Source organism: Apodemus sylvaticus, chromosome 9 (genome assembly GCF_947179515.1).
Source record: "Apodemus sylvaticus chromosome 9, mApoSyl1.1, whole genome shotgun sequence".
In the NCBI taxonomy this organism is placed as follows: Eukaryota; Metazoa; Chordata; class Mammalia; order Rodentia; family Muridae; genus Apodemus; species Apodemus sylvaticus.
In genome coordinates, this window is record NC_067480.1 from 53,502,088 (window position 1) to 53,790,445 (window position 288,358).

The 288,358-nt window shown below is 44.4% G+C and overlaps 4 protein-coding genes and 4 non-coding genes across 12 annotated transcripts; 1 reads left to right on the forward strand and 7 right to left on the reverse strand.

Annotated features, from left to right (window-relative positions):
• Window positions 1–13,172: 13,172 nt before the first annotated feature.
• Window positions 13,173–37,809, reverse strand: Nop58 (NOP58 ribonucleoprotein). Of its 2 annotated transcripts, XM_052192010.1 has the most exons (15): window positions 37,542–37,809; window positions 32,501–32,577; window positions 30,323–30,375; window positions 27,401–27,522; window positions 25,478–25,614; window positions 23,724–23,788; window positions 22,333–22,467; window positions 20,618–20,763; window positions 20,129–20,255; window positions 18,950–19,113; window positions 17,900–18,034; window positions 17,601–17,662; window positions 15,603–15,736; window positions 14,044–14,207; window positions 13,173–13,408 (listed from the first exon to the last, which is right to left on the reverse strand). In XM_052192010.1, exons 1-15 carry the CDS (start codon window positions 37,584–37,586, stop codon window positions 13,358–13,360), a joined length of 1,617 nt encoding a protein of 538 aa, XP_052047970.1. In that variant the 5' UTR covers window positions 37,587–37,809; the 3' UTR covers window positions 13,173–13,357. The 2 variants fall into 2 exon arrangements, with proteins under 2 accessions (XP_052047970.1, XP_052047971.1); XM_052192011.1 differs by lacking the exons at window positions 32,501–32,577; window positions 37,542–37,809 and adding an exon at window positions 29,986–30,101 and having other exon boundaries at window positions 30,323–30,371.
• Window positions 20,006–20,089, reverse strand: LOC127693171 (small nucleolar RNA SNORD11). Its single transcript, XR_007979634.1, has one exon. It is a non-coding gene; the product is annotated as a small nucleolar RNA SNORD11 (small nucleolar RNA).
• LOC127693172 (small nucleolar RNA SNORD11B) lies at window positions 20,481–20,560 on the reverse strand. Its single transcript, XR_007979635.1, has one exon. It is a non-coding gene; the product is annotated as a small nucleolar RNA SNORD11B (small nucleolar RNA).
• Window positions 30,121–30,204, reverse strand: LOC127693167 (small nucleolar RNA SNORD70). The gene has a single exon (XR_007979632.1). It is a non-coding gene; the product is annotated as a small nucleolar RNA SNORD70 (small nucleolar RNA).
• On the reverse strand, window positions 30,808–30,894 carry LOC127693166 (small nucleolar RNA SNORD70). The gene has a single exon (XR_007979631.1). It is a non-coding gene; the product is annotated as a small nucleolar RNA SNORD70 (small nucleolar RNA).
• Window positions 37,810–49,861: 12,052 nt separating the features above from the next.
• On the forward strand, window positions 49,862–85,003 carry Sumo1 (small ubiquitin like modifier 1). Its single transcript, XM_052192913.1, has 5 exons — window positions 49,862–50,009; window positions 67,494–67,568; window positions 77,858–77,935; window positions 80,491–80,562; window positions 84,156–85,003. The coding sequence occupies exons 1-5, from the start codon at window positions 49,998–50,000 to the stop codon at window positions 84,222–84,224; spliced, it is 306 nt and encodes a 101-aa protein (XP_052048873.1). The 5' UTR covers window positions 49,862–49,997; the 3' UTR covers window positions 84,225–85,003.
• A 1,841-nt stretch (window positions 85,004–86,844) lies between these two features.
• Window positions 86,845–200,342, reverse strand: Kiaa2012 (KIAA2012 ortholog). Of its 4 annotated transcripts, XM_052192978.1 has the most exons (21): window positions 200,259–200,342; window positions 197,882–198,148; window positions 180,351–180,513; window positions 177,308–177,463; window positions 171,258–171,385; window positions 170,173–170,335; window positions 168,843–168,985; window positions 165,209–165,377; window positions 163,512–163,652; window positions 159,954–160,121; window positions 156,919–157,029; window positions 140,037–140,116; window positions 115,366–115,438; window positions 99,840–99,924; window positions 95,083–95,245; window positions 94,411–94,525; window positions 92,966–93,324; window positions 91,103–91,305; window positions 90,199–90,371; window positions 89,312–89,531; window positions 86,845–87,034 (listed from the first exon to the last, which is right to left on the reverse strand). In XM_052192978.1, the coding sequence occupies exons 1-21, from the start codon at window positions 200,340–200,342 to the stop codon at window positions 86,896–86,898; spliced, it is 3,303 nt and encodes a 1,100-aa protein (XP_052048938.1). In that variant the 3' UTR covers window positions 86,845–86,895. The 4 variants fall into 4 exon arrangements, with proteins under 4 accessions (XP_052048938.1, XP_052048939.1, XP_052048940.1 ...); XM_052192979.1 differs by lacking the exons at window positions 168,843–168,985; window positions 170,173–170,335; XM_052192980.1 differs by lacking the exons at window positions 177,308–177,463; window positions 180,351–180,513; window positions 197,882–198,148; window positions 200,259–200,342 and having other exon boundaries at window positions 156,919–157,026; window positions 163,431–163,652; window positions 171,258–171,356.
• A 35,559-nt stretch (window positions 200,343–235,901) lies between these two features.
• Window positions 235,902–240,703, reverse strand: Fzd7 (frizzled class receptor 7). Its single transcript, XM_052193004.1, has one exon. It carries the CDS (start codon window positions 239,877–239,879, stop codon window positions 238,149–238,151), a length of 1,731 nt encoding a protein of 576 aa, XP_052048964.1. The 5' UTR covers window positions 239,880–240,703; the 3' UTR covers window positions 235,902–238,148.
• Between the last annotated feature and the right edge of the window lie 47,655 nt (window positions 240,704–288,358).

Consider the following 288,358-nt stretch of genomic DNA (forward strand, 5'->3'; position numbering starts at 1 on the left):
CACCCCTCCCCCACTGCAAGCTAAGATTCCTGGCAGTCAAAGAAAGGGTTTTCTCCAGAACACAATTACAGTAATGCTCGGGTCAGGCAGTCCCTAGATTTCACAGGACAGGAGAACATCTGTGATCTGGGAAGCTGAAGAAAACCCAGTTTCAAGAATCAACGAGAGACTAATAAAAGCTCGAAGGGGCAGGCAGGCAGGCAGGCAAGACGGATCTACCAGTAAGGGTGCCCGACACAAAGCCTGGCCCCTGACTGCATCCTCCGAACCCATGTGAAGGCAGAAGGGAAACAAACCCCACAAAGCTGCCTTCCCCTTCTGACCACTATAGCTACTCACGCCGCACCACGTGCATCCCCACACATAGCCACACAATAATAATAAATACAACATTTCAAAAAGTTTCTTGAACTATAGAAAAAAAGTCAGACTCTAAGAATGACTAAGAGACAGACCAAAGCCTGTATAGAACAGATGGGAATGGGTGGGAGATTCAGCAATGTCCAGGTATTCAAGTTGGTACAGGAATGCCATTTAAGGTCAAGTTATGTGTTTGTGTGTGTTTTGTGTGTGTGTGTGTATCTATATATAACTTACATATGTATATATACACTTATAAGTATATGTATGTATATATTTTCTACTTTTTTTGTTGTTGTTGTTTTGAGACAGGGTGTTTCTTTGTAGCCCTGGCTGTCCTGGAACTCTCACTCTGTAGACCAGGCTGGCCTTGAACTCAGAAATCCACCTGCCTCTGCCTCCCAAGTGCTGTGCCACCACTGCCCAGCTATTTTCCACTTTCTTATGCTATCGAGTGAGGATGAGACTTTAGTAACTTCAAACCCATGGTGACTTCTCAGCTTGAAGAATAAATGATAATATTTGAGAACTCAGAATCATGTACAGAGAAGCAATGGATCTAAAAAAAACTTTTTTCCTACTCTTTACATCCCATATTGTTACCAGAAAAATCTTGGTGATGATCCTGTCAAAACCATCTCACACACACACACAAGTTATCCTCGTGTACATGAGTACCTCTAGTTACTCAGGAGGCTGGAGGCAGGGGCATCACTTGGTTCTAGCAGTAGTTCAGAACCATATAGCAAGACCCCATCTACAAACATGGCAAAAACCAAAATAGCAACAAAAAGGGCAAAGCAGTAGTGGCACACATCTTTTTTGTTTGTTTGTTTTTGTTTTTTGAGACAGGGTTTCTCTGTGTAGCCCTGGCTGTCCTGGAACTCACTCTGTAGACCAGGCTGGCCTCAAACTCAGAAATCCACCTGCCTCTGCATCCCAAGTGCTAGGATTAAAGAAAGGCGTACACCACTACCACCCGACTTGGCACACATCTCTAATCTCAGTGCTCAGGAAGCAGAGGCACAGAGACAGGTGGATCTCTGTGAGTTCAAGACCAGCCTGATCTAGGATAGGCAGAGTTAAACAGAGACACCCTGTCTTGAAATTTAAAAAGAAAAAAAGGCAATAAAAAGCCCTTGATGATTTCTTCAGGGGAAAAACCAATAACAACAAAACAATTAACAGTGCTACAGTTGTTCATAAAGTAAATATTGTTGTTAGCTTCATTTCTTTTTCTCTTTCTTTCTTTCTTTTTTTTTTTTTTTTTTTTTTTTTCGTCTTTTTTGAGACAGGGTTTCTCTGTGTAGCCCTGGCTGTCCTGGAACTAACTCTGTAGACCAGGCTGGCCTCAAACTGAGAAATCTACCTGCCTCTGCCTCCCAGAGTGCTGGGATTACAGGAGTGTGCCACCACCGCCCAGCTGAAAATATGTTTTACAGAACAAGATGTTTTTAAAATGTCACAAGAGGATGATGAGGTGGTCCAAATTATGGCTCTGACTCTCAGGCCCAGGATTCACAGGCCAGGAGAGGACCAACTCCTGTAGTTATTCTCCAGCCTCCAAGCACACACCCCTGCCACACAGAACAAACAAGCAAAAAAAGTAATCACTTTACCTTTTTTTTTTTTTTTTTTTGGATTTGGTTTTTTTGAGACAGGGTTTCTCTGTATAGCCCTGGCTGTCCTGGAACTCACTCTGTAGACCAGGCTGACCTCGAACTCAGAAATCCGCCTGCCTCTGCCTTCCAGAGTGCTGGGATTACAGGCGTGCGGCACCACCGCCCGGCTGAGTAATCACTAAAATTAAAAATGAAACAACACAGAAAGAAGAACAAAGCCATCCTTCCTACTCTCCTACATTCTCTTCTACAATGACTTCTCATATGCAGGTCTGGGATATCAGGGAACGCACAAATATTCTGAGAATTTGAATATGGTTTGAGTGTGCACCCCAAAGAATTCGTATGTTCAAAGCATTGGTTCTCGATGTGGCAACTTCCTGAAGTGGGAAGGGATTAGGTTACTGGGTGCTGTTATCAGAAGGGACCTGTGGAGGATCATGGCCTACTTGACAGAAGGCAGTATAGCAGAGGAGCAAGACAGCCTCCCTTCCCAGGCTTGGGGACGCCAGCTCTTCTACACACTCTTACCTTGGCTGACCTCACACAAGCAGGACCACCCAGAGCTTGAGCTTCTCATTCAATGTTTGTGAACTAAAAATTAAACCTTTGGGAGGGGGTGTTTCTGGCACTCAAACTCAAGGCCTGCTGCACACTAGGCAATGCTCTGCCACAGGAATCCACACCTCCAATACTTACATTTTTCAGCTAGATTTTATTCATGTAGCATAGGTTAGGTCTGAATGTATAATCCTCCTGCCTCCTTCTTCTAAGTGCTAGAATTACAGGCATAAAGCATCACTCTAGGCTATTTTCTTTCTAAGTAGCAATGCAAAAATGTATTTGAAGCCAGGCAGTGGTGGCGCATGCCTGTAATCCCAGCACTCTGGAGGCAGAGGAAGGCGAATTTCTGAGTTTGAGGCCAGCCTGGTTTACAGAGTGAGTTCCAGGACAGCCAGGGCTATACAGAGAAACCTTGTCTGGAAAAAACCAAATCCAAAAAACCAAAACAACAACAACAACAAAAATCCCAAACATCTTTGAAATATTTTTACAAAATGTTTTCATACTGTTTTGCATTTTGTTTTTCCTACTAGATAATCTATGGAAAATTATATAGTCCTAGCTGTTCTGGAACTCACTCTGTAGACCAGGCTAGCCTCGAACTCAGAAATCTGCCTGCCTCTACCGGCTTGTTGTTTTTCAAGATTTTTTTTTTTTTTTAAATGACTTATTTGCTGAGCAGTGGTGGTATATGCCTTTAATCCCAGTACTCTGGAGGCAGAGACAGCTAGATCTCTGTGAGTCTGAGGCTAGCCTGGTCTACAGAAAGAATTCTAGGATAGACAAGGCTATATAGTGAGCCTTGACTCAGAAAAATATGCCTTTATTATTCTTAATTATGAGTACGTTTGTGTGTCTATATGTGGGTACGTGCATGTGAGGACAGGTGCTGGAAGAGGCCAGAGGCTTTGGATGGCCTGAGGCGGGAGTTAAGATGGGCGTGAACCATCTGATGTGGGCCCTGGAGAGCCAAACTCAGGGTCTCTGGAAGAGCAAGAGGCAAGTGCTCATATACTTTAGCCATCTCCCCCAAAATAATGTGTGTGTGTGTAGAAAGGTACATGTATCTGTGTTTGTGTGTATGTAGAAAGGTACATGTATCTGTTATGCCTTTACATGAGTTCTGGGAATGAAACTCAGGTCACCAGGCAAGCTCTTTACCCACTGAATCATCTGCTGGACTTTTAAATGCAAATTTTTTGTTTTGAGACAGGATCTCAGAAATCCCCAGCTAGCCTAGAACTCTGCTAGTCTTTTGTTTTTAAAAAATCATCTCGGGCTGGAGAGATGGCTCAGTGGTTAAGAGCACTGACTGTTCTTCTGAAGGTCTTAAGTTCAAATCCCAGCAGCCACATGGTGGCTCACAACCATCTATAACAAGATCTGATACCCTCTTCTGGAGTGTCTGAAGAAAGCTACATTATACTTACATATAATAAAAAAATCATCTCACTGTTTGTGTGTCTGTCAGCAAATGCCATGTGTGGGTGCCCATCAGAGGCCTTGTAGCTGTTGCTACAGGTAAATGTGAGCTAGTGTGGGTGCTCTTAACCCTTGCCATCGCCCCACATCCACTAGTCTAAATGTAGAAGATTGAACTCTGGTCGTCCGGAAGACCAGTAATCATTCTTTACTCCTGAGCGACCTCCAGCTCCTCCACTTCCTTTACGAGACAGGATCTTGCATTCATCAAATAGGCTTGGTTGACTGTAGCAAGCCACAAGTGTCTACCTTCCTCTGCTTCCCCAGTGTTGGAATCACAAGCACACCACCATGCCATATGGATCCTTTGGCTCAAATCCAGATCCTCATGCTTGTGCAGCAACTTTGCTGACTGAACTCCACAACCCCTGTATCTTCCATTTCTTTAACAGTATTTCCATAGACATTGTGTTTACTGAAGCTAGAAACCTGTCTGGGACAGGACATCCAGCAGTGTAGTTTATTATGGGACAGATGTGTAAGTGATGTAGGTACAATCCACTACTTGTAGAACTTGGTGATGTGGCCACACCTAACTATAAAGAAGGATGGATAGTCTACTTGAGTGTTCAAAAGAGGAAATGGGACTGGTAAATTGTTGGCTGATAGATGCTGTAACATGTTTCCTGATTGACTCTGGAATACTTACTTTTTTGATTTACTTATGTATATGAGTACACTATAGCTGTCTCAGACACACCAGAAAAGGGTGGCCCATTACAGATGGTTGTGAGTGAGCCACCATGTGGTTGCTGGGAATTGAATTCAGGACCTCTGGAAGAGCAGTCAGTGCTCTTAACTCCTGAACCACCTGGGATACTTAAGTTCTGAGTGGATGAAAAATACTAACCAGTTTACAAGAAAAATGCTTTCCTTTGGACAGAGTCTCAGCCTGGTCTGGAACTTGCTCTGTAGACTGAAATCCACCCTTATTACAAGTGCTGGGATCAAAGGTATGTGTTACCATGTTTGGCTTGGAACAAATTTTGAGAAAAGGTCTTATTAGGTAGTCTGGGTTAGCTTTGAACATGGTTTTCGGGCCTCAACTTCTTCCCAAATGCTGAGAATATAGACATTTACCATCACACCTAAAGCTTTTGCATAAATTATTATTATTATTATTATTATTTTTTTGATTTTGGTTTTTTCAAGACAGGGTTTCTCTGTATAGACCTGGCTGTCCTGGAACTCACTCTGTAGACCAGGCTGTCCTGGAACTCAGAAATCCGCCTGCCTCTGCCTCCCAGTGTGCTGGGATTACAGGCGTGCGCCACCACCGCCTGGCATAAATTATCTTGAGGAGCTAGATACAGCTTGGTGATTAAAATCACTTGCTCTTTCAGAAGACCCTGGTTTGGTTCCCAGAACCTACATGGTGTTTCACAATTGTCTGTGGTGACTGTCTGCATGTGCTCTAATGCCTTCTTCTGACCTCAGGAGTAGCAAGGACGCATGCGAGGCACATGCATACACACAGGCAAAGTATAAACAAAACCATAACATTCACATGTATCTTTTTCTCTGACCACTAGGGGGCCTTTCTGTCCTGACAGCTAGCTTGTGCTCTCTCTCCACCAGGCCCTCAGGTTATTTGTCTGTTGCTGACAGCGGATTTTAGGATATAAATAGATGCATTTGTTTTCTGGTTTTCCTGGAGTCAAGAACACTTATTCCTGCTGTTTGGCCAAAGTTCTGAAGGCAGTTTCCTGAGGCCCTAAAAATGCACACAGTGTTTTCTATACTTCTATGTCACAGAAAAACTCCACTGCCAGTGCTGATATTGGAGTGTCAAAGAGGATGTACACAAAATCAGGAGGCAAATCTCAAAGAGTTCAAGGCCAGTCTCCTTTACAGAGAGGGTTCCAGAAGAGCCAGGACTACACAGAGAAACTGTCTCAAAGCATCAGAACAAAGATGGTTGCAATGGTAGTCTCTACAGTAACTCCCATCATCTAATCTTTAAACGCACAGCACCGTATGGCAAAAGATAGGGCAAAGCCATCAGCATTAGCTTCTCTTCACAGACTCAGCTTGTTTTCTGCCCGTGTATCTTAATTCTCTGAGCTCTGCCTCTCAGAAGGGGGTCTAGCAGGGTATGCCTTGTCCACTGGGAACCTTTGAACTTCGTCTTGTGAAAAGTCTGATCATGATAGCAGACCAAGCTCTGTGCCTCTGGAAGACTGCTGAGCCCTCTCCAAAACCCCCCAAAAATTTATTTTTGTTTATTTAGGTTCCAGACAGGATTTCTCTGTGTAACTCTGGCTCTTATGAAATTTGTTCTGTATACCAGGCTGGTTTTGAACTGGAGATCCCCCTGCTTCTGTCTCCTGAGTGCTGGGTTAAAGGTATGTGCCACCACTGCCCAGCCTTCTGTTTCCTCAGGCTGCCTTGCTACCCAGACCAGTGCCCGGTTAGTAACAGATGTCCCAAATACTTGTTGGGACAAAAATTTGACCCAACAAGAATTTGATCTTTAAAGTATTTAGAAATAAAGAACTCAAAGTGAAATAAAAATCATCCAGCACCCTTTGGTTCTTAAAAACAGGATTTTTTTTATTGTGATCATTTAAAAGATACAGGAAAAAAGGGAAACATCATAACAAACAGCAAAGCAATATACCAACTGTAACATCTTGCTATATTGGCTCCATCTGTTTATAGCCATGAATTCTGTTGAACTACTTGAAAGTAAATTAGATACTTCTTCCTACCCTTAAAAAGTAAGGTTATCCTTCTACTTAACTATCGTGCCATTATTACATCTAAAAACTGACACAATTCTTCCAAATCATTTACTATTATCCTGTCTTCAAGATCTCTGATCTCTTTTCTCATAGAACCAAGGTCAATCACAGCTTATACACACGTACTTGACTCTTTCAAATCCCTTTTAATCCAAGTGAGAAAATCTTTCCAAAGGGCTGACAACAGATAATATCTATCTTAAGGTTCATGGGCTGTTTGCAAATCCTCAGTTCTGTTGGAGCCACATATAGCTAGCTACATAAAGAAAAAACTTCAACGAATGAGCAGTGTGTATATGCTGTTTAGAAAAGACAGTTATAAACTGAGCCTGATGATACAGGTATATAATTCCAAGTACTATATAAAAATTAAAAAGGGTAGGAGATGCATCACAGGGTGGGGCGGGGCACTGGCTTACCACTGCCAGTCTCTGATGTAGAAACCATCAATTCACAACTTTTCATTAAGAATATTAGTTGTCGTAGCACACATCCTTAAAACCCCAGCATTCAGCAGGCCAGAAAGACAGCTCAGCAGTGACAAGCACGTGTTGCTCTTGCAGAGGACCCAGCTTCAATTCTCAGCATCCACATTACAGCTCACAACCATTTAACTCCAGTTCCAGGAAATCCAATGCCCTCTTCTGACCTCTGAAGGCACCAGGCATGCATGTGGTGCACAGACATCCATGCAAGCAAAATATACGTGCTAAAGAAAAAGGGAAAAAAAACTGGAAAGCAATGGCAGGTGAAACTCAGTTCTAGCCCAGTGAGAGATACAGTGAGCCTCAGCCTTAAAATAGTTTATAGGTATGTAAATATGCATACCTATATGTATATTTACATGTTGGGTACCTGTGGAGGCCAAAAAGTCAAATCTCTTAAGAGCTCTAATTCCAGGCTGCCAGATCAAACTCTCTCCCTCTGGAGGAGCAAAAGGCATTCTTAACTGCAGAACCATCTCTCCAGACCCAAAAATAATGTATTTTTATTTATTTTCTGGGAGACAAGCGTTTAAAGCTCTGGCTGTTCTGGAACTTGTTCTGTAGACTAGGCTGGCCTCAAACTCAAGATGCGATTGCCTCTTCCTCCAGAGCGCTGGGATATTTGGTGCACCACCACCAAATGGCTTTCTATCTATTACAATGTACTTCTAATTGAATTTGGAGGCTGAAGAAATGGCTTAGCAGTTAAGCACCTCTCGGCTTTGCAGAGGACCAGGGTTCAGTTCCTAGCTTCCATATGGTGGCTCACAATCATGTGTAACTTTAATTCCAAGGAATTTCAGGAACCAATTCCCCTTTTCTGACCTCAGGCAACAGGCATTCACACAATGCATACACATACATGCAAGCAAACAAACATATTTAAAACATTTAAAATGTGTGATAGTGCATGCCCTTAATCTCATCACTTGGGAGGCAGAGGCAGGCTAACCTGGTCTACAGAACAAGTTCCAGGACAGCCAGGGCTACACAGAGAAGCCCTGTCTGAAAAAAATAACAAAAGAAACTTAAAATTGGGTTTTATCTAAGCAACCTGGATGAACCTTTCTTGACTCGCAGGATGATCACTCAAAAGCAATATTCTTTGGCCCTCTACTCAAAAGCCTTTTAAGACATATTCTCACTGGGCTGAACAGTCTAGGCTGGCTCCAAAGGCTGTCTACCCCTAGCTTTTCCAGGTGATACATTCTAATTTGCCATACCAAGCTACATTTTGGTGTGTGTGCGTGCGCGTGCATTCATACACATGAAGGTGTTATGTGTAGCTGTGGAGCAACCTTGTTTCTCAGGTACTGCTGACCTTGGTTTGTGGAGGGGTCTCTCAGTGGTCTGGAAATCACCGAGGAGGCTAGACTGGTTGGGCAAGCATCTTGGCATCCTTAGGGATGGGATTATAGTATGCTTCACAGTAAAAGCCTGAGAACATGGAGCACTGTGGGAGTCTTCATGCTTGCAAGGCAAGAGCTGGGCTAATTTCCCGGGCCCCAACTCCGTTTTAAGTCAGAGAGAATGTAGACTTAAAAAAAATAAAAACCAAATCTTCACGTGCAGTGACAGCCGTGCCAGGAAGCACTAAGATCTACTATTCCCTTCCAGTAGCACTGACAAGAAAAAGCTTTGAAAAGTGATGGTGCTCATTGTCTCTACCTCACCATCTGAGAATCCAGGCTGTGCTGATGCTCCTGTTTTCCTTTGGATACATTTGGGACATACTCTCAAAGCTGTGCTAAAAGTTTACCTTTCGGGTGGGCAGTTGTGGCACACGCCTTTAATTCCAGCACTTGGGAGGCAGAGGCGGGCGGATTTCTGAGTTCGAGGCCAGCCTGGTCTACAGAGTGAGCTCCAGGGCAGCCAGAGCTACACAAAGAAACCCTATCTCAAAAAACAAACAAAAACCCCAAAACAAAACAAACAAACAAAACAAAAACAAAAAAGTTTACCTTTCAAAACTGAAGATGGTATTTTCTGAGGACTCAAAGAAATGGTTAAGGAGCTGAGCTCTAGAAGCCTTTTGGCAGGTACAAACCTCCCTAAGTCAGGACCTAGGGGAAGTATTTTAAGTTATTGATTGGGAGTTCACAGGCTTGGCTAACACTGGGAACAGAAAATTACGACGTTGGTGATGAGCTATCCCCAGCCTCATCTGCAGAGCAGTGGCAAGCAGGTTCTTACTAAGATCCAAGAGGTGTTTTATGTGGCTCAACGTGAGATGACACGTCTTCCTGCTGTCACGTACCAAGTGCTAAGGCTTGCACCTCACTTGGAAAACTTACTCGTTTCAAATGATTTTTTTTTAAAAGGGGTCCCACCACCTTTATGTGGAGAACATGTTCATTAATATGCATACAGTAAAAAATGGAAAACAATTTTAAGATTAACACCTCCGGAGGAGTCGTTTTACTGAATGGTTATAAATATAAATTACTGAAACGTTTTGGAGCCATACTGGTACGCAAAAATTTGAGGTGGAGTCTCACCCTTGCTAGGCAAAGAACACTACCACTTTAAATGACTCTTAACTTGAACTGCATCCCCCTCCCCAAAAGCCTCATTATGGCTGGTCTAACAAGAGAGTTATCTGCCTCTGCTTCCCAATTTTAAAGGTATGTGCTACACCTGGCCTCTGGAACTATTTTTCCACTCTACCACAATAATAATACTACATACCATTTCTCCATTATTTCAGCAGTTTCTAATCATGTAGCCCTGGATTCCCTAGAACTCACTGATGACCAGGAAGGCCTCAACTTGTGATGATCCTGACTCTGCTTCCCCAAGTGCTGGCATTACAGGAGGAAAGTACCACTTGTAGCTCTAGAAAATACTCAAAACACAAGCCCATAAAGAAAATAAAAGCAACCAATTATTATAAGACCAGGAACGGTGATATATGCCAACAATCTGTAAACAACCAAACCAAAATACCTCCCACAAAAACCAAACCTCTAAGGAAAAATAAAAATGGTGACAAAGGCTTTTGGACCAACCTTAGATAGCCATCATAAAGCTTATATTCAATCAAAATGAGACTGACAACTGCTCGGACATTTGCACTATGCCTACGAATGAATGAATACCCATAAGCATTGCAAAGGCTTGGTCTACTGTGTAGCTCTGAATGTTCTTACAAATTCAGGAAACACAGTAAGTTACTTGCCTACAAGTTAGTTTTTGTTTTTTCTTTTACAAAAACAAAAAATTAGACTATTTCTTATGAAAATTGAATTTTGAGATTGCTCAGAGTGGTCATTTATGTCTAATCCTGAAACAGTCTTCAATTATCTACCATGCAACACTACAGCTGAAATCATGCAGTGGCAATCATTCTACTAAAACCCAGATGACTAAATTAGTTCTAGTCTGGTAACCTACAGAGCAAAGAGAACATAAGGCAATCTTCCTGACTTATTTGCCCAGTTTTTATGCTAACTATCACCAGTGAATTTCTAATTCATATTTCATTTCTGGGACAATGCCTTTAATAAAAACAACCTCAAAGCCTGGGATGTATATCAATGGTAGAAAATGCTTGACATGTGTGAGACCCTTGGTTCCATCCCTAACACATTAAAAAGGGTTCCAAATGTTTCAAACTACTGGATTTGATAACTATTATTCTAATATATACTACTGATAATTTTGCTTGACAACCAAGTCAAGCATGAAAACTCAGAATTTTCTTTTTTTTTTAAAAAAGTTTTATTGTTATATGTAAGTACTCTGTAGCTGTCTTCAGACACCCCAGAAGTGGGTGTCAGATCCCATTATAGATGGTTGTGAGCCGCAATGTGGTGGCTGGGATTTGAACTCGGGACCTTCAGGAGAACAATCAGTGCTCTTAACTGCTAAGCCATCTCTCCAGCCCAAAAACTCATTTTCATTTGACAACTGCTCTAAGAAATAGTTTGAACTAACTACTGAAATAGAGATGTATTTTAAAAGTGCACAAATGGACCAGAGATGGCCTACCCTCTGGAAAGCACTGGTAGTTCATCTAGAGGACCTGGGCTCAATTGCCAGGAGCCATATGCATCCATGAGTACCTTGCAGATACTCTGTACAGATATACAGCAATAAAACACCCAAAATAAGAAATAAACCTGGCCCATAGCTGAGGGCGGGTAGGTGACTCAGGAGAAGACATGAGAAAGTGCCAGAGGAAAATGACAATGACAACAACACAGCTAGTATGAGCCCAACGTCAATAAAGTGTTGACTTGTGTTGGCAAAAGTTCACAATAAATGAACACAGAAAAGCAAATAAACAACTGAGATGTCCTCGGTGCCCAGAATCCACACAACAGAAGCCGCCCTTCTACATATGTAGCTTCTACACATGTACTAAGTCAGGACATTGATATATAATTTTCTTTAAATCAAAAAACTCACCTATGTTCTTAAAGTTGATTTCTGAAAACAATTCTGTTCTGGGGTTGAGTGTAACTTAAAGAGTTCAATGCAACCCTAGTGTGGACCTTCATGCAACACTAACTACCCTAGTGCATGTTATTATACATGGTATACCAGGGATAAAAAAGCTTGTAAATAAATAGCCATATACATGCTGTAAGTCATTACTTCAAATGCTAAACTAGCCTTAGGCAATCAAGCAGACTAAAGGTAACTTTCAAGGCAAAAGAACCATGTAACAGAACTGCAAAGAGCTGCCTAGAGGGGAATTTTGTGAAATTCAGGATCCAGACAGTAAGGCGCAGACAGCTCACTTTTAAAAAATTTACATTAGGATCGAAGAGATGAATGGTTAATTTTCTATTGCTAGTAGAACTGTCTTCTTTGTTCATACCACACAATATTCTCAACCAATAGTCAATTCCAAGAGATATGAAAGGCAGGTAGCCTGATGTATGATAGTTGAGAATTAATATGAAAATAAAATTTATGCAAGTCAGTCAAGCCCAATCAAATAAATAAATCCAAATATAGTACTTAAATTTAGACACAAAATTAATCACAACAGCACACCATGTCTTTTGTTTGGTGTACTAGGCAGTTAGGACTGAAAACATGCAGGATGGCTGGTGGCTGCATATACCTTTCACTCTAGCACTTGGGAGACACAAGAGGAGGAATCTCTGAGTTCCAGGAAAACTACATAGTGATATCCTGTCAGAGGAAAACAAACAAGCAAAACCAATGACCAACAATTACGGCCAAATCCCTTTAAACCTTGAGCCAAAGCAGCTAAGAAAAGCTAACATTTCTATTAGGTGTTTTATCTAAATTATGAATTATCTTGTATTCCTTGTGTAAAAATCAATAGGGGCTGATTTTCTTACTGTGGACCTTGGGTGACAGACATACTGGCTCACAACAATCTATGATCCTAGCTCTAGTTTATCCAATGGACCCTTTTGACTGCCACAGATAAAGGCATTTAAGCAGTGCACATACAAACATGCAAGAAAAACAAGAGACACACAGACACACATGCCCCAGCCAGGGAACTTAAGCTGTAGTTCAGAAGTGAGGCTCTGGGTTCTATCCTCAGCACAAACATCCGCTCCTATCTCTGGGGAGGAAGATGGGAGCATCAGAAGTTCAATGTCATTCTTGGCAACACTGAGTCTATGCAATAAGACCTTGTCTCAAAAACCACACATCAGTAGTGAATGATAAAAATTACAACCACCTTTTCCTTTCTGAAGCACACAGATAGCAGAATGTTCTGTTCTAAGATTTGAGAAGGCAAAGAACACATAAAATCTTAAATTGGCCTGTCTAATCACCACCTTCCAAAAGGCTATTTAAAACTTTGGAATTTCCAATTATTGACACTCACTTTTCAACAATAATGATACTTATCTAATGCTAAGTCAAACACAAAAAGGGCTAAAGATTCTCTGCCTAAAATATAAAGAGATCACAAAACTGCCTTATAATACAAAGAAAATAACTTTATTTGTGTATCAAAGACTCTAAGGTTAACAGTTGATGTCAAGACACAAAAGGCTTGAAAAGCTATAGATCACCTCCCTTGATTATTTCAGAGCATCTGATATGCTCCCATCTGAATCTTCAGCATGATGTGTTCTGGTGACAGGATCACGGTTCCTTTACATTAGTCTTCAGCATCTTTCTTTTTCTTCTTTTTCTTCTTTTTCTCTGGACTCTGAAAATAACCAACAACAAAGCTTTTTGAAATAGTAGCCATTTTATAGTTAACTTTTCCTTATAAAGTGCAAAATCTACTCTTAGAACATAAATTTTATACTAAAAAAATCTAAAACTGTAATGTCAACAAAGCAAGCTTCAATAAACCATGAATTGGGAATGTTGACAGTACTTACCTGGCATGCATAAAGCTTTTAGTTAGGCTCAATTCTTAGCACAGCAAACTCTTTTCGTGGTAAGAAACTTAAATTTGAGGGCTTGTGAGATAGCTCAGCAGTTAAGAGCTGCTCTTCCAGAGGTCCTGAGTTCAATTCCCAGCAACCACAATGTGGCTCACAATTATCTATCTATAAAGGGAACTGAGGCCCTCTCCCAGCATGTAGGTGTACATGCAGACAGAACACTCCTACGTTTAAAATAATACATAAATAAATTGAAAAAAAAATAAAATTGATAAGTGGCCTCTATAACAAAAATACCATTAAGCACTTTTTTTTCCTATTACATTTTCCCTATCATGTACCTGGTCATTTCTGACTAATAATACAGTAGCTATTATAAACATCTATGCTTAAGGTTTGTTAAACGCCCTGAAATAAACTCAAAAGGTAAAACAACACCAAAATCACATACAGGAACTGCTGTGCTGGTACATGGCTCCTCCTCCGAAAGTGGCTCTTCCTTTATGTGTTTCTTTTTATCCTTCTTCTTTTTCTTCTTTACAGTCGGCTCCTCTTCTACTACCTGTTCTTCCTCCGCCTCCTCCTCCTCCTCCTCCTCCATCTCCTCTACTTCAGCTGGTGTAAGAATTATGATTGTATTAGACCTCCTTTAAAACCCTAGGATGCTTTTCTTTCTGACATTATAGTCAAGTCTTTTATCCTTGTCTAATACTTGTTAACCTTAAAATAGTCTAAACCAAGCTGAATTAACTTTCTCACAACCAGCTGTTATAAAATAAATGTCAGCATTAACAAAGGTGAAACAATTACATAGCCCGATGGTTTTGGAAGGTCAAGAGGTGAAATTTTCTGTACCTTTACCTCCTTAAGAATGTTTGATTAAAGTTTTGATCCAGAAAATATAGAAATGGCTCATTAGGTGAAGTGCCTACTATACAAGCATAAGGACCTAAACTCGGGCTCTCCAGCAAGAGATAGAAGAAACTAGACACAGTGCTGCAAGCCTGCAGCCCCACAGTGGAGAAGAGACAGAGGTGTTCCTATAACATGATGGGTAATTAACCTAGACAATCATACAGCTCAGAGTTCAGTGAGATGCTGTCTTAAACAAGGACCAAACTAAGAACATGCTGGATGTTCATCTCTAGTATGTAGAAACACACATGCACAACCAGAGGACACCCAAAGAACTGTTATCCTTATGACTATTCAGTGAGATAGGAGAGACATGAAATAAATATCTGAGACTATAAAATACAGAGGAGAAAAATGAAGCAGAGGTTAGGGAGATATATAAGAAGGTGTTACACATGGGAATTTCAACACAAAGGTCAAAGATGAAGAGGTATGAGGTCAAGAGTATGCAAGAATTTGGGTAGATGACTTGCAGGTGCACGAGAGCTAAAGGGCTAATATACAACTGAAATTGTTAATCAAGTATAGCGCTCTAGAACCTGTTTTGAAATAGTAGAAGACTTACTACTGATAAAGAATAGCAGGCTGCAATATATTCTTCTCTTCTATGAACCAAATGAAGAAAACCACTGCTTTATTAATCCTAACGCTACCCATTTCAACAACACTTCAGCATCCATATGATGGTATATTTAGTAGTAATATACTAAGTCCTACACATTTAACGACACATTACTTTACAAAATCCAACATTCTCTTAACTACCCAAAGAACATAATGACATATTAAAACATCCGTTTTCAATGAATGCAATACTTAAAACTATGGTTTAAAGATAAAAAAAAAAACAAAAAAACAAAACAAAAAAAAAAACCAACCCGAAGATATCTGAGGTAGTATTATTCAAAGAATTAAATGGAAAACAGGGCACAGGGTAAAGGCATTTGTGGGTCCTGAGTATGTTCAATTCCTGGACCCAGTCACAGGATGTGTTCTTCACATGTGGACTGTGCCATGCTCCCTCATCCATCCCCAACAAAATACATAAAAATGCAATGTTCTTTGTTTGTTTTCTCTTTGACAATTCAAACTAACCTTTAATTTTAATCTTGGCTTTTTTGGCTTTCTTTTCAGTAATTTCATCCTCTTTATCTACCTCTTCTATTTTGCGTTTTTTAGAACAAGTTGGAAGTGTGGAGTCACCAGAGGGATCGTAAGTCTTCACTTCACTGAAAAAACCAAATAAATTGTGGAAAATCTTTACAAATACCTGTAACTGAAATAGTTCAAGAGAAAAGCAAACACTGTCGTATAATGCAAGAGCACACAATGCTGTTCAGTTCAAGCAGCTGCAGGGACTTCAGGCCAGTCAGTCAAGAAATGACTCTAGGCCCTACCAGCCAGTACACACAAAGCAACAGCATTGGAGGGGTGAAACATCAAGTGAGATCCCTTTCTGAGTAACTCAAAGTAAAACTGCACTGAGTCAATGCTTATTTACATACTCCCATTTAGACACATCTTCACCACAGGCTGTAAGTGACAAAGGACACACAGATCCCCTATAAAGTCAACTATATCTCAAGGCCAATGTGATTAAGTTCATTTAGGTGCCAGGATCTGAACTACTCTGTCCAGCAAAGTCATAGATGAATGGTGGTTTCACTTTATAAGCTGTAAATAGTAACCATTTAATAATAAAAATCCACACACAAAAGATAACTGAATGGACTTTATGATTATGTCAATAAATATTGCTGTGTCCATATATACCCTATGATTTTACTGAAATTCACACACAACTAGCTAGGAATGTTAACATGTCTAAACCCCAGAAGCTGAGATATTGAGGAAGAGTCATTCTGAATTCCAGGCCAAATTAAAGGATACAAATTAAAAGGTTCAGCAATACCTTTTCGTTAAAAACAAAACAAAACAGGGTCCTGTGTAGTTCAGACTGCCTTCCAACTTGCTATCTAGGCAAATATAAACACTATAAATTTCTAGCCATATTGCCTCTATTTTCCAAGCTTTTTTCTGAAGCTTGGTACAAAAGATGATTTCAAACATTACAACTTACAAGTCCTACTTTGCCTAAAACATACAAGTGAGGTCTAAATACTCTTTATGATCATAAACAGTTTTTTATGCCTGTCAGGGTTTTTTAAAAAAAACTTTCATTCTAGATACTTAAGCTTTTAAACAAATGGCACACTACAGAGAAATTGAAATGAGTGAAATAAATCCATGTTGATGAGAAACAGCAGTTGAGCGACAATAAAAACATCTGATGCCAAGGCTAACCTTATTTCAATCCCAGAGACTATAGTTTGGAAGGCATACCAACTCATAAAAGTTGTCCTCTGATCTCCACATGAGGGCTTTGGCTTGCCCACATAAGTACAATCCCAACACATACAAATACATGCAAAAAAGAAAAATTTGTCTATGATAAAAACAAAAACTAAGAGTGATTGTGGAAAACAAAATGGCAAGGAAAAATTAAGAAATGTATATACAGACAGCATGGTGGTGACTATAATTAAGATGTTCCCGAAGAAAATTGCTCACAAGAACTTAAGCATTGTTGACACACACAAGAACTTGCCTGTCAGCTTGACTAAGCAATTTCACAACTCGATGTTTCTCAAATATTGACACACTAAATATGTGATTCTTTTTTATTTGCCCTTTTTAAAAAGACTTGCTGGTTTCCTGTATGCTTGACATTTGATCAAATCCAGGTCCTCTGCAATAGTATATTCTCTGAACTACTGAGCCATTATTCCACCCCCATTGTTATATTAAAAAAGAAGAAAAAAAAAAAGGAACTGAGCGTTTTGTCTGCATGTATGTATGTATGTACATAGATGTACAACAAGTGTGTCTGGTTGTGAGCAACCATATGGGTACTGGGAACAAATACCCCGGTCCTCTGAAAGATGTCACCTTAACAAATGCTTTTAATTGCTGATCCATCGCTCTAGCCCCTTGCCAATTTCCATAATTAGTCCACACTGCTGTGTCTTACGTTTACAATTAAAAATACAAAATAAAAACTGTCAAAACCAATTCATTCTTAAATGACTTTACCTTCTGTGTTCATACTTTTCTGCTTTCGCTAATGCCTTTCCTGTTCCACTTATTTTTCTTATCTAAAAAGAAAAATGAAAATTATATCAAAATCTGTAACACATCTTTTCTACTGGATATAGCACACTGTAGTGTGTGATGATTTTGCTAATTTGAATAAACATGTCAAATGGCAAATACTATAAGTACATCAGCTCCTAAGAAATATGAAGAAATGTTGTGCTAACATGAAATACTTATAGCTTATGATGTTTTGACAGGCAGCGAGCATCTGCCAACAGGAGCAGTGTGGTTCTTACCCCTCTGTCCTCCAAAATCCTCAATCTGGCCTCCAATTTGGCTCGGTTCTCAACTCCCATTGCAGAACTGGAATCTTCACCAAAAGCATCGTATCTGATAGCCAAAACAGTTTTGGCTGCCAGCATTCGAGAAATCTATAAACAAAAGCATAAAACAAGAGGCAGCAACGCTTTTCAGAAAAAGTAAACCCTCAGTTGCTTATGAGAAAATTATAGGAAATCACATTACCATTTATTCTATGTCTATTAATGAAAGTCAAATTCAGTCTCTCTCTGTCCTTTCCTACCCTTTATTCAGAACTAAATGTGATGACCTAAGTCCTACAAGTTGCCCTCTATCTCTGGCATGTGTACTCAGGAACTTATGTTTCATCAGGGCTGGGAATATAGCTCATACCTATATGGGACTATAACTGATACGTAGCCTGTGTGATGCCTCACACTCAGTCTCAGATGGAGAGGGAAAGGATAAGCTTCTTCTCTAATAAATGAATGGTAATTATTTACTACTTTATTTCTGTTAGTGCTGTGAATTTCACAAAATTTCAGTTTAATCCTAAATAATTAGGTACTTATCTATACAAGCACAGAAATATGTCAAATAGACAAATCTGGTTTTTAGAAAATGTTCAGTACATCATATATGCACTATCTAATATTTAATAATGTCAGTAGCAGCAGACTGGTTTCTTGCCGTATCTTGTAACATATAAAGATGCCTTTTACTTACAGTAAACTAAAATAAACTGAGTGTCATTATACATTATAATTACAGTAATAGAAAACGAGTGAAGAAAAAAATTAAAGCTCACGGGTTAGAGAAAAGGTTCAGATATTAATAGCATTTGCTGGTCTTACTGAGAACCTGGATGCAGTTCATTGTAGACTGGCAAGGTAACAACCACTATAACACCCACTACCACAGGATTTGATGACCTCTCTCTTTCAGCCTTGCATGTAGTGCATACATATGCCGATGTACATACAGACAAACACCCAAAAAAACATTATCTTGACAATTTAAAAAAAAATGGAAAAGCTATAACTCACCTTTCCTTTGTGTTTGGGACTCGACTGGCCTACAAGAGAAGCATGATAAATAAGCCCATATTTAGGTGTGTCTCGTCTAGATTTGAGGGCCCTGAAAAGTGCTTTTTCTGCTCCAAGAATCTGAACTGTAGAAGCTGCATGCTTGGCCAAATTCAAAAGAGAACCTAAGGAAAAAAAGAAAAAAGTTTACAAAATGTACTTGCAGGGATACTCAGGATTCTATACTAGTGTAATGATTTCCCTGAAAACACTAATAGTTCCTGTTATTCCTAGTACAAGGACAGCTATGAACTGGAAACTGAAACTGTACATTCAGTAGCATGCTCACAAGAGTGACATGGACATTAATTAACAATTGGGTCTATCCTCAAAGATTCTGAAAATCAAGCATGCCATTGTTGTAGATATATTAGGTCATATCAGTAGTACTAAGCTGGAATTATTTATTTCACCCTCTACAGGAGAATGAAGAAATGTATCTAGACGTATATTAAGACATTCTGCTGGATTTGCTGCATGGAATAGTTAGAAATAGATAAAACAATAATAGCACAAACTCAAATTTTCCAGTTAGTCTAATGCAATTCTCCTTTTAAGGTTACCTACAGAATGAAACTGGGCGAAGGTAACGAAAACATCCCAGTTTCATAACCTTATATGAAACAAAGTACTTGGTCTAATACTGCTGAAAGAATTCTTTCAGCTTTAAAAGAGATCTGCACTGTGTCCAGTTAATACTGTAATTTTAATCATTCAAAACTTGGCCTAATGAATTCTTTTTGATCCTGAGGACTGAGCTTAAGACTTAAACATAGCTCTTACCTCTTACTCCTCTTATCACTCTCATCCTCTCCCTTGGCCCTCTTGGGCTCTCCTCCCTTCGCCCTCTCTACACGTGATCATGGCTGGCCTCCACTTCTCCACTCTCGCCCTCTCTGCCTTTCTCTGCTTCCACTACCCCACTTAACTTCCATCCTCGGCTCTAAATAAACTATTCTATACCAAAAAAGACAAACATAACATGAACTAACATTATCCTTTTGAACAAGGACCACAGTGTCTCAGAAGAGGTAGTGACTGAAGCTGCCCTCATTATTCAAAAAGAACTCAGGCAAAGCATCAGGAATCATCATTGAACACGTGGTCTTTAGTTCTGACAAATCATATTAAAACTGTCACCTGCATGAGCAATAAGCCGTGCTCCAACTAACTCTCCAACCATGACTGTAACGTTAGGTGCAATGGCCATCATTCGATTCTGCAGATATTCATACAGCTGAGTTCTATATTCAGAAATTTCAATTACCTAAAAGAAGTTATAAAATAAGGAAGTCACAAAAAATATAATTAATTCATTTTGAAAATTTTAGATTTCAATAATCACAAATGGAAATGCATATGCATCTCACTGACAGTTCTCAATAGTACAGGGCTGGGCTGAGATTATTTGAGTGATAAACTAATCAAAAGTGTCTGTAACATAAATGATTCACTTATCTATCTCACCATCCTTACTTAAATATGCACAAAAAGATGGCATCAGATGAGGTAGTGACTGAACACCTTCATATACTGTCAGGTGAACAAATATCAAAATCATCATTGCCACCTGCAAACAATTACAGGTTTAGAAAGACCTCAAGTACAGCCTCTGTGGGTGTAATGTACCTGAGTACAGAGATGTAGAATGTTGCAAATATCTTCTTCAGAAACCTCGGTTCCCATAGATATCTCTGCAGCTGCTTTCACTTCTGCTTCTACTTCCTCAGACAGCAATTCAGAAAGAGAGGCAGATGCATAGTTCTTCCTGTCCCCTATGGAATTTTTGTAGATGCAGTGGAATCATTTCCCAGTATTATCTTTCCTTATATAAAGGTTTGATTTAAAAACAAACTTTCTTCAAAAACCATTTAGGCAAAAATAAGAGAAAGCATCTTAAAAATTTCAGAAAAGATGCCAACAGAGAATGGGATTAAAGATAATCTCGCCAGGTGGTGAAGATGTAATATTCTGAAAATAAGGTCTTTTCCTAAGACAGGGTTATTTGTATAGTCCTGGTTGCCCAGAAACTCTCTATATAGACCAGGCTGGTGAACTCAGACCCTCCTGCTTCTGCCTCTGAAAGTGCTGGGACTACCAGCTGAGGCTCTTTTACAGTCTAAGAGACTGGAACTTCTGCTGGACCTCAGAGTTAAAAATACACCTTGAGGGGCTGGAGAGGTGGCTCAGCGGTTAAGAGCACCGACTGCTCTTCCAAAGGTCCTGAGTTCAAATCCCAGCAACCACATGGTGGCTCACAACCACCCATAGTGAGATCTGACACCCTCTTCTGGTGTGTCTGAGGACAGCTACAGGGTACTTACATATAATAAATAAATCCTTTAAAAAAAAAATACACCTTGAGATCACTTATGATTAACACTGCTGCTGTCCTACCACGTACTCAGTCTGTTTAACCTGCCTTTAGAAGAACAATTCAATAATAAATCAAATTTGCCTTGGATTTCTCATGTAACCTATAGCACTGCAAAACTGTAATCTTTCCTTAAAAAAAAAAAAAAAAAAAAAAAAAAGGCTAAATTTGAAGCAAGTTTTATTAAATACTGGCCAGGTCCTTACTCAGTATTCCCAGTGTACGGCCAAATAACTGTTGCAAGCAACAGTTTTTAAAAAGATTTATTTATTTTATGTATATGAGTATGCTGTAGCTATACTGATGGTTGTGAGCCATCATGTGGTTGCATGGAATTTGAACTCAGGACCTTTGTTCACTCCAGCTGACCAGGCTCAGTCAGGCCTAAAGATTTATTGTTTTATTTAAGTACACTGTAGCTGTCTTCACATGCACCAGAAGAGGGCATCAGATCCCATTACAGAGGGTTGTGAGCCACCAAGTGGTTGCTGGGATTTGAATTCAGAACCTTTGGAAGAGCAGTCAGTGCTCTTAATATTTGATATATCTCTCCAGCCCCAGAAAGCAACATTTTTATTTATTGGGTGATAAACAATATTTTTTGTTATCTAAGTCACTTGGATTCAGTAGGAGCTACTAACTTTATCTGTTATTTACAAAGTTATATAATAAAAAAAAAAAACATGTTTATTTAAAAATATAAAACAAAAATAAAAAAAAAACTAGTCAGGTCATTGATTGTGCACACATTTAATACCAGCATTCTAGAGGGAGAGGCAGGTAAAATTGCATTTGAGGACAACTTGGTCTACAGAGTACAGCTTCAAAAAACAAAACAAAGTTGTTTTAAAATAACCAATACCAAATAGCTACATTTGTAAATTTTAAAAATCTTCAGTAATCTTAAGCATTCAATACAATTCCTACTGAGTTATACCAAATTAATTTCTCTCAATAACAATCAACTCACCAACTTTCTGTAAACACTTGCAGTACGTCAAATTATCTGAAATAATTTTCCCTAACTCAGGGAAATGCCAGCCATACCATTCCCTACACCGCATAATATAGTTGTTTAGTTCTTTATCCAAGTCATCTAACAATGCTGTAAAATGAAATGAAAACAGAACTAATGAGTGAGACTGATAATTGTAGTTAACATACACAACAAATTTCCTTAAGGCAGTTAAGTAAAAAAATTTAGTTGTATAAAGTAAATTTATGCCATATAACCATTATTACCATCTCTTTTCAGAATATCCTCCAAATTGAATATCTTATAACCTTTAAAAAGTACCTCTCCAGTCAGGTACTAAACGTATACCATCAACCTAGAGGTGGATATTGCAGCCCAAGGCTAGTCTGATTTACATAGTGAACTCCAGGCCAGCTATAGCTATAAAGTATGACTACATCTCCAAGGAAGCAAAATGAACAAACTGACAACCAAAGAAGACAAGCATAATGGCCCAGAGAGTGAAGTCACTTGCTGTCAAGCTTAATAACCATGTCCAATCACCAAGACCCACATAATGGAACGAGGAAATGAGACTTCCAAAAGTTGCCTCTGACACAAGTTCTGTGGTGTACTTAAAGCCACATATGTAATAATGATAAATTATCTCCCTATAGCTCTCCTGCGAGCATCTCATGAGTAAAACAATGGGCAAATTTTCTTTTGTTTTTAGCTTGCTTCTATTAAAAAATGTTCCCGTGTAAGTAGAGACACACTATGTGTGTGCCTAGAACTGGGTGGATATGATTCACGTTGGGCATTCAATCCTACTTCTTTGGAAGCACCATATCCGTGGCAGTCATTGGTTTCTTTCCACAGGTGAAGTTTTCCACGCTATGGCATGCATTGCTATTTCTCTTAAAGGCCAAATGGCTTAGCATTGTGTGTATATATCTATTTACATTCTTTATTTATTGATGGTTAAAAATTTTATTTTTAACGAGAGCAAATAATACTGTTATGAACATAGGTATAACACGAAGAACTTAAGTCATAATTTTAACTCTTTTGATACACATTAAGTGATGGAATTGTTAGTCAAAGCAATTTTTCATACTTGCAAATGTGATATTTTTAAAAAATTGCTCAATTTATGAGAACCTAAAAAGGAAAAATAGAATTATAAAGATCCCTCTTGCAGTTTTAACACTTACGGAAAAGAGATCAAATAGTATGTTCTAGTAACAGTACTTTATCAAGCGAATCAAAGTTTATACTTTTTCTACTGTGCTTTCCCACTTATCCACTCATTGAAGTTTCAGTTCATCTTTCTTTCAACAGACACAAATAGTAACAACATTTAGGAAAAAAAAACAACTAAACATATCAAACTACCATGTACTTACAAATTGCCTGAACAATCATTGTGTCCACTTTATCAGCACTGAATTTCAATCTGTATCTAGACAGGCTGGGAAAATGAAGAAAAATAGAAACATTTTTTTACAAAGTACTTTAATTAACCTCTCCTTTTGTGTGTTCATTTGAGCAGGTATGTAAGTGTAGGCTAGAGATCTACCTTGTTTTTTTGAAGCAGGGTCTCCCATTGGACTGGAACTTGCAGAATAGGTTGGTATGGCCAACAACTGAGCTCCAGGATCTATCTCCCCCTATGTCCTGGGAATTTTAACTGTGGCCATGCCCAGGATCTTTACCTGGGTTATGGGGTATTGTTAAATTCCTTATAAACTGTACAGCTTAGGCTGGCCTTTGAACCCAGTATTTTCCCACAACAGCTTCCAGTTACCAGGGTTAAACCCATGTCACAAGCTCTGTGAACTAAATCTTGCAGCATACTAAATTCATCTTTTAAAGTTTGTTCTAAACCTCTACTCTCACCTCTATTATTTTCCTAAGTGGGAAAAAAATCTGCTAGATATGAATGTGCTGCACAAAACCATTTTGTGATGATATAAATCTAGTGATACTTTAATAGGCAGTTTTATTTATATACCTATTTAGAAGAGCTTTAATATAGCTTAGTATAGCTAGCTTTGAATTTGCCATATAATGAGGATGAATACACCTGTATCAATACAGCCTCTATTTCTGTATAAATTAATTTGTCATGGTGAGTCCGGTAATTAATAGGATGGAGCAAGTCATATTGATTTTATAGTTTTGTTTTTACACAATAGGCCTTCAATACACTCTAAAGAAGGAAATACAGCATTTCTAATATATGAAAACAGAAACATATAAAGAAGGCTACATGTGAGCTAGCAAATGGTGGCATTAATGACATTTGCAGCCCTACCACATACCACAGCGGAGTTCCTTTACATTGCAGAGTATTTTCAGTATCTCTGATTTTTATCAGATTTTTATCAGAAAGCAACTGAGTTTTGTTTTTTAGTATTGTACTATTTTTACTTTCCCACCTGGCTGTCCTGAAACTTGATCTGTAAACCAGACTATCTGAGTGGTGGGCTGAAAGACCACCACTGCCAATTAGAATACTACTTTCAACAATCACAGCATGTTACGGATCAGTGAATAATAAAGAATAATAAAGATGGCTCAGCAGTTAAGTATCCTTGCTATACTATCATGAACAGCAGAAGTCAGATCCCAGGACCCATACAAGTTAGCAAGCCCATGCATGCCTAAACCCCAGCTGTGAGACAGAAGGATCAATGAGGTTTACCCACGAAACCTATGTCCCAGATTCCAGGGGAGATTCTGCCTCAAAGGAATAGGAAGAATGATAGGACACCTTGCCTTATAAACACAAACATATGTACACAGCAATGTTTTTTCTCAGACCAAACCAATGCTACAAAAATAAATGATCCAGGGCTGGAGAGATGGCTCAGCGGTTAAGAGCACTGACAGCTCTTCTGAAGGTCCTGAGTTCAAATCCCAGCAACCACATGGTGGCTCAGAACCATCCATAATGAGATCTGACGCCTTCTTCTGCTGTGTCTGAAGACAGATATGGTGTGCTTACATATAATAATAAATAAATCTTTAATAAAATAAATAAATAAATGATCCAACACTGAAGATATGAAGAAAGCTTACCATGAGGATTTTAGAACAATTGCATATAAATATGTGTATGCATATAAGTAAGCATATTTAATTTTTCTGTACTTACCTGTGGGCCAATCCAAGACACATGGCTGCCATCTCACGGGGTTCTACCCCAGGAATCAAGCCATCCATTTGTGATCGGATTCCTCTCATAAGTTCATTAACAACAGGACTATGGATACAGCTGAGGTTCAATTTTTCCTATAATATTCACATTAAATGGAAAAAAAGGGGATTTTTTTTGAAAACTCACCTTGGAATCATTAGATTCATATTATTTCTGATATTTTAAAACTATTGAATTAAGGAAATAATAGATATACTTTTCCCAACTGTACATGTTGTTTCCAGTATGTTTGTTGAAAATTTGATGGAAATCAAACATGAAAACCTTCCAATTGCCCTTCTAGCTAGGTTGTATGATTCCCGAGATGTAAAACATCATTAAATCTGAGGTTTTTTTCTTGATTGTTGGACTAAGTGGACCACTGCTATTTTATTTTATTTTCAGACTTTTAAAACCAGCACATGTGCCAGGCGGTGGTGGTGCACGCCAGTAATCCCAGCATTCTGGGAGGCAGAGGCCAGCCTGGTCTACAGAGTGAGTTCCAGGACAGCCAGGGCTATAAACAAACAAACAAACAAACAAAAAAATCAGCACATGTACCTATGTGAGTTTTTTTTTTAAAGATTTATTTTATATATCCGAGTACACTGTAGCTGTCTTCAGACACACTAGAAGAGGGCATTGGATCCCATCACAGATGGGTGTGGTTGCTGGAAAGTGAACTCAGGACATCAGAAGAGCAATGCTCTGAACCAATGAGCCATCTCTCCAACCTCACCACCATGAGAGCTTTTGTGGAGGTGCCTTCAAAGGTTAAACAGAATCAAATCTCCCGTAACTGAGTGATAGGTAGTAGTGATCTGTGTAATGTTGGTAATGGGATCTGAAGCCATTTTTTTTTTTTTTGGTGGTGGGGGGTTGAGACAGGGTTTCTCTGTATAGCCCTTGCTGTCCTGGAACTCACTCTGTAGACCAGGTTGGCCTCAAACTCAGAAATCTACCTGCCTCTGCCTCCCAAGTGCTGGGATTAAAGGTGTGTGCCACCACTGCCCGGCCACTCCAGCCATTTTAAGTAAAATTACAAAACTATCGGGCTGGAGAGTTGGCTCAGTGGTTAAGAGCCCTGACTGTTCTTCCAGAGGCCCTAAGTTCAATTCCCAGCAACCACATGGTAGCTCACAGCCATCTATAATGGGATCTGATGAACTCTTCTGGTATGTCTGAAGACAGCTACAGTATACTCGTATAAACAAAATAAATAAATCTTAAAACAAGGTATTTATATACTCAGCATTTTAACCAAAAGTAACAGTGATGTTTCAAGTTTTTCCCTATGGCTAAGTGTTTCCCTCAAATACCCATCCCAAAGAGTATTAATGAATAGTATAAACACAGATAACAAGTATCTTATTTACTCTGGATTTTGTGGCACACAAATACCACAATGGAGATTGACATTGTATTGAAAAACAAAACTGTTTCAGTCATAACATTTTCCCTGTTCACTTCACATATATGTGTTAATTCCTTCATATACACCAATATTTTATAACATCATGCACTACCATACTTCATTTAATGTTTTCTCCTCTTGCACTTTTATGCCTGCTAGTAAAACTTCCAGTGAACACACCTTTGCTCAACAAGAAAAAAATTAAATTATGTGGATCATAAAAACTGTGACTAGTCGGCATGAGTGGCCAGGTTAGAGCTTATATTACCATTTTTGTCCATCTTTATTTTCTACTGTATATAGGGAGCACTTGTTTTTTGCAATTCCTAGTTGATATTATACTGCTTAACAAAAAATTTGATTATGAGAACACAGATAAATACTACACAAAGGGCAGGCTTTGCAGCTCTAAAAGACACAGAAAACCACGACCTGACTTTTCAGTCACAGCCTCAGCCCGACTTTACCTTTATGACCCCTCCTAGTTTAGCATCAGCTACAGCCAAAGGTTCATGGGCTTCTTTTACTATTTTCTTCAAAACTTTCTTCAGCTGCTTATTGATTTTGCCTTCCATCAGAGCTGTGAATGCTTTGCAGGAAAACAGAAAAATTAAGAGTTATAACTGAGAGCTCTTCTGATGTAAATTTTCAAGCAAAGAAAATATATCATTTTAAAAGGTACAACGTTTTAAAAAATAAAATTATTCATGTAAATATTTTATAAATCTAATTCTTAAATGCCAGCAGGCCTGATGATGCACAATGTCAATCTCAGCACGTGGGAGGTAGGAAACAGAAGGAAACCCAAGCTAAAACCAGCTGGGTGTACAAAGGGAGATCCTACCATGAAATAAGATTGTTAGTTAGGATTCAACTTCTTTTATACCTCACTCAACTAGCCTCAAATTTGTGAGCCTGCCTTTAGCTTTCCAAGTGCTGGGATAAGCACTGTGCATCATTATGCCTGGCATTTATGAATGGCTTTTATAAAACCCTGGCTATTTCCTTCCGTCTTCTAATACTGTATACATACTGATTCCTAATATTTACCTTTTTATAAAGAGACTTTCTTTATTCTTTTATGTTTTTGGACTGAGGATAGTCTTTAGCATGTGAAAAGGCCTTTGGCCTAATCGCCAGCACCACACACACACACACACACACACACACACACACACACTTTAAAATTAAAATTGCAGCCAGGTTGTGGTGGCACACATCAGTAATCCCAGCACCCTGGGAGGCAGAGGCAGGTGGATTTCTGAGTTCCAGGCCAGCCTGGTCTACAGAGTTCCAGGACATCCAGGGCTATACAGAGAAACCCTGTCTCGGAAAAAAAACAAATCAAAAAATCCAAAAAATAAAAATAAAATAAATAAATAAAAATTAAAAAGAAAACTGCATGTTATGTTCCTGGTTAAAGTTTAAATCTGTATCACCCAATTTTAGTTTTAACCTAGCACACACAATAGAACTTCCCTTAAACATACTTCTAAGTGTACAATCTCTGGTCACCATCTTCTTTAATCAAACAACACTTATCACTTCAAAAAAAGCCTGTTATATAATAACCTCAGGGGCCTGAACTAAGCTATTCCCCAGAGGTCCTGGATTCTCAGCACCAACCGCAGCTCACAACCATCTAAAACTCCATGGGATCCATGCCCTTTTTTGGTGTGCAGATATACATGCAGACACAATGCCTACTTACATACCCTTACAGCTGAGCCCTAAGCTTGACTCCCAAGACTTACATGGTAAAGGGAACAGAGAGCACTCTCACTAGCTGTCCTCTGATGGGATTGTACTCTCCAAGTAAACAGGATGTTAAAAGGAATGTCATAAATGAACTTCCCATAGAGAATATTATTAATTCTACAAAATCTAAATTGTGTAATCTATTCTCTAGTTATTCGGGTTGGTTCTGCCTTATACAACCAGGAAGGTGGTTCTGTAGGTAAAATGCTTGCCATTTAATCAACCGAGTAACCAAATCCAGTCCCTGGAATCCATGAAAAGGTTAAAAAAAGAGAAGTGGTTTCCATTGTCTTCTGATTTATATCCAGGCATGGCAAGTGTACCTGCACCAGCATGAACTGCTTGCCTAAGATCATTAGATCATCTTAGTCAAGCTCCCCGGCCCCCAAAACAAGCCAATTTGTAAGACACAATATGCCATTAATTACAAAAAAAACCAAAAACAAACAAACAAACAAACAAAAAAACCCCAAAACCAAAACCTGAAAAAACTGAGACTTTGATTGTAAAAGTTTCTGTAATGGAATTCTTGACATAGTTCCCTCATTTCCAAAAATGTCTATTATAAATCTATGCTTTCCCACTTATAACAGAAATAATATCCATCTCTCAGAGGATTGTTTCAGTGATTGTAATCATTAGATATAAGTAGTACAGAAACTTGCTTTGTGTTTGGCCATGCTTAATCCCAGTAGCCGGGAGGCAAAAGACAGGCAGCTGAGATTGGTGACAGCCTGGTCTTTAGAGTTCCCGGACAACAAGGGCTACACAGTGAAAGCCCGTGAGAGGTTAGTTTAAACTGTGGTGAATGGGTCTTAAAAATATAGAGTGGGCAGAGTATGGTGGCACATCCCTATAGTCAGTAGACTACTCATATCTCACTGTCCCCACCAAAACAGTATCTTTTCCCCATGTGTGATTAATCAAAGTGTTTGGACCTGTAAAATTCTTGTCTATTTTTAACCATTTTATCAAATAATGAGAGAATATGCCTGTTGCCCCAACATGATCCACATTTAAAGGCTCTAAATTACTCCTTCCTTTAAATGAAAACAAAACAACAACAAACAAAAACAAAAACAAAACCAAAACTGTTTCCTTATATAAGCTCTCATGCCCTTTGGTATGTGCATATATATTTTAAAGAATTCTATTTCCTTTCAATTTTTAATATTGATATGCTTTTATATACTCTGGTGAGCCTTATTACCAATTGTTTATTTCTATTGGCTAGTTTCAACTTTACCCTTGAATTAATAAAACCATTAGTGAGCTGGGTGCATGACCACATTACCTTGGTCCCTTGTAGAACAGCTTTTACTGAATTGTGCTTCAGCATTAGGCTGTTGGTTTCCACAGGGAGATCAATTTAACCACTTGTCATCTCTCATCACATGGTGGAAACCAACCCTATGGTGAAAAAAGCTAACTCAATGTTGTCTCAGTGGTAGTGACGAATGGATTAGATCACTTAAATTCAGTTCCAATAAGATGCATCATTGACAACATTGAGGAAGATTAACTCAGGCAACTGAAGACAATAACCTTTTAATAAGAAAATTTAATAATTTTTAAATTAAACAAACAAGGAAAAGAAAAAGAAACTTCTCTTACTTTAAAGTCTTATTTACCTGCTAATGCTTCTGCTGTATCCTGAAATTTCTCAAAATGTTTTAGCTTTACTCTAGAATTAGAAGAGAATGAATGTTATTGAAAGAAATAATTCTGCAAAAGCTACATAGCCAGAAAACAGAAGCTAGCTGTAGTAATTGCAGCTATTCAGAGGCCAACCCAAGAGTCCATAAAACTAGTGCAAGTACTTAAACCTTGCTCCACCTTAAGACAGAGGCAAGAGGAACTCTGTGAGCTCAAGGTCAACCTGGGCTACACAAAGAGTCTGGCTTAAAAAACAAACAAAAAAATTGGAAATTTTGTTCAATGGTCAATTATTTCCTAGAATAGCCAAGGACTAGGGTTCTATCCTCAGCACCAACCAACCAACCCTCCAGATAAAAGTGTGATTGAAAAACAGCTTATTGTCAAGATTTATTTTTCGTTATCACCCACATAGTTTATGTATATAATAGTGTTTTCTATACAAAGAAATATTAGTGAATTCATTGTTGTCTCAGTGGTAGTGACGAATTTTTGTTAAATCACTTAGATTCAGTTCCAAAAGGTATACATCATTGACAACAATGAATGAAGATTTACCCAGCAAAGCATATAACACTTTAAAAAAAAATTGAAGTCTTAAAACAGTATTAGTTGAGGCAAATTTTTCTTACCTGGAAAGGCAAATGTGTACTTAAAAGCATAAGTATGCTGGGCGGTGGTGCACGCCTTTAATCCCAGCACTTGGGAGGCAGAGGCAGGCAGATTTCTGAGTTTGAGGCCAGCCTGGTCTACAGAGTGAGTTCCAGGCCAGCCAAGGCTGCACAGAGAAACCCTGTCTCGAAAAACCAATACCAAAAGAAAAAAAAGAAAGGAAAGAAAGGAAAGAAAGAAAGAAAGAAAGAAAGAAAGAAAAAAGACGGATTGTATTGTTTTCTGTCCTATCCAACCCTATTTCTGCTTGTATAATATGTCTACATCTCTCAGATCTTGTCTCAATATTCATGAAAGGTGTATTCAAAAATCATGCTCCAGAATAATTGGCTTAATGTAATTCCACTTACACTTACCTTTGGAGCATGATTTTCCTCGGTATATCATGAACATCTCTCCAAATCTTATACATACACTCAATTCAATCAACAATGCTATTACTGATGGAACCACAAATGACTATATTTCACTTTGCCCTTTCTCTGGGTTAACCATTCTTTACTCTTTTTTAATTAATTAATTAACTAATTAAATATCATAAGTTAAGTACACTGTAGCTGTCTTCAGACAGCCCCAGAAGAGGGCATCAGATCTCTTTATGAATGGTTGTGACCACCATGTGGTTGCTGGGATTTGGACTCAGGATCTTTGGTAGAGCAGTCACTGCTCTTAACTGCTGAGCCATCTCCCCAACCCCATTCTTTACTCCTCTGTGTATTTATTAGCAGGAGCCGACTTATGACCAAATACAGACATCCACAGATATGACCCCTCCATTTGGGGTAAGCAATTTTATCACTTTCTTCTCAAGACTATATGCACTTGGTGGGTTATTTCACAAGACTGATTCATGAATGGTTAAATGCTGATCTCTTCAACCAATTTAGTTGAGGAAACATGATGTACTTTAAAACCTAGAATTTACAACCTAGTTTTACCCCCCCCAAGAGCTAGACAGAAACAAAAGTCATGGAAGATAAATACACTACAGAGTAAGTTAGAAAGCCTTTGAATTTTCAACCCACAAAATCTAAAACTTCCCCATGCTTTATATAAATTCCTTCTTTAAAAGTTTATATTTAATTCATGATATAGTGTTTCCTCAAATAGCCATTAAATATAAACCTTGGATTATTGCCCACTGTAATCTACATTACAAATTAGCTGTGATGACCTCCGTTCCAAATAAACAGCCTCAATTACTGGGTGGTGGTAGTGTACACCTTTGATCCCAGCGTTCTGGAGGCAGAGGATCTACAGCACTAGTTCCAGGACAGCAAAGACTACACCCTGTCTTAACATCCACACTGGAAAAAAAAAAAAAAAAAAAAAAAAAAAAAAAAAAAAAAAAAAAGCCTGAATTAAAGTCATACTAACACTGTTTACAAAATAGATTTCCAAAAATCAAAAAGCTGAAAATAGCATACAAATGAAGAGGCCGCCACAAACTACCATACACCTAAATTCTCCAAGTTACTTACATTTTATTTGCTTTCTCTGGAGTTTCAAATTCTTTCCACAAACTATCAACCTCTTGAAGTTTCTTCTCATTCAGAACCTGCAATAAACCAGTTTTTTTCAAAGGCAGTTTACATATATACAACTCTTTTTCCAGGTAACATCTATTCAAGTAAAACATGAGAAAAATGTTTCTCTTATTGAAATGAGCTAGTTTTGTTATGCAGTATTAAGTCATGGTCAAATTAATTGTCTTAAGTTAAAACTAGTTATAGACTTTTAGAACCTTTCCTATATTATTACCAATCTAGACTTATGTGAGTATACATATCATTTCTATCCTACTGGTATTTAAATGTGTTCAATTTCCCCCCCTAAGCCCCTAAATATACTTTTGTGTTGATAAACATTCAAGCAGATTTTTGTAAATGAGGTTAATTGATCAAATAAGATTAATTTTAATTTATAAATATTAAATTAATAAAATTTGGGGCTGGGAAGATGGCTCAGTGACTTTTCCAGAGGACTCAAGTTAGATTGCCAACACCTACACAACAGCCCACAACTCACAACTCCAGCTCCAGACATATCAGGTACCTGTGGCTTAATCAGGGACCTGCACTTAATACATACATAATTAAAAATAAAGCATTGTCTCACATCTCCAGTGCTGGATTATACGCCATCACCTTCAGTTTATGCAGTGATCAAGGTGTTTTGAGCATATAGGCAAGCATTCTTTTCAACTAAACTAGAACATCTGACCCACTTTTGAGACTATCTTTACATAGGTTCACATAAAATCTAGAGTAAATTAAAGATTTTCATTTCAACACCTATACTCTGTATGATAAATCAAGTCAATCCTCAAATCTATACTCCTCATACAAAACACCCCTCAAATAGGGATGTTTTACAATTAATGACAGGTTAATATAATTAGCATTGTAATAGAGCATGCTAACTATGATGCAATGCACTATACAGTTATGCATATACTTTTTTTGACAATGTGGCTGCTAACTGTCAGGTCTAGATCATAGAACATTAACAATTATATATCTTTGATTATGCAGCAAATTTGGATATGTTTGATTATGCAGCAAATTTGAGGTCAGCACCAGATACATTTCATATATATATATATTAGTATATAATTAAGTGTAATCTCTATACTTTTACGTACATGGGTGCTTTGCCTTTAAGTCTCTCTGTGCACCAAATGCCAGAAGGAGATCCATTTGCTTTAAAGAGAGTTTCAAGTTGCAATGTAGGTGCTGGGAATTAATCTAGGTCCTCTGAAAGAACAACCAGGGTTCCACAGGGCTGAGCTATCTCTCTAGCCTCCGGGTTTGATTTCAATCAAACAAACTTGATAGACTGAATGAATCAAGCAATAGAGCTACCAATTACAAAAGAAGTGCTGGTGTCAAAATTGTAAGCAACAACTTGTACTGTATAGCATACAGTACAGTTGAATTACAGCTATTTTAATTTGTGTATGCTAAAAATTTAAGAATACAATGACGTCCCAGAAAAGCCTCAATTTCTAATTGTTCTGAGACTTGTTGCTCACTGTCAAGAAAAAATTAAGAAAATCCACATTTTCTTCTAATTAAAAAGAAAGTATTAGAAGATAACAACTGGATGAACAGAACTGTCATATTTGGAGGATTTCTGTCACCATTCTCTTACAGTGTTTGCCTGAATGCATCTATGTGTACCATCTGCATTCCTGCTGTTGGAGGTCAAGAGTGTCCTCTCAGAACTGGAGGTACAAACAGTTGTGAGCCACCATGTGGTTGGGAAGCTAGGTCCTCTGCAAGAACAAGTGCTCTTAGCCACTAAGCCATCTCTTCAGTTCCAAATTGTCATCACTCTTTTCTTTTTGGTTTCCCTGTGTAGCCCTGGCTGTCCTCGAACTCGGAAATCCGCCTGCTTCTGCCTCCCAAGTGCTAGGATTAAAGGTTTCCTGTCATCATTCTTAAAACTAAAGTTAAAGCAACAAAGAAAACATGGATGATTAATAGTATCCAAATATTCACAAAAGGTGTGGCACACACACACAACTTTGGTAATACCCAATCATGCTACCATATATTGTTTGTTACAGTTACTAGTAACAAAAGTTTGAACAAAATAAAGTTTTCATAGTTGTCTAATTTTTTAAGAAACTTAATTTGGGGCTAGAAAGATAGCCCAGCCCTTAAGAGCACTGGCTGTTCTTCAGAGGTCCTGAATTCATTTCCCAGCAAACCACATGGTGGCTCACAACCTGAAGTTAGCATACTCACTCATATATCTATACTGAGTACACTACAAGAAGGCAGCAATCTAAGCAGTAATTAAAACACTCACTCCCTGACAAGAGCATGAAAAAAATGTAGCCAATATAAGTGAAGATATATTGGAATGTCTGGAAACTGAACCCAGGGCCACACATGGAAGTGTTTTACCATGAGCTATATTCCTAACCCCCTTTTTAGCTTTTATTTTGTGACAGGATCTCATTAAGTTACTTGAATAGGTCTAGAACTTTTGATCAGGACTCCTGTCTTCGCTTCCAGAAATTATAATTCATTAGTACAGGCATTAGTCTGTGCCAACAGGGTTTTCTCCCAAAATCCAACTCATATTCTAGCACTTTGAAAGGTCATGGAAGTCGGGTGGCGGCGGCGCACACCAGCAATCCTAGCACTCTAGGAGGCAGAGGGCAGAGGCAGGCGGTTTTCTGAGTTCTAGGCCAGCCTGGTCTAAAACAAAAAAACAAAACAAAACAAAACAAGACAAAAAAAAAAAAAGAGGTCATGGAAAAAGGCAGCAGCAACTAGTATTGTTTATCTACTTTTGGAGGAATTCACATGAAATGTTCACCTTCACACAGTACAGAATTCCCTTCACAAATTGCAATCACTAGCATTAGGTCTGGACTATGCCAACTTCATAGGTAAGGGATTGTTAACATAAATACCAAACAATTATAAACTGAAAACTTAAACATAATACTCAAATCTTTCCAACAGAGTAGTGACAGCATATTTATCACAAAAACCACTGAATACTATATGTAGTATGACCTAAAAATAAAGAGGTTTAGCACATAGCCACTCACTCTTACCTCAATGTTCCCTACATATCAGTAGCATCCCATTGTAAGAAGATGCCATTGTTCGACCATTTCCATGCTAATAAACTTGTACTGAGAAATGGCTCAGTGACTAAAAGCACCAACTCTCTTCCTGAGACCTGGGTTCAAATCTCAGCGCACACACATGGCAGCTCACAATTGTCTAATAACCCCAAGATCTGAAACCTTCAAAGACACACCAATGCACATAAAATAAGAAAAACAAAACAAACAACAGCAACAAACCACAAAAACCTTTCCCTATTTAAATAAGGAACACTCAAGTTAATAGCAGCCATCTAATTTCTCCCTTAACCGTCATGTTTGTAATTATAAACTCCCTGGTTTACACAATTACATCACGACAGCTCATGGGCAACAACTACATGTCTGTCTTAAACAAAAACTCCCTTCAATACTGTTGCTTGCAGTCCAAATTTCTCCACTGAAGCAATCTCACTGAATTAAAAAAAAAAAAAAAGACACTCCTAGGAATGAGAGGAGGTTTCATTGTATATTGAGGGAATTAACACAGGCAGAGGCATCAGAAGAGTCCAGGCTGACATAAACGGAGAGAGGAACAGAAAACTGAAGACCAAGAACCTGCTGAGTTATACAGGAATCCGAGAAGCTGGGGAAAGGGTTCCAGCCCAACTTTTGTGCTGAAGAATGCACAGGCTTATGGTGGCCAGTCGCTTCTGCCATGTTAATAGGCACTTCAGTCATTTGTTCTGAGACCTAACATTCATGTTGTCTAAAGAGCAGTAAACCTTTCTCGTTTTCCTGTTATCATCACATAGTAAAATAATCTTTCAGCCGGGCAGTGGGGGCGCACGCCTGTAATCCCAGCACTCTGGGAGGCAGAGGCAGGTCGATTTCTGAGTTCGAGACCAGCCTGGTCTACAGAGTGAGTTCCAGGACAGCCAGGGCTATACAGAAAAACCCTGTCTGGGGGGTGGGAGTGGGGGGGGGGGGGAGAATACTGAAAACCTTCCAATCATGCCTGAAAGGATCCTGATCTTAGACCCCTGATCTGGTTAAATATGAATGAAATGTTAGGGGCCAGCCTACATAACAAGACCCTGCCTCAAAATTAAATAAAGTCCGTGATGATGCACACCTTTAATTACAGCACTTGGGACGCAGAGGCAGATGGATCTCTGAGTTCGAGGCCAGCCTGAGCAGCATAGAAACCCCGTCTCAAAAAACCCAAAATAAATCACTGGGGCTGGCCGGGCGTGGTGGCGCACGCCTGTAATCCCAGCACTTGGGAGGCAGAGGCAGGAGGATTTCTGAGTTCGAGGCCAGCCTGGTCTACAGAGTGAGTTCCAGGACAGCCAGGGCTACACAGAGAAACCCTGTCTCAAAAAAACAAAAACAAAAACAAAAAAAAATCACTGGGGCTGAAGAGATGGCTCAGTATTTAAGAGCACTGACTGGTCTTCCAGAGGTCCTGAGTTCAATACCCCGCAACCACATGGTGGCTGGCAACCATCTGTAATGGGATCTGTAGCCCTCTTCTGGTGTGTCTGAAGACAGCTACAATGTACCCACTTACATATAAGATAAATACTAAAAAATATTTTAAAAAAAACTGATCTTGTATTGGGAGTGTAGCTGTGTGACAGGGCGCTGGTCTACCATGTACAAAGCCTTAGGTTCTATCCCCAGCACCGTGAACATTTTTGTTAAATGAACGCTTTAATGTCACTTGTAAAAAAGGGTCCTGCCACCTTTTAAACTGAGCGAATCATCTAAAGCAGAGGTCGCCTTAAAGTCGGAGAAACCACGTGTTCACCTGAACCACCCGATTTTTCACATCCTTTCGGAGCCCGGGGACTTGGAAGATGCGCTAGTGTGTCCCGTCCCAACTTAAGTCTTACCCAGCTCTCTGTCCCCACAGAAGCCTTTTAGCTCAACAATTCCAGCTCACTTACCTTAAAGATGGCGTAGCCAACGGACGTTTCAAACAGGACCAACATGGTGAGAGCAGGTCAGGGCGCTACACGGCTGGCCGCGCGCCCTTACGCCACTACAGAAGACGAGCTTCCGGCCACCGAAGGCCCTGCAGGCCTCGGACGCGGGGGAGCGCAAACGCCTTCGCCTCCCCGCGGCGCGGACGGGCAGACCACGTTGCCCAGACCTTCCACACCTCCACACGGAGCAGCAAATACGCAAGTCTCCTTCTCCAAGAATTCTGGGATGGAACGTCACTTCCTGCCGCTAAATGCCGCAGAACGTGAGGTCATTTCCGGGTTTTTCCCGCCCACAAGAGAGTCCGGAAAGAGGCGGCCTTAAAATATCGCGAGACTTTTAAGCCATGCACTCACGTTAGGCGCTGTCAGTTTATGCGGTTACCTAAAGAAAAAGTTCTGTATACATTGTTTATATATTTTATTACATATAATATATAACTTACAAGTATATAATTTACAGCACATTATACCACGCCCAGCCATGTAAAGGACATTTTATTTTAAAACAACGCACAACATTTTTACTTTTGTTTTGTTTTGTTTTCGCGACAGGGTTTCTCTGTAGCCCTGGCTGTCCTGAACTCTGTAGACCAGGCTGGCCTCGAACTTAGAAATCCGCCTGCCTGTGCCTCCCAAGTGCTGGGATTAAAGGCGTGCGCCACCACCGCCTGGCAGAACACTTTTTCTTTTTTTTTTTTTTTTAAAGATTTATTTATTATATGTAAGTACACTGTAGCTGTCTTCAGACACTCCAGAAGAGGGTGTCAGATCTTGGTATGGGTGGATGAGAGCCACCATGTGGTTGCTGGGAATTGAACTCAGGACCTTCAGAAGAGCAGTCGGTGCTCTTGACCGCTGAGCCATCTCTCCAGCCCCTCAGAACACTTTTTCTTGATGAGGCCTTGCATTCCCGTCCCATCAGTAAGTCAGTTCCAGGGAATCTAACTCCCCCTCTTCTGACCTGGAAGCAGAGTTGTAGGCAATTGTAAGTCGTCTCGTGGATTCTGGGAACCCAACCAGGTCCTCCGCAAAGGAAGCAAACTTTTATAACCAGGAACATTTCCTGGTGGTTCTTCTCTGGTCAGACCGGTTTTTAGCAAAGATTTCTTTTATAGCTATAAATATAGATGTTTTCGGGGCGGGGAGGGTTGTGTTAAAATGATCCCAAGGCATGAATTTAAGCGTGTCTCAGTGCAGTTTGTTTTATGGAAACTTTCAACCTCAATGGCTGGGTTTATTTTAAGACAAAGTCTTTGTTGTTGTTGTTGTTGTTGGAATTTTTTATTGTACGTATATGTGTACACTGTAGCTGTCTTCAGACACACCAGAAGAGGGCATCAGATGGTTGTGAGCCACCATGTGGTTGCTGGGAATCGAACTCAGGACCTCTGGAAGAGCAGTCTGTGCTCTTAACCACTGAGTCATCCCTCCAGCCCCCAAGACAAATCTCAGTCTAGCCTCAAACTCACTATGAAGCTGAGCATGGCCTTGCTCACAAACAGTTTGTTTGAGACAGGGTCTCGATGTAGCCCTGTAACTATATCTTGTAACTGTGTAGAACAAACAGGTCTTGAACTCATAGAGGTCCTCCCACCCCCACCCCCACAGTAGTGAGATCATAGGCATATGCCACCACATCAACTTTATTGGTCCTGGGGATGGAACCAAAGACTGGGTTCCATAGATACTAGGCAAGCACCCTACCAACTAAGCCACATCTCCAGCCTTGTTTTGGCTTTTTGAAAAAGGATCTCAGTATCTAACCCAGGCTGGCCTTGAGTCATTGCTTTCCTGCCCCAGCCTTTAGAGTGCTCAGATTAGATATCTGTGTGGCTATCTATGTTCAATGACTAGATTTAACTACCCCAGTCCTTCCACAAATCTAGCTTCCAATAGAAGTAGAATTTTCCTTGTTGCCTAGGTCTAAACACTAATTTTGCATCTACTGAAGACTGTGGGAGATTGTATAACTTGATGTTCTGAAACAATTTCACAGTATGGATGAAGAGGAACAAGTATCCTTGTTTGTAGAGCAGAAAAAACGGACATATGGGGAATACTAATGGATTCCTAGGGTTGCAGGCAAGAGCAGAGTTGATTATAACTACAGTTACACTATCATATTTAGGGAGACCAGAGAAAGCAATAGAAGAGGAAGAGAACAACTGTATAATGAGGCAGAGAATAGCACCCCATAGCTTGATTTGGTAAAAGGACATAGCCAGATGAATGAGCCAGAAGCACCGTGTCTCTTCATGCTTTTAACTCCAACTATTTCAATGTCTTGTGTCCTTAATACAAGTGTCATTTCCTGGAGAGCTCTACCTGCAGCGCATGTTTACCAGTGTCCAGATACCTTTGTATTGGATCTGATTAGGTCATTCTTTTTTTTTTCCGTAGACAGAGTTTCTTTGTGTAGCCCTGGCTGTCGTGGAACTCACTCTGTAGACCAGGCTGGCCTCAAACTTCCTTTTACCTCTGCCACCCAAGTGCTGGGATTAAAGGCGTGTGCCACCACTTCCCAGCTCTGATTAGGTAATTTTTAGCATTTAAATAAGGGAATGCCTTCAGTAAGTGAAATTATTTTCCTTCCATCTAAACATTTGTATCTCTCTTTCTCTCTTTTTTTTTTCTAAAAGGAAAAGACTCCTTTTATTGAGTGAGAAATCTCTGGCATGAATTTTCCAGAATTTGTCCTTGAAAACTGCCACTTACACAACTCTCTCAAAACCATCCTTCAGAACAATCTCAGATTTAGATTTGGATATTGGCCAAAAATAATAATTGTCCAGGGGGAAGGAGAGATGGCTCAGTGGTTAAGAGCACTGACTGCTCTTCTGAAGGTACTGAGTTCAAATCCCAACAACCACATGGTAGCTCACAACCATCTGTAACAAGATCTGATGCTCTCTTCTGGAGTGTCTGAAGAAAGCTACATTATACTTACATATAATAAATATATAAATCTTTTAAAAATAATAATAATTGCCTGAAAATTCCTTGAAGTACCTTATTAAACAAAGTACTGGGTCAAAAAAAATGGTACAAAGAAATATTAAAGGAAACATATGGGGGACTGGGAAGAGGGCTCAATGGTTAAGAGCACTTGCTGTTCTTCCAAGGGCTCAGAACTCAGTTCCCAACGCCCACAACTGCCTGTCAGTCCAACTCCAGGGTATCTGATTTGCTGCTCCTTTAACCTCCTTAGGCACCCACATATGTGTGGCTTACACACAAACATACACACGTAAGTAAAAAATGATATTTGAAAAATATAATTTGGGAGCTATTAGGTAATAAGAGAATATGGGTTTAAGGAATTATAGTTCTTTTTTGAGATTTATTTATTTTACTTATATGAGTACACTGTAGCTGTCTTCAGACACACCAGAAGAGGGCGTCAGATCCCATTATAGATGGTTGTGAGCCACCATGTGGTTGCTGGGAATTGAACTCAGGACCTCTGGAAGAACAGTGAGTGCTCTTAACTGCTGAACCATCTCTCCAGCCCCAGGACTTATAGTTTTAACCTGTTAAGATAACAATAAGAAACATAATACAGGTTATAAAGTGAATAAATAAAATAATTAATGGAAAAGAAAAGAAAACCAGTTCTCTCTGCAAACCATAGTTCCATCTCTGTTCCAGCCAGAACACAAACTCCTTACAAGTTCGTCACTGACAGAGCTGGCCATAGCCCAGCAGGTAAAGGCGCCCTCACTACCCGTGTTTGAGTTTGACATCAGGCACTCATACGGTAGGAAAAGAGAACTGAGCTCTGCAGGCTGTTTTCTGACCCCTTCTTCCAATATATCGCCTGATTATTGTGCTTTATCTGTTCTTTCTTTCCTTTGTTTGTTTTGAGACAGTGTTCCACTATGTAGTTCTGGATGTCTTGGAATTTGCTCTATAGGTCCTTGAACTCACAGAGCACTTCCTACCTCGGCTTCCCAAGTGCTGGCACTAAAGGCATGTGCCACAATGCCTGGCTGAATTGCTCTCTTTATTAAAATAAGTCTTTTTTCTTACAAAGAATTTTAGGAGTGGGATTTTATTCATCTTTGGAACATAGAGTCTTACTGTGTAACCTAAGTTCATCTTGAATTCACAAATCTCCTGCTTAGCCTTTTTGGTGCTAGCACCACAATTGTGCATCATGCCAACTATGAGGAGCAGTGTTGCTTTTTTTCTTTTTTTAAATCAATGTAGGCTAAGTGGATAATTATCATTGCAATTAGGGAACAATAGTAGTTTTCAACCAACCATGTTCTCTCTCTTTCTTTTTCTTTCTCTCTCTCTCTTTCTCTCTCTCTGTCTCTCTGTGTGTGTCTGTCTCTCTCCCCATCTGTCTATATCCCAACCCCCTTTCTATAAGAGATGAAAATTCACCGATTTCCACATTCTAATATTGGCTACATACATACTCAGGCAACAATAGAGACTATAATGACAATTTTAGAGTTTTGGTTTCTTTATAAAAAAAACGGAAATATTATGGAAATATATTTTTGTTTTAATCCCAGGCGTGGGATGCAGGACTGCCTCAGATTGTCCACTGTAGATGACTGTGATTTGCCTCATGCTCTAGTAGAAATGTGATTTGCAAGCAGCAGATAGTTTCTGTGATTGTGACATTTGTAATTCTAGGGATTATATAGAGTATATAAATATGTTAGGGCCCTGAGAGGCGTTTACTTGGTTGTTATTGTTTGCAGTTTGTTAAGTAGTCATGCACAAAAAAGAAAAAAAGAAGAAATTAGTTGTCCTGACAGTGAAGATCTGTAGCCATGAAAGGCAGCCTGGTTTCTGGTTGAGCTAAAGTTGGAAATCCTGGTGACCCTGAGGCACAGTAGGCATTTTGCCATGCTACTGGACACCAGACTCCTGGCATGAGGTCACAGCTCTCCATAGGTTTGTGGGCATCTGTCATGTAAGGGCAACACCCCAAGCCCTTCCACAAGTAGAGGATGTAACCACAGGTCACATAGCCTCAAAACAGATCTCCATTTTATTGAGGTACCTAAAGGCCTGGAGGCTTAGCCAACAAACTCCCCTTCCCAGACACTGCTCAGAGCAAAAAATATTTAACCTCAGGCCTGCCCTGAGAAAGTGGGGTACGGTTTTATTCATCTACTTTTCTCCATGACAATAAATGTCTTTTTGTTGTTGTTGTTTTGTTTTTTCGAGACAGGGTTTCTCTATGTAGCCCTGGCTGTCCTGGAACTCACTCTGCCTCTCAAGTGCTGAGATTAAAGGCGTGTGCCACCACTGCCTAGCACAAAGTAAGTATGAAGTCAGCCTAGGCAATAATTAATTGTTTTTTGTTTTTTGAGACAGGATTTCTCTGTATAGCCCTGTCTGCCCTGGAACTCACTCTCTAGACCAGGCTGGCCTCAACCTCAGAGATCTACCTGCCTCTGCCTCCTGAGTGCTGGGATTAAAGGTACATGCCAACACTGCCCAGCAGCAAGAATTAATTTTAAGGAAAGATTTGTATCCAGCCTGGGCTGAAATTCAATCTGTATTCCAAACTGACTTCAAACTATCAGTCCTACCTTGACCTTTCAAGTGATAGATCGTATATACTGCTTTGTCTAGCAGGGAAAATCTATTTATGGAAGCCAGAGAATACACCATTGTTTTCAACTTAATCTGTTCTGACTAACTAGAAAAAGAGGAAGGAAATAGATGGCGTATATGTTTTAAAAGGCATCTAAGAGTTATTAGGGCAATGAGGATTTATCAGGAAAAGATCTCAGAGAAGAAAAATAAAAGATCTCAGTGTTGTGGTCTAAATAGAGTTGTTCTCTTGTCATGTAGAAGTCTAATCCCCAGAGTCTTAAGCTAGTGAGGGTGAGAAGGTACTGGTGTAATCTCAGTCATCTTATTTAGTAAAGGTAAGTCCTTTGGGAAGCAATTAGAGTGGATAAGGGGAAACCTCCCACATTGCATGCTGGTCACTTTCTAAGGAGAAGGATAGAAACCTCACATAGGCACATGAGTGTTCCTGCCAAGATGATAACTTAGCCAAGAGAATCCTTGAAAAAACTTGTGCTGTGCTACTTGGATTTCAATACTCCCAGTTTTATTTTAGAAGACTTTAAAAAAAAAAAGGATAACGTGTGTGTGTGTGTGTGTGTGTGTGTGTGTGTGTGTGTATTCCTTGGCCCTCAGCAGCAGAAGAATAATGACACAGAGACTTATTAATTTTATTATAGCTTAGCTTAGGCCTTACCTACGCTACTTCTCAGCTAGCTCATCAAATTTAATTAGCCCAAGTACACTAATCCACATTACCCACTGCTCTCTTTCTCTTCCTTTCTCTCTCTTTCTTTTTCTTTTAAAGACTTATTTGTTTTATGTATATGTAAGTACACTGTAGTTGTCTTCAGACACACCAGCAGAGGGCATCAGATCCTATTATTACAGATGGTTGTAAGGAGCCACCATGTGGTTGCTGGGAATTGAACTCAGGACCTCTGAAGAGCAGTCAGTGTTCTTAACCACTGACCCATCTCACCAGCCCTTTCTTTCTTCAGTCCCAATTGCAAATCTTCCCACTTCTACTTCAAGGTCATCCTCAATTATATCCTGAGATCAAGGACAATCTAGGCTACAAGAGACCCTACCTACAAAACAAGAACAAGCAGGGCCTCCCAGAGATCCCCTCTTAGCCAAAAAGTTATGCCTTCCCTTTCCTGCCTAGCTATTGATTGTCAGATCTTTATTAAACCAATCATTGAGTAAGGAAGATGTTATAGGAATAACAATACCAAAATCCAGTCAGTACTCAGCTCCCTGATGGTACAGAACTGAATAAACAAAGACAGCTTTCACACAGTGTGTGTGTGTGTGTATGTGTGTGTGTATGTGTGTTTGTGTGTGAGTATACATGTACATGGCCATGAGTGTCCACTTCCACCGTGTGAGCTCATGGGAGTCAAATTCAGGTTATCAGTCTTGGTGATAATTGCCCTTACACCAGAGCCATCTTCTTGGTCTTTCTTTTCGTGCCCTACCACTGGCCCGCTGGCCTTTGATTTATAGGTAGAATATCTTGTAGCCTGGATCGGCTGTGAGCTCATGATATAATTGAGGATGACCTTGAATGTATGGTCCTCCCGACAGTACTTCACAAGGGTTAGGGTTGCAGGCGTGTGCCACTGTACCTAGCTTCTTTTCTCCCTGAAATAGCCTGCTTCAGGCATTTTGACTAGGTCATGAAAATCTGGACTGGAGAGAGGACTCTGTGGGTAAAGATAATTTCTTTTTAGTAAGTCTGAGAACCAAGTTCCAATCCCAGTACTGGGAATACTACTGCAACTCCAACAATTAGGAGAGAGATTATAAGAAGATCTCTGGGATTTTCTGGCTTTCAGCCTAGCAGGTTCAAAGGAATAAGGGACACAGTGATAGAGGAGAACCCTTCCTTTCCAGGTAGGTGTACAAATATATATGTAAATAAAATGCCCATACACATAATAATATAGTGATAAACAAAATCTTTAAAAAATTTATACATAAATAAAACAATGATTAACATGGAAGATCAAGAAAGGCAAGGTGACAGCCAGGCAGTGGTGGTGCACGCTTGTAATCCCAGCACTCTGGGAGGCAGAGGCAGGCGGATTTCTGAGTCCCAGGCCAGCCTGGTCTACAGAGTGAGTTCCAGGACAGCCAGGGCTACACAGAGAAACCCTGTCTCTGGAAAAAAGAAAAAAGAAAGAAAAAGAAAAAGAAAGGAAAGTCAAGGTGAGCCTTGGATATAACTGAGTAAGGCAGGAGCTTAACATGCTTGAGGCCCTTGGCTTGATCCCCAACATCAGAAACTTATATACACACATGCACATGCACGCGCAGATGCACTGAATTGTGGGAGATTTCAAATCAAAGGATCCTCCAAAATCCGAGGATCCTTTATAATTCCATTTTTTTGCCCTCTCTATGTTGTAAATCACTGAAAGACTTAAAAATCCTCTAAGTTAAAAGCAGGATTTAATCACTCATGGAAATTGTTCAATTTTGCCTGTTTTCTCATCTGATGAAATGAAGCTAAGAATACTACTTTACAATGTGTGTGTGTGCACAATATATATGCAAGACTAAAAAGGGGGGTGCTAGTCATTAAATGTGTGAACTTTGCAGTTTGGATTTTAAAAAGAGTTATCTTTTATTTAAGTGTCTATGTGTGAGCCTGAGTAAGTTTATGTGCACCATGGACATGTAGGTGTCTATACTGGCCAAAGGGCATCAGATCCCATGGTTGTGAGCCAACCGATGTGGGTGCTGGGAACTGAACCTGGCCTCCCTGCAAGAGCAGTAAGAGCGCTGAACTACCATGCAATCTTTCTGTTGCCCCTGCACTCCTCTTTCCATTTTGAGACAGGGTCTCATTGTATATAGTTCTGGCTGTCCTGAAACTTGCTATGTGTAGAGCAGGTGGGCTGTAAACTCACAGAGATCTACCTGCCTCTACCACCAGAGTGCCAAGTTTAAAGGTAGGTGCCACCAGGCTGGCCCTGTAGTTTGGATCTTAAATGTCCCTCAAAGGAATATGTATGGATTAAAGGCTCAATCTCTATAGTGTCAATATTGGAAGGCAGTGGAAACTTTAAGAGGTTTGGTTAAAGAGAGCTCTTTAAATTACTGGGTGTGATGATTGTATATGCTTGGTCCAGGGAGTGGCACTATTAGAAGGTGTGGCCTTGTTGGAGTAGGTGTGTCACTGTGGGTGTGGGCTTAAGACCCTCACCCTAGCTACCTGGAAGTCAGTATTCTGTTAGCAGCCTGCAGATGAAGATGTAGAACTCTCAGCTCCTCTTGCACCATGCCTGCCTGGATGCTGCCATGCTCCTGCCTTGGTGATAATGGACTGAACCTCTGAACCTGTAAGTCATTCCCAATCAAATTAAATTAAAAATTTGTCTTGGTCATGGTGTCTGTTCGCAGCAGTAAAACCCTAACTAAGACCTTGGGAATGTAGTTTTCAGAGGAAAGTGGGAATTAAGTCCCTTCTTTCTCTTCCACATTTCTCAGCCAAATGAATGGTGCCACTAGTGTCCGTGATGTGATGCGACTTCACCTCAGCTCAAAGGCAATGGCCGCAACTGATTATGGGCTAGAACCGCTGACACTGTGAATCATGCTAATCCTTTCCTTCTGTAAATTGGTTATTTCAGTATTACAGCAATGAAGGTCTGTCATTCAGTAAATCAGTAAGTCAGTAATTCAGTAAGGAGGAGCTGTCATTCAATCAATCTTAACTTCATTCACTCTGGTATGCAAGTGGCTTCCAAATCTTTCTCTTTCTCTCTGAGAATATAAAAACGTGTTACTACTGTGTTTCTATTGTAAGTATTATGATCTTGGTCTTTCCTTCCTGCTTTTGTACATGGCCAAAAGAGACACATTGGTTACTTTAATACCCTCAAAGCAGAATCCAGGAGTGTCACCAAATGCATAACCTCTCTGACCAAAGCCAGTAACTAGATTGCAACTGTTTTCCTCAATGAAGTTCTAGCAGCCATCACTGGACACAAAAGCTGAGATCATCTTACTGTTCTTGATCAGCTGGACCCTGACATGCTTCCTAATGGAAAAATTGGGCTCTTTGCCTTCAACTTGTACTTTGTCCAATATAATACCCTTTGCATGAGCAGCACCTCTGCAGGGCCAACCTCAGAGCCGTGACCAGATGGGCTTTGGTATTGTTTATCTAGCCATTCAGGCACTGTCCATGACTGTGGAGCTTTGCAGTACAAAGGCCACTATCACACTCCTCCATCTTGCCAGTTCCACACGTCAGAATGAAAGAGCCCAGATCTCTTACATCAAGTCTGTTTTCTCTCAGCACTCAGCACCATAACCAATTGCTTCCCTGACATCACTCCTTAGATGACTCTGTGGATTATATTCAAAGAATAATCTTTCTTTTGAAATATATTATTTTCTGGCCAGGTGTAGAGTTGGACCTCTTTAATTCCAGCACTTAGAAGGCAGAGGCAGGTGGATCTCTGTGAGTTCAAGGCCAGCCTAGTCTGCAAAGTGAGTTCTAGGACAGCCAGAGCTGTTACACAGAGAAACACTGTCTTGAAAAACATTACATGCAGTCGGGTGGTGGTGATGCACGCCTGTAATCCCAGTACTCTGGGAGGCAGGTTTCTGAGTTTGAGGCCAGCCTAGTCTACAGAGTGAGCTCCAGGACAGCCAGGGCTATACAGAGAAACCCTGTCTTGAAAAAACCAAATCCAAAAAACCAAAACCAAACCAAACCAAAAACAAAAACCAAAAAAAAAAAAAACCCTCAGAAAAACATTACATATATGTGTGTGTACAATATATGTGTATTATCTATGTACATAATTTATGTATATTATATAATTGTGTGATACATATGCATATATGTAACATACATCTATATTATAATTATATATATTGTGTGGCTGGTTTTGTGTGTCAAATTAACACAGGCTAGAGTCATCAGATAGGAAGGAGACACAGTTGAGGAAATATCTTGATGAGATCCAGCTTTAAGGCATTTTCTCAATTAGTGATCAGTGGGGGAAGTACCAGCCCATTGTGGGTGATGCCATCCCAGGCTGGTGGTCCTCAGTTCCAAAAGAAAGCAGGCTGAGCAAGCCATGGGGAGCAAGTCAGTAAGTAGCACCCTCCATGGCCTCTGCATCAGCTCCTGCCTCCAGGTTCCTGCAGTTTGAGTTCCTGCCCTGTAAGTCAAATAATCTCTTTCCTCCTCAATGTGGATTTTGGTCATAGTGTTTCCTTGTAGCAATAGAAACCTTAAGACAGTCTTACATAAATACCATTGAAACATTTTAATTTTGTATATGCAGCGAAATAGGGATTCAAATTCCTTCTCCTTTTGCATGTGAATGTTCAGTATTTTCATCAGTAATTATATTGTTCCTATTAACTTTTAATTTTTTGAGCGTTTTTGTCTGAATGTGTGTCTATTAACCACATTCAGGCCTAGCTTGGTGCTGAAAAAATGTATGATTCTCTGGAACTAGAGTTACAGGCAGTTTTGAATGCATGTATGGGTGCTGGGAATCAAACTCGAGTCTTCTGGAAGAGTAGCCAGTGCTCTTTGACTTCTGGGCCATTTATAGTCTACTCATTACTTTTTTTTTTTTTTGTTGTTGTTGTTTTCTTTTCGAGACAGGGTTTCTCTGTGTAGCCCTGGTTGTCCTGGAACTCACTCTGTAGACCAGGCTGGCCTCGAACTCAGAAATCCACCTGCCTCTGCCTCCCAAGTGTTGGGATTACAGGTGTGCGCCACCACCGCCCGGCTTAGTCTGCTCTTTACTAATTACAGAAAAGATTAGTTTACTAATGTCTTGTACTGTGAAGGTTTTTTTTTTAAATTTCTTTTAGTTTTCATTTTCCCCCCTTTCCCCCTTTACTTATTATAACCTTAATCCTCCCTGAATGCTTTTGTAATAAAGTCAGTGAATTCAAAAGAAGAAGTTTAGGTCTTTCTAGGACACAAGGCAACTAGTTTATGAGTTGGAAGGAGCTCCTGCCTACAACTTCAAAACTTTCAGTATCACTGTAGTCTTCTGTAGCCACCAAGACTTTGTTCTAGAGCTGGGGGTGTGGGCACTCGGGAGGCAGGGGCAAGAGGATTCGTAAGAGTTGGAGGCTAGTCTGGTTAACATAGCAATGTTCTATAATAGCCAAGGCTACTTAGTGAGACCCTGCCTCAAAACACAAAACAGAACAAAAGATGTGTCCAGAAGGGCCATCTTTTTGTGTCCCGGCCCTCCTCCCGCCTCCATAGGTTTCTTCTTTGCAGCCTTGTCAGATTTGGAACTCACTTTGTAGACGAAGATGGCCTCGAACTCAGAGGTCCGCTTGCCTCTGCCTCTACCCGGAGTGCGCCACCATGGCTAGGCCCATTGTGGTTTTTAATCAAAGTCATGAATGTGGCAGCAGCAATCAAGAGGGGGGCATAAAAATATTTTACGGGTGATTCACTATATTCAATGAGGGTTGGTTCAGGCGTCAGAAGCGCGCAAGGTGTCCAACAGGGAGGAGTCTAAGCCGTCAGTCTGACCCCAAAAACACAGCCTGCAGGCAAAGCGCTGGTCTCCCTAGAGGCTGAGGGGGGGGGGCATTCTCCCACCCTCGGAAGACCTGGCGGTTCTCAAGCTCCAGGCTAGTAGTTAACAACCTTGAGGATTTCACCCCCGGCCTTCCCCAAGGCGTTTTCCCGCTTCCTTTTCCCGTCTTCGCAAACTCTCTTCTGCGCGCAGCGGAAGTGACGCAAGACGTAGCGGAAGTCCCTGCAGCCGCGGTGTTGTGCTGTGGAGAAGGGACGGATTTGTAAACCTCAGAGTGCGGTTCTGCCTACCGGAGGCCGCTGTGGTGCGGAGACCCCCGGGTGAATCCACCGTCACCATGTCTGATCAGGTAGCGGGCCTGGGTCTTAGGGCTCAGGGCCGTCGGCCGCTGGCTGGGGCCCTGGCCTGGGGCGCGGGGGAGGGGGTGAGGCTGGGGGAGGGGGCTGTCCGTGGGGAGGGGGCCGCGAGGGACGCGGAGCGCCCGGCGGCGTCGGCCCGGGCCGCCTGGGACCGAGGGGCTGTGGGTTCCACGCGCCCTCCGCGGGCCTCCCCGAGGCCCCTACCCCGGCCGCCCGGCGCCGGGTCTCTCGACACCTCCCAGGTTCCTCGCGGGCTTGCAGGGGGCCCAGGCCCTCTCCCTTGTCCCCGAGAGCAAGCGGAGGGAAAACGGCCGTTTCCCGTCGGAGGACCGATGGCAGGGACAAGGCCCTAGGCCCAGTTATATAACGGGAGGGACTCCTGACTGGGAGGCGAGGTGGCCCTGAAAAGCAGCTCGACTCCACTTTGGGCTCTTGGTCCCGGAGAGTGGGGTGGCGGCCAGGAGCCTCGTCTGAGGCGACTGGGGACCCGGGAGGCGCTGCTTTCCGTTGTTTGCCTAGAGGGTCAGTGCATCTCTGCACACTTGAGTCTTTTTTTTTTCTCCATTCGGGGGTGAGGAGCGGTCGGCTTTCTCTGTACTTTCATTTCTTACTCGGGATTGGTCCATCAACTCTTCAGTTGTGGGAGCGTTCAGAATAACCGAGAAACAACAAACTGTAAGGACTGCCACCACCACCACCAAGCCATTTCATCTGGGCCTTCACCTGCAGACGATTGGCACTTTTTAAAAAATAGCACATCTTTTGTTCTTTGATTCAATTTTATACGTGTAATTGACGCATTTAGATTATATACACTGCCCCCCCCCAACCTCTTTTCCAAGAGTTCCTGGACTAATTTTCGAGGAAAAAGAAAAAAATTTTTCCGTGTTGTACAATTGCAGAATATTTGCAGAAAGCTGCCAATTGCTAGTAAAATGCTGTGTCTAGGTATTAGTGTCAAGGATGGTATTTGCATTCAAATAGTAGTGACTCCTTGCCACCTGAATTTTTCTTTATCCTATTTTAGTTACTACCTTTGTGGCTAGTTTTTATTTTTTATCTTTTTAAATTTGTTTGCTTGTTTGTTTTTCAAGACAGATTTTCTCTCTGTAACCCTGGCTGTCCTGGAACTCACTCTGTAGACCAGGCTGGTTTCGAACTCAGAAATCCACCTGCCTCTGCCTCCCAAGTGCTGGGATTAAAGGCGTGTACCATCACTGCCCTGCATGGCTAGTTTTTTTGTACATAACGTTTTTTTGTCTGGCTTTCCTTTTTGCTCAGATGACTTAATTTTCAGAGTATTTTTTGACTTTTACTTCTTTAGTGATAATTATTCAGTAAACTTTTTCATTCAATTTTACAATGTAGTTGAACTTTTTGTTTTGTTTTTTTGTTTTTTGTTATTCAAGATAGGGATTTTCTGTGTAGCTTTGTCTTTCTTGGAACTGTCTCTGTAGACCAGGCTGGCCTCCAATTTATAGAAATCAGCCTGTCTCAGTCTCCTGAGTGCTGGGATGAAAGGCTTGCCCACCACTCTGTGGCCCCCCAGGCTATTTTTATAGCCTATCCACATGGTAGTTGTGGCATGGATTTACTTGTTAATAAACTGGATCAATCCTGTTTTGAGATAGAAATGACTTGATGAATAATTTGTTTATAACAGTTGTTTACTTAGTTACCAAAGAGGATAAATCAGTTGTAAATGCTTAAGTTTCATCAATCTTCTATTTTGGAAGGAACTAGAAAGCATGTTAGCCTGATAAGAGGGCAACATACAGAAAGAGTTCTAAGTTTTAGGATTAGTTTTGCTCTGGTTTGAATTCACATTATATAAGGACATGAAGAAAGAAAAGAGGACCCTAGGACACAGGTTTTCAGGGGATCAGCAAAGTCACACTATGCTGCTGGATGCAGGACTCACCTCATTGATCACTGGCGTATTAGGTGTTAGACCTAGGGCCTTCTGCACGTGCTTGCTAGGCAAGTGCTACATCCTCATTTCTCCTCCTTTTACTGCATTTCACTAAGTTGCCTAGGATGGACTGTAGCACAGCTTGTCGTTGAACTTGACTTCCCCTCAACCTTGCAGAGTAGCTGGGATACCTAGTTGTGTGTGTGTGTGTATGTGTGTGTGTGTGTGTGTGTATTTGTATATGTATTTCTCATTCTTTCATAGATATTCAATGAAGGTTTTAAGAAACCTGACAGAAAAATGAAAAATCTTTTTTGTAGCCTTTCCTGGCCTGGAACTCATAGTTTCTCCTGTGTCTGTCTCCTGTGTGCTGGGATTAAAGATGTCTACCACCACACCTAACAAAACAAGTCTTTTTAATTGAGCTACACATTGAATCAATTTGCATATGAAATAGTGCTGCTACTCTTAGAAATCTTGTCTTTAAAAAATGTAGTAAAAATGTATGCAAACATTTTAGGGATTATTTATTTATTCAGTCAAGGGTTTCTCTGTGTAGCTTTAGTTGTCCTGGAACTTGCTCTGTAGATCTGGTTGGCCTCAGATCTGCCTGCCTCTGCTTCCCAGAATGCACACCACCACGGCTTGGTTGATAGGATTTTAAATTGTTGAGAGTGTGATACTAGATTTGGAAACTATTGCTTTAGGCTGATTGACTACATTAGTATTAGTTCCCAGAACAAGGTCAGTATTGAGTGTTAAAGATTTAGAGATAATGGTTAAGTGAATCCTTGCCTGTAAGAAGTTAATAAATGAGAATAGGAATCCCCAAAAACTGTGTAATAGCAAAAGCATGAGACTGAACTGTCTTCAGAAGGCAGCCTTAGAATGTATTTTTTCAAGTTGGGGGTGTAGATAGTGATAATGTTCTTGACTTGAATATAAGGATGCCCTGGGTTCTAACTCCAGTACCCATGGACATTTTATTTTCAGAGGCAACTCTTAGAAACTTTGCATCTTGTGCTTAAAATAGTCAAATTGAATAATAGTTTCCGCTTTTCTCTTTGTTTTGAGATGATCTCACTGTATATCTAGGCTGGCAGTGATCCTTCTGTTTTTACTTTCCTGAGTCCTGGGATTACAGGTGTATTCCACTGTGTTTTGCCATAATTTCAGTTTAAAATAGACTTTTATTGTTTAAAATAGAACACAATCTAATGCCTAAGCCTTGAGAATTCACTAAAATTATGCAGTTTATTTTAAAGAATTATGCAGTTTTTTTAAAAAAAAGATTTGTTTATTTATTTTATGAGTAGCTGTCTTCATGCATACCAGAAAAGAGCATCAGATCCCATTATATAGATGGCCAGATAGTTGTGAGCTATAACGTGGTTGCTGGGAATTAACTCAGGACCCCTGAAGCAGTCAATGCTCTTAACTGCTAAGCCATCTCTCCAGCTCCCCCCACCCCCCTCTTTTTTTTTTAAAGAAAGTATCATAGGTCTCATCATTGGTACATGATTGCCCAAAGGATGAGAATCATTCTATAACAGTAGTAGAAATTTGTTAAGCCTAATTTCACATTTCATCAAAATTAGAAGAATATCAAAATGATAAGATAATTTTGAACCATTATTTCCCCTTATAGTCTAGTTAAAACTGTTTTCCTTTTTATACCAAATCATTAAAAGCATCTTGTACCTTTAGTATAGTAAAAACAAAACAAAGTCAACCCAATTGGGAATAACACTTCTAGAACCTGGCTGGGAAAGTGGGTTCTATATCAGTCAAATCCCAAAGGTCACCTCAGATTCATGGAAAAGACCTACCTCCTTTCTCAATAAGAGTTAAAAAGAGCCTGGCGGTGGTGGCGCACGCCTGTAATCCCAGCACTCTGGGAGGCAGAGGTAGATGGATTTCTGAGTTGGAGGCCAGCCTGGTCTACAGAGTGAGTTCCAGGACAGCCAGGGCTACACAGAGAAACCCTGTCTCGAAAAAACCAAATCCAAAAAAAAAAAAAAAAAAAAAAGTTAAAAAGAAATTGAAGTTATCATTAGTCTTCCACATGACTTGTATTTCTGCTGCTGTGATAGAATTAGTTTTTACAGTGTTCTTTATAGCTTAAATCTGCTGGTCTTGGTAACAGCTTGAGTTTGCAGGAAAATAAATGGTTGTATATTGAAATGTATAGCTGTGTATGCCATTCATATTATAGAACATATTAAACTATAGTAGTTAACTTTACTGTCTAGTTTGTGTTGGATACCTTAGGTATTCTAGGAGAGGAGTGCTATATATTTTGGTCATCTTCTTGATTGAGATGTTGCTAGTGCTTATTGCAAACTGATTATAATGAAGCAATTCAGTTATAACAACTATTTTATAATATATTGAAACAGTATGATAATTATGGTTAGAGTATTCACAGTTGAGTAGTTAGAAATTCAAAACTGTAAAACTTTTTTTGAGACAGGGTCTCTAACCTTGACAATTCTGGGACTTCCTATTACATAGACTAGTATGACCTCTGACTCCTGGGATTAAAGATATATACCACCACACTCTGCAAGTAAAACATTTTTCAAATTGTGATACTCCTATATAGTTATGTTATCTCTGTTACAGCACATATAATATTCCTTACATAAATATTTTTCTAATTTTTTAAAAGATTTCTTTTTATGTGAATGGGTATTCTGTCTACATGTATGTATATGTATCATGTACATGCCTGTTGCTTCTGGAGGTCATAGTAGCATCAAATCTCCTGGAACTGGAGTAAGGTATGATTGTTAGCTGACATATGGATACTGGGGACTGAACATAGGTCCTCTGGAAAAGCAGTCGGTGCTGTTAAATCTATGAGCCATGTCCTTAGTCATACACTGGGATTGTGGAGATAATAGTCTGTTAAAACATCTTTGCTGGGATTATTAGTCTGTTAAAACATCCCTTCTGGAATTCTCTGAGATTGTAAATTTTTTTGTAGATAATTGTAATAGTCAATTTTAGATAGTGACTTGTAGGCAGGTTCACACTTAATGGGTTATTATTGAGCATCTTAGTTTTGTAGTTTGTAGTTTTGTAGGGTATTCCTGCAGCATATCTTTAAAGATAGGTTGTGATCCCTTCTCTTCCTCCTCTTGACTCTGCATTTAGATGCCTTTTTGGAGTTAATCAGGATCTGAAGGAAAAGACAGGAAGGAAGGAAGAAGGGTGGAGTTACATTCTCTTGCTGTATCTAGGGCTAGTTATTTAAAGGTTTGATGCAACTGAAAGATGGAACACATTTGTGTAACCTCTACCCAGATCAGGAGCTCATGTACTGATTTTAAAAACAAATTTTTTTTTTGAGATGGCATTGAATTCACAGTGATCCTTTTGCTTTTGCATCTGCTATCACATCCTGCATACATACTGTTTTTTTTTTTTTTTTTTTTTTTGGTCTTTTGGATTTGGTGTTTTTCCGAGACAGGGTTTCTCTGTGTAGCCCTGGCTGTCCTGGAACTCACTCTGTAGACCAGGCTGGCCTCGAACTCAGAGATCTGTCTGCCTCTGCTTCCCAGAGTGCTGGGATTACAGGCATGAGCCACCACTGCCCGGCGTATTGTATTTTAAAAAAAAATAGATTTTTTTAAAAAATATTTTTAAAAAATAGAGTGTGTTGGCAAATGCCTATGATCTCAGTGAGACCCTGTCCCAATCCTCAGAAAAGGGAGGAAAAAACAAAACCAAAAAAAACCCTCACAGATAATAGTTTAAACCTTTTTTTTTTTTTTTTTTTTTTTTTTTGAGACAGGGTTTCTCTGTATAGCCCTGGCTGTCCTAGAATTCACTTCACTCTGTAGACCAGGCTGGCTTTGAACCCAGAAATCTGCCTGCCTCTGCCTCCCAGGTGCTAGGATTGGGACTAAAGGCATGCACCTCCACTGCCCAGCTTGTTTTGTTTTGTTTTTGAGAAAGGTTTCTCTAAAATTTCATTGCTATATTACATTCCAGTCTGTTTTTACTGCAGGGTGTTTATACAGAGAGGACTGCCTTTTAAAATATATTAGAGTGGTTATGTAGGCTTTTTTTCCCCTTGAGACAGGTTCTTTTACTGTAGCCCATACTGGCTTGTAGCAGTCTTCCTCCCACAACCTCCCTAGTACTGAGATTTCATTGATGAGGTGCCATCCAGTATAGGACTTGCTTTAAGCATCAACCAAATGATACTTGTTTATAGTACTTTTTTTGTTAGGATTGCCTTTGGATTGATTATTTTATTTTATTTTATTTTATTTTTGTTTTTTGGAGTTGGTTTTTCCGAGACAGGGCTTCGTATAGCCCTGGCTGTCCTGGAACTCACTCTATAGACCAGGCTGGCCTCGAACTCAGAAATCTGCCTGCCTCTGCCTCCCAGAGTGCTGGAATTACAGGCGTGTGCCACCACCTTTGGATTGATTAATAAATAGACTGATAGATCTCAGGTTGAACAAGTATGCTACTAATTTTTTGTTTGTTTTTTGTTTTTCATGAAACAAGTGTTGATAAAGCTTGTATTTGTGTACTGGGTAAGAGAAAATGTAGAAAGAAAACATTTCATGTTTCATTAATTAGCCATTTACAAATGAGGGATAATGGTTCTGTTTTTTTTTTTTTTTTTTTTTTTTTTTGAGACTTTTTATTTTCTGTGTTACTCTGGCTATTTTAGAACTTGTCCTTTAGACCAGGATGCCCTTAAACTCAGAGATCCACCTGCCTCTGGCTCTCAAGTGCTTTGATCAAAGGTTGCACTACCTCACATGGTGAAATGATGTTTTGTTTTGATGAGCAAATTTAAGTTTTCCTTGTGAGGGAGGGAAAGTAGATACTGTGTAAGTGATTAACAATGTCTGCCATATCTCCATATTAGTTTGATTTATTCTTTTGGATACAAAAAAAACAGTTTGTTCTAGACTTTATAAAGATCTTACAGCCTAGGCCCAAAACAATATTTTTATACAACTAGCAGCAGATTTTCAGCTGCAATTTTTAGTTCTTGAAAAGCTGTGGTATTTCATGTCAAGCCACAGTTCAGGGTTATAATATAATGTAATGTACTTGATGTAATGAACTATTTTGAGTGTTTGACTTAAACTTTGAATTGAATTATATCTGCTTTTTTTTTTTTTTAAGATTTATTTATCATATATAAGTGCACTGTAGCTGTCTTCAGACACACCAGAAGAGGGCATCAGATCTCATTACAGATGGTTGTGAGCCACCATGTGGTTGCTGGAATTTGAACTCAGGACCTCTGGAAGAGCAGTCAGTGCTCTTAACCTTTGAGCTATCTCTCCAGTCCTGTCTGATTGGTTCTATTCCAGATATTTGGTCCTGTTTCATTCAGTTTGATTCATTGCCCAAGCTGTCTTGCCCAGACAGTTTTTACATTTTAATAATAGATTGAAGAATTAGAATTGCTTGATTTTATTTTGGGCTTTCTTCATTAGGAAATAAGATGGAATAAGTTGATGTCTGCATATTTTTTAAAGTTTAAATGCATTTTTAGTGAAAATTTTTATGGAAAATTTAAACATGTATATAATGTACCTCATATGTTCATATCTTTTCTTATTTTTTAAATCCACAGAATCCAGCATCACTCCATGTTATTTTTAAGCCAATCGCAGGCAGTTTTTTGAAATTGTAATATAATTATGGTTTCCTGTTTCCTCCCTCCAAACCTCCCTTTTGCTCTTTAAAATTTGCAACCTCTTTCTTTTTTTCTTTTCCTTTTTCTTTTTCTTTTCTTTCTTTCTTTTTCTTTCTCTTTCTCTCTCTCTTTTTTTTTCCTGAGACAGGGTTTCTCTGTGTAGTCCTGACTGTCCTGGAACTCACTCTGTAGACCAGGCTGACCTCAAACTCAGAAATCTGCCTGCCTCTGCCTCTCAAGTGCTGGGATTATAGTGCCACCACTGCCCAGCTCTCTTTTTCTTTGTTATGTGTGTGTGGATTCCTAAGTACATAAGTACAACTTGCACAGTTTGTATAATATTACTTGTATGCATATTTTCAGGGCTGATGACTTGGTATTGGATAACAGGTTGGTGTGTTCTTTACTAAGGAAGACTATTGTTCCTTTCCTGGCGATCCCTAGTAGTTCTCTTGAGCACACCCTCCCCTATCTACATGACTATTTCCATTGTACTCATCCTTGTTCAGGTCTTGTATAAGCAGCCATGGGTATGTAGCTTCTGACAGTTCTAGAGACACGAGCCACACTCTCACAGCAAATCTTGGAAAGGGTTTTTTCCTCCCCTCTTTTAAAATACCCTCAGCACTGTGTCCTACTTTCTCCTCCCCTCCCCTCCCCTCCCCTCCCCTCCACTCTCCTCCCCTCTCCTCCTCTTCAGTCCCTCTTCTCTCCCCTCCCCTCCCCCTCCCCTCTCCCCCTCCCCTCCCCCTCCCCTCCCCCTCCCCTTCCCCTTCCCTTTTTGGTGAGAAGCAGGATACAAAGCTGGTCTAGCTGGGCTAGCTTCAAACTACAGAGATCAGCCTGAATGCTAGAATTAAAGGCCTGTGCCACTAGGCCCAGCTTTGTATCCTGCTTTTTTTCTTTTCTTTTTTTTTTTTTTCTAGACAGGGGTTTCTCTGTGTAGCCTGGCTGTCCTGGAACTTCTGTAGACCATGCTGGCCTCGAACTCAGAAATCTGCCTACCTCTGCCTCCCAAGTGCCCGGCTGTATCCTGCTTTTCAAAAGGAAAATATTTTCAAGACTTAAATAAATAGATCCAGGAGGGATGGCTTAGCAGTTAAGAGCACTGGCTGCTCTTCAGAGGATACTGGTTTGATTACCAACACCTACAGGATGGCTTACAGCTGTCTATTAACTTTAATTTCCAGGGATCCAACGACCCTCTTCTGGCCTCTGTGAGCACTGCATGCATATGGTATATAGACATGTGAATGCAAAAAACCTATACATGTATGTATGTGTATATGTGTGAATGTGTGAATGTGTGAAATGAACTGGGCATACCCTTTTAATTCCAGTGCTCAGGAAGCAGATGCAGGAGGATCTCTGAATTCAAGGCCAGCCAGGTTCTGGGACAGCCAGGAGTATATAAAGAGATTTTGTTTCAAAAATAAAAATAAAATAGAAAGAAAAAAATTAGTATTTCTCCAGAGTCTCTCTCCTTTCCAGTAAGAATTAGCAATGCTTGTGTAGCTGAGAGGACATCAGTAGCAGATTAGTTAAGTGCGATTCTCTGTCCATGTGACTGAATTGTCTGTGTGCTGACTGCCAGAGTACATCTTTGTGAAGAGCTTTTGATTTGAAATAGTGCATTATAACTCATGAATTTTGTACACTTAAAAATGCAAATTGTTGCCACGCAGTGGTGGCACATGCTTATAATCCCAGCACTCTGGAGGCAGAGGCAGGCAAATTTCTGAGTTCGAGGCCAGCCTGGTCTACAGAGTAAGTTTCAGTACAGCCAGGGATCTACAGAGAAGCCCTGTCTCAAAAAACCAAAAAAAAAAAAAAAAAAAAAAAAAAAAATCGAATTGTTGTATTTTCTTATTTTCCAGTTCAGTTCAGTTCCCAGAACCAGCCATCTGTTTCTGTTGTTCCTTGGAGAAAAGAGTTGATAGTGCTTAGTTCTTAGTAAATTCTTTTACCTTTTCAGTCATGAAGATTCATATCTCAGTGATTAAGCCCTGGAAATTTGTCATGACTTTTTTGTGTTCTGTTGGCTGTCTATTCTCACCAGTCAAGTCTGCTCTCTGTGGAACTGGCCTTCCTTTGATGACCTACTGTCCCAGACTTAGATTGAATGCTTTCATTGTTCTGTAACTAGTATGCTGTACTATTTTGTATTGTCTCCTTTTATTTTATTTTATTTAAACAGAGAAGGAAAGAGTATACAAGACACTGAGATTACTGGAGACTCTTTTTTTGTGTGTGTCTGTTTGGGGGGGGTCTTTATTTTCTAGACTGTCAGTACAAAATAGACAGTTGCTGAGCATAGTGGTACATACCTTTAATTCTAGTATTTTTGGGGAGAGGACAGAGGTAAGTAGAGCTCTGATTTCGAGATTAGCCTGGTCTACATGGCTAGCCTGGGTTCCAGGACAGCCAGAGATAGTGAGACCCTGTCTTGGAAAAACTTTAAAAAGAAAAAAGCCCAAGAAAAGGCGCATGACTGCATTAAGGCTGTTGCACAAGTGGTAGAGATGTTCATTCTTTTTTTTTTTTTTTTTAATTTGGTTTTTTGAGACAGGGTTTCTCTGTGTAGCCCTGGCTGTCCTGGAACTCACTCTGTAGACCAGGCTGGCCTCAAACTCAGAAATTCGCCTGCCTCTGCCTCCCAGAGTGCTGGGATTACAGGCATGCGCCACCACCGCCTGGCTGAGATGTTCATTCTTATAGATGTTCAATCACTGAAATGTTCAGTGATTGTAGAGAATGAGATGAACTTCAGAGCCTCAGAACATCATTGTGAAAATTGTCACAATGATGAATGAATAAGTAGGAAATGTAAGGAAATGTAAGAGAGAGAAGCCAAAGATCATCTCAACAAATAATGTTTGTTATAGTCAGAGAATCTATGTGGTAATTGTTGTAGTTGTGAATCCAGGATGAGTTAGTTTTTTGTTTGTTTGATTGCTGTTGTGATTGCTGGCCTAGTGCTGGGAGTTGAACTCAGAACTTTTTGCACACCAAATGTATTTTGTCCCTGAGATATGTTGTTAGTCCTGTAGTTTGTTTTGATTTTGGTTTTCAGAAAAAGTAATTAAGGCTAACAGAAATTAGAAATGTCTTTTTTTTTTTTTTCCTTTGGTGTTTTGAAACAGGGTTTCTCTGTGTAGCCCTGGCTGTCCTGGAGCTCACTCTGTAGACCAGGCTGGAACTCAGAAATCCACCTGCCTCTGTCTCCCAGATGCTGGGATTGGGATCAAAGGAGTGTGCCACCACTGCTGCCCAGAGAAATAATGTCTTTAGTTTAGACCCTTGGATAAAAGTGTTTGAACTCTGAAATTGTCAGATTGGAGAGGGTGATTTTGTTGTTTGTTTTGATATTTGTGTCTGTCCTGTTTTGCTTTTGTTACTTTTATAAAACACTGACCAGACCAGACCTTGCTTACATTGCCAAGTTACAGTTCATTGAGGGAAGCCAGGGCAGTAGCTGAAGGTAGGAACTGGAGGTCTTGGAGGAATGCAATGCTGCTTACTGGCTTTCTCTCCATGACTTACTCAACTTTCTTTCTTCTTCTTCTTTTTTTTTAAATTCAGTATTTGCTTTTGATAACATTTCAAATGTTATCCCCTTTCCTTGTTACCCCTCCGAAAATCCCCTATTCCATCCCTTCTCCCCCTTCAACTTGCTTTCTTATATAAAGACAGGGCAACTTCCTCAAGGGTGGCATTGCCCACAATGGATTGGGATCTCATGAATCAAAGAAATGCCCCCATACACCTGCCCACAGGCCATGCTGATGTTCCCTCTTACCAGAGCACTCCAAGTTTGTGTAAAATTGACAAAAGGCTAACCAGCACAGTATCTGTTTTAGTTAGGGTTTTACTGCTGTGAGCAGACACCATGACCAAGGCAACTCTTTTTTTTTTTTTAAGATTTATTTATTTGCTTTAATTTATATGAGTACATTGTAGTTGTCTTCAGATACACCAGAAGAGGGCATCAGATCCCATTACAGATGTTTTTTAGCCACCATGTGGTTGCTGAGAGTTGAACTCAGGACCTCTTGAAGAGCAGTCAGTGCTCTTAACCTCCAAGCCATTTCTCCAGCCTGACCAAGGCATCTCTTAAAAGGACAACATTTAATTGGGGCTGGTTACAGGTTCAGAGGTTCAGTCCATTATCATCAAGGCAGGAACATGGTGGCATTCAGGCAGGCCATGGTACAGCTGGAGCTGAGAGTTCTACATTTTCATCTGAAGGCTGCTAGCAGCTTACTTAACTTCAGGCAGCTAGAAAGTGTGTCTGATAGCCCATACTCATCGTGACATACCTACTCTAACAGGGTCATACCTTCTAGTAGTGCCACTCCATGGGCCGAACATATGCAAACCATCATAGAATCCCAGGAGGCAAGGAAGAAAAGCAGAGAATTGCTTTAAAGAAACAACTGAAATGAGAAGTCAGTGAGTATTGGAAGGCAGAGATGGAGAAATTTGTGTGTGCTTTGGATTTAGCAGTAAGCAGTCCAGCTGGAACTTGATGGTGAGGGCAGTGGAATGTTGATGCATACCCCAGCTAGTAGAGAGTAAAAGTTCCCATAGCAAATACTGACACTTGTGAAATTTTGACAATAATGGGAAAATAAGGATAACAGTAGGGCCGGATGGTGGTGGTGCACGCCTGTAACCCCAGCACTCTGGGAGGCAGAGGCAGGCGGATTTCTGAGTTCGAGGCCAGCCTGGTCTACAGAGTGAGTTCCAGGACAGCCAGGGCTATACAGAGAAACCCTGTCTTGAAAAAACCAAATCCTAAAAAAAAAAAAAAAAAAAGATAACAGTAGAGAAGTGAGGTAAAGGCGGCCAATATTTTCCATGCAGGATATGCATGGATTGCAAGTAGAGGCATTAAAGGAAGATAGTGGTGGTTGAGGGAGGGCTCTGACTCTGAGAAGGCATTTCAGTGTTAGACAACTTTCAGTTGCCCTGTGGGCAGATTTTGGGAAAGGCTTTCTTTTATTTCAGGTAAAGGAAACTAGGGCCATAAAGGGCTAAAGATGGAGGGCTGATAGACATATTTGGGGGTGAGGTGGTTCAAACAGGAATGGCCCCCATAGACTCATATTTTTAAATGTTTAGTCCCCAGTTGTTGACTCTTTGGGAATGATTAGGCGGTATATCCCTTTTGGAGGAGTGTGTTACTCAGGGTGGATTTGAAGTTCCAAAAATCTAGTCATTCCCAGTACATACACTTCTGCTTCCTACATATGGTTTGAGATGTTGTTCTTGCTACCTTTTGCTCCACCATTGGTTTTATGAATTGCCTTTCTCTTACCAGTTGCCTTTGTTGTGATGTTTTATCAGAGCAGTAGAACAATAACTTAAGATGAGAGACATTAGCAAATAGTGAACAGATTTCTTGGGTTTCAGAAAGGAATGGTGAGAGAAAAATGAAAATGGGGTTAGTGATTGAAATGTTGTGGAGGTTTAGACCTTAAGGTGTTAGAAACTTTTGCTTTTTTGGAGTATTATTATAGGATCCAAGAAAGCTGTGCTTCAGAAGGAAATTTCTGAAATTCTATGGATTGGTTGATTGGAGGACCTGGAATTTTTTTGCTTTTGAGTGTCCTCTATAGCTCCCCCTAACCCAGGAAACATGTGTATGGTAGTATATTACTGCTAGGGAGGGCAGGTATCTTTTTTTGTGTTAACGTAAACAAAACTTCTCACTCCGTCTTCTTCTGAGGGAAGAAGAGGTTTGGAGGTTTGGTTGCTTTTTTTTTTTTTTTTTTTTTTTTGAGACAGGGTTTCTCTGTAGCCCTGGCTGTCCTGGAACTCACTCTGTAGACCAGGCTGGCCTCCAACTCAGAAATCCGCCTGCCTCTGCCTCCCAAGTGCTGGGATTAAAGACTTGCGCCACCACCACCCGTTTGGTTGGCTTTTTATTGCCCTTCATTACAGAGGATAATAAACCTTTTCCTCTCTAGATACTTACAGGAAGAAGCAATTCTTTACTATGACTATAAATTCATGGAAATGTAGCAAGACAATGTTTGAAGATAGTCTTCTGGTTTTTATAAGAAATACTGTCTAACTAAAGGAGGTTAGTTTTGCCTGCTGCCATAATACTTAGCAAGCATTGAAAGCACAGAAAATGAGAATCAGGAATACTGTTTCATGCTGTCTTTTCTGTCATCTAAGCATGTCCGTGGATCCTCGACTGAATCTTGGAGTAGAAAGTGTCTTGGAGCTTAGTAAGCTTATTTTAACTCTTGCTCCCCTCCTCCCACACCTAACAACATATAAAGAAATGAATTCTATTATTTTTTTTAAAGATTTATTTTTATTCATTATATCTAAGTACAGTGTAGCTATCTTCAGATACACTAGAAGAGGGCGTCAGATCTCATTACAGATGGTTGTGAACCACCATGTGGTTGCTGGGATTTGAACTCAGGACCTTCGGAAGAGCAGTCAGTGGTCTTACCCGCTGAACCATCTCTGCAGGCCCCTTGCTATTTTTATAGTATACAGTTTTATATTTGCTTGCTTTCCAGACACTCTGCTTTCTCCCTTCTTCCCCTGGTCCTCTCCTCCATATAGTTCCCCTCTGCTTTCATAATACATACACTCTGTTACCCTCTCTTGATATTGCCTACTTTAGATCTTTCTTACCCTTTTCATAGTCCCCTTCATACATTCAGTCTAGATTATACATTTGAGAGAAAACGTGAAAATATTAACCCATTGATTGGTTTGTTTTTGTTTTTGTTTTTTTTTAATAAACACTAGACAGTGATTGCCTTTTACATGTGCAGTTGGCAAAGATTTCTCCCTGTCTGTAAGTTCTTTTCACTATATTGATAGTTTTCTTTTCTGTGCAGAAACTCTAATTTCATGCAACACCATTTGTCAGTTCTTGGGATTATTTCCTGTGCTATTGGAATTGTGTGTTGTACATCCCCCCCCCCCCCCCCCCCCCCCGGGATTTCTCTGTAATAGCCCTGGCTGTCCTGGAACTCACTCTATAGACCAGACCAGACTGGCCTCGAACTCAGAAATCCACCTGCCTCTGCCTCCCACCACCACTGCCCAGCTGTGTTGTACATTTCTAAATGTTAGAGAATTTTATTAGTTTCAATTTCAGGTTACTGGCATGTGCTGGATAGGTGCTTTCTCTGCTTTACTTGCAGTGTTTTAATTCTTTTTTGTTGTTTTGTTTTAAAACAGGGTTTTCCTGTGTAACAGTAAACCCTGTTTTAAAATCCTGGCAGTTGTTTTGTGTACCAGGTCCCAACCTCACAGTTTATACCTGCTTCTGCCTCCCTGTGCTGAGATAAAAGTCATCCACTGTCAGACACAGCCCAGTGTGCTAATTCTTAATGAGTGTGGATTAGCTTCCTTTTGACACAGGGTTTCCATTTTGTATCCCTGGCTGGTCTAGAACTCTTATGTAGATCAGGATAGCTGCAAACTCACATTCACTGCCTGGCTGGATTAACTTTTGGGCGGGGATGACACACTTTTAATCTTCACTGTATGAGGAATTACAAGAACAATGTTATATGTTGAACCAAAATTTCCTTTATACAAACTATTAAAATACAATTGTATTTCTTTCTTTTTTTCTATATTTGTTTACATTACAAATGCCTTCCGCTTTCCCAGTTCCCCTCTCCCTACAATTGTATTTCTAAAATGAAATCATAGATATAAAATTGTAGTCATTAAGTAAACTAAACACTATACATTAAAGAGAAACATCAATGGGGCAAATGTATGAATGAAGATACTCCTGAATTTTCCCATTTTGTCAAGCATCAAAAACCACCAATCAAGCTGGACAGTGATGGCACATGCCTTTAATCCCAGCACTTGGGAGGCAGAGGTAGGCAGATTTTTGAGTTCTAGACCAGCCTGGTCTATAGAGAGTTCTAGGATAGCTGGGGCTACACCATCTCGAAAAAACAAAAACAAAAAAACAAAAACAAAACCACCAATCCTTTTTTTCTTTAAGTTTTTGTTTTATTTTGTTTTGTTTTAAATCACCATTCCTCTCTTCAGACACACCAGAAGAGGACATCAGACCCCATTGCAGATGGTTGTGAGCCACTCTGTGGTTGCTTGGAATTGAACTCAGGACCTCTGGAAGAGCAGCCAGTGTTTGTTCAGCCAGTGTTTGGAGAGTGCTGAGCCATCCCTCCAGCCCCAAACCACCAATCTTTTAGTCCTTTTCTTGTACATTATTCTGTATACACATTCTCTGCATTTGATTGGATCCCTGGATTTTATTTCATTTTTGATGTGACAAATAATGTATCATTGGCTGCAGCTTTGGTGGGTGAACATCTTTTTGGGTGTCCACTGTTAGTGCCTCCGCAGCTTGAAGAAACTCTGTTGGATTAACTTTTTGAATTAGTATGAATAATAGAAGAATGTTTAAAATATTTAAATGTAAAGTTATTTGGGGGCAGGGCTACTTTTATTCACTGTTAGTGGCATTTTCCAGGATACTGTTTCAGAAAAAATGACTAAGGAGCTTTATGCTAACTTAGTCTGTCAGTTTCAGTAGATTTGCAATACTCCTTTATTTGAAATGAGTTTGTAAGTCTTTTTTCTTGTCTTCCCATGAATCTTTTTTTTTTTTTTTGGATTTGGTTTTTTCAAGACAGGGTTTCTCTGTATAGCCCTGGCTGTCCTGGAACTCATTCTGTAGACCAGGCTGGCCTCGAACTCAGAAATCTGCCTGCCTCTGCCAGAGTGCTGGGATTACAGGCATGCGCCACCACCGCCTGGCATGAATCTTTTTCTTACTCCATCACTCCTAGATTCCAGTCCTGTATCCTCTAACCCCAATGTATTGTCATTGTTTTCAGTCAGACCTTGTTACCTAGTAAATTTGGATGAAAATTCTTCAGATAGTCTAAAATAATAGATGATATAAAACTGATTTTTTTATAAAAAGGTTTATTAATTTTATGTATGTCTGCGTGTACACTTGCATGCCAGAAGAGGGCATAGGAACTCACTATAGGTGGTGTGAGCCACCATGTGGTTGCTGGGAATATAACTCAACCTGTGGAAGAGCAACTGGTGCTCCTAACAGCTGAGCCATCTCTCCAGCCCCTAGAATCGATTTCTTTAGACTCCAAGTGCTTTTATTGCCCTTTCTAAATAGCCTTTGCTTGTGGTGTATTTACATATTTTGGTACAACTAATAGTCTCAGGATAGACTGTGAGAACAAACTCTTGGATTCAGAATGTTTTGCTCAGAATTCTAGGAGGATGAACTCCTGATTAAGAGAAATTGATCGGATGGCAGGAATTTCCAAGTTGATCCTCTTGACAGTCACCTGTTAACTTGTTAAGAGACAAATTCCCAGTGTAGGGGCTTGTCAGTTTTTCTTAAGTCTTTCAGGTGACTAACACATGGTTAAGTTTTAGATTCTTACTGTATGTAGGGTGTGATGACTTAAAAAAAAATCCAAAATACACACTCTTCTCTCTCCCCTCCTCTCCCCTTCCCTCCCCCTCTCTCCCCTCCTCTCCTCTCCCTTCCCCCTCCCCTTCTCTTTCCCCCTTCCCTCCTCTCCTCTTCTCTCTTTTCTCTTCTCTTCCCTCCTCTCCTCCTCCTCTCCTCTCCTCCTCTCTTCTCTCCCCCCAACCCCCTACCTGCCTCTGCCTCCTGAGTGCTAGGATGAAAGGCATACATGGCATACACCATCACTGCCTGGTCTAACTTTCTTGTTTTTTACTGAATGGGGAGTTTGAATAATAATTGAGTAGTGGAGAAATAAATGCTCCCTGGTGCAGAGTCTGTTACCTGGAAGAATGTAATGGGTATTATTAAGTAATTAATAGAATTTAGGAATCTTTAATCTGGAAATATTTTTCTTTCAGGAGGCAAAACCATCAACTGAAGACTTAGGCGATAAGAAAGAAGGAGAGTACATTAAACTCAAAGTTATTGGACAGGTAAGTTTTATTATTTTTCTGCCTTGACATTCATTCATCCAGTATGTGAACACATAGGAAAAATATTTGGTAAAACAAGTTATTTAAAAATTGCATTTTCACTTATTGTATATAAATCTGTTGGAAGTAAAAGAGGCTGATAGTTTTTGTTTCTGAGACAGGGTCTTACTATGTAGCCCTTGGTTGATCTTGAACTCACTTTAGTAGACTAGGTTTGCTTCAAACTATTGAGATCCACCTGCTTCCCCCCTCTAGTACTGTAATTAAAACATGTGCTACCATGCCTGGAATATTACTACTTACCATCAAAATATGAGACTTCTACACATTCTTTCAACTGTGAGATTAGTGTCACCACTGTGAGAATTTTATTTATACATTTCCTTTATCATTGATAATTTTTGAGGGGGAAGGGGGTCTGTATGTATGTGTGTATGTGTGCTGTAGTAGTAGTTAGTGGTGGTAGTTGTGGGAATTAAAACTAGGGTCTGCCCTTGGCCAGGTAAGTGTTCTACCACTGAATCATGTTCACAACCATCCATTTACTATTATTGAGTATGGTATGTGTGCTTATGCTCACATAGTGAGAGTCAGAGAATGTAATTTTTAGGTGTCTGCTCTTACTTTTTACCTTATTCCCTGAGACAGGGGTTTTCAATGCTCCTGGAGCTGGCTTATAGCCAGCAAGTTTCAGGGCTCCCTCCTCTTTCCCATAGCACTGGAGTGTTTGTACTAGGAACAAACTTGTCTGAATTTGTGCTTGTGCTCTTTTACCCAATGAACCTTTCTTTTCCCTCCTCCCCTCTGTTTTCAAATATTTTTATTTTATTTTTTAAATTGAATGTGTATGGGTGATTGGCTGCATTTATGTTTGTAGCACCTGTGTGCCTGGTATCCATGGAACTAGTTATAGATGTTTGTGAGCTGCCAAATGCTGGAAAATCAAACCAAAGTCCTCTGAAAGAGAAGCTAGTGCTCTTAACCACTGACTTATCTGCCCAGCTGCTGACACTACTCTTTTCACCATCATTATCATTATTATTTTGAGACAAATTCTCACTGTATAAGCCCTGTCAGGTGTGAAACTTTTGTTTCTTGAGTGTTGGGATTAAAAGCAAATTTTGCAGGATATTTGATCACACTGTGAGCCCCAAGATTGCATTATTTACTAGAAAAACCTCTTTTTAGTTGTAGTGCGGCTCAACCTTAGCACACATCATCCCCCCAACCCCCCACCTCGAGACAGGGTTTCTCTGTATAGCCCTGGCTGTCCTGGAACTCACTCTGTAGACCAGGCTGGCCTTGAGCTCAGAAATCTACCTGCCTCTGCCTCCCAAGTGCTGGGATTAAAGGCCTGCGCCACCACCCGCCCACGCCACGCCCCCTCCCCCACCCCCCCTGGCTGTTAGCACACATCTTTAATCCAGGAATTTTCTGCTTGAATATTGTAAACAGTATTAAATAAAGTCAAACATTGGTCAAGAAATGAGCAAGCAACCAGTTAACGGGAAGCAAACATAGGATTATTAAAAGCCAGAGAGATTAAGGGGGAGACAGGAAGATGGATAGGGAGATGCACAGGAAGTGGAAGGGAAGGGTGTTCAGTGAGGAGGAGGTTGTTTGAGATAATGTGAGGGAGGGGGATTGCTGGTAGAATGTCGGCTAAGGAGGACAGTCAGCTGGGTGCCTTCTCTGTCTCTGAGCTAGCAGGCTTACCCCAACGTCTGGTTCCTGAATCTTCATTGGTAAAAACCTATGATTGAAAACAACATTTGGCAAACCAGTGAGTGGCACAATCACACAGACAAAGAAATCATGCCAGCCGTGGATAAACTGAGAAGACATCAGATTTAGTAACACCTGGGAAGTCCTCAAGCAGAAAGTTAAGTAGTATTAAAAGGAAAAATCTTTTCCCACATGGGAAATATTGATACAGGACACAGGACTTTAGATGGTCTGAAAATAGAAATAGAAAATGGGAAGATAAATGACTTGAAATTGACATAACACTGATTATCATTTCTATCAGTCTGGTAACTCATATTTTATCCTTAATAGCCACAGTGGGTTTTTGTGCCAAGTAAAAAATGGTTTGATAATTGTGGCAAATATGAAAAGTGGATTGATAAGATACAAGCCTTAGAAAGACTTAAAGATGAAAATAAGAAAAATACTCAGACACAGACAGAGGAATTTAGACAAGAACTTACCATACCACCACATGATGAAAATGAAGAGGGGTGGCCCAAGGTTGTTAGAAAACCAACCTTACTTAGGGCTGGAGAGATGGCTCAGCGGCTAAGCACACTGACTGCTCTTCCAAAGGTCCTGAGTTCAATTCCCAGCAACCACATGGTGGCTCACAGCCACCTGTAATGAAATCTGACTCCCTCTTCTGGAGTGTTTGAAGACAGCTACAGTGTACTTACATATAATAAATAAGTAAATCTTAAAAAAAAAGAAAGAAAGAAAAAGAAAACCAACCTTAGTTTATCCAATAACTATACATGACCTACTAGCAGACAATAGTCACCTGCACCCCCCTACACCCTCCTTTCCCTACCTCCCCACCTCAAAGGTTGTGAAGAAATTAAATGGAATCCTATAGACAAGATTTGAGATTAAGGGAGTGGTCTTTTTTTTTTTTTTAAATGGTTTGCACTTACCCTATGTGAAACCAATATTAAATTCATGGGCAACTTAAAGTAGTATTATCCCCTAAGATTGGAAAGATTTGGCAACAGCAATATTGGAAACTGGTCCTCAGTTACAATGGTGAACATGGTGGAAAAAGAGGAAGTGAGGGCCATAGAACAATGAAATGGGGCTACAGGTATTAATATTTCCCAAGATCAGTTGCTAGGTGAAGGTCAGTATGCTGAGTTACAAAGGCTGATTGAATCTGACGATCACGCTTTGGCACTTTGTCATTTAGCAGCTTTAAATGCTTGGGGAAAGGTTGAAGAATCAGGAAAGAGGTGTAAGTCATTTACTTAAATTATACAAGACCTAAAAAGAAACCTTCAATGACTTTTTAAAAAGGTTGACTTCAGCTATAAACAGAATATTATCAGAATTTAGACAAATATTAATTGAATCTTTGGCTTTTGAAAATGTCAATTCAGGATGCAAAAGAGTGATTAGGCCTTTAAGAGCAAAATCAGCACCAATAGATGAATGGATTTGAATATGGCTGATATTGGATCTCACATTTATGACGGTACTCTGATAGAAGTAATTTCTAAAAGTTTTAAGTAAAAGTCTTAGATGTTTTAATTGTGGTAAGCAAGGTCATTTGAAAGGGGATTGTAGGCAAGATGTTCCTTGAAACACTTTTTTTGTTTCTCTGTGTAGCCCTGGCTGTCCTGGAAGTCACTCTGTAGACCAGGCTGGCCTCAGAGATCCGCCTGCCTTTGCCTCCCAAGTGCTGGGATTAAAGGCATGTGCCACCACTGCCTGGCAGAACACTTTTTTTGTTTTTGTTTTGTTTTTTTTAAGAGATAATCCAAAAAGGCTTCAGCCTTCTGGAGTATGCAGAAGGTATGCTAAGGGTTAGCATTGGACTAATGCAGATCAAGAGACAGACAAGGTAACCCTTTGCCATTGGGAATACCTGGGTGGGGGGGTCTCCCTCAAGCCCTGATAGCAAATTCATCACCATAGACCAATTAAAAGATTTAAAGGTTAAAAACAACACAGCTCTGGAGAGATGGCTCAGAAGTAAGAGCACTGGCTGCTCTTCCAGAGGTTCAATTCCCATTACCACAGGTCAGTATGGAATTTCATAACTGCCTATAACTTGAGTTCCAGTGAATCTAGCACCAACATACATGCAGAAGAAATACCAAAGCACTTAAAAAGAAACTGTGTGTGTGTGTGTTTAAAACACTGCTCTGGATGTAATCAAGGACAGAACAGCTTTAGTAGATAAAACAAAAAAAATCAGAAGAGACTAGAAAGCAAGTGTTTTGGCAAACTGCTATAAATGATCAAAGACCAAGCTAAAAATACAAGTAAATGGCATTGAAGTTGAAGGTTTAGTTGACACAGGAACAGATGTAACAATAATTTTACCAATTCTCGGCATTAAGATTGGCCTCTTTAGGAGGTAAATATTCAGCTTTTAGGGATTGGAACTTTATTTCAGCTGAAGCACAGTGCAAGATGGGTAAAGTGTATAGAGTCAGAAGGACAAATAGGAAAATTACAGCCATATGTGGCTAATAAATTTATGGAGATGTGATTTGTTGCAGCAATGGGAAATACAGTTTAATATTCTTCCAATCTCAGAAACAAACTATAAAATAAAGAATGAGAACAATATTAAAAGGTATTATCAGGCTGGAGAGATGGTTTTTCTAAAGGTCCTGAGGTGGGTTCCCAGCAACCACGTGGTGGCTCACAACCATCTGTTGTATGTAGTTCCTACTACCCTGCTTTAAGCTCCGGGCAGACTGTACTACCACCCCCCCCCCCCCCCAGAGAATATTGAATCCATGGATGAAAAACATGGGCACATACACTTAGCTTAGTTTCAACCTGCCTTATTTGTTCAATTGCATTTACTCTCTCATGGCTAGCATGCCCTTTCTAATACTCTTAACTCAGCACCTCTTAATTTTCCCTTAGTGTCCAGGTTACCGCTCTTTAACAACCCATGTACTCTCAGCGTAGTTGCATTTTTAATCTCCCACTAGGGGAAGCGGCATATGGCTACTCCCTCTGATATCTCTCAAGTCTGGCCACTTTTTCTCCCTCTGAAGCATGGTGAAATCCCTTCTTCCTTCCTGTCTTGGGGATTCCAGCCTCCTTCCTTCCGCCAGCAGTTGGCCTCTAGCTTCTTTATTGATCGATTAAGAGCCAATCAGGGAACAGGACCTTAGAATCAGAACCACCCCCTACAATCATCTATAATGTGATCTGATGCCCTCTTCTGGCATGCAGGTGTATATGCAGATAGAGCACTCATACATAAAATATATTACAGTCACAGACCATTCAGTTGGTCTATGGACTAACTGTTGGACACAACAGTTGTTGGTCTTTCAAAGGTACTGATTGTCTTACCTTTAAAATGATTAACTGGTAATCCTGTGTGGATAGAACAATGGCCCTTGATGTCAGAAAAATTATAGGCACTAGAACAGCCAGTACAAGAGCAGCTAAATGCTCAAATTATTGAAGAATCTACCAGTCCTTGGAATTCTATTTTTTTGTCATTAAAAAGAAATATGGATCCCTGGTTCTGGAAAGACTCAGTGAAACAGTATTTGGCAAAACCAGAACGGGGAACTGGGAAGGGGTGGGAGGGAGGACAGGGGAAGAGAAGGGGGCTTACGGGACTTTCGGGGAGTGGGGGGGGGCTAGAAAAGGGGAAATCATTTGAAATGTAAATAAATTATATCGAATAAAAGAAAATAACAATAAAAAAAAAAAGAAATATGGAAACCGGACAGTGTTAACAGATTTAAGAGCCACAAATAAGGTGATTCAGCCAATGGGCTCTTGACGGCCTGGAATTCCCTTGCCCTTTTAATTACCTAAGGCATAGTTTATAATAGTGATTGATTTAAAAAAACTGCCTTTTTTTTTTTTAACTATACCTTTACAAGAATAGGATAAAGAAATATTTGCTTTTATAGGAAAATAGTTATAATAATTATCAACCTTTTAAAAGGTATATTGGAACAGCCAGGCAGTGGTGGTGTGCACCTGTAATCCCAGCACCTGGGAGGCAGAGGCAGGCGATTTCTGAGTTCGAGGCCATCTTGGTCTACAGAGTGAGTTCCAGGACAGCCAGGGCTACACAGAGAAACCCTGTCTCAAAAAAAAAAAAAAAAAAAAAAGAGGGAGTCAGGAGAATGGATGGGGAGATGTGCAGGAAGTTTAAAAAAAAAAAAGACTAACAATGCTTCAGCATATGTCTCTAGTAACATTAAAGTTTTTTGCATATTACAACAGGGAGCATATTATAGGTTTACCACACAGTCCTTCAGGACAAGCAGTTATAGAAAAATCTAATCTCACTTTAAAGGATATGCTTAATAAACAGGAAGGAGTAATAAAGACCTGCAGGGATAGATAGTACTGTAGATAAATACAGTACTTTATTAACTTATTTTTAAAATGCCAATGAGAAAGGAACAACAGCTGTGGAGAGACATTGGAAATTTGAAAAAACTGCCTGTATATTTTAAAGATGTGCTGACCTCAGGAAGAAACCTGTATATGTATTAGGTTGTAGTAGAGGTTTTGTCTTTGTTTACACAGGAGAAGAAAAGCTATGCATACCATCAAGATTGATAAAGATTAGATTTGAATAGGAGAGATCTCCTGAATAAGGAGAGGCTATAGTTCAGTTCATCAGACACCTTGGTCGTTCAGTCCAAACTAACTTAAAAAAAGACTAACAAACACCTTTCATTTGATCAGGCATGAAAAAATAAAAATAAAAATTAATATTTTTGACTGGTAATTTACCAAAGGCACAATTGCCTTACTGGCATGAAATGCTTTTGAGTTTTCTTCTTAAATAAAAAGGATATTTTTGTTGTTTGGTATTAAAAACACAGTTAAGAGATTTAAAATATTTTAAGAAATTAAAAGGATTACTAGAGTTCTAATTTGTTTTCTAAATTTCTAAGAGTTGGACTGATTTGGAGCTAAGATAAAATATTGAGGAGGGTAATGGTAACTGCTTTTAATCCCATCTGAGACAGGCAGATCTCTATGTTAGTTGTTTTCTAAATTATAATAATAATAGTGAACAAGGTGGGGTACACACTTTTAATCCCACCTAGGGACAAAACTCAGATACAGCTCCTAATTGATATGATTGCATACCAGAGAAATCACATACCACATTTACAGATTAGTATAAAAACCTCTACAGGGTTACTAAAAGGGCAGCTAATTTTCAATGGGAACAGGAATAAAGAGCAGCTTTAGTGACTGCCAGTAAACTCATCTCTATGCAAGCAACCCTGAACAATAAGGGGAAATCTCTGGTTTCTCCAGGTCATGGTGTGTGTGCAGTGATGTAGGTCAGCAAAATGGAAAGCCACCAACTGGCAGATAAATGGCAAAGATACCTGGTCATAGGAGGCATGAAGGAAAATGACAAAATATAGCAAAACTTAGCAAAGACACCAAATTTTATGTAGCCCATAAAGGCAAGATAGGCAAAATGGCCTGAAAATAATGAAATAGTGGACAAATTGGCATCCTGTTTAATTAAGACTAGAATATTAGAATTTGTCAGGAAACAAATTCAGAATAAATCAGCAAGAACGATAGTTTATACATATAATGCAAAAACGTGGAAGTTTACCCCTAACACTAAAAAATAAGGGGTAATGGAGAAACAAATTAAACCAGGAAAATACTATGAGAATAACTATTACAAGGAATCCATAGCCAGGTGATGATTCACACCTCTCAGATCTTGGGAGGCACACACCCTTAATGCCAACACTTGGGAGGAAGAGGCAGCCACATAAGAACTATGGTGATTTAAATTTAAAAGCTGCTTGCTAAAGGCAGGCTGAAATTCAAAGTGAATGTCTTTTGTGATCTAAAAATAAATATATTAGCTGGGCGTGGTGGCGCACGCCTGTAATCCCAGCATTTGGGAGGCAGAGGCAGGCGGATTTCTGAGTTTGAGGCCAGCCTGGTCTACAGAGTGAGTTCCAGGACAGCCAGGGCTACACAGAGAAACCCTGTCTCAAAAAAAAAAAAAAAAAAAGAGGGAGTCAGGAGAATGGATGGGGAGATGTGCAGGAAGTATGAGGGAAGGACATTCAGTTTGTTTGAGACATCATGAGAAGGGGATTGCTGGCAGAATGCCAGTTGAGGAAGAAGGTCAGATTCTCTGTGTCTTGAATCTCTGAGCCAGTAGGCTTTACCCCTCAGCATCTGCCTCCTGCGTCTTTATTGGTAAAATCAAATGATTGAGGTTTTGTTAAAAACAAAAAAACAAAAACAAAACAAAAACAAAACAAAAAACCCCTAGGAAGATGCTGTATCTCACTTTTTTTTAAAAAAGAAAAAATTGTGTTATGTCTGTGTGTCTGCATTTGAGTGCAGGAGTGCAGTGAGCCCAGAGGAATCAGATCCCTAGAGTTGGAATTACAGGTAGTTGTGAAATGCCAGAGATAGTGTCTGACAGTCTCGGGTACTGTGCCCTTAACCAGTGAGCTTTCTCTACTCCATCCATATTAGGGTGGGTCTTTCTTAGACCTTCTAGAGACAATCTCTGAACTGCAATCCAAGGTGTTTCTTCTGGAGGATTCCAGAAGGCAGGGGAACTCTGCCTTCTGAGTATATTTATACGTTTTCTTTGGGAAATGCGTATTTAGAGCTGTTAACCTGTTCTAAAAGTTGGATTTTTATTTTTAACTTTTTTAAAAAAATACATGCTGGGTAGTAAATCTTTTCTAGATAATGTGAATGACAAGTACTTCCTCTTAACTTTGGTTTACGTTTTCAGTTTTTTACCTGACTTTACTGGCAGCACTTGGGAGGCAGAGGCAGGCAGATCTCAGAGTTTCAGACCAGCATGGACTACAGAGTGGCTTCCAGGACACCCAAGGCTAAACAGAAACCTTCTTTTTTGAAAGACAAAACAAAAAAGAAACATGTTTAATACAGGGTTGCAAAGATTTATACCTGTGATTTCTTCTAAGAGTTTTATAGTTTAGTTCTTAGGTTTACATCTTTTATTATTATTTTTGTATGAGTGTTTTCCTAAACCATCTTTTCTGAGCTTTATAGTTCAGGCCTGTAATTCCAGCTACTTGAGGTTAGTTAGAAGGTTCTCAGTTTTGTGGCCTGCCTAGGATGAAGTCTCAACGTGGCTGCCTAAAGAAGACCAGAATGAGGATGTCATCAAGGCAGTCTAACATAGAAGGGGGAACTCTCATGGAGCCCCAACATTTCACAAAAAAATTATAGACAAATAATTCTGAGAGTGGGAGAAATAGTCTTTTTGAGGGAAGAACTTGGTCCTCAGCTGGTTATCCAATACCAAGTGGTCAGTCCTAAAATCATATAGATACAAGGATACAAGTAGCATTATACAGACCGAGCAGATTCTGCTTATATGTTTAGGATTATATGTGTGTGCATGTATATAGCAATAATTAAAGAAAAGTGAGAGGCTGTAAATTTAAGAGTAAGTGTTAGATGGAGGAAAGGGAAAAATGATGTAATTATACCAAATTTCAAGAAATTAAAAAAACATAGTGACTAGGAATATAAGCTCGGGGGTGGAATAAAACATATAGGTCTGGTTTCAACCTACCAATATTGCAAAGGCTCCTTTTTATATTAAACTGTTTTGGCAAAGAAATAGCAAAAATCAGCTATAAGTATGAGTTAATTTTTTATTCCATTTATTTATGTATTTACTTATATATTTTATATAGGATCTCTGTGTAACTTTGGCTCCCCTAGAATTCTTTGTGGACCAGGCTGACCTGAACTCAGAATTGACTGCCTTGGCCTTCCAGGGCTGGGTTGAAAGGCGTGCGCCATCATGTCTCACTTGAATTTTATTGTATTAGGCATACTGTAAATATTTATCTCTTTATGAAATTATAATATGAATATATTGAGAATGTGGTGTGTATTTAATTGGTTTTGAAATTTTATGATACTGCAAATGCTAGTATTTTTTTCCTGATTATTTGCTTGACAATCTGGATAGAAAAAAAGTATCTATAGTTAAACAAATTGTTTTAATAGAAAGGCTGTTGGAGATTAGATCTAAGACAAGTGCTCCACTTGGCAGCTTTAGCCCCAAACCTTTAGATGGAATTTCTAAAGTTTTTATTCATGTTAGAGAAACCAGCTTCAACGAGTCATTTCAGGGTAGAAAAACATTTTCTATGTTATTTTAAAGTTTAAATTTTTCTTCTAGGTTTGACCACTTCAGGGACACTTTAGTTGGTATGAATGGGAGAGTATGTTTTGTTTTGGTTGCTTATGAGGGTTTGTGACAGTTCATTTTTATTTTTTTGGTATTTTGATAGATATGCTGTCATGAAGTAGTATATTCTTTGATACACAAATTTATATTAATTTGATACCTAAACATCTCTATTTTACTAATTTTTTAATGGGTTGCTAAAAAGTTATTAGGAATTTGATTAGATTGCTATAACGAAACTCGTTAGGAATGCTAAAAAGAATATTTTGGTGGAACAGTTTAATTGACAAGGCATAATTAAATAATTTGGTTCAAGTTATCTAAGTAGTATAGACAAATAATGTTTCCTTTATCTCCTTAGGATAGCAGTGAGATACATTTCAAAGTGAAAATGACAACACATCTCAAGAAACTCAAAGAATCATACTGTCAAAGACAGGTTTGTATATTGTCACATTAAATACAGTGCTTTGCCAAAACATGTTCTATTTTCACCACTAGAAACTTATCCCTCTTGTGACCCATTCCAGAATTTGATTTTATTTTATTTTATTTTATTTTATTATCTTCTCCTCTCCTCCCCTCCCCTCCCCTCTCCTCTTTCCCAGAGACAGGGTTTCTCTGTATAGCCCTGGTTGTCCTGGAACTCACTCTGTAGACCAGGCTGGCCTGGAACTCAGAAATCTGCCTGCCTCTGCCTCCCAGGGTGCTGGGATTACAGGCATGCGCCACCACCACCCTGCCCATTCCAGAATTTGAATTAATAGAACATAGAAAATAGTTTGAAAGTAACTCATTTTATTGACTGCTCAGATGAGTATTTTTATCTGGATTGTTTGCATATGGTATACTACAGTGAAGCAAGCCTTTTAGGTGATTACAGTGAAATTTTCTTGTTTTTCTAACCACAAACTTTAGGCCACATTTCAAGTTTAAATCTATAATTAATATATTTTCTCAGGGCTGAAAGTACAGCTCAGCACCTAAGAGCACTGACTGCTCTTCCAAGGGACCTGGGTTTAATTCTCAATACCCACTTGGTGGTTCACAACCATCTGCAAATCCAGTTTTAGAGGATCTGACAGCCTCCTGTGGGCACTGCACATACACGGTACACAGACATACAGGCAGGCAAAACAAATAAAAAAACAAGTATTCTTTATACATAATATAGATTGTGGCTAATTATATATCATGTTTTTAAGATAATTTTTTGGAATGAACTCCTTTAAAGATTTATTTATTTATTGTATGTAAGTACACTGTAGCTGTTTTCAGACACACATCAGAAGAGGGTGTCAGATCTCATTACAGATGGTTGTGAGCCACCATGTGGTTGCTGGGATTTGAACTCAGAACCTTTGGAAGAGCAGTCAGTGCTCTTAACCACTGAGCCATCTCTCCAGTCCTGAATGAACTCCTTTAAAAATATGTTTAGTTGTCCACATTCACACATTTTATACTCACAAATAATTAATAAAAATTGCATAAAATGTTCTAGATCATCTTCAGCTACATAAAATATTCCAGGAAAGCCAGGGCTACAGCTACATAGTAAGACCCTGTCTCAAATACACAAATATGTGTGTGTGTGTGTGTGTGTGTGTATATATAAATATATATAAATTGGATGTAAGAATGTAATTTATGCTGGATGTGGTGGGATATGTCTGTAATCCCAACACTGGTCAAGAGGTCAAGATTATCTTCCACTATATGAGAAATTTGAGGCCAGCCTGACTTGTACAAAATCCTGACTCATAAAACTAAAAAGAAAGTTAAAAAAACAATACATAGAGATAACCAAGGTTGAATTGTCCATTTGTTTTGAGTCAGAGTCTCTCTGCATAGTCTTAGCTGCCCTGGATTTCACTAGGTAGACCAAGCTAGCCTGTATCTCAGAAATCCTTTTGCCTTTGCCTCCTGAGTGCTGGGTGTCACTACATTTGGTATATTTTAATTTTGTTTGTAGTTTGTTTCAGTTACAGTGTTTAAAAACCCACAGATAAAAGTTTTAGGTTTTTTTTTTGTTGTTGTTTTAATTAAACTTTACTTATGGTGTTTTGCCTGCATGTATGTCTGTGCATTATGTCCATAGTGCCCTCAGATGCTGGAAGTGGGCATTGGATTCCCTCAGGACTGGAATTAAGATAGCTGCCATGTGAGTGCTGGGAATTGAACCTGAGTCCTCTGAAAGAACAGCCAATCCTCTTAACCACTGAGCTATTTCTCTAGCCACTTCCTTGTAAAGTTACTTTCTTGTGAAGAGTCATCTCCCCTTTAGCTATCATATTAAAATGGTTAACAAATATAAACATCTTTTGTAGCATTTAGACTTAACCTGGTGTGTGTATATGCATACGCATTACTTGCCTTACCTAGCTATCTCTTTTGCATTACCAAATTCTTTGGATTTAATGTTTAAAACCAGTTTTTCTTGTAGAAGCTAGAAAGCATATCCAGGTCCTTAAGCATAGCCAGGTCTTTCTTTTCTTTTTCTTTTATGCTAGCTCAAGCTTATGGGGAAAATGAACACAGTAGTGGTTGAGAGAATAGGCTCCCCCACCCCCCAGCCCCCAGACAGGGTTTCTCTGTATAGCCCTGGCTGTCCTGGAACTCACTCTGTAGACCAGGCTGTCCTGAACTCAGAAATTTGCCTGCCTCTGCCTCCCAAGTGCTGGGATTTAAAGGCATGCACCACCACCACCACCACCACCGCCTGCTACCACCACCCAGCCTTATCAATCATTTTGAGCTGAAATTCTTAGCTAGCTCCTCTTATCTTCAGGCCTCAAGTTCCCTAGTTGTAAAATGAAGATGAGGAGATAACCTTCTGAGTCTTTGCAAAGAACATCATGACTGTATATAAAGTAGTACTTGGTACAAGAGGCTTGTTAAGCCTTTCATGTTTTATGCTGTTTTTTCTTTTATGGTTTTATCATAGTTACTAATAACCTAAGATTTTTATACACACTTTCTTTTTCCTTCTTTTAGGGAGTTCCAATGAATTCACTCAGGTTTCTCTTTGAAGGTCAGAGAATTGCTGATAATCATACTCCAAAAGAAGTAAGTATGAAAAAGTTTGAGGGCTGAAAGATGGCTCAGCAGTTAAGAGCACTGACAGTTCTTCCAGAGGTCATGAGTTCAGATCCCAGCAACCACATGGTGGCTCACAACCATCTGTAATGGGATCTGATGCCCTCTTCTGGTGTGTCTGAATACAGCTACAGTATACTCATATAAATAAAAAAAGAAAAAGTTTGAAAATAAGATTTTGGATAAAATGGGTCGGGATTGTAGCTCAGTGGTAGAACATGTGCTTGGTATATATGTGTCCAGAGTTTGATCCCTAGCTCCAAAAAAGAGGTAAAAAAGTAATAGTTTTTAGAATTTATATTTAAATAACTTAATGTGTATATGAATGTACACATGTTGTCCATAAGGGTCATGGTGCATATGGGGGAGCCATTTCTCTACTGTGGGCATCCTGTGGGTGGGTTCAGTGCCCATTTCAACAGCCCAGGGACAAAAAATATTTTTCCCTTGGGGTTCAGAGGTTGCAAGTACTTTTTGCTCTTGCAGAGGACCTGGTTCCCAGGACCCACATGCATCTATGATGGTTCATAACTATCTGTAATAACAGTTCTAAGGGATTTGATACCTTCTTCTGACTCCTTGTTCACTAGGCACAAACATGGTACACATACATACATGTAGGTAACACACACACATACATGGGCTGTGGGGGTGTGTTCTCTGTGTAGCATAGCTCTGCCTTTTTAGAACTCATTCTGTAGACCAGGCTGGCATTGTGCTAAGAGATTCAACTGCCATTGCTTCCTGAGTTCTGGGATTAAGGACATATGCCACCACTGCTGTATTTTTTGTTTTGGAGATAGGGTCTGTAGAGCCCTGGCTTGCCTTGAACTCACAGTTATCCACCTGCCTCTTCCTCTGCCTCCTAAGTGCCTAACCCCCAACCCCTACCCCTGCCTTTCATTAAGAGTAATGTTAACTTTGTTGACACAGTTCAATGATGATTGCTAGATTTTTTGCTGTAGGGTTCTCTAGAGGAACAGAATTATTAAGAAATATATATGTAAAGGAGATATTATGCTGGGCGGTGGTGGCACACTTTTAATTCCAGCACTTGGGATGCAGAGGCAGGCGAATTTCTGAGTTCCAGGACAGCCTGGTCTACAGAGTGAGTTTCAGGACAGCCAGGGCTACCTATCTCGAAAAAACCCTATCTCGAAAAAACCAAAAAAAAGGGGGGGGGGATATTATAGTGTTTTACGGGCTGTGGTCTGGCTATTACATCAATGACTGTCTATCAGTGGAGGTCCAAGAAACCAGTAATTGTTCAGTTCATGAGACTGGATGTCTCAGCTTGTATTCTGAACCAGTGAGGGAATGAACTGCCAGGGAGAATGGACAAGCAGACAAAGAGCAAAAGTTTCCTCATCCTATGTCTTTTATATAAGGTAGATCTTTCTACCTACAGAGATCCAGATTAAGCTAAGCTGGGCATAGTGCAGACAGGCATATCTCTGAGTTGGAGGTCAGAGTAGGTCTATATCGCAAGTTCTAGGATGGTTTGGATTACATAGAGAAATGCTGTCTCAAAAAAATCAGAAGACCAAACTCTCACAGGTATGGCTGGCTGATTGACTTTTAGTTAATTCCAAATATTGAGTTGACAACCAAGAATAGCCACCACAGTTACCCTTTCCATTTGAATTAACTAATGACCTGGGAAGATTTCTTAAATGTATGGCTGTCTAGGTGGTGGCGGCGGTGGCGCTCACTTGTAATACCAGTACTCTGGAGGCAAAAGTAGGCTAATCTCTTGCGTTGGAGGTCAGTCTGGTCTACAGAATGAGTTCCAGGACAGCCAGGATTACACAGATTATGTGTGGCTATCCTTTAGATATTGCTACCCTTCTACTTGGTACCTGTGTTGTTCTTGACTTTTCTTCACATTTTAAAAAGATTTTATTTTGAAATATTTTTTAGATTACAGAGAAGTTACAAGTACAGAATAAAAAAAAGGAAATCTGTTCTTTACCTAATTTTTTCATTTAATCTGTTCTTTACCTAATTTCTTCATTTAATCTTTTTGTGTTCTGTTGGTGTACCTGTGTTCCCCTTGCTTCTTCCCAGACTATTTGGGATTAAGCATTAATGACATCATGTTTTATATTTAGTCTCCTCCCCCCCTTTCTTTTATAAAACTAGAACTATAAAAGAACAGCAGATAATTAGATAAATCTGTGTTAGAAGATCACTATTAAAACACAAATTAGGAAGCTGGGCCCATGCCTTTTCCAGCATTCCAGAGGCAGGTGGATCTCTGTAAATTTGAGGCTATAGAATGAGTTCCAGAAAAGTTAAGGGTTACATAGAGAAACCCTCCACAACAAAAACAAACCACAAATTAGATGCCAGAGGGAATTATAGATGACAAATAAACCACTCAGGGTAGCATTTATCCAATGAAAACTATGTATGGAATCCTTTTTTTTTTTTTTTAACTAGAGCATTAGTTACATCTAAAAAAATTGTTTTAGGAAATATGCCATTGAACTTAAATTTGCTAAAAAATTTCTGTATTGTAGAATGAATAAACTGGGATGTGAAATTGTTTCAGGAGTAACATTAATAAATGAGAGGACAAAATAGTAGGAAAGGACCTGTGCCTTCCCTTCCCCTTTCCTCCTTTTCTTCCCCTTGCCTTTCCTCCATTCCCCTTTTCCCTTTCCCTTTTTCCTTTCTCTCCCTTCCCTCTTCCCCTTTTCCCTTTCTCCTTCCCTCCCCTCCCCTCTTTTCTCCTCATCCTTTCCCTCCCCTATTTCTCCCTTTTACTCCCCCCTTTCTTTCCCCCTCTCCCCCTTTCCCCTCCTCTTTCCTTTTCTTTCCCCCTGCTCTTTCCCCTTCCCTCCTTTCCCCCTCTTCCTTCTCTTTCCTCCCCCTCCCCCCTTTCTCCCTCCACTTCCTTCCCTTCTAATCTGTGCTAGAATAATTTCTTGGGTTTGTTCATGCTGTGCAAATCCTATTTTTTTGTTTGCTTGGATTTGGTTGTTTTAAGTTTTTTGAAGCTGGGCGGTGGTGGCGCATGCCTGTAATTCCAGCACTTGGGAGGCAGAGGCAGGTGGATTTCTGAGTTCAAGGCCAGCCTGGTCTACAGAGTAAGTTTTAGGACAGCCAGGGCTACACAGAGAAACACTGTCTTGAAAAACTTTAAAAAAAAATAAAAATAAAAAAAGTTTTTTGAGACAGGGTCTCACTGAATCCTGGGCTGTTGTGGAACTTACAGTGTTAACAGGCTGCCTCAAACTCACAGTAATTTGTCTGCCTGCCTCTGGCTTTTGAGCACTGGGATTAACCCACACACCACCGTGCCTGTCTTGCCTGTTTTTTGAGACAATCTCATGTAGCTAAGGCTGGTTTGGAACTAACTGAAGATGGCCTTGAATTCCTTATTCTCTTACTTCAACTGCCTAGGTGTTAACATCACAGAACAACACTTTTCAATTTCAATTTCAGAGGATTATTAATTATAGATGATATATGTTTCTTCTTGTACCTTAAAATAGTGCAGCCAATATAATAATAATGCTTTTATAGTCTAATATTAACATAATTTTCTTTTCTTCCAGCTGGGAATGGAGGAAGAAGACGTGATTGAAGTTTATCAGGAACAAACGGGGGGTCACTCGACGGTTTAGATAATTCTTTTTATTTTTTATTTTTTCCTTTTCCCTTAATCCTTTTTTATTTTTAAAAATAGTTCTTTTGTAATGTGGTGTTCAAAATGAAAATTGAATACTGGCACTCCATCTCTTAGAACATCTGGTAATCTGAATTCTAGTGTTCAATATTCATTATTGGTTGTTTTTGTTGTGCTGATTTTTGGTGATCAGACCTCAGCTCCCTTAATACTGCCCTTCTTCCTTTAAGAAATTTCATGTGTGCACAGAGAGGCAGGCCACCCTTTTCAGGACTGCATTTTCAGGTTTGTGATGATAAAAAGATCGACCAGTAGGAGCTTTCCTATGACCTTTCAATTGGCCCTGAAGTTCCAGCATGTGGTTGCTTCTCTCCTGGACTGTGATTTTCAGTGGGAGATGGAAAATTTTTCAGAGAACTGAACTGTGGAAAATGACCTTTCCTCAGCTTGAAGCTACTTTTAAAATCTGAGGGTCTGGACCAAAAGAAGAACATCATGTTTGTAGTCAAGATGACAGATACAGTGAGAATAACAGCGAACTCCAAAGGTGGCTTCACTGGAGAGAAAGAAAGTGTCTTGAGCAAGACAGTATTGTCAGAAGATCCCAGGAAAGTTCTAATTTTCATCAGCAGTTAATAATAAAGTTACTCATACAGAAGTGTACGCAACAGACACTGCTCCTTTTGATTCTGTTTGTACTTTTTGGCCTGGGACATGGGTTTTCAAGGGACATCGTCTGTACCAGCTTCATTAAAATAAACAATATTTGTAAAAACAGTACTAAAGCTCCTTTTATTTTAGCCATGTAGGGAGAAAAGTGAAAATGCCCCAGATAGGATTTTTTTTTTTTTTGCATGAGTATTTCTTTAGTACTGGACAGTAATGACTCTGGCTTTGAAGCATTAAAGTTTCTAGAATGCCTTCTGAATCAAGAATTTAGTTATAGTCATGATGCCTTTTAAAAAATTCACTGTTTTATCTTTAAAATTGTACTATTCCTGGATAGTTGAACCTAGGATATCCTTACTGGTTTTATTTCCCCACTTAAATTACTTTTTAAGTCCCAGTGATTCACAGAATTTAGTATATATATGTACACATCCAGTTTTATGGTATCCAAAATACCGTGCCATCTACTACTTCAGCAAGTAAAACCTATTGCATGTGCATTTTATAAATTGTTAAAAGCTTATATACTCAGGTAACTTGCTCAAAAAGCAGATTGCCTTGAGAAACTCTTATATTTGACCCTAGCTTTAAAATTAATTGTATTGTACCAATTGGAGTTTTTTTAGACCGTTACCTGGCACTTGCTATTGTAATGTTAAATATTAACTGGAAGTTAGGTTTACTTGTAGAAAATCTTTGAGTTATATGTCAAGATCAAACAACAAACCTGATTGCTTATTTGAGCTATTCAGAATTCATGACTATATAGTTAAGCATTATAATTCTGTTTGCATTTCTAAATGAAGTCTCAGCATTTAGTGGTGAAGTTGTAGAAATAACTTTGTCTGTGTGTGTGTGTGTCTATGTGTGGTTTAGTGAAGTAATGCGAAGACCTTTGGGTGTCAAAAGCAGGCAGATATCTTGAGTTTAAGGCTAGCCTGGTCTACAAAGAGTTCTAGCCAGGGCCATTATACACAGAAACCCTATCTCGATCAAAAAATAAAACAAAAAAATACTGCTTAATTTAACATCCTTTTATATTTTATTTCTAACAATCTATTAATGAGCATCCGGTGATGCTTTGCTAAAAGATGATTATTAGATATTCTAAAAGAGTTGTTGCCCAGCGGTAGTGGCGCACACCTGTAATCCCAGCACTCTGGGAGGCGGATTTCTGAGTTCGAGGCCAGCCTGGTCTACAGAGTGAGTTCTAGGACAGCCAGGGCTATACAGAGAAACCCTGTCTTGAAAAAAACCAAATCCAAAAAAACAAAACAAAAATTGGTTGTTAAATGACTTGAGACTGATAGGATGATTAAATCTTGTTCTCAAGGATCAAAAATAATGATGGAATTTCTGAGGTGATGAAATAGCTGTTTTGTTTTTTTTTTTGTAGATGTAGTGCCCACCATTGAGGCCTTAACTGTGGCTAGTATGACGGAACAGTGGTTTAGCTTTAACAGCTACACACTAGCAGGTGGCTCATTTACTCAGATACGCTGCTCTAGATCTGCAGTTTGAGGATTGAGAAAATTCCCTCATTTTGGTCAGTTGAACTTGTGTCAATGATTCTGAACATGCCTTTGAAGTTTGTGTTAGATTGTTCAGGATGAAATTGTGGTTTTACCTTATAGAGGGATATGATTAGCTGCTCTTAGTTTATCCAGAGTTACTGCATGACAATTTTTATTTGCCTTCAACTCTTGAACACACTGAAATACACAGAATATCCTAAGACTTAGTATCTCCAACTGGAACTATGAAATGGTAGTTTAGATATCAAGGCTTTTGAACATACAGAGTCTTAAAACAAAACGGTTTAGGTAAAAGTTAATTGGATCAGTATGTGGAGTGCAGGAGTGCTGAGGTTCCAGGGTAAAGAAAGTCCTAGGTATAACTGAGATGAAATGGAACTAACAGAGCCCAGGCTGGAGCTTTATTATACAAGTAGAGCTTTTTTTCTGTCACCACTTCTCAACTTACTTTTCTCTCTTCTAGCCTTACGGCTTGGGGATTTGTAGGGACTGGAAATATGAGTAGACCCATGGTCTGGAAATGTTCTGTGTCCACTGTAGACCACTGGCTTCTTTAGAGAGTTCTTGATGGAAATGAAGGTGTTTCTCCAAAGCAGCTTTTTGCCTAAGAAGACAACCCCATCCCCAATTAAAAAAAATGATTAAGCATCCAGTATTGTAAGTTGGTAGAGATTTGGGTTGGGTGATTACTGGATTTGGGCTGTTGGTTGTGGGGTTTAGTGGAAGATCATTTGGTGGCATCATGAGAAAAGTAAAAAGGAAGACATAATTTTCAGTTCTTAAACTTGTGTTGCTGGAAAAGACTCCCTTGCTTGCTTGCTTTATTTAGGGTTTTTTTGTTTGTTTTTGTGATAGAGTATCTCAGGGTAACCCCTGGCTGTCCCGGGACTTGCTATTTAGACCAATTGGCCTGGGAACTCATGGAGATCCATCTGTCTCTGCCTCTGCTTCCTAAGTATTGGGATTAAAGTAGATTCCTTTGCTTTAGACTTGAGGAAACAGCAGTTAAAGTACAGAGACAGATGTCACAGACGGAGATGAATGGAGTCAGTTGGCACTGAATTCTAGTTCTTGGTGGAGTGAGACCACCCACTGCTCCTTTAGTTACTTGGTTTCCTCTTAGCTACCTGGACTAGTTTTAAATAGTCACTTCAGTACCTCCATGATGACTGACAGTTTTTCTTGTAAAGTTGGGGTTGTAGTAGCCTGCTTTTTGTCTCATTACTACTGTTGTCTCATTACTACACATGATGTCTTCCCTGTTAAAGCTGAATTAGGATCCTTCCAATGATTTATTTTGTAATTCCCCTAACAGCCATAAAAAGTCCAGGGAAGGAACAACTCAAGGTAAATGAAAAGTCTAGAGAGTTTTGGTGCTTTCTCTTTTTGGACCTCTTAAAGAGTATTACAGATTTCAATTTAATTAGTGGAAAATTATAACACAAGGGGAGAAGTGTTTACATTTCATGTTGGGAACATGACTTTCCAGGCTGTCCCTCTATCTTTCAAGAGGTTGTACCTCTTCTGTCAGTTTTAAAAGATTATTTATTATATGTAAGTACACTGTAGCTTTCTTCAGACACTCCAGAAGAGGGAGACAGATCTAGTTACGGATGGTTGTGAGCCACCATGTGGTTGCTGGGATTTGAACTCAAGACCTTCAGAAGAGCAGTCAGTCAGTGCTCTTAACTACTGAGCCATCTCTCTAGCCCTTCTCCTGTCAGTTTTGAGACAGAATCTTACTGCAGCTCCCCCAGTAGTCTTCCAAGTAAAGAGCCTTTCTGCTTCTGCCTCCCAAGTGCTGGGATTATAGGCCTGTACCACCAGACCCAGCTCACCTTTTCAGTGTTTTATGATTGTAAAGGATCAAAAAGATGCTTTTGGCCCTAGGTAAGTTTGTATAATTTCTCTCAATATGATACTCATTAGTTCTGGTCTCTGCCTTCCTCCCTGACTTCATCCACAGGACCTCTTGTCCACTCTTGTTCCAGCAATGCTGAGCTTCGTACTGATTAAGAGTTGAGTATCATTGCTCTTCTCACACTGTTCACTCTGTTGTTTCCTGAAATACTCATCTACATTCTTGTATGGTTAACTCTGTTATTAAAATCTCACCTTTACGACATTCCCCTTGCTCTGGGCTACCAATCTAAAATAAACTTCCTGTCACAAGTGTTTCTGCATAGCATTTTGTTGCTAGGTTAAAAAGCAAAACATTTTCAGTACCTCTTCATCTTTAACCCTAGAATGTAAATACCTACTTGTGAATTCCTAGAATCTACAGTTTGCATAATGGGTCTTGGTATTGGCCATAAGTCATTTATTGGTCCTGATTGAGTTTTTTTGGGGGGGAGGGTTTTTCTTTTTTTTTTTTTTTTCCTGAGACAGGGTTTCTCTGTGTGATCCTGGCTGTCCTGGAACTCACTCTGTAGACCAGGCTGGCCTCAAACTCATAAATCCACCTGCCTCTGTCTCCCAAGTGCTGGGATCACAGGCATGCGCAACCACGCCCGGCCTCCTTATCAAGATCTTCTCTTTAACCAGGGAGTTAAACCCAGCACATAATGCAAATTCTAACACCATGCTGTATATTAGCCCTGGTGTTCACTTTTATTGTTTGTTTTGATTTGGGATTCACTTTTATCTGTAAACAGAAGATCAAGGTAAAAGATCTCTAAATTTCCATCAAGCTTCACTACAAATTCCATAAACCAAGACAGAACCCTGTGCTGTCTGTAGCTGGGGAATGGCTCTGTGCTTTAGTCTATCTAGCCATGTTGTAGGGGTGAGAGAGCTTGCTTAAAGGCAGTGGTCAGCATTGGTACTGGGCCTTCAAGGCTGAGAACAAGCCCTGACAGCAGTTGTCCCACTGTCCAAGTACCTGATTTGCTCCTGGGCTAGTTTTGTGACTTCTTCCAGAGCTAGCTTTGCTGCTTCCTCTTCCTGTTTCCTCCTTTCCTCAGTCTCCTGCCTGGCCTTCTCTTCTGCTGCTTGTTTCTGCCGCTGGTACTCCAACCGTTCTTCCTCAGCCATTTCTATCAGGCGTTTCTGTTCATCTGCTAACTGCATCTCCAGTTCCTTCTGCCTTTGCTTCTCTGCCTCTGCAGAATATAAAGAGCTGGGCTCAGCCGGAGCATCGACAGAACAGATGATATTTCTGGTCTACCCTTTTACTCTGCTAGAGCCTCTGTGGCTTTAAGTGGCCCAGTCCCCTGTCAAAGCACCAGTGCACATTAAAAAACCTTAGGGAAGATTTTTCCAGAGTCCGTTGTGTTCACGGGGTAGTGTGGTACTGTGTAGGGAGGAGTGTCAAATGAGCATCTAGAAAGGGCTTACTTAACTAGACTCAGAGGAAATACCAGGAATTGATCACAGCAGCATCTGCTGAGCCTTCTACCCTCATCCTGAAAAGTATGCTGGAAGATTATCTGATCCACAGATAGGTGTGTCTGAGGCTCTCCAGATATGTGTGATTGTCTCTACCTGCAAGAGGAAGGGAGCAGGTAGAGAAGTTTGAGCTGACAAGGGCAGTTATTGAAGTAGGAGCCCTACCCTGTAATTGTTTCCTTGTGAGTGTCCTGTTCATATTCCATTCTTTTATTTCAATCCACTGTAGCCAGACAATTATCATTCTGGAACAAAACTCAGCTTATACATGGAGTACTTTGTGCACTAGGGCTTAGAATAGGAATAAAATTGCTTGAAGTAGGTTTAAAATATTTTTGGACCAAGGGATGAGAGATACAAAAAGCCCAGGAGTCCTCTCACCAGCCCTCTCCGCCGCCTCCTGTTGCTTCTTTCTCTGCATTTCTTGCAGTTTCCTGCGGAGCTCCTCCTGCTGCTGCCGTGCTCTTTCCCGTGCCGCCTGCAGCTGGAGCCTCTGTTTTCTCTCTGCTTCCTCCTGCTGCTGCCGCTCTTCCTCCAGTCTCTGCTTTCTCAGGCTGAGAACACAGGAGGTATCAGAGGAATGGCAGAAAACTGGCCTAACCAACTGACAATTGACTTTATCGCCTTCAGGCCCAGGGAAGCCCCTTCAGAGAACAGGTTTTCTACAGTATGGATGGAAGGGCAGAGAGGTAAGAGACAGGTCTAGAAGAAGAAACCTAGACGTTTCAGCTCAGCGCTGTTGCCCAGGATTTAAGAGTCTTAAATTCTCTATACTTTCTTTTCTATTCTTTTTTTAAAAGGTTTATGTATTTATATTTATGTATGTAAATACACTGTAGCTGTCTTCAGACGCTCCAGAAGAGAGCATCAGATCTTGTTGAGATGGTTGTGAGCCACCATGTGGTTGCTGGGATTTAAACTCGGGACCTTCAGAAGAGCAGTCAGTGCTCTTAACCACTGAGCCATCTCTCCAGCCCCTTTTCTATACTTTCTAAAAGTTCCTAAAGTGTGGATTTTGAAATTCTTGCCTCATGTAAAGCTAGAATGAAGACAGGTGAAAGGACCAGTACGGTGCAGACAGTAGGGGGGGGCTTGACAGACTCGGCCGAATCTTAAAGCCTTTCCCTGAGAGCATCTGGAGTAACCCACACGATCAAGACAGTATCTTATTCTTATCTCGGGTCCAGGCTGTTGCTGTGATTTGGTGTCAGGTCATGGGCCTAGCACTGAGCTGTGCCCCTGGGGACGGTTTGCCCTGCCTTGTGTCTCTGGGCTGCTGGCCCACCGGATCGCCTCAGTGCGTCTTTGCAGCTCCAGCTCCAGCTCCTCCTTCATCTTCTCTGCTTTCTCCAGCTGCTCCTGATGGAGCCGAGTCAGCTCCTCCTGCTCTCTTCTCCTCCGCTCCACCTCCAGCCACCTCATCTCTGCCCTCTCTGTTCGAATTCTGTCTCGAGAAGCCTTCTCCTGCTGCTGCTGATCCTGGAGGGCCTAAGAGACCAAAGTGTAATCAGTGTAAGGGACAGACCCAGCTGCAGCACAGATTGGTTTTTTTTCTAATCAGAGATGGGATCCTAAAGCTTATTCCACACTACCACCACAGTGCCATAAACTGCGTCTGCCTGCCTGGCTTGGGGTTGGACCGACCTACAATCAAGAGTACGGCTTTTCAGATACAGTCTTCCTCATGGGCTGTGTCCAGTACTCACTGGGATAACAAAGGTGCCAACATAACGTCCAGTGTGTCAGAAGTTCTGCCCTTTGTAACCCTAACTGCACTTCGGAACTGACCAAGGATCTTTAAAATATGCCAGAGCTCCACTTGGTCCAACAAATAAAAATCTCTGGGTAGAAGGGGGAGGGAGCTGCTCCTGGAGTCTAGTTTAGAGCTGGGTTTGGAGGAAGGGTCCTGATAAGAGGCTCTTACACTAGAAGCAGTCTGGCTATAGCAGAGTCAGACTCAGTTGCCCTACTATCCAGAGAAAAGTTTTCTTTTTCAGCTTATACAATGTATCTTTTTCTCTCCAGTACAGCCTCCTTACTCAGACACATTCCCAGGTGGAGCATAGGTAAGCAGCACCTCCGTAGAACTCCCAACTGGAGTCCAAACTCCAGCTCTGTAGAGTTTGGCAGAGGTGGTATCTACTATGGATTGATGACAAGTCTAACAAATGTTAATGATCTAGAAAATTCTGCTCACAGATCAAAATCGTCATCCATTATGCAGATCAGAATTCTCCCCTGTGGTCTAGGCAAGCTGAGAAGGTCTAAGAATACTAAGGGGCAAAGGTCCCTGAAACTTTTGGAAAAGCTGTGCTATTAAATAAGCAATTATTTAAAATAGTGACAAGAATTTTGAACTTGGAGTCAACAAACCTGAGGTCGAGTCTTGACTCGACCACTGAATGGCTGGGCAGCATCTAGCAATTGGTACTTAACTGCAGCTTTGGTCTCTAGGTCTGCAAACTGAGGCTCATCACACTTGGTTCATAAATGTGGCTAGGAAGATTAAATGAGGTAAAGTAGTGTTTACTGTTCAGAGGCTTGGCCTGTGTGCTGTACTACTTGAAGAAATTTTGAAGTGCAAAGGGTCTAAAATGCAGTTGTGTGTCCTCTTCCCACAGCAGAAGAAACATGGGCTGAGAGATGATGTATCTGGATGCCATTTTATTTGACTAATTACAAAGAATCCCAAGAATAATTTTCCTCAATTTTTCTATTCAAACTTGCACCTTAGAATCAAGGCCACCAGAACAAAGCCACCCTGTGAGAACAGGTGTGTCGTGAGCTGTCCCATCCAGCTGTGTACCACACCCTTTGGAATGTGCCAGGTCAAGGTGACAGTGTGGCTTGATTCTAACTATCCCAGTGAGACCTGTCCTTCTCCCAGATGGCTGCCAACCCCCTCCTGTTCTTTAGAGGTAGATACATTCCCTGGCAATTTGGGGCATCACAGGATGCCTCACCCACTTCAGAGAGCTGAAGCCTCTTTCCTTGTGTCTTTGATCTGGTCTGGCTCCTAACTAGGGTCGGAAGGTATCAAAGTAGAACATGTAAGACCACTACGTGATAGGGCTGTTCCAGAAACTACAGCCTACTTAGGGACAGTTCCCTGACATTGCAGTTCTGCAAGTGAGAACACCTTCCATACCTTGGAAGGGTCTCCATGGCTTCTCTCCTCTTCAGATTCCATGTTGCCAGTGACATCTGTGTCCTGGGTGGCTGATACTCTTCCATCTATAGCAACCTGACTATCCAGAGCATCGAGTTCAAGAGAGAGGCGCCCCGCAGCGGAGTGAGAGCGGAGTCGCCCCGTGGCGGAGTGTGAGCGGAGGAGCCCTCGATGTGAGGCGCTGCCGGCCTCCTTGGAGTTGGTGATATCTGACTTGCTCGGCCCAGCTGCCATCTCCATATTCCTCTCTTTATGTGTCCTTTTCATTTTGCTTCCCAGTTTCTTTTCTTTTGGAGTTAGCTCTGATTTCTTTTTAGTTTTTGAATGTTTTGGCTTTCCTGTGGGAAACAATTGGGACAGAGGTACGGCTGAGTAATTCTGTTTAGTAACTTTTTTTCTGAGACAGGGTCTTTTTATGTAGCTCAGGGTGTCCTGGAACTCATTATATAGACCAGACTGGCCTTAAACTCAGAGATCCTTATACCTCTGCCTCTCAAGTGCAGTGCTGGCATTGGAGGAGTGTGCCACCACACTCAGCTCCTTAATAACTTTCAAAATTAAGCATACAGTAGGATAAATTAGTGTGCACATTCCTGAATTAACCCCCAGATTCTAGGTGAATATAATCTACTTTGTAATAATGATTTGAGAAAAAAAGCCCAGCGATATATTTAGATCAATAAAGATTCAACCATTCAGCAGTATCGCTTACTACTGCAAAGGCTACGTTTCTGGCTGGGGATACAGCTAAGTGGCAGAGTATGTGTGTAATAGTAAGTAAGGCCTTGGGTTCAATCCTAGCCCTAGAAGCAAAGAAAGGTCCCATTGCACCCTGACCTCTAAAGGGGCAGGACTCCAGGGGAGGATTCCAGCACACCAGAAAGTCCTGCCCTGAGGTCACAGCTCTAACTGGGTGAAGTTCAATTCTCTGAGGGTCAAGGGCATTTGTTTTTCCTATTCCTGCCAAAGCTAAGGGCTAGACAAATGGAGATTCAGCAAGAGTTTAAAAAGCAAACTTTAAAACCAGATTGGCCTCTGGGGATGGATCTAGTGTTGCCCTTGCAACAAATGAGATTTGTTTAAAGGGCCTTCGAATCTCCACAGCAACAAAGGGTAGGGTGAGTTTTCAGGACTTTCGGGAGCATCTGAGGTCTTTGTAAGGTGCGAAAGGACCAGGAGGTGTGGGAAGCATGCAGATCCCCTTCTGAACGCTCTCACTGCGTGACCATCCTCTTTTGGAGATGTTTGGGACAAGCATTTCAGATTGGAGGTAATATCTGATTTTAGAATAGTTACACATATGTAAAATGTGTATAATATAATAAAACCATGGGGACGGGATCCAAGTCTAAGCATGCAGTTTGCTAATGCTTCGCACACACTTCTGTCCCTCGAGGCTGTTCCTCACAGGCACAAGTTCTTACCTCCAGCAGCCTCTGCCTGCCCCAGGCCTCTTCCTTCCCTCTCTTTCTTGGGAGCTTTGGCCTGGTGTGTCTTGGTTCTTTTCTTCCTCTTAGCCTTGTCAATCAAATTCCTTCCCTAAAAGGAAGACATTTAGGAAGAGGACTATAATACATATAGGAATAATTTCAGAGAAGAAAAGAGTAAGAAAAGCCCTTTGTGGCTGCCTTCTCTTTTGATGGTAAGTCATGGTCTGCAGAGCTTGAAGCTGTTCTCATGTTTGTGAGACAGTGCTGCCACTGTTGATCAATGGACTGAAATCATAGACTGGCTGGATTCAATGCTGCATGGTATGCTACCATTGAGAAGAGCCCAGGCAGGCGGCCAGAGCCACGCCAGCCTTCACCTTTCCCTGAGGATGGGGACAACATGGAGGTGCCCCTAAAAGAAAGATGGCGGGGTGGGACCGTGGTTACCCACCTGCATTTTTGTTTGGCAACGGGGCCCTAGTCCTTTAGGAAGACACAGCCTAGTGCAAGGTGCAAGGACTGTGAGCAGGTCGTAGCTGGACCTCAGCTCTCACTGCCCCTCCAGGCAGGTGCTCTTATCTATTAAGCAACCTGCAGACACCTGCATGGAGCCTTGGAGAGGTCCAGGCAGGGTTTCTGGACCAGATTCTTCATTCTCATACTCACATAATTGATGGCAACTAGAGTCTTCTGGTTGAACAGTTTGGGTCTCTTTTTCTTCTTTTTTCTTGGAAGAAGGGATGTAGTCTCAGAACCCAACTTCTTTGGGAACGCATGCTCATGTTCTAGAGGTTTTCTGTGTGGGTGGTGCACATTGTAATCTCTGTCCCTTTGAAGAGAGCAAGGCAGCAGAGAAGTTTAATGGAGAAAGCCAAGTGGGAGTGAAGAGGGCACGTGAGCAGCCGCCCACAGAGCAGCTGTGCTCCTTTGGGATAGCTGACACATGCGCATAACCTGTTCTGCATACGGGAGATGGTGGTCTTCACTTTGGGGGGGATCCTTAAGGTAAGCCCTAAAACATAGACAGTTGGCAAAATAGTTTGCTGTTTTTCATTGCATGTTTACACCTTTGAGAGCTTGTTTGGAGGTTTTAGCAGAGAAATTCAAGTGTAACTCCTTGATGCCCTTGACCAAAGAAAAACAGGCTCTCCTCTGTTGGGGGAAAGCTGTCCGCAGTAGCAGAGCTGGCAGCCTGGGGAGGAAGACACACAGAACAGTGAAGAGGGAGGGGATGCCCACCTAGCCAGGCAGATCAAATCAATCAACCCTGGATATCAGTTAGTGGGGCAATATGGCGCTGTCGGGTCACACTCCCATTCTATGCCTTTAATTAACAATAGAACCACACAACTGAAACGTCTTCTATCAAAGGCCTGGCTGGAAAAGGAAAAGTGGCCTTTCAGAAAGATGATCTCAAAAATATGCAGTTGTCCTGTTCAGTCCTGGCATCCCTGAGTTTCATTCTTAATTGGATTCAGCCGCTACAAGGTCATGTGTGCCCTGTCTTGTGTGTCCCAGTTGTCATTGCTATCACTGACCTGGGTGCCTGCTGGATCTATTCTTTTTCTTTTTAGTTAATGCATTTACTGCAGTGTGCTATCCCAGGGCTTTACTGTGGAAACTTAAAAACATTTGTTGAAGGATGTAGATGGAATCTCCTGTAAATACATGAGTCATTAAATCATTCACATCACTATAAAAACTCAAAGAAGTCTGGGTTAGAATTTGGTGCTAGGAAAACTTCTATTTTCCCCAAGGAACAAGTAAAGTAGGTTGCAATGAGTATCACAGACCTGACTACATTGCTGCTTTTCTCTTTTTCATTTAGGAATCTGTGTTAAATCTGAATTTTAGTCACAGTAACTGTAATGAAATTTGTGGAGTATTTTATCATTTTTATTGTTCTCTTGATTAAAAAAGAATTCTGTTTGATTATTTTATTGGTTTTGGCTAGGGGAAGGGGAGTATAATAACCTGTTAAAAATATGTTGAGGGAAAAGGGATAGAAAATTAAAAAAAAAAAAAAAAACAACTCTTTAGTGGCTACCTTGATCATCAAGACTCCCTTCTCCTGTTGCTTCTGTTTCTGCACAAAAGCTTTTGATCTAAAAGAGTCTTTGTACTGCTGGTCTCAAGTCAACCCTGGCTCATGGAATCCACAGTATGGTAGCAAAGAAGTCTACAGCAAAGGCTGCAACCAAGGAGACTGAGGACAAAGGACAGTGCCAGGCTGCCTGGGCCGTTGGCCAATGAGCACATGGTAAGCACACAGGGAAGGTGTGCCTGTGAGGGCAGGGATGAGAAGCCATGATGGTGTTGGCCCAACTGTAGTCTATCCAGGGTTAGTTAATGAACTCTGAAGACAGGAACCAGGGTAAGCTGATTGTCTAAAGCTTTCCAGAGTCTCAGTAAACTTCAAATGCACAGACACACAAAAAAGCTGCTTCTACATGGTTAAAATGTATCTCCCCCCCAAACTGGGGGACATGGTTTGAAGTTGGTGCCAGGAGTGGGGTATTGCTATGATAGGCCTGAGCATGCTTTTGTTTGGAGGAATGTAGATTTTGGAAATTTGGAAAGCAGTGGAATGCTTTAAATTGGGCTTAATGGGCTATCCTAGTAGGAATATGGAAGACTTTGCTGCTGAGTATGATTTGAACTGTGTAGACCTGGCCCAAGGGGTTTCAGTGAAGAATTTCAGAATGTGGCCTAGAGACTGTTTTTGTGGTATTGGGGATGAATGTGACTACTTTTTGTCATTGTCAGAAGAGTCTACCTGAGGGTAAGGTGAAGAGACTCAGATTATTAATTGCATTGACAAAGGAAGTCTCAAAAACGCCCATCATAGACTTTGGTCTCTGGTTTTTTTTTTTTAAAGATTTATTTATTATATATAAGTACACTGTAGCTGTCTTCAGACACTCCAGAAGAGGGTGTCAGATACGGATAGTTGTGAGCTACCATGTGGTTGCTGGGATTTGAACTTAGGACTTTTGGAAGAGCAGTCAGTGCTCTTAACCACTGAGCCATCTCTCCAGCCCCTCTGGTTAAGTCTTATGAAGAACATTTTGAACCAGCATAGCAAGCTTAGAAAGGAAAAATATAAAAGATATGGTTTGAGTATTAAAAGGGCACTAGGAAGGGAAATGAAGCAGAATACTGTGTTCTAGGAGATAACAGATTAAGGGAGGGAGACTTTGGGGCAAGATCCTATCCAGCTAAATTTAGATTTAGTACACGCCTTTAATTTAGTACACACCTTTAATCCCAGCAGATAAAGCCAAGCAAATCTCTGAGTTCCAGGCTAGCCTGAGAAAGAGCAAGTTCTAGGTGAAGAAAAGCTTAAATCCAGGCAAGGTGGTACACACCTTTAATCCTAGGAGACAGGCATGCAGATCTCTGAGCTCACAGTCAATCTACAGAGCAAGATCCAGGACAGCCAAGCTTAGGCAGTGAAGGAGTTGGGAAACAGACAGCTGGTGATAATGTAATAGAACAAGGGGGCCATGTTCTAGGCTCTGCAAGCAGCTTCGGCCATGAGGCTCTGTCTAGATAGTCGAGAGGAGAAGGAGACTACGGGGACAATTGATGCTGCTTAGCTGGAGCTAAGAAATTAGTGGTGATTAAGAAGAGACCAGAATCACTGAGGTAAAATCTTCTGGGAAGTGTTTTCTGAGAGCACGAAGAAGCTGTATTCCAGAGACAGCCAAGGTTGTACATTGTGCTGCAGTTGTACTTGGTAATGTATAAGAGTCACCCAGGTGGTATTTGAAGGGCTCATGAAGAGCAGCTGAGGCTAGCCACTGTGAGAAGCCACGGAAGGCCATTGGTGAAGGTGCAACCTCAGTTGCAGTTGATAGCCCAGCACTTGAAGGGGTCATGCAAAGGAATTGAGGCTTGGCACCATGAAGAGAGGCTTTTTTTTTGTTTGTTTTTTTGTTTTTGTTCCCCCCCCCCCCCCAGACAGAGTTTTTCTGTGTACCCTGGCTGTCCTGGAACTCAATGTAGAGTTGAGGCCACCAGGCTGGCCTCAAACTCAGAAATTGCCTGCCTCTGCCTCTGCCTCCCAGAGTGCTGGGATTACAGGCATGCACCACCACCGCTCAGCATGAAGAGTCTATGAGAGGCTATTGGTGAAGCCTAGTTACAGTGGAAGACCCCAATGTATTGGAGATGCCAGTAACATGGGATGATCACCAAGAACAGCAGCAGTGGAGTGGATCAACCTGAGCTTAGAGTGCTACAGAGGGCAGAGCTGGAGAAGTGGCACCAGCCCTTTGGAGGAACCCAGAAGATCATGTGTGGATCCCAGACATTGAAATAGAAGCTGTAACATTGATGTTGCCTTGGAGACTCAGAGATGTTAAAGATGCCAGAGCCGTGGGCTACCTGCTGTGGAAAGCTGCTAACAGGGAGTGGAACCAGCCAGGGAGAAGGAAGTTTGTTGTAGTCGACAAAGATGAAAAAGGAGTGGAGATCTGAAGACTGCTTTGACATCAGCCATGGAGATGTTTAGAATTTGCCCAGCTGGTTTCCTGTCTTGCTTTGGGGATTATAGTTAAGTGATTGGATGAATCTCAGAAGAGACTTTGAACTCTGGACTCTTAACACTTTGAGACTGCTATAGACTATGGGGACTTTGGAAGTTGGACTAAATGTATTTTGCATTATGCTATGTTTAGGTATGGCCCCTATAGACAGATGTTTGAACAAGCCTATGGGGGCCAGGGAGTGGAATGTATATGCTTAGCCTGGGGAGTGGCACTATTAGAAGGTGTGGCCTTGTTGAGTAGGTGTGTCACTGTGGATGAGGGTTTAAGACCCTTAACCTCGGTGCCTGCAAATCAGTCTTCCACTAGCAGCCTTCAGATGACAATGCAGAACTCTCAGCTCCTCCTGCACCATGCCTGCCTGGATTCTGCCACATTATCACCTTGATGATAACGGACTGAAGCTCTGTAAGCCAGCCCCAAGTAAATGTTGTCCTATATAAGAGTTGCCTTGGTCATGGTGTCTATTCACAGCAGTAAAACCCTAAGACAGAAGCTGGCCACTCATCAATGTGTAATCTACCTGGGGGTGAGGGGGTAGGGGTGGGGGTGGGGGTGCCTCTTTCCTCTAAACCCAACTGCCAGCATGTTGTTATCTCTTTTTGGGTTTTTTTGTTTTTGTTTTTTTGTTTTTTGTTTTTGTTTTTTTTCGAGACAGGGTTTCTCTGTGTAGCCCTGGCTGTCCTGGAACTCACTCTGTAGAACAGGCTGGTCTTGAACTCAGAAATCTGCCTGCCTCTGCCTCCCAAGTGCTGGGACTAAAGGTGTACACCATCACCATCTGGCTCAGCATGTTATCTCATGAAACAAAACAAAAACCAGAAGGCACATTAATGAAAGCCAGAGTCCAGTTCACTGCCGCCGCACACTTACATGTTCTTTACGGTGTCAGCCTCTGAGGGCTGGCTGTCCTCAGCCAGGGAAGTCCGGAGGGGGTTGAGGGTCTTGTTCCTTGGTTCTTCCTTCTGATTCTCTGTGAAAACAGAGAATCCTCCATCAGCAAATGACCTGGGCAGTTTCCCGGGAGGAAATCAAGCGAGGGGAAAACTCTACACTAAGCTATGAGCAATACAGATGAGAGACAGACCTGTGTGGGGACGAGTGCTGGCTTGTGGCAAGTGACATTAAATATACTAAATATCCTCTAGAAAGTGACAGGATGTGTCTAGAACCAGAAAACTATTTTAGCCTTTAATCAGGACTCTCACCTGGGTATTTATCAGACAGAAACAATCCAAAAGGACAAGTCGCTGGGCAGTGGTGGCGCACGTCTGTAATCCTAGCACTCTGGGAGGCAGAGGCAGGCAGATTTCTGAGTTCAAGGCCAGCCTGGTCTATAGAGTGAGTTCCAGGACAGCCAGGGCTATACAGAGAAACCCTGTCTCGAAAAATTCAAAAAAAAAAAAAAAAAAAAAAAAAAAAAAGGACAAATCACCTTGTATAAAAACTTATTTATTTGTTGACAATGAAAAATTAGAGACAGTTTAACAGACTTGGGAAGTGACTTATATGTGAGTGTGGCGTGTGGCACTTAAATTATAAGTAAGGGCTAAGAACAACTCAGAGGTAGAACTTCTTTCTTTCTGAGTTCACACCTTGGTAATCTTCTGAGTGCAGAAGATTAAAAAGTAGGAAAGAAAAGAAAGATAAATACTGAAAGCTATGGAGAGTATTTATGGTATAACAACCAAAAAATATATAGACTATAGAAAGGCGCTAGAATTTGTTAAAATCTAGAGGAGGCAGAAGGATTGCCGCACATTCCCGGCCGGCCAGAGTTAACATTCAGACCCTGTCTCAAAAATCAAACAACAATCAAAAAAATCCAGATGGCTACGGATTGGAATTGAAAATAGACAAGAGAATATTATGTTAGGTTAGAAGATTTAAGCATATTTAAATTGTTTTCTTAGAAGCCCAGTGTGGTTTTAACACTAAAAGCAATCTGCTCCAAACAGTGTCATCCTTATGGGGGCGGCTTATGCACCCTTCTAATGCCATGGTCAGGCGTCCCTCAGTTGATCATGTGCCCCAGCCCCAGGGCTACTTGGTAACTGCGGTCCCCTTTGCCATTCTCACACAGTCACGTGATACTCTCTCACATCACCTCTAGGCTTTGGAGTGAGGAGACTGTTAAAGTCCAATGTGACTGAGGAGTAGGCCTGAGGGTTTCTTTTTTTTTTCTGTATGTGACATTCTCAGGTAGTAGGAGATGATTACAGCACCTAAGGTATCTCCATGACAAGAGGACCTCTGTGAGAATTCCTTTCTTGAACATGGCTGCCTGGGAATAGGGAAGGAGACAGGATGTGACTCGTTCTCGTTGAAGGCATTATACGATTTTTCTGAACGTGGGTACAGAGCACAAGATGACCACCAGAGGGCGGAATTGTACTGTCCAGAAGTGGAGGCTTAAACTGGCATTACTCTGCCGTTTGTGATCAGATTTTTAGAATGGATATGATCAGATTTTTTGAATGGGTGTGTGGGCCACAGAAGGGGATTTCTTTTCCTTAGTAAAATAACTTTGTGTTTAGGCATTGAATTTTGACATCTATAAAATATTATAATGATACAGAATGTAGAACAAAAACCTGTGTGCTCATTGCCCATGGACATTTAGTCATGTGAGATTTGAATAGTCTCACATATTTGATTCACATTTTCCCAATAAAGAAATGAAGTATTTATTTATCGAAGAACCATGGCTTTATGGAAGAAAAGAACTAGAGATGTGTGGAAGAGCCAGCGGTATTAAGCATCAAGAGAGCAAGCCAAGGAAGCTGAATTTGATTTATAACAACCTGCTCTGGAAACAATTAACCCATTGAGAGAACTACACTAAGCTTTTACAAGAGAGGTGCCCCTGTGATAGAATTACCTCGATTTAGTCTCACTATGTAGCCCAGGCTTGCCTGGAACTCAGTCTTCCTGTTTCAGTGTGGGATTGTAGATGTGTGTCAGTGTATCTGATGGGACTTTTATGATTGCTTCAAACTGACAGATTAATTTATGAATCGTTGTCCTCTCCTTCCTTCCTTCCTTTCCTCCTTCCTTTGTTCCTTCCTTCCTTCCCTCCTTCTCTCTCACCCCTAGGTCTCTCTTTCTCCCCCCCCCCCCCTTTCTTAAGGAAGAATCTTGAAGCCCAGCTGTGGTAGCTCACCTTTGATCCCAGCACTCAGAGACAGAGGCAGGCAGATCTCTGTGAGTTCAAGGCCAGTCTGGTCTACCGATGGAGTTCCTGTAGAACTCCCTGTCTCGGAAAAAGACAAAACAAAACAAAAACAAAAAACAAAATAAATAAAAAAAATATTTAGGTCACCCAGGCTGGTCCCAAATGCCACTATACCCTGTTTAGTATTGTCATCTTGATGACAACAGCTCTTCCTATCTGTGCATGCTATATCTGGGGTTATATAGAAGATTATATTTATCCATGTCCATTTTTATTTATTAAAATGAAGTCACTTTTCATATATTGTCTTAAAATTAAATTTTCCCACATTTAAGTCCACAAGTTAATAATTAGCAATGAAACTCTGAAAACAAGATCTCTGTAGAGGGCTGCTGGGGAAGCAGCTCACTGGAAACTGATCCATGAATGGAAAGACTGACCAACTGTCCTGCCTCCCTATGTACAACTACAGCACTGGGTAAGGGGACCAGTCCTCTTTAGTAATTGAGGAAGCACTGATAGAATTCCATCTGGCATTATTTTTGTCAGCCCCAGAACTGATGGATCTATAACTACTGGCATGATAAAGGGACAAGTGACCATTCTGTGTCCTGAGAGACACAGAACTGGCCTTGCCAAACGGAAGAATGAAACCTGAATCTGATTATGTCTCTAGACTCAAGGACTGAGTAACAGGAAACAGAAAAGCCATGAAACCCAAGAACCCACAACAGGAGGATACAGCAAAATTAACACCATGGGAAACAGGACAGGACCAAGGGGCCCAATTTTCTGGGCATAAACTAAAAGAGGAAATAAACTAAAGTTAGGAATAAATAAACTAAAATTAGGTAATAGAGCAGGAATCTATGATTTAAAGGACACTTATAGGTCATATTAGCTAATTATAATCAACTCAAAAGTTACAATGGTAAAACAATTAAAAACTTGAAAACTATGAAAACATCACCGGTCATACTTAAGAATTCTTTGGATTTTTAGGTGCAATAATGTCTTAGTTATGTTTCTACTGCTATGATGAAACATCCTGATCAAAAGCAACTTGGGGAGAAAATGGTTTATTGGGTTTACAGATCCTGAGTCATAGTCTCTATTAAGGGAACCTAAGGCAGGAACTCAAATAGAGCAGGAACCTGGAGGCAGGAGCTGAGGCGGAGGCCATGGAGGGTGCGTCTGATTGGCTTGCTCAATAAGGCTCGCTCAGCCTGCTTCCTTATAGAACCCAGGACCACAAGCCCAGGGATGGCACCGCCCACAATGGGCTGGGCTCTCCCATCAATCATCAATTAAGAAAATACCCTCAAGGCTTGCCTGTGGTTGGATTTTATGGAGGCATTTTCTGTTGAGGGTTGGTCTGGTGCTATGTATACAAATGCTAAATTCTGAACCCCAAGATCTGGTTGCCACTGGTGAGCAGATTCTCACATATGTTTGCTGTGTAAACCTTGCTCCCCAATATAAAGCTATTGGTTAAATAAAAGGGACAACAGCTAACTACTGGGGAGAATAGAGGTACTTTGGTTTCTGGGCTGAGGGTCTCAAGTAAGGACCAGGAGGAGAGAGGAGGAGGAAGGAGAAAGAGAACAGAGGAGAAGGAGAAAGAAAGAGAGAAGAGGAGGTCTCCATTAGATGAAATGGACCAGGAGCACATGGCCAAATGATATGTCCCCTGATGGAGCAGAAATAACCCAGGCAACGCTCAAACAGCAAGTACTGAGGGAGCGCAGCTGGGGAGTTAGCAGTCTATCATATAGAAAGTAGGTTGGTGTGATTGTGCTAAGGTGGCCAGATCATATTAATAACTAATAGTTCCTAAATAACATTTAAAAATACCATTTACACCCCCTCTTCTGGTGACTATAGCTTGTGTCAAGTTGATATGAAACTAGCCAGGAAAAATGACCTCACAGTTATGTCAAGAGTCCTTTTTGTTTTTTAAGAACTGTGTGGGTATTCATGGGTTAAATGATATAAGCCTAGAATTAACTTAAGTGATAAGAAAGAGGATGGAGTTGGTGTTATATGGAGAATGTTGGCAACGAGAGTATTGCTTCTCTGAGCTGTTCTGCAGTGGGGGCACGGCTCTCTGTACTGTTTTGGTGCCTTTGTATATGAAGGAGTATAAATGAAGGGGAGTCGAGTCAGTGAACACGGACATGGTATAGAATAGAGTTTATTCAGAATAGGGGATGGGAGTTAGTGGTAGAGAGAGAGGGAGAGAGAGAGAGAGTGGAGGCCGGCCATGACCACGTGGAGGGGGGGGGGAAGAGCCCCAGGGGCAGAGAGGTGAGAGTGTGTGTGAGAGCGGTGAGCAAAGAGGGAGAGGAGGAGCAAGTAGCCCTTCTTATAGTGGGCCAGATCTCTGGGGCGGGGCATACCTGGCTATTACCAGGTAGGTGTGGGGTGGAGCTTACACAAAACCCCAACAGTATACACTTAGGGTTTTCCATAACAATGGTTAATTTTAAATTCAACTTATGCTTTTTGTCTTGGTTAGTTCTATGCCAACTTGACACAAGCTATAGTTATCTAAAGGGAAGGAACCTCAAATGAGAAAATACCTCCATAAAATCTGGCTGCAAAGCCCTTTCTTGGTTAGTCAGGGCAAGAGGCCCAGCCCATAGTGGGTGGTGCTATCCCTAGGCTGGTGGTCGGGTTCTATAAGAAAGCAGGCTGAGCAAGTCATGTGAACCAAGCCGGTAAGCAGTACCCCTCCGTGGTCTCTGTATAAGATCCTGCCTCCAGGTTCCTGCCCTGTTTGAGTTCCTGTCATGACTTTCTTCCATGATGAACAACAACATGGAAGTAATAAACCCTTTCTTCCCCAACTTGCTTTTTGGTCACTGTGTTTCGTTGCAGCAACAGAAACCCTGACACCCACCCTGGTGACACACATCTGTAATATCAGATCTTGGGGAAGCAGAGTCAGGAGGCAAGGTCATCCTCCTCTATATAGTGAGTTCCAAACTAGCCTGGGCAACATGAGACCCTGTCTCAAAGAAACAAAGCAAAACAAAAACAAAGAAATGGAAAAGTAATTCTTTTACATTTTGTATCTTGAAAAACTATCCAATTGATTTTAAAAAAATCTGTGTATAGGAATCAGTCCATTTGTTTTTAACGTCTTGTCTGTTATGATTTGGATAGTAAATGCCTCTCACCAGTTATGTGCTAAAAAAAAAGGCTTGGCCACCAGCCTGTGCTGAAAACCTTTAGGATTTGCGTCTAGAAGAAGAAAGGTGGTGGGTGCCTTTGAAGTAGATATTGAGACCTCTGTTCCTTCTTTTCTCTCTCTACTTCCGGCTCTGCCCCACGCTCTCTGCCATGATGTTGCTGCTTTCTGTAGCCCAAGGCAAGAGACATGTGACCAGGGATTGATTGAACCCTCTGCAAATGAGAACCAACTAAAGCTTCAGTTTTTATCTCTGACACAAAACTGACGAACATCAGCACAGTCCTATATGATAATATCATCTGGAGTTTGAGAATCATCTCCTCCTTCCGGTCCACTCACCATCTCTTCTTTCTGGTCGCTCACCATCTCCTCTTTCCGGTCCGCTCACCACCTCCCACTTCCGGTCCGCTCGCCACCTCCCACTTCCGGTCCACCCAGCATCTCTTCCTTCTGGTCAGCTCTTGCCTCTTTCCCTTGCAGTGCTGATGAGTGCGGTGAATGTGTTGGCAGAAGCAATGAAGGAGGGTGTCTGCATCCCGGTCCTGTCTCTAGAGATGGCTTCTGAAGTTTCTGATGGTGTGATGCTTGACAGCTACAGAAGAGCTCTCACACATGTACCTATCCGGATCAGGAAGTCTCTTCTGTTCTCCCATTCCTATCTTGCTTTTTAAAAATCTATCTGTTTGCCTGTCTGCCTGTCTGTCTTGTTTTTTAAAGACAGGATTTCTCTGTGCAATTTCAGCTGTCTTTTTGAGACAGGCAGATTTCTGTGAGTTCGAGGTCAGCGTGACCTCCCGAGGGAGTTCCAGGGTAGCTAGAGCTTATTATTATTTTATATACATATTTATTTGTTTTTATGGTGCTGGATGTTGGTTTCAGTACTTCATATGGGCTGGACAAGTACTTCCCCACTGAGTCTGGCTTTCCCCAAAGCTAGCCTGTTTGAATTCCTATGATAAATTGCTTTCAGCCACTGGTCTTTTATTATTATTATTTTTACAACTTAAGTGTAAAGATTCACTTAACTACTGTCTTAGGAATTACACATCTTTGATTATAAAACTGGCCAGCCTTCCTTCCACTCCAGTCTTTGAGATAGCGCTTTGCTATATAGCCCAGGCTAGCCTTGAACTTGGTGATCTTGCCTCATTTCTCACGTGGTGAGATTACACATACACCATCATGCCGTGTGTTTTCTTTTCTTAGGCTATCTTTATCTCCAGTTTCAGCCGCTGCTTGTTTGGACAAATGTAGGTTCTTTGTGAGAAATGAGTGTTCTTTTCTAGAGAATGAAGGTGTTTTTAGACTTGACAACAGCTATGTTCTGGGGACATTTCTGGTTTCCACACAGGGCCAGGAGGGACTGGGCAGGAAGCAGTCTTTAGGGTGTTCTGAACTTTCCCACTATGAAGTAGAATGCGGTAGGGCTGTGTCATTCATCTAGAATCTTCTGAGCACAGGTGGCAGGACCTAGCAGTCAGTGTGTGTCTGTGCAGATCCCACAGGAGCAACCAGGAGCAGGAGCCTGGTGGCCTTCATGCAACTGCTCTTCCTGGGGTCACCACCTTCTAGACTGTCAAGTCATCCTGGCTTCCAAGCACACACACACACACACACACACACACACACACACACACACACACCCTGCCAGCCTCTCCCACTATAGCAGGCCTGGCCACCATGGCTCCTGTTCCCTCTTTGCTGTTTGCTCCTGTAATCCAGAGCTGCATCCAGAAAAGCCCTTGGAACTGAACTAGATGACCACAAGTTCCAGAGCTCGTGGTTTTATTAGTTAGAACTGTACAGTGCTATAATTGTATTAATTAGGGACTGCAGAACTCTGACTTGACAGCCTCTGCTTCCTTAACCTTCAATAGAAAAGAATTTCCAGGGATTCTAAACAATCTCCAAGATTCATGCTGGGTTTTAGAAAAAAAATGCTACATTTTGTATGTGTGTGTGTGTGTGTGTGTGTGTGTGTGTGCATGTGCAGGCGTGTGTCCCGACTTTGTCACTCTATTTAGAATACATGGCTGGTTACAATGCCTTAAGACTCAAGATCCTGGGAGAAAGCTGTATTGTATGCTAACAAAATAAAACGTCTAAAGAAGTCTGGCTTTGGGTTTCAGCCCTTCCCCTTCCTAGTTTTGAGAGAGCACCTCACAGAGCCTCATTTGCCTTACCCGTAAAGTAAGAATAAAATTTTAGATATTATAATTATGGTGTGGCTAAAACAAGACAGATATACACAAAATACTGGAATGCCCGAAATTATATATCACCTTCCTAGGAATCCGTGGGCGGTCCCAGCATGTAGCAGCATCATGTGCTACTCAAAGGGAAAGAAAAGAGTGGAGGACAGGACTCTGCAGAGAGCCAGCCTGCAAGGAGACCCCTGCTCGGGGTCTTTGTCAGGAGCTGTAACCCTGTGCACTGGGGCCAGCTGCCTCCACCAGTGACAGGCCTGTTTGTCTCTGGGTCCCCTTTCCTAACAACCCATGCTGCTTTGTTTCTCAAAGGGAAAAAATACAACTCTGCAGGGTGCCGGGAGGGGTGGGGTGGGGTGGGGGCTGAGCCCTGGGCTGAGATGGAGATTTAGCTCATAGAAAGAACAAGTGCAAGTGCTTGGTCTCCAGCACCAAACACAACAAAGAGACAACCACAAGCATCTCCTCATTCTAATCATCTATTCGGAAGTGTGTGTGTGTGTGTGTGTGTGTGTGTGTGTGTGTGTCTTCAGAAGCATATGCACGTATGTCTGTGTATGTGTAGTGTGTATGTGTGTATGTACTGTGGACATGAGCCTACAGCCTAATGTCAGATAAGTGCTCTCCTATCAAGCCTCACCCCCTGTCTTAGTTAGGGTTTTACTGCTGTGAACAGACACCACGACCAATACAATTTTATAAAAGACAACATTTAGTTGGGGCTGGCTTACAGGCTCAGAGGTTCAGTCCATTGTCATCAAGGCAGAGACATGGCTGCATCCAGGCAGGCATGGCGCAGGCAGAGCTGAGAGTTATACTTCTTTATCTGAAGGCTGCTAGTGGAAGGCTGACTTCCAGGCAACTAGGGTGAGGGTATCTTAAGGCCACACTCACGGTGACACACCTACTCCAACAAGGCCACACCTCCTAATAGGGTCACTTCCTGGGCCAATCATGTACAAACCATCACAGCCCCAATCCTCTTTTCATGTTTATTGAGACACGTTGTTTATTAGCTTAACTGTGTTTTACTGTTTATTCTGAGCCAAGGTCTCATTTGCAATTGTACTTCCTCCCAAGTAGCTGGGATGACAACAGGCCTGTGCCACTAGGCTTGGCCACCCAAGATTTCTGTTGAAGCATAGGTAGGTCTTAGGTGAGAGCTTAGCACCGGCATCTTTAACAAGCTCTCAGAGGAAGTCCAGACCTTGTGTGTACACATGACCTATCTTATGCCCTAGACAGCCTGAGGGCAGTCACCTCAGATTGGCAGAGCTGGTGGGCATGCTATCTAGAAGCTGACGGAGAGCATCCTTTAGAGCTCCCCACGCTATGGTACTCCCCATCCTTTGGTGCTCCCCATGCTGTGGTGCTCCCCACCCTGACAGATGCTTCTTTGACTATGGTGGGGCTGTATGTGCTGGCTAGTGACCATGGCTTCTTTGAGGTCCCCCCCCCACACACTTGTAGGTTTATGATCTCCATTATTCCTGCCCACCCGTTTTCTTTATAGGGAAGTTTGTGGTGCTCAATGCTGAAATCTTCACTGTAAGCTCCTGAGGCTATGGAACTTGTCATTGTCAGCATGCATTTCCTAAAAACAGCATATTCCTCCATTCATCTGGTTCTTTCATTCACTCACTTATGAGACGTATGCAAGGTCTGGGTGGTAGCCTTGCCTTCAAGCACACACCTAAGGCATGGACTGTGAAGTGGTACCTAGTGGTTATCCAACACACGCATGTGGCACTGAGTAAGATCAGGTCTCCCAGCAAAGTGAGGCAGCAAGCGACTTGGAGTGTAATCGGAAGCAGACAGCTTGGGGTGCTTCCTAATGCAGGAACGTAATGAATTACGTTCAAGTATAGAGCCCGGCTCCCCAGGCAGCTCTGTTAGGGTCAGTGGAAATTGATCCTCACAATTCACAAAGTAAACATTTCTTACTCTTTCTTTGATACCACAAAGTCGAGTGGAGAAAGCAGGAGCATCTTAGCCGCTCTCAGGGAAGTCACAGCACGGGTAACTAGAACCTGGTGTTTGTTATGGAGAGAGAAAACATTCTGAGCTAAAGAGCAGGCATGAGAGGACGAATGATCAGTGTGCGGGAATGTGGACAGAAACATACCTGACCCTCTGTGCGCATGCCTGCTTCTGCCTGTGGGTAGCAGCGCCCCCTTGTGTTTTGCTCGGTTCAGCCAGCAGAAGCCTGGCTTTCCCAGCTTCTCTAGGTGGGTCCAGGGAATTGGTCTTGGTATTTATAACAACAGTAACCCTAAGACCGGGACTTGCCTGACAGTTTGAGCTCCATCCCTGGACCCCACGTGGTGAAGGAGAGAACTGACTCCTGCAGGCTGTCCTCTGACTTGGACACGTGCTGTGGCGTGCGCCGTACCTCCCCGCAGTAAGTTAAGTAAATAATACAATGTTTCAAAGGTGGTGGTGCACCCAACCCCGACCCTTCCTCTGCTGTCCTGTGGAGTGGGGAAGACGCTGAATCAGTACTCCATGTATAAAAGGGTAACTGCCCAGGGAACCAATTCCTAAGTACTGATAAGGAACCGGGGCCCTGGCAGCCTCCCGCGGTGGACCATCCTGGCTTCTGCCAGCCTGCCTGCCAGCTTGGCTTTGTTCTCAAGGCAGAACTGAAGGAGCCTTCCATTCTGCTTATGTTCTGTCTTTGTTAGAACAGCAGGACAAGACTGCACATCCCTCTTTATTATTATTATTATTATTATTATTAATTTATATGTACAAGTGTATTGCCTGGATGCTTGTCTGTGCACCAGGTGTGTGCGTGGTACCTGTAGAAGCCAGAGGAAGGCATTGGATCCCTAGAACTGGAGTTACAGGTGGGTGCCAGGTGAGCTGCCACGTGAACACCAGGAATTGAACCCAGGCACTCCAGAAGAGCAGCCAAGGCTCTGAACCACCGAGTCACCTCTCCAGCCCCCCACATTCCTCTTGACGAGGTAGCAGGCTCTGGGCCTTCTCTTCCTGAATGGAATTGTGGAAGTGGCTCATTGTTTTTTTGGGTTTGCCCCCTCCATTACTATTCTAGGTTGATCCTTCATGAAGGATCTGAGAACTTTCTCAGACTACCTTAAGGCAAGGTTGGGGAGGAAGCCCAGTGGTAGGAGCCTTGCTCAGTGTGTGTGAGCCCACGCTGGCTGTTCAGCATACATTTAAAAGTATCTGGCCACATTTCTAGGAATGCTTTTGCTTGTTTCTTTCTTCAGACAGAGTCTCTGACTGTGTAGATCAGGCTAGCCATCTCAGGATCCCTGCCCGTGTTGGGTCTTCATCTAAAGGACTAAGGCCTCTAGAGGATTAATAGAATCCTCAACACCAAGTGTCCTGCCATGGAGACTGGCTTGGAAAGTAGTTATCATGTTAGCACAAGGCTCTCTTGATGAGGTATTAATACCAATTATGACTATAATTAAAGGTGTCTTCTCTGCTTATTCTTAAATAGATCGCTGGGCATGATGGCACCCACCGATAATCCCAGCATTTGGGAGGCGGAAGGAACAGGGAGTTCAGAGTCATCCTTAGCTGCACCGTGAGTCTGAAGCCAGCCCACATCTCAAAACCCCAAGATATACAAGTCAAAGAAAGTTGCTAACAGTACATCTTGACGACCATCTGGGACAGCTGCTTGCCTAAGCCTGTCCAATGGACTCCTCTTTATCACAGCCACCCCAGGGAAGAAGTCCAGAGAAACCTGGTGATTTCCTCAAGGCTACACAGCTAGTAAGTTGTGGAGTGAGGATTGGAACCCAGGAAGTGAGACTCGGTAAGTGCCCTTAATCACAGTGGTGTCTGGACTTCTGGGAAAGGAAGATTTCTATAAGTCCATCAAAGAACAAGTGCCCGAGTGGCCTAAAGGAAAGAGATCATTATGCGAGCATCTGACAGGATGTAAATTATGGCTATCTAATCAAGGCTTTGACAAGACAGAATGGGGCCCGAAGAGACGGCCCCACTCAGCAGTCAACAGTGCTAATGGTCTTGTAGAGGACCTGAGTTTGATTCCCAGCACCGGTTTTGGGCGGCTCCACCTGCTTGCATCTCTAACTCTTGGGGGACCTGATTCATCCCGGCTTCCACGGGTACCTGCATTCACATGCATGTATCTAACCCAGATGTGCACACGCATACACAAAGTTAAAAAATAAAACTTAAAACGTGGACTGATAGCCAGCTTTTTGTGAGCATTTGGCCTGTGACATGTATTCCTTCTTTTTAACTGTCTTTTGGAGATGTGCCCAGGGTTGGCTTCAAACTCGTTACATAGCCAGCATGACCTTGAACAATATTCCTGGCTTCACCTCTTGAGGACTAAGCAAGTGCTACCACACCCAGTTTGTGAGGTGCTGGGGACTGAATCCTGTGCTTGGTATCTGCCTCACAGTGGGCTGACTAAGCCGTGACCCCAGGCCCCGAGACAGGCATTCCAAGCACATTCTAAATACTGCCTGCTCAAGAGTTCCTTCCCCAAATCCTATTAGATTTTAAAAGAACAGATTAAGTAAGACCCTGGAAAATTCAGATAATTAAATACTGGAAACAGGTTTCAGGACTGTGGTTTGAGAGTGTGGTCTCTGGGTGTCCAGCATCAAGTGGGAAATTCACTAAAAATCCATATTGCCAGGCCTCTGCCCAGATAAATAAAGCTAAATATGTTGCAGAGAAGCCCAAAAATCTTTTTGTCACCACTGTTTGTTTTGCTTGTTTTGTCTCCTTAATTAAAAAATAAATTAAAAAATATTTTAAAGATTTATTTTTATGTGTACACACACACACACACACACACACACACACACACATGTCTGTAAATGTATGCTGTGTGTGTGGTACCTTTGGTGGCCAGGAGTTACAGGCAGTGGTTAGTCACCTGATATGGGTGCTGGAAATTAAACTCATGGCCTCTGGAAGGGCAGAGAGCTCTCCTAACTACGGAGCCATCTCTCTAAACCTCTTTGTTCAACTTTAGAAACAGGGTCTGTCTCTACAGCCCAGCCTGGCCTTGAATTTGCCTGCAGCACACCATAACCTTCTGACTGCCAGAATTCCAGGCAAGTGCCATTAGAAACCTTTGGCAAACTTTCTGGTGATGCTGGCTGCAGGGTTGGTTGGGGCACACATCTTTAATCCCAGCACTCATGAGGCAGAGGCAAGTGGATCTCTGGTCTACAGAGCAAGTTCTAGAATGGCCAGGGCTACACTGAGAAACCTTGTCTTCCAAACAAAAGTTGTAGGTGCTTCTGAAATGCACTAACATTTAAGAACCATTGGTCTAGGAAGTAACTAGCATTGGCCTTTATCCTTTCCTTGGACTTTGGGACAAGGGCTGTTTCCCCAGTCTGCCCAGGCTTGGAGGTTACTGGTGGACCTTATCTTGTAGAAACTTGCAAGAGAATTCTAAGTCCTCTCACTAGCTCACTCATATATATATTTTAAATTGTACTAATGTAAATGTGTGTAATATATGCAATACTGGTGATTGAACCCAGGGCTTCGCACATCTGAGACAAATGCTCTAACACTGAGTTGACCCCCAGTATCTGGCTCACTCCTTATAATAAACCATGCAGGTCACTACTGCATTTAAAGTAGGAAAAACAACATAACCATTAAGACCAAAGGGGAGAATTGTTCTTTAAACAGCTAAAAGCACTTCCTCAGTGTTTCCTTCTCCTTGCCTTCCAAGACCGGAAAGCCCTTCTAAAAATTAGCATTTGTCATCGAGACAGGCAAAGGCCTCCTGTGACTTTCTGCAGTGGCATTGCAGTGCATCGAGAATGTCTGGCTAACCTCCGAGGACTCGGCTGGCCCTGGCGTCATGAGACAGGAAATCTGTTTTGACTGACTCAGTCATTGCTTAGCTTGGGCTGTGTTTTGTGGTGCCTAAAGCCTTCCACTGCACTTGGCCAAGACGCTGGAGCCTGTCAGGGTTCACATTCTGGATCAGTGATTTACAATGGGGACAATCTGAAGGTCACAGTACATTTGCCTGGCTAGTGTCACTCAGCTTTGAGGATGAAGGTGACAGATCTTCATGTCAGAAGAATCCTTGCTTAAAATCCTGACCATCATACTACCGTAATATACTCTTGTCAGATACCCACAAAGAATGACGTTAAATATCAGTATGGGTGGAGCTGGAGAGACGGCTCAGCGGTTAAGAGCATCAGCTCCTTTTCCAGAGGTCCTGGGTTCTATCTCCAGCAACCACATGGTGGCTCACAACTGTCTGTAATTACGGTTCCAGGGGATCTGACACCCTCAAGCACGCATGCACATGGTACAGAGACGTACATGCTGGTAAAACACCCATACATGGAAAATAAAAATAAATACATTTTTAGAAATAGTAAAATCAGTATAAAATTATTTTTGAGTAGGATGTCAATGGAAAGAAACAGTGGAAGATAAACAGGAAAGATCAAGACCTTCCACTTAAGGAGACAGAGTCAGTGCTGTTTCACAGTTTGGTAGTGACCACAAGAGGGTAGATATTAATTTGCTGTAATGCCAAATTGAGATTGGTATTCATTTTTTCAAATAAAAAATTTTTTTCACCAGTCAATGGTAGCGCACGCCTGTAATCCCAGCACTCTGGGAGGCAGAGGCAGGCGGATTTCTGAGTTTGAGGCCAGACTGGTCTACAGAGTGAGTTCCAGGACAGCCAGGGCTACACAGAGAAACCCTGTTTCAAAAAAGTCAAATCCAAAAAAACCAAAAAAAAATTTTTTTTTTCCATTTTATTTATGAGTACATTTATTTATCAGACACACCAGAAGAGGGCATCGGATCCCATTACAGATGGTTGTGAGCCACTATGTGGTTGCTGGGAATTGAACTCAGGACCTCTGGAAGAGCAATCAGTGCTCTTAACCACTGAGCCATCTTGCCAGTGCCTGAGAAGGGACCTCAGTCCTCCCCCGCCCCCCATTCTCATCACAGAGCAGAGTTCTGTTACCAGCCCCAGGCTGTCTCAAAACACACAAGCAAAACTAAAACGTAACCCAAACCAAACCAAATCTAGAAGCAAAAAAGATAAAGAAGAGTTCAGCCGCCAGAGCCCCAGTTGACCACAGGTAGTAACATGCCTAGGTGCCCACAGAAGAGTTTAGAGTCTAGGTCAGTCTCCAAGCTGTGAACTGTGAATGCCTCCGCCCCCAGTGGTCCCAGCCTCAGTAGCTTATGGAAAGACCACTACCCGGTTTTTGAAGAAAGTCACCACCCAGGCGTACTGCTTGTTTGAGAAAGGGTCTCTTTGTAGTGCTGGCTGTCCTGGCACTTAAGTAGTCCAGGCTGGCCTTGAACTTCCAGAGATCTATCTGTCTCTATCTCCTGAGTGTTAGGATTAAAGGCCTGTGCCTCCATGGCAGGTGTATCAAGGCCTTCTTGCCAGCCAGGGCTCCAGATGACAGTAGCTAGGTCTCTAAAGATGAGAGGAAGGAAGGTCCTGCGTTCTCATACCAGCATGTCTGTGGGCACAAACCCCAGCCCTCTCACCGGCACATGCACATCTCCATGAAAGCAGGAGACAGAGAAGTGCAGAGGCTTGGGGCGGGGGTGGGCTTTGTGGAAGTCCCCAAGTCTCTACTCGTCTCCAGCAGGAAAGAAATCTTTAAATAATGGACGAACAGAAAGCATGTCGCTCCCAAGCAAAGCTTGAGACAGAGCACTCTGCTAACTCCCAGTTCACGCCTTGAAGGGGAATGGGGAGCCGTCTCTGTTAATGAGTCCAAACAGCACCAAGTTCTGTCTGGGCAGTCACAGCGATAGTGTGCACGAATTGCCAGCTGACTCTACCTTGGCTGTCTTTGGCATTTCCTCTGAGGGGTCCTCCTGGTTCTTCGTGAGAGTCAAGTTCATCTCCACCTTCCTATTGGATTCACACACAAAAGAACAATGAGACAAAATAAACGCAAACTGCCCCCGTCCATGTCCTTCTGGTAACATGGCCCGAAGTGTCCTTATTATTCACCCCCACCTCCTTTTTTCTTAGTGGTACTGGGAATTGTTATTACTATTATTATTATTATTGTAATTTTGAGACAAGGTGTCATTATGAAGCTCTGGCTGTCCTGGAACTCACTCTGTAGACCAGGCTGGTTTTGAACTCACAGAGATCTGCCTGCCTCTGCCTCCTGAGTGCTGGGATTAAAGGCCTGAGCCACCACTGCCCAGTGCTGCTAGGATTATAATCAGGATGACTTTCATGCCAGGCCAGGGCTCTGCTGCAGAGCCACCCCCCCCCCCCCCCGCACCCCCCAGCCCCACCCCCCAGCCTGTCTTCTTTGTGAGCTTCTCTCAGCTAAGCGTCTGGGCGGGCAGGGCGAAACACCCTGGGCCTTCAGTCTCGCTCATCTTCATGCCGCCTTGCTTATCCATGCCTGGCAGCGTTATGATGTCTACTGAGAGAAGGGAGGATAGCACAGGGAGGCCAGCTGCTGGAGGTGCCGAGCACGAGCACGGCAGGGACTTGACAGAGCTGGCATGAGAGTGTAAGGGCTGAGAGAAGGGGGAAGGTTGGGGAGGAGTCACAGCTTCCTAGGCAGGGTAACAAATAGATGCCACTGAGGAAGGGCAGGGAAGCCAAAGGGTCAGCTCGGCCTTTGGTGGCCTTCCCAGGGTTACCATGGGTGGGGTTTGCGTTCCCAGCTGATGCCCTCTTCCCTCTTTCCCTGAGTTACAGGAGTAATTCCACTGAACATGAACCCCCTCACAGCGCCGGTAAATCTCAGCTGCTGCTCACCAGAATCATTTGAAGAGTTAAAGAAATCCAAACCAAACAAATAAAAAAGCAGGATCTAACACCAAGCAGAATCGGACTCCGTAGGGGTGTAGTGGGGTTTTAAGGCGTCTTGTTCTATCGTGCAGTTGGATCAAGAACCCATCCTCTAGCAACTGAAGGGCAGCTTCTTAGCAACCGAAAGGCCATAGCAGGGGGAGCTGGCGAGGGAGGAGAGACCCTGAGCGGCTGAGTGAGGCTCATCCTGGCCTTGGCCCAGCCTGTAATGGGATTACGTTCAGTGATGCTGCTGTGTATCGAGAATCTCTTGTGTACTGTGTGGAAGCATCACCTGTCAATCAAGCTGATGGTCAATGAGCTGAGGCAGGATTAGAAGGTGGGACATCCGGCAGAGAGGATTCTGGGATAGAGTCAGACACCACAACAGAGAGCGTCTCCCCAAACTCTGAGTCAGATAGTTGCATGAAACTGAGGAGAGGTAACCAACCCCATAGTAGGACTTAGCTTAGAATAAACAGGAAAACTCAGTTGGAAATGAGCCAGGGCATTCGTCCGAGGCAATTATTCATAATTCTTCAGTCTTAGAGTCATTATTTTGTGAACCTGGCTGTGGGTGGAAAGGCCCATGGTTACACAGCTGGACTGAGCCACTGCAAACTGTGGGCCGTGGAAGTCCCTCTGATAGTCCCACCCTTTAGTGGGCACTTGTCCACTTGTTATTAAATTGCCCACGTTGGGAAGAGAAAATGTATCATCTGCTAAGGTAGTGTTTCTCAGTCTGTGGGCTTTGACCCCTTTGGGGGCGGATCAACCCTTCACAGGGTTGCTTGCCGACGACCACCGAAAAACAGATGCTTACATTACAATTCAAAACATGGCAAATTATAGTTACGAAATAGCTATGAAATAATTTTATGGTTGGGGTCACCACAACACGAGGAACTGTATTACAGGGTCACAGCATTAGCAAGACTGATAAACGCTGTGCTAAGGCTTTCTTTTCAATACTCTCTGTGTTTTTTCTTCACCTACTGGCTCTGTCCTGGGTTTCTTTCTTGCTTAGAGCTGGTGAAATCTGCTGACACAAAATGCTAAAGGGGCTAATAACTGTCCTTTCTTTGGATTTCTCAGACGAGCCCAGTATAATAAAAATAAATAAGTGAAAAAAATTGTCTCCAAATAAGAGAAAGGCTAAAAAAACAACAACAAAAAAATCCCAAAATAAAACAAACAAACAAACAAAAGACACCTAAACATGGAGAAACCCAAACCAAATCAAACACTGCACAAAACCCTTCCTCAGTCATTGTGAACCGTTGAGTTAGAAAACTAAAAAAAAATCAGTTTTTGCCTCCTTGTTTATAATGCCTTTCAAACAGAAAATTGGATGGAAAGAGAGAAATGAGTTTCCTGCATTGGAAGAATTTCAACCACAGAAAAATGGCTGCTCTTGACAACATGCACCCTCCCTATGCCTGCCGCTGCGAGGAATAGTCTTCCCGTTCCCGAGAGTCAGGGATCTGGAAACTCTTCAAGTGAATCCTTATTAGAGAAACCAACTTACTTTTAAATTCAGTTCCTTCAGATACTGAAAACCATCAAGACTTTTTAAAAAACCAAAACCAAAACCAAAAACACAAGAGCACACGTGTGAAATAATGTACTGATTCATTTGTTGCAATAGGATGGAAATAGCCCACAGGTCTATCAGCTGGATTGGTAATGACGGTAATTTAGGGAGAACAAGGTAACTGAGTTGACACAGAACTCTAAGAAACCTAAGAGTGGCTGGGCAGTGGAGGCATATACCTTTAATTCCAGCCCTTGGGAGGCAGAGGCAGGCAGATGTTTAAGTTTGAGGCCAGTCTGGCCTTCAAAGTGAGTTCCAGCAAAGTGAGTTTCACAGAGAAACCCTGTCTTGAAAAAAACCAAACCAAAGAAAGAAAGAAAGAAAGAAAGAAAGAAAGAAAGAAAGAAAGAAAGAAAGAAAGAAAGAGAGAGAGAGAAAGAAAGAAAGAAAGAAGAGAAATCTAAGAGTACTACTCCAAACAATGTGTATTTGCACACCTGATTCCCCTGAAAATCCAGTTTTCTATTTATCTGTTTGCATTGCCTTTACAGGTCAGCGAGGGCACCCAGGGCCAGGCACGGAGGCTCATTCCTGTAATCCAAGCACTCCGGAGGCGGAGGTAACACCAGAAGGTCAGTGTTATCCTTAGCCGCACAGCGCTGTGAAGCCATCATCCCCATCAGCCCCCAGTAAATAATTAAAAGTCTTCTTCGCGAATTTCAGATTCAAAACTTGAACTGAAAACTAAAACCAACCCCAGTACAGGAGGCTAACCCAGAGAAGGTCGGCGTCCCAAGCTTTAACAGTGTTAAACTTCCATTACTGTGACAAAGACCAGGGAGAGACCATTAGTAAGAGAAAAGATGGGGCTTCCCAGTTTCCAAGGAGTCAGTGCACCGTGGCGGAAAGGCATGAGCAGAACAGTTCACATCACCGAGGCCAGGAAGAAGGCAGACAGAATCCTGCACCTGTGCTCTCAGTGGCCTGCACCTTTCCCTTTTTCATTTCATCCAGACCCTCAGCCGATGGCTGGTGCCACCCACAGCAGGGCAGGTTTTTCCCACTTTAGTTAATCCTCCCGGGGAATATCCTTGCAGATACACTGGAGTAACTTTTACTCATCTCCTAGGCTCTTTTCCATCCAATGAAGTCGCCATTGGAGATTAGCCATCACAGCTTCAGGCGCGACCTTGTCTGAGGTACAGCTCAGTGGTAGAGCCCTTATCTAGCATGCAAGGTCCCCAGTTCGATCTCCGATACTACAAAACCCAGACAGACAGCAACAAAATACAAAAATGAAATTACGAAGCTGGATGATCAAAACACAACTACACATACACACACACACACATTTTGGATTTTGGAATATTTGCATACAAATAGTGAGATATCCTGGGAACAAGACTCAAATGCAAATACAAAATTCATTTGTGTCTCAGCTATGTTTTATGCACACAGCCTGAAGATAATTTTATACAACATTTTTAAAGTGCATTTTTACTGGGACTTCTCATAGAGCTCAGATGTATAATTTTCTATTTATGGCTTTTTTTTTCCATTATCCAAAAATTTTCTGATCTGGGAGCCTTTCAGATTTCACATTTTGGGACTATAGATGCTCACTCATCTAGATGAGTGAGCAAAACAGATGAAATCCAAATCCCAGCTCTGTTACGCTGGCTAAGTCCTTCGCTTGTCTTCTGTCCCTTCAGCTAATGAGTTATTGGCTTATATCTGCCATGTGCCAAGTACTGCGGAGGAGGGGGCACACGGGGGGGGGGGCACAGAGCTGAGGGTCTCTTTATAGTAAGCACAGTTGCTTGTAGGAAAATTACAAGAAACCTGTTGTAAGACAGAGTGTAAATGTTGTGATAGATTGTAACAGGTTTCCTTAGGACCTCAAGGGAGGTGAAGCTAAATTAGGCCAGGCAGGGAGGTTTGTTTACCAGGAGGCATAGTGTGAAGTCTTGGAGGAGTGGGAAGGCTGGGCAGTTCCAAGCAGAGGGAGCAGAGGGAGCAGAGGGAGCAGTGTTTGTTAGGGTGGAGCCTGGTGGCCTGGTGGCCGCAGTGGCAGGCAGTGTGAATTGGATAGAGGCCGCATCTCAAACGGAACAATTTAGAGTTTTAGAAAAACTGAATTTGTTGTATTTTTCTACTTGTAAAAGAAATATAACTTCAAAAACTACAAAGACTTCAACGGAATAGTCTGTGTGGCTATGGTAAGGGTTTTCAAGCAAACTAGTGCTGGCACTGACTTTAGAAAGAGGGACAGGGGTGAGGGGTGGGGTTGGGGTGATGGGGAGCGTGGGGGGTGGAATCAGAGGCCTGGGTGGGAATCAATTAGAAAACAAACACTGTAAACTCCCAGGCAATTCTGGGACAGTGCATGAGGCAGTCCCCAGTGACACATAGGCCAGTAGAGTCCAAAACTGACTCTTAAGACCTAGCTGCTGCCCTTGTGACTTCAGACCAGGAACCACCTAACTCCTGAGACTCAGTTTCCACTGCTTATCCTTGGAAAACCTCCAGCAGCCTCGACCTCCACCCTCAGGCTGGGCCCTCTATCTGGGCCTGGTGCTTCAATGCCCAACTAACATCAGGTTTCTCCAGGGCACCACGAGCCTGGAAGCATGGGATGCGGAAGGAAGAGGGGGAGGGGCTTCTGTCTTTCCCCACTTGCCTTGTCACTTGTTTCTGACCCTCTGTCAGACCAGTGAGAATAACACACACACACACACACACACACACACACACACAGAGAGAGAGAGAGAGAGAGAGAGAGAGAGAGCGAGAGAGCGAGCTGGGCAGGGTGGGAAACACTTAAGACCCAGCACTTGAGAGGTGGAGGCAGGAGGATCAGAAATTCAAGGCCATCCTCAGCTACATAGTTCAAGGTTAACCTGTACTACAAAAGATCTTGTTAAGAAATAGACAGATGATAGATGCTACATAAAGTTCCCCAAATGTACAACTTGGAAAATGTATTTGGAAATTCAATGTATTTTATACCCCAAAGCAGTATCTTTGATTTTGGGGGCCCACAGAGCCAGAAGAGAGCATCAGATACCCTAGAATTGGAGTTACATGAGGTTTTTAACCACCATGTGGGTTCTGGGAAGTGTATCCAGGTCCCCTGGAAGGGCACCCATTGATCTCACCCTCAGAGCCAGAGCCAGAGCCAAAGCCAGCTATCTTGCCAGCTCATGTATCGACACCTTGCTTTCCTTCCCTCCTCCCTCCCTTCCTCCTTCCCTCCCTCCCTCCCTCCCTCCCTTCCTTCCTTCCTTCCTTCCTTTCCTTCCTTCCTTTCCTTCCTTCCTTCCTTCCTTTCCTTCCTTCCTTTCCTTCCTTCCTTCCTTTCCTTCCTTCCTTCCTTCCTTCCTTCCTTTCCTTCCTTCCTTTCCTTCCTTCCTTCCTTTCCTTCCTTCCTTTCCTTCCTTCCTTCCTTTCCTTCCTTCCTTTCCTTCCTTCCTTCCCTTCCTTCCTTCCTTCCTTCCTTCCTTCCTTCCTTCCTTCCTTCCTTCCTTCCTTCCTTCCTTCCATAAGATGAAGTTTCTCTATGTAGCCAACTATCCTAGAACTCACTCTGTAGACCAGGGTGTCATCAAATTCACAGGGGTCCATCTACCTCTGCCTCCTGTTTGCTGGGATTAAAAGCTTGCAACCCCCCCCCCCAGCTCTTTCAACACGTCCTTAATGATAGAAAAGCAACCCCACTCCCCACACCTTGCCCTACTTTCTTTACTGTGCCAGAGATTGAAACTCAGATTTTCAAACTTGAGCAGCAAGTGCTCTTACTTAGTGAGTCTCCAGTCGTTTGATAGTTCTAACCTCTAAAGCGGTCCAATCTTTCTGGCATTTTACAAAGACTCTGGGTCCACAATGTAGTTCAGTGATAAAACACTTGCCCAGCATGCACACAGGCCTGACTCTAATTTCCAGCATTGCAAAAATAATAGTACAAACAAAAGGGTCCCAAGGGCCAGGCGTGGTGGCTCATGCCTTCAGTCCCAGCATTTGGGAGGCATGCAGATCTCTGCAGTCCCAGGCAGGCAGGGCTACGTTAAATCGAGCAAGCAAGCAAGCAAGCAAGGTAGATGGGCAGAACTGGCTAAAAAGTTGTCCTCTAACTTCCACATTCTCTGGTGGGTGCACTACACACACACACACACACACACACACACACACACCAAATAAATAAATCTAATAAAAAGTGTTTAAATGAAACAAAAACCCTGTCCTTTTTTAAAATGAAAAAAAATTAACTTATGAAAATTATAAAGTATTTTATGGATACTTTTGAAATAATCATCAAATTGCTGCTCCTCAGGTTCTGAGGCTAGAGCAAAGGTGTGAAATTAAATTCTTCACAGAAGCAGGACAGAGAGACTATGCTGCGGCACTGTGTGCCTTTGTCTCCTTGCTGTCTGTGTGTCAGCCAGGCTGTGGGGCTTCTGTGAGCCTCAGGTTTTTCAGTGATGGGGATCTGAGGTGGGCAGTTTAAACACGGTTCAATGCATCAGGGGCTTGGCCTTAGCAGGGACCAGGGAATGTTTGTTCTTTCCTCCCCGGGCTGAGTCTGTCACAGCTGTGAACATATTTATAAAACTGTTATTTTGTGTATTTCTCACCTCATGGTTGAGAAGCAGGTGTGGAGAGACTGTTTTTATCATCTCCATTTTGCAAAGAGGAAATGGTGTTCTAGAGGGTTGGAAGGCCACTAGGGATCAGTAGAGACCTGGGGCTTGCCAACTACTGGCTTGACACCTTGCTATTACTATCCATCCTGGTCTTGCTTCTTTCTCTTGGGAAGCCAACAGTTGTCAAACTAAATATATTTCCTGGCAATATCATCTAAACCTCATGCATCTGTTGCTTCTTGAACTTGTCTTACAGTCTCTCTGCGATGTCCCTGTCCAGCTAGTAAAGCACACTGAAGTGATTCTTAGGACAAGGCCTTACCTCACAGGGGTAGTGGTTTCCATCTTTGGACAGTGTCTGAAGCCAGGCCTTATTTTCTTGTTACTCTCATTGGATTCACAGAAGCACTCCGTGACGTGAGGGCAGCAGGCACTGGCAGGGACTCTCTGGACGATGGGTTGTATCTGCCTATGTGACTGAAACCCGGGCCAGTTTTAGCACAGGTGGGGGCTGCTCTGACTCCGTGCATGGCTGACTCTTGGGCTTGTATTCAGTCACCTCGAGCTTGAGAGAACTCATCTGTTAACAGGTTGCAGCAGCAGCTGCGGAGCTGAAGCTTCTTGTCTATTCTGTCTGTCTTCTGGGTGGAGTACAAATGACCTTTTAGGTCAGTGCATAGTATGACTACATTCTGCACACATCTAGACTTTCAAAGTCCCCCACTTAGAATTCTACGCTTTTCAGTTGCTCCACACACACTCACTTTGTTTCCTTAGCAATGGCCACCGAAGACACGCTACATCTTTGCTTATTTGATATGGTTAGTGTTTTTTGCCTGCACTGCCCTGGAATAGAGCATGCATCTTGGTCTTGTCTTTTCTCCTGTGTGCTGGAGATGGAATCCAGAATCTTCTGTGTTCTAGGCAAGTACTCTCCAATTGAGCTACATCCCCAGCCTATCTCAGTCTAATTTGTTCATGGACATAGCCTACACACACAGAAGGTGCCAAGCACATAGTAGGCACTCAAAATATTAATTAAGCAAATGGATAGACAGTGATCGATAATGATGATAAGTGATCAGTGATCACTGATTCAGGATATACCAGCCATAATTCTTTAACCTCTAAGGCAAACATAAAACTGTTGGTAAGAAGAAAAGGAACCATCTGAAGCTGGGCATGGTGAACACATGTACTCTGGAGTGCATCCAGGTGGATCTCCGGATTCGAGGCCAGCCTGGTCTGCAGAGCAAGTCCCAGGATAGCTAGGGTTACACAGAGAGACCCCATCTTGAAAGAAAATAGAATAGGGATCATTTCACTAACATAGTTAAGAGCTTGGCAACCTTTCCCCTATGCTTACAGCAAGCGTCTCTTGTCCAGAAGTCACCTTTCTGTCTCGTGATTTAAGCACCCATAAGACAGGCTTCTCTCCTCACTGTCTCTCTGTGGATACAGGCAGGACCCATGGCTTTAGAGCATCTGATCCAAGCTGGATGTTTTACTTCTGGAATGACTCTTGGAGAAAAAGCCAGTAGCCATCTTACCTCCAATACAAGAGCCTAGGACGAAGCTTTGGGAAGTCATAGAGATGAATAGATTTGGGGTAAACTTACAGGTTTTTGTTTTTTGTCTTTGTTTTGGAAATGGGGTCTCAAGAGGTCAAGGGTGGCAACAAATTCCCTATGTAGCTGAAACTGATGTTGAATTCCTGATCCTCCTGCCTCTGCTTCCCAACTGCTAAGACTCCAAGCATGCGAACATCATTAACTACTTGCATGACTCAGAGTCCCATCTTGCAGAATGAGCTCAGGGAAGCCATGGAGGCATGGCCTGAGAATTCTGGACTAGTTGAGGTTAGGACAGTGGTCCTTATGACATTCCCAGTTCCTGACAGTCCCCACAACACCAGATAGCGTGTCCTCATGAGTTCTCAAGTGTTTGTCCTCTCCTGTGTCTGTCTTTCCTTGTCACTTCTTATCTAGAGTCTGGGATGGGGTCAACTAGGATAGTAGGAAAGATCTGAAGTCCTCCATGCCCATCTTGGTTCTGTTCTTAGTCAGTTTCTTTGACTTTGTGGCCATTTTTCAGTTCAATGTACTCTGAAGAGGGCAAAGAAGATGCTGGAAAAGGCCCTTGACTAAAGGCTTCAGGATGAAAAGGGTGGGTTAACTTATGGAGCAGCCGTGAAGCACCGTCCGGGCTGGGGCTGTACCACATGCTGGAGTGGGAGGGAACACAGCAAAGGCGGACCATGACATCCTCACCTCAGGAGTGCTCAGTGCCCTTAGCCAGAAGCAAAGCTGAGCTTGGGAGATCAGTGAACTGTTAGAGAACAGAAGACCAGAGCCAATATCCCGGAGAGAATCCACAGCTAACTTTGAAATAATTAACTCAAGAACCAGTGTATTTAGGAACATCACTCTACCAAGTTATATGGGTGAACAATAGCAATTATGCTAGCTACAGTCAAGATGAAATGAACCCTATTTACCTGTTTTATGAGGCAGTTCAAAGTTATCCTTTTTCTCTCTCTTCTACTGTCCCCCACTACCTAAACCAGACACCCAACTGGTTTGTCCCCGATGGCTGGCTGGGTTTACTGTCCTAATTTGTCCTTTCTTCATCTGCTACAACCTGCCTATTTTCTGTCCTTTCTGATAAAGTAAGAGCGCAGAGGGACTTCTGAGCTGCTTTTGTAGCATGCAGAAGTGTATTAACCAGCATTCTGTCTACAAACCCCGTCTTCTCAGTGTGAGGTCACCTTCAGGAATGGCGTCATGTCGATGTGCAGCTTGCGTGTGTAAAATTCTTTTTCGTTTGAACATATCAGCCCTTTATTTATACAACTTTGAGGCTCTCCCGTCTTCTGAGCTGCCGGCTCCAAGGGCTGTGGGACTCCCTGTGAGAGGCAGAAAGCCTGATTTTCAGAGGAACGATACACAGGGCAACAAGAGCTGATCCAAACCCCCAATATTTATAAAAAGCATTTTTTTTCATCATGGCAACACTAATAGCAACATCTATTTTTACTGCTGAAGACACCGGGGATACATACATGCAGAGAACAATCAGACTAGCTAATAGGATCCAGAAACATGGGGAAGTGGACCTTCCCGGGGTGGTAATTATTTCATTTACCACTCACAGCAACCCTGGGAGGTAAGTCTGGCTCCCCCCACATCACACACAGATCAGGAAACCAACTTGCCCAAAGCCGTGTAGATGGTATTTGGAAGAGTTAAGACCATGGCCCCAAATAAGACTTTTTTTTTTTTTTTTTTTTTTTTGTGACAGTCTCTCACCATGTAGCCCAAGCAGGCCTTAAACACTCCAAAAATGTTGGGGTGGATGATAGGAAGAGGCTAGAACCTCCATATCTTTTTAAAATGTGATTTTAAAAATTACCCCCATAACTCCCATGACTGGCCATCAATGGTCTTGCAATGCCTACGGCTTCGGCAAGAATTGGACTTATTTGCAAGCTTAAGATGCGTTTGCTGTGTTGGGAAGAGCAATTTGAACAAATGTGGCAGAGAGGAAAGGAAGAGTGGACCAAGATAGGAGTCTGGGGGGCGCCAGGGGCCCTGTGATCTCTTGGGCCACAGTCTGTGGTCACCAAAATGAGCAAATGGTCTCACATTTCAGAGCGCGGGAAGTTTGATCCGAAGCTGCCTTCCAGCCCATGCCTCCCACTACAGCCTGGGGGATCTAAGCGGAAATGACCATGCTCTTCCCCAAAGGCCATTGCCCTTGGAATGAAGGGATGCCAACCATCTTAAAATGTTTACGAGGCCCTTCTTCTTGCTTGACGCTGATCTATTTGGCTTCTTTCTGTCATTCAGCAAATATTTATTGGGTGTCTTTTTCATGCACAGTAAGGACGACATCTGCACCCTTGTGAAGAGCACACTGAAGTCTGCAGAGAGGGAAGAATAAAGATGGAGGCCACGCTGGAGTATGATTCATCCTCCATCTGAAGAAAAAGCAGCAGAAGGGCACTGAGGGGCAGCTGAGGATGGAGGGATGGCATGATTTTAGGCAGGGCCATGAAGTATTTTCGTTGCTATAGGAAAGCCAGGGGCTGAGGACTTCCGGTAGCACGCGGTGTTCCAGGAGCGGGGGTGGGGGTGGGGGTGGGGCCTTCACAGGCAGGGCTCAGCTGGTAACTCCCATGTCACTCATCCTCAGGTCTAGTTTGTCTGCATCCCTGTGGACTCCCAGAGGATCAGGCACTCTCAGCCACAGCCTGCAGTGCCGGTGGGGGCTGTGCAATTTCTTCCGGACTAGCACCAGCCTACAGTGAGCTCCTGGAGGGCAGGAGCTGAGACTGTCTTCTTCCCCAGTCGCGGCAATGCGTGTGCACAGCTGATCCTCCTATAGCTTACTGAGCTGAAGAGCGGGGAACGGAGGGGTGGCGAACACCAGAGGCAGCTGTGCGTCCAGACCACCCCGCTTCCGACAGGGAGGGGACAAGAAGCACCCTTCGCAGATGTTCCTTGACCTCCACAGGCCTCACCTCCTATGGTACTGCTCCCTCATTTGCAAAGAGAAAAGTTATTTATTTGCGGGTTGTGTGTGCCAATTTGCTGGGGTCACATACATTAATACGCTATGAGCTCACCCTGGGTGGGAATTTGATCAGTTCCATATTTTCTGGGAGACAAACTCTCAGATGTCTGTCTCTCCTGGCAGCCATAAACCATCCCTTCCATAACACTTACATTACTTGTAAGCATTTATGAGGAATTAACAGCCGGTGAGTCCTCACGCGTGGCCGCCATCCCAATGAACAACCACATCCATTTCCTTTGTTTTGAAACATGCCTAAAGAAAAAGGTTTTTCTGGAAAAATATTTATCTAAATTTTTGTCCTTCAGACATATATCTGCTCAGTTTCTCAGGCAGAGATTTCTCTTGCCCCTCTTCTAGCTCCAACGGCAACTTTTGGTTCAAGCTAGATCTGACAGGATTCACGCTGTCCAGCCTCAGGGTCCTTCATGAATCAATGGATGGAGCTGGATGGACATCAGCGACATGATTTAAGAGAAATTTCTTCATCATCAACAAATGAGTTTGTGTTGGGCTCAAGGACAAGCAAGGGTCAAGACTAGGTCCGATGGCTTCGAGAAAAGTCCCTCCACACTTCTTGATTCACGGGTCTTTTTCTCTTAAGACTTCCCTTGACCACTCTGTTCCTCTCTGTTATATAGGAGCCATCAATTGTACTGTTTGTTGTTGTTGTTGATGATGATGATTGGGATGGTGATGATGATGTTCTTGTGGTTCTGCAAATGGATGATAGTAGAAGAGAGACTGGGAGTGAAGATGAGTAAACAGGTAAAGTTGGTTCTGTGAGGTGAACAGGGGAGAAATAGAGCTAGAAGCAGAAAAGCAGGCCACGTGCTTGGGTGGTTTGTGTCTGTTCATCAGATGGGTATTTATAGTGGCTACCTTGCGCTGGACAAGCCAGCATGGGTCAGCAGGTGACTTTAGCTGGTGACTCATCTATGAAGACATTGTAATCATAATAGACTGGCGACTAATGCAGGGCAGTTGGCGACACACCTAGGGGCAGACACAGGGGACCTCTCTGAGGTGACTGACAGTGGAGCCCAAGGAACTGCTAGCCTGGAACAGAGCCTGCCTTTCCCAGTCAGTACAGCTTATATCTCCATGGTCTGATTATTTTGAGGTCCAACTCAGGCAGGGGCTCTTTGAAAAGGAAAACAGAGTTCGTTCTTGCTTTGCAGCCCCACACTGCGCTCGCCTGCCCGCCTTCCGGGTTCCATCCTGACCCTGTGAGCGCCCCTTTGTGTTTGCAGGGTAGAGCGATCAAAACTGGCGCTTGCGGCTCTAGGATATGTTGGGAGCAAACACAGCGGCAGAAAGAGAAACCCAGGGTCACCTTCTCTAAAAGCCAGGAAGGAGAGGAAAGCACAGGGCTCCCAGAAGGAAGGGGAAGGGGTGGGGGTGGGGCTGGAAGGAAGCAGCGGCCCAGAGCCTGTTTTTGTTTTTCACATGCACGCTTTGATGGAAATGATTAGGTGACATATTTCAGAGAAAAATCCCCAACTCACCCAGCCCCCTTCTCTAAGTTGTACCGTAAATATTTGATGTAAATATTTGACAATCCTGAGGTTCTGCTAAAAAACACCTGGGAGCCTTTCCCTGTCGTAACCGAAACAATAAGGACGAATGAGTTAACCTGGCAAAGCTGATGTGAATTGCACAGAACGCATTGCGCAAGTGCTTGGCGTTTAAACAGTTATCTGACATTTAAAAGGAGACGACTGTTAATGAATTCAAGAGCTAATCTTATACCCTGACAGAGTGAGGCATGGAAAATCCAGGATTATTATCTTGCTGTAACCATAATGCGATTTGGTTGAGCTATGAACAGAAGGGAGCATTTGGCTGCATACAGATATCCACGGGAACACACATGGGCCAGGCTGAGAGGGATGCTCATTACAATGAAGTAAATAGCTTATCATTTCTTTAAGTCCTCTTGGGTTATAATATCCGAACTATAGACTCCGAGAACAGCCCCCAGGCATTTCCCTTCCTCCCTTGAGATTTCTTAAATCGTCACAAGTAGCTCTACAAACAGACCTTGGGATACCTCACTTTAAAATGACACTTTGAACCCAAACAGCCTCACCTCCATCCATGAGTCCCACAGAGTCACCCAAGACAAGGATCTGTCCTGCGGGGCCTCCCCCTGACGTCTCCCACTCCTTTCTAATTGGGGCTCCCCACCTTTGCAGCTGCCGCTTAATGGCCCCGACAGGAGCTCCTGTCCCTCATTAAGCAGGCTGCAACTCTCTGGCCGTCTAGCCGCCTCACCTCCCACGCAGCTCACAGCTCCTCTCTGCCTGAGAGCCGGTTGCCAAAAGTCTCTGGGAACCTGTGGGCAAGCTGAGCTTTGGGGAAAGAACAGAGGGAGGGAGGGAGAGCCTGGAGAGCCAAGATTTGAAGGGTGTTGGGGAACACACCCCGCCATTATCTTAAAGCACGGGAGGAGGGGCGGAGCGGTGGAGATGCCTTTGTTGAAACCCGGTGGAGTCCTTTAAGTTGTCCCATCAAACCTCGGTGCGATGCACCGGGGCATTTGTGCCCTCCTGTGAGCAGACAAAAGGGAGTGTCCTGGCCTGCACAGCCCTTCCATGGCCTTAGCCTCTGATCCTTTGGGAGCTTTGAACCCTGGTGGGGAAGGGAGGAAGTTAGTAGGGGTAGAGGGGAAAGGCTGGGATTTGACCCCCCCTCCAACCAGATCCTGAGCATGGGAACTGCAGGGTGAAAGAACCTGACCCGCTCCCTTCTAGGGCCTACTTGCTTCTTCCTTTGGCAGTCTATGGCACTAAAATTCGGTAGAACTGGGGACCGGGGTGGGGCTGGGTTATCCTTGGAACTGGTGATCTGGATTCTCCAAAAGAGCGATCTGTGAGGGCTGAGGTCACCGCAGACACTGCCATCTCCCACTCGCCCAGCAGCCCGAGTGCCTCTCCTACCTGTCTCAGTTCAGGCCTCCTCTGCCTGAGAGAGGAAGCAGGCACAAAAGGCCACAAAGGACGGGGAAGATCCTGCTTCAACCCCCAGCCTCGCAGGGGACAAAGGGTCTGCAGCCTACAGCTTGTCTCCTCCCATCATCCACGGCTCCGCATTCTCACCAGGATGTGGTTCCATCCCACTCTCTGCCACCTGAGGGTCCCACTGCTGTGTGTGTGTGTGTGTGTGTGTGCCTGGCAACATGTATGGCGTGGGACTTTTCAGGAGCAATGGGCAGGATGGAGACAGTTGGCCTTTAGGCATTAAAGGGGTTCCTTGTTCTCCTGTTACTAATTTTGGTCCCCAGTACTGTTCCCCCCCTCCCCGTCCCTTTTTGGAGATGGGGTCTCAGGTATCCCAGGCTGTCTTTGAATTCCCGTCATAGCTGAGGATGGACTTGAGCTTCTGCTTCTCCTACCTCTGCTTCCCGAGCTGGGATTATAGACATGTGCCACCGCTCCAGTTTCTGCAGCGGTAAGGATCGAACCCAGGATTTCCAGCACACGAGGCAAGCAAGACTCTACCAACTGGGGGGCCATACCCAAGCCTTTCACCTACTTTTTCATATCTCAAGTCTGTAACAGTTGTTGGCATTGTCCTCAGAGTTTATGAAATTAGCTCACTAGCTACTAAGCCCTGGTCTAAGAAAGAGAAACCAGCAATTCTAGTCCTTCCTTTGTGAGGGCTAATTTGGTGCTTTTTTTTTTTTTTAAGTCACCAAGCTTTCCTGCCTCAGTTTCTCAACCTACATAAAAGTGCTCACTTCATTGTTCTCAAGAAGATTTTCAGTAATGAACCACAGAGCACTTTAGCTCCAGGCCTTCCATTATCTGGAAGCAAATCTTATCCAGGAATTCTAATTGATATTGTCCTCAATTTAATTAAGTGCTTTGTTGACACAACACAATCATTGTTTATCTGGCTTAGCTGGAGCTGGAGGAGAAAACTTTTGAGCCAAAAGAAAAATCTGCTTTCTTCCTCCGGAGGCGGAGCCGGGTGTTTGCCATGAGGGGGTGTCGAGGTGGGGCTTAGGCAGGAACCTCTCCTGAGCTTAGGTGATGATAAGTGGGTGTGCCTTGGACAGAGACAGAAGGATGGGGGGCGATGGAAACAGATTCCCTCTCCAGTTCCTTCTAACTCTGGGCTTCCACCCCCAACTCTGTTTTACTGGTGTGACCTCTCCACTTTGACAATCGACAGGGAATCTCAACTTGATTCCACTATAAAAGGGTCATTTTAAATCAGTCACAGAGAAATAAAGTTACCCATGGTGCTTTGAGTCCTGGATTGGGTCATAAAAGCTTATCTATCCCATAATTTAGAAAGGCTGTGAAGCTGAACCAGCCCGGGAAGCTGAGGCAGAAGAGGCTGGAGGAAGAAGACAGAAACTGTGCCCCCTGCTCTCCTGCCTCCTCCCCCCACCCACCCTTTGCTCACTAACGTCTAAGTTCTCCCTGGCAGCATTTGCTCTGGAGTAGGAAGGCCGACAACAGTGTTTATAGTCTTCTAGCTCCTTGCCCAGCCTTCCCCACCCCCATATAAACTCCAAGTCCGATCTGGTAACAGCTTTCAAGGCAGACAACAAGGGAATAAAATAGCAGTAGTTCTAATCCGTGATGGGCCCTCCTGTGCCTAGCACTGAGCAAATTCTATGGTTTCATGTAAATCCTTGCAGGACCCCAAGGGGAAAGGCTCTTCTACACAGAAGGAAACTGAATCTCAGGTTAAGGAACTTGCCTCAGACCACAGCGCCAGGTAGCAAGAAGCTGGGATCTAAATGTGGCTTTCTGGGCTCCCCAGCCTTCTGCCAGGCCTCCGCAGGAGGGGCAGGTCACATGTGAACAGGGCCCTGGTGGTCCTGGCATCCATTTCCTTGTGTGTAAAATGGAAAGCATAACTGTATCCACAATGGGGCTGTAATAAAGATTGAGGGAGATAATCCTAAGTCCTTCCCATGAAGCCCCACACCACTGGCTGCCCGTTCCTTATTATTCAGAAAGACCATCTCAAGATAATGGGGAGATAATTGTTCAGATTTGCGGGCGTGAGCATGGAGGTTCACTGTACCATTCCTTTCCCTTTACATATGTTGGAACTGTCCATTATACAGAGAAAAAAGAACAAGGCCTTAAGTCGGCAGAAATTATGTGTCCCAACAACCAAGAGATCAGTAAATACAGAATTATTAGAATGATTGCCATATAAACCCAACACATAAAACTTTGGTTTTGTAATAAAAATAAAAAGTAAGCCCTTCTAGGAAACTGCCTTTGAACTGTCTAGGGAGTTTGGGAGTGGACAGATTTGGGTAGACTTGGGTCAGAAAGGAATTTTGCTTAGGTCAGAAATCCTTTCAATCAAGTTCCACAACCAAAGAAGTATTTATAAAAATGTGAAGGGGAGGGGGAGAGGGGGAAAGGAAGCAATGTTCCCTCCTCCTAATAGGAAATAGAGAAGGTTAGTTGTTGGTATCAACGCTAGAACTCATCTCACATCTTCCTGAGGGTCTCTAAGGAGGATGCCAAGAGGCTCTCCAGATGTGCACACTGCCAGAAGCTTTTTCAGAGCAGGAAACCAAGTCCTAAAGCAGCTGACATTCTGAAGCTCTGAAGGCTGTCGGAGGTGCCAGAGAACAGTGGCTCGACTTTGTCAATGTTATCATGGAGGTAAAACATGGCTACCTTGGAGTCCTTCAAGGACTGTGGGCTTTTCCCATGAATTATGTATTTCTATGGACTGTGACTTTTCTGTGACACAAACTTTTTCATGCCAATAAAGTATTTTCAGTGGCTTTCATGTGAGCTGTGTGAGACAACAGAATACCAAGACAAATTAGATTTAAGGCTGGGAAGCTTAGCTAAAACATTAACGGGGAGATAAGGTATGGGATGGCTTAGCGGGACCCGGATAAATAAAGGTTTCTTTTAAACCTTTGTACAAAACACAGTGTGTGTCCACAGGTGCGTGTTGTCCAGAAGGAGGAAGACTAATAAGAACTTCAAATATCATGTCTGAAACAGATTAGGCACACAGAGTCTTATTCCTGCCAGTCCCCAGCAAAGTCAGAATGAGACAGGCTACCCTTGGAAATCCCCAAATGACAAACTTAAGACACATAAGAACAGATGCAAATTCATGCTACAGTAAACTCAGGAAACCCAAGCTAGCTAGGTTTAGGTGAGGATAGGTGGGAATAGAAATGGCTCTGTGGTGTGAAGAAGAGGGACATCATCCCAGTTTAAGAAGACTTTTAAGGCATTGCCAAAGTTCTGATCTCTACAAGGCAATAACAACAAAACCCAGACCAAAACACACGAAAGCAGCGCGTGAGAAAGTGCCCTTGCCCTTTCTAAGCTGGAGTTGATTTGGACAAAGGAAGGAAACTGAGTAAAGAAAAGACATGTAAAGCTGTCTGTCTGTCTGTCTATCTCTATCAACTACCTACCTACTTACCTTATCTATCCCATTTGTCTGTCTGTCTACCCATCTATCTGTCTGTCTGTCCATCCATCTTCCTGCCCACCCACCCGCCTGTCTGTCTGTCTGTCTATTTGTTTGAGACAGGGTCTCTCTGCATAGCTCTGGCTGTTCTGAAACTCACTACCTAGACAAGCCTGGCCTTGAACTCACAGAGATCCACCTGCTTTTGTCTCCCAGGTGCTGGGCTTAGAGGTGTGTATCAACAAACCTGGCTGCTTTATTTTAAACAAAGGTATGCAGTCACTCTTGGGAAATCTAGTTAAGGTTTGAGTTTGTTCTTTGGTATCTCACTGGCAACCTCTCTGGCTTCTCTGCGCACTTGTTCCATCTACATAGAACTGAATGGAGAAGTTCATACCTGAGATGCAAACTTGAGAATAAGACACAAACTCACTGACTCTCTGAGTCTTAGAAGGATACAAGGTTGAAAGAGAGTTGAGGTCCTTGGAAGGTGAATGCCGAGATCCCTGTTTAACAGCACAGCATCAGTCAGATCAATGTTCAATTTGTTAAGAACTGTTGCCGGTGCTGCTCAGCCTGCTGTGCATGAGCTCCTGCTGGACACTGTGGCTCTTGGGTCATTTTAGCTTCCTTTAGATATAATGTACACGTTAAAAATTATTTGTTTTAGCTGGGCATGGTAGGGAATGCCTCTAATCTCAGCACTTTGGAGGTAAAGGCAGATTGTTGTAAGAGTGCACACAGCATTGTCTATACAGTGAGAGCCTCCTGTTGTCTACATAGTGAGAACCTATCAAAAAAATTAAACTTATTTACTTATTTGATTTCTTTGATTCTTTCCATTCAGGGTGCTCAGTTTGGGTTTGAAGCAGATAACACCCTTGTTTCAGCCTCCAGGGTCCTGAGATTGTATGAGTATGTCACCATCATTTTGAAAATTAACAAACTCTTTTTATCTTTCCCTTTCCATAGATTAAAGAATAGGAAGGGGCTGGAGAGATGGCTCAGCGGTTAAGAGCACTGCTCTTCCAGAGGTCCTTAGTTCAATTCCCAGCAACCACATGGTGGCTCACAACCATCTGTAATGGGATCCGATGCCTTTTTCTGGTGTGTCTGAAGATAGCGATATATAAAAATAAAATAAATAAATCTTAAAAATAAAAAGAATAGGGGAGGAAAACAGAAACAACAATCCCAGAGAAATGCAGTCTGAATGCAGAGCAGCCTAGTTTCCAGCTCCCTTATGGATGCGTAAGAACAATACACAAAAATCAACAACCATAGATGCAATGCGATTATGATTGACTTACGATTTTGATTTGCACTTTCAATATTCAGTCAAACTGGACGGGATGGCTATGCCTATAATTTCAGCAAGGGAAGAGGATAGACAGCCTGGGCTGTAAGACTCTGTCTCAAAAACAAACAATAATAACAACAACAAAGAAAAAAGAGAGGAGGGGAAAGAGGAAGAGGAGGAGGAGGAGGAAAAAAAGAGAGGGGGGATGGGTTCAGTTTGTTCCCCAGGGAACATTTAGCATTGTGTGGAAACACTTTGGTTGTCATAATAGTGCACACAGTGAGTGGGATCTGGCCTGGCTCCTCCTCACCAACTCTCTGGAACCTTGATGTTGCCTAGTATTAAAGCACAGGTTCCAGGAAATCACACAGCTCAGGTTGCCTCAGACTTGCTGTGTGCTGGATGATTTTGGCTTTCTGAGCCTTACCTTCCGAGGGCTGGTATTGCAGGTGTGTGTCACTGTGCCTGGTCTTACGTGGTCCCAGGGATCAAATACAGGGCTATGTGCATTCTAAGATAAACCTCAACCAGCCCAGCTACATCTCCAACCCCTAGTCCTCTGTGCCTCTGTGTGTGTGTGTGTATATGTGTATATGTGTGTGTATGTGTGTGTATGTGTGTATATGTGTGTGTATATGTGTGTGTATGTGAGTGTGTATGTGTGTGTGTGTGTGTGTGTGTGTGTGTGTATACATGAGTGTTCCGTATCAGGCCCAGGGCTTTGCCTATGGTAGTCAAGCCCTGCTACTAAACTATAGCTCATATTCTTGCCTATTACTATTATTTTTGTATGAATCGTTTCATGTCTTTTGCTTATGTTTCTACTTCTCTATGTTTTCCTTTTAAAAATGAAATGCAATCCCCACCGAGGCTAGACAGCACTATTAACGTTAATGAAATGATTGCATATTTTTCTTTCTTTCTGTTCTCTCACTGCGGAGATGTATTAACATCTCCGTCTGAAACTTTCATTTACAATTTTAAGATTCTTTCTAGGAGCCGGGGCACCTCACCCAACTTCAAGCCTCTCCCCAGAGGCCCTGGGGAAGAGAAAATGCCTGCGCCTGCGATTGATGTCAGCGACCCGCAGAGGGAAGAGCAGTGCTGGGCTCTGACGGCAGCCCGGGAACTAATTTCTCTTAATCAGTTGTAGGGCCCCAGGAGGACCCACAAGGCAGAAGGGGAAATAAATCTGAAGGAGAAAACCAAATTCTACGAGGAGCTGGAAAGACCTGTATTTTCAAAAGGGCGCCGTACCTTTAGGACTTACGAGCTGGCAAGGCTCCATCCATGCGCAGCTATTAATATGCAAAAAATGCCTTCATAAATACTTGATTCTGCTCACAGCGGGGAGGCCGTTCATTTGAAAGGGGAAATGGGAGCTTGGAGTTGAAACGCGTCTGCTTGTCTTCTTGCTCTTTTCATCTCCACGCTGCCCCCCTTGTGTCTCCTTCCCCCCCCCCCCCCCAGTTTCTCTGACTTATCCCCTCTTCTAACTCCGAGGGAGTTGCTGATGGCAAGTCAGTGATGGACTTGGCCCTGAGACCCGGAACCTCGGGCTGGGTGTAGAAGGGGTGCCTCAGTGAAACAGCACTGGGGGGCGGGGCCCCTCACCCTTTCCGCTCTGGCCTTAGCGAGGCGGCCACGGAAGAGTCAGAGCAGAGGTTTTTCGGTACTGCCGGGAGGGGGCGCACGGGGGCAGCCTCCGGAGCCCAGAGCTGAACTTGGGACAGCAATACCAGGCTTGCTTTCTCTCCCTCATACTTCCCAGTGTAGGCCTGTGTGACTTCTCAAAGGTCTGTTGTTTCCAAAAGGTTCCACCTTTGGGATTCTCAGGTAGCACTGTGATTTCAAACCAAACCAAACCAAACCAAACCAAACCAAACCAAACCAAACCAAACCACCACCACCAAAACAAACCAAACATTATTTTGTGTGAGTGAGCTTATATGACCAGACCCTCAAGGATGGAGGGAGAAGCTGAGTCAGTAGGGATTAATAGAAAGGAAAGAAGGGTTTGATTGCTGCTGCTGCTACTGTTGATGCAAGCTGGGGTTTGTGTTTGAGAGCAAGAAAGGCCCTAGCAGAGGCAGGGAGGCCACGGGTTGGACCAGTGGCCCATCAAAGTAGGTAACTGAAGTCTGCTGGGCAGAAATTTGTTTCTAAATCCTTTCCAGATGCTTTATAGTAAACATAAAATTAGTCATTTATGTGGAGTAGGTTGAGGAAGTAGTTAAAATCCGACGCAGTGATTAACCTAATAAAAGGCCCTGAGCCTCAAGAAGAAGGGGGAGGGGTGAGAGAGGCAAGAGGAAGTCTCTGTACCCCATTTTTCTTGGCTTGGGGGCTGGCAGGGCTCCTAGACTTTTCTTCATAAGGCGTCTCCTCTCCTGGTTCCTTTCAAAGGCAGGCAGGCAGGCTGTGGTGACACCAACAAAGCAAGAAGCTCAGAAGGGAACCCTTTCTCCATTTTGCAAAGGAGGCACAATGTATTCCCAGAGTTTGTGAGCTCACCAAGGCCTTGCTGATGAACCAGGGTTGGAGCTTAATACCCAAGTGCAGTCTGACTGCAAAGTTCACAATTTAGTCTATAGTTAATTGCTCACGGCTGGGCCACTCTTTGAAGCTCTCTCCAGTAGAGTCAGTCATAGGACTGCGTGAGTTTGGAGCATGTGGGGAGTTCTGGAGGTCTCGGTGTGGCCTTTGGAGCTATGGGGTTTCCAAAGTACACTGCATTTTCTCAGTCATAGTTCTCTAGTCATTATTGCTATGGTTACTACTTAAGGTCTTCAGGGACTGGAGAGATGGCTCAGCAGTTAAGAGCACTGACTACTCTTCCAGAGGTCCTGAGGTCAATTCCTAGCAACCACATGGTGCCTCACAACCATCTTTAAAAGGATCTGATGCCCTCTTCTGGTATGTCTGAAGACAGTTACTGTGTAACTCACTCATATAAAATAAATAATTAATAAGCCAGGTGGTGGTGTCGCATGCCTGTAATCCCAGCACTCTGGGAGGCAGAGGCAGGCAAATTTCTGAGTTCGAGGCCAGCCTGGTCTACAGAGTGAGTTCCAGGACAGCCAGGGCTACAGAGAGAAACCCTGTCTCGAAAAAAACAACTCCAACCCCCCCCCCAAAAAAAACCAATAAATAAATATCTTTACATCCTTTATGAAGTGCCTTTAATGGAGGCAAACAACAGACACACACACACACACACACACAACTATATATATATAGTTGTGTGTGTGTGTCTGTGTTGTTTCTGTGGTTCTCCGGTAGTGGAGAAGTGGCCTAGGTATGCTTTTCTTCAGTGGAGGCCTGACTCTGGCCTGGTGTTTTAACCTGAGAGGTCAGTTCTAACACATGTGCAAACAGACTTATTTCTGCTCTGACCGTGAGCAAGGGCTGCGGAGGAGAGGAAAGGCCAGAAGCCGCAGGAAGTTGGAGATAAGCGAGGAAGCAGAGCTTGTCCTCAGGCTGGCTGACTGGTGAGGGAGCTAAGAATCCCCTGGAGCAGTGGTGGAGCATCTGCCTCAGGTGTTCCCAGACCCTGGATTCAGCTCTAGAAATTCCGCACTAGCTCCACTTGAGACTGAAGAGAATGTCACCCTCAGAGCTTCAGATGGAGGCCCACTTATAATAAGTCTGCACATAGCCCTTGAAACATTAGATATTCGCAAGCCATCCAAATTAGCACCTTCCTTCTTCATAATTATCCTAGCTGTGTGCCTATGTGTGGTATATGTGCTCATGGGTGTGTGCGCATGTGTGGTATATGTGTTCATGGGTATGCGTGCATGTGTGGTATATGTGCTCATGGGTGTGTGCGCATGTGTGGTATATGTGTTCATGGGTGTGTGTGCATGTGTGGTATATGTGCTCATGGGTGTGTGTGCATGTGTGGTATATGTGTTCATGTGTGTGTGTATGTGTAGTATATGTGCTCGTGTGTGTGTGCATGTGTAGTATATGTGTTCATGTGTGTGTGCATATGTGGTGTATATGCTCATGGCTATGTGTGCATGTATGGTATATGTGCTCATGGGTATGTGTGCATATGTGTGGTGTGTGTTCATGGGTGTGTGTGCACATGCATGGAGGCTAGAGGTTGACATCTGGTGCCTTCCTTTATTGTTTTCTATGTTATTTTTTGAAACAGTTTCTTTTTTTGTTGTTCTGTTTTGTTTTGTTTTGGGATTTGGTTTTTTCGAGACAGGGTTTCTCTGTATAGCCCTGGCTGTCCTGGAACTCACTCTGTAGATCAGGCTGGCCTCGAACTCAGAAATCCGCCTGCCTCTGCCTCCCAGAGTGCTGGGATTACAGGCGTGCGCCACCACTGCCCGGCTTGAAACAGTTTCTAACTGAACCTGGGATTCATCCATTCAGCCAGGCTGGCTGCTCAGTGAGCTACAAGGATCTGCCTGTCTCCTGCTCACCTCCCACAGTGCCACCATTACAGATGTATGCCGCTGTACCCGTCAGGCTGTCTATTACAGATGTATGCCACTGTACCTGTCAGGCTGACTATTACAGATGTATGCTGCTGTACCCGTCAGGCTGTCTATTACAGATGTATGCCACTGTACCCATCAGGCTGACTATTACAGATGTATGCCGCTGTACCTGTCAGGCTGTCTATTACAGATGTATGCCACTGTACCTGTCAGGCTGTCTATTACAGATGTATGCTGCTGTACCCGCCCATCAGGCTGTCTATTACAGATGTATGCCACTGTACCCGTCAGGCTGTCTATGTGGGGTCAGGGGATCTGAACTCAGACCTTGCTTGCCTCCGTGACAGGCTCTTCATCGAGAGAGCCATCTCCCTAACTCCTATCCGTGATGACTTTAAAACCCAACAAGTAGCAACAAACTTGATCATTCTTTCATCCCCTGATTTGGAAAGAAAAATGTGACCCTCTGGCTTGTGGCTGCCGGTGTCTGTATTCTTATTCTCGTCCTGACTTTCAGGAGGCTGGGAAAATTCTGTTTTGCTTCTTCACACACACACACACACACACACACACACACACACACACACACACACCAGCATCCACATTCCAAGCTTGTGAGTACAGTTTACCTGCTCATTTTACTGATGAGACAAGTGAGGCCCAAGGAGATGAAGAGGCTCACTCGGGGTCACACGGCAAGTTAGGACAAGAACCCCAGACAAGCCTTGACTCCCAGCTCTGCTCTCATTCAGAGTCAATACTGTACCTGACTCTCTGCTGCTCGAGCCAAACGTGAGGAGGTTTCATAAAGATGCCCATGAAGACTGGCTCTGGCTCCAGTGTTTGCTACGGTGAAAGTCAGAGAGAAAGGGCATCAGGGTGTCAGGTCTCGGTCTCACGAACTTTCATAGCACTATACCCACATGTGCTCATCTCGTGTGCATTAAAGGCCATAAGCACACACCTCTGGCATTTCCGGGTGTCACCCATAGTCTCTGGAGACGCGTCTAAACACCTTGTTGAGTGGGGTTAAGCTTTGTATTCAAAGTTAGACTTTCTTGTTTGGATTGGTATTTGAAAGAACAAAAGTAGATTCTTTGTGCTATCGGAATTCAGATAAAACTGAAATTAAAAAGGAAATATTGATGGGGAAAAACTGCTGATGCTGTTGACTATAAATTTTCTATGATCACACTTTGCTGAGATAGGAAGATGCTTCTGAAAGCTTTCGGGGGGAGATTAGAGATTTCCCCCGCTCCTCAGGGGTGGAGGTCAAATAGAAGAAATGATGCAGCAGAGACAGACAACGCCGTTGCAGCTGTGGGACATGGCATGACGACACCCTCCACATATCCGTCACTGTCCCTGCCACAGCTTACCACAGGGGTGCCAGCTAAGACCCCAGAGGCACAACTGGCCATGCAACTGATGGAGATATTTTTACAATTTACTTAATTTGAAAATGTCACATGCTTGTGCCAATGCTCAAGGGTCTGTATCTGTGGATGCAGCTGCCCACAGAGGCAGAAGGTCGAGTCAGATCCTTCTGGAGCTGGAGTGACGGGCAGTTGTGAGCCACCTGATGTGGGTGCTGGGAACTGACCTTGGGTCCTCCTTAAGAGCAGCAAGTGCTCCGGACAACCACTGAACATTCTCCACCCCCCACCCCCCACCCCCCATCCTCCACCCCCTACCTCCCCATCCTCCCCATCCCCCACCCCCGCACCCTCCTCCTTGGTATTTTGAGACAGGGTCTCATGTAGCACACACTCAATGTATAGCCTCAAATGTGTAGCCAAGGATGACCTTGAATTCCTGACCCTCCTTTTATCTCCCAAGTGCTGAATTTATAGGCCCGTACCACCACACCCAGCTTCCGACTGGTAAAGTTTTGTGGAAGGATTGAGTTTGTGGATTCGAACTCCATGGTGCTGTAAGGCAGGGCAATGGTAATGCTCATGAATAGATATTTATTTAGGGGAGGAAATTTAGCTGCGCATAAGACTCTGTTGATGTAGATTTTAGTCTCTTCCGTGAGACCTGTTCTTCCTCTTCTCAACACTCCAGGCTTCCTGCGGAGCCTGGGGTCAACATGATGTGCTGAATTCTCATTGTTCTTTGTTTTTTAAGATTTATTAAATTATTTTGTATATAATGTTCTAACCGCATGTATGCCTTTGTGCCAGAAGAGGGATCTTATTACAGATGGTTGTGAGCCACGATGTGGTTGCTGGGATTTGAACTCAAGACCTCTGGAAGAGCAGCCAGTGCTCTTAACCTCTGAGCCATCTCTCTAGCCCCCTCCTCATCATTTTTGGTTCTAAGATGGTATCTGTCTCTTATAGGCTCATCTTTTTCTGCGTTTCCTTAGCTAGTGTTGCCTTCCTGATTCATTTAAGAATGGCTCCTGCATAAACTTAAAACACATCTTAAGTTTAAATTAGCTGGGGGAAACTGAGGCTCCGAGACAGGGTTTCTGTATACCTTAAAACAGCTGGACCTGAAACCAGACCCCTGAGGTCTTGAGCTGTGTCTTTTGTTTTCCTTCCACTCTATACTGTCTCCCTTTAGCATTGCCACGTCACAGCTGCCTGGCTGGGACACACTTTCCGGACAGAGCCTCCCAGCAGAATTGTGTTGTGATGAGGTTCACTTCATAGTGGCTTGGAAAGGACCCTGGGTCTTTCAGAAATGAAATGTATAAATCCTGATGCATAAGGGAAGTTCTTGCAACACCAGGAGAGTGAGTCAGTCAGCCACAGTTCAAGAAATGTAAACACATCTTTAGATAGGAGACTGAAAAATCACTTAGGGCTTCTCATCTCTCGGGTCAAGACCTTGGTAATTTACTGAGGTCCCGCTGTCAAGGAGAGGCTGAGACTCCAGCTGCATTCCTGTGAGATAAAGCAATGGGTGTGTGTGTGGGGGGAAGGGGGTGGTGATAAAACTCCCTCTAGAGCAACAAGGGGAGATCTACCTCTTGTACAACCCAGGCCACCGACTGTCAAGGGGGCTGGGGGCTTCTTCCTGTTTCTGGAGCTGGTGTGTACAACCAAGGACCTCGTACTACTTGAGCTCTACTTCCCGGCTGCTTGAAACTGCACACAGCCTTTCTGGGATGAACATGTCCGCCACTATAGAGATAAACAGAAAACACACTCCCTGGCTGCCCGCCAGCAAGACAGAGCAGGTTTTTCAAATGCTCCCATTAATCTAACTGCCGGCTTTTAGTGAGGAGATAGCGTTCCTCACTAAGATAACCAGGCTATTCGGAGGTGACCCGGCCTAGACGGATTTTATCCTCAGGCCCTCTGCCTTCTCCTAGTTGTGGCATTCTTCACCAAACACTCAGACTTTGGAAGGTGGAGAGAGCACCTGATTTTAGCATGGAAGTTGGCGCCTTTAGATTTCCTTCTGTTTAAATCTGCGTTGACAATGTTTAATTCCCAAATTGCTGTTTTAAATAAAAATGAAATACAATTATATTTACCCCTACTGCTTCAGAGTGCTTATTTTCCAGAGTGGGAGAAACGCTGATGGGATCCATCTGGGAGCAGAATAGAAACCTAACTCCAAGGAGCCGCCCAATCGGGACAGGTGGGCCACTGGCTCCTTCTTCATGTGCATGTCTGGCCTTGGTAAACACTGGCCCTGCAGGCTCCGAAGTGGCCAAATGGTTACCAGGGCAGAAGCTGTTGGAGGTGCTGGCAGGAGCCTCTTGAAATCTGTTCAGGGCCTTTTTCCACACTCCATTTCTCAAGAGCACACCCTTTGATCACCAGACTGCCGTCATAGAATTTCCTTCCTATCCTGCAGGCTCATCATCAGGCAGGTGATATATCTGCTGTTACACAGCCCTCAGAGTGCCTTTGCCTTCAACAGCTTTGTGCAGGGCCTCGCTGGCCCCAGCAGAAACCAGGAAGAGAAAGTCCCCAGGTCAGCCCTGATACCTTCAAGGTTTTGTGTTTTGGTCATAAATGGAAAATGCAAATGCAAATTCCAGATTATTAAAAAAAATTCTTCCCAGGGTAAGCGTAACTATAAAAGGAAGGAGACTGCAGCACAGCTGACCTTTCCTTAAAAATGTCTAAAAATACTTTATATGATGTGACTCAGGATGCTTATGACCTATGGAGTAGTATAATAAATCTCAAGTCTGTTTGTTGAATGCAGGAGACCGAGACCCAGGATGCCTGTTGGTGGTGCCATTATCAGATTTTAGAATAAGATTTAAGGCTTTGTTTATGCACGCATTTTCCTTTTAAATCTTTCTGGCTGGGAAGGAGGGTGAGACAGGCATATTAAACAATTGCTGGGGACCCGAGAAGGTCCCAGGCCAAAGCCCCAGGAGGTCCAGCTGAGGAGTCAGTTAGAATTTAAATATGGACATGCCTTGCAAATGTGAGAGCAGTGTTTTTCTTCCGATTTGGGATATCAGTCCTCTTATTTGTGTCTAGTTCTTAGGCCGAGCTCAGTCTCTCTCATGGGTCTAGCTTTTGGTTTGGGGAATACAAACTTCTTTCAAAAGTTCATAATTTTTGTTTTTATGGAGAAGTCCAAAGACTTATGGCAGTGTACCAAGCCTAAAATGGAATCCAAGCTGCACTCTGGAATTTAAATTTCAATTGTGTGGCACTAAATATCAGGGACTTACAAAACCCTCTAGTGAAGGCTTGCCCTAAGATCACAAGCATGTCCTGGAATCCTGTCTCTGGTTGCCCAGGATGGCCCCTTTCTCACTTTCCCTTCCCCTCCCTCCATGCACCCTGCCGTCCAGGCATGACAAGTTGCTTGTACTTCTCCCGTTCTGCTATGTTCCCTAACTCTCCTGAAGTCTCTCTTCCTCTGGAATCCTTCTTTCCCACTAGTTCCTACACGTATCTATAGAAACCCTGCTATGGGTTTTTTTTTCTTTCCTTCCAAAAGCAACAACCTCCATATATCATCGGCGCTCGGCCCAACTCACTCCACTGCTGCTGTGGTCACCTTTAAGGCATAGCTCTGTCTCCCAATTGCACTACGGTGCCTGGCATGGTATTTGTTGCTAACAGATGGTCATGTGGAGTTGGCCGAATGAATGAGCAATTTCTTCGTGCCTTATAAAATAACTTTACTTATACCCTTTGTGAAACATGTTCCAGTGTCAGCGCTTACATTGATTTTCAAGTGAGGAACTGTGGAGAAATGAGTGGGGATATCCTCAGACCACAGGCAGTGTGTGGAAGGAGCAGAAAAGACAGAGACCAAGAGGACAAGGCGCCCTCAAGGACAGAGCACCCCGGATCAATCTCCTGTTCCAGTCACATTCAGTCCCAAAGGACAATGGAACAGAAATAGTTATGGATTACTGGCTAATGAAAGTATAAACACTTTCAATCACTGCAGCAAAAGAAAAGCTAATGTTTTAAACCTTATTGTGAGAGAAATTCCCTTCTCTTAAAATCTGTGTATGACTTCAGATGTTAAGTTCTCCTCTCTGTGGGCCTCTTCCCTAGTGTCCACCACTTTTGCTAGAACAGCAGGTCCCAGGCTCCAGTAAGGACTGTGCTGAAGGTTTCCTTGTTCCCATGCGCGCTCTATTTACCTTTAGGAGAGCATTCTTCCAAGCTAGCCATACCCACAGCCTGTTCCTGACTTTTTTTTTTTTAAATATTATGCCTTTAAAAAATTGTCATTCAATACATCCCTGGCCTGTTTTATTATGCTTTTATTTTTTATTGCCTCTCAGTGTGTCCCTGACTTTTAAGGATACTTTCAAAGAGTAGAAACTGACTTTCCGGCGTATAAATTACCCGCAAAGCCCGTCAACTATGTACTATTTTTAGAGTCCTATCCATTTAATCTAAAAGTTTTCATTAAAACAAAGTACTCAAAAACCCAAACTGTGTGACAGGTCTACAGACGGCTCTCACAACAGATGCTTTATGTTTTTCTCTGCAGTCAGTTCAGGGAGCATCCCCAGGCTCAGGGTGGTGTTCTGTCTGTCTGTCTGTCTGTCTCCTTAGAAACAAGAGTGTGCAGTGGGTGTCAGGCACCAGAAAAGGTAAGTGAAGCTCTCCTGCTCTGAAACCGGAAGAGGAACTGCATGAGGACAAGAACAACGAAAGAGGACCCCGGTGTTCGGCAAGTGGGAAATCTGTAGCCACAGCCATTATTAGCACCATCACCATCACCTTAATTATCTTCATCATTTCAGAACAGGGCTCCTATTTAAGAACTGCTGTATCGGTCACTTCTACATAAATGTTGAACAAACGGACCCAGAAACTCCCCACCGAAGACTCTGACCAAGCGATAGCAAGCGATCGATAGCTTAGACAGGGCCAGCCTCCAGTCAGCTTCTTGCTCACAGAGCTTGCCATGAGGAGGACATGACTGTGTCTTTTCTCCAACTTGTCCAAGCCCCAGGAAAAGCAGTCCCTCTTATTCCCTGTGCCCAGCTTCGGGCTGCTGCATCCCCCCACTCACGGGGGGTTAATACAGCAGGTCCCCCACTCAGGGTTGGTTAATACAGCAGGTCCCCCACTCAGGGGGGTAATACAGCAGGGCCCCCACTCAGGGGGGTAATACAGCAGGTCCCCCACTCAGGGGGTTAATACAGCAGGTCCTCCACTCAGGGGGGTAATACAGCAGGTCCCCCACTCAGGGGGGTAATACAGCAGGTCCCCCACTCAGGGTTGGTTAATACAGCAGGTCCCCCACTCAGGGTTGGTTAATACAGCAGGTCCCCCACTCAAGGGGGTAATACAGCAGGGCCCCCACTCAGGGGGGGTTAATACAGCAGGTCCCCCACTCAGGGGGTAATACAGCAGTTCCCCCACCCAGGGGGGGTTAATACAGCAGGTCCCCCACTCAGGACTCATTGCTGCCTCCCCCAGATGAACAAGAAAGACCACACATGGTTTCCTCTTCACCAAAGACTATTTTTAGGAGAAGAGCCTCTGTGTAATCACCCCTTCACCCTGGTCTGAAACAGGCAGCCATGTCTGTGGGTGGAGGAAGAGATACAAAGGTTTGCATATCTCTCTGTGGAGAATGAAACAAGAAAGGAATTTTAGAAGAGGCAGAATTGCCCGCAGTTCTCCAGTTAAGACAGGAACCACAGAGGGCTTTCCAGATAGCTTCCTAGTGTGTAGTGATGCGAGCTGAACTGTGCCCCACTGTGGAGAACAACAGTCCCCTGTCGTCAGAGGAATTTTCTACTTACTGGTATATGGGGGGGGGGGGCTTTGTATTTTTGGTGGTCCAGGTGTGATATAATATGTTCATGAGTTGACTAATACTAAGAAGTCGGGGTGACTTTTTAAAGAAAAAGCTGACTTTTCAGGGTTATTGGGCCCTTCCCCTTTACAATAGAGATTAGAACGGACAGATTCACAGACTGAAAAACAATAAAGAATTTTAACTAAGAGTATGACAAACTTGAAAAAAATATCCATTTTCTTTACCCTAAAACAGGGGAAGTGTAAGGTCAATGGATGCCTGGACTCAAGCCTTACAGTGAGTCGGACAGCTTTGAAACTGTGCGGATGCTTGTGGACAGAAGGCTGGTCTAGGATTCCAAAGCCATTGAGGAGAAGGCTGATTTTATTCAAGGTTTTAAAAGGCGAAGCCCTGCAGGACTCACAGTGCTGAAACTGCAAGCAGAGAGTCTTTGGTCACCATGTTGGCCATGTACGGTGGGTGGGAGCGCTAGTGTGGGATGACACCCTAAGCCCCAGTCCTAGCCACAGCCTCCAAACAAAGGCTGGTTGGGACCAGGGCAGACAAGAGAGAATCTGGCCCTAGAGACAGACATTTTCATAGGTTTTTATTTCTTTTTTTCCAATCGGCTAGAGTCACCCAGGGTTAGAATTGTAACTGCCCTTGTTAGCTAAGATGAAAATGAGTTTACACAATGCTGTTTTTATGGCTTAAGAGGATAAGGATCGCAGACCTGAGATTGAAGAGACAGAGGTGGGGGAGAGAGGGAAGGAGAGCAGGGGGGAAGTAGTAGGGGTAATAAAGGTAAAAGAAATCTCAGCAGCTTCGAAGATTTAAGCTTGAAGAGAGCATCTTCCAGGTAAATCACCCACCCAAACTCATATCCAAGTACTTCCCTTTAAAATTCATTTTGCTTCATTAATCTATCAGTGGCAATAAGAATACCAGAGTTTGCCAAAGAAGGGGCAGCATGGTTCTGCACAGCTGCGTAGCGCAGCCTCCCATTCGTGCGTGTGTGCGTGTGTGCGTTCGTGTGTGCGTGCGTATGTGCGTGCGTGCGTGCGTGGTCTGGTGCAAGCACACACAAGCAGTCACAGGCACGCCCAGAACCTAGGCTGAGAAAGCAAACCTGGAATCCACAGAGCCAACGGTGGAGGGAGGAAAAAGCCGTAATTAGTGTTAATTGTTGACCCTCCAGTTCAAGAATAGATGCTCTGGAGAATGGAAAATGAGAACAAACATTAATTATTGAGTAGGGACCTTGGAGACAGACACTCTGGATTAAAAGGAGAGAGATAAATTGCATAATGAATGTTAATTTTCCCTCCTAGAATTGAGTGGTCTGGTGGTTGAATGGGAAAAGGGGGCTAGAACAATCCTGAAAGAGAAACCTTGTGGGGGTGGGAGTGGGAGGGTATGGGCACACACACACACACACACACACACACACACACACACACACACTTTTTTTGTTGTGCTCCTCACCAGCATCTCAGGATGCTCGGATATCGCCACAGTAGTAGACTGCTAGGAAGCCCAGACCTTTGTCTACAGTAAAAAACCCCAGCCATACTGCGTCTCCAGCAAGCACACGGCTGCTTGTTCTTAAACTAGGGGCAATGTGACTAGAAATAAGGAAGCCACAGGAACTGTGGTCCTGTGGGTGCTGCTGGGGGGTGACAGGGGCCGGCACATGTGGGCTCCAGGCCTTAATTGTTGTTTTATCTTAATTACAATATACCAGACATACAGCGCCCCCGCCCCACATTGGTAATTTCTTAACTGAAAGTAAAAACAGAAGAGGGTAATTGTAGCCAATTTTGTGGACACTACAAACAGGCTTGTCTCTGGTTGCTCTGGTTTCACCCCCACATTCAGGCAGAGGGGAGTCTCTGCCCGGTGCCATTGGCCGCTGTCTGGGTAAAGGGTGGCTGGAGCTCTGTGCCTCCTCCCTGTGGTTTCCTCATGAAGCTGACGCTCAAACATTGGGTTGAATGGTGTCCTTCCTCAAACATCTGTGATTCCTTGTCGTCTGAAAAGGAGCATTTCAGCTCTGGCTGGCACACAAACCCTAGTCCCATCCGTGGTCCAGGTTCCCAGGCCACCCATGCTGGGTCACATGCTCTCTGCGTTCCTACCTCTCTTTGTCTCTGTTCATGCAGGGACCAGCAGCATATCCCCCACTACTCTGTTTCCTCCTGTCTACTGATGTCTTGAGGGGTCGCACAATCGGGAATCCTTCCACGCGCCTTCCTAGTGTCTTAGGTTAGAACCGGGTGCTTCTTCCTTAGCAGCCCTGAATCCTGTTGCTTGGGTCTAGATTCCTTCTGCCTTGCAGCAAACTTGCTTGTGAATCTGTTTTCCATCTGGATTCTAAGGTCTCTAGGTGGTAGCCACAGTGCTAGGTCCAGATCCCTGGGAAACTGGCAGAGTGAGAACGGCAGTCCACAGTTGTGGAACTGGGGGAGACGGAGGGCTCTGGAACAAGGTGGTGTCCTGGAGATACTCATTTATTATTTCTCTAGCACATAAGAGTCCAGAGGTTAAGTGGGCAAATCCGTGTGGCTTTGCAACAGTGAAGTTATCTGGGCACCTGGTTCTTTATAATTTATTGCTTTGTCATCCCATAGAATACGGCTTTCTTCCCCGTGGTTGAAACTATTTTGCCATCACAGTCAAGTGCAAAGGTAAAAAGGTAAAGAGAAGAGAGAGCGAAGAAATAATTGACTTGGAAGCCACACACATAATTTCCATTCACATTAAGCATACTGCCAGAACTAGGGGCAAGGCATGCTGGGAAATATGATCGTGAGTTAGGTGTCTATATGTCTATTAACAATGGAGGAATGGACATTTGGGAATAGTTGAACTCTCTGTGATTATAGTTTTAGCCAATATTTATGATGATTTTCTGTAAGGGCTACCTATGTTTTTTGGGATGTTTGGAAGTAGATTAGAGGAACTTGCCTATGGAAATTTTAAGAGTCTAGGAAATCAGGAAGTGAGGCAGATGTGTTATGCATCTGTAATCCCAGTACTCAGGAGACTGAGAAGGAAAGAAAGATGGCGGGTTCAAGGCCAATTTGGGATATATAGCAAGGCCCTGCCTCAAAAACTTTGACTTAACAGGGTATAGGAAATTGTGCTCCAGACTTACCACACAGCAGTTATATAACTGGAAAAAAATCACTTATCTTTAGCTCCCAGTTCTCTTAATCTAAAATAAGAGGGTTTCAAACTATGCTTTTCTGGGCTCAAGCACCCTAGTGTGGACACCACGCAATCCAGCCATCTTAGGAAGGGAAGGGCTGGTTGTGGATACCCCAGGAGGGGCGCTTCCTTTGCATAAACATTGGTGGTGGTAATCTGCAGATTTCTCTTTAACCCTAAAAGGCAGGGGAGACAGAATTTGTACTCTCATAGGCTCTGTAAAAAATGACACAAGTACTATCATCTGCAAAAGCGAAACAAAACAAAACACAACCAACCAACCAAACCCAAAACTAAAAAAACCGCAGGGAAATTGTGTTTTAGCCCTTACTGTGCTTTTTCTTCAAAGAAGGAATTTCTGGGCTGGAGAGATGACTCAGCAGTTAAGAGCACTGACTGCTCTTCCAGAGGTCCTGAGTTCAATTCCCAGCCACCACATAGTGGCTCACAACCATCTATAATGGGATCTGAAGACAGTGACAGTGTACTCAGATGTATAAAATAAATATTCTAAAAAGGAAGAAGAAGGAGGAGGAGAAGAAGAAGGAGGATGAGGAAAAGGAGGAGGAGGAAGAGGAAGAAGAAGAGGGGGAGGAGGAAGAGAAGGAGGAGGAGGAAGAGGAGGAGAAGGAGGAGGAGGAGGAGAAGAAGAAGAAGAAGAAGAAGAAGAAGAAGAAGAAGAAGAAGAAGAAGAAGAAGAAGAAGAAGAAGAAGAAGAGGAGGAGAAAAAAAAGAAGGAATTTCTGAGCCAGGTCTGGTGGTGTGCATTTGTAATCTCAACACATGGTGGGTTGCTGTAAGCTTAAGGCCATTTCAGGCTACACAAAGATATTTTAAAACCACAGTAAATAACATTTTTAGCAGGTTCAGAAGAAAAAAAAATAAAGTTTCTCTTTGAGTTTTTTTTTTTTTTTTTTTTTTTTTTCTGTTTTGAGTGGAAGGGGATTACAGAAAGATGGAACCAACTATCATAGAAATCTTAAGAGGCCATCGCCAAAGGAAAGGAAGCAGCCAGGTATGGTGACTCCGGGCTATGATCCCAGCTGAGGTAGAAGAATCTAGTGTTCAGGGCCTGCCTTGTACTAAGACTCTGCTGAAAAAGAAAATCAGAAAAAAGAAAAAGAGAGAGAGAAAGGCAGGAGAGACCTCGGTGTCTGGAGCAACTTTTGATGCTAGTCATTGAGGATGGTCAGTGAGGGCTGTGAAGGTCTTACTGGTTTCTTGATAGTGAGCGAAAAGGAGCCAGCTTCCTTCTGAAACCCAAACAGACTACTATACATCTGCCCCTTCTGGAGCCTTCGACGCTGAGGCTCGTGAGACAAACCGGGTTTAGTTCAGCGCCCACTGAAGCTGATGGGAATCCCTTGTAGTCCTGCAAGAACTGTAAGAATCAGCTAGGGTTCTCTCTACAGCACAGACCACTCGGGTATACTGGGAAGAAACGAGGCTACAAACTGGTTGAAACTACCCGTGGTAGTCGGAATAAAAATGGTCTCCACAGACTCACAGGGAGCAGCATTATTGGAGGTGTGGCCTGGTGGAATTGGTGTGGCCTTGTGGGAGGAAGTGTGTCACCAGGGGGCTTTGAGGGTTTAGAAGCTGAAGCCGGGCCCCAGGGCTCTCTTTCTTTCTGCTGCCTGTGGGTCCAGAAGTAGAACTGTCAGCTACCTCTCCAGCACCCGCATGGCGCCATAAGTAACAACAGACTAAACCTCTGAACTGTAAGCCAGCCCCAACTAAGTATTTTCCTATATAAGAGTTGCCTTGATCAGCCTGGTGGTGGCAGCACACGCCTTTAATCCCTGCACTCTGAGGCAGAGGCAGGTAGATCTCTGAGTCTACAGAGGGACACAGGACAATCCTGTCTCAAAAAAACCAAAACAAGAAAACAACAGAGTTGCCAAGGTCATGGGTCGCCTCTTCACAACAATAAAACCCTAAGACATTGCCTTTCAATATGTTGTCTGCAGGAGCTTGTTGCCAACATCAACAGTCCCAAATTTAAATGTCTGCCTCGCTTCCACCCTCAAAATCTCAGGGGATCAGGGTTAACAGGCAAAGTACAATACACATTCAACTTTTTTGCTGCAAGTGTTACCTGGGAAATGTAGTTTTTAGACTTCTAGCTTCTACACTACTGGAATGCTGGAGGCCCAACAACCATATCTTGCCATGTTTTCCTTTATTCAGACACTTTTGATCTGAGTTCAGTAAAACTGATAACATCTGCCAACATTATTTCATACGGGTCATTAGCAAACACTGATTGGGCAAGAGGAACAATGTGAATTATTACCACATGGGCCTCCTTCTTGCCTTCCTCTCCTCTCAGAGGTGGATGTTCTGTGGATTGTGTGATTCAGAACTGAGTTTTAAAGATGGGAAATGAGCAGTCAGACCCTAGTGAATGCTATGACCGTGTGTGTTTTGGGTTAGAGAGCAGAACCAGCCCACTGAGCGTGACCCCCGGGGGACTGGGCTTATGTAGAAACAGACACCATGGGAGGCGGGGTGGAGGGAGAGGTAGGGGGTGGTGGCACCCTAGAAACCATTGACTTAGCATTTTCTAAAGGATGCTTCAGAAAATGATTTAGCTCCATATGACGCTTTGCTAAAAAACCAAAAGTCATTCAGTGATCACATGCTTCTACAACAGGAATTTGCTTAACTCTAGTCTACTTGTTTCCAAATGCATTCGACCAAATTGGCCCTCGAAACTCTTCCTTTTTGTGGGCTGTCCATACCCTTCCCAGGCTCTGGTGTCCCATAGGACAGGTGCTGGAGGACAGGATGTCAAACCAGCTCTTCTTTTTCTCTGAAGAGGTTGAGGCTCAAAGGACTGAAATAACTGTTTGTCCCTGATTGCCAAAGCCACAGGTGGGAAGAGCTGGTCGGAAGACTCAAGATGGTGGGCCTTTAATCCAGGGCCCTTTGTCTGTCCTCATACCACTACTGAAAGGCCTTCCATACATTTCTAGGCACTGTCTTTATAACGACAGCTGCTAAGAGATAAGCTACTCAAGGAAAACATGCTCTGAGGAACATCCACCAACACCTTAAGACCCCTGTGCCCAACCCAGGCTCAACAGAGGAAATGAGTTATCTGTTATTGCAACATAAATTATCCTCACATGAGTGAACTGAATCAATAAAACTTTATCTCTCACGAATTTGGGGTGGGAAGCTGGGAGTGCCATGGATCTGGGGTTCAGGTAAGAGCCATCACTGTCACAATGTCAGGGAGGAGGCCTAGCTGGGTGCTGGCCTTTGAGAAGGTGAGGCAGAAGGACCTTCTGAATTCCAAACCAGCCCGAATGACAATGAGACCAAATCAAAGTAACAACAAAAACTCCTCCTGCCTGGCGGTGGTGCACACCTTTAATCCCAGCAGGTAGATGCAGAGGCAGGTAGGTCTCCGAGTTCAAGGCCAGCTTGGCCTACACACAGAGTGAGTTCCAGGACAGCCAGGGCTACACAAAGAAACCTGTCTTCAAAACCCAAAGCAACCAACAAACCAAACCAAAAAACATCCTTGTACAAAATGTCCTACGGATGCTGAAATTTGATCTCTGCTGTGCCAAAGAACTGAAGAATGATGACCTCAGAGGGTGTTTGGGCTTTTGCCTTCACAGAGTGATAGGGAGTAGTGCTCCCCTAGGGTGGGCTAATTTTTGAGGGGATGAGGGTATTCTCACTCTCACGAGATGACAGCAGTTCTTGTAAGAGTGGGTTCTTAGAACTAAGGTTACAAACTTGCATCCATTGTACTTTTCCTTTGTTTTAATGTCATTTCCCCACAGCACATGTGGCTGCTGTTGCTGCTGCTGTGATTCCTTAGTCTCTAGAACCAGAATTCAAAATAGGTCTCTATTCTTTACAAATCACTCATTATCTCATCTTCTGTTATGGCAACAGACACTGGGCTAAGACAGACCCTGTCTCTAAAGCCATAACCCTCACTTCGGTCCACATCGGTGCTGATTAGACATCAGCCACCATGTCCTTTTGAAGTGAGATTTATCAAGTAATTTGTGCACATGTGTTCAAACCAACACCCCAGAAAGTGTTGCTGGGGTAAGGATGCTAGGTAAATGACAAAATAAAACAGCAAAAGTAAAACAAACCAAAGAGCGACGGAGAAACACTTTGGGTTAAAATCCATTTAGGACAAGGCTGAATGGTAACTGAGAAGTCTGAAAGAGATTGGAAATTCAAATCTATATGGAACCTGAAGTCCCAGCCTCAATGCTTGGCACAGACATCTTTGAATATTTTTCAGCGCAAAGCTTGTGACTAGACAAACTCCTGAGAGGAAATGTGTACTGCTGGCACTGGGATGAGAATAGTTGAGGATTTGTATCAGGAATTAGTGATTCAGAGAGCATGGCCAATGCTTGACTTGGGCTTTCCCAAGCCAACTTTTCCCTTTGCAAGCCTTTGAATTCTAAGAGTGTTGCAATAGCCCGACATGAGTGAGAGGCTCAGAACCCAGCTCCAGTCTTCACATCTTTCCCCCCTCTTCTTCTTCTAAAGGTTATATTCATCTCTCTCTGCTGCTTGAAAGCAAACTATCATGATCTAATTGCCTAAGAATTTATTTCCAAATAGTTGTTGACAGAGCCTTAAAGTTTCAGAAAGATCAGACAGATCATATTCCCTCTTTTACTTAAGAATTTTTTTTAATATTAAAAAAAAAACCCAACTCAAGCAATGCTCCCCAAAGAACTCTTCTGTGTGGCACCTGGGGTATTCAGTCAATCAACACGCATTTCTTGGACATATGATAAAGAGAAGGGCTTCCTAGGACTCATATATTAGGGAACCAAACTGAAAACAGATGCAGATAGATCCAAAATCACAAAGGTGGGGTGGAGAGAGAGGAAAGGGGTGAGATTACATCTAGGCAGTTGTCCAGGAGGAGGTAAAGTTATTCAGCAAAATGTCCTAGAAAAGATGAACTTAGCGCTTGTCTAAATACTTGGGGGATGACTTGGAAAAAGGCCTGGAGAAAAGACTGGAAGCTGAATATTTGGGCCAGATCTGGTGGGGGGAATCACTGGAGCTGGAATGTATGGGAGACAACACAGAAGTGGGGGTGGAAATGGCTACCCGAGGCTGGGATGTAGCTTAGGGTGGACCACTTGCCTAGTGTGTGGGAGGCCCTGGGTTCCATTCCTAGCACCAAAACTAATATAAGTAAGTAGAATAAAATTTAAATGATGAATCTCAGAGTCTGTTGTGGTAGAGCACGCCCTTTGTAAAGGGGAGAGGGGTTTTGAATATACTGTCTGTCAGATCAAACCAAAGATCAAACGATCAAAGCCCCCCAAATCCACAAACTATTTTCAAAATAAAACAACAACAAAAATTCCCTTCAGGTATTCTGAAGAGATGGCTCAGTAGTTAAAAGTACTGACTGCTCTTCCAGAGGACCTGGGCTCGAACTTGCCACCTACTACTTGCTTATAAGTCGCTGAAGCTCCAGTAATAGAGGATATGATGCCCTCTTTTGGCCTCCGTGGGCACTGCATGCTCATGGTGCATAGATATGAATGCAGGCAAAACATACCCATACACATAAAATATAAATGAGTACAATTTCAAAAAATGCACTTCAATTAATAGGGCCTCGTAGGAAAACCTGTTTTTTGGATCATTGTAGGAAGAGGAAGATGTGAGTAAGATTTTTCCTTACTTTCTAAGGCACCATTGAATCACCATCAAGACTGAAGATTGAGCAACTGTTCTAAGGGAAAGCAGGAGAGAATGCCTAGCTGACTCCTTCAGCACAATGAATGTTTTTGAATTTGAGAAGCAAGTGGGATTGCATGTGTCATTCTTGGGATGGGGAGATGTGGGCAACTCTCCATTGATTTAACCTAAGTTTTAATTCCTCTCTCTCTCTCTCTCTGATATTTGGAGGGTGGGGGTTCTGCTGGGACTCAAACTCAGGACCTGGTGTGTACCAGGCACTCTACCTAAGTCCATTCCAGTGTCTGACCTCTGTTTCAGTGACCACTTACATGTGTTGATAACTGTGATGCGTGCTGGAGACCATGAAGTGTCTGGATCATTATATACACGACAAACTTAGTACTTAACTATTATTCCTGTTTCTGGTACTTGCTTCTGCATCATCCAAAAAGAAACTACTTCTTCAGGAGCAGCATGGATCAATGTGTGGCAGGTGACTGTCCCTTTGCTTCCCTGCCGGCCTACCAGCTGAACCACCGAGTCCTTCCAACTGTCTCACTGCTGCTCCAACAGATTCAGACCCAAGATAATTAAAAAATCCATCTTCTGGTATAACCCAAATGGTGATGCTGGATTTAGAAGCAAATGTATCATCCTCCCCAGAAATCCCTATAGTGGATGGAACTAACAGCACTAAATGCAGGCTATAAAATTCAGTCAAGGGATGTCTCTCTCCTTCTCCCTCTCCCCCTGCACCCCTCTGTATATCTTGTCATTTAGGGTGAGGAAACATGGACACAGGAAACATCATCAGTCCACACAGAGGCCCATCCAGGGCTATGGAAATCTGGCCCCGAATCCAGGCCCTTCTCATTAAGCCAGTTGTGACATAACCAATCCGCGGGGCTTTCCACCTTCGTCATCAAGGGGCTTGCTGGCTGCACGGCTTGCGAGAGCACATCCTCATGGGTTCTGGGTGGTTGATACTCATCACCCTCTGACTTTAGTTCTGTTTTCCTTTGCAAAATGGCTACTGTCCAGAGCCAGCAGCTCTTTTCCAAAAAAACGTTCCCGTGCCAGAAGGGGTTTTGGAAACTGCCTTGCTGTCTGTCTATCAGGAGCCAGGTGACTCATAGCAGTGAACCAACTCACATAACAAGGATGCCTGATTGGATTACCAATTAGCCACCTCCACCTCAGGAGCGTGGTTGGAAAGAAGAGAAAAGGCAGTGTTTAGTTTGGGCAAATACCAAAAGGGCTTTATCATCCTGATCAAGGCACCGGCCTGGCACACTAGATTTCTTCCAAGCTATTCCTCTGCATCTCCTGTCTCCAGATGTTGTGGCAAGAGGGAACTTGTTCCTCGAACATAGGGTTATTGTGTCTGGACCACAGAGGAACCTCTGTGTCAGGGAGCAGGAAAACCTGGTTGTTTCATGTCTGTTTTTAATGATGTCTCCGCTGCTGCTGGGAACCTTTGGTAGCTGAAGGTAAAGCCTCCCCCTCTGAAAACGAGGCTGACCCAGAGTGTTTCACCTTACCTTGTCCCAGTGGAAGCACCTCTGTTCCCATGAACCCTGGGAGGGTCAGGCAGACGTTTTTACCATCTAGACTCCGCAAGATGTGTTTCAGTGTCAGATCTCCGGAGTCTTCTGGAAAACAAGGACATACGTGGGCAGCATTAGCCCCAGTGCAAGTGAGGGAGGCTGAGCCTGGCTGAGCTCCCCTAAGCCCAGGTGAGCGCTGGATATGCTGGTGTGCCCTGCGCTTTCCAGAGTACAGAGGCACTATGCAGAGATGGCTCTATCGTCCATGCCTTGTCCTCTGGGGGGTCAGGATGAGATGGAGAAAGGGGGCCTTCCATGAACTTACACCATACCTAGGCAGAGTCTGGAGAAAGTGGCAGCTATGGGCATTTTGAGGGTGGGGCTAAGCCATCGGGGGGGGGGGGTCCATTTCCAGTTAAGTGCAACCTAGTCTCTGGGTACAGGAGTTGGTGACTCCTGCCTTTGCTCGTCCTCTGGGCCTTTGTGAGGTATTCCATGTGTATGATCAAAGACTAGGACCAAATGCTGGGGCTGCACAGGAACTCCCTGGATACACAAGGAAGTTGTCTGTCCCTTGGTTACTTGCAAAAACTCAAGGTGTTTATGTAAACTTACTATGAAAGAAAAACATGTTTTCCTTCTCTGTTTGTCTCAACACACAGCAGGCCTGTGACCAGCTGTGTGGAGGCACTCCTCTCACCACGACACACCTGTCACCGACAACAGTGGGGCCTCCTGTATTTGTGCTCCATGCTGACATTGCTATCTGGAGTCCTCACGCTAGGGGACCCACAGGGCTGTCCCCATTGCAGCTGAGGACTGCAAGTCCCCAATGTGGCCACCCAGCTATAAAGTGGGCTCCCATGAGTCCCTCCTTGAGTCTGATACTTTCTTAGGACTCTCACAGAGCTCACAGACACTTAGGTTTCCTAAGCTGATATAAGGAACAAGGCCTGACGGCCAGGCGACAACATGCACAGGGTGAGCACTGGGACCCACTGAGCCCTCTCTGAGCACATGTGACTTCATTAGCATAAACTCCATCATTACCAAAGAGGCTTTTCACCAGTAAGAAGAGACACTTCTATCTGGAAATTCCATGCAGTTTTAGGTCTGGGACAGAAACCAGGGACAGAGGCTTGAATGTAGCGCACATTGTATTACTTTTACATTTGCAGTAAAACTACAGTAGTAAGGCAGGCCTCCAGCTGGAGAGGATGCCGAGGGGCACACACCCAATTCACTTACAGACATAAATTTACATAAAGATACACACATGCATATATGTGCATATTCTCAAAAGACTAATAATATACACAGCCTCTCACACACAGGCATACAAGCTTAAATACATATCACATACAAACAATGGCCCACGTGCACGGAATCATGCACTGTCACAGGCTTGAATTCATCTTAGACATGTGCTAAGACATGCTTACATGGACAGATACATATACCATTACAACTTTGAGATTCATGAGCAGACACGCACTCTCTCACACACATGCACACACACAACCCTCCCCCCCTGCCCCAGGATATATACTTGAGACTTCCTGTCTCAGTCCTGGCTGAGCCATTCCAGTCTAATCACATTTGCCTTTATGAGATGACCCAAGATTGTGTGTGTTTGTGTGCCGTGGTTTGTCCAGGGCTACTCACCGCCAGGATGGCCCTTGTTGGAGAAGGGGCACTAGTCAAACTTGGGCCCTTTGTATCATGTGTAGGGGGACGAATCTGAGAGAAAAAGCTCAAACACATCGGGGCAGAAGGAGAGGAGTGGGAAGGAAGGGATGTGATTTCGACTACCTCAGCCCTAAGTGGAGAAGCTGCAAATATGGAATGAAGTTATTGACTTAAATATTTAATTTGTGCTTACAAGAATTTAGCCACACATGCTTTGGGGACGGAATGAGAGATGGAAGTGGAGAGAGATGGGGGCAGGGAGAGAGAGATTGACTTAAATAGCGGCAGCCTGTTTCCAAGTAGGGAAAGGAGTCTATCTGCTGTCTCCTGAGGACGAGCTGTGCTGTGAGCAGAGATGCCTCTTGCTTTGCTTAACCTGTCTCTTCCTCGCTTGCTAGCTCCTTCAAGTGGTGCTCCCCAGAGGAGGAAGTGGCTCAAGGCTCTGAGGGAAGAGGAACAGTGAATGGGCTGCATTTTAAAACTATATTAAGATTTATTATTTTTATGTGCATGAGTGTTTGTTTGTATGAATATGTGCATATGCACTATGTACATGCCCAGTGACCAGGGAGGCCAGAAGAGGGCATTAGATACCCTGGAACTGGAGTCTTAACAGGTGATTCTGAGCCAACTTGCGCTGGGAGCAGAACGGGAGTCCTTGGAAAGAGCAGATGCTTTTAACTGCTGAGCCAGCCCTGCAGTCCCCGGCTGCACTTTGACAGTTGCCTGTCAGTTCCCAGCATGGCAGCTTTCTTGAGGTTCTTAACAACTTTTGCTTCCTGAACTGCCTACAGTTCAAAGTCCTTGTGTCAGCTGCTACTGCACTGTGCTTGCAGTGTTGCCTGCCAGCGTCTAAGTGGGGCTCACTTACAGAGGACATGGCTTGCCCTGCCTCATCTTCCAATAGGAATGCAGCATTTTTCCCCTCCTGTGAACAGGCTTTATAGTTCTGCCCTGGGCTGCAGAATGCCTTCCCTTGGCTAAGGGGGACGTCTACTGCAAGGTCTACTGGTTCCTGGGTCCATGGAGGGTTTGGGCTTGGAGTGGTGTTAAGTATGTCTACAGACCCAGCGATGTGCACCTTAGGAGTTAGTTCAGGGAGGCCAGTCATCACCCACGGCTGCTGGAAGGGGGAAACAGCTGTTGGTGTGTATTAGTGCAGCAAACCTTCAGGGGATGTCTGAACATTGATTCACTTAACTTAGTTGGAAAATACCACCATTTCCCCTTCTCAGTGGGGAGCTAGCTCAAGGCTGCCCGGTAGCCCTGTACTGGAGCCACAGAGAAGCTAATAGGATAGACAATGGGGGTAGAGTTTCCATGCACCCCAGAATGATTACCTGGTCCTATTGGCGATGCCCTCTCATTTGGGCAACCTGAAGGACTGTCGAAGCCTGATGTCCTGGTTCTGTCCATGTCTCTCTGGATCTCTGGACTTTTCTTTCCATTAATTGGGGGTAGGAGACCCAGGCGTTGATTCATGCTCTGGGCCAGGATATCACCATCTTCTAAAAGCAAAATTGGAAAAATCACGAATGGAAAACCTTTGAATCAGGGAGATCAGAATGCATCTTTCCTGGCTTGGTTGATAGCTACTGGTGCTCGGCATGATGACTCACCTTGGTTTTAGCTTTGCTCTTCTTTCCCAGGCCTGCTAAGGAGTAGGGAGCAACCTAGTGGCACTGCTCTTAGCTAGAACAGGAGCCTTTCCTTTGAGGAAATGCCCAGAGTGGGGAGGAATGGAGAAGTGATACCTGTTCCTGTCATCTTATAGATGGGACCCAGAGATGGGAACAGGACTGAGGGGCTGTAAACCCCCCAGGGTGAAGGCTCTGAGTATTAGGGCTCTGGGGAGTTTGAGTATGATACAATTTTATTCTCTTTTGAGACAATATTGTGCAGCCTGGTCTCTCTGCCTCAGTCTCCCAAATGCTAGAATCACAGGCCTGTGCTACAACATCCAGCTAGATACAGATTTCTGATAAAGCAGTTGTTTGTTTTAGACAAAGCCAACGATCATATTCCCTTTCAAGGTACACAGGGTATAAGATACAGCTCCCAATTGACTCCAGGATAGACTGTGGACACACATATTCTTGGATGCTTAAGTTTCTTCTATAAAGTGGCACAGCATTTACTTATAACCACATGCACTCCGTTGTATAGTTGTTTCTAGGGTCCTCATAATAGCGGATACAGTGTAAATGCTATGCACATAATTGTTCTATTGTACTGTTTGGGGAAAGTCCCCCAAAGGGGGGGTGTTTAGTACAGTTGATTTCCCCCCCAAATACTTTTGATTTGTAGGTGGTTGATCTGTGAATGTAGAGTGAGCACTTTGGTAAGGAGGGTCAACTCCCCCCCCCCCCCCCCATCACTGGACTGATAAAGAAAACTCCAGAGAACACCTCTTACCCTTCATCTCCATTCTCTCCTCCTCTCAGACCCAGCAGTCTCTGTCCTAGGAAGACAGAACCTAGGACCACACCTCCAAAAGCCTGGCTTTGTCCTTCAGAGACAGTGACCTTTATTTTACTCTGACCCAACCCTTCCCTTTAGACATAAAAGCTGGCTTCATACACAGTCTCAGAAAATTACAAAAAGAAGTACTTTTCCCAGTCCTGAGGCAGAGTCTCTCTCCATAGTCTTGGTTGTCCTGGAAGTCATAGAGATCCACCTACCTGCCTCCTGAGTGCTGGATTTAAAGGTATGAGCCACCACACCTGACAGAAGTATTTTCACACTGTGGAGAAATCTGGCATACACCGCCTCTGGCCTAGCACAGGTTAGCATCACTTCCCATGGAACACACTGACACTGATGTCATAAGAAACTGGCCTGGAACCTGATGTACCCAGAGTAACTGTCATTCCAGCACTTGGGAGACAGAAACAGGAGGATCAGAAGTTCAAGGTCACCCTTGGCTACAACAATGAGTTTGGAGCCAGCTTGGGCTATATTTCTACATGAGATTCTTTCTCAAAACAACAACAACAACAACAACAAAACAAAACAAAACAAAAAAATGCAATGGGCCTGAATTGAATTTTGATTTGGGGAAATAAAAAGTTAAAAAAAAAAAAAAAGAGAACGTTGTTATAACGAGAAAAATTTAAATAAGGATTTTATATTGGAAAACATTTCCGCACTAATGTTAACTCTCTTGAATGTGATAACTGTATTGTGGTTGAGACGAGTCTATTACGCTGATGGAATGTCTAATATCTGCAACTTACCCTCATAGTGCTACAGTGAAATAAATGCATGGACGTGGCTTGGTGAGGACATAAAAGCCGGCTCCACTTCCGGGCTGTTAAAGGGGAAGTGCTCTAGGGCTGAGTAAGCGAATGGGCATGCGCAGCCACTGTGGCCAGGGGACAGACCACTCACCAGCTCCCAACACTCTGCACCAGCTCTGTGGGGGAGAAGTGTGTGAAAAAGCCTCCTCTTGCTCCTCCTCCTTGCCCTTCTATTTGCTGAGTTGGCATCACTTTCAGGGTCTGGCCTTGACCTCAGGCCGCTCCTTGAGCTCCCTTTCTTATGAGGTTGGGTCGTATACTGAACTAACCCACCCTGGCTCTTCTGAGACTTCTTAGGCCAGCTTCTACCTAAGATGGAGCTAAGTCTTGACTCTGAGCCCCCCGGGTGGGTAAATATGGTCGGTCAAAGGGAGTGCAGGGCAGCGCAGGACAAGCGATGACAAAGGGGAACCCCACCGCGCTGCCCCTATTTCCCTCTGTGGCTCGGTCTGTGAACTGGAGAGTGAAGGAGGGGTCCTTGCCCGTACTAGGTCTAAGGAAGCTGCATAGCAGGTGATTGGCAGCCATGTAAGAGGCCGATTCAATAGTCCTGGATCCTGAGAATACCTTCAAGAGCATCTTGTCCTAGGTTATACGCAGTATCTATTCTCAAGGGCATCGGGTGAAGGGCAAGACTTGGAGCTGAGCACTGGGAGGTCCCGGCCTCTAGTCCTGGCCAGGCTGCTTAGAGCAGGGTGGCCTCACCTAAGTTACCAAGCTCTTGACTTGCCCATTTTCGGGTCTGTAAAATGAAGCAGGGTTGTTGTGAGGGGAACCTGAGAGAATCCATGTTAAAACTGAGAGCAGAGCCTGGCACGGAGGGAAACACAATGCAAGTCTGTGTGTACCCCTCTGCCTCCTCCTGGGGTGCCCGGTGACCACCTGCCACTCGTGAACCTGTCATCCCAGGCCTTTCAGGAGAAGGCTCAGGTTTCTGAAAATGGAGAGTTTCCCATATACGACTCATAACTGCCAACCTATTTACTGCATCAAAATGTACATACCCATGTGCATAATTCTTTATTATTTTTAAAAGTTTTGTTTTTAGTTATTTTGGACACAAGATCTCTGTGTAGCCCTGCCTGTCCTGGAACTTGCTATGTAGACTAGGCTGATCTCAGACTCACCGAGATCCTTCCCCCACCCTGAGCGTCAGAACCAAAGATGTATGCACTACAACACCTGGCCTTATTGCGTAAGTTCTAACGACTATATCCTTTGAGAAATATGAAGACTTTTAATTAATATTACAAACTTTTAAATGAATAAGCACATATTTATAAAAGATTAGAAATGAAATTTCATTGCTTAAAGACAAGATTAGTAACAGGACATGCAGTAAGTTTTTAGTCAAGTTAGTGCCAGTTTACCTCTGTTAGCAGAAAATATTATGAAGGAATGATCCAGCGGGTAAGTCTTTGGGAGCTAGACTCTGTTAGCTCACGGAAGGAAGCACGTGGGTTAAGGCAGTTGCTGCCTGAACAACAGACACCTCCAGGAGGCTGGGGACAGACTAACCTCCCTGGTGGACTTCTTGTTCTCCGCTGAGGACCCTTCTGTGCCTTGCCTTGTGGGATGCTGGAGGGAGAGAGGAACTACCTTGAGGTGAGGGTGTGTCCTGGCTGCAGTCCACTGGGAGATGCACCGCTATCCCCCTTGGCCTTTCCGAGTACAAATGCTTCATGGGAGGCCTCCATAAAGGTGTGGCTTCTTCTGATTCTGACTCAGGATGCTGAACACCTAGGAGGCAAAGAGAAAGCTAAGCTGTTTTTGCCAGGTGCCCTGTCTTTGTGGCAACCTCTCTCTTCCCTGCTTGCACAGTGGGTTTTGGGTAAATCTGTGTACATCTTCTGACTCCAGGGGTGGCCATGCGACTGAGCCTGGATTATAAAAGGATTTCATCAGGTTAGCCATAGTGATTGGTTCCAGGGCAGGGACATGACCCAAGCCTGCCTGTCCCTCCCTCTCTCCCTTCCCCTCTCCCTGTCCCTCTCTCCTTCCTCCTTGCCCTCTCCCCTCGAGTGGTGCTGAGGATGAAGATTCATCCTTGCAAGAATTCCAAACAGTCTTGGAACAAAATGACCACCTGTATAACTTCTAGAAGTCAAAACTCTGTAAGAAATCAGAGGTAGTTTCTGTTGATGTTTTTAGAAAGCTCTGACTCCCTTAGAATGGGAGTTCTCTTTTGTCCCAGACGAAGCAGCGAAGTCCCAGGAGCCAACAATCTATGTTACACAACGGCGCAGCCAGTAAAACAACTTAGGAATCCCTTTCCCGACAAAGATGATAGAGATCGTCCTTTAGACAATAAAATAATTTTAAAAATCAAAAATTCTTTTGGGCAAATTTTCTTTTGCTTTTTATAAAATGAAGGTCCAAATAGCCAATAATTGTACCTTGGCTGCTAGAGAACTCAGTCAAATAAATCTAGTGTTTACCTAAGCACTAACTTCAATTTGTGTGATATCAATTTCTTTGATATTTTTAATCAGTTTTAGCCCTGCCTAGTCTTATGCCATCTTGACACAAGCCAGAGTTATTTGAAAGGAGGGAACCTAAGTTGAGAAAAAGCCTCCATAAGATCCAGCTGTAGGGCACTTTCTTAATTAGTGATTGATATGGGGAGGTGCTATCCCTGGGTCTGTGGGCCTGGGTTCTATAAGAAAGCAGACGGAGCAAGCCAGTGAGCAGCACCCTTCTCCAGCCTCTGCATCAGCGCCAGCCTCTAGGTTTCTGCCCTGGCTTCCCTCAGTGGAATATGACTGTGTATATAAACCATATAAACCCTTTTCTCCCCAAATTGCTTTTAGAGGTGGTGTCTTGTTACAAGCAAAAGTAACCCTAACTAAGACAATTTTTAATTCCATTCTTTGTTGCTTTTTAATATTATATATAATATTAAATTTAACATATATTTAGTTTTATATATATATATATATATATATATATATATATATATATATATATACACACATACATACATATAGCCTGAACATTGTTGCACCTTTATACTATCTATGGTACACTGGTCTTATCTATAATCTGTCTTCTTTTTCCAAATTTAGTAACATGAACTGTGTAATGAAGGGCTTGGTTGATAGTTATACAATTGATTGTATATGATCAGAAGAGACCTACATATTTTGCTGCCTTTCCTTTGTTTGGAAAAGATTGTCATTTCCTGGGGATGACTCCAGGATGCCCAGACATGGCTTTGGGATGGGTTGAACTGGCAGGGACCCCCTAACTCTCAGCTTTTTCTGACTTGGCCAAACTCCTCAGATCAGGGGACCCACCTTTTCTGCTGGCCTTCTCTTTGGGGGGTTGTGGGGCATGAAAATGAATCTCCATCGGGATAATGAAGAGCTCCAGTGGGGGTTCAGTGCCTTTAAATCGGCCCCTCGGGGGTTTCAGGACTCTGGGTGGTTCTTCTGAAACAGGAGGTAATTTCAGAGTCCTTGGTGCCTGGAGAAAGTTCAAACACAAAACCAACATGGCAGATATCCAAACTCTGCTGCCTGCAGAGGCAGATGATACGGCGTCCTACTGCATTTCTTGTACAAATAGCTGCTAAGGAGAAGCAAAGGTAGTCAGCAGGGAGCCTGTGGTGGGAGCTGACTGCTGTGGTGTGTGTGGTGTGTGTGGTGTGTGTGGTGTGTGTGGTGTGTGTGGTGTGTGTGGTGTGTATGGTGTGGTGTGTGTGTGTGTGTGTGTGTGTGTGTGGTGTGGTGTGTGTGGTGTGTGTGGCTGTGATGTCTCCAGGGACCTCTGTGTGTGCCCTCATCCTTCCTGCCTGATTCTTCTCAGTCTTATCAACACAGTAAGTTAGAGAATCTTCAATAGCACCAGAACACCAGCCCTCGGGAAGTGGAGGCAGTAGGCTCAGGAGTTCTAGACCCTGCACAATGAAATAGCAAATTCAAAGCTGCTCCAAACTCCTCTGTCCTCACCATGAGAGCCTTTGAGAGAACAGTAGTTTCTATTGTGACTGGGGAGAGTTTAAGGACCTAAGTGACAAGGCTGGGGCTGCTGTGTATTGATAAATGAGGAATCTCCAAATACATTGTTAAGGAGGCAAGTGAGGTGAGTGGGGTGTGGGACACTTCAACTTCGGGTGAGAAGGGACAGAGACCGGGACTGGTCACTTGTGCCTGGTTCCCTGTGATAACTTCTGGGCTTCAACTACTTCCTTAAAACGAGGGTGTGGCCAGACTTTCTATGCTGCAAAACCAGGAGATATAAATTATTTAATATATATATAGTCACAGTAGTGTTTGGAATATGGATTATTTTTATGACTTATGTGGTGTGTGTATGTTGTCTGTGTTGTACACATGGTGTGTGTGTGAATGGCTACATGTATAGCATGTGTGGTGTGTGTAGTATCTATGTCTGTGATGTGTGGTGTATGTGTGTATGTCTGCATGTATGGTGTATCTGTGGTATGTGGTGTAGATGTGTGGTGTATATGTGTGAATATGGTATGTCTGCATGTATGATTTATCTGTGTCTGTGGTGTGTGTGTATGTTGGTGTGGTGTGGTGGTGGTGGTGGTGATGGTGGTGGTGGTGTGTGTGTGTGTTGCTGAGAGTGCTAGACAAACACTTTACTGAGTTGCCTCGCCTGCTTCTGACATGGGGTTTCACTATGTAATCCAGACTGGCTTTGAACGCACAGCCCTCCCGCCTTTGCCTCATGAATGTTGACATTACAGGCATGCCCCACAACACTTGGTATCTAAGATATTTGTTTGAAAATAGACTTTCTTCTTATTAGCACATAATACCCAGTTTGACCCCCAGCAGAAAATCTGAGCTTCTGATTACTTTCGACACATGAACACAACAACAACAACAAAAATATCTCTAAGTGCCAGCTTTCACAACTCATTTGCTTTGGTTTTTATTCCCTACACACACACACACACACACACACACACACACACACACACACACACACGTATGATGTTATATGCATGTATGTTGTGGTGGGTAGATACCATAGGACCCTCCAGTGTCCAGCATCTCAGACACTACAGAGCACTTTGTTTTTTGTTTGCAGCATTTGGCCTATGAATTCAGTGCTCTGAGATGTGTAGGTGCTGGCTTTCAAAAAGTCTGATTTCAGAGGAAGAAAAATAAAAAGATTCTCTTTTTTTCTCTGAGTGCTTAAAGGGAAAAGAAAAGAAAATCAGAAATCAGAAACACACAGAAGCATTCAACATGTTTGGGGTTGATTGAGGAAGGGAATTTTATCCAATTTATGCAAAGTAATATTTATAATTTTGAGACATTAAGAAAATTATTAGCCAAACATAAACACATAGGATATCTGTTTCTGGAGACCCTCCTGGTGCAGGTGGTGCCTGCCAGCGGCCTTGCTTTGAATACAGACCTTGTAGGGTCTGTTTTACAAGGGTTGCATTGAGAAAGCCATGCGGGAGCTCAGGCTGCTTGCGTGAGGGATGGCTGGCAAGCCAGGCCTTAATTTCTTTATTCTAATTAGAAATCGACACAGGGTTTTAACACAGTGGAAAATATTGCTTTCCTATGTTAATGAATTCATGGATTCAAAGGCATCCCTTTCCTCTGAGCCTGGCTGGCACGGGTCTGGACTGGCTGGGTATGAGAGCTCAGGCGTTCCACAGGCCGGTGTGGGTGCTGAGGTGATGCTGGAGTTCAGGTCTGCTCTTTATTCCTGACCCAAAAGAACAGGAGAAGACAGCTCAGACTCAGGACCACCCAGAGAGTGCCGAGTGAATGAAAACAGCATCCGTTGCTGGCACCAGGAGTGCCTGGATTGCCTGTGGTCTTCCAGAGAGAGCCACGTAAGACGCTGTGAATACTCATTCAGTGCTTTCCAACAGGACTCTAGAAAGTCCTAAAAGTCCATCATCTCTTGTCCTTCTGCCAGCTCTGTGAGGGTCACATCATTATCTGCTTCCAGACAGGCTCTCTGTGGGTTAGAAGATGTGAGTGGGCTGCCCACATTCACCCAGCGGCTGTGGGGCAGAACATTTGGGAGTTTCTACATGACTTATCCATCACTGATACTTCCTAAACATCAAAGTCCTAGACAGAATTGGGAAGCAGGGTCAGGTTAAAGATGGACAGCGTCATCTTAAAGAAGAGATGTTCATGACTTCTAAAATTTTAACACATATATTTGCTTACTTATTTATTTATATGTGAGTGGGCACTTGCCACTGTGCGCATGTGGACATCAGAGGTCAACTGTGAGAGTTCATACTATAATTCTGTCACACGAGTCCCAGAATTGAGTCATGTCAAGAGCCTTTTCAGGCTGCACCATCTTGCTGGAGTTCTTGACTCCTGAAAGGAGTCCACAGGCTTGCCAAACTGCTACCCCCCTACATTTGAAGGGTGACAAAGCCTCAACTGAGCAAACATTGCTGAACTTAGTTTCCCTACAATTTTTAATTGGTGGTGAACCAGTTGCTCACAAACTCAGAGTCTGCCCTTACTTGTTTGGAGAGACTCCTGACCCCTGACAGAACAAAGGGCTCTGTTGCTCTAAGGAACGATTGTGGGACACTGAAACTCCATGATTTCCAACAATAAATTACTACAGCACCTTCATTCCAACTCCACCTTGTAAGCTCAGAGACAGCCCTCTTAGTGATTTTATTTCTAGATGGGATTAAACACAAACACACCCACACCCATACACAAACACACACACACATAGGCAGGCACATATAGATACACATACACATGTATGAACGCACATATAGACACACACAAAGGCACACATGTATACACACAGATAAACACGAACACGGGTACCATATACAGACACATACAGAGACACCACACAGAGACATGCAGATACATACAGATGCATATACATACATACACACACACACACACACACATGCACACGCTCTTGCTCCCTCCTCCTCTCTCTTACCTTTCTTTTCTTTGTTTCCCCAAGGGTATTTTGTTCTGAGCCAATATCGGACGCTATAGGAGGGAAAAGGCATCTTTTAACAGAAGGCTCCTGTGACAAGCAGCTGCCTCTGACCTTGTGGGATTTCGTGTTCCCTTGTTTGTCTGTAGAAACAGGTAGGAATGAAAACTGGTCAGGTGTAGGAATGCGGTGAGCTGAGTTTTAACTCTTGATATTTTTTTCTTTTTCTTAGAAATTGGTTTTTAGGCTGGGCAGTGGGCGCACACCTTTAATCTCAGCACTTTGAGTTTGAGGCCAGCCTGACCTACAGAGTAAGTTCCAGGACAGCCAGAGCTACACAGAGAAACCCTGTCTTGAAAGCCCCCCCTCCGGAAAAAATTGGTTTTTATTATTTGTGTGTGTGTGTGTGTGTGTGTGTGTGTGTGTTGATACATATTACATTGCTGCAGAGGCCAGAGGGTATCAGATCCCTTGGATTTAGTTACAGGTAGTTGAGATGGTTGCGAGCCATCCAACATGGGTGCTGGGAACTGAACTGGGGTCCTCTGGAAGAGCACTCAGTACTTTCAATCATCGAGCTGCCTCTCTAGCCCTCTATTTTAGTTTTTGAGGAAGCTTTCATACTGTAGGCCAGCTAGTCTGGAACTCAGGATATAAGGCAGGATGATCTTAAACCACTGAGCAGTCTGGACACTTGGATTACAAATATGGACTACCATACCCTGAGTGTCTTTCCTGTGTATAGAATTAATATCTAAGTAACACACACATATGGATAGAGAATAGAAGTTTTATGCAAACTTGGCTGATGAGAAGAAAATTGGGGAGAGTGTGGGGCACTGAGGTGGCCACGGCTTTGCCATGGCAGGCAGGGGACCCTCAGTCTCACTGTCTGGTCTCTTGCTGGCTGAGTCAGGTGGAGGCGAGAATCTCAGCAGTGGCAGCTCAAGTGGCCTGAGAACTAAATATGGGGCAGGAACCACACACCGTGCCTTACAGGTATTAACCCAGGCAGTCCCCACGTAGGCTCGTAGTGGTAGAGCCTCACTCCACAGAGCAAGAAATGGCCTCAGTAAAATGAAACAATTTACAGGTAGGTGGGTGATCATTCAAACTCAGTCCTGGTATGATAGGCTTCGTATGGATAAGCACTAAGCCAAGGGGAGCCTGTCAGAATGTCATTTCCACACTAAGCAGACTCTCCTATTCTCAAGGGTGAGTGGCGAGAAGTGGTCTTTGACAAGCCTGAGTTCTCAAGTGAACGCTGCATTAGGTGTATTCAGATCAACATAGACCTCAGGCTTCTCACGGTTGAGACCTGCCTGTCTACCTGGGAAGGCTCCACAGTAGAACGTGAAGAGGGATTTGTCACTAGGAAGCTGAGGGTGACTGAATGAGGCACGCCCAAGGACCTTCCCGGAGGCTTGTGCATTCTCTCCATTGTGACTTTGCTCTGAAGCGTGGACGGGGAGGTGGCTCTCTCTCATGGTGTCCTAGGGAACGACAGACACACAGCCGTGTAAACATAAGGGGATAAAGCAGCTCTCTAAGTCAGACCTTGTGGATCTGGGGATGAAATCTCTCTGAGGAATGGGGGAGACAAGGTCACAGCAGCATGTACTCCAATGCAGTTTATTTCAATGAGACATGTCATTATTCCCAAAGAAGGAATGACATACAGCTACATGTAACACATGTAAGCTGACACGTGCTGCTTACAGTGTCCCAAAAAGAGAGGGGATCAGAATGAATTGCTTAAGTCATGGTCTTTACACCATAAAATTCCTTCTTTTCCCTTCTGTAGTGTGGTCTTCTCCATGGTCTGCGCTCCTTGAAAGTCAATCAAGATTATCAAGACAGGACTAGATACTGTCTGTGTGGCTCTGAGGAACTACTAGGCTTCACATATATCTCTCACCTCCACCCTCACCGATCCCCTCCCACCACCCCTCCCATCCACTCCCCTCTCACACACAGCCTTGGAGTTTAGAAAGCACTTCCGCATTTTAAGTTACAACCCTTCTCTTGTACATTCAGGCTAGAAGTTAAGGTCTTACTCTACAGTCAGGAGCTCCTTCTTCCTAGACAGATCACAGCTGTCTGGTTCAGCAATGTGGAAAACCAGGAGTTGGACAGAGTTAAAGTGGCCACTTCGCCCCAGGATCTTAAAGTCCTCCCCGTCCGAAGGGAACAGCAACCTCCCAGGAGGGAGATATGTGGACCGCATTTCTCAGATGCAGAAAACCCAACTTTAAGGAGCATTTGGTCGTGTCAGGGTTCCTTGAGTGACAATTTAGGAGACAGTATTCAAAGTCAAAATACCCTTATCTCAGGAGAGTCTCAAGAATCAGTGAAGAGAGAGAGAATCTCCTCTAAAGTCATGAAGAGCAGAGGGAACCCTCACAGACACTGTACCTCATCCCGAGTTTCATCTTCCCGCCACGGCTGCTTCCTGAGTGACATCCGGTGAGTCCCTTGATGACTGTGGTTCTGAGCAACAGAGCCCTGGCCCATGTGCGTACCAATTTCTCCTCCATCCAGACCTGCAAAGGTGACAGGGATCAGCTGGGGACCTCAGACATGCCATGTGTCCCTGTTTCTGGCTCTCCTGAGCAGTGATGGCCCTTGTTCCTCTTGCTCCCTCGTTTCTGCCTCCGTGGAAATGGTAGGCACAGGGCTGCCCTGCCCTGGCCATCAGGGGCTGTTTCCTCGTTTGTAAAATGGGGATCCCAGTTTCTTGCCCTCACTTCTTTACAGAATTGTCTGGGGCTCCAATTAGATCATGACAGTGACCATCCTATGGGAAGTGCAAGGGATCCTGAGTGTTGGTGACGGAGGAGACGTGACTGTGGCGTGTCCTGCAGCCCTGACCTGCTGCCACTGGGATGCTGAATGGAAACCCGTCCTTAGGGTTTCTGGGTGTCTCCTCGTGGTTTGCTTGGGGGAAGACCTCTGTCAGAATGCAGGGAGGTAAGACTGCTGCCTCGCTCTGGATTCATCCTGTCTGCAGCCTGCAGGAAGGATCTGAGTCAACAGATGACTATGGCCTAGTTAACAAATCTTTCACCGATAGTTTAAAGGGTCTTGCAGCTATTTTCATCACTTACTCAAGGTAGATTTATTGCTGAAAGAGTCTGGCAAGCCTTCCTCGTTAGGAGCCAGGCTGGAGCTCTGCCTCCATTCCCAGCATGCAGCTCTGTGGAACAACGTGGGTCTGTCTTTCAACCAGGGGCTCTGGAAACCTTGTGTGAGGTGGAGAACTGGGTGTCTGGGAGTTCCTGTGCCTCTCCAGAGCCAGCCTCACCTGCCTTCATCACTCGCATCCTTGGTATCTTTGGCCTGGGCGGTGGGATGTGGCTCTCCCAACCCCCTTTCTTTGCCTGAAGGGTGCTCTGGTTTGAAGAGATGCTGGAAGTGTTGATGGATACGACAGACACACTCAGGTTTAAGTTCAGAAGTCCCCCCGGGATATCCGGCCCAGGGAACTTGATGAATAGCCCAGAGCTCATCCACAAAGGGACCTTAACTCCATGCAGAGTCTATAGCACTAAAGAGCTTTGGGGGAATTCTAGAATGGCCGTTTGATTCTAAGCCAGAGTGCAGAGCCATCCTTCCTAGTCATTCATTTGGAATCGGACACACTTCTGAGGGTGGGGGAAGTAAAACTCCAGCCAGATGAATAAGCATTCAGCAGCTGTGTACGTCAGAGTGTGTGAGGTGGGCAGGGGCACTGGGGTAGAGGGTGTAGGCAGGTCATTTCTCTCTGACTGTATCACAGTAAGATCGAATATGTGACTCAGTCTAGTGAGAGCAGTATTTCTCAGTACACAGCATCACCTGGCTCATTGCTAATACTCAACAGGACCAGGTTTGCAAGAAAATCACTAGACATTTTAATTGGGAGAGACCAAAGCTACATGTCTTTGTACACCAATTATGGACTGGGACCATCTCAATAATGTGTTTCAGGCTAGCAATTTAGAACTGTCAGTGAGCTATTACCGCGTCCTCCCCTATGGTTTCTCTCTCTCTCTCTCTCTCTCTCTCTCTCTCTCTCTCTCTCTCTCTCGGCCCCCCCCACACCCGAGCATGGGGAGGAATACCAAGAGTCGTCCTCTATCAGTACTTTGTTCTTTCTTTTTCTCTTTTTTTCTTTTATAATTCTTTAGACAGTGTCTCTCCCCATAACCCTGGCTGTTCTGGAGTTTGCCATGTAGACTAGGCTGGCCTTCAATTCACAAATATCCTCTAGCCCCTGCCTCACCAGTACTAGGATTAAAGGACTGCACTTTAACTCTGGACCCTTTATCATCTTAGTGTTTGAACAGGCTCCCTGCTGATCCAGAAGCGCGCTGTCTCTGTGGTGGTTTGAATACGCTTGGCCCTTGGTAACTGGCACTATTAGAAGGTGTGGCCTTGTTGGAGGAAGTGTGTCACTGTGTAGGCGGGCTCTGAGGGCGCATATGCTCAAGCCCTGCCCAGTGTGGAAGGACAGTCCCTTCCTGGCTGCCTTCCGATCAAGATGTAAGATGTAGAATCCTTAGCTCCTCCAGCGCCATGTCTGCCTGCACTCTGCTGTGCTTCCCACCATGATGATAATGGACTAAACCTCTGAAACTATAAACCAGCCCCAGTTAAATCCTGTCCTTTATAAGAATTGCCTTGGTCATAGTGTCTGTTCACAGAAATGAAACTGAAGCTCAGACACTCACCATCTTGGTGGGCTAACTGGCCAGCAAGCCCTGGGTCTCTTTTTACTGGCCTCCATCCCTAACCACTGGAGTTCCAGGTACTCCACTTAGTTTTTAGATGGGTGTTGAATTTAGGTCCTCACAGTGTCCCCTTACTGAGCCATCTCCCCAGCGCTCCTGAGATTTTTTTTTTACAAAAACACACAGGGGAAAGACTGCAGACACTATTACTCCCATTTTAAAGCTGAGTAAACTGAAGAAGCAGGGAGCAGAGCTTGGGTAACAGCTCATTGTTGAGGATCTGAGCTTTACAGCTTCTGCTACTTCTTAAAAAAGAAAAGAAAAGAAGAAAAGGCCATCAGAGGGGTGCTAAGGGGAAATGAAGTTAAAACCAATGAAGACAATGGGGGCTAAACTTCAGCCTCTGAGCACCTTATAGTTCTTTAACATTGATTTTTTTTCTTTTTATTTCTCCCCTATGATCACAGGCATTTGGGTACTGCAATTAGCAATTATGCTAGAAAAAAATCTAAGGAGGTCTGTAATTAACATTTATTGAGCACTTGCTATATGCCAGGGACTGCACTATGGCCTTGAACGCCCACATACAGTCCTATGAAGTACCTGTGGCATGGTCTCTCTGTTTTATAAATGAGGAAACTGAGGCCCAGAGACATCACATGGCTTTGAATCCCGTGCTACCACATGTCCTTGTCTACCTTGCCTCTCTGTTTGCCCATCTACAGTTCCACAGTAGATGGTGTCATTGAAGTCACAGATCCCATCGTTCTGAAGTCTTGAGACCCCCTCCCCAGGGAAAGTGCTGCAATTCACTGCCCATTGTCCTGGGTCCCAGAGCATCAGAATCCCAGGCTATAGACTGCTGACAGTAGGGTCTCTGAGGAGAGACTTCATAAGACAGGGATGAGGTAGCCCTCCACTAGAGAAGGGCAGAGTCAGTCCCATGTGACATTACCTAGGTGAGTTCCAGTCCCCAGAACATGGATTGATTGCTGAGAAACATGATTTCATCCATGTTCCAGAATCTACTGCTTTATGGGCTTTCCACCCATGTTAACAAAGCACACAGAGACATGCTATAAGCAGAAGTATAAACATACAATGAAGAAGACAGTCAATGAACCACTGTGTTTTATATAGACAAAACACATGTGGAGCAGCTTCTGACTGGGGTTCAGTGCCACTAGAGTCTAGCTAGGTTCAAGTGACTGTGTGCCTGGCGTGCTTGGTGGCCCCAGGCTCTGAGGACCTGCCCTGGTCTATACTCTTCCTACTAATCTGGACAAGATCTTCTACCAAGGAGAGAGCTTGATCTGATATTGCCATTGTTTCTGGAAAAATCCTTTTGGATTTCAGAAAAATACCTTTAGATGATGCTAGGCTCTCTTCCAAGCTATCTCTTCCAGTCTTTCTCTCTCTCTCTCTCTCTCTCTCTCTCTCTCTCTCTCTCTCTCTGTCTCTCTCTTTTTACATTTTTATTAGGTATTTTCTTTATTTACATTTCAAATGTTATCCCCTATCCTTGTTTTACCTCCGAAAACCCCCTATCCCATCCCCCCTCACCCCGCTCACTAACCCACCCACTCCTGCTTCCCTGACCTGGCATTCCCCTACACTGGGGCAATGAGCCTTTATAGGACCAAGGGTCTCTCCTCTCATTGATGTCCAACAAGGCCATCCTCTGCTACATATAAGGCTAGAGCCACGGGTCTCTCCATGTGTACTCTTTAGTTGGTTAAGTCCCTGGGAGCTCTGGGGTACTGGTTGGTTCATATTGTTGTTTCTCCTATGGGGCTGCAAACCCCTTTAGTTCCGTGGGTCCTTTCTCTAGCTCCTCCATTGGGGACCCTGTGCTCAGTCCAATGGTTGGCTGAGAGCATCCCCCTCTGTATTTGTCAGGTACTGTCAGGGCCTCTCTGGAAACAGTTATATCAGGCTCCTGTCAGCAAGTACTTGTTTGCATTCCCAATAGTGTCTGGTTTTGGTAACTGTGTATGGGATGGATCCCCAGGTGGGGAAGTCTCTGGATGGTCTTTCCTTTGGTGATACATCAGAAAATTGGACATAGTATTATTGGAGGACCCAGCTATACCACTCTTGGGCATATATCTTGGGCATATACCCAGAAGATGCTCCAACATAGAACAAGGACACATGTTCCACTATATTCATAGCTGCCTTATTTATAATAGCCAGAAGCTGGAAAGAACCCAGATGTCCCTCAGCAGAGGAATGGATATAGAAAATGTACATTTATACAATGGAGGATTATTCAGCTGTTAAAAACAATGAATTCATGAAATTCTTAGGCAAATGGATGGAATTAGAAAATACCATTTTTAGTGAGGTAAACCAGTCACAAAAGAACACACATGGTATATACTCCCTGATAAGTGGATATTAACCCAGAAGTTTGGAATACCCAAGATATAATTTTTCCAGTCTCTTAACTGCTCTTTCAGTGACAGACATTCCCAAGAAAAGCCTTAGTAGGTAAAGTCTCTACACTACTGAATAGTATCAAATCACGGTAATTTTTCTGTGTAGTACTGAGTAGTCTTAACACGTTCATTACACAGATGGACAAATGGAAGCTCAACTCAAAGAGGTTATCTGACTTGCTCAAGATCTTTCATGCCACAAATCAAAGGAGAGACTTTGCAAAACAGATTCATGGTTCTAAAGTTTATGTATTTTTAAAGCATTGTCACAAAAATCACAGGATTAAAGGATGCTAGATGGTGACACATGTCTTTAATGCTAGCATTTAGAAAGCTGAGGCAGGGGGACTGTGAGTTTTAGATTATCCTGGGCTTCATAGTGAGACCCTGTCTCAAAAAACCCCAACCAACCAACCAACACACAAGAAAATTAGAACAAACTTCAGAAATCTGAACACTAAAGTCTATAGCTATGTTATTCAGTTCAGTGGCCATTAACCACATGCTATTTATATGTAAATGGATCAAAATTTAATTAAAAACTCTGTTTCACAGGTGCAGTAGCTACATTTCAAGCACTTACTAAACATACATGATTAATGACCACTCTGCTGGATACCACAGGCCTCATCTGCCCAGACTGAGGCCCTCGCCTTACAAATGAAGAAGATGGAACCAGGTCCCCTGGATTTTATTCTGTGAAACTTTATTTTATTTTGGTTTTTCGAGACAGGGTTTCTCTGTGTAGCCCTGGCTATCCTGGCACACACTATGTAGATAGACCAGGCTGGCCTTGAACTCACAGAAATCTGTCTACCTCTGTCTACGTCTGCCTCCAAAGTCCTTTTGAAAATTTTATTTTAAGCTGTTAAAAATAATCCAAGTATCTGTGAACTGAACTGGTCATGAAATCAACAGTATGGACTCCGGGGATGGCTTAGTGGTTAACATGCTAGACATGTCAAGGCCAGAGTTCAAATTCCCAGAATTCATTTAAACACTGTGTGGGTATAGCAGCTTGCTTAGAATCCAACCTCAGAGGCTAAAGATAGGGGATCCCCAAGGCAAGCTGGTTAGCAAGACTACCAGTTCAGTGAGCTCTGGGTTTGATTGAGAGACCTGCCTCAATGCTACGTAGAGTGACTCCCAACACCAGCCTCAGGCCTCAGCACACATGCACACACACACACATGTGTATGAGCACCCACACCCACACACAAGTGCTCCCACAAAATCGAACATGCATATGCACATATGCGCACACACATACACACACACACACACATATGAAAATTGAAAAAAAATCAGGTACCTTGTGCATAAGATGATCTCTGTTGAATCCAAAATGAAGGGATGACAGGCAGGAGATGGTATTTTGGGGGTACACCTGAAAGATCCTGTTGTGGCCTGAGATTCTTAGGTATCCCAAGCTGACTGTCCTGGAGCAGCACAGAATCCTTGATGTGTCCTGAGGGGCAGGTCAGGAGTTATTGATCTCAATACCAACACCCAATCCAGTACCCAATCCAGAGTTCCGGGGAAACTACAAGTTCCCCAACTGTCAGTAGTCCTGGCTTTGAACAGAGTTAAAGCGGACAATCTGGAGATGAGAAGGGTTATAGAACTCAGTCAGAAGCAGGGAAGCTTCTCTCTCATGTGCCTTGGGTGTTCCTTAGTCCTACCTTACCATTCCCAAGAACTAGGTCCTTGTTGGGAGAACACAGAGGAGATCGAGACTGTGGCTGCTTCCTCGTGTTTACCAGGAGGCTTGTCTCGCTCCAGAGAGCGAGCTCTAATCACAGTAGGCAGGGCTTTCTCGCTCTTGACTCACGCTCAGCAGCCTTCTGAATCTAGTCTAGCCAACCTGCAGTGTTTCTTGAAGGCTCACCAAGGACCCACTCGCTGCTTGTCCACAGGGTAGACGTGGGGGAACTAGACACGGATTCCTCATAGCGGGGTTTGGAGAGACGGCTATCTCTGTACTCAGCTCCACTGCTCTGAGGGTTGGTGATGTGAGGTCAGAAGGCCAGAAGCTCAGTAGTGGCCAGAATTGTTAGAAAAGACTTTATAGAGGATTCGGGCTTGTGTATGCAGTCTAGGTTAAGATTTTTTGTCAATGTTCCTTCAGGTATATATGTATCTGTGTCTGCGCACACGCATATGCACATACATTACGGAACTACAAAGGGCATCGTGAGATATCTCAAGGGAGGTGGAAAACAGAGAGAGCAGTGGTCCAAGTAGTGAGGCAGGAGGACTAAGTGTGAAGACAGATGTGTGAGGAGCAGTCAGACGGAGGAATTAGACCGCGTCTTGTGTGGTTCTTGACCTGTAGGTTGCCCCCTTTGGGAGGTTATTGAACATCCTTTCACAGGAGTCGCATATCCTGCATATCAGATATTTACATCACTATTCATAATAGTAGCAAAACCACTTATGAAACAGCAAAGAAATATTTTTATGGTTGGAGGGTCACCACAACATGAAGAACTGTATTAAAGGGTCACAGCATTAGGAAGATTGGGAACCACTGTCTTAATGATGTATGAATGAAGACGTCCTGATGAAACCAGTTACTTTGTATACTAACATAAACATTGATTTAGAAACCCTTTACAGGGGGCTGGAGAGATAGCTCAGTGGTTAAGAGCCCTGACCGCTCTTCCAAAGGCTCTGAGTTCAAATCCCAGAAACTACATGGTGGCTCACAACCATCCATAACAAGATCTGACGCCCTCTTCTGGAGTGTCTGAAGACAGCTACAATGTACTTACATGTACTAAATAATTAGAAGTCTTAAAAAAAAAAAACTTTTTACAGCTGGGCATGGTGGCCTCATGCTTTTAATCCCAGCACTCAGGCTAAAGCAGGAAGATGTCTGTGAGGTTGAGGCTAGTTCATTTATGCATCAGTTTCTAGGCTAGCCAGGGATGCATGGTAAAACCTTGTCTCAAAAAAAACAAAACAAAACAAAAAACCAAAATAAACACTGAGAAAAAAAAAATGCTTTTAGAAAGGAAGAAAAAGGAGACAAGCTTGAAGTGTGGGATTCATCCCAGGGGCAGGAAGACAGGGCCAGAGGACATCAGGGACATCGAACAGCGAGCGAGTTCTGAAACTCGGGAAGAGAGCGACAGCTGTTGAGACAGTGGCTTCTCACAGGAATCTCAGCCTGGCTTCCCCAACTTGAGGGCTTACTTTAAAGAGAGGCTTTAGCAAGGAGCTATGGCAAAGGACCCGCAAATACAAGCTACCTGTACCCTTTCTTAGACCGCACATACCATTATAGATGGGTGTGAGATCTTTTTTGTTGTTGTTTTAAAGGTGTTACCTTCCTTGAGGCTGTAGGGCCCAGGATGCGGAGGTAGCCTGCTCTGCCTTGGCCCTATCCAGTGATAACACCTTTTTGGTTGAGAAGCTCCTTCTCTCAAGTGGTAAATAAACAGACCGCCTGTAACCGCGGGGCTCCGCCTTGGGAGAAAAACTAATTGGCAGAGAAGCCCACATGGCTCATCCCGGTTCAAACCACCACTTACTGGGCCGAGAGCTGTCTTCCTTCCTTTTCCAGGTAAACCTATAAAGTAAGAAGCAAGCCAGAATTCTCTGGTCCTGTTGGTGCTGAAGGAACGGCAGGAGGCCGAGTGAGGTCTGGCACATCTTACCACCCACCTCACCCCAGTAGTTTGTCAAATAAAATACAAAATGTTCAACTAAGTTTAAGTTTCCAATAAAAAATGAATACTTTTTAGTAGAAATACGTCCCAAATATTGTGAGTTTCGCTGTCAGTGCGGGCGTAGTGTGCTGAATCAGGCGACTCAAATCCCCACTTCAGGCTTCTGTAAGCTTGCAGGGTGCATTTGGGGTTCTGTCAGGCAGAGGGGTGTTCACCCCTCTCCGGAGAAGATGGTGCTGTTTTTAAGAGGACCTGAGATGACCTCAGAAAGGGATCTTGGCAATTCTGGAAAGTGTGGAGCTATGAATGTGGGAAGTATCGACTTTCTGCGCTCAGCTCTGCTTCTGGCTGGCGAACCCTGGACAAAGAAATACTTTGTGTATTTAGAACTCCTTTTGTTTTATCTTGTGACCAGTGGGGTTTAAGATGGAAGCCTTAGCCTGGAGTAGGCTGGGAAGCAAGCTCTGGATTCATTGATGATGAACTGTGTGGGCGGGGCCAGTACTCAGGCAGCCCTTCCTTCCACAAATGTCCCGGCAGAGAAAAGGCACTGGCTGGGATGGAGGCTTGCGGATTTTGCAGAGCTGGACTTTAAATCCTGGCATCAATGGGAAACACACCTTCACATCAGACTGGGCAGTGGGGGAGACTGGTGTCTGCTCCCACCCATTTCCCACTGACCTGCACACTGGAGCCTGTACAAGGTGTCAGGGGGCCATGCCCGCAGAAGGCCGCGGAGGTATCTCTTGGCCGAATACCCAGGCTGGATCTGCCGTTGGGTCTGCTTGCTTTCTGGCTTGATTCGGAAGTAGAGGTAAGGTTGCCGGGCGCTGTCCTGCTTCCTCTGTGGGGACACCAATCAGAAACAGCACTGCAGCTGAGCCCTGAGACTCCAACTGATGCAGGCTGGTTATCCCAACCCTCAGCAGCAGCCCAGAGACTCCCAGGAGGGGCCAGACAAGAACAAATGCCTTGACTAACAAACACAATCCAAGAGTCCAGAGAGCAAAGCCCTGAAAGGCCCCTGAACATACACAGTCCGAGGGGAAGGAGAAATGACAGAAGCCAGACTCTATCTTGAACTAGAGTGTTAGGAAAGAATAAAGCCTCAGAAGACTTAGTCCAGCTGTGGAAATCGTGGAAATCATGGATGCCCTGGTGTTGTGGAAAAGCATGTGCTGAGCTCTCAGTGCTACTCATGGGAAAGCTGAGACAGACAAGGCCTGCCCATGCTCACAGGAAGCCTGACATTTTGAAAATAGTTGATGGTGTTGCATTTCACTGCTGCTAGAGAGAATTTTCTGGGACGCTTCCTCCCAAAGTCAGCCCCTCAGTGCAAAACATGGAACAAACATACAACAGCTAATGCTTGACTGAGATTTATATTGTTTGTAGAGCCTTTAACTCACTGTAATCCTATAGGGTGGACAGATTTTAAATGATGCACAGAATCTCAGAAGATGATTCCTTAAACCCACGAATAGCCAGATGGTGGTGGCACATGCCTTTAATCCCAGCATTGGGGAGACTGAGGTAGCCTGGGCTCTTTGAGTTCAAGGCCAGCCTGGTCTACAGAGCAAGTTCCAGGACAGTCAGGGCTATATAGAGAAACCAGGAAAAAACAAAGGTCCATGAATAACAAAAATTCTGTAGACATTACTAATCATGGCATCCATGATTGATGGCTGAACATGATCTTGGAATACAGGCTCTTAAAATTAACTTCTTAGATTTATTTATCTTATTTCATATGTATGAGCATTTGGCCTGCATGTATGTAAGTATGCCCTATGTGTGCCTGATGCCCGTGGAGATCCAAAAAGGGCCGTGTATACTCTGAGATTAGAATTATAGATGATTGTCAGCTACCATGTGGGTACTAGGAATTGAACCCAGGAACAAGTGCTCTTAATGCTGAGCCATCTCCCCAACCCCCTTAATTTTTTAAAATAAAGGCATAGTTTATATATAACACGCAAAGAGCTTAGATTTTTATTTTAATAAAAGTGAACAACTATATATGCCTTTGTAATCATCATAGAAAATAAAATGCAGAATATTCTCATCTGCTCAGGATATACCCTAAACCACTTCCTCAGCATCTTCCATCTCCCCACCAGATAATCATAGTTTTGATTTCTTTTTTTTATAGTTTTGATTTCTAATCCCATTTATAGAAATGGTTTTACACACACACACACACACACACACACACACACACACAAACACACGTACATATATTCATTGATGTCCCGTGAGTGTGATCCACATTTTTCCACTGAGAACTGGTGTGAGGGAGACCATTTAAACAGTCCCCACAGGGCCATAAAGCAGTCTTGGAAGATAGAGGGTATCTTAGTCCATTTATTACTCCTGTAACAGAATCTGAGCTTGGGTAGTTTATAAAGAATAGAGGTTCGGCCAGGTGATCATGTACACACCTTTAATCCCAGCATTCTAGAGGCAGGGGCAGGATGATCTCTGAGTTTAAGGCTAGTCTGGTCTACAGAGACAGTGTTACACGGAGAAACCCTGTTTTGAAGAGCAAACAAACAATGCAACAAAAAGAACAGAGGTTTGTTTCCTGCAGGTCCTAGAGGTCCAAGGTGGAGGGTTTCATCTTGTGAGGCCGTCTTGCCCCCTCATCCTTGGCAGAAGGTGTGTGTGCACTTGTCCATTTGAGAGCAGGGTGTGGGGATGGCGTAGGGGCTGAATGTGCTCTTTTGTCAGGAGCTGACATTCCTCATAATTAGTCCTGTCTCATTGATAACTCCATTAATCCATTCCTGAGGGTGGAACCCCTGATGTTCAAATCATCACTTAAAGGTCCCACATCTGAGCCCTGCATCTGGGGATTCAGTGTCTCACGTGGGAACCTTGGTTATATTTAAACCACCCCAGAGTGAGGCAGGCTCAGCCAGATGCCCCTGGAGTCAGATAGAACTCAGAGCTTTAAATTTCTCATCAGTGCAAGGCCTCCTGTTCTCCAAGAGCATACAATCTCATCAATGGACCTGGACTTAGCTCCATGAGCCAGCTTGGTAACAGAAGAACAAAAGATGGTTTGAAGCAGGCGCTTCATCAAATGTCCTGGAGAGTAAGAGCCGTGAGACTGGAGTCCAACACGCTCATGCTTGTTAGGATTCAGTAAAACCTGACTCGATGGTTAGCGCAAGGAGAAAGAAACCACACTAGCTCACATATCAAAAAGACAAGGTTTGAAGAGTAATGGGGCTGGTTAGATCAGAAGTTTAATGTCTCCTAAGTTCTACAGGCAGTGAGACCCTTTGTACCTCTGAGAAGCCTTTCACGTCAGTCTTACACACATGCTGAGCTTATATAATGGACACGGGAGACATGAAGCAGGTCCAGAATGCCCAGCAGAATTGGGCAGGAGCTCGAGAGAAAGCCTGGGACAGTCTGTGCCCAGATTTATGGTCAAGGGTGTCAGTGTTCAAGGCTCATTCTGCCTCTGGTCTTTATGACCATGGGCAAGTCTTTGAGCCTTTCTGAACTTCTCCAAAGTAGGGCTAACAGCATGTTAGAAGGAGTGGGAAGTTCATGATATTTAGAACCACGTGACTTAAGAGATTTAGATTTCATAAGTACTAGGAAGATATTCTTTGGGAATCAATAGCAAAGTGAACACATGCTTCTTCTCCCTGCTCTACCACGTTTCAGTCACCCAAGTTCTACGAGGAACATAATTCCTGTCTTTTAGGTTCCATGTCCATACTGTAGATTGACCCTAGTGCCTCACACTCTACTACCAGCCAATATCCCTAGCATCCCCCTACCAAACCCCTCTTTTTGTCCTGAGATGGAATTTCATTCAAGTGCTCCAGGTAGGCTTTGAATCTGGAATCTTCCTTTCTGAAGGCTCCTGAGTGCAATTTCAGTCCTATGCTACCAGGAGTGAGTGTGTATGTGTGTGTGTGTGTGTAATGTGTGCATGTGTGTATATGTATGTATATATGCATGTGCATATGTAGTATGTGTGTATGCATGTATATGTATGTGTGTATCGTGTCTGTATGTGTATGTACACATGTGTGTCTATGTGTGCATATGTGTCTATGTGCGTGCATATATGTGTATGTGTGCCTATGTATGTGTGTGCATGCATGTCTATATATGTGTGCATGTATGTATGTGTGTGCATGTGTATGTGTGTATATATGTATGTGTGCATGTCCATGTGTATATGTATGCATATGTGCATATGTGTGTTTGTGTACGTGAATGTATGTGTGCATGTATGTATGTCTGTGTATGTTTGTATATGTGTGTGTCTGATGTGTATGTAAATGTTCGTGTGTCTGTGTATGCATGTGTCAGTGTGTCTGTATGTGTTTGTATGTGTGCATGTGTGAATATGCACATATATGTATATTTGTATGTATATGTATATGTACATGTGTGTGGCTGTGTGTATATGTGTGTGCACATTTGTATGTGTATATTTGTAGGTCAAAGGACAGCTCTGTCCTCTGCTCCCACCATACAGGTTCTGGAGGATTGAGCTCACTGGCTGAGTCATCTTGCCAGTCCTCTTCTAGAGCTTTCTGGTGCTGTGAATAAAATCATGGAAGTGAGGTGTGTCCTTCTAAGTCCAGCTCTGGTAAGGTGAGCATTTCCTTCCTCCTGGTCTCCAGCCTACCTGCCTTGCATCTGTGAACACGTTCAGTTTTCCAAGCTTTGAGTGGGAATGAGGAGAGCACACTGAGCCAGGCTGCAAAGCTGCTCTGAGATCCCTTCCTGCCCAGCATGTGTCCTTAGGCAAATTAATTACTTCCCAATTAATTTTGCTCAGCAGAAAAAGCTGAGGTGTATAATGTATTCTAACCTTCCAGCAGGTGGGTTTTGTTTGTTTGTTTGTTCTGCCTTGTGCAGAGTATGAGGAACTATGGCAATTTGTGAAATACTTCTTATTGCTGCTTATTAAAAGACTCCCAATTCATTTGTTTTTGTTGTTGTTAATCGAACCCCTTTCCCAGAATATCTTGCATTTTGAAGTGACTGCACTAGTCAGTTTTGGACAAAGAAGTAGAATAGGAAGTTCTTGAGAGTTTCTGGAAAATCTTGTGCCGGCAACTTTCTTTGCTGTGAGCCAATGTGTGATTTCTAGACTCATGGGGCCACTAGACAGGGAATGTCAGCTAGGTGGTTAGGAATCTCACTTCTCTGTAAACCTTTGCTTTAGCTGACTGTTCTCTGAGCATCCAAGTGTCAGTTCTTCTGAGACACTATAGCCTCTGCTAACACAGGGTGGTGACTGTCTTGAGTCTGGATAAGACCAGTTGCCCTTGTTAAGTAATTTCTCTTATATTTCCTCGTTATAGTAATTTTGATGTATCAGTGGGAGCTCTGCTGAGCGGCTTGCTTACGGTGCAAGGAGCTGCCAGGACAAGTCAGGGAAGGCCTTGCCTTGGAATCTGGACTACTTACATATTGTTTTGCTTAGTCTTTGAAAGCTGATCTTGGCTATTGTATTAGTTTTCCATGGCTGCTACAACTCACACACAGCTAGCGACTCAGCTAACAATGTATTATCTTACAATTCTCAGAAGTTTGAAATGGGTTTCAATGAGCTAACATCAAGGTGTGGCCAGGCCTGTGTGTCTGGTGGGGTCCCAGGAAAGAACTATTTCCCTGAAGCCTTCCGTTTCCAGCTTCTCTAAAGCTCCTTGTATTCCTGACTTGTGACGTTTCCCCCAAGCCAGCAACATTGAACAGAGGGTGGGAGGGGGAGGTCCTTTTCATCTTGTGGTCTCTCTGGTTCTCCCTTCTGAGTCCTTACATTTAAAGAATCCTCATAACTACATAGGGCCTACAAGAAAACCCATAATAATCTACCATTTTTAAGACTATCAAGCTAAGCGTGGTACTGGAATCCAGTATACAGAAGATAGAGGCAGGAGGTTTGTGAGTTTAGGAGCGGCCTGAACTATAGGATGAGACCTTGTCTCAAAACAAAACAAAACAAAACAAAACAGGGGCTAGGAGTGTGACTTTGTGCTGGAGTACTAGATGAGCACGTACAAGACCGAACCAAATCAAACCAAACTTCACCCCATTAGCAGCCCCCATTCTATCTGCAACCCCAACTCCTCCCCTTTGTCATATTGTAACACATTAAAAGTCTCTAGGGATCAGACAAAGGACGTACTGGGTTGGTGTGTGTGCAGTGCACGTGTGTGTGCATGGTTTTTAGTTTCTTTTGGTCGTTTCTCCAGTGATACCTAGGAAGGTAATTTATAAAGTCTCCTCACAGGCTAGACAGGGGCATAGGGAAGGAAGACCAGGACCACTGAGGAGGCTGGCTAGGATGAGGACTGTCTCCATGTTTCTAATATGCATAATGTGAGTGGAAACAAGGCGAAATACAGAGGAGCGAGTTAGAATGGTCCCCGCCTCTTAAAGAGAATCTTTACGTATAATGACAGTGGAGAGACTGAAAGAAAATATTAAAATACTAAAAACAGCAATATTACACTGCTGGGCACGAACACACTTCACTCTGTTATAAGATCAAAATTTTAGTAATATGGTTAGATTCTATTTATAAGGAGGGAGAGTTAAAAATCAACTAACTTTAGTGCACCCACCTCCTCTTCTCTTCCGTATTTTCCTAGTCCTCTCTTTCCCAGTAGTTCTCTCTGCTCTCCACCCAACCACCCACTCAGAGGTTACTTGAAAACAGAGAGGGAGACAGAAGGGAGCCGGGGAGGGAGTTTCTGGAAGAGGGAAATAAACACGACAGCAGGAGGCTGGCTGCGGTGGGTTCAGACTGCTCAGCCTGCCGTGGCTTTGCCAGTCAAGCCTCTCCAGGCTTCTTGGGAGACGAGTAATTAGTGTGCTCAGAGCAGCCTGTGAGCCACCCTCCACCTTTAATGAGAGGCTTGCTCTGACAGGCTGCCTTCCCCATGTCTACCAGGCCTGTGAAGAGGGGTGTATGTGTGTGTGTGTGTGTGGTGTGTATGCATGTGTGTGTGTGTGTGCATGTGTGTGTGTGGTGTGTATGTGTGTGTGGTGTGTATGTGTGTGTGGTGTGTGTGCATGTGTGTGTATGTGTGTGCATGTGTGTGCATGTGTGTGTTTGGTGTATATGTGTGTGCATGTGTGTGTGTGGTGTGTATGTGTGTGTGGTGTGTGTGCATGTTTGTGTATGTGTGTGCATGTGTGTGTGTGGTGTGTATGTGTGTGCATGTGTGTGTGTGGTATGTATGTGTGTGCGGTGTGTATGTGTATGTGGTGTATGTGTGTGGTGTGTGTGTATGTGTGTGTGTGTGGTATGTGTATGTGTGTGTGTGTGTGTGTATGTGTGTGCATGTGTGTGTGGTGTGTATGTGTATGCATGTGTGTGTGTGATGTGTATGTGTGTGCGGTGTGTGTGTATGTGGTGTATTTGTGTGGTGTGTGTATATGTGTGTGTGTGTGTGGAGTGTGTGTGCATATGTGTGTATGTGTGTGCATGTGTGTGTGTGGTGTGTATGTGTGTGCATGTGTGTGTGGTGTGTATGTGTGTGCGGTGTGTGTGTATGTGGTGTATGTGTGTGGTGTGTGTGTATGTGTGTGTGTGGTATGTGTATGTGTGTGTGGTGTGTGTGTGTGTGTGTGTGTGTGTAAGGGGGACTGACTCCTAGGTCCTTGTGCTGCCTTGCATCTGCTGTGCTGTCCACTCATCCCAGGACAGAAGGAGGCGGTGGTTAGAGCTTGTATACCTGCTCAGTTCGGCAGGGCACCAGCATCCTCAGGAAGGTCAAAATGGCCTGCCCAGCCAGCTGCTACCACACTGCAGAGAGCAGCCCAGCTTCTGTGCACAGAAGTCCACAGAGGCTGAAGAGAGATGCCCAGAAATACCAGAGCTGGTAGGCAAAGCCCCCTCCTGACCAACTCTGCCTTCGTCAGATTCTCCAGATCTGTTCTGCAGGCACAGTCCATGCCTGGCTGATTCCCTGAGTTCCCTCTGCTTGCTCGGGCCCTGCTCACCTATCCTGGGTCTCCACTTATTTTTAACCACAAGATTCCATTTACATTTTTCCTCCTTCAGAAAGCCACGCTAGACTTTCCCAGGCAGAGGCAGTCATGGTGGGAAGACACCAAAACTGCAGAGGCAACAAAGGCACAATTATCCAAACAGGATGGGGCTGTAGAGATGGCTTAGTGGTTAAGAGCACTGGCTCCTCTTCCATAGGTACCGAGTTCAAATCTTAGCAACCACATGGTGGCTCACACCCATCCATAATGAGATCTGATGCCCTCTTCTGGAGTGTCTGAACACAGCTACAGTGTACTTACATATAATAAATAAATCATTAAAAAAAAAAAACACCAGGATTACTCCAGACTCAGAAAATTAACAGTGAAGAAGCCTGTAAAATGGAGTGTTTTAAATAAAGTAGTTCTCTGGCAAAGGATAACTATTCAGAATATAGAAGGAACTCAAAACATTAATAAAAAAATCCAGTTTAAAAGTGGGCAATGTATGCAGGCACTTCTCAAAAGAAATCCAAATGGTCAAGAGACTTGTGAGAACAATGCTTAACACCACTCGAAGCAGAGCTTCAACTGGAGACCATCTCACCCCAATTAGAAAAACTGTTATTACAAAGAAGAAGAAGAGGAGGAGGAGGAGGAGGAGGAGGAGGAGGAGGAGGAGGAGGAGGCAGGAGATAGTTCTGAGGTGAACGTGTTTGATGCTAAGCTTGCTGAGCTCAGTTCTTGGGACCTTATGCCCACCCACACGTGTTTATGGTGTATTATACAGACAAGTTTTAAAAAGACAAGAAGTAGTGGCTAGGGAAATAGCTTAGTTATTAGAGTGCTTGCTAGCATGCCTGAGGCCTTAGGTTCTATCCCCAACTATGCTGCCTGAAAGCCTAGCACTGTAGAGATGGGAGCCAGAGGGTCAGGAGTTCGAGGTCCTTCTCAGCCACATGGTGAGCTTGACACCAGATACAAGATCTGGTCTTTAAAAGGACAAAGATGACTGAATACTAAATACTGGTGCGATTTGGAGCAAAGGGAATGCTTAGCACTGTTGTTGGGAATGTAAATGAGCACAACCACCGTGCAGAAGAAAATGGAGAGGCCTCTAAACACTGAGAACTGATCCTCCACATGACCTGTCAGGCAAACTCACCGCTCCACAGTAACAGAAGAAAATCACCAGAGCAGCACTCTCATCAACAGCTAAGACGGAATCTTCCTAGATGCCCACGGGTGATGGATGAGTAAGGGTCTTCCTCCCATGTGTGTTGGGAGCATAGCATGAAGGTCCTCTTACCCACAGATCTCCAGGAAAACCAGGAATGTTACGTATATGGGATTTTCCCCTCGAAGGAATGGATGTAAAACCTGTTCTTCCATCCAGAAAGCTGGGAATTGGAGGTGACTAAAAGCCTGGTGGTCTGTGTTATCTGTTGGGCCAGGCCATATCGAGTTTCCACAACCAGGACTGGAGATGGCTAGTGATCTAAATGACTTCTGTGATATCTGTATGACGGAGACCAGGCCACATCCTTCCCTAGGCTAGTACAGGCAGCCTATCTCTAGAACCGACCTTCTTAGAAGAAACGAGATGGACCCTGAGTTGAGTTTCGATGTAATTATGCTTCTTGTGCACCTGGGAGTGTATTGTACCAGGAAACTTTTTTCTAAAGTACTGGGTTTAAATGTGCTGATAATGAACTGCCTGCCTTCAGACTTTCAGGAAGGTTTGATCCAGAACGAGGAAGTCAATTTGAACTGAGTTTTCATTCTTATCTCTTCCAGGTTTGTTTCCCTGCCTGACAGCCGCAGAGATCCCTCACGAGTGGATTCTATAAGGAGGCCGGGATGCAGAGCAGTATTGGAGGCAGGAAGGATTCAGAAGGAGAAAGCACCGTGTGTTCTGCAGCACGGGGGTGGGGTGGAGTGGGGGGTGGTGGCTGGAGCTCACAAGAACCATCTGTTTTATGAGTAACTCGAAGGGAAAAGCTCGAAGGCTCCAAATGCAAGGTCATGCTAAGCCAGGCTGAAATGCCAGTGACCTTATTTGCACACATGTGTGTAAGCAGGAGTTGCACATGTATACTGAAAAACCACACCATACCTGTATATTCTGTATGTTAGCCAAAAATTAATGTGTGCATGCATTTTTTGGTTTCTGGCTTTGGGTTCTGAGATAAATGAACTATGCTGCCCAGGCTGGTCTTCTGGATTTAAAAGATCATCTTGTCTTAACCAACTGGGTACGTGGGAGTATAGATGCAGACCACTGTGCCAACTTAAGAGGTTTAAGACAGGGGCTGGAGAGATTGCCCAGTGGTTAGGGACACTCTGTTTTTTTGTTTGTTTGTTTGTTTGTTTTTTTGTTGTTGTTTTTTGTTTTTTGTTTTTGTTTTGTTTTTGCTTTTTTTGTTTTTGTTTTTGTTTTTTTTGTTTTGTTTTTTTGAGACAGGGTTTCTCTGTGAAGCTCTGGCTGTCCTGGAACTCACTCTGTAGACCAGGCTGGCCTTGAACTCAGAAATCCACCACTGCCCAGCAAGGGACACTCTTAATAGACATCGTAATGATTAATACTTAGAACTTCCAGAGGCTGCTCTTCCAGAAGATCCCATTCCGTTCCCAGCACCCACATGGCAGCTCACACTGTCTGGAACAGTTTCAGAGGGTGCAGCACCCTCTTCTGGCCTTGAGGGCTCTGCATGCAGCTGATACACAAACATGCACACCAGCAAAGCATCCATACTAATAAAATAACTGAAAAAACTGTATAAAAAAGGGGTTCGGGACAGTGACTAAGGGAGGTTAGGTAGGATGGTAACCTTCATGTTCAGTTTGGATGTTAGACAGGACACTAACTTCTGATCTATCAGTACCATTTATATGTGTGTTGAATTATCACACTGAGCCCCATAAATATATGCAATAAAAATTAAATAACAATACAGCAATCACAAAGCGCCCCTTGCCCCCAGTTGTTCCTCAGTGCTATAGGACAGCTTGTCTTACAGATCAACTGCATCTCACTGGGACGCAGTAGCTTTCTTCACCAGTCTGTTGGGTGGAGGCTGTGGCTCCCCACGACAATGCTAGCAATGAATATGTTCACTCCAGCACTGTGTGTTGGTGTCTGCTATGTGCTGGGCATTGTCCTGGGTGCTGCCTGGATACTTCTTAGCTCAGCTGAATGTGGGAGACCCAGTGTCTCCACAGCCAACTTCCCGAGCCCCAGTTTTGTAATTTTTTTTTAAAGTGCGGAAACAAATGTTAGTAATGGTGTGCACAACGATGTGAATGTACTAAATGCCAGCATATTGTACACAGAAAAATGATAAAAATTTTGTAAGCTTTGACGCAATAGGAAAATAGTATAAACCTTATAAAGTGAGAATTAAATAAGGCTATAAGACAATTAGACTAATAACAGGTTTAACAGTAAGTTCTAGGTGTTAGTCATCATTGTATTCTTCAGAACCAGGAGGATGGCTCAGCGGTAAAGGTGTTAGTCAGCTGTGCAAGACAGATGACCTGAGATTGATCCCTGAAACCCAAATAAAAAATCTGGATGCCACCGGGCTGTGGTGGCACATGCCTTTAATCCCAGCACTTAAGAGGCAGAGGCAGGCGGGTCTCTGCGAGTTCAAGGCCAGCCTGGTCTACAGAGTGAGTTCCAGGACTGCCAGGGATATACAGAGGAACCCTGTGTCAAAAAAAAAAAAAATCGGTTTGCAATGGTGTGTGTTTGTAATCCTGGCACCCCTGTGGAGAGATGGGAGGTAGAGACAGGAGCATCTTCTAGACGCTGCTGCTGCTGCTGCTGCGCCAACAGCTAGAGAACCATGCATAGCAGCAGAAGGAAGGAGGAGACTGGCTTAGCAAGGTGGAAGAGGAGAACTGGCTTCCGAAACTGTCCTCTGAGTTCTTCACAGGTCCCATGACAGGCGTGTGCTCACACTCAGGCACATGCGCGCTCGCGCGCGCGCGCGCACACACACACACACACACACACACACACGCACACACACACACACACACACACACACACGCACATGCACACACACACACACACACACACACACGCACACACAGTGAGAAAGGGAAAAATTAAAGTGGAAAATGAAGTAAACAGACTCTGTTAGCTCTACAAGGGGTCTAATAGATGAAAACTATAAAGCCTAGAAAAACACGAGCCTACTGAGTCATATACATTTGGCATGAAAGCATTTTCTGTAATCCAGTTAGGTTTTAATTTTAAAATTTGATTCATTTTCTTAGAACTGTAAATGGTTTGTGTAAGGAATGTGTTGGAAGACTCAGATCTCTTCTCTTCCCTCCTCTTTCCTCCCTGTCTTTGTCTATCTCTTTGACCCCTTGAGCTGGTACTTTCTCTCCCTCTCCCCCTCCCCCCCCCTCTCTCTCCCCTTCCCCCCCTCTCTTTCTCTCTCTCTCTCCTCCTCCTCCCCTCTGTCTCCTAGTGGAGACTGAGGTACAATCTTAGATCTCACACACCACGCAGGGCAAGCACTCTTTCTCTGGGCTCTCCAGCTCTGTTTCTTCCATATTGCTATAACTGTGGAGAATCATTTTTCTTCTGAGACATGTAGTGGCTAGGGGCTGAGCTGAGCTTTAGAATAAATTGTCTATGCTCCAACTCCAACTGCATAGCTTGGGTGTGTAATTTGGGGTAAATTATTTAATTCCAAGTTTCACTTTTTTCCTCCTTCAAAGCAGAGGTAATGCTAGCACACCCATGTTATATAAGATTGTTCAGATTAAGTGACATTCTCTACACAGAAATTCTGGTAGAGTTAGCATTCAGAAAATATTAGCATGAGCTGGGGGGGGGGTGGCTCTGTTGGTAAGTACTTGCCTTGCAAGAATGAGAAAGTAAGTTTGGATCCCTGACACCCATAGGAAAGCCAGGCGTGTCAGCACATGCTGCCGTATGATCCCAGCATTGGGGATCCTTGAGGCTCACTGGCCATGAAGTCAAGTCAAATGGGTAAGTTCCAGGATTAGTGAAAGACCTTGTCTCAAAACAAGGCAGAGGGTGACTGAGGGAGACGCCTGACGTTGACTTCTGGCCTAACAATGAATTCATGTTCTGATGGTGTTTGGAAGTGGGACCTCTGGAGATGATTAGGGTTAAAGGAGGTGATGAGGCTGCCTCCTCTACCCCCATGGCATTAGTGGATTTAGAAGAAGAGGAGGAGGAGGAGGAAAAGGAGGAGAGGCGGAGGAGGAGAGGTCAGGTTTTAATTTTGTAACATGAGGCTTAGCTCTGAGACCATTTGATTACCTCTGACTTGTTAGATGCAGCCTGTCACCGGATGTGGTATAGACACTAATGTCAAGCACTTGAACTGACAAGCTGCCACCGGCCTTACTCTATAAATTACCCAGCCTGCTGTATTCAGTAACAACAGAAAATGGACTAACGTAAGCATCTCCATTTATTTATTTATCCATGTATGTATCCATGTATGTATCCAGACTGGCCTCAAACTCAGATCCACTTACCTCTGCCTTCTGAGTGCTGGGATTAAAGGTGTGCAACATCATGATCAGAGAAAGTAGGCATTTTAAAAGTATCAGTAGATTCACAAAATTTTGAAAACATAAGAGTGATAAATAAGAAAACAATTTGAAAATTAATATATCTGACGATTTTAGAAACTCTTTAGAATTCTGTTGTGTTTCAAAATCATAGCCATGATTTTCATTCAGAAACCGCCCCAGATTATAACTCTCTGGGTTTACAGCCAAGCGGTTTCTAAATATGGAGATGCTGAATGACTAGAAGTCCTCAGTGACGGTTTTAACTTTGTACCAAAACAAAACAAAAACCAAGAGAAGGCTCAGCAGCCTGCAGAGGTCTGAGAACTCCGAAGTCTATAGTCTTTTGACCTGATATTGATCTTTGCTCTTCAGGAAGCTGAATCATCGGGAAACCTGCCAAGTGGACCCAGAGATGCCCTCAGACTGGCACACAACTGGGGACACTGTGCCCATAAACTACTATCTCCCTGCACCATGTTCTTTCTGAACCTGTGTATGGAGGGGGATCTTGTTCATTTGGGTTCTAATTCTTGGCCCAGCCAGTCCAGACATTCAGTAAGCATCAACTCCCACAACGGTGACCCTCCTGCTCTGCTTTCTTCCCCGTTTGGGCTCTTTAACTTTGAGTGTGGTCTTTCTGTGATTTTGTCTTTTTTTTTTTTTTTTTTTTTTTCAGAGCTGAGGACAGAACCTAGGGCCTTGTGCTTGCTAGGCAAGTGCTCTACCACTGAGCTAAATCCCCAACCTTAAGTGTGGTCTTTTTAACTACTGGTCTCCTTACTTAGACAAAGACAGAGTGACCCAGAGGAATACAGTGTGGGTCACGGTGGATTCAGTTTATAGCATAGTTTGCTGAGTAGGATTTTAACCACTGAGCCACACCTCCAGCACAGTTCTCAGCTCTACTCTACCTATAACAGCGCCAGGATCATGGCTAATACTCAAGCACTTTCTATTATTTATTTATTTATTTATTTATTTATTTTTGACATAGAGTTTCTTTGTGTAGCCTTGGCTGTCCTAGAACTAGCTCTATAGACCAGGCTGTCCTAGAACAGATCTCAACAAGAGATCTGACTGCTTCTGCCTCCCTAGTGCTGGGATTAAAAGTCATGCACCACTACCACCAAGCAATATTTTTATTTTTAATTTTTGTGTGTGTGTGTGTATGGGTTTGTATATGTGTAAGTATGGATGCCTGCAGAGTTCATAGGAGGCCACTGGAAGCCCGAGAGCTGGAATTACTGAGGACTGAGAGCTGCCTGAACTGCATGGTAGAAATAACAGTCAGTTCACCTCTGGAAGAGCATCAGGTGCTCTTAACTGCTGAGCCAAACATTAGTATTTTTTAAAACTTAGATGTGGATACTATTTTGTAATCTCCTTATTTTATTCATTTGTCTGTCTGTCTATCTATCTATCTATCTATCTATCTATCTATCTACCTACCTATCTATCTAATTTATCTATCTACCTATCTACCTACCCATCTATCATCTATCAAGACATGGTTTCTCTGTGTAATCCTTGCTATTCTCGAACTAGTACTATAGAAGACCAAGCTAGCCTCTAACTCAGTGATCTGCCTGCCTCTGCCTCCTGAATGTTGGAACTAAAGGCGTGTGCCACCACACCTGGCTGTAATCTACTTTTATTTTATTTCATTTCATTTCATTTCATTTTATTTTATGTATGTGAATACACAGTCATTCTCTTTAGACATACCAGAAGAGGGCATCAGATTTCATTACAGATGGTTGTGAGCCACCATGTGGTTGCTGGGAACTGAACTCAGGACCTCTGGAAGAGTAGTCAGTGCTCTTAACCGCTGAGCCATCTCTCCAGCCCTGTAATCTACGTTTAAAAGGACATTGTGACTATTTTTTCATGTGATTTGTGATTAATACATTGTTTCTTTCCTGCCCCAGAATCTGTACTATAATTATTTTAATCAGTATTCGATTGTGAGACACTTACAGTTTCCAGTGTTCTGTGAAGTGACGGATAGATAACTCTATAGGAAACACTATTTGGGGCATAAATCTTGGGTCCATGTCTGCTTCTTTCCTATGGGGCTTCTAAAAGTAGAATGCTGAGTCAAAGGGCATCAATCCTTTACAGGCTTCTGCCAAAATACTCCCCAAAAAGGTCATGTGGCTTTTCAGTTTAATGATTGAAACTATTTCCCCACAGCCTTTTGAAAATGGGCGCTGGGCTCCTGGCGCTCTGGAGTCTATAGCTTTCCTTTCCAAAGCTAGTATCTGCTGAAGTATTCACCTTCCTTAATCCCAGTTTCCTTGAATTGTTTCTCTTTTAAAATCTACAATACTATGCCTCCTAACCTTAAGTTTCTGTCTCTTACTATTCCAAAGCCTTCTTTATACCATTTCCCTTCCAGCCATCTGGAGTTGGACTATGCCGCTGTTTCCTATAGGTTTGAGTCCTGACTAGAAGACAGGTCCTAGAGGGCAAGAACATAGCTCTTCTGTGGAGTCCAAACCTCACCAAAGGCAGAGACAGAGCTATATCAAGTGGAACAAGCAATTTTATAAATTAGTAAATTCCCCATTCCCCTAAAAAAAAAAGTAAAAAAAAAGTAGACATATTCAAAGGATGTAAAAAGTATTCTCTCTCTGGGATGAGTTATTCTAGCCAGGGAAAACAGAACCTATTTTAAGAATTTAAATATAGAAGGGGTCCAACAAAATGACTTGGTAGGTAAGGAGAGGTGCTTGCCACCATGCCTGGCAAACTTTGATGACCTGAGTTTGATCCCTGGAACCCCATGGTAGAAGGAAGTTGTCCTCTGACCTCCACACTCATGACATGGTACGTCCACCTTCGCAATCAAGCAAGCAAGCAAGCAAACAAACAAACAAACGCTAAATGCAGAAGGAATTTAACTTAGGGCAAATTAGGAAGTCAAATAGATATTGAAACAACATTGAGATCTGCAATCATAAGTTGATTCCACCTGATTCTAGAAGGACAAAGAGAAGAGCAGGGCCAACGGTCACCGGGAAGGGCCTGGGACTGGTGTGGGCCTATCTGCAGGAAGGTGGACTACAGAAGTTGTACAGGTGTTTCTTGTCAACAGGGCAGAATGGAAGGGGGGAACTCTTCTGGATTTCCCCTCCTTCTCCCTTCCAGTCTCCTCCCAATGTACCCTACTGCCAATGAGCTCATTAACACAGATGTTTCTAGAATTGTATGGAGCCTGTGGTCAACTGTATGAACAGAGTGGAGCAGGAGAAGGATGTGGAAAACAGATGGGCCAGGCACAATGACCTCTAGAGTCCCTTCGAGTTCGTAGACAGTGGACAGGTGCTCAGACCCAGGTTGCTCTGCCACTCACTGACCTCAGGAAGTCACTCAACTCCTTTAAGTTTCAGTTTCCTTATCAGCAAGAGAGCCAGTGTGGAAGCAGCAGGATGAGAGGAAGTGTTGAAAGCCAGCCTGGGCTATACAGTGAGATCCTGTCTTTAAAAGATGGATAGGCAGGGACAAGGAAGGTTGCTGAGAAAATCCTCATCTCATGGGAGCATGCTGGAGGGTCAAATTAAACAACAGCTTAAAGTAACAGTAAACATTTGACAAACATTTCTTTCCCTTTCATTCAAGAATTTATGTATGATTTCATGGTCAAGGGCGGTGGGGCATGGGTCAAGAGGACAGAAGGGGCTTTCATTTGGCCTGTGGTAGGATGTGTGAGTAAGGTGCCTGATGATCAAAGTGGAAGACAGACCGGGAGACACTGAAAGTGTGCACAGCCAGTCAGACAGTGCTTGCCCCATTGGATGCTCAAAGAAATCAATGAATAATGGGATAGGGATGCTTGCAATGGAGGAAGCAGTGTTCCATTTTTGCTCAGGAAGTGGAGAAGTCTTTATGAGAGTTTTAAAGGTTGGGTTGAGTTATCCAGAGGCATGCAAAAAGAATAGCTGAGAACTGAGTTGTTGGGGTGAGCTCATCTGCTTTAGGAGGGGTGGTGAGGGGGCCATCACTGTGGTGGGATGAAGAAGTGGCCCATAGGCTGACATGGAAGAGAGAGCCAGTGAATGAAAGGCCTGGTGTCAAAAGCCTTATTAGAACTGAGAGACTTTGAAACTAGGGAGTAACTCCCCATCTCTAATCTAAATCTAGAATTTCGCAGAATGGCATGTCTTCCTAGACTGTCTTAGGGCTGATGCATGCGGTTATAGAAAGCAGAGGGTCGTGCTCGCTTCTCAGTATGAACCAGAAGAGAGCTTCCCCTTAATAGTAAACGCAGAATGGAAAAAGTAATTAACTTCTACTGATGCCAAAATGCTCAAGGTAAATATTTAAAACATTCTAGTGTCCACAGGCTAGGAACATCAAAGGAGGAATGGGGATGTTTGTGGTCATAGGACAGGCTTTCAGAGGTCTGGTTACACTCTGGATGTGACAGGAATTTTGTGTCACTGTGACTGGAAGAGAAATATGACATGATAATCCCAGAATTCCAGAGTCTCCTTGCTTTTGGAGCTTTCCCCGAATATGATCTATGAGCCTCATGGCAGTTCTTGGCACACGGGGCAAGTTCACAAAATGGAGGTCTGAAAGTTCCTTCCCGCCCAAGAAGTTACATTCATGGCTGCAATCACATTTATGAACACATTCACCATTATCTTTCTCAATCCCACCTTTCTCCTTCCGTATGCCAAGATGGCTTCTTTGAGGTCTTGAAGTGTGTGCAGTCCCAGGTCCTGCTTCTTCCTGGATCCTCTTCTCCTTTCCCTGGGTGTCCATGCTGACACAGCTAGCCCTTCTGAATAGAGGATCAGTGCCCCCTTTCTTGTGCTGAAGGTCTTAGGAAGAAAGAGGCTCCAGGAGTGCTGGCTGGCACTGTCCTTATTCTGGGCTTTGCTGACAAGGATATAGTCTTCCTGAGACTTCCAGTTCAAATAGTCCTTTAATGGAAAGAAAAATTGTCAACTGGACACTGTGTGTGGTGGTTTGAATAAGCTTGGCCCATGGGGAGTGGTACTATGAAGAGGCATGGCCTTGTTGGAAGAAGTTCATCACTGTGAGGGTGGGCTTTGAGGTTATATGCTCAAGCTTCACCCAGTGCAAAAGAGAGCCTCCTCCTGGCTGATTGCGGAGGACAGCCTCCTGGATGTCTTCAGATCAAGATACATAACTTTAGGCTCCTCTAGCACTCTGTCTGCCTAGATGATACCCTGCTTCCCACCATGATGATAACGGACTAAACCTCTGAAACTGTAAACCAGCCCCAATGAAATGTTTTCCTTTATAAGGGTTGCCTTGGCCATGGTGTCTCTTCACAGTGATTAAACAGTAACTAGGACACTGTGGAAGATCCCTCTGCAGCAAACACTGTTTGTGCAAAGGTTTTGGCTTTCTAAAACCATTTACTAACATGTACACGTGCGTGCACACATGCCATGTACGTGTGTAGGGGTCAGAGGACAATGTGTGGGCATCAGTTTCTGCCTTCTACCTTATGGGCTTGAGGGACCACACTCAGGTCGTCAGTGTGAATGGTAATTGCTTTTACTGAGTCTCTCCACTCACTCACTCTCTGCTTCCTGCTTGTTAAATTTTCTCTGAATGTTCAGGTGGAATTTTGGAACAGAACTACTCTTTAACAATTGGGTTTTCTCCCTTTAGTGCAACTGGCCTTTAATCCCAGCAGACAGATGGAACTCTGTGAATCTGAGGCTACCCAGGCATGTGTAAATCTCTATCCAAGACAGCCAGGGCAACAAAGAGAGCCGCTGACTCACAAAACAAAACAAAACAAAACAAAACAAAACAAAACCCAAACATGGGCTTGGAGAAATGGCTCAGCGGTTAAGAGCTTGTTGCTCTTCCAGAGGTCCTAAGTTCAGTTCCCTGTATCCACATTAAACATTTCACAGCCCTCTGTAACTTCAGATCCAGGGCAGCCAACACCTCTGGCCTCTTCAGGTACCTGAACTCACATACCCCACATGCTGCAGACACAGACACCTACAGTTAACTAAAAATAATAGAAACCTTAAAACACACACTCACCAACACAATACCAAAAAATCAGTAGAACCTAGTACACAAATCCATTTTATTCCATACAACTTTGAGAAGAGCTGGAGCTGTCTAGAGGCTTTGAGTAGAGCACGGTAGGTTACAGGCTAGTTACACCTTCTAGTATATAAACAAGGATTCAGAATTATCAAGGACACTAGATGACTTGGCAATTAGATTCGGACTGATAACCAATTTAAATATGAGAAGCTATTCCAACCTGCTACCGTTTCTGCTATGCAGAGAGAGGAAATCTATACATTTCAGATTCTATGTAACATTGCCTAATTTGACTACTTAGGCACCTATAAAGTGGCTAAATATTTTGTAAGTGTATGCCCTTGGCTATTGAAGTCCTTTGAAACTTTATTTCAAAGTGGGGGGTCAAATAATATATCAAACTACCACAACATAGAGATCTCTGTTTGACCTGTGAATTTGCAAAGTTCCCCAGTGCCTCTATTGTTCCTGGCAATCCTCAAGAAATAAAATTCCAGCACAAAAAGGGGAGTTTTGCCACCTCTTTAAAAATCTCCTAAAATGAGATTTGTTTTGGCCTCTGTGAATCCTGTGGGTTTGAATTCTACAACATTCCAAATAGCATTGAAAGGCACAAACATACGCAGTGTTTCAACCACTGAGCACGGGCTCCTTAAAGCCAACAGCAGTCCGCTCTCCTTCTAAACGCCAGGTGGAAATTCTGGTCTTGAACCAAATGTCTAGTCTCAGACAGTCTAACTTCTCCTTCAGGCCTGAGCAGAGGCAGTGGGGAGCAGTGGGGAGCAGTGGGGAGCAGTGGGGAGGAGTGCGGAACAGGCATGAGGAAGGCAGATCGTTCCTATGGTAATTTTGGGAGTCAGGCACACAGGGAAGATCCTCCAGTGTCCTCTGCTATCTTGGCTTCAACACTTCCTGAAACATAGCTTGAAAAAACAGAACACCCGCCCCCATCTTCAAACTATGCCCCGCCCCCACCCCAGCTCTAAGGCTTACCTCTGGTTCAAAATAGACTTCCAACTTCTGTTTGTCCTGGACCAACTTCCCATGTCCTCGGCTCAGAAGAGAGAGGGTGAACATGTTTCCTTTCTGACTACTCCCTCTCAAGGGCAGTTCATCTTAGTTTTGAAGGCTGAAAACTGGTCACACCTCAGGGTTTCCAAAGCTCAACAGTAGGCCAAAGGAGACTACGAACATTGGGCCTTTTATGAAATACATTTCCCCTTGTACAGCAGTCTAGTACCAGCCAGCCACACCGCCACACAGTTTAGACAGAGCGCATCTGTGTGGAGAGAAAAACCAAAATGTAAGGCCTGGCTCCTCAGACAGAGGCTGTGTACTCTCTGCTCCTTTGAGCCCTGTGTTGTCCCTGACACCTGGTTGCTCTGCTACAGCCTGTTTGCATCTGCAAATCTGGGCCAAGTCACCATCCTCCTCACTGTAAGTGGAGGCTGTTTTCAGTTGCTATGGCAGCATAGGGGAATGAAATCCTTTAACCCAGGCAAGGCAGAGGCAGCCAAAGGCACTGGCTGAGGTGGAGATGGAGGTGGGGCTGCCCACTGGACATTGAAGGGACAGGCAGTCTCACATACCAAGTCCGGAGGCAGAAGGTGGGTTGGGAGGCCATATTGGGGTATTTATTTTTTTAACACATGAGCCTGTCACTGTCAACTAACCATTAACAGACTTCAGGGAATCCTCTAGGTCACTTAAAGCCATCTGTGACATTTCCCTTGGCTGTTCCCCAGGATCCCCTGAACTAGACAGAAAGTCTTATTTTATTAATGGCTGCTTTGCACGAGTGACTTTGCACGGGAGACACTGGGAAGCTCTGTCTTTCTTTGCATACCTGGTTCTCAGTGGGGGACATTTCAGTTGTCACATCAGCCCCCTCCCTACACCCCCCCCACACACACACACACTAACACACATGACCATACCACTTTGAGGCCTAGGATATTAAATGTCTTGCAAGGTGTGACTGTCTTGCACAATGACCATTGCTTGGCACCTTGTTATGAACTTGACCACTTGCTTCTCTTTGGGTGGTTACACTCAGAGTGCACAAGCTGGCAAGCTGGAGAAGGCATAGGAAGTCCAAAGGCCATTTTCCTGTTCGTACAAGGAAAACAAACTGCTTGTGGAAGCGCCCCCTGGCCCCCTGTCGGTTGCTATTCAGAAGTGCAACAACCTGTGGGCCAACAGCTTCCTCTCTGTGGAGGATCTCCCAGCACCCCCCCACCCCCCCCACCCCCCCCCCCCACCCCCGCAGGCTCGACTTTATTTGGAGAAATTAAGATCCTGGCTGGAGAGAAGGCTCAGTGGTTAAGAGCACTAAGTTCAATTTCCAGTAACCACATGGTGGCTCACAATCATTTGTAACGGATCGAATCCCTCTTACAGCTACAATGTAGTCATATAAATAAAACAAATCTTTATTTTAAATCCTGAATATAGAGGTTCAGTTGCACATTTCTAATCCCTCCCTCTCCCACCTCGGGAGGCAGAGGCAGGTGGATTTCTGAGTTCAAGGCCAGCCTGGTGAGTTCCAGGACAGCTAAGGCTACACAGAGAAACCCTGTCTGGAAAAAAACAAAGCAAACAAATAAGCAAACAATAAGAACAATAATAAATAAAACAAAATGGTGCATACACAGTGAAAAATGGCAAGACAGTTCCTAAATAAGCATATTAGTGATAGGTTATTTCTTCGCTGATGAAATGACCCAATTCAAGTCACATTAGAATTAGTAAATGTAGGTTTATTGGGAAGCTGCTCTTGGCGAGTTCACAGCCCCAAGGCTTGAGTCCAGGAGAGTCACCATGGGAAGAGAAAGGGGGCATGAGGAGAGGAGGAGAGGGGAAAGGGAGAGGGGGAGAGGAGGAGAGGAGGAGGGGGGAGGGGAGAGAGGGGAGGGAAAGGAGAGGTAGAGGAGGAGGGGGGAGGGGGAGAGGAGGAGGGGGAGGGGAGAGAGGGGGAGGGAGAGGAGAGGGAGAGGGGAGAGGAGGAGAGGGGGAGGAGAGGGAGAGGGGAGAGGAGGAGAGGGAGAGGGAGAGAGGGAGAGAGGGGGAGGGAAGAGGGGGAGGGAGGGAGGAGATGGGGAGAGGAGGAGAGGGGGAGGGGAGAGGGGAGGAGAGAGGGGGAGGGGTGGGGGAGGGGGGGAGAGAGAGAGGGTATAGGAGGAGAGGGAGAGAGGGGGAGGGGGAGGGGAGAGGAGGAGAGGGGGAGAGAGAGCGGGAGGGGAGAGGGGGAGAGGGGGAGGGTAGAAGGGGAAGAGAGGGGGAGGGGAGAGGAGGAGAGGGGGAGAGGGAGAGAGTGGGAGGGGAGAGGGGGAGAGGGGGAGAAGGGGAGAGGGAGAGAGGGTACAGGAGGAGAGGGGGAGAGGGGGAGAGAGGGGAGAAAGGGCAGAGTCTATGGGGGAAGGGCAAGGAAAGTTCAAGGTTGGGGGCAGGGTTACGAGGTAGGGACTGAGAGACTCTGGGAGAACCTGGAGGCCAGGTCTGGTTTGGTATGTAAAATGGGTACCTCAGCCCCTAACCTCAGGGCCCCAAACCAAACAATTGTATAGTCCAGGAAGTCTACTTTTGAGCACATTCCCAAAAGAAGTTTCTGAAGATAGAGTCTAAGATTTATCATCCCTGTGTTCACAGCACACCAGTTGCAACAGTGAAAATGTCAAATCAAGGGTTGGAGAGATGGCTCAGCAGTTAAGAGCACTTGACTGCTCTTCCAGAGGTCCTGAGTTCAATTCCCAGATGGTGGCTCACAACCTTCCGTAATGGGATCTGATGCCCTCCTCTGGTGTGACAAACTACAGTGCACTTGCATACATAAACAAAAAAATCCTTTTCAAAAGTGTGAAATCAATCCAATTATTTACTAACACAGAGATGATTAAATGAAACGTCATATGTATACAATAAAACATTATTCAGTCTTAAAAGGGGAAAGCCATTGAGAAATGTGCTCCAATACTGATAAGCCTTGAAGACACGATGCTAAATGAAATGTGCCAAATATCTAATGGTGTAACTACATGAGCCGTCAGATTCACCAGACCAGGAAGGGGGGTGGCAGGGACCAGGAAGGGGGGGGTGGCGGCGGAGGTAATGCCGTTACATGCTGCAGATAATGTGTTTGGGAAAATAAACATGTTCTGGAGACAGCCTCACCACAGGCTGGATGTTTTTAGTGCCAAGGAACTGTTAATGGTAAACTTCTGTATCTTTTATCACAATTATTTGTATCAAATATATAGCAAAAAATTGAACAACTGAATCGAACATTTGCTAATCCAAGTCCTCACTCAGCATTATTATCCTGAAGTGAGCTCCTCACAACAGGTACAAGATCCTGCAAAACCAGGGCTCTTAACTAGCATCCTGGTGTCTTAGGCGGCAGTCCCCGGTCTTCCCCTTCCATGCCTGCTCAAAGCATAAAACAGACCTTTGACAAAAGTTTCTCAAGTGGTAACTATAGCTGAGAAGAAACCCCAGCCTAGAGGAGCATGCCACGCCTGGAAGCTGTGTCCCCTGGGGCAGAGGACAGAGGTGTTCTGGGAGGAAGGAGGAGGGGCCATGTGGTAGAGGGGGAGCACAGACGGTGGGGCCTGTGGAGGACTACAGACAAGGGGCTGTTAGGGTGGGCCATGAAAGGGCAGAAGGTCAATGGGAAGATGTGAGGATAGTGAGGGGGGCAGGGAGGACGGTACAGGAGGCACGGACATGACCTCTCTGGCCACCATGGTTGTGGAGGTCAGCTACCCACTGGCTTTTATCTCTCAGCTCTCTCTTCCTGTCCTTGTCTTTTTAATGACAGGGTCTCATATATCCCAGACTGACCTTGAAATTGCTTTGTAGTCATGGTGATCTGGGATTCCTCATCCTCCGGCCCACTCAGATGGGTTTTCAAAGCAGGAAGGTGATTTGACTCCATCTGGGCCTTTAGAAAGGTAAGTCTGAGAAACTTGTAAAAGGCGACTGCAGGAGGGAGCTTATCTCGTGAACCTCTCTGTGAACCCGCAGGACTCAGAGCCCTGACCAGTCTTCCCTTGGACTTGAGTGAACTTGTCTTTAGGTCAGGAGTGACCTAGAGTCAGCTGCTAAATGGCCATTGAATGAACTACACAAAGTTGATGGGGTTTCCATCAGCTGCAAGAAAATAGAAATCCTAACGTTTTGGAGATGGCATTGCTTAAGAGAGGAAGACAGCTCAGAAGCGTGGTGGAGTCATTGGAAAGCCACAGCGGCTGGCCGACGTGTGATTCTGTCTCTAAGAAAGTTCCTTGTGTGAGCCCCGCAGACTCTGCGGTGTGCATTTGCCCACAGATGGTGAACGGGGACACCGGGAAGTGATTGTTCCAGTCTAGTTTGAGTATCTCACTTGAGAAGATACCCAGGTGTCCATGTGCCCCCCCCCCCCCCAGACCAGGGCAAGGCAGCTAGGCCACTCCGGGGTTGTAATCTATGAGCAGACAACTCACAGCAGGTCTCTCCTAAATCATCGAGTTTATATCTGTGCTGTTTACTATGGGCAATGAGCAGATCCACGGATCAATTAATAGGCATTTAGAAGCATTTACTCAGTCCCAACAACAGTTTATGGAAAGTGCATTAGAAAGCAATCGAAGTTATTGCTATTCTAAAGTGCTTGGGGATCCCAGATGAAAGGCCCTCGTAACTGGGAAGTATTTATAACTCAAGAAGGAACCCTCCACACCCATGTTATACAACACCACCCCCACCCCTGGCCTGCCCGGCCTGCCAGCCCATGCAGCGTGTCTGTTTAAATTACACTGTAAATTCTATAGGGTGGAGGCCTCGTTTTTATGGTTTGTAAAGCATCATGAATAACCACGGTACTCTGTAAATAAATAAAAACCACATGAAACGATGGAAATAGATGCCGCATCCCCTGTGTGCTCGGGAATTTGTCCCTTGTTTCAGTGTTCTTGGGTTCAATGGATGTCACTCTGCAAAGAGTGGCCTGGGAGGCTGCGCCAGGAATTTTTTTTTTTTTTGCCTCACTTCATAGAAGTGCAGGTGTGTAGTTTTATTTATCTTTATTCTACAAGATCCATTGGCGCTGTCTTACTTTCCAGAGAGAATAGTTTCACAAGGCCACAGAGCAAAGCAGAGGTGACATTGGCCCGTCCCTGAATTTGATTCTAACCTGTTTTTTTTTTTTTTTTTACTAGGATGGTGGCAACTGGTCCTAAGAAACTCCTTCAAGGCTAATGCACAGCTGTCAGGATGGAGCCATGACTGTGGCTACAGCCTTTCCTTCAGCCGTGGGATACCGCCGTGAAGGTGGGGGTGGGGCAGTAGCCCCCTGACCTGACTTCCAGGGCTCCCTCCACTCTCCTATCTCCAGCCTGGCTTCTCCTTACTTTACCTTACAAGTGGGCTGGGTTAGCTCTTAACTTCTTGAACTACAGGAATCATCAAATGAAGGCCAACCACAGTGGTCTGCCACAAACACCAAACACAGGTTACAGGAAAAGTCAAAATGAAAGATTTTTTTGAAAAGATGGCCTCTGCATTTGACATGTAGTCGTGCCTTATACAGTGAAGGCGCTTTCATGGAAGATAGGCTCTCTATCTTATCCCGAATATTCGCACACCACTCCTTGCATACAGTAGCAGCTCACTAAGCATTTGGGGTTTGCTTTGTGTCATGCTCAAAGAGGTGGGTAATTATCTCTGAGCCATTAAGAGAAATAAATGAGAAGCATTAGGTCAAAGCCTGTCTCAGAAGCTGGTAGTTTGCCTGGCCACAGTACAAAGCTCAGACTCACAGGTTAAAACCCAGACCAACCCAAGACTCAGTAAACAAAGGCAGAAAGCATGCTAAGAGCAGTGGGAGAGTCAACCTTCTGGACTTGTTGGAAGAAGCACAGGCTTGCTAAGGATGCGCATGTGGCCTGTTCAGACACTGGAGCTGATTTCTGATGTGGCTCAGGCCAGATATGAACGAAGACAATGCAAAAGACAACATAGACTACCCTGGAATCCTAGGAAGGGAGAAGGCGGCTGTCTCTACTTCTGTATCCTCTCTGTTCTTAGGTACAAATCAAGGCTACTGGCCCTGCCTGGTTCAGGATGGAGAAAGGGAGATCTACTTATTCAGGGTCTGTCGAAGGGTTTGCTTTGGGAGTGGAAAATGTTTGGCCCTTCTAAAAAAAAAAAAGAAAGAAAGAAAGAAAGAAAAACCCTTTGCTCCAGGCTTCGAGTTCTTAGCACAGACATTCATAGTCATTGCAAACCCTTAAATTTATGGTGGGGAGATGGCAAGTTTGTAGAAGAAACACAAATCCTCATAACTTGGAAGGCAGCGGCCCTGTCAGTGGCAACAAAAGTAGGTCTTGGGACCTGTAGCAATGTAGCTGAGACAGAGCTCATAATCACAGAGGCCCGGAGGATTCTGCCTGCCTTGAGTCATTAAGCAGAAGAGTTAGAAGACAGAATGTTTTATCAGTCACTGGCTTATAGTCATGTTTGCTGAGACAGGGTCTCACTGTGTAGATCTAATTGGCCTGGAAGTCATGTAGACTAGGTTGATCTCAAACTCGAGATCCTTCTGCCTCTGACACCCAAATGCTGACATTAGAGGCAGAGGCAGGAGGATCTCTGTGAGTGTGAGGCCAGCCTGATCTACATAGTGAGTTCCAGAACTACAGAGATCCTGTCTCAACAAAACAAAACAAAAGTTTCATTGGCTATTGTTATAATGATATTTATGTAACAGATAAAGTGACTGATGTAAGGCCAGGGTGTCCCATAGTATGCAATCAATAAATAGTGTTTAAGAAATAATTCTGGTGGGGCTGGAGAGATGGCTCAGAGGTTAAGAGCACTGACTGCTCCTCCTGAGTTCAAATCCCAGCAACCACATGGTGACTCACAACCATGGGATCTGATGCCCTTTTCTGATGTGCATAAAGAGAACAGCAGTGTACTCACATACATAACATAAATTAATTTAAAAAGAAAAATAATTCTGCCTGGTAATACAGAGTTCACATGAAGCAGCTCGCTGTTAGATGACAGAAGTAAGGTTTTGTGGAACAGCAGAGGCTCTGAAGGCCACGCCTTAGTGTAGAGACAGTAGCCGAACAGACTAATCTCTGGACACCTTTCTGTCAGCTGTCTTCCAGCTCACTACTTAACTCTGTGATGAGAACCATTTCTGTTTTCTGACTGTCAAGGAGTCAGTCTATGAACCACTCACCAATCATCTGAGAAATTCTAACTTAATACATCTCTGTGTGAACATACTGCAACATCTAAGGTTCGAACACATTCTCGTTCTGTTATTTTGCTCACATTAATAAGGTTTTATTTTTTGAATGTTCAAATTACATCCCAATTCATGGTCCTAACAGAGCTAGAATTGTCAGTGTGAAGCAAAAGAGGTGGTGTGAGGGACCGGGAGGCTTTCAGAGCCTTCCTTCCACAGTCTGCGTCTTGTTAGAGACAAGAGTCAAGAAGAAGACGCTCACTGCCCGACTTCAGCCCACGTGGATTCCTCAAGGGAAACACTCAGGTTCTCTTATGAACTGCGTTTCAAGTTCCTCTGTAGAGATTACTTAACCAGATTGTACAGAAATGGAACTCAGAGCAGATGCTTGTTTGGGGTTGACAGAAAAGGAAGAAATGGACAAGACAACATACCTCTCTAGGGGCTAGGCCAGGAGACCCACCCATGGTGATTTTGCCTGTTCCTCATTTCTCCAGAGGGCCAGCCTGTGCTTATGCCTCACCAGGCAACAATGAGGGTAGGCTGCCAGTGTCTGGCTGGCCCAGGAGGCTCTGGGGACACATCCTCAGGGAGGGAGGAAGCCATCCACCTCTCCCTCCTCATCACAGAGAATACTCCGAGGAAAATGGCCAGAAGGAGCCAGGCCACAAGCTGAGAGGAATCAGTATTGTAATAAATGTGAGCAGACAAGAGAAGATGCCCTCTGCGATCATATATCCTCTGAGGATTCCTACAGAGCCTAACTGCGGTGGGGGGTTGGGGGTGGGGGAGTTGTCAGTCAAGCCAGGGAGGACAGCTTTGCAATAGTCATTTCAGCGGGAGGAGCTGGCAGTGGGGATGACTTAGCCCCTAGGATTTTACCATCCTCCTTCTCCCTGACAGCCCGCTCCTGGTTAGGTGCATAAAGGGTTAACCAGCTTCATAGGACTAAGCTGCCAAGTACACTTAATACTGCAGCACTCCTGGCCTCTATGCTTGTATTCTTACGCTGCTGGAGTGGCCTGCTCATGGCATCTGGTTCCCTGGCAACAGCTTTCATTGGCTCATTCAAAGCCCTTTCTTCTCAAGAAAGCTCCGACCGAGACGCCCACCACCACTACTAATCACCCTCTCCACTCCTCGCTCGGATGCAGCTGGGATGAAAAATAGCAGCTGTGGACGTGAGGCGCAGCGCCACGACTGGGGTCGACTACAGCTGCTTTGCACTGGTTTTCGCCAGGACTAGGTGGAAGCGGTTTGCTTTTCCGCTGGGATCGAGGGAACGGCTCGGCCAGAAAGTTTCCCAGCGCTGGAGTTCTTTGTTCCGGCAGAAATCCCTGAGTCCCCGTGATTCACTGGCTAAATCCTGGGCTGGTCTGTGCTGCGACTTCGGGCTCTGCGCTCTGACGAGGGGCGTGGCGGAGCTGAGAGAACCCAGACAAGAACTCCAGATTGTGTAGATGGCTTGCCCTTCTCCATCAGGAGCAGCCCGGGATAAAGTCTGTTTTCCTTAGAACTTGGGGAGCCTGGCAGCTGATTCACTCTTCCCCAAGATGTCAGCAGCTCCAAATTTGCAGAAAAGAAAAAGGGGGAAAAAAAAAGCTCTTGATAAAATATTTTGGGAAATAAAAAACTTGGCTAGTGTCTCTAATAAAGAAGGGAACTTTTCCGGGATTCTCAGACTCACTGAGAATCACTTGGGGTTGTTTTGTCTGGAACTTGAATAAAAGGAAAAATAACATAGTCGACTTAGGGGACGAGGCATGCTATTTTTGTTCACCTGTGTCAATCTGCTTAATTCATCCTGGCTTTTAAGAAAAATATCAAATTTCATCTAATCCACCTAGACTGACAGAAATCTAAGCCTGATCAGGAAATAAAAATATTCAAAATGTATAGTTATGTTGATCAAAGATGTTGACTTCTAGCCTGGCCAATCCACACCAGGGTGACCCTGGCAGCTGTGGAGATGTGATCTGAGAAGCAAGAGTTGATGATTCAAGGATATAGGGCCTGCCTTTCCGTTGTCTGGAAATGGTCCCATCCTTGGGTCAGCGTGAGGGTGAGAGGGCAGGGTGCTAAGCCCTGTGCTGTCAAAGCATGTTACACAGGATACTCATGGCATGCCTTTGAGAGAGATGTTGGGGTGTCTTTGAGCACCCTCATCTTGAAAATGGGGGTGATAGGCCCCCCTAGTATGGTGGCCTGTTATGGAGACTGTTAGAGATGGAATGTCTGGTCCTCATTCCTGTCAGGCACTGGTGGGCTTCAGAAGCTCTTCAGGGAATTGCAATGCTCAGCAGTCAGTCTTAAGAACCTTGGATGCGGGCTGGGTCTAGAGCTCACCTAACATATGCGAGGCCCTAAAGATAAATTGTCAAAATCTGAGGGTGGGGGGAGAACCATGGAAGAAGGGTTGGGATGTATTATGTTCAGCACACTTACCGTCCTGAGCTCAGTCCTCAGCATCAATGAAATAAATCAAAAACAATAAACAAAACCCATTAGTAGATGTGTCGTATGAAGGCCCTTGAGAGCTGTTGATTTTTTAGGTAAAGAACTCCTTGAAAAGCAGAGCATCTTAGGGATAGGGATGAAAAGAAGGCATTATTTATACAACTAAAATTATCTTCCCCCTTTCTCAAAGTAAAAAAAAAGGCATAGATTCCTGCCCTGATTATACTCCCTCCTTTGGGCTCTTCCAGAGAGGTCTCAGCCAAATGGCCCCTTTTTTCATATATATATATATGAGAAAACAGTAATTTCAATAGGACTAGTTTGATGAGAGAGTGCATAGTCTAAGGAGCCACAGTCTTGCAAGGGAAAAGAAGACCCAAGATTGGCAAGATTAAACAGGAATTCCCTGAGTTGCTTTTCCCTGAAGGAAGACTGGAAGTGTGACCCAGAAAGTCTGAAGAGTCTCTGAAGTGGGGCTTCATTATCAGCTCGAATCGTAAGCAAAAAGTGGTTCTTATACAAAACAGAGAACAGTGAAGACCCAGAGAACGAAGATGCGGACCCTTTGGTCAGAGCCTTATATTTTATAAAATACTTCACATTTTCACTAGTTAGTAGACTAGGAATTTGAATATGAATTTGCAGAGTAAAATTTTAAATAATAGTAAACTTATTATCATTAACCCTGGTTATATTATTATAACCCTAGTTATAATGTCATAACAATAACCCTAGTTATTATTATCAATAACCCTTTAACTTATTATTATATTAACCCTAGGTCCTCAGTCCCATGCTGCCCTTTAAGCACACTGCTTGTTTAATGATGGCATTTAAGGAAATAAACATGTTTGAAAATATACCTTTTTATTCCTTTTTGTGACCAGGTTTCTCTGTGTGCCTCTGGCCATCCTAGAATTCACTTTGTAGACCAGGCTGTCCTTGAACTCAGAGGTCTGCCTACCTCTACCTCCCTCGTGCTGGGATTAGAGGTGTGCATCACCACGTCTGGCTTTGGGAATGTGCTTCTTTCAAAGTCAGACAATGACTTCTCTGAACACTTCGTGATCCTTGGCCATGATGCTCAGCTGCGAGTGGGGGTCCTCAGCCTCGGGGTGAGTGGAAGTTTGGGCAGGGCTTAGCTTGCAGCCCCTTTAGCAAATGGAGGATAGGTGCTTTGAAAGGCAGTCATACTGAAGGAGTACCAGGGTTCTGTTTCTAGAAGCTTCTTCTGAAAGTCACCCAGAAGCCCCTTGAGAGATCCCTGGTGTTCTATGGTAATGTTACAATAAATGAGTTGATTTCCTAAAACTTCTTTAAGTTGAAAAATTCTGTTTCTCCTGAGACATGTGTCAGTTTTTATTGTATAATTACAGTACCCATTGTGCGGACTGGCATCTTCCCTCTGTGTCATGTGAAGCCCTTGACTTGTTTTGCTGGAAGACATGAAAGTGTGTCATGCCTTCAGCAATAAATACTGAATATACACTTATTGTAAATATGGTTCACCGTATTTATTGAGTTCTCCCATGAGGCAGACGATGACAACTCAAAACCAACTCATTCTCCTGACAGCAGGTGGCAATTACTCAACATTGTAAACTGCACCTCAAATTTAGAAATGCCAATATGTGCACAGACAAGAGGTTGGGGATAAAGTGGACCCCGAGAGACTGGAGTGTGGAGGTGCACAGCTAGAACCCAGCCCTCAGGAGATAAGCAGGAAGAGAAAGCCTATTCTCTTTCTCTAAGATGCATAATGAGAGCTTGTCTTTAAAAAGCCGGTAAAGGCGCTGGCTGCATCTGAGGATGCAGGTTTGAGTCCTGGAACCAGGTAAAAAGCCAGATGCAGTAGTTGCATACACTTCTAAACTGAGATGATCTGTCTCAATGGAGAACGGACACCAAAAGTTGTCCTCTGACCTTTACAAGCACACCATGGCATGCACAACACACCTGAACCCCCCCCCCCACACACACACAGAGAGAGAGAGAGAGAGAGAGAGTGTGTGAGAGAGAGAGAGAGAGAGAGAGAGACTGTGAATATTTCTGTGAAGGTTCTAGTGCTCACAGTAGGTAGGCAGCCTCCTTCTGTACCTCAGTCCCTTACAGAACAATCTTCACGGATTTCCTCATACTGCTGTGGCCTATATACCGAAGTAGAAAGTATCTCAAGAAAATAATGAGAGATAGAAAGTATTAAATCGAAGCCAGGCATGGTAGTGCATGCCTGTAATCTCAGCATTCAGGAAGGTGAGGCAGGAGGATTGAGAGTTTAAGGTCAGATAGCAAGACCCCTTCTTTAAAAAAAAAAAAAAAAAAACAAAAAAAACAGCACATCATGCACAAACACACACAGCACTGATTTACACACCCACAGCACTGATTTACGCATGTGCAAACACAAACACACACAGCACTGATTTACACAAGAGAGAGATGGAGACAATACTGTGAGGCTCAGAGAAAGGCAGAGGGGCAGGGCCCCATAAATGGATGTTGAAGAAATGGGTTCTAAGTGGGACTTGTAAAGAGAAGACACAGCTTGTGGTAGCCATGTAACATCACCAATTCCAAGGAGCAGAAATGACAAAGGCCCTCATTGCTACACCCTGCCTCTATCACCACATTTGTGCCCAAGTTAGGCTTCTCCAGGCTGTCCCTGGCCCGTGTCTGAGTACGCTGGCAGAACCATATCAGGCAGGCTAAGCCCTGGGGACAAGGCAGACAGGGCACACCTCTGATGGGTGACTGGCTCAGGGATTCTCAGCGGCCTTGCACAAACTTTCTTCCAATGGCACTGCATCTAAGACATTTCCACCAGGCCTGTCTGTCCTCCCTCTCTCCTTCCTGTGGGTGGATCTGTGCCTGAACTGTTTCTTCTCCTGGCTCCCTCCCCATTTTCCCTCACAGGTGTCTTCCCTAATAAATCTCAGACACATCTAATCTTGTCTTGGTATCTGTTCCTTGGAGGACCCAGATGGACACACACTCTTGAGATGATGCCAGGTCGGCATCCCCACTGCATTCCAAAGCTCCTGTTTCATTTGCTTGATTATTCCTTCCCAATTATCTTCCTAATTACTGCTGTCTTTTAGAAGTTGCTACTACTGGATATTCTCTGGGGAAAAAAGACATTTTAGCTAGGAGGTTGTATCCATGGGAAATTCCCACCAGGGGGAAATAAAAAAAAACAGGCCTAGAGAACAATTAGAGAAACATCTTAATTTTTCCTTATTTTAATTACTTTTAATAAGCGTTAGAAAGGGGCAATGGTAAAGATGAGGCTCAGCAGTTGAGAGCACTTGTTGCTCTTGCAGAGGTTCTGGGTTTCATTCCCAGCACCCACAGCCTCCAATCTTAGCTCTAGAGGCTTCAGTGTCCTCTTCTGACCTCTGAGGGCAGCAGGCAGTCACCTGGTCCAGATACAAACATGCAGGCAAAATACTCATAACATAAAATAAATCTTTAAAAAGTGTAAAGCAGATCTTTCTTAACTTTTTAAGTTTTAGTTTTGGTTTATTGTGACAAGGTTTTATTTTATAGTCCAGGTTGGCTTGGGACTCACCATGCAGCACAGGGAGACCTTAAACTTGCAGTGGGTTTCCTGCATCTGCGCCCGAGGACTGGGGTGACAGACATGTGACGCCACACCAGGTTTGTGTGGTTCTAGGTACTGAATCCAGGGCTTTGTGAAACCCAGGCAAATGTTCTACCACTTGGCTTATATCCCTAGCGAAGCTTACACCCCGAGCCGATTATACACCTAGTTTCTCTGGACTGAAACGTCTTCAGATTTTCAACTCAAGAATTAGAAAAGCAATTGTCAGGCCTAACTAAAAAAAATCCATGATTCAATATACTGCTAGTTGGTGGGGCATTTCCTTATGGATATTACTTATGGATATTTCTCTCATTTGAAGCTAACTTCTTTCTGTCCTTCCTCTTTCCTTCCTTCCTTCTTTCCCTTTCCAGAAACATTGAAAACTGATATGCACCAAGTCCTGTGCTATGATTTGCACATGAGATGTAAGCCCCATTTCTCTGAGAGCTTGGAGCTCAGGGGTGTTGTAAGCGTATCAGCAAAAAATTAAAATGCTACAGGATAGTGCTTGGTCTCACACAGATATTTAAATGAGTAAATTGGTCTTTCTTGCAACAGTTATGACTTATTTTATGGGTGTATGTGTGTGTGTTTTCTGTAATCACACATTAGCATTTCTGCAGGAAGGAGCATGGATTAGTTTTGCTTGCTAAAGTCTTCTGTCAGGAAAGATTAAATGGTTGAGACTGGAAAAATGGCTGAGTGATTAAGAGAGTTATCTCCTCTTGCAGAGGACCAAGAACTGGCTGCCAGCACCCAACATGGCAGCTCACAGCTGTCTATAACTCTAGTTCCAGGGAAGTCAATGCTTCTTCTGACCTCCAAGGACTTGTGCATGCATGCAGTGCATATATACTCACTCATTCACACATATATGCACACACACACACACACACACACACACATACACGCACTCTCACACACACAGTGGATCTGACCATGTGACATGTCTCATCTTCTCATGGAAGTAGGGTCTTCCCATGAACTCACCAAGGGGTGTATTTTTGAGAGACGTTTGTCAGGAACTAGGAGAGCAAGAGTTGGGAAAGAAGTTTCTTAGCTGTCCCAGCCCAGCATGGCCCAGCATGGCCTTCGCCTCTAGTGACCACATCTGTCAGATGGAGAGAGGGAAAAAGGCTTTGGTTTTGCTCTGAGTGGTAGCCTTTTGTTTTCTTGAAAGGTGAAGGACAATTGCGGTAAGAGGAGGAAATACAAAGGCCTGTCCCCTTTAAAGAGAGCCAGGGGAAAGGAACTCAGAAATTCAGAATGCAAAGCATCCGGTGACTACACATCCAGAACAGCGGGCTGTCACTGCAGGGCCTGCGCTCAGCCAACCATTGGCTAAACTCTGTCACGTCATTTTGGCCAGTTCCTTAACATCTCTGAGCCTCATCTTCCTATCTGTATAGCTAGGATGCGACCACGAACCAGAGAGGTTGGCAGCATGAGCCCAAGTAATGTCTCACAGGTGTGAGAAATGGGTGGCCGCAGTCATGGCTGGAGAGAGTGAGGGTCGTCTGTGAGGCTTTCAGGGCACGCTGGGCTTTGACATTCTCTCTCTCTCTCTCTCTCTCTCTCTCTCTCTCTCTCTCTCTCTCCTCCCTTCCATCTGTCCTTCCTTCCTTCTTCCTTCCTTCCTCCCTCCCTCCCTCCCTCCCTCCCTCTTTCCTTCCTTCCTTCCTTCCTTCCTTCCTTCCTTCCTTCCTTCCTTCCTTCCTTCCTTCCTTCCTTCCTTCCTTCCTTCCTTCCTTCCTTCCTTCCTTCCTTCCTTCCTTCCTTCCCTCCTTCCGTTTCTTTTTTAAAGACAGGGCCTCATGTAGCCCAGGCTGGCTTCAAACATGATATGCAGCCACTGATGTTCTTCTGACCTCCCTGTCTACACCTCCAGAGAGCTGGCACTATGGTTGAGCCCAAACGCGCCCGCCCTGCATACTCAGTGGCTGGGCTAAGCCTAAGGCCCCGTCGTCGTGGGCGAGGGCGGCCACTTTAACGATGGAGCCACATCCTCAGTCCCAGGAACCAGGCTTTGAAATCCCCATGTTCTCTTTCAGATTCCCTACCTTTTTCTCTCCGCCCATGCTTCCTTGAAAACATATGCCAAGCTCCAGGAGGAAATATGAAATGTACCTCTGCTTTCAAGTAGGTTCGGAATGTTTTGTGTTTTGTTAAATTCCCTCGGAAGGTTCTCAGTTTCATCAGGTCACTGATAGTTACGCTTTCAGGGAATGTGGGAGCACTGGGAAGAGAGTACCAGTGCTTTCCTCCCCTTCTGCCCACGGCTCCACTCTGCTCTACAGACTCCTCCCCTTCCGCCCACGGCTGTGCTCTCCTGGGATGAGAATGTTAATTCGTTTTCCCAGTTGGCATCGCGGGGCTCGACAGCCTCCGCCCCACCGGGAGTCGACGACTCTGGTCCTTAGTGCTTTAGACACGGGGAAGGGAAGACTGGGGACATGCCTTCCAGCATCTTGATGGGACGGAGGGCCAGCCCAGTGCCGGGCCCTACCCAGCCCCTAGCTCAGCCGCGGTCACTGCCGCCCGCGGAGCCTGTCTTTGAGCGTTGGCATTTTGTTGGTACAAAGTCAAGTCCCAAGGGCAGGCTGACTTGAGTTGCAATGGAAAGTAGATTCCAAAGCTGCCCCTGGAATGTGAACTTCTCCTGGAAGCTTTCCACGCTGCCTCTTAGAGAACAGCAGGCATCACCGTCTTCACACCAGGAGTCAATTAAAGAAACCCAAATTATTACCATTCCAATAAACAGTGATCTCCGTTCCTCTCCAAATAAACTTGGTGGGATGGCCTCAGAGCCAGGTCTAATTACACAGTCAGATAGCATACATCTGATTAGAAGCCTTTCGTCTGCTTTAATTAATTTTCTCTTGCAATCAAAGCTATTTCAAATAAATGTTAAATATGTATTTAAACAACTCCTGGGCTTCACACCACTCCTCAAGCCTGCTGGGGTTCTCTTTCATCTGTCCTTACTCCCTTCTGACCAAGCATGCTTCTAGAACACTCTATTCCCAGGAAAAGACTTAGAAGAACAGCACATCTCTGAAATGTAGCCTGCGATATAAATAATCATCTCCTGGGGACATGGATCACTCTCTTAGGTCAGAGTGGGGGGTCATTTAAGGTGGTTCTGCATTCTGTTACACATGGAACCACTGGATGGAAAAGGAGAGGGAGTAAACAGTAAGAAATGTAGCAGTTGGAGCCTAATTATGCCTTTCAAAGTTGTCTGAAGTAGGACTTCTCAAATATAATCCCTCCCCCCCCCCCATAAAGTGCTGGGCTGGAAGGAAGGCCCAGTGGGCTTGACCCCTGGGTGCCCTATAAATGTAGGAGGAGGAGATAACCAGTGCCACAAGGTTGTCCTCTGACCTCCACAGGTATGCCACAACCCTCTTGAGTCTCCGTGATAATAAATGATAATTTAATAAGAAAGAAAAGAAGGTGTTTATGATGACACACCGAGTGTATGATGACTCTGTGAACACAGCCTCCGCTGTCACACACTGGGGAGGGAAATGACAGGCACAAGACACTGGGATTGATGGGGCTTGGGAGGCAGGGATGAGGTCATGAGTTAAAATCACCACTCTCCAGTTTAATCTTTAAAGCCACACTTGGGGGGACCCTGGGCGGGCAGGGTCGGCAGGGCTGGTTGGGAACAACTTGTTCTGGATTTCACGAGCTGCAAGAAGCTAGGGATGAGCTAGCCACACACCTGGGAGTCTGGAGAACCCCTGTGGCCAGGCGACACTCTGGCAGCAACCCCAGAGCGTAGAAGGCTTTATGGTTGTAAGCCATGGAATATCTCCAGTACCAGGGAACCTGACTTGAAGAAGAACCACTATTCCAAGCCGGGCACAGTGGCTTATACTTGTAATCCACTGGTGCTTAGCCTTCCCAGTTCTGTGACTTTAATTTAGTTCCTCATGCTGTGGTGACCCCAACCATAAAATTGTTTTCATTGCTACTCCATACCTGTAAGTTTACTACTGCAATGAATTGTAATGTAAATATCTAATATGCAGGATATCTGCACTATGACCCCTGTGAAAGGGTTGTTTGAGTCCCAAAAGGGTCAAAATCCACAGGTTGAAAACTTAATTACATCCCAGCATTTTGAAGGTGGAGGCAGGAAGATTCCTTTGCTCCTCATTACCGTCAAAGGACTGTTCAGGCCATCTTCACAGAACAAGGATCTGATGGGTGTAAAGAGAGCTGGACCAGACCAGAATCTGCTGAGCTGATGACACATCAAATCTTACAAAGCATACAGGCCTGACAGAGCTGCTTTTCCCATCACTGGGGGAGGGCACTTCCCCTCCCTCTCAAGTGGGAAACAGCGGCTCTGGCTGCAGGAGAAAGGATGACATAGCGATCCAGGTGAGCACACAGACTAGCCAGAGAACAGGACAGCTCCATCCATGACCGTGAGGGCGGGTGGAGGAGACCAAGTGTGGGCTGCTTCCCTTCTGCTGTGCTGAACTTGGCGATTCTGAAGTGGCATAGGGAGGAAGAGTGGCCTGCGCTCACGCTCACGGCTCAGCAGAGAAAGCCACATTCCTTCTTTGATGCCTTGTGATCCTGTGGGATAGCCAGGACTCTTAGCAGGCAGCTAGCTGGTCAGATCTGAGCCTTTTAGGGACCCATGAAGAACCTGGAGAAAAGTTTCAAGGAACTTTCTAGCATCATGCTCAACAGTGAGCCACTCCAGAGAAGGAGAATGAAGGGAACTTTTGTTAAAAGAATGCTTTCAGTAAAAACACAGAATGGACTCTGTGACCCAAGCAGGTGTGCCACCCCAGCTGGTGTCAAAACTTTAACCTGGGCTCCCCTTTCTTGCCTCGCTGTCTTTGCCTAGTGGTTCTTTGGAACTCTTCCCCATTGAGGTTGCAGGGTAATAAGGTCATTGAGAGCAGGGCGTGGCAGTCCCCAGAAAATCAGGGATACTCTACACTCCACGGAGAAGAGTGAGGCCTGACAGAGGCTGAACTCCTGATGTTGGCTTGGCTTTGCAAATCGAGAGAATAGTTACCGTGTTTAAATGGTGGTTCCCAGCACACAGCTTTTACATTCTCTTTACTGGCTCAAGATAGGATGACAGGCACTGCTTGATGGACTGAAAACAAACAGACAGACAGACAGACACCGGAAAGGAATGCAGTAGAGGGAAAGAACCCTGCCAGAAGTTCTCACCGTTCAGGCACAATGAAAGGATTGTGGATAATATTTACATCACTTCCAAATGGCCAGGGTGGGAATAAATGGAGTTGATCTAATTGCATATCTCCTCCCCCAGTACCCCACCCCAGCAAAGGTGGAGCCCTCCTGGGTCAGCTTTCCCTTAAATCCTGAAAAAAGGTTCATCTCCTAGCTTGGGGAGGGACACTGAGCATGGACAGCAGTGGCCACAGGTCTTATTCTCACCCCCAGGAAGACGGCAGAGGGCGGTCGTTTCTGTCTGCTATTTCCCTCACGTTCCTCAGTGCCCCACTGAATGCCAAGACAGCTTCATCTTCCCAGATGCATCTCTGCTCAAGTAGAGCCCGAGCCCCATGGCTGGAGTAGTGATCTATACTAACCACATACAAGTCACTCATTTTAGCACAGTCCCCATGGCTGGAGTAGTGATCTACACTAACTACATACAAGTCACTCATTTTAGCCCAGTCCTGGGAGGCAGAGGCAGGCAGATTAAAGGTATATGCCACCATTCCCAGCACTACCTTGAGACTTTTAAGAACAAAACCAAATTCCTGTAGAACTGGAGTAATTGCTTTCCCCCTCTTCAAACATTTTGGTTCAGGTGCAATGTACCAGTGGTAAAAACTTTTGTTTTGTTTTGTTTTGTTTTCTTGAGACAGGGTTTCTCTGTGTAACCCTGGCCATCCTGGAACTCACTTTGTAGACCAAGCTAGCCTCAAACTCTGAAATTCGCCTGCTTCTGTCTCCCAAGTGTTAGGATTAAAGGTGTGTGCCCCCACTGCCTAGCAAAACTTTTTTTTTCCTTTTTGTTACCTTTAGAAGTCCTTGTAATTGGTGCTTTTGTGTTTTCTTCCATTTGCAAAGTAGCTAGGACAGCTGAAAGGGGAACTGCGAAATCATTCCTCTGAGGTAGGAAAAGTAAATCAGAAGAGCAAACATGGATTGGGATTTATTTTCCTGTTAATATGTTTGAATAATTCACACTGAAGTTACACATCCTACGGGAAGGCTCCCTAAGTGCCTGGTTCAATCCATGTGCACAATGAGATGCAGGACTGTTTGCCTTCAAAGGCAGCCAATGAGTTGTTTGTGTGGCTTGTGTGGTGGTGGTGGGGGGGGGGGCAGGGTGGTAGGGGAGGGGGAGATAGAAGCCTCTCTCAAGTGTCCAACACTAACCAGCAGGAGACCTCCCATACTCTCCCACAGAGAAAGAAGCCAGTTTGGCTAAAGTAATAAGAAGACTCTCACCTCTGTGGCTGGCCTGCTGTGGGCCTGGCTGACGTCTGATAGTGTCTAATAACATCCCTTGTTTACGCAGGCGCCCGGTTCCTAGGGCAAAGTTCTCCACTGCCCTCAGCTCATCAACCTGCCCCCTGGCTCCCAAAGCCACTGCGTTTTCTGAGGCTGCAAGTGAGGAGAAGAGGCAGGGAATAAGGAATTAAATAGTCAGGCTAAGTGTGGGATTCAGGCCTCTATGTGTCTCACTTGGGGTGGACCCTGGAACCTGCTCACGGTGAAGAGGCCAGGGTGACTCAGAGGGGCCTCGCTTCTTTTTCTCTTTTAAAATTTTTAATTGTATCCTTTTCTTTTTATTATTTTTATTTTTAATTGTGTGTATGTGTGTGTCTGCCATGAGTGTATGGAGTGTGTGTGGCTGTAGAGGTCAGAGGAGGAAGTTGGATTCCCCTGGAGCTGGAGTTATAAGCAGTTATGAGCCAGCATGGGTGCTGGGAGCTGAACTCTGGTCCTCTGGAAGAGCAGGAAAGGCTCTTGTTTTGTTTTGTTTTTTTAAGGATTTATTTATTATTATATGTGTAAGTACACTGTAGCTGTCTTCAGACACCCCAGAAGAGGGGGTCAGATCTCATTACAGATGGTTGTGAGCCACCATGTGGTTGCTGGGATTTGAACTCAGGACCTCCAGAAGAGCAGTCAGTGCGCTTAACCACTGAGCCATCTCTCCAGCCCCTTGTTTTATTTTTTGAGACAGGGTTTCTCTATGTATCCCTGGCTGTCCTACTCACTCTATAGACCAGACTGGCCTCGAACTCAGAAATCCATCTGTCTCTGCCTCTGCCTCTGCATCTCAGGAAATGCTCTTACCCCCGGGCTATCTCTCTAGCCCCTTGGGGTAGACTCAATTCCAGAGAAATAATTCTCTTCCTTTTTTGGTGTGTCCAAAGATGAAAAACCCTTAGAATTCCAAATTGGGAGGTGGAAGGCTATTGTGTACAATCTTGTGTTTACACACACACACACACACACACACACACACACACACACACGAGACTTTACTTGCACTTTTTCCCTGGGGACTGAATCCATAGTTGCCATCAGATTTTTTTCTCCTCTTTTTCTTTCTCTCTCTCCTCGTCTCTCCATCCTCTCTTTCTCCTTCCCTGTCTCCACTCCTATTCTTTTTTCTTTTGGTTTTTCAAGTTAGGGTTTCTCTGTGTAGCCTTGGCTGTCCTGGAACTCTCTCTGTAGATCAGGCTGTCCTGGAACTCATGAGATCCACTTGCCTCTGCCTCCCAAGAGATGGGATTAAAGGCAGGGGCCACCACCACCCTGCCATCAGATTTCCAGAAGCATCTGTAATTTCTGGCAAGGAACCCCTGAGGTTTTTGTCTTTGTATTTTTTTCTTTTGGCTCTGGTGAGGGACTGTAGCCAGGCCATCTGTAGCTCACCCACAGCTCCCACAATATGAGTTGACTGTGCGCTTGGCTTTAGTCTAGTTAGGAGGCTGAAGAGTAGGAGAGAAATTGATTCTGGTTGATAGTTTTAAATACTATTTCTAGGAGTTAATATTGATTTAGTTCTAAATAATTTACCTCAGGTGATCATTCTATTCCCTTATTTTTAAAAGCATTTATCTGAGAAGCATTTGCTGAGTTCATTGCTTCCCTAGGGCTGCTGTAGCAAAGGCTCACAAAGGTTAAAGGTCACACTGTGTTCTAGCAAGGGGAATCCAGACCAAGATATTAACAAGACCAAGCTCTCTTGGGAAACCAACTCGCTGTACCCTCTCTCAGCTGCTGGTGATGCCCCACCCTGTGACGTCAGTGCATGCACCTCCTGAGCATCTTTCTTCTCTGTTCCTTGGAAGGACTGCTGGAGAAGTATTTAATCCTAATGAGGGGGGGAGGGGGCTGTACCAATTCCGCCTTTGCCATTCGGTTCCCTGATCAGTCTCTCCTTCTCATCTTCTCCCTCCCCTTGTGGTCTACACCCCCCCCCCCAGGCAGGGAACATCAAGACTGTGGCTTGGTGTGTTGTTTGGTTTGGTTTTGGGGGGCATAGCTGTGTTTTAACGTACACTATGAACCCCAGAACCATGTGCACCGAATCAGCACGTATTTTTGCCTTAGTCCCGAACCCCACGTGGCTTGGGGGAAAACCAACTCTGTTAAGAAGCCAATTCTTAGGCTGGGCAGTGGTGGCACAGGCCTGTAATCCCAGCACTCTAGGAGGCAGAGGCAGGCGGATTTCTGAGTTCGAGGCCAGCTGGTCTCCAGAGTGAGTTCCAGGACAGCCAGGGCTACACAGAGAAACCCTGTCTCAAAACAAAAAACAAAACAAAACAAAAAAACAAAAACAAAAACAAAAAAAGAAGCCAATTCTCCCCACTTCCATAGTCTTAAAGGGTCAACGTGTGTTTTTCATTTGGGAATCTGAAGTTAATTTTTTTTTTAAGTGAGTTTTGGCCAGCTGTTAAGGCACCAATATGTTGTAGAAATTAATCTCAATCTGGGGTTTCTACCCCACCTTTGATCAATCAGTTCCTGGATAAAAGACACACAACTTTTATTATTTGCAATAAGCCTTAAACAGCACAAGAGCAGCTGCTCATGCTCTATGCTATTAGAATCTACTTTTCTTAATAACCCCGAGTTATTACTATGTTTCATCTGGGCTGCTCTTAATTCTGATTGGCCAGCTGTCAGGGCCATGCTTTCCTGACTGCTAACCTATGGTATCTTTCTCTTATAATAATAAACAATATGCCCTATGAATAATTGTGAAATTATTATGAAAATTATGATGTAAAAGTTACATTAAAAAAATCTAGTCTGTTTGTATTGGGCAACTCAGGAGACAATATTCTATTATTTCTCTTATCCAGGTGAGTTTAAGTTAGGTGTCTAAATCGATTTCTATCCTAACTTGTATTATGCTACTAAATCCTTTTAAATCCTAAACAACTTAAGCTTATAGTAAGACTATGACTATGTAGTCTTCAACACCATCAGAGGCCTGAGGAGGAAATAAATACTACCTGAGCCCCTCTGCTTCAGAATAATTTTGTCTTAACTAATTGCATCTGCTGTAATCCCGTCTCCAGAAGAGGTTACACTCTTATGGTTCTAGGAGGCACACAAATTATTCGGCTCGGCGCGCTGAGCATCCGCTGTTTACCAGATACTTTAAGTAGAACAGTCTCTGCTTCTGAAACACTAACAGTGCTTACTGACCTCTGACCTTGTGCGAGGTTTTAAACCCAGACCCTTGCTTTAGAGCTTCATGCATTTAGGGCAGTGCAGAAGAGTGGAGGCCCAGGCCTTCACTCTGATTTGCCTGCACATCCACATTTCCACCCAGTTCTGGAATCGTTAAGGGGAGTGGGGTACATTCAACTGCCTCTCTAAAAATTGTAATAGCTACAAATCCCTTCCATCCACTGGAGAACTCCCTGTGGCAGATCCACATGACCTGAGGCCCTGGGAAATGGTAAAACTTCAGAGCTTAGGCAGAACCACGAAGGGCTTTGCTTAGGGTTTTAAACATGGAAGAGACATGTTCCCTTTGGCATATAGCAGCAGTGAAATAGACAAAGTACCAAAATGAGGCAGGAAGACTAACTTGTTAGGGGGGCATTAAAATGATCTAAGGGAGAAGGGGTAGAGGGTGGCGGAGTGGAGCTAGAGTCCAGCGTGATTAGCTCAATTAAGGGAGAGGGCAGGTTCCTGAGGACAAATTGCAGTTTCTGGCAGGGTGACATGTACCTCCAGATGCTAGATCCCACCTATGCTGGAAGACATCAGGAACCTGCAGGCCTGCAAGGGCAGCAGTCAGCAAGCCAGGACCTGACAAGGCCCACAGAAACAGATGTTTGCTTCTCCCTTGCTACCTGCCTCTCTCACAAGGTCTGCAGAGGTGGTTGCAACTGGCAACTCATATGTCTTAGAGCTTGGCCTTACTTTTTGCTTTCCCAGCAGGAAAACGAGGGATAGAAGGGATATGAAACACCAACTTCTTACCTAGGCTGCCTCTGGAGGGGAGCGGGGTATCTTAGGCTATGGTACAGAAACGTCAGTTGAGCTGTGGGGTATTCTTGTTTCTCTTGGTCATAGTTAGCACTAGAAATTCAAAAACTGAGCTGAAGGTGTTTCCCTAAGCTGCAACAATAAATAATGGCGTCTTTCACACACACACACACACACACACACACACACACACACACTTTTTTTTTACTCTACCCAGTCAACTTTCTCACTTTTTTCTTTATTCACTATTTCTCAACTCTCTCATCTTCAAGGGGGATTCTGGAGCCTGAGAAATGGGGCAGTGTTGAGGAGGACACACACGGGTGAGCCCTCCTGACTTGAATGGTGCCCTAGTACTGTGCCTAGCACTCTGTGGGAAGCACTTACCCAATTACCATGCAACCCTTATATGTCAGAACACAAGGAGATGTGAATTAAATCCCACACTTCAGCTCCACCAGCGGATTAGCTCCCAATAGCAACTGTAATCCCCCTATGACATGGGATGAGGTCTATGAACGCCAGTCATAGAAAAGCAGGGTCTAATTCCCTGTCAGGAAGTGACACGTGATATGGAATAACTGCTTGACAGAGACCCCACCTCTTGAGCTAACCACACTTTTAATGATACTTCAAAGAAATGAGCCATTTATGGAGACCAATAATTTGGTAGTCATGGCTAGATTAAAAAAAAAAGTTAGGGAGGGGGATGGAGTATGGAGTGAAAATCAAGAGATCTTGGTTGGGCTCTTGGTGCCTCAACCTTTTGTCTGTGCAGTGGAGACAGTGCGCTTGTTTGAGAGGCTGCAGAGAGACAATGAGATAAGATATATAGTTGGGCTGGTGTACTGGCTAGTTTTGTGTGTCAACTTGACACAGGCTGGAGTTATCACAGAGAAAGGAGCTTCAGTTGGGGAAGTGCCTCCATGAGATCCAGCTGTGGGGCATTTTCTCAATTAGTAATCAAGTGGGGAGGGCCCCTTGTGGGTGGTACCACCTTTGGGCTGGTGCTCTTGGGTTCTATAAGAGAGCAGACTGAGCAAGCCAGGGGAAGCAAGCCAGTAAGAAACATCCCTCCATGACCTCTGCATCAGCTCCTGCTTCCTGACCTCTTTGAGTTCCAGTCCTGACTTCCTTTAGTGATGAACTGCAAGGTGGAAGTGTAAGCTCAATAAACCCTTCCCTCCCCAACTTGCTTCTTGGTCATGATGTTTGTGCAGGAATAGAAACCCTGACTAAGACAGCTGGAGAGATGGCTCAGTGGTTAAGAGTACTTTCTGCTCTTCCAGAGGTCCTGAGTTCACTTCCCAGCAACAACATGGTGGCTCACAACTATCTGTAATGAGATCCAATTCCCTCTTCTGGTGTGTCTGAAGATAGCCACAGTGTACTCAAATATATAAGATAAATAAAATCTTTTTTTTTTTTAAAGAAAGATGTATAGTCACCATGATCGTGACTGTTGTCATTTCTGGTAACGCTGGGGCACTGAGAATGAGAGTAGTGAGGGTCAATTCACTGACATTCAGTTTGTTGTCAAAAGAATGACTGGAAAGGGGGCGGTGGGTCAGGAGAGGTGTGCTCATAGGCTCTCACTGCCCTCTGGCACTCTCCTTTGTAGCTTTTATCTTTATTTGCATTTATTTCTGTGGGACTTGAGGCTTCTCTCAAGCTAGACAAGCACTCTACCTCTGAGCTCTATCTCCACCATTCTCTTTAAATTCCCTTTGGAACTGGGTCTCACTAAGTTATCCAGAATGGTCTAGAACTCATCTGTAGTCCAGGTTATCCTTGAGTTTGTAATCTGTCTCTTCAACCTCTTGAGTAGGGCTTATAGGCCTGTGCCTTGAGGCCAACCTCAGTTCTCTAAACAACCCCACCCCCCCTCCAAATTCCCAGCCTTTCTCCCTCTCACCTCCTCCCTTCCTCTTCAATATATATCCTTCCTTCCTTTTCTGAAACTTGGTATCACCATGCAGCTCTGTCTGGCCTCAAACTCCCAGAGATGCCTTTGCCTCTGCCTTCTGGGTGCAGGCAATAAAGGTGTGTTCTTTTATTGGCTCAGCAAATATCTAAAAAAACAAGGGAATGGGGAAAGGGAGGCCGACTCCATTCTAAGCTTTTTTTTTTTTTTTAAGCCTGATCCATGCAAGTGCTTGAGTCTTTTTATTTAGTTGCTCAAACCTGGTGTTCTGAGGAGCAGAAATCGTGCTTTTTTAACATAAAAATAATTGAAGGCCATCTAAGTGGTACTCAGTTGGCTATCAGATATGCCTTGTTTGTCCTGTCACTCCAGCTGCTCAGAGTCCGTTAACTCTGAGATAAGCAGGGAGCAGTTTTAATACCTACAGGGTGCTTTGCTAATGAAGGGACTCTTATTGGGAGCACACATTTTTTTTTTTTTAAACTTGTAGACCAAAATCCACTTAGTGAATGGAAGAATTGTTGCCTTCCTTGGAGATGAAGGATCGATTTGAATTTCCTCATTGTTTTGACTAAGTCTTCCAGCAAAACAGGTTCCCACTTCAAGTGAAACAAGAACCCACTTCTGTGGAGAGGGCTTTCTAAGTAGATCTGGAATGAGGAATGAAGAACTCAAGGGTTTAGTATTTAGCAACCGCTTCCTTTTCTTCCTCCTCCTCTTCTTCCTCTTCCTCCTCCTCTTTTTTTCAGTAAAAAAAGTGTATGGACAGTAAAATGAAACTTCTTCATGGGTAGGAGGAGGTTGGTCTGAAACAGCTATTTTCCTTTTCTAGGGGTCCTTAACTTTATCAAGTCATGTGAATTTCGGAACGCTCTACAGGAAGGGCTGGTAACTGTATGCTATGCTGGAAGTGGGGTGGGGTGAGTGGGTGGGCTGGGATAGTGTTCGTTGACATCCCAGGACAGTTTGCTAGACTTATTAGCCTGTCTGTTTGGAAGTCTGTACTGCAAATAGGGACAACTGTGGCAGCAAGTTATCCTTAGAAGGAATTATTTTCTGCTAATAGCTAAATAGTCTCAGCCACATACCAAGAACAAAACCTTTTATTCTACCCCAGACTTGTATTTCAGTGAGAGTCTAGACTTTCTAAGCTATGTAAACTCCCTTAGACATGAATGAATTAAGACTGGATCTAGAAGGCTAGAGAGATGGCCCAGTGGGTAAAGAAAAGACATTTGTGGCCAGGTCTGACTCCTAAGTGTGGTCACTTATGCTAGAAGGAGGGAATCAACTCCATCAAGTTGTCCTCTGACCTCCTCCCATGGACTGTGACACATGTGTGTAGACACACACATAAAATAAATACATAAATAAAAGAACAATAAAAGAACAGATGCAAGCTCACCCCAGTCTTTAACCAGCAGGTTTAAAAAGCCTTTACTTCTTGAGCTTAGAATGGCGTAAACATCATAAAATATGTCAGTCGTGTGCCAATCACTTACCTGGACTCATTTTGTCCATACACTAGGAGATAGAAATCCTTATAATTCTCACTTCATTGGCTTCTCACATAAACTTTCCGAAGTGTGCTGAGCATTAGAGCTGGGCAGGCACTAAAGCAAGAGCTGTGCAAGCCGTGTGCCTTAGACACCCTGTATCATTACAGCACAGAAAGGGCAACTGAGGCACAGTACTTGCTGGGCCTTAAAGATGGAGTGGAGACTATCTCAGTGTGCATTTCATTGAAGTTCTCTTTTATAAACAAGAAATCTTTGGGAAAGAGGGGGAAACACTCCACTCCATCTTTAAGGAATGTTGCCTCCTTAGTGAGTTTGAGGCCAGCCTGGTCTACATAGTAAATTCTAGGCAAGCCAAGGCTACACAGTGAGACCCTGCCTAAAATAAAATAAAAATACAAATATAAGTGAGTTTTCAATAATAAATCCAAAGCATTTTTCGAGAACTAAATAGGCATTGCCTCTTTTTTTTCTTCTTCTTTCTTTTCTTTTTATTTTCCTTGGGGCTGGGGGTGGGGTTTCACACACCATAGGCAACTCTCCAGTTTGTTATGTGGCTGGGCAACTTCAACTCCTGAGTATCGTGCCTCTACCTTTTAAGGTTTAATCAAGGAAGGAAGAAAGAAAAGGAACAGTAACTAGATAAAAAGAATAAGTACTAAGGATAATGACATCACAAGGTTCTTGCACCAAAGAACCTTGGGGCCTGGGTACTCACACTGAGGGCCTCGCTCTGAAACATGGGTCCCCTGGCAGGTTTTTCTTCCTTGTCATCAGGGGTCCCAGACATCTCGAGCCTGATGTGGTGTATCTCAAACAACTGCCTTTGCATCCTGAGCCTTGCTCTCTCTTCTGCATTTGTGCCTTGGCAGGCTTGAAGGGTTTTACCTCAGGATCACTAGATTTCCAACAGAAGGGACGTTCCAGTCACAGAGGACAGAGCAGAGACCAGTGGATAATCCAAAAGCTTTTTCTGAACACAAGTAAACCTGCTGGTTATTTTAACACTGTATTTTATTATATGTATATTTTATATATTTAACTATATATAAAAATTTAAAAGAAATATATATACTTAATTAAAATATAATTACATCAGTTTCCCTTTTCTCTTTCTCTTCCTAACCACTCCTACGTGTTCCCCTTGCTCCCTCTTAAATTTATTATATATATATGTGTCCATAATGGGTATAAGGATAAATATTTAGAATGTAGTTAAAATTTACGCTGGCTTAGTAAAGCAGCCCTAGTAGTTCCTCTAAGATCTATGATCTCCTTAGCCCTGGGTAGTCAGTTAGGTTCTTAGTAGCAAGCATGATTCCCCTTCTACTGAGTGGTCCTTAGTCCAATTAGAGAGCTGTTGTTGACTGCCAGCACCCGAGTGTCACTGTGACTGTACTGTCTGGGCCATGCTTGTCACTGTGGTTCCTAGCAGGGGAGGACTGCTGGGGAGGACTCCCTTGGCAGCTCGCATACACTTTCCAGTCCCAGGAAAGCTTGTCCTCATGGCACAGGCTTTCAGAGCAGACCTAGTCAGGTTTGCTGGGTCCTGTGTCTACGTCTATGGTGTCTTTAGCATTAGGGACTTACCTTCAACCTCTGGAAGCAACCAAGTAAAATGGCAACAGCTATCCTGTTTTGGCAATCTTTTAGACTCCCCTGCCCAGGAATTTGAAAGGGGGCTTCGCAGGCCTGGTGCTGAGGTTGTAGCTCTTGGTGGGACATTCCAGGGAGTCTTTTACCAGACTTGAGGGACAGTTAGGAGCACCATCCCTGGGTTATTTTTATTTATTTTAAGATAAGGTCTCATATATCCTGAGCAGAGGATGACCTTGAACCTCTACTCTGCAGGCCTCACACATTGATTTGGTGCTGGGGACTGAGCCTAGAACTTCTTACATGCTAGAGTGCATTTCTAGCCCCAAATACCAAGTTAATTCTCACTTCTAGGTCCTTGAATCTTTTTTTTTTTTTTTTTTAAGATTTGTTTTATTTATACGAGTACCCTGTAGCTGTCAGATACAACAAAGAGGACATCGGATCCCATCACAGATGGTTGTGAGCCACCATGTGGTTGCTGGGAATTGAACTCAGGACCTCTAAAAGAGCAGCCAGTGCTCTTAACCTCTGAGCCATCTCTCCGGCCCTAGGCCCTTGAACCCTGATGTAGAAATTCATGTTGAGCAAGAAGGGTGAGCTGTTTGGGTGTGATGGTGCATTGCCTGTAATCCTAGTGCACTGGGTGGGTGGCAGAGGCCGGCAGTCCACACGTTCCAGGCCAGACTGAGCTCATAGCCAGACACATAGTCTCAAAACACTAAGAGAAAAAGGAAGCATCTAGACAGTATGAGCCTTCTGCTTCTTTCTAAGAAAAACCAAATACTCTTCGGGAACTAGCACTGAAAATCTCCTCCCCAGTTCTGCCCGTTGGGATGTAAGTTATTTTCCCCCCTTTGGAAGGGATCTGGATTAAATTAGAGAGGAATCCTTGAGGATGGAAGACAGTCATGGAAGACATTACGGCCTCAGTAAATATTTGTGGCATGGTGATTAGGGGCAGCAACCAGAGCCACTCTTGGGCTCACCTTGCAGGGATTGGTTTCCCCACATGTCAGTTGGGGGCCGGTAATTATACCTACCTCCTAGGGCTGTTACAATGTGTGAGATCAGTGTGTATTCATCATAAAGATGTTGATATTTACTGAGTACTTGTTAGGCACCAGATACTGTGGTCAGGGTTTTGGGTTGCCCTGCCTACTCTGCCGCATTGTACCCCAGGTCTTCGCATATAGTTGGTGCTCAGAAAATGTCAATAACTATAAGGATAACGATCATTATCAAGGACACGCAAAGAGCCAATCTGCACTGCCCCTGACATGCTCCTGTCCCCAAAGCCAGTGCAAACACATGACTGACCACTCTCTAGCTCCCCTTGGCCCTCTCTGCTTTGGTCATGTCACATGCTTACGTCCTTTTGCTCTGGGGAAAGAGAACCAGATTCAGTTTTGGGGAGATCTGGGTGGATGCTTCTCTGTGGCTTGGCTTGGGATTACTTGGGACATTGACTAAACTGCCTCTAGCCTGGGGCTGTGGTTTTCCCATCTTTGGAAAGCATTCAAGGTACCCCCACCCCCTACTGATTTGTTAGTATTTTAAGTCCACAAGGAGAGAAAGATGCTATGAAAACATAGAATGCAGTGTTTTCCATTCAGGCCCTAGGATCCCTGCCTGAGCGAGCAGGCTGCCTGCTGCTCTTTGCAGGATGCTGCTCTGACAGAGGCTGGCCTCAGTCCCACCAGTTACCCTGCTGAGCACACGGCCCGCCTGACACCCAGCACTGGAAAGAAAGGTCCTCTAGAAACTGTCTTTTGGAGCTCTGGAGAATCGTGGTTCTAGCTGAAGTTTCTCTCTACATCTGCTGTAAAAAGTGAATCACGGACTAGCTCCCGCTAGCTTTCCTTCCAGCGACTCGACCTGGAACGGAGCGAGCGCTACACATGATGTGCAGCACCTCCACCATATTGTTGGAGTTAAGGCGGGGTTCCCCTGTTGCCGCTGTTTTCTACTTCCTGTCCCACAGTGCCCTCCCAAACAAGCTTTTCCTTTTGATTCCATTATACTCTAGAACCTTCATGGCCAAGCTCAAGTTTGGAGCTCAAATTCCCCAGGTGAGGGTAGCGCTGGATCACTTGGATAGCTTGTCTGTTTCTTCACGGGTATGTGGAACTCAGCTCCCCGCCCCTCCTCTCTTTGTCTCTGCTTCTTAAACGCCTTCTTGCCCCAGACATGCTTATCTCTGGAGACTTCTTGAACTCTATGCTGAACCTGATACCAGAGCCGAGCAGGATAAAAACTTCACAGGTAAAAAGCATTGAAGGCAGCTCACCAGCAACGCGGTAGAACCGAGCTCTCGAAGCGTCCTTCCAGGTTAAGTGGACCCTCGGCGTAAGCATGCGCAAACCCCTCACGATAGCTTCGAGTTTGTCTTGTTAGTTAAGCAGCGTTTGAAAGAGGCTTTTAGGAACCTAGAGAAACATTTAATTCCTGCCTGGCTGTAACTAACTGGTCAAAAGCAAAAATGTCTGTCCCTATCATTTGAAGCATTTGAGTATAGATTTAGTACTAAAATACCCAGCAGCAAAAATTCCAAGAAATTGGCTAAACCTGGCTGTGCTATGGCCACCTGCTTGGGAAGAAATCAAGTGTACACGGAATAAAACCATTGTTTCTGAGAATCTCACTCTTCAGCTAGGCCTGTCTCAGAGGCACGGCCCCTCTTGCCTCAGCCTCTCCAGGGCTAGCATTACAGGTGCGTTGACGCCCACTACATCCAACCCCAGGTGTTACATAGTGAGGAGACGAAACAGCCTGTTCCAGGGTTCCACAGTCATGTGACCTCCCCTCCCCCAATGTCTAAAGTGTCTTCTGTAGCTGCAGAGTGCATGCTCACTTGGTTGGCTGAAGGGCAGACCCACAGGAAGGAAGAATCAATCTCTCAGGCATTTTATGAAAGCTGTGGGTGCTCCACAAATGGATGTGCCAGTTTAGTAGACCGGACACGGTGATTGTGTTTCCCACACACAGGCTAAGGCTGCAGATGACAGCATAGATGACACAGCCAGTCCGACCCGGCACACCAACCACTCTCCCTGGTCCTACATCTCTATACCTCACTGGTATTTTTTCAAAATCACTTTTTGTAATGAACTCACTAGTGAACACATCACACAGCTAGATTGGAGCAGCCATCCAAATAAATGCTTGCCCAGTCCTGTCGATTTCAATAAACTCTGCACAGTCAGAATAACCCCGGTGAGTAGTCATTCACCAACTTATCTTTCAATGGATAATTGCTTTTTACTCCAGGATTGAAATAACGGTAAGAATAAGTCAAATGATGAACCTTTAGAAAAGGTCAGAGGTCATTTGAGTCTCTCCCCTGAGGCCTGTCAGTTCCCTCCAGCATCATGACTTTTTATCTGCTCAGTCTTCTTTGAGGGATGAGGTCACTCTGAATTGGGTCTAGACTTTAGGTGAGCTTTGTCTGTCACACGGTCCCCTGTTCATCTCTGGTACCTTCAATCTGGCTGCTGGTCAGTACTTTTTGAAATGGGACATAAACTGCTACTATCAAATTTGTTTCCCCTTCACTACAATGATATTGAAAATTCCAAGAATGAATATATATATATATATATATATATATACATACATACACATATATATATATGTATATATATATACACACACATACATATACACACATTATGTATATATATATATATATATGTGTATTTATGTGTGTGTGTATTTTCCCCCACAAAGAATAGAGTGGGAAGATGGTTTACTTACCCCACAACAAGGATCACACACATGTAAGACACATATGCCCTCAAACACATGTAAAAGCTGTGAGTTGTTAATATAACTTTAGGATTTAAAGGGCCGAGCCAGGAGGCTCACTGGGGCCCACTGCCTAGTCATCTTAGCAAAACTGATGAGCTCAAGTCTGCTCAGAGGCTTGTTTCAGCATCAGCCTCTGGCCTCTATACATGTTGTGCATGCGCGCGCGCGCACACACACACACATGCATGTGTACACCTGTGTATACACAACTGTGTATACACCCATACTCACATACATATTTCATACACCCACCTATCCTCCCACATGCATACAAAAGATAACAGAAGAGAGTAAGAAATATGTTTATCAAAGAGTTTAGTAATAAGATTTTTTTGAATTCAGTTTAATTCACTGTGGAAGCAATAATAAAAGAAAAGCAAAAACAGGGGTACAGAGTTTCTATTGCTGTGATACAATACCAGGACCAAAATCATCTTCAGAGAGGGGTTTATGTCATCTTACAGCTTGTAGTTCATCATCCAGGGAAGTCATGGCAGGAACTCAGGGCCGGAACCTTGGAGACAGCAACTGATGCAGAAGCCATGAAAGAGTGCTATTTACTGGCTTGCTCCTCATGGCTTGGTCAACCAGCTTGCTTTACCATCCAGGACCACCCACCCAGAGGCCCATCTATATCAATCATTAATCAAGAAAATGCCCCACAGGCTACTCAGGCAATACTTAAGGCATTGTCTTAACTGAGGTTCCCTCCTTCCAATGGCTCTAGCCTGTGTTGAGCTGGCATAAAAACTAAGCACTACAGATCTATGACCTGTAGGGTAACTGGGCTGGTTTCACTCTCTTCTAGGATTTCCTGGAGCCCGGTAGACTGTTATTCACAGTTCACATATGCATATACAAAAATATACTATCTATAAATAGCCATCTGCCTTTTCAGTGAAATTAAAGATGGGAGAGTGAGATTTTTCTGAGTGTAATTACAGGCCTCAAACCTACAGCTGTTATGTTACTCTAATCCTACCAAAAGAATCTCCAATGTCACAATTTTATCTTAAGTACACTTAAAAAAATAATACTAAGATGTGAACAGGATGCTTTTCCTCCCCAAGAGTTCTTACAAACCCAGTGACCAAGATTAGGTGTTACACTGCCCTGTTGTGCTTTGTTTGCATAACATAAAGTGCAGAAACATGTTCAGTGTTATTGTTCCTTATCTGGGGATTTACAAACTCCTGCCAATGTTTTTCTTAAACTCTATATATGCCCTTTTGCAAACGCTCTCCCTCTATGTGAGTTTCTGCTAAAATGCAACTTCTTAAGAAAACCCATGGGGTCTGTAAAATTCTTAGGTGATGGCTGACCTCACAGCATTCTAATTTGAACAGACCCAAGTGAGAGGTTCTTGTTAACAAGAGCAGGTAGGGATTTCTTCACAAGTTTGTTCCCTGGTCAGAGACCAAGCCTCTTCCATCATTGGGAGCTGTGAAATGCCAAGCAGGGATATGTTCTTAGGAGCAGCCTCGAGGCTTCCCTTGGAAAGGTCTAAGTGCCTCCCTAAATTGTTTACAATAAGGAAAAAAAGGAAAAGAAAAGAGGAGGAGGGGATGAGGAGGAAGAGAAAGAGGAGGAGGAGGACAGCAAAAAGTTTTTTCTAGCTAATCTGAAGGCAAACATTCAGAACAGGCTGTATTAATCCCCTGTTAAGAAAAGTATGGCTTACTTAAAACTTGTCATTTTATGACTAAAAACTGGATAAATCTTAAGATTCAAAGTCACTGAATTTTCTTTCCTTACTGCCCGACTCTTTGTTCAGAACCCAGGAGACTCATAAAAAACAAAACAAACAAACAAAGAGGCTTTGCACCAGTGTCTAGCTAGCCTTTTCTCCTCCCGGAGAGAGCTGTCTGTCATTGGTTTTCATTCTTTCCGTTTGTAAAAGACACCCTCCCTGTGTGAGCCTGTTAATTAGAACAAAACCAGAGTTGTTTCAGTTACACTTTAGAGCTACAGAAACTTCCAGCGGTGGTGGAATGGGCGAGGCAGCAGTGCACTGCCTGCTTTGGGGAGAGTAAGGGTATCAGCACCTGAATTAAACAAGAGGTCAATGAAAAGGCTCTCGGGGCTTACAACTGAGTATGAGACGCCTTCGTCATTTCCCTGAGGGGCTACCCAGGCGGGTCTGATTCCAAAGTTGGCCTCTATGAGAGCAGCAAAGAGCAGAGCAGCTTCTGAGGCCAGCGCAGGGTCAGGCGTGGAGTCTATTCCTGCTGAGTCACTGCCCTCAGAGAGCAGCTGAGCCTGTTTCAATTTACCTAGAAGATACAGGGAAGCTTCCAGCTGAGTGTTCTACACAAAGGTGACCCCTGCTCTTATCTGGAACAATCTACAAACTTCTCCCTACCACCAGAATTCAAAACATTTAAATATTAATAATTTAGATAAGGTGCAATTTACACACACACACACTTCCCAAGCAAGAGGGTTAAAATCAATGGGAAAGTAGAAATATCAAAAATATCTTCTAGTCCTTTCAAATATGAGCAGAGACTCCTAAGGTTAGTAAACTACAGATTAGACTCGGATTCTGAACTTCTAGTAGGCTCTTCCCTGAAAAAGCTTAGAGCAGTGGTTCTCAACCTTCCTCATGCTGCAACCCTTTGATAAACTTCCTCATGTTGTGCTGACCCCCAACCATAAAATTATTTTGCTACTTCAGAACTGTAATTTTATTACTGTCCTGAATCATAATGTAAATATCTGATATGCAGTATATCTGTGACCCCAAAGGGGTCCAACCCACAGGCTGAGACCGGCTGGCTTAGAGGTAAGTGAGGAGGAGGAGGAGGAAGAGGAGGAGGAGAATAGGAAACAGGAAACATGGGTAAGAACAAAGCAAACCCAATAGCTTCTGTGAGCCTCTCCAAGGCCTCACCCTCTATGGGACAGGACACACCCAGCACACTCCCTACATCTCCTTTCCATCATAAAGTTTGATTCTTTGGTTAACTATCTCAGGAAGAGTAAATAAACATTCACTTTGTATTTTTTAAAAAATTTATTTGTGATCTGTACATGTGATAAAGTGGGGCTTCATTGTAGATCTTTAAAGGTAAAACAGAACAAAAAATCCAAAGTAAAAATGTATAAATACAATATATATTTTCTTACAAAAATGGGAGATTTACAAAATATACATACTGCACTGTCTCTATTTTACAAATTTCACATGCACGTAAGAGATAAAACACAAAAGATGCCAAAGCTGTGTATTGGCAGCTTGGAACAATTCCGACAGGTGAGATCACTTTGGAAGTTCAAGAAATACAAGATCACTTTAATTGTAAAAGCAGCTCCATTCCACTGAATGTGGCACATGTGAAGTTGTACTCCTGATAGTACCCCCCCCCCCAGGCTGGCATTTAAAAACTGCTCTGAAAAACTGCAGAGCATTGCAAAATCGGAGGACAGTCAGTGTCAAAGGTAGGGTAAAGGTCAACTCCCATGATGCTCTGCTCAGCTTTACACCATTATGCCAAAGAACCAGACTTCTATTGCAGGAAAAAAAGTACACGATTTAAGATTAATAAATGTAAGTCTTCTAGCACATTTCAAAGAACTCCAGAATCACTTTGAAGTTCACCTTCCCCTTAATGACTTTCTTGAAACCTGGTTCAAGCAGTCCTCTTCCTTCCCTATCATTCCTCACGCCACTGCCTCACGCAATCAGAGAAAGGAACGGGTCAGCGCTTGTGTCTTATATGTGTTTAAATCTCTAGAACAAGAAAATGGTGCAAAATGCTTTAAACCTTTAAATTAAAATTTTTGTCTTTTATTTTTATTAATGTGAGCATTCTGCCTCTTCTTTTGTCTTGAAGGATACAAATTGGGAAGGGGATCCAGGCCTGGTGGGCCATGCCTTTAATCCCAGCCACTGAGAGGCAGAGGCAGGTGGTTCTCTGTGAGTTCAAAGCCAGCCTGGTCTACAGAGCCATAGTCAGGGCTACACAAAGATACCCTGTCTGGAGGCAAAACAAAACACAACAAAACAAAAACGCCAAACTCCCAAATTGGACGGAAGGAAGGGGGGTAGAAAATCAAATTCTGGGTTCTGGGGGCGTAGAATGGAGAGAGATTTCATTAAGCAAACGGAGTCTAGTAGATCATGTGTTCTGAATTAAATCTGTTTAAAACAAATAACAGAAGTCCTTGCTTTTCCTTTATCCAAGTCAGAATGTGTGGCTGAATGGGTATGAAAGCCGCCCTTCACTTTTCCTTAAAAAGAAATGTTTATCTCAACCAAATTAACAACCAAAGGGAAACCTCCGATTTCTGCCGCTTTGCCTGTAAACCCTGCTGTCTTCACAGTTAGGCCTTTCCTCAGGGAGACAAAAGTGTCTCCCGCTTTGTCTCTTACAACAAAGACATGGAGGGGAATGCGTTCCTGTTTTGAACAGCAACAAGTCATCACTTCTTTGCAGGGTATGAAACCAAATAAAACATTCTTTTTCTCTGCCTCCGCCTTCCCTAGAAAAGAAAAAGTAACAGGAAAAAAAAAAAGTAGCAGACAGTATCTACCACTCGCCTGCTTAGCCTGCTCTGGAAAACCTTCTCTCCCATCTTCACTTTAGGACTCTTAACAGGCAGGCCTCCTCGGCCTTCCAAATGCTTATTTTACTAGACTTGAAAGGGGTAGGGAAGGAAAAACAGGCGGGAGGGGGTCCGGGAGGAGGACTGTAAGGTCTGACCCTGGAAATTAACCCATCTGGGCTCCAGTTTGGCCCCAGTGAAAAGAGATTATGGTTTGACCACCGCTTGACAAGGGCACCGCAGGGGGTCCCCCATCTTGGCCACAAAGCCTTGGCTGCCGACAGAGCGGTATCCTCCCCCACCCCACCCCCTTTACAAGAGTGAGGACGACCACTTGCCTTGCAGCGGGGGATTTGGATTCACAGCCCTGGCTCATCTCTGGGCGCCTAAAGAACTCACCAGTCTCTGCTGATCTCAACCTTTCCCTCAGACCCTAGCCGGCCTGCATCTTTCACATCGTCCTGCAAGTCTAAGCCAGAATTCTTTTCAGCCACTGCTTTTGTCTTTTCATTTGGGCCTACTCTCAAAACCATCTCTCGCCCCAAATCTCTTCTCACCTCCAAATAACTTCTCACTTCCAGGGTAAAGTTCAGTGGAGGGGGCGGGTAGCTTACGGAAACAAGCCCCCAGCCAGCAGCAGTTCTTTCCCTACCATGCCTCTCCTCCTGTAAAAGGGTAGAAGAGACAAAGGTGGGGTAAGGGCTGGGGCTCATACCGCAGTCTCCCCCTTGCTGCTGTGGCTGAGTCTGTGGTAGAAGCGACGCCATGACTGCAGGGTCTTGCCCGACCAGATCCAGAAGCCGGTAGTAATGCCCACGATCATGGTCATCAGGTACTTGATCATGAAGACTGTAAAGTCGGGGCTCATGGGCGAGAAGTGGCCCGGCGGGCAGGGCACAGCATAGCTCTTGCAGGTCTGCAGGAGCCAGGTGCGTTCCCAGTGCTCGCGGAAGGCCTGCTCGTAAAAGTAGCAGGCCAGCACGATGGTGGCCGGCACCGTGTAGAGCACGCTGAAGACGCCGATGCGCACCATGAGCTTCTCCAGCTTCTCCGTCTTGGTGCCGTCGTGCTTCATGATGGTGCGGATGCGAAAGAGAGACACAAAGCCGGCCAACAGGAAGGACGTGCCGATGAAGAGGTAGACGAACAAGGGCGCCAGCACGAAGCCCCGCAGCGCATCCACACTAGACAGGCCCACGTAGCACACTCCACTGAGTAGGTCACCATCCACCTGGCCCATGGCTAAGATGGTGATTGTCTTGACCGCTGGCACAGCCCACGCGGCCAGATGAAAGTACTGCGAGTTAGCCTCGATGGCTTCGTGGCCCCACTTCATGCCAGCTGCTAGGAACCAAGTGAGGGACAGAATGACCCACCAGATAGAGCTGGCCATACCGAAGAAGTAAAGCACCATGAAGAGGATGGTGCAGCCCTCCTTCTTGGTGCCCTGCGCCACCGTGCGGTAGCCATCGTCCGAGAAGCGCTCCACGCACACGGCACGGTCCTCTAGCAGGAAGCCCGCCACGTGCGCCACTGCCACCATGAAGTAGCAACCCGACAGGAAGATGATGGGTCGCTCTGGATAACTGAAGCGACGCATGTCCACTAGGTAGGTGAGCACTGTGAAGAGCGTCGAAGCACAACACAGCACTGACCACACACCTACCCAGAGGCGGGCGAAACGTCTCTCCTCTTCTTTAAAGTACATGAGGCCGTTAGCACGGCCCGGCTCACACGGGGCACCGCAGTCACGCTCACCTAGGAAGCGGTAACCCAGGTAGGGGGGCACCTTGAGCTGGCGCGGGCACGAGAAGGGGAAAGACCAGCGGCCTCTGCCATCTGAGGGGGACACCGCAGTGAAAGGTGGGTCTGGCGGGTAGGGAGCAGTAGGGTAGGCGGTGGGACTGCCGCCTGCGCCCCCGGAGCCGTCGGACGTGTTCTGCCCCACGCATATCTCGCCGGCGCCGTGTACCGGGAAGTTCTCGCAGCGTAGCCGCTCCGGCCACTGGAAGCCGAACTTGTTCATGAGCGCCTCGCAGCCCTGTCGGGCGCGCTCGCACAAGGAACGGCACGGAGGAATGGCTTGGTCGAGCACGGTGCACACGGGTGCGTACATAGAGCATAAGAAGAAGCGCAGCTCCGGAGAACACTGCACCTTTACCAGCGGGTAGAACTGGTGCACCTCGAGGCCCGCGTCCTCTTGGTTCGTGTGGCCCAGCAGGTTGGGCAGGATGGTCTGGTTGTAGGCGATATCTGTGCACAACGGGATGGAGATGGGTTGGCAGAAGCCGTGGTCTGGTACCGAGATGCCTTTCTCGCCGTGGTACGGCTGAGCCCGGGTGTCCGTGGGCAGCGCGCCCAGAAGAGCAAGCACCAGGGCGCAGAGGCCCAGGGGCGAGTGCGATGCCGCCGTGCCGGGGCCCCGCATCGCCGGCTGCATGCAGCGGCGTTCTCAGCTGGAGGAAAAAGACGAGGCGCTTGGGAGAGGCTTGGATGCAGGGAGGCGCCGCCGCGCCCGGCGCATGAGAGTCCTCCCGGCGCCGGGGCCGGGCCGTGGGCGGCGCGGGGCCGAGGGTGCTAGGGTGCCTGCACAGCGGGGGCGAGGCCGCCAGCCGAGGGGGCGCCGCAGCCGCCTCCGCGTGGCACTCACGCGGCCGCCGGGGTTCAAACTCCTGGGCCTGGAGTGGGGGATCGAGGGAGGGGGTGTCGCCTTACCCTCCCCGCCGAGACGTAACGGTGCGGCTTTCTCTGCAGCAACGAGCAACAAGCGTCTCCGGTTACCCTTCAAAGTTTGCCCAAGTTTCTCGAGCCCCGAGCGCACGCCGATGCGCACGTCTCCTAAACCGAGCCAGGCCTCCGCCAGGCCAGCGCCCCGCGTCCCTGCCTGCTCGCCCCAGCCGTCGCCTCCGTGGTGCTGCTCCGCCTTTTCTCCTTGAGGCCCCGCGGGCCACCGCCGCCTCCTCTTCTGATTCTGGAGCCTCCTTCAGCAGTCCTAGGAAAATCGGCCCCAAGTTTCAAGTCAAATGGCTCGTTCTCGCTTTGAGTCCAATCGGTGCTGGACGAGCTGGTTTTGGAAACGTAGTTGAGCGGAATCCGAAGCGCCGAAGCGCCTGCACCCGCGGCCAGCCTGTACCCGGCCTCTCCGGCCCCGCGCAGTCCCAGCCCACGACTCCCCGCGTCCGCCACCGCCCGCCAGGGAAGGAGCGCAGAGTAACGCCTGGGAGCCGCACTGGTGGCTTGAAGAAGCGTCGGGCTTGCAGGGCTCCGGGCCGCCCCGCCCCCTCCCCTCCCCCCATTCACAAACCACTCCGGGGGCGGGCCCCGAACCCTCTGGACGTCCAATAGCGCGCTTTGTTTTCTCTGTGGACGCATTTCGATTGGATGGAAGTCGGAAGGGGCGGCCGAGGGGGGACGAGGAAGGCGGTGCTTACAGCGCTCTGGGCGGATTCCTGAGGGGAGGGGCGGAGGACTGAGAGAGAAAAGTTAGGACAAACTTTTACCCAGAATTTGCTCAGGGGAGAAAAACGCACCAGAAAGGGAACTTGCTTGAAGGATTGGTTCCTCTTCCGGGTACCCTAAAATACACATTTCCGAGCAAAAGGGGGCATTCGCCGAAGGCTTTGGCGAGGAACTGAGAATAAATAGCACAGCGCCAGGGCAGAGAGACGTGACCCGGAGTCACGTTAGCCTTGCCTGGCAGGCCAGGGCGGGAGGATTTTGGCTAGCATCAGTGTGAGTTGAGTAAGGGGTACAACTTAGGATCGTTTTTTTCTTCCCATACCCCAACCGACCACGTGAAGCCACAATCCCCTCTCCTTCCCCCAGTTACAAAAAGGGGGGCCGCCTGGAGGGAGAAACCCGAGTCGACCGAGGGGCGGACTTGTGGCGGGAGGAAGTGCAGACCCTCGGAGGAGAGGGCCCAGAGCTGGGGGGTGCGCGGCACTCAGGAACCTACCATCTCTCCCGGGCACACTGCTGGGAGCCTGGGGAGCCTAAGAGGCTCTAGGGGAATGCTTATGAAAGTAACCTGAGACCGGAGAGCGAGGGCCTCGGAACTCTCTGTACGATTTACAGAGCGCCTTCGGTTGCCCGGTTTTCCCTTCTTTCTGAGGTGTGTGGCCTTCAGGGACCCCATCTTCGTGGCAGAAGCAACCATTTGATCTTTCCATTTGGTATCTACATAGAAATGTTTTTAACGCGTGTTAGAAACCAGGGCATTTGCTAATTAAAGGGCTTTCGAGACACAAAGAGGGGTTATTTTCCTTCTCGGGTAGCGTTTTCTGATTGGCAAGCGTTCTTTTGTTCTTGGTCAAATCTTAACCCTGCTCCAGGCTCTGGGTGCTCGTGAGTGTTGTCTGATTGCCCTGGACCGGTCGGAAGTTACTAAGGGGCCTCTGCCCTCTCACAGGAGCCAGCAAGGAATATCATGAATGTTATGAATTCCCATGCCGGGAAGTGACAAGTTGAATTGCAGAATCTGTCTCTGCAATCTTACTATTTTAAACAACATTTTTTTTTTTCCTGGCTGAGTCCTTTTGCCGGTCTCAGTTGGGTTCTGGGACTTGAGAGATTTTTTAACAGTTCGAATGTTGAATGCAGGCAGAAGTAACTCCCTCTGGTACAGTTTCTCCATCTAGGAAAAGGCTGATTCTGAAATCTAAGACAACTAATTGGATTCCCTTTTCTTGCAGACCTGGGCTTCTTGTAATTTTCTTTTATTTACTTTATCTTAGAGGTTCCCTGAGCTCTTTCCTTACACTTTAGAGTTCTTTGTCTTTTGTGCTCCTGTTAATGCCTGAAGAGCCCAGCCCCACGGAACAAGGCGGTGTCAGACAGTTGACACCGTCTATCCAGCCTGCAATAAGAATCACCGTTTTCTTTCTAGGCTCAGTTTACCCTTCATACCAGTCCCCAGTTTCCCTTTAGAGAATCTGCCTCAAAGCAATAAAGATGAATAAGCAACGTTTTCCTTTTTAAAAAATACATTTTTCAAGATCTCATCTTTTGCTTTCTAAGTTATTATTCCTATTACCTTCCACAGAGCTGGGTTGATATTTGTTGGAAGATGTTTAAGACACTGGGGGCTGTTTTGCTTTGTCATTGAAAGTGTGGGTGGTGGAGCTTAGATTCCTTTCTTTTCCCCACGAGGTTCAGGATGTCCTCCTTTTTAAAATAAAAATGTCATGCTTATTCATCAGATCACTGATCTAACTCATCTCTGCTTATTGAGGGAGAAATACCAAGCAGTCAAAAAATATGAAAACTGACAGGATAGAACACTGCCTCAAATATGACACTAACCAGTTAGCTGGTGAGCTGCTGCTCCTCCTTATCATCCCAGACAGCTCTGAAGTGCGGCAGTAGAAATAATGATTTAGGAAGAGGGGAGGATGAACCAGGATAGGAAGGCATGAAATATTTTTAAAGCAATCTATGCTTGAGGTACAGGAAACCCATCCTAGATGGGAATGTCACAGTGGTGGGTGCTTTTGCTCAGTCCCAGGGAGAGAAGACTAGAAGTACTGGAGAAGCAAAGGTAGGTTTTAGGAGGTGGGTTAAGGAGACTGTTTAAAGATGATTTAAAACAACAACAGCAACACTCAGTCTGGGCTTGGGGATGTAGCTCAGTATGGGGCAGTTGCATAATGTATGAGAGGCCCTAGATTCAGTCCTTCATAACACACACACACACACACACACACACTAAACAAAATTAAATAAATAACCCCAATGCAAAATTACTCCAAGGAAAAGGGAATGTACCGGTTGTGCCAGGTATGGTGGCACCACACCTTTAATCTCAGTGCTTGAGAGGCAGAAGCAGTTGGATCTCCATGAGTTCGAGGCTATCCTGCTCTACACAATGAACTCTAGAACAACCAGAGAGCTACTTAGCAATATATGTGTTCACGGGTGTGTGGGGGGGGGGGAGAGGGAGAGAGAGAGGGAGAGAGAGAGGGAGAGAGAGAGAGGTCTGTTTGTTAGACAGTGCTGGAACTTTCTATGACTGCCTCATGTCAAATGCTATGATTAAATCAAAGGTGTCTTTAGTTTTGCAATGCTATGGTTTTAAGGAGCCATGTCATAAAGGAGCAGAGCAGAAGAGGTAAGTTCACAGCGTAAGGAGCCAAGTCTGTTTTAGGCTCTCTGACAAGTGAAGCAATGTTGGTTTACATTCTCCCAGGGATTAATTTTCTTTCCAAGCAACACCTTCCACACCCAGATCCCAAAGCTGGTATCTTCTTTGGAAAGCCAAGGGTGGAAAATTTTGTAACTGTCTACTGCAAAACTTCCAATTGTCCCTGCCCTTTAAAATAACAAAGGCCTTTATTTCTTCACATCATAGTCATATATGGCCTCAAAGAAAGTGGTGGCAGTCACTAGCTCCACTCTTTTTTCAAGTACTACTTATTTTGGCTAGGGCCCAGGTTTATCTAGCTGAATTACATTCTGATGTCAGAGCAGATTGGAAAATGGCCACGGGTACCACAGTCCTGTTCTTGTAATGAAACTCTGGCTGCCAGAACTCGTGAAAGGCCAGAAAGGGGTATCATGGAGGAGTACATGTCTCTCTTTCTGACCTCTCTTTTGCCAGACATCTTGGCATTATAACAATGAAGATTTGAAATATGTAATTGCCAGATTGCCACCAACTCGTGTTTGTCTTAGTTAAGGGTCTTGGCTTGTTCTCCACCCAAACATTTTTATCTTTAAAGTACTTTCAATGTTAAGGAAGTTAGAGATGTCCAGATTGAAGACAAGGAAGGCCATGCTGTAATGGTGCTCATGTGTGATGTGTGGGTGGAGATGCTTCACATAGCAGACTCGGTTACTGCATCTGTTGGACCAACGTTTTTTGGTTGTTGATCAAGAGTTTTATGAGTTATTTATTGTTGTATAACAAATAGTCCCCCTCCCCCCAATATAACAGTTTAGAAAGAACAACTGCTTGGCATCGCACGGTTTCTAAATGTCTGGAACCCGAGTGTACTCAGCTTGACCTGCTTCTGTGTCTGTATGATTATGTTAGCAGGTTTAGTCATGAAGTAAGCACACTCAAAATATGAAACTTCCTTCAGGGTGAAGGCTCAGCAGGAGAGAGCACTCGGGAGTGTGGGGGTGAGAGAGGGCGAGAGTTGGAATGCCCCTGACTGTGGTGCTCACAAGGGAAGCTACAGTCTCCCCAATCCCCAAGTGACAACCTTGACTTTTGCCATATTGTATCTATTAGAGAAGAGTTCTTAGGTCACCCCCACTTAGGAGACAGGGATGAGGCAAGGTATGAAGATTCATCCTGGTGAAGGGTGTGGAGAGTGCTTTACAAAGTGATTACCACCAAGGTTATTTCTTCTGCCAGAGAGTTGTGTAGCTGAGGACACAGAAACAGTCCAAGAATGAGAACACAGAGCTGACTGGCTACAGTATCTGTTGCTGTCAGAACAGAACCCTTACCCTGGGCGACCTTTTTCAAACACACATCTTTGGATCCAAGGAAAAAGAATGTTGAGAAAGTTTCATCATAAAAGACCGTTAACAGTTCTAGGAAAACCCTCTGCGTGCAGAGAGTAAGCCACTCCATGGGGACCTTGTCTGCATTCAAAGGACAGAGCCTTTTGAATACCATCTGAGAGAGACTTGGGCCATCTGGGCTGTGAGGTGACAGCATTGTGGGTAATTGCCACCTGCGTCTCAGTGCCACTCTGTGTGGCACTAAGGTGTGGGCAGAGTGCAGAGGTGGCCAGAGCAGACTGGCTTTGTTCTGGTTCTCACTACTGACTTCCTGTCCTGCCTCAGGCCAGTCACCTAACTTCCCTAGTTCCCTCCAGTGTGTGGAGGATGGGTGGTGTAAGAACTGTAAGGTGCTTGTGACTCAAGCACAAGAAAATCATCACAACAGCATTCTGGTTCGGTTATGAGATGTAAAGCATGAGATGAAATAAAAGGCTCGGGTTCTTTGCTGAAGTAAAAATATGTATGTATATGTGTGTGTGTGATACATATGGATTATATATGTGATATATATTTAAAATGTGGTTATTTGGATGCTCAGAACATAAGATGTTATATATTATAGCAGTATGCTAGTGGATGTTTCTAATGACTGCCTAGGAGAAAATCTCTGGTCTGTACTTTCCCCAATTTCCAAGGTATAAATACTGCTGCTATGGTGGCTGACCCAACATGCTGTCAGTGAGCTTGGAGGAAACCCTTAGTGTCTGTTCCAGGACACTAACGGCCTTGTAGAACTTCTCTTCCAACTGTTTGGAGGATCCAAATAGCCACATTTTAAATATAATGACCACTGCTTGTGCTGTGCCAGGTGCTATAAATACAGTATGTCTAATTTCCTAACAACCCTGGGAGATTTCTGGTAGACGCTCCCTTAGAGAAGCCAGGCCTAGACTAAAGCTCAAACCTAGAGGGTGGTTCTTCCTGCCCTCTGTAGCATACATGGCTAATCTCTGTGGTTGTTGTTAACACAGAGAAGCTTTAGGATGTTGGCACTTGAGAGCCAGCCCTACGTTAGTAATGCCCCTTGAGCATTGCACTTCCATTGTTTCAGCCCCCATGGGAGAGCCAATCAATTTACTCTAATTCTCCAAGGGATGATGGAGCCCCCACTGCTGAAGGTGCCCTGGAGGGCATCTAACTTCACGCTTGCCACAAAGGCAGGCAGGAAATGTGGTGATTTTCAGGTTGTCCCTCTAAGAGAATGCAGGCCCTAGCAGCAGAGAACTGGCAGGAGAGCAGCAGGCGTGGACTCATAGTAGCAGTGAGTAAAGGCCCTCAAAGAATCTTCTAGAAGACTAAAGATGGGAGTTAGAATGATGGTGCTCACACCTATCTGGTCACCAGAATCTTCTGAATAACAGAGGAAAGGGGGAGGGTGAAGGGAAGAGGAGGGAGGGAAGTGAATGGGAGAGAAGGGAAGGGGATGGGAAGAGGGGGAAGGGACGGAAGGCAAGGGAGGGAATTCAGATGTTTAGCCCTACAGAATCACATTGAGTCAGAATTTCTGGCTCAATGGGATTTGGGATTAAATCTTTTTCAGAGCTCACTAGGGGATTCTTTTGAGTTAGTAAGGCTTGGGGACTTGTATCTCAAATCAGTGCATTGTCACTGATGCCACACAGAATGTCTTCAGTCTCAGAGTTCTTATTCTGCCTGATTTCATTTTGAACTGAAGGCTGGAAATATCAGAATTGTAAAGGAGCTGTGTGTGTGTGTGTGTGTGTGCGCGCGTGTCTGTGTGAAATGGGGGAGAGACACAGTCAGAGACAGACAAAGACAGAGAGAGAAGAAAAGAGGGAGGGAGGCACTGAAGAGGTTGGACAGGTGACTGAATGTGTGATGTTAGCTTCTGAGATCTTGTCTATGAGGCTCAAGTTCTCTGCTGCTATTCTGAAGTGTGACAGCTGCTACTCCCACAGTTCACTTCCTCACACCATCTTGGACCATATGAACCCTGACCTTGAAGACTGAGTCATGAATAAATAATGTGACAGAGCTGTGAGGTTGTCTGTCATGAGATCATTGTTCAACAGGTGTATCTGCTGGATACAGCGTGGCCACCTAATTACATCCTTTGTTTTCGGGGAGGTCTGATACAAATACACAATGAACAGAAAAGCAGAAAATCAAGAGTCAGGGAGAAATTTGGAGGAGGCAAGTGCTGTTCAGACAACAGTAACAGTAACAGACAGGTAGAAATGGTGGAGCAGGAGCAGTGGAAGGAACCACAGGAAGGCAAAGGGGGAAAAGGGGAAAATAGGAAGGAGAGAAGTAAGGAAGAGACAAACGCATATTTTAAGAAGAGAGGCTGGCCAGTCGCTGGAGAGGTGTCTCAGTAGTCAAAAGCACTAGCTGTCTTTTTCAGCGGAACCTGGGTTCAAGTCCAAGCACCTACAGGTGGCTTGCAACTGTCTGTTAACTCTAGCTGCAGGGAATCTGGGGATCCAACACCTTCTTCTGCCCCTGCCCCTCCCCTAGGTACCAGACATTCATGTAAGCAAAACACCTGATCACATTAAAATAAAATAATAAAGAATTAAAGAGGAGGAGGAAGAGGAAGAGGAGACCAAAAGCCCAAATCACAGAGGCTGCTTCCTGGCTCTCTTCCGGCTCTCAAAATCCTACCACGCTCTAATGAAACTCCTTGAGCACCCATCTTGTATTAAGCTTTTAGAGAAAACCCTACCAGCCATATGCCAGGGCCTGGAAAAAGCTGGACACACGGACTTCTTCTGACTCTCCCAGGAGCCTAGGAGAAGTGTTTACTCCTGGCTGAGAAGCCAGTTTCAGTCCTGCAGAAACTGTGTTGCTGGACCTGCCTAGATGCAGAATTCGTGAACAGGACTGGGGTTTGCTGCCCGTGGGTACAGGCTTGCCCAGAGTACAGGACTCCTGGGTTAGATTCCTGAGCACTGCTCAAGACCTAATGTGGGAGCTTGAATCTGTAATCCCAGATCTCAGGAGAGAGAGAGAGGCAGTGGGATTGGAACTTCAAGACCACACACAGCTGCATAGCAAGCTCAAGGCTAGCTGGGGATACGTACCACCCTGTATAAAGACCGAGCAAGCGAGGAACAAACCAAACCAGACCCGGGAAATACAGAAGGACTGCAATCAATGTATTGACTGCACTATCTGTAAAAGCCCTGCAGCCTCTTTCTCCTGGGTTGTGAGGAGAAATACCTTTGTTAAGGTGTACTGTCGTCTTCACCATGGTGTGGGACTGCTGTCATCCTCAGTTCTCCTCTTCCTAAGTGATAGATAGGGGCCCCAGTCTTTGGTTGCGCATATGGTCTAGGAGGCTTCCTTTCTTGCTTTCCCAGTGGTAGACACTGGGCCGTGGTGTCCGGAATAGTCTGTTGCATAAAATATAAACACAATAGATACTTCCTCCTTCCTGTCTGTTGATGCCTAGAACTTGGGAAAGGAGAGAGACACTGGAGTCAGGGTCTCTGATACCACGCTGTATAAATTAACTTCTTTTCACTGTCTGAGGCCTCCCTGTGCCTTACAGCCAACCTAGCCCTATTTGATCACAGTGTGCCTGGCCCACAGGATTACACGTGTATCTAGTCCATTCTAATGCCCCGGGCCCCTTCCTACTTTGTGACCCTAGTTGGGATTCTATCTCATTTCTATTCTCTGTCAGCCACAAAGTTGACATTTGCTTTGTTGAATCAAATTGTGCCATTCTTCAATCGTATGAAATTCACTGTATATGGAGTGGGAGTGGCTTTGCAAAACGCAGCTGTACAGGATACAGATAGGGACAAAAGACCTCAGGGTCCTGAGAACCATGGGCCAAAGCACTGCTGTCTCTTCCAAATGGAACATAGACTTGGGGTACACGAACTAAATTCAGTGGTACGAGGTAACTGGTTTCAAGTTCGAAGGAAGTTCATTCTCAGAGGGGTGGCGGTAAAGGGATGAATTTTTTAAAACCTGCTTCCTTCGTTTTAAACATATGTTGAAAAGCTCCCTGAGAGGGTCTAATATGAAAGCCAGGGTTTTAAATAGTTGATGACAAAACAGAAAAAAAAGGCTTAGTTTCCTTTTCTTAAAAAATGCATTTCTAGTCCTTCTAGAGAAATCTGTGGAAGAAATACTTCAGTGACCAAGAGACTGGGGTGGGGTGGGGGGCTCCTGACACCCTTGGCTAAGGTCTACTCTGGTTACCCATGAGTTTTTCCCAGAGGAAGTTATACTTCTTGATATGACTCTTAACAGCCTCTGGCTCTATTTGGGAGTTTCTGGACTATGCAAGGACTCCCTAATAGTCAGGGTTCTCGTGGACATGTAGTGCAGAGGTGAGCAGGTCTCTTCCCAGGGCCCCCTGACTGACACACAACCTGTGTGATTTGCTCGGAAATCCATGCTCAACACAGGGAGTGCTCCCTCAAGGGGCACTTGCCGGGCTTTTCTTCCCGTTCACGGTTCCACTCAACCTCCTCCCTCTCCCTTCCCTGCCTCCTCCCTGTTATTATAAATAGCACTTTAACTCTCCAGCCAGGCTCTTCAATTAAGGTGTAGACAAAGTGGTTTGACTCCACTTGATTAAAAACTCTGAAAGAGAGAGAACACAAACCTTAAAACATTTGCTTTTCAAAGCCAGTGGGGGGGGGAGAAGTGGGGGAAGAGTGAGAGAGAGAGAGAGAGAGACTGTGTGTGTGTGTGTGTGTGTGAGAGAGAGAGAGAGAGACTGTGTGTGTGTGTGTGTGTGAAAGAGAGAGAGAGAGAGAGAGAGAGAGAGAGAGAGAGAGACTGTGTGTGTGTGTGTGTGTGTGTGTGTGTGTGTGAGAGAGAGAGAGAGAGAGAGAGAGAGATCTCTGTTCCCTGATCTCAAATTTGCCAGATGTCAGTTTAAAGGGAGCTAAGAATTCCTAAGCCTTTGTTTACTAAATCCTTGCTCAGAAAACTCTGAGACCCCGGGCTTTGAGTACCTGGCGGAGGTGGCCACCCAAAGGCTAAGGTAGGATGGGAAGGGGTGGGGGTGGGGTGGAGCACATGGTGGCCATTTGAGGGTTTTTTTTTTTCCCTCTTAATTATCTGGGGTTGCCCTTCGAGAAATCAGTTCTCTTTGCAGTTGGGAAATTAACCCTTAATCTCCTCAAATGAGGGCAATCAACCCATTTACTAAATAAACACAGATCATTACAGCTTTGCTGCCCCTCATTGTGATTTAATTGAGAACGGCTTCACCTGAGCAGGAGTGGGGACGGGAGCAACCTGGTGCTGTCCCCTGGTGCTGTCTCCTGGTGCTGTCCCCTGGTGCTGTCTCCTGGTGCTGTCCCCTGGTGCTGTCCCCTGGTGCTGTCTCCTGGTGCTGTCCCCTGGTGCTATCCCCTAGGGGAGATGGCAGGTTGAAAAGTGGCCGAGGGTGAGGGAAGGACCCAAGCCTGGACAGAGTTTGAGATCTCCTCTTTAGTCCCTCCCTGACTTGTTCTTATTGTGTGAACTTAACAGGAAGCGCTCCGTGGGGTTAGTTGGCTTTGAAAGTGGAAACTGGTTAAAGCTGGTTTTATTTGACTGTTGACTGCTGAAGTCCCTGGGATGGGACAGAGAAGCTCTTTATTTCTTAGTTTACTCTTATTAACATGTTGAGGAATCTGCCCTTGCCCTTAATTCTCTGCCTCACCCACCAATTCTTGTGTTTATTGATTGTCACAGGGGAAGTCCACTGCGCTGGGACGCTGGGCACCCAAGAGAAAACAGGGTTGATGGTCAATGAATTACTATAGCCCAACTCAAGTCCTGTGACCTCCTTCACTTATTTTAAAATAAGTATTTAGGGAGCTGGGGAGATGGCTCAGTGGTTAAGAGCACCGACTGCTCTTTCAGAGGTCCTGAGTTCAAATCCCAGAATCCCAGCAACCACATGGTGGTTCACGACTATCCATAATGAGATCTGAGGCTATCTTCTGGTGTCTGAAGACAGTTACAGTGTACACACATATAATAAGAAATAAATCTTTTTAAAAAGGAGAAGAAAAAATAAAAAAAAATAAAAATATGGATTTAGGAGCCAGTGAGGCAGGTCAGCACTTGACACCAAATCTGATGACCAGGATTTTATCCCTGGAACCCAGTTGGTACACAGAGAGAAATGACTTCCTCTAGTTGTCCTGTGATTTCCACACATACATGGCCACATATGCTACACACACACACACACACACACACACACACACACACACAATGTAATAAATGTTAAGAAATAAGAGAAATCAAAAAGGAGGGGTTGCATTGAAGAAAGACTCGGGGTTGTTTTTCAGAGGAATCTGGAAGTTAATAATTCTCTCCTTCTCTCACAGGTAAGAACGCTGCCGCTCACGGTGTGAAATGAGTTGTCCTCAGGCTGATGGAAAAAGGCTGAACGTAAAGTCCACGTTTAGGCTCCTGGGCCCCTCGTTGTTTTTTCTTTTTTTCCTTTTTTTAAATCAGGGTAGCTTCTGCCCGAGAGACCTGCGAGAACGCTGGTGAATGTGGCTATTTTTCTTGCTTCCCAGTCACCGGAGGTGACCCCTCACAGCTGGGCCTCATCAGGACGCCCGGACAGGGTGGGAGAACTTCAGCTGAGCTCCAGCCTGACCTCGGCATGGGAGGCTTGTCTCTGCGGGGAAAGGGGCTGCGGCCTGCTCCTGTGGCTTCCAGCCGACCTGTGAAGAGCTGCAGCTGAAAGGGGGCGGCAGGGGTGGGGTGGGGCGGCGGCAAGACAGCCCCGGAGGCAGAGGAAACTTGGAGAGAAGGAGAGAAGAGGTAAACAGAGAGCTGCGACAGACTTCTCACTTTGGCAAAAGGCGCTTTGGTCTCCCTGTGAAACTTCACCCCTCTGCTTCCCCAGCTTGCCATTTACAAAGTTAGTCCGGGGCCCCAAGAGACGGCCCCTGCTTTACAGCCCTAGCTCTAAAGACCGATTGGTCCTGCGTTGTCTTGGCACCCTGGGATGGGCTGTCCTGACTGAAATCCCAGCTGAGCGGTTGGGAGTGAGCCAGCTGACTGACTCCAGCGTCTGGGGCTAGCCAGATCCTTACTATTTTTATGAACTGCTAACATTTATTTTATGCTAGAGCCATCTTGTCCACCCCTCGCCCCTCGCTCCCTGAGCCCTGATCCGCAATAGCCCTTGCTAGTGGTAGCTACTCTTTATTTGAGCCACCTTATAGACGAGGATACCAAGTCTTAGAGAGGTCCGAGATCTACTGACAGTAAGGAACAAACTTTGAACCAATCCTTTCCTTGAATAAGAAGCAGGAGGAGGGGTGACCGACAGGAAGAAAGGGGGTGACATTTAGCCGGTCAGAAGAGCATGAAGCTGTTGGAGAGAAACAATCAACTCAGGTGCTCCCAGGGTGCCCCGCGAGGCTGCATGCTGTCTAGCACCTCCGTGGCCAGCTGTCCCAAGAGGACATCAACAGTACAATGTGTCTGCGGGGACTGGGGACTGGATCATTATAAAGCTTATAGGCCATGTCCTCTGGTGACCAGCTCACATCTCTCACGCGGCTAGGAGGCAGGAGAGAATTTTCCCACCAACTATTTTGTATGCTCTGTCTTATGCTGGAAAGAGGGCAAGAGAGCTCAGGGGAGGCTCGCACAGTCCAGCAGGGTCCCCAGCACTCTGTTTATGGGTATGTCTGGGGAGGTATGGGTGAAGAAAGCCCGGGTTTTGTGGACTTGAGTTCTTATTGAGTAGCTTGTGTGGTTTTGAACAAGTTGTTTCTTGCGGCCTTAGTTTCTCTGTCTGCAAAGTGATAATAATCTCTGAAGCACCTGGTTCCCGGGATTATGATAATTCAACCAGAGGAAACGGTAAATAAACTCAGTATCTGGCAGGCCGTAATTGACCAATGGACAGTAATTACTATTGGTTAAGGGTTAAAGAAGCAATTTAGGAAGACTTGAGGTGGAGGCTGGTGGTTCCTCAGAAGGCCACCAACATGCTCTGTGTGCAGCTGAGAATTAGGACATTGCAGGAGGAAGCGGGAAGACTGAAGCTGGCCTTCCCTCCGTTTGAATATTTCCGATGAGCCAATATGCCACAGAGATGGGTGTTCATGAGTTGCTGTAACCTGTAAGAGCTGTTGAAGGTGAGTGCTTTTCCAAGTCTAGATGCTTATACCCCACTGAGGAGATATTTTGGACCTTCCATGTTTATTTCTACCCAGATCCATTTTAGGCACTGGTCTCTTGGCAAGAACTGTGCTACATGTAAATAAGGAAAAAAAAACCTGAAATCCCAGTTTCACCCCTAGGCAACATCAGTTTATCAGTGCAATCGCACTCTCCTGAGGCTGATCTGATGGAAACTGGAATAGAAGGGAGTCAGGGTAAGCATCCTCACCGTTCAGCCTGATTCTCTATCATCTCAGGCCCATGTTCTCAGAGCACCCAACACAACAGTCTAGATTGACGCAGTCTGAGGGATGCTGTCTGAGCTCAGAGATCTTCGGGAGCACTGGTGGTTGGGCGTGACTTCTGGGAGTCCTGAGAGAAAGCTGACAGGGTGTCTGTTCTTGGCATCCCTCACCTGTGGACATATTTGCAAAGGAAAGGACAGAAGCCGGACTGGTTGTCTGGTGAGCCCTGGCAACAGCACCTGCATCCAAACTCTCTTGTATCCAGGAGACCTGGCACCATGGGTGCCTTGTAAGTATCTGTCAGCTTAATACTCTGCTGGTTTCTACTGCTGTCCCCTGCTGTTCCACACTATGCTGTTAAATGTTAAAATATATTTCTCTTCACAGTTTCTGAATGTGTCAACTCCGTATTTATATATGTATAGAGAATAAAGATTTATTGCAGAGGTCAAGCACAATCTGCCCCACTGCCAGATTCTGTTCAGTGGTCTCTGTATTGATCAGTAATGGCCTCCCGAGTGCGAATTCTGACTGACCATTCTTAGAACACAGCCGTCAGTTAATTACAGGCTGGGTGCAGAGTTCAGCCAAACAGCATTTGCCTAGCGTAGTCAAGGCCCTGGGTTTTATTCCTAGCAATGAAAACCAAGCCAAACCAACTAATTACAAAATGCTATTTTGTGTTTAACAAGTAATGGCAGCTATTCTTTGTTTTGTTTTGTTTTGTTTTGTTTTGTTTTGTTTTGTTGTGTTTGTGGCTGAAGAGGCATCAGAGCCCCTAGAACTGTAGTTGTAGATGGCTATCAGCCATCCTATGGATGCTGGGAACCGAACTCTGGCCCTCGGTAAAAAGCCAGTTCACTGACACTTGAGCCCTCTCTTCAGCCCCAAGAGTTCTGACAAACATTAAAACGAAACAAAACAAAAACAATCCTTTCTCCCAAAACCTTACAGTTGCCCTGAAAATTTATCATGATTTGACTTAATTATATTACATATCTATTTATTTATCTGTTTCTATGTGTATCTGTGTTAACTGAATACCATGGCACTGGTGTGGAGGTCAGAGGTGAACCCTGTGGGCCATGGGTGGGAATTTAATTCAAGTTGGCAGGCTTAGTGGGAAGCTCGTTTTTACCCACTGAGCCATCTAGCCTACTCTTGTACATACACACACACACACACACACACACACACACACATGCATACATACATATACACACACATATACACACGTACATACATATACACAATACATACAAATACATATACACATGCACACATATACACATACATATACACATGCATATATACACACATGCGTATATACACACATGCATACATACACATACATACACTAATCCATACTTACACACACATACACATATACACACATGCATACATACACATACACACATATACACACATACATACATATACACACATACATACACATAAATACATACACACATGCACACACACACACACACACATGCACACGCCCACACATGCATGCACACATACAATTGAGGCAGGCCTGGTAGCTTGGAACTCACTTTGTAGACAAGGCTGGGCCTTGAATCTACAGGAATCTGTCTGCCTCTGTCTCTGTCTCTGCCTCTGCCTCTGCCTGCCTCTGCCTCTGCCTCCGCCTCCGCCTCCGCCTCCGCCTCTACCTCTGCCTCTGCCTCTGCCATCTCTGCCTCTGCCTTCTGCATCTGCCCTCTACACCTAGTCCTAATATATTTTCAAAACATATTTTCTCACATTTTATTATATATATATATATATATATATATATATATGAGTGCCTTACCTACATGTATGTATGTGTACCATGTGTGTACATGGCTCATGGAGGCCAGAGAGATTTTGATCTTCTGGAATTTGAGAGTCTTGGATGGCTGTGAGCCACTCTGTAGGCTCGGGAATCAAATCTGGGTCCTCTACAAGAGCAACAAGTGCTCTTAATAGATGAACTACGCCTTTAACCCCCTAATATGTTTTCATTTAATTTAAATTTTATTTTATATGTAATGTCGATTTTGGCTGCATATATGTCTGTGCACCACTTGTGTGCCTGGATCCCCAAGGAGACCAGAGGGGTCTTCTGATCCCCTGTAGCTGGGGTCTCAGAAGAGTTTGAAGAGCCATGTGGGCACTGAGAACCGGTTCTGGGTCTTTTAGAAGAGTGCTCTCAACGGCTGGACCCTCTCTTACCTTGTGAAAATCTGTGCTTTGTGTTGCTGGGGACCAAACACAGGGGCCCTAGTACATCATTTAAAACTAATTAAATCATTTTCCACTAAACTATACCCCATTTCTTATAATATGTTTTCATCTATCTATCTATCTATTTATCGAGAGATGGAGTTTTAGGAAGGCTGACTAATTTATCCAAGCTTGTAAAGCTGGTGACTTTGGGGCTGGGATTCAAATCTGTGCGATCTGACTCCAGAAGTGGTAGCACCTGACCCCACGGCCAAGTGTCAGGGGTGTGGGCTCTGCTGGCCGATGAGCCATTCTGCCTGGTAAGATTTCTCTTTAGCCTGAACTTCACGAAAGGGAGGGCTATCTTTAACGGCTCCCACTCCATTTAAGACAGCTTTAATTGTTAAAAAGTCCTTCATTATATCGAACTGAAGTCCGCCTCCCCAAGGCTTCCATTGATCCTTACAGTACATATTTAATCCGTCTTCCATATGATCGCCCCTCGGATACATGTGTGCCACACCACCCCCAGGCCTCCTCCTCTACAAAGTTTGTGGGAATTCTGGAAAATAGGCCCTCTCATGGTTCCAAGCTCCCAGTGCAGCCCAGGGGAGGTTGGGCGGGCTCGAGCAGAGGGGAATGTTAAATCAGGTAATTCAAATCGATCCCAGGCAAAGTTTAGAAGCATGGGTGAGGAGCTACCTGGGAACCAGCTAAGCATTCTCAACCATCCCTGAGTCAATGCTTGTGTGTAGCACAGGTATTGCCATGAGATGTAATTGGCTTTGAAGATAGGGAGCGCAGTGGACTTAGCAAGGACTGGGTCCACGGCCTTGTGGTGAAGTCTTTATTCCAACTTAATGGGGTCCTAAGGGTAAGAGCAGCAAGGGGGAGGGAGGGAGAGAGAGAGAGAGAGAGAGAGAGAGAGAGAGAGAGAGAGAGAGAGAGCAAAAGACATCAACATGGGGAGGATGGAAGGCTGAGTGGTGTGAAGAGGCTCTGCACCAGGGATGATGGGGCGGTACCTAAGCTCCACCCATGATGAGGTCATCCGTGGTTTGAGCATTAACGAGCTAGGAAGGCCGACTTTAAAAATGTCTGTCTGTTCCACTGAAGACATTGATGTAATCAGAATCCATGGGCGTGTGGTTGGAGTAGGGTCGGGAGGAGAGTGGTATAGAATTAAGTGACCAGGGCCAGCTCTCTAGGGAAGGTGATGGAGAAAAACCAAGGCCATAGAAACTTCTGGAGCAAATGTTAGCTCTTCTCTTTGCCCTCTAGTGTTCAGCCAGACTGTGGCACCTGATGCATGACGGCCTTCCTCCTGCCCTCCTCTAGTCACGTGACTGAATATCTCCAGCCGTTGTCAATGTTGATAGCCCCCAACGCCTGAGAGAACTCAAGTCCTGACCAGAACAGAAGACCCCTGCAGAAATGGTGAACAGCAACAAAAACAAAACAAACAAAAAAAAAAAAAAAAGGAAAAAAAAATCATCTTTTCATTGTTTTCAACTGCCATGTGGGTCTCTACCTTTCTTCAAAGCCGTGTGGACTGGGCCCTGTGCTTGTCCTTACAAATGGTGAGAGTGTCAAACAAAATCAGCAGAGCCTCATGGAAAGCCACTCAAACTCACCGGGTTTCCAGCTGGAGGTAATGCTCAGCTGGTATTTACTGAGGATGCACGGGGACCGGGGTTCCGTCCCCTGCAGAACACACATCTCCGCAGTCCACACATCTCCGCAGTCCCGGTACTTGAGAGGTAGAGGTTATAAAGTGAAGTGCCTTCCTTGGTTATATGGTGACGTCAAGGCCAGCATAGGCTACGTGAGACCTTATCTCCAAACCAAAACAGCATACGGGATACCTATGGATGCCCAGATCTGTGCCCATTCCCCTTTCATGGTTTTTAAGAAAGCCACGAAGGGGAACGTTTTTCTATTCTGTAGGAACAGGATGTTTTTGGCTGGCATTGGACTGCCTGTGTCGGCTGTCTTGTAAATGTGACTGTGCAGCCACAGAGGCTCCTCTGAGGATACCCAGAGGACTCCCTCACTCACTCCAGGGGACAGACTCTCCTTTGTCTAAACCAGATGTCACTCTTTCAGCACAGCAGAGGGCAGGTCTAGCACTGGGAGCGTCTCTCTGAATCTGAGGCCAGATCCTCAAGCAAACAGGCATTGGTCCAGCCGCCATCTCTCCATGGCTTCTAGCAATGCCAGGCCCATCCAGATAAGGATCCTAATGGCCGCAATGGCTTCGCTTTCTTCCACAGCCCTTCTTTATTGCTCTGCACGCTCCAGTCGCTTCCAGTAGGGAAGTGTTTAGAAGCCCGGGCTCAGGCGGGTGCAGTGCGCAGCTTCCCACAAGCTCCGGCGAGGGCTCCAGGGACAGCAGGCATTTCCCTTTAATAAGCTTCTCACACTATATTAAAGATAAAAGGGGAAGGGAAATATTTATATTCTGACAAAGCAGGCTCTTCCCTTCGGGCTCTTGTTTTATTTATTAACTTGCTCTGTCCCTCTCTGTCTCTGTGTCAGGGGCTGGGCATCGGTGCCCCTTCTCTCCTTTAGGCGTTAGATTCTCCCTGAGTGACAGTGACAGAGGCTTTAGAGTCACTGTCAAAGAGATGGGACTGGAGGAGGGTGCCGTTCCCAGGTGACACAAAATAACTGTTCCTCCCCGTCCTGGGCGCTGCTCTGTGTGTCCTCCCTTACCGCCAGAGCGTGGGTGAGGAGTGGCTCACGCTGGTGACTGGTGTCATTCCAAGCGAGGCTGTGTCCGCTGGGTGAAGTGTTCAGTCACCTGGGTTCCTGACTGAATGGCTGCGGCCTCTTGCCCTTTTCTCTCCTGCACGCACTCTCGCCATCTGGGCTAAGGAGGCGTCTTTCTTCCTGCCAATTTACACGGAGCCAGTAAAAATCTTGAGTCATCCTTTCGCAATGAGGAGCATTAAAATTTCAGCCTATCTATGGCTCCAAAGCCTGGGTGGGCTGTGGGTGAGTTACTCTGCTGAGCCTCCCCTCCCCTCCTCCAGGGAGCCTGCCTAGATTAGTGAGAGGAGAGGAACACCAATCACTTAGCTCCGCCCTGTGAGCTTGGGTAACATGCAGGAGTTTAATGACCTTTTAAGAGAGTTTTAAAATTATTTCTGTCTCTCTGTCTCTCTGTCTCTGCCTCTCTGCCTCTCTGTCTCTCTCTGTCTCTCTCTGTCTCTCTCTCTCTCTCTCTCTCTCTCTCTCTCTCTCTCTCTCTCGCTGTGTGTGTGTGTGTGTGTGTATGTAAAGTATGAACATGGCACAGTGGACATCGGAGGTTAGAGGACAACTCAACTAGTGTTAGTGTTCTCTTGCTCTGTGGCTTCTGGGGATAGAACCCTGGTGGTCAGGGTTAGGGACAACTTCCTTCACCTGCTGAGCCATTTCACCAGCCTTGACCTTAAAAATAAAATTCGCACATGATCATCAATTAAAATTTCAAACATAGGCTGGAGAGATGGCTCAGCGGTTAAGAGCACTGACCGCTTTTCCGAAGGTCCTGAGTTCAAATCCCAGCAACCACATGGTGGCTCACAACTATCTGTAATGGGCTCTGATGCCCTCTTCTGGTGTGTCCGAAGACGTCTACAGTGTACTTAGCTATAACAATAAATAAATCTTTTTTTTATTTTAAATTTCAAACAATGAAAACCACCAGTGGCCTAGCTATCCTATGGAGAACACAGCAATGTGGAGCACAGACTCCACAGCCCGGGCTGCTGGTTTTGATTCGTAGCCCAACCCTTTGCAGGCATCTTTGCAACCCAACTGCAAGAGGCTTCGCCAGGCTCCAGGTTCCTCACTTGTGCAATGGAGCCCTGAGTGCATCCTCTCATTCCGAAGCAAATGCTTCGTGTGAAGGACTTGAAGGCAGGGCTCGACTCCTACTGAGACCGTAATAAGAATGAGCTATTGTTGTTACTATCCGAAAATAGCCAGAGGCTAACAGCTGACATGTATTCTAGACACGTACATATTCTGTGTGTATGTATACATAGAATCACTTTACAGCAACATGATGACACCGCATATGCTTTAAAACATCATTTTAAGGGGAGGGTGGGCGAGATAGCTCAGTGGCTGAGGGCACTTGATGCGCAAGCCTGCAGACCTGGATTCAGTGCCCAGGATTCATGCGAAGGCAGGAGGAGAGAACTGACTTGTCCTCTGATTTTTGAGGCATTTATGTGCTCCCCAACCCCACATAGATAATAAACAAAAAAGTCAAAAAGAATTGGGTTTACCTGAGCTTTAGCAGAAGAGAGAAGGGAAGCTGAAATAGATGAACCTATTAGTCTCCCGATGTGAAGATAGATTAATTCTTTAACTAGTCCAACAGCCCAGGGTAGTGACGGCTCAGTGGCTAGGAGCACATACGACATTTGCAGGGACCTAATTTTGGTTCCTAGGACCCATGTCAGCTGCCTGTCATGCCAGCTCCAGAGGCGTCAGACATCTCTCTGTCCTCTGAACTACCCCCCAACCCCCCCCCCACTCCATGCATATTCTCACTCCTACCACATCCTACACACAATTGAAATAGTAATAGAAGTCCTTAAAATACCATTCTAGTCTAGAACACTCCGACAACGAAAACCAACTCCCATCACGATGCCTGCCCATAACCTGCACTCTCAGGAGGCAGAGGCAGGAAGACTGAGGCAAGCTCATGGCGTACCTAGTGTTGCCAAGCCAGGGAGGCCTCAAAAAACAAAAACAAACAAACGAAGAAACCCCACCTCAGTGGGAAATTCAGGAGAGAGGTCTGTGAGCCCCGCCAGGCAGTGAGATGCCTTCCTGCGCCCACGGCTCTTCTTGTCTCCCAAGTCTGCTGCTTCTCTGATTTTTAATTTGTCTGGGTTTATAGCATCTATGTTCTGATTTGCATTCACTTATTCTCCAGAGGGTTTGTCCTCATTCTGTATTTAATTGGATTCGATGTTTATTGCAAGTCCTTCTACTCCTGTGCCTCACATCCCTGGCTCTCTAATCCGGGCAGTTTCTTGAGTGCTTGTATTTAAACATCAAGTAGCTTTCCTCCCCTTCTCTTCCTCACTGAGAAGGGCTCGCTGGTGCCTTGCTCCCAGACCCTCTCTAACTGGCGATGTCTGCTTGTTGCCTCTCTGTGGGAATGACGACTTGCTGCTGCAGTATTATTAATTAATAAACCCTGCTTTGTTTATTAATTAAAGCATAATGTACGAGCACGCAAAATAATAGGTCTTGATACTGTTGTCATATAGATAACCATCATCTTCTCATTTCTCGTCTTCTCTCCCCACCCCACGGAGGGCCTGCTTCTGCTTTCAAGTCCAGTGTGTGTGTGTGTGTGTGTGAGTAACTTACTGTCCATATGTCAAAGGAAACATTACATTTATGCGTGTCTCTCCCATCCCTTGCCCTTCTTCTCTCTCCCCTTCTTAGCTGTGTGAACATTCCTTCTCTTCCTCTTCTTTAGACAAGGTCTCATATATACCAGGGTGGCTTGGATTTTGCTACAAGTAACAGTGATGACCTTGACCTTCTGATCTTCCTGCCTCTGCTGTAAATGCTTGGATTGCAGGGGTGCCTCACCACCTGGCCTTGGGGCTCCTCCTTTCTGTCCCTCTTTTTCTTTCTTAGTTGTTTTCTCGTTATTTACAGAAGGTGATGGAGTTTTGGTTCTGAACTGCATCTTTAACTGCCTGATTCCTTTATCTCCTTCGTTTGCTAGCTTATTTTTCCCAACTTGGAGTTTACAGTGTTTGTCCCTTCGGATTATCAAAAAGACCGAAAGTCGTTTGTGTTTTCTCCACCAATGGCATAGCTTAGGTTGAAGATGCAAATAGATCACACCAACTGACTGTCAGAGCCCTGTCAGCTCAAGGCGGGGACTCCAGGTGTCAGGTGTGAGAACTGGTGACCTGGGAGGGCAGGGGTGGAAACCATTTCTCTCCTTCATCTCTCCTGGGTACCTGAGAAAGGAGGTGGGCGTGGCCCAGCATCACAGTGTAGGTGGGAGCCACATCAGGGAAAGTCTACTTGTCATAATTCTTGGGTCCCTGGGGCTTGGCTTAGGTTGGAAGTTTTGGTCTAAAATTTAGCTGTGTGACCTGGGGTCACATGTTTGCTCTCTCTGGGTTTCAGCTCTGTCACTTGTAACATAAGAATGAGACATTTTAATTCATTGTAGTCTTTGTTTGTTTGCTTGTTTATTTGTTTTTTCCAGACAGGGTTTCTCTGTACAGCTTTGGCTGTCCTGGAACTCATTCTGCAGACCAGGTTGGTCTTGGATTCACAGAGATGCATCTGCCTCAGCATCCAAAGCACTGGGGGTAAAGGAATGTGCCACCACCATCCAGCTGTCGTAGCATTGTTAATGAAGGTTAAATTGTAATTTATCTAAAGGACAAGTATATGCTGGCTATTCCCCAAGATAAACATGCACTGTAGATGTAGCTCAGTGGTAGTGTGCTTTCTGAGTATATGTAACACCATGGAGTTCAATCCCCTGCACTGTGGAACTAAATAATTAATTAAAAATACAATTGTGGGGCTGGAGAGATGGCTCAGTGGTTAAGAGCACTGACTGCTCTTCCAAAAGTCCTGAGTTCAAATCCCAGAAACCACATGGTGGCTCAAAACCATCTGTAATGAGATCTGATGCCCTCTGCTGGAGTGTCTGAAGACAGCTACAGTGTACTTACATAAAACAAACAAACAAACAAACAAATAAATAAAAAATACAATTGTGGAAGTCTTGTGAGTTCCTAAATAGATTGCAAAGCCCCAGAGAGAGAGAGAGAGAGAGAGAGAGAGAGAGAGAGAGGAAGGGCTGCATCTTAATCTTTGCTATGTCTTCCATATAGTAAAGTAGTCAATGTGTGCAATGGAAGTTGAACATTGTGGTACATGCTTCTAATCCCAAACCAGTAGCGTCTGAGACAGGAGGATTGGAAGCTTGAGGTCAGGCTGTAGCTGGTCCTTGTCTCACTTAAAAAAATATTTGTGAATCTGTATTGACTCTGTCAGGTAACTTCATTGTGTCATTGCAAATAGCCAACCATCTATCTAACTTCAGTGACGCAACTGAGCCGGGTGGATGAGCGCCTGCAAGTCAAATCTAGCCTGCTCTCTATTTTTAAAAGATATTTATTTGCTTATCTATTTATATTTATGTGTATAAACATTTGGTCTGCATGTATATATGTACACCACTTGCATCCCTAGTGCCTACGAAGGCCAGAAGATGGTGTTGGATTCCCTAGTACTAGAGTTACAGATGATTGTGAACCACTGTGGGCAGTGAGGTCTTCTGCAAGAGGAACAAGTGCTCTTAACTACTGAACCATCTCTCCATTGTATTTTACAATAGATAAAATACAAAATACAATAGATAAAGTACAAAAATAGACGCTGATTTCTATTTTTGTACAGTCTGTGGACTAAGACCATTGCTTGCATCTTTAGATATTGGAATATATCAAAAGAATAATATTTTGAGAAGCTTGAAATCTATATGAATTTTGTTGCCTGTGAATACAGTTTCACTGGAGCACAGCTCCCCTCAGTCACTTACGGAATGTGGCTAACTCCCTCTGTGGAAGGCCAGGCAGCAGTGCAGGCTTGGCGGACTATATTTAAGTTTCCTGTGGCAGCTTTTCAGTTCTTTCATCGTGGCAAAAAGCAGCCTTAGGTGGTAACCTTAGACCATGCTGAACCCTGGAAACAGTAGAAAAGCAGGAGTCCTACCCAGGGAGCCAGCTCGCCTGGAGTCTGGGCACGAAGACGAACCCACGCCAGGGTTCTGATTACGTGACTTCATGCCTTTGGGTCTGACTGTCTAGACAAATTTTAAAAATTGCATTAGATTTTAGAGAGTTTATTTTATTTTATTTTTAACAACAATAAAACCCACATTCATTTATTTATTGTGGCACTGTGTGTGTGTGTACATCACAGTATGTGTGGAGGTCAGGGGACAATTTGAGGGAGTTGTTTGTTTGTTTCTTCCCTTTTACTATGTAGGCTCCAGGGATCAAACTCAGTTGTCAGTCTTGGCTGCAAGCTACTTAGCCTGCTGAGCCATCATCTTGCTGGGCTCACTCTTTTTCCTTTCTATGCAGGGTCCAGGGTCGTAGAGCCCAGGGTGGCCTCAGACTTGTGACCCCCCTGCTCAGCTTCCGGAATGTAGAAATACAGGCATACACCATCACTCCCAGCTTGATGACTTCTTTTAATTCTAAAATTTCTAATTTTTTTTTATTTCAGTATTCCAATGTAATAACCCGAGTCTATTCTGAAGGTGAGCATTAATCGTTAGAAAAAAAAAAAAAAAAAGAGCCTGGCGGTGGTGGCGCACGCCTGTAATCCCAGCACTCTGGGAGGCAGAGGCAGGCCGATTTCTGAGTTCGAGGCCCGCCTGGTCTACAGCGTGAGTTCCAGGACAGCCAGAGCTATACAGAGAAACCCTGTCTTGAAAAAAACCAAATCCAAAAAAACCAAACCAAAAAAGAAAAAAAAAATAGAATATTTCAGTTGTAGGTAAGAGGCATTAAGTCAACCCAAAAGACACTTATTATAAAGATGGGCAGAAAGCCACAGGAATTAAGAGTAAGCAGGAAATACAGGTTTAGACAGGACAGGTGGCAGTGCACGTCCCAGTGTCAGGAGCCAGTGGGTAATCTTGGGGTGCTGTGGTCTTAGCTGACCTCTGCCTTAAGGACTGCATGCCTGATGTTGTGTTTCTAGCATAATTTAGCTTTGTTTAAAAGAACTACCATGATTGTACCCAACGGGGAGCACTCATCCCTCAAAGCCAGATCACAAGCTCTGAGCTGAAAAAGAAATGAAAAAAGAAAAGGGAACGGCTGCTAGGTGGGAAAGATGATGGAGTATGGCCAGGCCAGGGGATGGCCAGGCCAGGGGATGGCCAGGCCAGGGGATGGCCAGGTCAGGGGATGGCCAGGCCAGGGGATGGCCAGGTCAGGGGATGGCCAGGCCAGGGGATGGCCAGGTCAGGGGATGGCCAGGCCAGGGGACAGCGCCTTGCCGAACACCAGGCGCTCAGGCACTTCGAGGAAGCACCTCTGGCTTGTGAGCCATCTGCTCATTCTCTCAACAAATCCCCACCTTCTGAATGGCGTTTAGGAGGACACCAAAGAAATCATACAGACCTGTGGGAAAGGGCATTTGGGTTTTACTCAAGAAGACGTGGGGGGTTGACTTGTATTCTTTCTTAATTTGAGTCATTAAACTATATCCGGGCATATGCTCATTATAGGAAAGATGTTAAGTAATTCTCTAATTATATGTATTACTCTGTGGGCAGAGGATCCGGGACAAGTGACTTCTCTCACATGCCAGGGTACAGAGCTAAAAGCAGGACTTGACTTCCTGCCTTGAGTAACTGTTCTGAAGCCACTGCCTAGCAACCGTGGCCCCAGTTCAGGAGCGGAGACTCTGTGAGAGCCTCTGGTGCTTGGCTCCCTACAGCGAACTTCTCAAGGGTAGGAGCTGAAGCACATTCCTCTGCTGTCTTCTCTGAGCCTCGGATGCTGTTGGGCACAGCAGATACCCATGGAGGAGCCTGCCATTGGGCTTCCAGTGACTCTCAGACTCTCTCCATTTGGAGAAAATGGCGGCTATCCCCAGCTGTTGTCAGCAAAGCCTGGCCTAGGGAAACAGAAAAGAAGAGAGGAATTCAGAGTCTTTTTCTAACAGGAGACTGAGCTCCCCGGTGTTCGCGTCAGACGATTTATCTGTCTCAATATGTACGTTATTACTTCTGGCACATAATGAAACATTATGACCTCACAAAGCAAACTAGTGAGTGTAATTGTCTCCATTCATCTCGCCCCCTTTCTATGGTTTAAAAAAAAAAAAAGAGCTATTCGAGCCTTGTCGGTTGCTCAGAAGGAAATGTTTATAGGAATTTGTCTTCAATCAAGTCCTCCCGCATGTGTGTGCTCTTTGTTTAGGAAAACTCACCAGCTCACTTGACTGACCTTTGAAGGTTGGTGCCCAGGCCTCGACTCAGCTGTCTCCCATTCTGTGGTGGCCTTAGGGCTTAGGCAGGCTCAACCCTTCAGGGTCAGAGCAGGCCCCAGTGTGTGTGTGTGTGTGTGTGTGTGTGTGTGTGTGTGTGAGAGAGAGAGAGAGAGAGAGAGAGAGAGAGAGAGAGAGAGAGAGACTGTGAGATGACTTATTTCAAAACAGAGAAAAAGCCACAGTTTTTCTTATTTAAACTCACCTGAAAGGGGGACAGAATACTCATTCATCATTGCGTTTCTTTCCTGAGGTGTTGGACTGCTCTACTAGGCCAAGATTTGTGCAAATACAGCTTTTGTTTCGCAACCTCGAGTATCTCCAACTGTCGGAAGGCGTGTGGAGAAACCCTCAGAATTAAATTAACCTCAGTTCGATTTGGCCTAATAAATCCACATCTGTCTACATAGTAAGGAGCGAAGGAGAGAGAGAGGGGGGGTGGGGAGCAAAAGCTGGGAAACTAGACTTAGGAAATGGTCTTATCTCTGAAAATACTGGTTCTTTTGGAGATTATTTGGGGCTGGTCCATCACTACTTTTCTTATCTTTTTGACAGGAATATGGCAGTGTTTTGCTTAACTAATACTGTTCTAGTTTTTCTCATCCTTGTACCTTCCTAAGGGGCAGTGCTGTGCGCCATTGTCCCGAGTCCTTAAGGCCTTCTTTACCACATGCTTGTAGCTGTTGTTCTGACCACACACCAGGGTTGCCCTTCCTCCAGATCTTACACATCATGGTGATTGCTTAGCCTGGAAGTGAAAAACCTGAGGTACTCATTGCTTCAGCCCAGATGCTTGGCACGTCCAGCGGCCTGTTAAAATCTGCTGTTTATATGGAAGAACTTTCTGGTGAGTTACCCCTTAGTTTCACTTCTCTCATAATCTGAGAGTTTTCCCCGAAAGCCCATCTCTTAGTTCAGTTGGGCCTCATTTTTTTCTCTTTGTAGCCACAAAGTTGTATACATTGAGAGCAACACCAAATAGGCATGCTCAGACAGGAGGAGGGCAGCAGGAGTGTGAAGTCACCGAGGTCCCTGGTGGGTCCTCTAGTCCAACTAGCAGGACACTCACAGCCTCCAGGAAGCTCACACTCAGCTCATGCTGAGGGTTCTTTGGATATTTCTATCTTTTTCTCTGTCTTCCCTTAAAAATGGTTCCAAACTCTTTTTCATGTGAAACTCATTTAGAGAGTGATTCAAATACCAGGACCATCCAAAGAATGTTTAAAGTTTCCATTCCACCAAGTGGCTTTACTCTACAGGCAGACAAGAGTTCGTGCAGGACACACCCAAGACTGTGGTGGACTCGGCAGCCAGACCCTGGGATTCCAGGGCTTCCCAGCAGAGCTCTTGGTAGGAGCCTCGGGACGCTGAGTGGTGGATGCTCCGGGTGAAGGATCTCTGTAGGAGTGAGTGTGGAGAGAGAGGGGGGGAAGGGAGAGAGAGAGAGAGAGAGAGAGAGAGAGAGAGAGAGAGAGAGAGAGAGAGAGAGAGAGAGAGAGAGAAGAGCTGCAGAGTGAGGGCAGCTCCTGGCAGTCTTCCCTGAAGCTGGTAATCAACATTCGGAGTTTTGGGAGTTTTCAGTGTAGGCTTTCCCCTCTAGGAACGTTACAGGGAGAAAAGAGAAAATTTCAACGGGAGTTAAACTGCAGTACAGCCATAGAAAGCAGAGCAACACTGGATTACTCTTTGTACAGAGCCTAACTCCAATATATCTTTTACGCTGGAAAACAACGACCTCTTGTGTTACGAGAGAAGGAGGGGACATCCCCAAACACCAAATCTAAAACCTTGCATCAAAGATTATCAATGAGTCTGATCCTTCAGTTCTTTTGTTCCTCCAGAGTCAGTGCCGCCAAGCATCCCTGGAAACTTTCCGCTTCTGCTTCTAGGACCACAGCTGATTAAACTAAAGATGCTCGGCCTCACAGACTGGTAAGAGGAGCTCGGGTGATGTAGGCATGAAGCAGGCACAAAGATTCTGAAACTCTCCGGGAAATCAGCTTTAATGAAGATGCTCCTTGTGTTTTCTCATTCTAAAAGAAAGCTACCAAGACTTGTCAGTGTAATCCCTACAGCCACGATCTACATTCCGGGCAGGATGGCCCTGTTTAGAGTCACATTCCTATCTTGTCACCCTGTTTCTCTCGATTGACAGTGGGTTTGTGTGTAACTTTCACGATTTCCATTTGATCTTGTAAAGAGTGAGAGGAAGCTCAGGGCTGACTTGTGAGAAGCTCGGTGTTTGCTCTCTGCCTCCCTTCTCCAGATCAGGGGCAGTATATCTTCCAACACCCTGGAGTGTCTAGTGGGATATATATGAAGCTCACTCAGAACTTGAATCAGACAGGAGTTGAAGGATGGGGAAGAAAGACTCTGCTTGTCGAACCGACTGGCTACACACTTGCAAAACTTAAAAGAGAACTTGCAAGATTTATTTTATTTTTATTTTTAGTATAGCACTATTCCAGCAAGGTAACAGTTAAGGAACAAATGAACTGAATTAGACACAGGTGGACTTGCTTTTCTTGGCACTTGCCCTGATATCTTTCAGATTTGGGGCACCTCGGACTATTTGGTGCTAGGGAGACAGTTCCCTGAACCAGCATGACTGTGCCATGTTTGCTGTATGGCTCATGATCATGTAGCACATACATACTGCATACGCCAAGGCCCTCTAATGGTTAATTCGGTTGAGTAATCAGCAAGCAGACTCTGTATTTAGGGTTCTGTTTTTACAACCACTAGTTTGTTCTAAAAACTACTGTCACCATCACCTCCAACAGTAAACGCTCTAGTTCTAAAAATAAATTGGTTCCATTTCTTCTCATTTAAATTTAGGTCACTAACTGATCAGTTAAACTGTCTCTGAAGTCACTGACTTATCAAGGACATAGCAAAATTGGCCCATGCTACAGAAGTGGCTAGCCTTACAGTTCAATGTATATGTACATCATATAGCTCTCTATATAATCTTGTTTATATAGATTATATAGAGGTGTTGGTAAAACATTCACTATGTGGTCTAGGACTTTCCCTGTAGCTTTAGCACAGAGCCTTGTATCCAGCAGCTGTACCTAACTGGACAGGCTGAATTGAGCATTTTCCATGTGTGCTAAGGCAGATTATTCTTGAAAAATCCCTTCCATGGCTTATAAAGTATCACCCAGGGATGCCCTTCATCAAGTGGATCCACCCACAGTGGATCAGGTTGCAATTTTGTTTTGCATGACTTTGGCTGGGAACCAGATGGGTGAGCTGGATCCTAATAGTTAAAGGCCTGCATGTACTCTAAACACTTCTTTTTTACACTCCAGCTTCAAGGTTTCCCTGTGTCCTAGAGGTACCAGGGCACAGAAGCTAGTTGAGCCCATATAGGGTTTGTATCCCTACTTCTGCTGAGGCTGGAGCCCCAGTTTTGGGGTGGATGGATGCTTGGGATAGACTCTCCTCTCCTCTGCTTCATCCCCCCTTTCTGCCGGGGATTAAACCATTACAAACCATTATATACTAAACCATTAAAGCATCAAGTTGGTAAGTGTTCCAACCCTGAGCTATACCCCTAACCCAGAATGACCGATTTTGAAAGCCTTATTTTTTTTTCTTTCCTTCTCTTGGTGGATGGCCATAGCACACAGCTGAATGTGAACTGTATGATTTTTACTATACCATTTTTTAATTAGTAAATGTTTGATGATATTACTCAACTCAGCAATGCTATTGACTCTGATATGAATATAAGCATTTTCCCCCATGAATGATGGAAAAAAATCAATGGCTCTGATGTTTTGAGGTAATAGCAAATCATGTGAAATAGTAATAGAAGAAATTTCTAGTCATTTTAAAAAAAAACTAAAAAGAAAACAGACTGGTTAGCTGAAGGTCTGGTCATAAATATTATACATTTCTTAGAGCCACAGTATGTAGCAATAGTGCTCATTTTAATACCATCACTAATCATTTGGAATATTCTGACATCCTTTCATTTCATTATTTGTGTATTTAGTGGGGACTCCTTAAAGAGTCATGTCACGAGCCAACACAAGTCATCTCATGGTTATGATGTAATTGTAAGGTAATATTTCAGAGCTGTCAACATCAAAGACCTGAAGCATGACTTAAAAAACAATTCAGGAGAGACCCCTCTTACAACCTCCTATAAGGCCTAACCAACCACATCTCATCTCTGTTTTTCTTAAGCTTTTAAAAACAGAATCATACAAAAGATAAATTCTCTAGAGGTATATGAATTAAAGAGTCAAAATAAATAATGCCAGGTGAAGTTTCTGCGAGGATCTCACAGGACTCTGTCTGGACAATGGTTTTGTAATGGGCCAGTGCCAATACCAGAGCGGGACTGCGGCCTGCTGGGGCAGGAGAATTGCTGAGTGGCAGAGGCTGCTTTAGAGAGTCCAAGGCGGTCCAGAGCGATGCGGAGAGTTAGGTTCTTTCAAAAATATTTCCCGCAAAATTTCCCCTTTGATTTAAACAGCAGGGAAAGGAGGTATTGAATATGGCAAGAACAAAACCAAACCAAACTAGAAAAGTTCTATTCAAATTATGAGTTAGGGACGTAGGATGGGAGCAAATGGACGTGCACTTGCCTAGCAAGACCAGAGGCTTAACCTAAACGCCGAGAAGACATTATTCTTAAATTTGTGCATTGGAAGGATTTTTCTTACTTGTTTGTTTTGAGACAGGATTTCCCTGTGTAGCTCTGGCTGTCCTGGAACTATCTCTGTAGACCAGGCTGGCCTCGTGCCACTGTTCCTGGTTGAAGGAATTTTTTAAAAAGTACTGAAAGTATAGCTTATCTGGCAGACAGAGCTTTCTAGTGGACTAGCTAAGAAATTAAAAATTCTTTACAGACAATAAAGTCCGAAAGTCCTTTCTTTACAAAAAAGGCCACATTGCCAAATATATTTTCTCTATATTTTTAAAAATTTATTATCATATATTTTATGTATTTTGGTGTTTTGACTGTATGTGTGTCTGTGTATCACATCCATGCATGGTGCTCTCGAAGGTCAGAAAAGACACTGAATTCCCCAGAAACTGGAGTTACAGACTATTGTGAACGGTCATATGGGTGCTGGGAATCAGACTTAGGTTCTCTGAAAGACCCGCAAATACACACAGCTGGTAAGCCATGTCTCCAGCCCCTATTATTTTTGTTTGAAATTATTTTTATTTTATTTTACATGTATGAATACTTTGTCTGCCTACATGGTATATGCTACATGAATAACTGATTCCCCAAAGAGGCCAGTAGTTGGTCCTGATCCCTTGGAACTGGACTTATAGACTGTCGTGAACTGCCACGTGGGTGCTGGGGACAGAACCATGATCCTCTGCAAGAGCAGCCAGTGCGCTTGGCTGCTGAGCCATTTCTCTAGCCCCCCCCCCCCAATTCTTCTGCATTTTGACCACTGTAAGCTCAGCTGTGAACGGCTGCAGGGTGGTTCCACATTTATCTTCTAGTTGTCTGAGGTGTTGAAGAAAAGAGGTGTTGATTGTCATGTGCTCTTTAGCCTCATCAGAAACTAAGGGGAGGGAGGGAGGGAGGGAGAGAGGGAGGGAGGGAGGAAGTAGAGATGAGGATAGGAAAGACAAAAGGAAAGTAGAAAGGAAGGTGGGGAGGAAGGAAGAAAGAAAGATGGTCGGAGGGAGGAAGACAATGAGTATTCTCACACAGGGCAGTTTTAGATGGTGATGACTGTGATTTGCTAACCCCTGTGAGGTTTCCCTCCTCTGGTAACTCAGAGCGAGATTCCAGACCAGCACTTTTAATTTTCTGCTAGATTTTCCAGAGAACACAATAAAGGGGGGTGGGGGGGGGAAGAGACTGATTTCCTAGAAACAGAAGAATCAGCTGAAAATCACATGTAAGTAAAAACAAAACAACAGACCCGACCGGTTCTTTCATTGACAAAGACAGAGCCTTGGAGGTCCCTACTGAAAAATCTCCACTCCGAATGAGCATTTCAAATTGGTATGATGTGACGACCCTGTGGGAGACTTTCTAGGACCAAATGTCCCCACTATGGTCTTTCTAGTACTTGCTGCTCAGAGGTGACACCTCCCCTCACAGAGCACAGAGATGTCACCAAGGGCCATAACAGCAATAATAATAGCCCATAGAGCCCACACTTACCACTTCAGGCTCTGCCATGTGTCCAACGCCCGGTCGACCGAGTGCTTGGCTCCCGGTGCTAGTTCGTCAACCCCCTCTGAACCCCTGTGGACAATGGTTTATTGTTACCAGCTGACCAGAGAGAGAGAGAGAGAGAGAGATGTTAAGTAGCTTCATGACTTTCAACCTAACTCGGAAACTGCTGAGCTGCACTTTGACCCTAGATCTGCTTTTCCCAATAGACTCCTTTTCTAGTACTATGGCTGACTTAGCAGGGTTATCTGCTCTTCAGAACAGAGCCAAAGAGATGGGGAGAGATCACACGGGACATTTCCAGGAAGATCGGAGAATAACTGGTCAGCACTGCCCTGGATATGTTTTGCTTCAGAGATGAAGGCCAGCCCAGTTGGCTGTTTTCTTGCCGGGGTTGGATCACATAGGAGATCAACAAACAGGATGTGAGTGAAGATAGTGGATTCTCATTCAATTTGTTCTGGATTGAGCTGAGATTTCAAGCCGCTGCCACACATACAGGAGGGCTTTGGGAACGGTGGTGAGTTGAAAGGGGACTGAAAGGCAATAGCTGACAGCACATCAAAAATGGGTGACAATGGCAGCAACGCTTATGGGACATTAATTGTGACAGCCCGGGGTGCACTGAAGTCTTCCAGCCCCTGGTGACTAAGACCCTGGCTCATTGTTGGGACAGTGAGCGTCATTGATGGTGAAGAACTTACCCCCAGCCTCAGATCCCACAGGGAGCCGGAGAAGGACAGGAGTGGGTGTCAGGGGGCTCCCCCACCCCCTGCTGTGGTCATCTCTGGTCATCACTGAGCTGGGCTGCCCACAGCACTGCAGCTGGGCTGCTCACAGTGGAATGTGATGGGTGTGTGATGGAGAGCCACGGTCTCACAGCCACAGACCCACCTACCACCACCACACACAGATCCATATTGTCTCCCGTGCTCCCTTGGAAACTCACCTCGCTTGAGGGGGTTCGTGAAGAGGGACAGAGGGGACACCTTCCCTAACAGGACACTGTAGCACATTCATTTAAAGTTAAATCAGTGCAAATTTCTTTTAAGCACAGTGCCACACGGATGGCGTGTCTCTCTTTAGAATAGGGTCTAGCTGAACTCACGGACTCCATATCCATGGGGTAACTAATCCGGGGCTCCAAGGGTGTGGAAGATAAAGTTTCTCCGTCAAGTGTAGAGACTTAGAAACTGACTTCAAAGACAAGAAAGGGGAGTCATTGTTAAAGCCTGGGTCTCATTGGCAGACCTCACTCCCTCGGAACACTTAATAAACCAAGTCTGCAGACTGGAACTTGGACGCACTTTGACCCGCAGCACCTGGGGCTCAGGGCTCGCAGCTTAGCAGCACTTTGGGCATGTCTCTCATGGGTTAGCCCTGGGTTGAGTCAGGACCTCATCCATTCTCTGGAGAGTTCTCCCAACTTCCCTAGACAGTTTTAGATCCGGAGGCCGTTTCTCCCTCTCATTTGGAGTCTGTCTGCATTACTTGTGAGCGCGTTCTTTCCCATGAAGACCCATCTCCCTTCTCAGAGCCTAACACTGTGCAGCCCTGAAAGCAGAGAGGGAGAGACCATCCCAGTCAGGAAGAATCCATACCTGACCCTTCTCTCCTCAGCAGCCTGTTATCATGTTTCTAGGAAGGAAGGGGGGGGGGAAGCAATTTCCCAGAACAGCCCAGAGAAGCAAGTTAAATAAAACCTGGGCCTCCAGGTGCTCTGAACCAATCTATTAGACTTTTGACCTTTCAGATTCAGATACAGCTTCCCCCACTGCTTCTTCTTCTTCTTCTTCTTCTTTTTTTTTTTTTTTTTACTTTCTCACCGACAAAGTATATCAAAATGGGGAAAAACACAAAATAAAATTAAGCTCATAAATTTGACACTCTCGCTTGCTTGTTCTTAGGAGTCACCAAGAATTTATGCCCATGTTTTTTATTTTATCTGCAACTGTAAGTTTGTTTTCCCTGGAAGGGAAGTTCCTTCAGCAGAGGGTAATTTAATTTTGTTAGTAACCAGACACATTCTGTTTCCATTTGGACTCCTTTTAAAGCGAGTTCTTTCTATCCACCACTCATCTCCAGTATGTTTGGATTATGGACTCTGTTAAACAGGGGCTGTCTGCCTATTGATGATTTGGTGACCAGCAAGGGATAGACACCTTATCTTCAGCTTTCCAGAGAGAAATATTATCAATATCCACAGGTTAATTAGCAGGAAATAGTCTGGCCACAGTTCTCCCGCCACGTGGCCTCTCTGCCCCCATGGGACCCAAGGTCGCCTTCCTCGTGAATGGCTGTTATTGGACATTGCCGAAGGGAGAAAATTCCAGCAATAGTGAAAACATCACTTTCCACTCCATTGCTAGAAGCCAAACACAGAAACCATATTCAAAGAGTTCTTTGTCCATGAGATAGCAAGGAACCAGAAACTTGTTCAGCCAGATTCTCTTGTTACAATTTACTGCTTCATCGGGTGGGGGCAGGGACAGACACAGCCGTCCTGTCGATAATAGGATGGTTCCCACATGAAGCTCAGCATCTCCAAGTGTGAGTGTGGCTTTGTTGTTGTTGTTGCTGTTGTTGTTTTAAATGCCTTCCTCTATCCGCACCTCAACCTCGGGTGTAGAAAATGAGGGCTCTCACTCGGAGCTGGGGATTGTGGACCAGCAACCACACAGGAGCACACCAGCGGGGACTTCCAAATTGGACGGGGGAAGGTGCCAAGGGCAGCCCTGTTTAGAACACCTTCTCTCCTGGGGATTAAAGGCGGGAACCCAGGCCGGAAGGATTGGGGAGAGGGAAAGGGTGGACAGACTTCTACCTCCCTGCAAAGCATTCCTGAGAGAACAATCGCCTTTGTTTCCAGCAGACTGACAGTTGCTTGGGAAGAGCAGCTGGATGTGGGCTCAGGGCAGTTTACAGCCTGTGTGTACACGTGAGGTCTCCCGGTGACCAAGGGCCCAGGTGGGTGAACCTGGAATGCTGATGCTAACGCAGGGCTGAGGGGGTGTTTGGCTCATTGTGTGCAGGCCAGCACCCTTCACACTGACTTCTGAAGTTCCCACCAGCAACCACCTCCCAGAGAATTCCTGCCTTCCCCAGAGGAGGATGTTTTGTACAAACTGATTGGTTTGCCCGGAAGTGGCTTTGGTCCACAACTACCTGGAGAATCATAAAAACCAAACCAACACACACACACACACACACACAAAACAGATCCCCGAGGGCTCCTTTGAGTCAGAATCTCAGTGGGAATGTGGCCTGAGAATTGTTTTTCTAAAGCCTCTCCTCAGATAGGAAGGTGGTACGGAAACTGAGAACTTATAAGGACCTTTCTAGCATGAATACAGTCTTTGTTGTGCTGTAAACCTGCAAATGCATGTTAACTAGTTGGAATTCTAAATCCACAAACTGGCTAAGTATCTGTGGGCCTGAATGGTAGCTGGAGCAGATTCCTCTGACTGGTATCTTTCTTAAAATGGGTCAGGAGGGCCTGCCCCCTGCATTCTTTCAGACTTTTGAGCCTCTAGTACTCAGTCCTCAGTAACATTGGGCTTATGTTTCCAAGATCTGATGCCTTAGAAAGGGTAGACATGGCTGAGTGCAGGCCCAGGGCTGGCGCTGGGAGGTGGGAGGGGAAGCCACCTACCCGCCCAAGCCCAGAATGTTCTTACAGCCTCACCAGGCTGGCTCCTGCCTTCTGCCCTCCCTGATCAACTGCCTCTTTCATGCCCACTTTCCCCTGAATCCCTCCTCTGCTTCCTTAGGATTTTCTCTCCTCTCATTCCCGGCAGTCCATAGGCATTCACACTTAACGTCTTCAAAGTGGATCTTTTTGACTTCAGTAGTCTTGCTCAACGTTTATTATATCTCAGCCATCAATTCGTTCAACACGTTTGTTGAGTTTCCTGCTTTGTGCCAGACATTTGTGGGCAACATTGGTGAACGAACTTGACAAAGACCCTTGCTCTCATGGGATGTAGTCCCTAACAGGATGATACACACTTACCTATGAGCGGTAAAATAAGATAGGGCTGCAGAGGCTGGGGGTGAGACCTGGTTGGTAGAGCTAGTGTTAACACACACACAGAAGTACTGGGTTTTCATCCCCAGCACCACATAAACGCTGTGGCAACACACATCTGTAGTTCCAACGGTCAGGAGGCAGAGGAAGGAGCACCAGAAGTTCCAGGTTCAAGGCCCGTTATTTTGGTTTCAGATCCTGGGACAAGGGACTGAGGTGCATATTTTACAAAACAGGCCACGCCTCCAGGTTCTCCCAGCATCCCTCAGTCCCAGCCTGGCATACCCTGCCCCCAGCCTTAAACTTTCCAGCCTCTGGGCTGCCCCCCCCCCAAGAGGCTCCTCCCTATATAACCCAGACTTGTTTTCTTGCACTCCCTCTCTCCCTCCCTCCTTCTCCCCTCTCCCCCTCTTCTCCCACTCCCTCTGCCCTTCCCTCCTTCTCCCCTCTCCCCATGACAACTTCCCAGGCCTCACTCCTTCAGGTGAACTCGCCTGAGGGCAGCTTCCCAGTAAACCTGCCTTTAATATATTCTGATCCGGCTCGAACTGGCTCATTTCACCAGCAGAGAAACTCGCTATCAGCCATTCTCAACAACATTCTGTTTGAGGCCAGTGTGGGCAGGAAGCCACAGCCAAGGATGAAGGCTCAGAGGTCGTTGTTTGCTCTGTATGCTCGAGGCTCTGGGTTCAATGCTCAGCACCTGAAAACAAATCGAGAAAAGAAAGGAAATTATCCACATGAATGCTTTGCACGGTGGCCTGAACAGCCACTCACTGCATTCAGGAGGCAGAGGCAGGGGGATCACGGCAGCTTAGTCCGGATGTAGAGATGCAGGCCAGCCAGGGCTCCTCCCTTTCCCTGTTTACAAGGAGAGTTGTGGTAGACTGGAAGGTGGTAACTGATACGGTAAACATGATTTGGCAAAGGGAAGCTATGGCTGCCACCCCAGTGGAGGATGCTGGACCACTCGCTGTGCCAAAATGGTGGTGTCTGTGTCTTTTATTTCCACAAATACCTTTGCAGTTTATTTTGCCTTTTGCTTTGTTGTTGTTGTTATTTCTGCTTAGCGCCACCTTTTAAAGGTCCTTCCAAATGGTTAGAAGTACATTTATCACTTCTAGCTCTGTGCCAGATTCTCTGATGTGTCTTTACTGTACTTATTCATTCTCCCAGTGGTCTGCTCTTGGATGGCTTCCAACTTTCCATTTGATCAACATTATCGCCAGCTAGATTTACAGCCAGGAGCAGAGCCCGCTTGCTGTAAACTCTTCCTCTGCCTAAATTGCCAAAGAAGTTCATGGTCCCATCAGCAAGTACAGGGGGTCCTCGATCTCCTACCCTGCAAACACTTGGCATCACCCAGCTCCTAGACGTTTTGCAGGAGAAGGCTGGCTTCTGCTGTGAATGCCGTGCAGAAAGAACATCCTGATGTTGATTTCTAGGGCCCCTCTTTTCCCCCCGACCCGCCTCAGCTCTCATCTTCGAGTCCGACAATTCTACTTCCTTCTAACCGCCATCTTAGATGCATCCCCAGGCAGTCTGTCTACTCCAAGATTAATCCCATTGGGATTTCATATCCCTGGGTCAGAACTCCTAGACTTTAGTTGTCTAGACTGTAGACTGAAATTATCTCTCTTTCTGTGTGGTCACCCCTTGTCTTCTGTAGTGGGTTCGGATCTCCAGCCTTATCAAACCCATGCTGTCCCTTCTGGCTTGAAGGTTGCCCACGGACATGCTCTACTTCCTTGCACAGCTTGGCCCTTTGCCTGTGCTCTTCAGGCACCTGGGAGCTGCCTTCCTTCCCACGACTCCACCGGATAACTGAGGCTCACCTGGAGATAGCATTGCACAGTCCCCCGCTTTCCTCTCAACTCTGGGGGCCTGTCTCTCAAGTGTTTCCGCAGTTTGCTTGTGTTCCTGCTGTGACACTGTTTCATCCTTCTATCGTGGACACCACAGCACCCCAGCTTCTTTGAGGGAGGGTCTGGTCCTACTCACTGTCTTAGTCTTGAGACTTCCTGCTGTGTGGGGCACAGGCATGCACTGTCCAAATAAAGGAGGGCAGGAGGGGGAGAAGGCTTTCTGTCTGTCTCTGACTCAGGAAATTGTTGCCAACATCAGCTTTTCTTGCCCTCTTGAAATACTTTTGTCCTTTATCTTAGCTTAAGCAATTTAGGAAACACTATGGTTCAAAATTTGGAAATAAAAATTTAAAGGCTGGGGATACAACTCAGTGGTATAGTATTTACCTACCACACATAGAGACCCTGGATTTTCTATCTTTGGTACTGCAAATACATACATACATACATACATACATACATACATACATACATACTGAGGATCAGGGAGCAGGTTGGTTGGTGAAGTATTCCCTGAGCAAGCGTGAGAACCTGGGTCAGATCCCCAGCACCTATGTAAAAAGCCAGTTTGGTGGGTTTTGCTTGTATCTCAACGCCGGGGAGATAGAGTCCAGCCGATGCCTGGGCCTTGATGGCCAGCCAGCCAAGCTTAATTAGTGAACCTGAGGTCTCAAAACCAAGGTGATGAGTACGGGAGGAGCAACCTCAAAGGTTAACTTCTAGCCTCCATGTGTATACATGTGCCTGAGTCCTCCCTTCTAGCCTCCATGTGTATACATGTGCCTGAGTCCTCCCTTCTAGCCTCCATGTGTATACATGTGCCTGAGTCCTCCCTTCTAGCCTCCATGTGTATACATGTGCACAAGAGAGCACACCCTGTATACACAGAGAGATATAAAAACCAAGCTAACTAAACAAAGACTGAGTGACTTAGAGACAGAAAGAGTTTTCCTGCTCCTAGAGGCTGAGGTGCATAGTTTTTTTTTTTTTAAAGATTTTATTTATTGTTATATGTAAGTACACTATAGCTGTCTTCAGACACACCAGAAAAGGGCATCAGATCTCATTACAGATGGTTGTGAGCCATCATGTGGTTGCTGGGATTTGAACTCAGGACCTTCAGAAGAACAGTCAGTGCTCTTAAATGCTGAGCCATCTCACCAGCCCCGAGGTGCATAGGTTTAAGGCACCACTTTGTGTCCCAAAGCCCCTACCCACTACTGCCGTTGTCATGGAGGCCAGGTTACGAACACGTGACTGTGAGAGATGAGCATTCAGACCATAGCTCTCCTCCAAACATCTCTCGGGTTTCCCTTTTATTCAAAAACTGACCCCTTAAACCCAGCAACTCCGTGATCTTACCCATATCTCCTTCTCCTTGGGGAAGTCTTAGAACAGGAGCCAAGGCTATTTAGGGCTGTGATTACTCATTATTTGGTATTTATAGTTGATGAATAGTGTTGAATAAAGGACAGAAGATTGGGCGGGGTTAGGGAGGGAGCCCTCAGGACTAGGAATAAGGAGTAAAAGCAAAAACACCAAACAACAACAACAACAACAAAAACAACGAAACCCATTAGTTATATTAGTGGTCACTGACCATGGTCAGGTCGTTATATCCTTGGATGCCAAGATCCTCACAGGGAAATGAGCTAGGCAAGCTTACAGATGACTGCTTCACAGGGACCAGGATAAGTCAGCTTATGCTGCCTTCTGGTCTTGCTTGAGTTTAACAGTTGTTAACTATTTTAAGTCTGAGCCAGGTAGTTCAGACTTCTTACTTATCTTTCATATAATGGTTCCAAGGAGGAAAAATGTCAGATCTCTTGTAATCCCTGATATTTGGATTTCATCATACCTGCAGAAAGTGCAAGATTCTGCACGCTGCACTAACAAATGCAATATTTGCACTCCTAAAAAAACATTACTTTTATCCTATCCAGTTTCCCCTTGATTCCTGTCGGCTCAACAGTGTCTGGCTTAGGAAGAAGAGAAAAAGGCGGTCCAGACCTCAGCCTGAAGAGTAACCTCAGGCATGGAACTTGTCTGTCATTACTCTGTGGGCGGAGATGACAAAGAGGATAATTCATGGTGACATCAGGAATCAAGTTGTGAAGCCTTTTAGTTGTGTGTTTGTTGGCTTCTCTTGTTCTGCCGAGATTCTGAGACTCTATGGATACCCCTTCATGTGTCTAAACTTAACATTAAAAGAAGCATTTCCTCATATTTTGGCTGCTAGAAAAGCACTTATTCTTTGTCCTGCAGCTCCCATTATTGTTTAATCATCGTTTCCACAGTTAGTGATGCGTTTCTCTAGACTAATTAGGACACCAGCCTATCTGTCTCCTGGTAGCAAACAGAGAGCAGGAGCAGTCAGTAGTAGACTAGCTGAGGCCTGAACTCAAAGCCCTAGCATCCAAGACACACTGTCAAGGACAGTGTGATCTGCGTGGATAACGAAGCTCAAGTTGTTGTCATAATATGCCTAAAGGCCCAAAACTGAGAAATGAGTAAACTTCGATGAAAATAGAAAGAATCCCACAAAGATTTCTTTCAGTTTAAACAAATCTGATTGACCAAAAAAGATTTCTTTTTCTATTTTGTTTTGAGTTTTGGTAATTTGTTTTTTTTTCTTTTTGTCTTAAAAAACAAAACCCCAAACAAACAGGTATGCAGGATCGTACAGACACCAGGCTGGCCTTCGATTTGATATTTATCACAGGCTGGGCTTGAACTCCTGATCCTCCCGTCTTCAGCCTCCTCTGGGCTGGGATTATGGGTGTGCACCACCATGCTAGGCTGACCTGAAAATACAAGGAAACATTTATCTTAACATTAAATTTAAACATTTTAAGATACTTGGTGTTGACACTGGGTTTTTAATACAGATATAGAATTTACAATTGTAAAAGAAGAAAACACTCATTAAAACACATTTCTATATAGAGAGCTACAAATCCATGAAGTTAAAAATAAAATTAAAGAGCTAGGCAAGTTGTAGGTAGTCAAGTGGTGTCACCTAATGGTTTAAGTGGCAGTGAGGCAAGCCTGGACAAAGTGTTGTAAGTTTCCTTCCCAGTTGGTGCTAGCTCAGCTGGGCCTGGGTCACGGGGTCCTGCCCCAGGGGAGCAGGTCGCTTTGTCTGTGCCATAGCCTCAGATCTTTGGGCTCACACTGGCTACCTTCCTTTGCCCAATTTGACCATGACCTCCCATGGAGGTCACTGGGAATGTCCAATGCTAGTCACGGCCTTGAAAACCCTCTAGTCAACCAGTATGTCTAAGGTGCATAAAGTCCTGTCAGGGTGAGTTGTGGTTTCAATGATGCAGTCTTAAATGTGGGTGACAGCCTCAGGGTTTGGTCTGTGAAGCCCCTGGGCCCAGTGGGTAAAGGCCAGTGAGTACAAATCATGTGGGTTTTTTCTTTCAGTTATAAAATAAAAACAGCTTTTAAAAAAATCTCTGAAACCTAAATAAATTAATAAAGCATTTTTCTTTTTCAAAAGATACGTTTCAAAGAGGTGGGGCTGGGCTGGAGAGATGGCTCATAAGTTGAGCCCTAGCTGCTTTTGTAAAGGACCTGGGTTGAGTTCCTAGATCCTACATGACAGCTCCCAACCATCTGTAACTCTAGTTCCAGGGGATCCAGCAACCTCTTCTGGCCTCTGTGGGTACCAGGGACACACGTGACATACAGATAGACATACAGGCAAAACACGCATAAACATAAAACAATAAAACAATATTTTTAAAGGTAGAGAGGGTTGGCTGGGTAGCTCCGCAGGTAAAGGTATTTGTCACCAAGCTTCATGACCTGAGTTCAGTCTCCATGGCTGTGTGCCCTAGCTCCATAAATAAGGAAGAAAGTGAAAATATTTTTAATAATAATAATAATAATAATAATAATAAAAACATATAAAACCCTCAGTGGGCGTTTTTAATTCTTATTGCCCCAAAGCAGCTGGCACTAGTATTTCATGTCTCTCTACCATTCTAAAGAGCTAAGGGGGCAGAGAAACAGGAAGCATAGACAGGCCACGTGTGTCACCATTCAAGGCCATAGGCACGGACTGCATTACTGAGTTCCAGCCACCCTCAGGCCCGGGGACGTTCTTTCAGATAGACAGCACCTGGCAGCCCTGGGCCATGACTTTCCTGCCGTGGGTTAATGGGGAGGTGTCATTGTGAAGGACACATCTCTCCTTGTCTTCAGAGAGAAGTTTCTATATCACATACGAGGAAGACCGGAGCTGATAAAAGGCTTTGGCTCGGTAGCAGCTGAGTAACAAAGTGGTCACTGCTGGGGTGGAGATAAGGATTTCCCCTGGCACTCCATGCCTGGGCCCCCAGGGAGTTCCCAGGGAATCAATATTTCCTATGCAATCTATTTGCCAGCTCTTGCAGGGAGCAGGCTTTGTGGAAGTTTTTAATAGGGGGCCCGGGAGCCTGGAGAGATGGCAGAAGTTAAGAGACTGTCATACTCTCCTCTACAGGACCCATGTCCCATTCCCAGCACCGCTACAGGACAGTTCACAAACACTTCTAACTGCAGTACCAAGGCCTCCCACAACCTCTGCTGGCCTCTGATAGCACCCACGTTCACATTCACAACCCCCACAAAGATGCATAACTTAAAGATAAATCTTTTTTTAAGGGGGAACAATTTCTCTGAGTTGGACTGAAGATGGTGTCAGCTGCTCTTTGGTCACAGGATCAGCATTAGGCATGAAAAAGCACTTCATCTTACAGAAATTCATGTCTGCGGATTCTGGTCCAGGGGTTGAAGTCAACAAGCCCCTCCTGGGCTTGTGAAAGGGTCACACACTGGACTGGACCTCACTTTTACTTTGGAGGAAACATAGGCAAAGGGTCCGTGAAGCCTCCATAGGAGGTCGTGCCAAGAGAGTTACTTAGTGGCCAAGTTCCTTCCTCTACCCACGGTGTGCCTGCCTCTCTCTCCGGTGTGTCCGCCTCTCTCTCCCGGTGTGTCCGCCTCTCTCTCCCGGTGTGTCCGCCTCTCTCTCCCGGTGTGTTATGACAACTTGGAATGTAATCTCACATGTCAGCATCAGCTTTCCGGAATACCTGCTTCTCATGTTCTCAGAAAAGCTGGCGGTGGGGGTGAAGGTGAGACAGGAAATCTCTCTGGAGTCGCCGAGGCCACTCTGGCTTTGGAGCATCCCCAGCACCTCCCACGGAGGAATGAAGTCTTTTAAATTGCCTGTTGGGAAGACTGACCAGACAGCTGGCTTGCCTCAGTCTGCTCTTGCCGGGCTTCCTGTCTATAGAGCCTGTGAGAGGAATGGAGAAGCACCCCGAGGAAGAAGCAGGGAGCGTGACCTGATTGAGGGGTGTAGGCAGGGGACTGGCGGGATGCCACAGAAGTGGCCTGAGAGCGGGCTGCAGGGTGGATTTTCTTCTTGAAAAACCCAGAGAGGCTGGGTGTCTGGGAGAGTAAGTCTTCTGCTTAAACAAACAAACAAACAAACAAACAAACAAACAAACAAACAAACAGCCAAGGTCTCTGTGGCCTGCCCCATTGTCTGTAGCCTCTCATGGAGGAGCTTCCTGCTATTAGACATGGACTCTACAGTCCCTACAGACTGACAGGGGACACTGGCCCTGGGAGGAGAAACCTGTAACTTGTGTCAGCGAATGAACTGCAGGAATGAAGAGCCATATAGCTGTTCACCCCTCAAACACTAGCTGGCATCTGGTACCGAGGACATTGGCCTGCTCTAGTACCTGTTAGAAGTGTCAAGGATGGTAGTCCAGGATTCTCCGGAGACAGGTTTCGAGATCTGGAATATTTTGCCAAGGTCACAAGAAAGCAAGGTTCATGGTGAGGCCTGGCCAGCGCTGTTTCATGTGGCCTTGAGCTAGTTACTCACTTTCTTGAGTGCCTTCCTCACCTCCACGGGGACATTGAAAAAGCCCCTCATCCACAAGGTTAACGCTTGCCCCCTCGCTGGAGAGAGAACAGGATAATCCAGGTGTGGGACTCTGAAGACAGAGATGGCCTTCACCTCAGTTTGTCTCAGCTCTACTCTATTATGCTTAAAACATTACTCGCATATAAATTTATATTTGCATATAAACACATAATATGCATACTTTATTATGCATAATAATAAAATTATTATTATGTGGCCACAACTCCCACACTACACAGAGACTTCACAGTCCAGGGCTGCGTAGTTCCTACATGCTGCTGGGCTGTGGCCTTCCCTCTCTCTTTCCTTGTCTGTCTTGATAACAAATCTTTTTTCCATCTTACTGAAGCTGATGAGAGAAAATATTAGTCCAGGATGGCCCTCAAAACCCTGCTCTCCACATCCTTGTGTCCCTGCCCTTTCTGCATCTGCCTGCTGCCAATCGGAATATTCCAGCTGTCTTTGGACCTTCTGTGAGAAAGAAGGCATACCTCCCCCATGAGTGAATGAAATCTCAGACTCCTGCCCTTTCTGTTGTAAGCTGATCTGAGGAGCAGACACAAGCCTTTCTCAGCCCCATGGCTGTGGCCAGTAGCAACTTGAACTGCAAAGACTTACTATCAATTGTGTTATAAGGGCCAAAGGGATTTATGGACATTTTCTGTGCCTCTGTAGACACAGAACCGCAGTTCCAACTGAACAGAGGCAGAGGAGACACAGTGAGCCTTGTTAAATAGAAAGAATGAGTTTAATGGATACAGGGTGAGGCTGAAGACAGAAGAAGAGGGGTTCACCCTGTTAAATATTTACAATTTGAGTCCAAAGATGGTGGCAGAGGGTAATTTCTGTAATATATTCCTCCTTCTAAACCCACCTTGCATGAAAAACTGCACCAGGCACAAAACACTGCTCATGAATATTCATGAGCAAACTCCCCTTGCTATTTGGAAACTGGGTCTGGTGCTAAAACTCTTCCCCTCAACCCCGAAAGGCAGCCTCTGCAGGGAACCCTGAACCCTGAGGTGAACAGAGTCTGCCTTGGGTTGGGTCAGGGGCTTGGTTGGTCAGGGAGGGTCCGCTCTGTTTCCACTCTGTTCGTGAAAGCTGGACCTTCATGGAACTTTTCTAGCTGTATTTTGGGCTATTTAGCTTCAAAAACAAAAGACTTATTTTCCTCCTCTTCTCCTTTTTGGTTTTGTTCTCCCCATGTGCCAGCACTGACACATGTAGGTCTGGAAACTGGGAAGGCCAAAAAAACCACACTCCGTCCCAAGGCGGGGAAAAAAAGGACAGGCTCTAAAGGGAAAGAACCTACCCTGCGAGCCAGAAGCCAGCACAGATGTTCCCAGCGCTCCCCGTGGCCTTTTCTCCTCTTTTTAAGAGAGAAAAGAAATAGCAGCAGGCGTTATGTGGAATGCTCACAGTACACAGTGAGTGTATAGCCAGTGGGGGTGTGCGAGCCTCGAGCTTGCTGCAGTAGCCCAGGTCAGGCCTCCCTTATCTGTCAGATGGGCCTATGGTTGCCTTTCACAGATAAGAAGACTGAGGCCCAAAGTTCTGTCTCCAGTCCCAGGGACCTTCTCAATAGATAAACTGAATGACCTGATTCTAACTACTTGTGGTCTCATTCTCTGAATCTGGGCAAGAGGACACGCTCCAAGCTCCACATAGATCTTAACATCATTCTCTCATGCTGGCCCTTCAGAGGAAACAGTCAATCAAACAGGTGTCAGACCATCACTGACAGTACTATGGAAGAAATTCCATTGGAGTTCAGGTCCCAGGATGGAGACAAAGGACTGAGTTTTGTTTCCACACCACTCTTGCACACTAGCAGGATGGTCATGCCATCAATCCGGACAATCTCTTTGGAGCACTGAGGAGGGGAAGCTGCTACCAGCCCTGCAGAATATCGGACCATTGTGATTTTGTTCAAGACCATTTCTCCTCGACACTGTTAGTGGCGGTGTGAAGTCGATTCCGTGTGCAGCTTTGCCTGTGGCGAGGGTTTGGATGAGAATTTGCAAGTCGGTCATTTGTGGGGACCGGTGACCTCAGACATAGCAATGCCCACTTTCATGTTTTAGTTCTTCGGTAAAAAGTTACATCTCAATTTATGTAACCCAGATGAAAGCTTCTTCATTCCGGCTAGTTTGGATGCTGCCTGACCAGTAGCCAGCACAGGGTGAGGTCCCAGGGCCCAGGTCTCAAAGTACAGAAGCTCTGGTTGGGTGACTCTGTGAACACTTTGGAACTGAAGTCATGGCCTGGTGTTCTCTTGTGCCATTGGCCTGTGCACAGGAGAGAACAGAGGGCACAGGGGGGTGGAGTGGGGGGAGCCATCCCCTTTGGCAGCTGCTTCCCTTCCCAGGTTCCGGTCTGTTGACACATGACACCATCAGAGAAGCTGTCGGAGGTGAACACTGTGGGAAACGTCTTTCTCCTCACCTCCACTTACTCTTTCTACCACAGCACTGTGGAAGCAGTTGGCCATAGAAGTGAGGTGGTAACTAAACCAGCAAGCAGGCTGCGCTCTGGGCTGGGGCTGCTAGGTTCTGACCTTTTTATCTTTGTCCCCTTTCTTATCTCTATGACCAGAGTACCTAACAGAACAACTTAAAAAGCAGGAAGATTAGTGTGTGTTTTGCTCATGTGTTTGGAGTGTGCAATCCATGATTAACTCAGCCCTGCGTGCTCGGGCAGGATGTCATGATGGCAGTAGCATGTGACAGAGGAACTTCAGGGCAGAGGAGAAACAGACCGGAATGCTGATCCTTTTAATCTTTTATTCCATCCAAGCCTCCAGCCAATGGGGTGGTATCACCCACATATGGGGGTGGGACTTCCACACTCAGTTAATCTTTGTGACCGAGAAGGCGTGCTTCCCCAATTTCCTAGGTGACTCTAGTGCAGATTAATCCTCCCTGGCCTTAGCTCTCTCACAGAGGCATTTTAGCACGTCGGTTTTCTCAGTATGCCTACTTGTTTATCACGAAGTGGGCATAACAATGTTCCTTTCAGGTCGGTTCTTACTGCCCGGCCTCCTCTGCGGCTGTAGGATACACGTTGAGAACATCCTTCCTCTCTGAAGTTTGGGTTGAGGCCACATGCTCTCTCATGGGAGAAGGTCGAGGAGTTGTCCATGTTTGGCTTTACTGGGTGTTGTTTTTCCTTTTTTTTTTTTTTTCAGAAATGTGGGAGTTTAGTCCACCTGAAAATTACACCGAGAAGGGGAGAGTCTCACGACTCTTTCTGTGAGTTCATCACCAGAGCACAGTGCGCTCGCTAGCAGAGCCACGGGCTGGGTGTAGGCTTTTAACAAGCTGGCTCCCAGAGACCACCGGGTGGGAGAGCTCCGATTCTTAGCAGAGCCAAGTTCCAATCTGCAGGGCAGAGCCAGGAAGGAGACAGGCTCTAATATGTCTACACTGCCTGAAACTGATCTCAAGAACCCACCTCTCTCCACAAGCAGTAGCTATGCAAATCCATAAACTCCCTTTCACCAGATTCCCCTTTGTGGGATAGAGGCATGGCAGAGAAGATACTACGACACAGCCATGACCAAGACTAAACTGGACGAATGTCCCAACATGGTATGTTTATAGGTGAGTGAATCAGTATTCCACCCAGGACTCTGTCACAAACGATGGCTGTGTGGGAGAACACACATTTGAACAGGAGTGGCCTGACCACACTGCTTCCTGTTGCCAGGCCACGAGGCCAAAGAACCAAGAGTCTTCCATTCGACTAATCTGGGTTGACAATACGACTCTAATTAATCCACTTGCTGATGGACTTTCCCCCTTTAAGATGCTCAGTTGGAGATGGTGGCAGATACGCGTTTTGTGGGGGTTCTGCAGATACTTGGAAATTTAACGAGAGGACATGGCGTACATACTGACTTTTTCCTGGGTTTGGAGAGTGTTCTTTCACTCGGCAGTTTTCCCATCATCGCTCTTTCCGTTTGCCTTCTGCAGTCTCAGCAACAGTAAGGACTGTGGTGAGATAATTATTTCACAGACAAGGAACCCACTCCTGCCAAGTCCACAGCTGGGACATAGGTGAGTCTGCCCAGCCACCTACAGCCCTCCCACTGTGTGTGTGGACTATCTCGGCACCTTATTTAGCCCATACCAGACTGGAGATGAGAGCTTCTCTACTGGTTTGCTGTAGAGAAAAGGCATAGAGGTTAGGACAGCATGGCCGCGTGTGTGTGTGTGTGTGTGTGTGTGTGTCTGTGTTGAGGTGGTGTGTAGTGGTATACAGTCTTGTGAGGACATCTTATTTTATTTGGGGTATGATGGCTTTAACCTAGGACCTTGCCCGTGCTAGGCAATCACCACTCAGCTTTCTTTGAAATTTTAGTCTGAGATGAGGTTGTCCAGGCAGGCCTTGAACTTGCTGTTTTCCGATCTCAACCTCACGAGTAGCTGAATTACAGGCCTGCACCGCTGGACCTGCCTTGGGTGGGTTATCTGTGACAGCAGGAAAGTAGGACTTTCTTATGCTTGGCTGGTTCCTCCTTGGCTAGGGACTTTGCTCCTTCCGCCAAAGTCCCACCCCTGGCTGCTCCCCGCCTGCCACAGACATCCCAACAGAAAGAGACAGAGCAGCTGGCCCTCCATCTCTTTGCTCTCTGGCTTTTTTACAGTCCCAGAGGCTCTTGATGTGGGGCTGGGCCCAGCTGTCAGGCTCACACAGTGTTAGGAATCAAGATGGGGCCTCTCAGAAGGGCTCTGGGTATAAGCTGATGAATTTATAAAGATCCTCGGTTGGGCAACCCTTGTTTA

Excerpts from the sequence above, each read along its gene's own strand:
- Nop58 (XM_052192010.1), bottom strand. The coding sequence starts at position 37,586 with ATGTTGGTCCTGTTTGAAACGTCCGTTGGCTACGCCATCTTTAAG. Across the intron at positions 30,376-32,500 it reads CCAGAGAAAGCAAATAAAAT|AGTAAAGCTAAAACATTTTG; the intron begins GTAAGTAACTTG and ends TTCTAATTCTAG. Across the intron at positions 23,789-25,477 it reads TGTCTTGGATTGGCCCACAG|CCTGTCTAGATACAGATTGA; the intron begins GTAAGTACAGAA and ends TCATTTTCCCAG.
- Sumo1 (XM_052192913.1), top strand. Across the intron at positions 77,936-80,490 it reads AATCATACTGTCAAAGACAG|GGAGTTCCAATGAATTCACT; the intron begins GTTTGTATATTG and ends TCCTTCTTTTAG. Across the intron at positions 80,563-84,155 it reads ATAATCATACTCCAAAAGAA|CTGGGAATGGAGGAAGAAGA; the intron begins GTAAGTATGAAA and ends CTTTTCTTCCAG.
- Kiaa2012 (XM_052192978.1), bottom strand. The coding sequence starts at position 200,342 with ATGTTCACCCTCTCTCTTCTGAGCCGAGGACATGGGAAGTTGGTCCAG. Across the intron at positions 177,464-180,350 it reads GTACAGGCTCCAGTGTGCAG|GACACATCAAGGATTCTGTG; the intron begins GTCAGTGGGAAA and ends CCTGCCCCTCAG. Across the intron at positions 90,372-91,102 it reads AGACGCACTGAGGCGATCCG|CCTGAGAAAGCAGAGACTGG; the intron begins GTGGGCCAGCAG and ends CTGTGTTCTCAG.
- Fzd7 (XM_052193004.1), bottom strand. The coding sequence starts at position 239,879 with ATGCAGCCGGCGATGCGGGGCCCCGGCACGGCGGCATCGCACTCGCCC.